Genomic DNA, 263,791 nt, shown 5'->3' on the forward strand with positions numbered 1-263,791 from the left:
ACAAAGGAAACAATGCACAGTCACACCTCTCCTTAGAGTAAATTAATATTCCTTCTTACTAATTCAACTTTCTATCATAGCCCAAAAAGGTGATGGTTTTTTGACTTCATTACATGGGCTCTCCTGAATGAAGGTACAGAACATGGACACTCCTCACACAGAGTTCTTCACATAATTTAAACCGGACACCTGTTGGATCACCCGTTATCTGACATCTTGCCATTTAGGTATCATATGCCCAGCTGCATATTCCAGATCCAGAAAGATCTGGTACCCAGGCCAGAAGGAACAAAAAGCCTTTCCAATGAGTTTTAGTTCTTATTGGCTCTTATTCAAGTTCTCATTGGCTTTCGATAAGAGGTTGGATGAGAGTTTTGGCTCTCATTGGAGCCAAAACTCCAATGAGAGACACATCCTATGGTTCCCTTCCCACGTCCTACTGTTCCCATCCCAATGTGTGCAGAAATCATGCAAAAGAGTTTACCCAAGAGGCACTCTGAATAGATGCCAGATCCATTTCACGTGACTCCATTTGATGCTGAGTCGGATCCATTCTACTCTATTTCTACTAAGTGTGCTGGATGGGCTTCAGGGTGATAGTGGTTGTATTGTCTGTGGGTATGAACATCGGTTAGGTTTACACTTTCCAGTGTAAACACGGGCATTGCCTGTTAGCAGACACGTGCAGAAGGGTGGGGGGGCTGGGGGTGCTTGAGCACCTGCTCCTTTTGCTCTTTGCCTCCAAGTGCCCTTTTGGTCAAATTTTTTAAATATTTTTTTTCTTTGGTATTATTGTTTTCTAAGCCCTCTTCTGACACATAATAACATGTACTAAAATTATTTGCTTTTTTTTTTGTACAACATAAGCCCCCCCCCCCGCCCCCGGTGACCTTGTTACCTTTGACCTTTTGTCCGTGACGTATGACGCAATTGCCTCTCGCGCAGCGAGTTAAAGCGGCTAACTGGAGCTCAACGTAGTGAACGTTCCAGATCACAGAACAGTTTTTGGTGAATTAAAAAAAACGTTTTTGGTGAATAAAGTGGAGTAGACTTGCTGCTTGTCAGATGACGGAAAACGTTGAAGTATGGTTTCTGCTTCAGCTCGGAGTCGCGGTTTAAGCAGAGAGGTAATGAAATACGACACTGACAGGCCTTTGCGTCTGCCTTTCTCTGATGAACTACTGAGCGGGAGGAGACAGCCAGGTGAGGAGAAACTGTTCTTATCTATCGATTCAGTATTTTTATCATACAGACATTAGGCTGTTGTTGATGTACTATTAGCTATCTGCTAGCTAACGACTTTGCTAGCAACGCAAGATAACTAAAAAGCTTCTTCCCTGTATCGTTAATGATATCAGTCATTCTTCAGTATCGCTTATGCAATAAGGGGCACATCGCCCGTCCAAAACCGATCATCTCCATAATGGATATATATCCGATCTTCTAATTTCCTAAACGTACATTGCATTTATTCTGGCGTTAGGTAAATGTATCTTGAAGGAGAATAGCACTTAAATAAAAGACCAACAAGGATATTCATTTAGAATTAAAAATAACTCATCCTGAATTACCAAGATAGATATAATGTATGTAATAAAAGTTTGTCATTAATGAAGGGGAAAAAACTCAAACCAGACTTTAAGTAAGTTTAGGGTCTGGTTTGCAGATCCTAAACTGCAAACCAGTTTAGGGTTTGCAGTATATAACTCAGTTATATATTTTATAACTGAGTTATAAAATATATAACTCAGTTATATATTTTTTTCCCAATTATTCAATGATTTTTTTATATTACCTCAATTAAGTAAAATAAAATTGTGATCAAAATTTTTGGTATTGTAATAATTTCTTTTTTAAAACCAAAATGTTTTGTTTAAATAACTTTTTTAAAATTAAATAACTCATTTTTGTCTTGTGAACTTAAAAAGTTATTTGCCAAACATAAACTTTTATTTGGACACATCAGAAAGATTTTGTTGCGATTTTGAGCCCTGCCCACGACGTCATGTGAGAAAAAGGTTTTTTAAGCAAAACTCAGTAGGCCTTTCTCATGGTGACGTGCATTAACAATTCAATATTTGCTTTTTTTGTTTTTTCTGCAGTTCCACGTTAAAGTTTGATGCAGCTCTGCTTTCCTGAATGGACCGTCTTCATCTCCACTGCAAGTGTAGCAAACAGGCAGCTCTTTTTTATAGATTGCAGTCACTAAAAGGTTGCATTGTGCCCTTGTTTATATTTTTAATAGTGTAATTCTGTAAAGACAAAGTATGTCTGGTGGTCGCTCTGATTTACATGCCCTGCTAAATTGCGGGTTTGAATAAGGCAATACTTTCTTATAACAAAATAGCCTGCAGAAAGAAATGACTAATAAAACAGCTTATGCATAGTTGTTTGCTTTATATAGAGATTTTCCTTAGTTTTGATTGTATATGTCACAATTTTGTAATTTATCATTGTATATTAAACTCTGAAAGCTGTGTGACTTTGTTAATATTCTGTCCTAGAATGCGGTTAGATGTGCCCTTTTTTTTAGCTCCTGCCCCTTTAGTGGTCTCTGCACGGCCCTGCCTGTTAGGCATTTCTGTGCTACAGCTGCTGCGAGTTTAATATTTGATCTGGGCCAAAAGTGTTAATCCAGTACATTTTTGTTTCTTCAGGACACAAATAGAAACATTTCACCTTATATGTACAATAACCTTTAGGTGGAAATTTCACTTGTTTGCAGTCAGTGTAATGTGATTATTCATACTGTTATTTTTGTAATCACCATAATTATTAGATTGATTTGTTTTAATGGTGTATATTAAGTATATTGTTTTTAATGGGAAATGGAAGTCTGAGGTAGGACCCAGATATTTATTAATTTTGGTGTTAAATTAGCCTCTTTTTTTACCTGAACTCTGTTGAGTCTGATTCTATGATCCGGTGTCGGACAGTTGTTCAGTCATTCAACATGTTCTTTCCGCCCTCTGTTGGTCACAATGCAACACTACAAAATATACTGCAAACAAATTGCAACACTGGCAGAGGGGTTACACCATCTGCTGGTCAAAGTACAACACTACATCAAGCTGCAGCCCGGGAACATTTTTATTTCTATAAAATATAATTTTCAGCCGGTTTTTTTTTGTTGTTTTTGTTTGTTTTGTTTTTTTTGCTTCATCGAGTTTTCTAACTTTTACAGTTTGTTTTCATTGTTTTTATTCTTTTGTTATATCAAAGTTGCCTCTTTGCACAGTCGAAATTTTTAACAACTTTTTGCATCCAGGTTGCTCTCTATATTCCAAAATTTATTTATGGACAAAAAGTCAAGGATTTATCTATTTTACAGAAGTACGTCTTTTAATGGATGAATGTTTTCTTGGATTTAATGTGGTCTACAACAAAATTTCATTTTGTGTATTTGAGGAGCCTAATTAATATTTTTTAGAATGTTTTTGTTCATACTAATGTTTGCTTTAAAATTAAACTTGCCAGAATTTTTTGTTTGCACTTTGCAGTTTGAAATTCTGTGAGATTAGGGAAATGTAATCATAAAAATGATCTAATTTATTATACTGGAAAAAGCATTCTAACAAGGTGGGTAAAAATTGCATTTAGTTTTTTGTTACTCTGTTTTAAAAAAATACTTTTCTCTAACTTATCAAAGCTGCAATACGTTCTATTATGGTTCACAAAGCATTACACGCAATGTTATTTAATTCAGAATATCAAAATGTATGGATCGTTTACGTCATGATTTGGCTAATTATGCATTCGTTTTAATATATTTACATATTTACTCTTTCTTGAGGGTTTGTTTTTTTATGTTCACAACACAATTTATTCTAAAAATAATCTCGAGTATTAAATAAAAACAAAAATAGTGATATATATATATATATATATATATATATATATATATATATATTTTTTTTTGTTAGTCCTTTTGTCATTATTTTTCAAAAAGTTGAATATTGTTTAAATTTGTGATCGTGACATAAATGGCACTAACACAGACATAATTAGGTATAGCATGCACTCCTGTTCGACATTAACATTTTCAGTACTTGACAGTTATTCTGATTTGAAATAGTTAATAAACACTTATATATTTTTGACAAATGTTTTTGAATTGGTGACAGTGTTTATAGATAACCATACAATGATGTGTCGACCTATACGTTTTCTTTAAAAAACAAACAAGCCAACAAAAGAAGCCCCACTTAATTATTTTAGCACCCATTTGGGCTGCTGCCCCTATTAGACCTTGTTTAGATTTGGCCCTGGAAGTACAAATGTGGTATAAAAGTTAAGTCCTTCTGGTTATCCTTTTTTATGCAAATAGCTTAAGTCTCTTGACTGGTTTTGACTTGAACTCAATTTTAATATAATTATGATTATTCGCGGTGATATGTAGTCCAGTCGGAAGTCCTGTCATCAATTATGTAAGACGTGACGTCAGTGTCCTGAACGCGTGAGAAACTCATTCCTGCCGAGAATGGCAGGCCCCTTCGCGGGAACGCGCATCGCTCACAACTCTGGCATATTGATAACAAAACGGGCTGAAATATGACCGACGAGGCAACTTTTAAAAATATTCCCAACACTGTCATGTTTCTTATCCATATAAGCCCTAAACTTGTGGGTCTTCTTTGGCAGATTATTTGCCTTTTCTATAAACACCATAATAGTTTAAGGTTTGTGTAACATCAATACTTTTTAGCTAGTGATTAAACGCTGGTTGCAAATAGGAAGCAGTCTAAGAATTACATTCACTGACGGTAGATTGCACAATTTGGTTATCAGTAGGTCTACCTCGTGAATAAGACACAAATATAGCTAATATGGAGAATGTGTATAATATGTTGCATGTTATCCATATGTATTGCAGATCCCTTTTATAGCAGGTTCTATATACATTCTGTTAATAAGTAATATTTAACAACAACAACAAAAAAAAAACAGTTCAAGAACAATGAGAAGATTTTCTTAAATTTAATAATTTGGCCATTTGAATCTTTGAATTCTCATGTTGCATGTGACAGCTGCAGCAAGTGGTAAAAACCAACATTGTGTAGAGAACCCACCAGCTGACACAGATTCTTCCTGTGTTGTGCATTTGTGCACTAGTCAGCGTCGGGGGGCGGGGCCAATGACCGGGCCCCTCACGTGTATCCCCTGCGCTGCTGGAAACTGAAAGGGGGGGCTCACTGTGATTCACTTTTTTTGTACATATGTTTTGGCAGTTCTGTGATCATGTCAAAGCAGCAACTTATATTAAAAAAGTGTTTTATTTCCGTTTGAAAGCTGCCCGCTTCCATGGAAGGACAACAGAAAATCGCTCTTATAAATATGTAATTACTAAAATCACGATACCCTCACTTTGTATCCCTCTGAAAAATGAACCCATTTAAAATAAAGAAATCCCTCCATGGGTGATACCACGATAGAGGGCGTTCACTTTATAGCGTTAACACCGGTGCAGGCGGTGCTGCAAGTGGTCCGATATGAAACGGGGGTGATAAACAACGGTATCACAGCACTTTTAAATTTCAATAATCAAAATATGAAACTTTCAGTTGTTTTTAAAGGTTTGTGTCAGTCTGCCTTTTCCCCATCGGTACGTTTCCCGAACGCTGCGCACTATAGAGGGTAAAAAAAAAGAAAAGAAAAGAAAAACGACGTGCACATTGCTGAAAACTCTGTAACAGGAGAAGCTGGACATAAAACGGAGCGACGACGAACTAAGTGTGAATTATGACATAAAAACAGAGAATCCGACGCTGTACAGTGAAAAATCAACACATGACGTGAAACACATGACGATTAGGCGGCGCAGTCGGTGATGAGTGAAGATTACTGATGATGAGCGTGCCATGGGTAAAATTTTATGGATAATACTCTGATGTCCCATTCTCCTGAAAGCAGCACAGAGCTGCACCAGCCGAAACCGACATAAACACTGAAGAGAAGAAGAGCTATGATTAATGTAGTTACAGTTCTATGTTTTAATGTTGCAAAAGTTCAGTCTTTTTGCAAATAGTTCAAAGTTTAAACTGGCATGTTGAACATCTATTATCTGGTCATTGTTGTGGAATATTTAACTAGAAAATGGCACAGAACAAGAATATTTTTCCACTCTGATTGGCTGCTGTTAGGCCTACCAATTTTAAGTTGAATGTCCATTCATTGCATTTTTCGTAGACACCTGTGAAAATAATTTCTATTCCCATGGCTTTTTTGTTCTCTGGGAAATTATTTTTGATGATAAATACAGAAACAAGCATAAAAATCAAAACATCTAGTGATAGCAACTTTAATAATAAAATAATAGTCAGTGCAAAGTAGCCTATTCTTTGGTGGGGAGTGGTGAGGGACCTGGATACGGGCTGGGGTTGCACTGGCCCGACAAAGGTTGAGAAACATTGTCCTGGTATTTCCGCAAGCTAATTTGTATTCTAAGAGTTTGTGTCAGCTGGGTTCTTCACACAATGTTGATACCGCTTGTTGCATCTAGCAATCTGACAATGAAAAGATTCAAATGATCAAATTATTACATTTAGGAAAATCTTCTCATCATTCTTTAGCTGTCTTTTTCCTTTAAATAGTACTTATTTACTTGACACAATATATCTTCAGAATCTATGAAGTTGTTTATAGCAGGTTCTGCTATAGGGATAACATGCAGAGGCTTCTTCAGATTTACTGTAACACTGCCCGCTACAAGAGATCTCTACAAGCTCCAATAACCCTTTGAAGAATTAATGAGTCACACCGACATTTCATTTCCCTTTGGGATTAATAAAGTTTTTTTTTGAATTTCAATTTGAACTTGAATATTCAGTGTAAAACATTCGACTCAAACGACTCGGCAAAGGTGTCAAAACCGTATTTTCTTCAAATAATAATCGAAAGAAAATACACCTTTTAGGGCTTACGTGGATAAGAAACATGAAAGTTTTACAAATATTGTTGAAGGTTGTTTCGTCAGTCATATTTCAGTCCGTTTTGTCACTAATAACCCAGAGTTTATAGCGATGCGCGTTCCCGCGACGGGTCATGCAATTCTTGTCGGCATGCGTTTCTCAGCATAACACCCCTCGCTGTCTCTTGGTGTCGGCAGACCGTCTCTTCTGAAAGAAGGTTGGAAGTCATAACAGGTAGGAAAATGCTGAAATATCACTCTGTGAAATACATGCTTTCATAAACCGTGCGTAGTGTAAAGAAAACAAGTGTTAAGACTTCCAACTGCTCTCCAAATCAGCGCTATGTCATCCACTGTACACACTGTACAGAGACAAAAAAGTGAACTAACACATTTAAAACAACATTTAAGCTAGTTGCACAGAGAAAGAGGGGTTACGCTCCCATGCCTGAATCCCGAAAAGAGTTAAAAATAACAGATTGAGGGGAATAAATTTTTTAAAAATCTCCCTCATGGTCTGTATTTGCACATTTACGATAGACGTATTATAAAACTGAAGAGATTTCAACCCCCCCGTAAAAGTTAGCCATACTGTTAAGTTAGTACTGCTGTTCATAACAGCAGTACTAACTAATAACTCAAACCCACTACAGAAATTCCTCAATCATTCACAGTGTGTGCAGATAAATGTATTTTTCAATTATTTGCTTTTAGGTAATCTTTTCAGAGTTACTTACATTCCACAAAGCCTCTTAGTGTGTATGCAAATCTTTTTCTTTTTTTATTTTTTATAAAACTTTCGCTAAATAAAGTTTTGTTCTTAATAGTTGAAACTAACATGCAATTTGTAATTTCTTTTCGGCTCCTTTACGAACCGCAGTCCCACTTTCCTGGTCGGTTGAATTTGAAAGGTTGAATCACATGCTAACATTTATAATGTGTGTGGTTGGTGCATGCAAAATAAGTCAAAAACATGCCAGAAAGTTCGGCCTGATTATTTTTTACGTCTGTTCTTATTTTCTGAAGACAGAAAAGTTCACTCCCCAGTACCCTTTTACTCTGTAAAATGCTTAGTTAAATATTATTGCCCGCTTGTATGTTATTTCATCTTGACTCAAGCACACGGGTTACCTATTTGGACGGAACTCCTTCTGGTATCTGTTGATAAATGACATGCCTTCAGTTCAAATTTCAAAGTTCAATGTTACTCTTAGTATCAGCTTAAAATTTTGTTTATTATGGCCTTCAGTCAAAGGCGCAAATGAAATAATACCTTTACAACATATTATAATTACCTTTTTTATTTTCTTTTGTTTAGTTTTAATTTAGACATAGCTATCAGTGATTCTTGAGAATAGGGACAAAACAGGTCTTATGGATAAAGCACAAAATTTGAATAAAATATACACAAAATATTATTTTTTCAAATATCTGACTAAACTAACCTGGGTCATGAGAGCACAACGATGTATATTTTCCAGGTATTTGCTGAATATTTTTTTATTTTAAACATTGTAGTCGGTGGATGATGCCTGTAAAAGCCCTTGTCCAGGAGCAGAACTCAATACATTATAATCGTTTAAAATAATTAAAGAAATGCAAAAATTATATATTATGACAATTAAGTATAAGTAGTCATATAGATAATTATAAAGGTATCAATAAATTGAATTAAAAATCATTTTCATATATTTTCCAACTCCATTGAAATTTGTCCCTAGTTTTTGTCAACACCGTCAGAAATGAAAAAGAATGTAAAAAAAATCAGGCATTATTGGGGGGCACCAGAACTTCTGAGGACCCCATGACCACTTCCCTTCTCTTCCTTTGCTAAGAGGGCTAGTTAGCTCTGGTTAGCTTATGTTATTTAGTTTTTCTTCTTTTTATTCCTAAGTTGTTTGTCACAACCATGATGTGTCAACACCATAACTGACAATTTACAAAACTTTTATGACATTTTGTGAAATTAAAGCTTAATTGTGGTATAATGTAAAGATTTCATGGACCTGATGAGCTACAATATGGCCTCTTTCAGAATAACATCATATAAATTGAGGTAGTTTGGCTTTTTGTCAACTCCGTAAGATGCCAACTCCATCAAAGTTTTTCTGACTTTCAGTGAAATTGTCAAATTTCACTTAAATGTGCAATTAATTCATTGTAATGTAGTTTACATAAATTGCATTACTTCACATGTATGAAGTTTTTCATTTTACTCACTAGTTTGTCACCACCTTCAGGTCTGTGTCAATTCCGTCATGCAGTGTCAAGTCCGTCAGATGGACTTTTTGTTGTTTTTTGTTTTAAATATTTATTTTGTCTCTTGAGAAGCAGTTGTCTGTAAAATGAGTAAAAATATCTCTAATAGGGTCATTAGAACATTTTTTATATTTATTTTTGTCAGATGGTGATGACAACGTTCTAGGTCAGGTTGATTAAAAATGTAATAACAAAAAAAAAATTATGGGCAAATTAAAACCCATTTTGTCCCTATTCTCAAGAATCACTAAGTAACTCATTAAATGTCAGGAAAATGTTTGTAGTATGTTGACATTATTGTCTGTGTTACAGTTTTCCTGCAGGACTCTAATGATGTCAGCAGTGTTAGTTGTTCACGGTGGTGCCTGGTCCATACCAGATGAGATAGCCCCTGCCTCTGTTGATGGGGTAAAAGCAGCAGCACGCCATGGATCTTCAGTCCTGAAAAGTGGAGGAAGTGCGCTGGATGCTGTTGAGGCTGCTGTGAGGGCTTTGGAAGACAACCCCACTTTTAACGCAGGTGCATAAAATGCCATTTGTCACTTCAAGTTAAATTTACACAACTTAGTTTGAATTTACAATACTCTAAACGACTCATCTATAATGGCAATACCCATTTACTATGCACTCCAGATGTATCAGAACATTGTCTCCATCTACTGGTGTTGATAGTAATATTTTAATTTTATTTGTAATATTCCCTAGCTTGGCCTTTTCACAAGATTCATCTTCAACATTTTAGTGTCTGATATCCCTCAGAAGTTTGGAGACTTTAAAGATTGTAATAGATCTGGGTAAACACCACAAAAGCTGGATATCGACAGTGTTTTACGGAGTTAACATGCAACTCCACCTGGTGGACAATTGAGGAAGTAGTAGCCAAAACATGCAACATTTTGTTATGTTTTCTTTTTCTTATATTTTTTGTTATATTTTGCAAACGCATTACAAAATATCTTCAAACCTTTCCTTTTAGGGTGTGGAGCAACACTAAATATTGATGGAGAAGTGGAGCTGGATGCCATTATTGTGGATGGAAGGACTCTAGCCAGCGGGGCGGTGTCTTGTGTAAAAAACATCGCTAACCCTGTGTCCCTGGCAAGAGCCGTCATGGAGAAGGTCTTTTTATTCTACTTTGTTATTTATTCTTGTGCTGTGTTCTCTTTCTGTCTTTAAAATATAATAGAACATAAGTTAAATAGTATTAGTAATAGATGGGGACTCTTTTTCAATACTTTTGCTTATTGAACATTAAAAAAAACTCAAACATTAGCATCAGCTAATTGAATTTTAGTATGTAATAAGCTGTGGAAATTTTCAGACATCCCACGTAATGCTGACTGGCAAAGGTGCAAACCAGTTTGCAGAGAGCATTGGCTTCATCGCCATTCCCACTGATAAACTGGTGACAGAATATGAGAAGAAGCAATGGGAAAAGCACAAGAAATACCTTGCAGGAGTAATGGAAGAATTCAACACTAAATGGTATGCAGTCTTCTAATGCACTGTTCAATCCAACTTTTATATGATGGATGTATATTCTGTTTTCAGTAAAACCAAAGGCCCTTTATATCAAATCATAAGTTTTGATCTGATTAGGCTACTCAGTCAGACAATAATATTTGAGTGTCTATTAGATTTTTCTAATGTTATTCTGACTATTTATAGAGTTGGAGGATATCTAATAGCAGATACAATCTCACTATCATACAGATTAGTTGATTTTGAGCCCAATTAAGGCTGCCCAATTGGACAAAAACCTTACATTACAATATTTCTGTTAGATAACTAAATGGCAATTTTGATTACATTCAACACATATTCCTCTATACTCAGTTTTTAACATAATTTTCTTCATGACTCTTAATAAGCTGTCTAATTTTGGCTACAAAGATCTGTTCCACTTAAAGGAATAAAGGACAGTGAAAGTTCATCCTATACAGTACATATAAGAAGACAGAGTTTCAATCTACCACACCTGAAATTCTGTAGCCTTAAAAATATTGCAATAAATCTGTCCTTTGCGATTTGCAAAGACGATTGCAACTTGATATGCAGTGCAGCTTTGGGGCCAACATACAAATCCCCTGGAATCCGGCAGATAACTTCAAATTAGCTGTCTGCATGTATGCATGTATGCTGACTGCACGTTTAACTTTTCTCATTGAAAGGACTCATGATACCGTTGGGGCGGTAGCTGTGGACTGTGCTGGGAATGTTGCATGTGCAACATCAACTGGAGGCATCAGGAATAAAATGGTTGGCAGAGTTGGAGATTCTCCTGTGATTGGTAGGGTGCATTTTGAAATTCCGGAAGAACATAATTATTTTCACTAAACATTTTAATGAAAATGATTTGTCATTAAATTCTGTGCAAACAAACAGAATAAAAATATCTTATTTTTGTTTGTCTTGTAAATAAGGCTGTGGAGGATATGCAGACAACTCAAGTGGTGCTGTATCATGTACTGGACATGGAGAATCTATTCTTAAAGTGACTCTGGCCAGACTCATCCTGTCTCATGTCGAACAAGGTAAAAAAAACAAAACAAAACAAAAAAACACAAACCACAAAAAGTAAGATTTTACCTGTAGTCAAACATTAGTTAGATTAATTTCTGTGCTTTTTTGTACTGCTGTAATTTTCAGTTTATGAATTGTTTTTTGATGTGAAACTTTCGATTGTTCGCCAGTCCTTTATAAAACTGAATTTTATCACGTAACTTTTAGTGAAATTAAACAACCACACAATTATTCAAGCAATAAGTTCTCTCTTATTTCCTTTCTGCTCTCACAGGAAAATCAGTAGCAGATGCCTCACGGTTGTCCCTGCAGTACATGGGTGATCGTGTCCAAGGAGCAGGTGGCACAATTGTAGTTTCTCCGTCAGGGCAGTGGGCTGCAACATTCACCACCGAGCGGATGGCTTGGGCTGCTGCTGCAGACGGTGTGCTGTGGTTTGGCATAAACCCAGAAGAGAGGCTGAATGAGAAACTGTCCCAGTAGAAGAAGGGTTTTTTTTTATTCTTTTTTTTTATAGTAAATGACATGCATTTCAAAAGTAGTGTGTTCTCTTTTATAGAAGTGTTTTTCTTTCACTCGGTGCATATTAGTGAACAACTGACTATAATTAAATATGTGTACAATAATAAAATAAATGGATTTGGTTTTATTTCAGAAATATTAATGGAAAGTATGTTTATGATTGACTAATGTATTGATTACTTAATATGCGTTTCATAAAATATTCTCACACATTAAGTTGTTTATTGCCAAACACATATTTGACTCCAGTGCTAATAAAACATCTCTTGTAAAATAGACTCATAAGGACTTACTGGCATTCCTATAATTCCAAATGTCACGAGCATTGCTGTCAGCCTTGTAATGCTTAAGCTTTTGTATGTTTCAGAAGTGGCCTTCTAACGTCATATGTAACTAGAAATAGAGAAAGTGTGAACGTTTTCATACATAAAGACCATATTTCCAATTCTTATTTAAAAACGTACTAGATAAAGCAATCTTTTAAATTAATAAAACAATACCTCTGATAGCTATGTTTATTTTATGCAGTATATTTTTGCAACAAATTTAAAATGCAAGCTTTCTAAACACAAGGGAAATAGTCTACTTAAGTGTCTGGGCTGAGTGTGGAATAAAACTACCAAGCACAGTGTTAAATTAAGAGATTTTTTTCAGGGAAACTACCAAAGAGTTTCTGTAATATGCCATGTGTTCTTGGACAGGTTGTCCTGAAATGTGAATTTCCCTTTGGGATTTATAAAGTATATTGATTGATTTCATTTATCCAAACCTAATGACCTAACTGGAAGCTATTGTTCTAATACTCAACAAAAGCTTTTAAAAAATGTCATAAACAAGATATTAGCAAAAAAGGAATTAAAACAAGGCACTGTCCAATAGGATTGGTAGAAATCTGACCTGAAAAATTCTACTAAATAAATAATGTCTGTGTCAAATAGCGTCTGTTTATTATAATCCATCAGTTTCAACCGTGCAGACAAGAGATTCTCACTTTTAGATTATTCAAACTGTTGTTTCTTAAAGTTGGTAACTGTGCATGTCAACCCCGCCATACTGACACTATTTAGTTTCAATATAAATATACTGAAAGTATAACTTTGAATACAGTAAAGCTGCGAAGTAATACAGGCATGATGTCCGTCATATTTGGAGAATGAGCTTCCTTGCTGTCCGTAAACAGAAACCACGTGACCACTGTAGTCGCCTGTCAGGAGCTTTGCAGCAGCGGGACGAATGACGGCTCCGTTAGAGGAAGTTACTGGGTGCAGCTGTGCTAGAATGTAACCTTATACGAGTGGGGAACGTTATCGGGGCACAGGAGAGGTGAGTCTGCTACACACAAACCAATCATTAACAATAACCCAACTGCAAGTCTATCACAACATGCACGTGATCGAGATCTTCTAACGGCCTCGTATCAATATTCGGGCTACAAACAAACTTGATAGCCAAGGCCTGTGCTAAAGCTACCTAGCTGCCGCCGTTTCGGAGATTTAGCTCCACGTTTAGCTCAAAATATATGTCATAAATAATCCATGTTTTGAATTTTAAGCCACCTGACGTCTTTGACGCAAAGAGTGGCGGTAAGGTTTGTAACAGCGATTTACTGTAGGGGGATATTTTTTCCCCATAAAAGTAAAGCATGCTAGCATCCACGATGGCGTTCTAAAGCGGATTGTTGTCCTGCAGTGCTAGCATGCTAGCCTGCTAACACGTTTTAATTGATTCAGTGAGGCATTGCTTTGATTGTAAATTTTTTGGGTGGATTTTAGCTTAGCCTTAATGAAAACAAGCATCAACCAATCAGATTCCCGTCTTGTTTTATGGCGCACAGGCTGTTTAAATATGGCTTGTTGTATGATGTGTAGTCTTTGCGGCTGTTCACCGGAAAATATAGGATACACGTCATCCGTTCCATTACTTTTAGCCCATTTTACAAATTGACCACTAAGAGTTCTCAAGTTGAATTCGCAGATAAATACCAGAACTCGTATTTAGATTGTTGTTTGCAATCTATGTTGGTAAACATGCGAAAGTTTAGCCAGATGTTTAGCAACTCGCATTAGCAAAACATGAAGTTTGGGTTGGCTCAGTTTTTTTTTTTTTTTTGCATTTGCTTATAATAAAAGTTCGCAAATGCATCCTGATTCTTAGGTTGAAGCAAACAATTGCAGCAGAAACGATATTACAAATTTAAAATAAAACCGTGATTATGTGTGTACTGTACTCTGTTCAGTGTTTGAAAGTTTTACTAGATTAATTTACATTTTACGTGACTTGCTTTAGATCTTTCATTCAGAGAAAAAGTGATATTTGATGTAGAATATTTTTACAGTTAAATGTAAAACATTCAGCATTTCTTTTCTAATTAAAATTTGTAGTTAAATCCTGAAAATAAATGCATAAATTATTAAATCTTCATTATGCGCAAGTTCTACAAGCAGGCACCGACATATCAAATCAAATCAGTTACTTTTCAGTACATATGTATTTGTCAATGTTATGGAACAGCCAACTTGCTTAATTTAATCAATGTACCCATCTTTGCGCAAATCAAACATGGTTTTGTTGAATCAAAATCACAATGACAAATATTATGTATGATTTTTACAAGGAAAAGGAAAAACTGCGTATGTATTCGTAGCATACATGATTAAAGCCTGGTTGACGGTTTTCTTAACATTAGGAATGTAGTATTTTAAGTTCCTGCCACTTATTCATACTGCGTGTTTGCCGTTTTGATTCAGGAAGGCAGCAGCATTCATGGATATTGTGGACACCTTTAACCATTTGATACCCAGTGACCAGTTGGATGAGTCCTTAACATTGAATCAGAATTTGGAATGTGAAGCCAGTAATGAGTTTGGGACAGGATCCAAACTGGAAGACTCTCTAAAGAACATGCTCAGTGACAAAGACCCCATGTTTGGATGTGCAAGCACTCAGTTCAATCTGCTGGAAAATGAAGATCCTGCTTTTCACATTGCTGGCTCAACAAGTAAGTCCAAAGCCAAAAAAAAAAAAAAAAAAAGTTGAGAAAAATGATCCTGTCTAGATTTTGGGTTTGTACCTTTGAAAACAAAAATGTAAAATTCTCACTCGTTTTATGAAATCTTAAAAAAAAAAAAAAAGTTTAATAAACATGTGTAAAGGTTTTTTTTTTTCTTTGCTGGTTTTGCTTAGTTAATTTTTAAGCCAGTTTGACCTGAGTTCAAACACTGAGATGCTTTTGAAAGATCCTCATGGTAACCAGCTGTGTGTACGTAGACCTTGTTTTATCAACACAGAGCACTTGCTGGGGCGAGACCCAGTTTGATAATGTTGAGTTAAAATAATAGTTTCACAGTAGCAAAAATGGCAAAGAAACAAAACTAGATTCCATGACTGCGGTTCTCTTTTTGTTCAAAGCAGAAAAGCAACAACTATTCCTGCAGTTAAGAAAACACATTGATTATTACAGTCATAGTATCATCTATGACATATGTTTATTTTTATTTTAATACGTAGATTAAAGGACTTAAAAAAAAATTAAGTAACCATGCAAAATATTGCACTGTTTTGCATTTTTTGTTTTTATGGAGAAACACAAGTATATCAGGTTGCTTTTAGCTGGTTGGTTTATTGGAATGTTAGCCTGCAGCCGGGTGCTTAGCAGAACTCATACCTTTCCAAGTAGTTTTAATACTCATATAGTGTTGTCATAATAAGAGTGATGGATTTTGCTCCTTTATTGTACACCACATGACTGCTGGTCTTTTTCAGAAGCTGCTAAATTTGCCTTTATTGCAAGAGAGAAGAGAGGGAAGAAGTTTAGTAGCCTTTCTTTAGCCAGCTGACCTGTACTGTGCAGGAACAGGTGGAAAAGGAGCTCAGCTGAGTTAATTAATACTCAGTTTTTTTTTTTACATTCCAAATAATATATTAGAAAATATAAGCAGTTTTGAAATGGGCTTTTGTAAATATTATTCTATCTTGATATCTGTGACAGGCCCAAGCCTTGTCAGCAGTATGTGTAGATCAAGACTTTGTTTTAAGCACAAGAAAAAGTCAGTAATATTTGTCACTGTCATTCAAAAGCCAGCATTTAGAATTCATTTGTAGTTTACTTGCGCTTTACGTCGGCATAAGGAGCAGCTAGATTCTTTCCTCTTTGGTTTTTGTAGGTCCGCGTAGGGATTCAGAATCTGCAGGCCTCTCTAATGAACTGAATGTTGCTGAGACCTCACAGGATAAACAAATCACTGGTAAGCAGAAGAAACACCCCAACAGTTTAGACTATGGTAAGTAGGGAGTCATTTAATGTTAGGTGAAATGTTGATTTTACCTAAAAAATGCCTGAACCCTCACCTAAAAATCATCTGGTGATCAGAAAAAGAAATTTCACAATTGAGCGGTGATCATCTGGCCAGAAACTAATAATTTGCTGTTGGACTCTGAAAAAAAATATACATAGTGATCTAATAAATTGTAGATTGCTCCAGTTATTTCAGTAGATGTTTGTTTGTTTTAGAATTGGTAGTTTATTTTTAAGCTTTGATATACACGGGGTTTGATAAGGAAGCCTGCTGTCGATGGACAGTCTGCTGCTCACCTTCGTCGTTTGAGTCTATGAAATAAATGCTTGTTTTTATGCAAATATTTAGTAGAAATTAGTAAAAATTTTGCACTAATAGTTATTGAGAAAACAGAAGAGCTCCAGATATGAGAGCTTCATCAAACGACACAAAATCTAGCTGTGATACGCAACGCTGCTTTATTTTATTATTTGAACTTTTAACCTCTGTCAGACACGGAACATAAAGCAGCTGGAATTGTTTGCGACTTGTTCAGACAAGTTGAAATACTTCTTTCTATTATTTCTGTTTTTTTTTTTTTAAATTAAGACAGCAGACAGAAAACATTTTCTTTATTGGAAAGGCTAAAATCAACAAGTCCCCATTTCAGTGGTAGACCACAAACTCTCAGATTGGTGCATCTCCGATGCTAATTTAATCCCTTTAGAAAAACTGCATATAGATATTATGCCCAGCTCATAACAGTCAGTGAGAAAATTGTTTACAAATTTATTAACTTGCCAACCTATGTGCTGTGAAAACCCTTCCCACAGAGGATGGTTTTACACAGGAAAAAGTTTGTCCTTTAAATGTTTGGTTGTTAGAGAGCTTTTTAACATGTAGGAATTTGCTTAAAAGACAAGGAGTCATATTTGTTTTGTGTTCCTTTTACTTCAGATCATAGAGGTGTCAGACAGCCAAGGATGTCCAAGAACACCTTAATCAGAGGACGACCGGGAAGGAGACGCGGCAAATGGCTCAGCAAGTCTTTTCTCATTGAGAAAGGAGTTAGTGGCGCACAGCAGAAGAAAGAGTTGACTCTGGGGGGGCGCATTAACATCAGCGATCTAGACAGTGGACTATGGTTGAATCCTACAGTCGAATTGAGACGGCTCACCGTCACAATTGGCGGATTTAAAATTGAGTTGCTTCCCGGGCCCTCATACACGCACAACCTCGACACGGGTGAGCCGGTGTGCTTCGAGGACGGCTTCTCTTATGGTGGCGACGTCGACATGGCCATTTTGCCAGAAGGTGCTGCCTGCATACAGAATCCAGTACAAGAAACCCCGGCTCCAGAAAATGTGTCGCCCGTTGATGTAACGGAGAAGAGCTTATCTGATGATGCAAATCTCGGTTTAGGCCCGTACGTAAACCCGAATGACGTGCAGACGTCAAACGGGACAATAATAGAAACCGTCTCCACGCAGGAGACGAAAAACGAAGATAAGAAGATTCCAGTAAAAAAGAAAAGACCATTCCACAAGGGAAAGGACGGTGTCAAACATCCACTGAGCATTCAGAAAGACATAGCTGATGAAGACAAGACTGATGGTAAGGAAAAGCTTCGAACTGCAGCCAAAACACCAGTGAAGCCTAAACAAGGACCAGCACTGAATAAGAACAAGGAGTTGGGTTCATCCAAAACGAGCCACACGGATAAGGAGCATAAAGCGACCCAAGACAAGCCATCCAAAACCAGAGAAGACCTGCACAAAATGAAGTCTATGAAGGACAAACAAGATGCTTCTCCTTTGAAAAGGCACGTAGAGAACACGCACAGTGAGCCTGCTGCTAAAGTTCAGAAGCTGCACAGCGGAGGGGAAGACAAAATGAAGCCAAAATCACCAGGTACTCCCAGCTCGGCTGCAAAGAAGATGCCTGTAGTGGCTAATCGCGCTGGCGACCATCAGGGAGCAGCTAGGCAAAATAATCCTCACAATATCGCAAAAGCTGAGCATCACCACCATCACCCAGGCAATTCTCTAAAAACTCAAGAGGGAGGACAGGAGAAAGCCAAAAAGCCTGAAAAGACTTTCCAGAAACAAAAAAGCAGGAATTCGAGGAGCATCTCTTTGGATGAGCCAGAGCTGTTTGTTCCAGATAACGCCCCCCCTGCGAAGAAGGAAACGGTTGAGGAGCAGCCTGCTGAAACTGAGGGCGCCTGGGATGGAAACAACTGCTGTGGGTTGTGTAAAAAACACCATAATAACATGTGAGTGTTGCTCTCTACCTACATATAACATGTACAATACCTGAATTCAGGCATTTTTTTTTTGAGAAACTTCTTTTAAAAGGCCCGAAACCTGGGAGTAGTGATGGACTCTGACCTGAACCTTCAGAGTCACATTAAGACAGTCACAAAGTCGGCCTTCTATCACCTGAAGAACATCTCCAGGATTAGAGGACTTATGTCTGAGCACGATCTAGAGTAACTCATCCATGCGTTTATCTTTAGTCGCATTGATTACTGCAACAGCGTCTTCACAGGTCTGACTAATAAATCAATCAAACAGCTGCAGCTGATCCAGAATGCTGCTGCTCGTGTTCTCACTAAAACCAGGAAGATAGAGCACATAACACCAGTTTTAAAGTCCCTACACTGGCTCCCTGTAGCTCAGAGAATAGACTTTAAAATACTGTTGTTAGTTTATAAATCACTGAACGGTTTAGCGCCATAATACATTAAAGATCTGTTATTGCTGTACCAACCGTCTAGACCCCTCAGATCTTCTGGTTCTGGTCTGCTCTGCATCCCCAGAACCAAACGAGGAAAAGCAGCATTCAGCTTCTACGCACCACAAATTTGGAACAAACTTCCAGAAAACTGTAAAACAGCTGAAACACTGAGTGCCTTTAGAGTTGCTTTTGGCTAAATTAAGTTTAGAGTGCGGGTTTTGATGTCTTTATGTTTTTATCTTTACTTTTCATCTAGTTATTAACTTCTTTTTATTTCTTTTTCACACTGCCTATGTAAAGCCCCCCCGGAAAACGTCCCAGTTAAACGCATCTATATCTAGGGGTGTGAGAATCCTTGTTAAATGGTGTTTTAACTAAAACTCTGAGGTGTGAGAATCCTTGTTAAATGGCGTTTTAACTAAAACTTTGAGGTGTGAGAATCCTTGTTAAATGGCGTTTTAACTAAAACTCTGAGGTGTGAGAATCCTTGTTAAATGGCGTTTTAACTAAAACTCTGAAGTGTGAGAATCCTTGTTAAATGGCGTTTTAACTAAAACTCTGAAGTGTGAGAATCCTTGTTAAATGGCGTTTTAACTAAAACTCTGAAGTGTGAGAATCCTTGTTAAATGGCGTTTTAACTAAAACTCTGAGGTGTGAGAATCCTTGTTAAATGGCGTTTTAACTAAAACTCTGAGGTGTGAGAATCCTTGTTAAATGGCGTTTTAACTAAAACTCTGAAGTGTGAGAATCCTTGTTAAATGGCGTTTTAACTAAAACTCTGAAGTGTGAGAATCCTTGTTAAATGGCGTTTTAACTAAAACTCTGAAGTGTGAGAATCCTTGTTAAATGGCGTTTTAACTAAAACTCTGAGGTGTGAGAATCCTTGTTAAATGGCGTTTTAACTAAAACTCTGAGGTGTGAGAATCCTTGTTAAATGGCGTTTTAACTAAAACTCTGAGGTGTGAGAATCCTTGTTAAATGGCGTTTTAACTAAAACTCTGAGGTGTGAAGTCCTACAAGGGGTGCGAGTTTTAATGTTTTTATCTTTTTTTTTAATACTCTTTGTCTTTCTAACTGTTTATTCACTGTCACATGCTGTTTTTATTTTAATTATGTAAAGCACTTTGAAATGCCTTGCTGCTGAAATGTGCTATACAAATAAAATTTGATTGATTGATTGATTAAAACACATTCGTGCTTTGCTTAGGTTCATGGTCGGATGCGGCCGTTGTGATGACTGGTTCCACGGCGACTGCGTCGGCCTCGACCTTGCCAAAGTGCGCGAGATGGAGGAGGAGGACCAGATGTATGTGTGCTTAAAATGCTGTGAGGAGGAAAGTAAGAAGGTGGATCCTGAGCCCTCAGCAGAGCCCAAGCCAGAAGCTCATGAAGTGCAGGATCATAAGCCGCCTCAAAAACCCCGTCCAGGGTCGTCCCAGCCGCTCGCGTCAGGGGGCGTCAGACCAGTAAGGAAGGTAAGCAGAAGTCATTTGGGAGGTCTCAGTTAAATAATCTGTTTTTTTTTAAATTTATTTATCTGTTTTTATTTTACTAAGATGTTTGTTTCCCCAGCTAATTCATCCTCTATTAATCATAGCCAGTGTTTCCACTATGTAAGGGTTTGTTTTTATGTTGTTTTTACTTTGGCTGGATGAGAGGTGTGTTCACACAGGTGTCTGGATAACACATTTCACTCACGCATTCAGTTTCTCACACACTATTCTCACCTACCAAATCTACTAGCTTTTCTGTGTCACTGGGGACTTTTCTTTTAATGCACAGTTTGTTCTGTTTGTCTTAATGAATTGTCTAAGTAATATAGCTAATGCATTTCGTTTCTTTTTATTTTGAAACAGGAGGCGGAAAGGAGACAGTCCACAGATGTCAAAGAAGCAGCTCATAAAACAGGTGCGGATAACAGCTGTGAATGTAAAAAAAAATATTTCTGTCTAGTTCTGTTTTTAACTTTATCATGTCGGCCTTGAGGCCAGAAGGCTTCCTTGGTTCAGCTTCCCTGTAGGAATATCCAAAAGATTTACCAAACACTGACATGGACCAAACAATCTGCAGTACTTGGTTTTATTTTTTAATAAATATTATTCTGCTTTACATATGTATATATCTTTAGGGGTGTTTTCTTTGCCAGACATACATGAGAGGAATTTAAGCACTTGCATATTTGATCAAAAGCAAATTTTAATTAATAGAAAATAATTTTGAGATTCACCTGTGCAGACCATTTCATTTCTAAAATACTTACTTTTTTTGTTGCTTTTTTCAGTCAAATACATTTAATACAAAAACATTTTAATATATATTTTAATTTTATTCATTTTGGCTTGATTTTTGATGCTTGGAATTAGGTCTGGAACAATTTATCAGATTAATTGTGATGAATCAATTATTAACATACTACTCAACATATTTGGTAATCCATTAATTATTAACTGGAATACCAGGCTAAAAAAAATCCATTTACTAAAAGAACAACATTCAGCGAAGTAATTAAGTCAAAATTGTATAAAAATATTAATTTTGCATTTAAGGTAAAAAAAAAAAAACCTTTAAATGTCTTCTACACAGAATTCCTCAAATGGCATAGTTTTAGCTTCACCTGGTTTAAATGTTGCAAATAAATGAATAAAAAACTCAATTAAGCAACTTTTGCTCTTTACATATTAATTGGTTAATAGAAAAATTCCTCAACAGATTAGCTCTACTCTGTATTGCTGTTAAATCAAGCAGAAAGAGCTGAGCTTTTCACATGTTGCTGATGCAACCTTTACTCCAAATGATTAAGCATTTACGAAAGGAATGCTATGTTTTTGCATTTTTTGCGATAAAATGCTGATTTCTTATTTATAAAAACATTTAGTATCGTTTTAATATGTTTCTAATAGTGCATACAAATTTTTAAGTGGTGAAATAAAAAATCTGCAGTTCAATCTGCAAAATCTGATTAATCATTAAATTATTCGATTGGAAAAACAATTACTAAAATAGTTGTTGCTGAAATTTCTGCTGAAGTTAAATTTGATAATCCTTTGATATATTGTTTTGGTAACTCACAGTTACATTTAATATTTGTCACCTAGGCTGATCATATTCACATTCTCTCCTCGCAGGTAGTCTGTCCAAACACGAATCTAAAAGCAAGGCTGCGTCTTTGACTTCGAAGAAGCCCGTGTCTGTGGAGGCAATCAGGAAAAGTGTGCGTGATTCCCTGAGAGAAATTCTCACACAGAGGTCAGTATATTTTAGAAGTAAATCCAACTGTTAACCCTTTCTGATCGTATTTCCATGACGACTCACTTTCTCACAAATCAACCCTTTGACCTCACATCTCTGTGTGCGCGCTGTCAGGAGCGAAAAGGGGAGACCCTTGGCTCCACAGCATTAGCAAAGAAGTGATACGATGTGTGTCATATTTTCCCCTTAAAGCCCAATATCTGGGTGACCTCGGGGTCATTTCTCTTTTGCAGGCTGTCTAGTTACATTCAATGTTTCAAATTCAACCACTTGTGTGCTATTTTCTACTGTTATTCTCTGCAGAAACTATGGGTCACATCACAAACAATGTCTTATTAAATTTTAAATGTACCCAAATTTTTTTTTTCATAAAATGTATCTAACTGTCTTAAATGTGTATATTCATAACTACAAGCTCCACATTGCAAGGAAGTGCTAAGCACCATTGAAAGGAATTTATACCCAGATATTTTAATATTACCTGCAATAAAATGTTAGGCTTTAAAAATATTTTAATCATAAGCTTTAAGTATTGTTTTAATAACTGATATCCCGTTCATTTTAGGTTGAAGGATTCGGATCTAAACATCCCAGAGGAGAGAGCCTCTGAGGTTGCCAAGAAGACTGAAAGAGAGCTGTTTCAACTTTATAAAGACACTGACCTTAAATACAAGAACAAGTACAGAAGCTTGATGTTTAACCTAAAGGATACAAAAAACAATGTAAGTGCCTATTTATGCCAGGCATAATCCAGATGTTTGCCATTATATACCATCTGCATTTAGTAATTTGTAATCGTTTCCTTTTGCAGGTTCTGTTCAAAAGGGTTCTCAATGGGGAAATTTCTCCTGGTAACCTTATTCGCATGAGTCCGGAGGAGCTGGCCTCAAAAGAGTTGGCTGCCTGGCGACAGAGAGAGAACAGACACGTATGTGATTCGTAATGTTTTCTCTTTGTTACTGCGCACACGGACGACTTGTACTGGCCTTGTTGTTGAGCTTTGAAACTAAAAGTGAATCTCAAGAGGTTATTTTTACTCTATGTTGAAAGTTTGCATATGTTTGGTCTGTTTTCTTGAAGTATGCTTGAATTTTTAAGAGGGGGAAAAAAAATGAAATGTTTATTCTGTTTTAGACTATTGAGATGATTGAAAAGGAGCAAAGAGAGGTGGAAAGACGACCCATTACTAAGATTACCCACAAAGGTGAAATTGAAATCGAGAGCCAGGAGCCGATGAAAGCACCGGAGCCTGTAGAGGTAAATGGCAAAGTTTAAAGCAGAAATAATTTTTCTTTTTCTTAAACATGGCCAAAAGCTGTTCAATGATACACCCTGAGTTTTTTCTTCTTCTTCGCTTTTAGCTTGAGCCTCTCCCTAAAGTGACTGAAGAAGTACCAGAACCCCCCAAAGTCCCAGAAAGAAAAGAAGAGAATACAAAGGTTGAGAAAGACACTACAAGTCAACACAAGTCTCACTTATTCGATCTGCATTGCAAAATCTGCACAGGTAAGACATTATTTTTCTGATTGTGATCTTACTAAACAAGTTAGCGTTCCAACCATCTAACTTGGCTTATTGTATTTTCTATTATAAGGTCGTATGGCGCCCCCAGTGGAAGAGGCCCAAACCAAGGTGGCTAAAGTTGCAACCACAGTGGTGCGGAGGCATTCAGCTAAATCAGAGGAGGGGAAGAGCACGCCGCCGCCGCCTCCAGCTGACGACGACCTGCACCTCACCGTTTTGGAGGAGAGCTTCAGAAATGCCAAATCAGGCTTTGAAGCAAGGTGGGAGGCACTGCTTGACCTCATGTGACTTTGCCTCTTGCAAGTTTTTCTCACTGTTGCTTGCCTCTCTTTTTTTTTGCTACAGGTCAGATCACGTGGCTGGAAGAGACGAAGAAGCAGCTTTCCTTTCCAACTTGAAGACCCTGTGGCGAGGATTCATTCACATGCACTCGGTGGCAAAACTTGTGACAAAAGCTTTTCCCGTCTCAGGCATTTTGGACAACTTGTCGGAGGTAAAGCGGATGCGGAAAAGCATGTTCAGATTCTCTCGTAAAAAGTAAACACTACAGTGAAGTGCAGTTGGAAATAGGCGTTCAGGTGCAACCTATGAGAAGTGTCTGGATTAGCAGCTGTGTGCCTCTTACACAGCTCAACAACACTCAGGGAGTAACTTCAACCCAAAAAAAAGAGTCTGAAAGGCTCAAATCGTTTGACTGCACCGTAAGTGGCTGTTGTTACCTGTGAAGCAGGCACAAGAACTGCAGAGACATGACCCAGATACTTGCAGGATCCTTGCAAATGTAATACAGTAAAATAATGATTAAGAAAAGCAACACAATTTTACTTTGTCAAATAAAAAAGAAGCATCCAGTAAATGGCTTCAAGTCTTTAAATAGTTTTTAACAATCTGGTAAATTTGCGTTTCTAATTTTGTTGGTCTGTACTGTGTTAACTGTGTTAAATTTATTTATTTTTGTCTCAATAGGACCTTCCAGACAGCATCCAGGTTGGTGGAAGGATAAGTCCTCAAACAGTCTGGGACTATTTAGAGAAGATTCGGGCAACTGGGACAAAAGTGAGTATTGGGCATTTTTTTCCCTTCCTTTAGAATCGAGCAAAGGCTAAAATATGAGCTAGTAATCTCCACCTGAATTAATTTATTGTAAGTATTTTGGTGCACGTGGATGAAATGACAAGGATTTTACTTCATATAGAAGTTTTCTAAGTTGGATTCCACATTTTTTTGCACTGAACATTTATTTTACAGATTCAAAGTTATTAGGAAAAATAAGTAAATCACAGAGACCCTGAACAGAAATTAGTGGGATTTCAAGAACATCATTAAGAAATATTTTTCCTAGCTTTTCTGCTATGAGCGGTCATTAATGGCTTACATTAATCACAGTTATGTCATGCTGTGTGTGGGAGAGCAGTCCTGATCCCATAAAACACGATCTTTAGTTATTTAGGACAAAGCCAAAATTATTGCAGAGATGACATTTTAAAGTTGCTTCAGCATCTTATATTAACAATTAGTGCATTTAGTGACTAGTATTATTTTTAAAAAAGCAGTTTTTATTTGTATTCTTTGAGAGTGTAGATCCTTACTTTCTTTCTGAAAATGCCAAATGCCTGCCAACCTTTTCATATTTCACCGGCTGAACGCTCAATAAAACAAAAATAACTGGTGTGTTTTTAATGGGTCAGAAGCTGTGGCCTAACTTAAAGTGGATGCCTAATTTAATCAGGCAAAAATTTATAATGTTATTAAATGTTTGTTTTTTTACCAACACATGGATTTTGTTTCATTAAAGGAGGTGTGCCTGGTTCGTTTCTCCCCGGAGACAGAAGAAGATGAGATCTCCTATACTCTTCTTTATGCCTACTTCAGCAGCCGTAGGCGTTTTGGGGTCGTATCCAATAACCTGCGACAAGTGAAGGATATGTATCTCATTCCTCTTGGTGCCACAGAAAAAGTTCCTCATCAGCTTGTTCCCTTTGACGGGCCAGGTAACTAGGGCAAGAGAGCGTTTGTAATTGTCTTGTTTTTATTTTGTGAACTTACTCATGCAACACTTCAAAATAATCGGTATCTCCGACAGGTTTGGAAAGCAGCCGTTCCAACCTCCTCCTTGGACTCATCATTCGCCAGAGACCAAAAAGAGATTTCCTCACTGTGGACGTGAATGAATCTACGATAATTGTACCAGAAACCAAGCCCATCGCAGTTACCACGAAAGTCACAAGAACCACTGAGGAGGAGGAAAAATTGTTCCTGTCTTCTCTGACCGCTCCTCTCAAAAAAGAGGTGGAAAAACCCCTCGATACTAACGAAGACGAGCCTGTTGCCGATTCCTCCGAAGAACCGGCTGCGACAGAGGAGCCGGGGAACCAGGAGGCACAAAAGCCGCTTCGCTTTCTTCCAGGTGTGTTAGTGGGATGGGGAGGGGAATTACCTCCTCTGCCAGATGTCGGAGATAAACCCGCGACAACAGGACACGACACCCCGAAGACCAAGCCTGCTCCCAAAACAGATGCATCAGCCGGTGACTCAAAGGGTCCGACAGCTGGTGCCTCTTCTCGTTTTCTCATCAGGAAGAAAGAAACTAAACCTGTTAGAGCTGAACCGGAGCCGCCGTGTCCGTCTAACGCGTCTGCTTCCAACACCTCCTCGGGAAAAGTCTCTCCTGTTGTGGTCCATCACACATCAATCACACTGAAGGATAAGCCCCCAGATGTATCGACTGAAGCGTTCCTGGTGAGCATGTCGGCATATCCGAGTGGCACTGAAACCGCCGGTTCTGCATCAGCAAACAAAGGCAGCTCTGGCCCATTGTCTGAATCTGAAAGGGAAACAAGTGAAGGGAATTTGCCGCTGCAGTCAGAATCCCAGGCTACTGCAGATCACACAAACAGCTCAAAAGCTCCTTTAAGTGGAATACTGAAAAAATCTTCAGCGTATTCCTCAGAGAACGTAGATAAAACAATGGTGCTACAAAAGGATAAAGCCTGCCTTCCTGATGTTTCAGGTCCTAAACCAGTCCCTGTGTCAAGCAGTATTAAAAAGGATCCACTGTTACCATTTCACCAAGGATATTTGCAGCTCTCACAGGCCAGGCACAAGCTGGAAGAAATAAATCAAACCACTTGTAAATCATTTCCCAGTAAGGATGATCCTAGCCCGAGTCATCCTGGTGCTGCAGTTAGTCAAAATCCGAATCCTCCCGAAGCCCAAGGACATCAAGAATTGTCAAACACAGAAGCCTCTGAGCCAGTCTCTGACAGCTGTAACAACTTAGGTGCCACGACTTCTAATACTATGTCCAACTTGAACACAGAAGACCAGAATGTTAATATGCAGGGAGATCAGGACGGCACTTCAGAGGCCCTTCCTCCGCATCCCGAAAGCCTTTCAGAGCCGTCCAGCCATATACCGCCCGGGGCCAGAGACCAGAAACTTCTAAACGAGCGCTACACAGACCCCTGGGAGAGGCCGCGAAACACCGAAGACAGAGACCACTACGGGAGGCACAGCTACCACAAGGACTCGTACCATGAGAAAAAGAGCCGGCACCACGACAGGGAGAAAAGGTACGGCGACGACGACAAGTACAGGGAGAGGAGCAGGCACCACGGCCACTCAGAAGACCGCCACGGCGAGAGGAGGAAAGAGAGGCATCACAGCAACGACTACAGCGGCCATCACAAGGACAGACACAGGCACAGGCGGGACTCTGACTACGAGAACGGACGTAGAAATTCTAAAGACAGCTACTCGTCGTAATACTGTTGCTTTGTTTTTTTGTTTTAAAATCCTGCCTAAAGAGTGTTTTGAGCTCTTGAGGACTTGATGCATCTTGATCACATGGCTGGTACATGCCACTTTTCTACACTGGCAATTGATAAAATTATTTTATACAAGAGTGAAGTTCCATTTTATGTTATTAATGGTGCAGCCAAATGAGATCCCAGCTGTTTTTTTTGTGTTTTTTAATTCAGACCAACAAAAGAATACTGGAATGGTTTAACGATTTATCTCTTCTGTATCTTGTTTATATTATGCTGCTGTACTATCAGTCTCCCGGTCACATGCAACAATGTGGGCGAACGGAGAACATAAGATGAGCTCCACATTTTAGCTTGAATGTTTAACACGATATTTAATTACGGAAAATCTAAACAGCAGCTTTGTGCTTCATTTCCTATTTTAATTTCTTTTTAACTGCTTCGATGTTTTATAAGCTTTCGGTTGAGAAAGTGTGTACATTTTGGCTTGTAAAATACACTAGAGATGTGTGCCTTTGCACCGTGTGTTTATGTACAGTTCATAATAAAACTAATCCTTTTGTATTGGTAATTATTACCAAAGGTGGCTTTTTTTTCTTTTTTTTTTTAAGTTGCTACGTTCAGTAAAAATATACAAGTGTTAACCCACATGTTTAAAAAAAAAAAAAAGAATAGCATGATCTGCTTTTATTTAAAACCAATTAAAACAGTGTTGCCCTGAAAAGAGTGATGGGTGGCGGTCTTTTAGTTTCCACACCATACCTGTCGGTGTTGTTCACGGGCAGAAATATTTGCCAACAGCTGACTTTATATTTCTTGCAATTAAGGAAAAAGTAGCAGCAGCAAAAGTTTTTTGTCAACCAACTGAATGGCATTAGGCTAAATAATTGCAACATTTACGGAGGGACCATGCTTTGTTACTTTGTAATACCAGAGAAAACTGAGGATTTGAAGCCCAAAGCCACAGTTTGGCAGACAATATTTACATTATTGAAACCATAACATTTTGTAGCCTTGTTCTACCTTGATAGTCGTAACCAGTAAATGCAGAGTTTTCTTAAGGTGAACATTTAAGATCCCAGCTTTGGTTTTTATTTGATAGTGGTCATAAGACAGGGTCTTAATCCTGTGACGGCCACGTCGAGGACTGAGTCTCCCGTATCTGGATCTGGTCCATAGTCAGTCTTTAAATGCAGAGCATATGGGCTACAGCTGCAGAAGACCAGATCAGGTATGTCAGCCTAAAAAGAGGAAACGGGTGACAATTCAAACAACCTCACCAAAATCGGATAGTAACAATAATTTGATGTCAGTCTCAGTTTTAGCTGCAACACATATAGCAAGACCACAAACATTGATCCAACCTGTCTTGTATAAATACTATGTTGACAATTGAGAATGAAACAGCCTGCTTGAATAATGTTACAGACCATGTCCAGTCCTGATAAATACTGTTGACAAGATAATGCTTCATGCCACGAAGTTTACAAAATCTAAAATAGTTTCTAAACGTGGATTTATCTGAACTCCAAATACCTCATTAGTCGCCTTTAGGATGTGGTGGAATGGGAGAGTTCAATCCTGAATGTTCATCCTACAAATCTTTAGGAATTGTGTTATACTATTATGTCAAAATCGCCCAGGAATGTTTCTAACAGCTTGTTGAATCTATGCCACTTAAGGCAGTTTTAATGTTATAAAAGGGGTTCAACCTATGAATAGCAAGGTGTACAAATTAAAATGACCAGTGAGTGCATGAATGGCCAATCTCTGGAAAGATGCTAAATTATTACCTGGACAAAAAAATAAAGTGAAATAGAGAACTTCAAATTCTTCATAAATAAGATTTATTCCACAATTTTTTTGTGTTTTGAATGCAACTCAGTTAAATTACTATTACTCTACAAAACTATATACAGTCTTCAATAAATAATTGTAGAATTCCTTACACTCCTGTTGTCTTTCCTCCAGCTTTTGTAGATGTCCAAAATTAAGAGTTTTACTATCATTCAATGCCTTCAAAAATATTAAAGCCTTCACTGTTTTTATGAAAAAGCACCGGGTTCCCATCTCCAAACAAGAACACATTTCTGATACTTCCTTCAAAACCCTTTGAAAATATCCCAGAGGTGACCACTGATGCATTTCTGTAAAATTCAAACCCGCCAAAGTAAGCCACACCCCCAGAGTTTAAGGCTACATATCTCTCAAATGGGTCCAAATCTTCAAACAGGATTTCCTCGTTGTTGAGAAACGCCTGAATAACAGTTCGGTTTAGATTTAAAGACACGTTATGCCATCTTTTACAGCAGAAATTGTGATTTCTAAAAGTTACTGGAAGGGTAAGTCTTTCTCCAAGATTAACTGCAATCTTCAAATGTCCTTCCTCAAGTCCAACTGCAAGGTAGTCATCATCTTCCTGTTCGGCCATCCCTAGCCACATTATCAAACCGTCACTTGAACTGGCATAGACACTAAACGAAACCTGCGTAAATTTTAGGTTTCTAATGTTAAACCTCTGATCTTTGTATTTAATGTGAGAGTTTCCAACAAACCTGAATATGTCTGTGGACATTCTAGTGTCGCAATGTGTTCCTCCCCATCCTAAGAGACAAATGCATCTGTAGGAGAGCACAGTAGATGGAGATGGAGCACATACTGAGCCATGTCTGCAGTTGTTGTTTACACAGCTTACAGACTGGTTGCACAGAGATCCAGTCCACAATGACGGACATGTACATATGAATGAGTCAGCCCCTGTAGCTTTACATTGACCTCCGTTATGACACACTTTGTATCCACAGGCTGTGCCGTCCCAGTCCTCGATGTTTGCTCCACCAATAGCTCCTGTCTCTGTTAGCTCAAGTTCCCGACCATTGATTATGAGTTCTCTCAGGCCGCCGGTGAAGCTCATTGGCTCATGTTCAGTTGCTTCAGGGCAGACAAAGCTCAAAGTGGACACGCCTCCGACAAATATGTTAGTTGTGACATCGAGTGTAGTCATCCCCTGAGTCCTGTTTTCTCTAACCTCCTCGCTGTCCAGGCTGAGGAAGCCTTGGTGACCAGTTCGGCCAGCCTTCACCACATGCCATCTCCTGCCACCTGAGAGGTCCACAGTCCGGATTGACTGCAGAACATGGGTGCCATCACCTAAATTGTATCTCAACTGGACAAACCCAGATGTCAAGGAGAGACAGAAGAAATCTCCTGGGAAAAAAAAAAAAAGCATTTCTATTGTTAGTTGTCATTATTTTTTGTGGTGGATAAAAGGGTTCAAAATATCATATTTGTAGGTATTTCTGTATAATTCTTGGCAAAGCACAAAAATGTTTAGCATTTGGCACTTATTGTGACTGTAGATGTTGCAAATGTTCACTTATGACAAGCAGGATAATCTGTTGGTTGAGAACTCTGTTGTTGTCATTGTTTTATTTCAGTTATATAGAAGCACAATGATTAACAATGGTTGGAAAGAGGTTGGAATTAGGATTAGAAATATGGCTTGAGTTAGGGTTGGTTGTCGGATGCAGGGCTGGAATTAGTGTTGGAGGGAGAGTTGGAAGTGGTGTTGAAAGGAGGTTTAGGACAAGGCTCAGAGGAAGGAAGGTTGGTAGTAAACCAGTGTCTTTCACTACCACTTCACTAGTGTCTTTTACTGCAGACTAAGCATAATGTAGGCAAAAACTTGAAGATGGATTTTATGAAATCTGTATAAGATATGACAAAAGCTAAGATAAACACAAGTAAGTTAAGGATAGGCCGAATGTTTAAAGTGTGAGTAGTGTTTCTAGATGCAAGAATTTGATTTCAATTGGGCCCAAGATGAGCAGAAAAAGCTGAACATTTCATAAACCATAGAGGATGTTAATACCAAAAGACATAGTTATAACATACTTAAGGAGCAGAATATGGGAAAAGTTGAATGGTTGAAATAGCACAAAGTATGCAGGAAGAAGGTGATCTTTAACTATAGATTAAACGTCATCACCTGCTCTGGCACCAAGATGCTGTGCAGAATAGACAAGGATGCCATCAGGTGACAAAGGCTGGAACTGCAGTTCAACAACAGTCCTGTGCCGAATGCTCATTGGAGGAAATGACATCCATGAAGACTGGTTAGTACTAAAGAATGGGTCAGTGATCCTCACAGCTGAATGGAAAAGACAAGGCAGAAGTTAAGTGAAAAAAGTAACCCACAGAAGATACAAATATAAACAGCATGCAGTTCCTTGAAAGATACTCAAACCACTTGTACTTTTTAAATTTGTGTAACATTACATCTGCAAACATCAATATATTTTACAGAAATTTGATTTGATAAATCAACTCAAAATACTGTATATTTGTGAACAGGAAAGAAAAGGAAACATGACTTTTTTCTTTTTTTTTTTTGCTAATAAAAATCTGAAATTCTGTAATCACCCAGCTTTTAACAAGTGGGTGTTAAAAGCCCTTTCTAACCACGAGATGTCTCTACCAGCCTTGCACAACCTTTGATATAAAACTTGGTCAATTTTCTTAACAAAATAAGAGAATGAGCTTCAAAAACACTTCCATCCAGTATTTTTCTCTATAACTTTGAACATTTTTTTTCCCTGATGAAAAAGATCCCCACTCTATTGTGCTACCGCTACAAAGTTTTACTGTGAATTGTGTGTTCAGGATGATGTGCAGAGTTATTTTTCCATCACATAGCACTGATTTGTCTCAGGTTTCCTGTGTCCCCAACATAACGCATAGCAAACTATAAATAAAACCTTTTTTTTATAATGTCTTTCTTCACAGACCTTTTTCATAAAGACCAGGTTTGAGGACTGTAGAGTTGACAGATTATCCTACCTGAACTCTGCAGCTCCTCCAGAGTAAGCAGCTTGGCTACTTCTCTGATCAATGTTGACTTGGCAAAGCCTAAGGTAGAAAAATATGTCTTTTTTTCCTAAATGGTCTTTATTAAATGCATGACTTATTAAGGCAATTAGTTGCATCAGTGTAAAGGAGTCAAAATACAAATGGATGATAATTTTTCATATAAAAACTCTCCAGTTAAGCACAACTTTTTGTTTTTTCTTTCACAGAAAGTCCCTCTAAAAATATAATGCCATTTCCGGTTGCATTGTAATGTGTAAAAGTACAAGGGCTATAAATACTTTTGCAGCAGGCTTTATTTTTAAAAAAAAAATAAAAAAAATAAGGATTGGTAGGTTCTGCGTTGCAACCTGTCTCACAGTGGAGTCCTGCAGTCCCCAAGGGGCACTGGCAGGTATATCCATTCGGCAGAGGGATGCAGGTGGAGCCGTGGGCGCAGAGAGGGGGGGGGCGGTGTTCAGGATCACACACAGACACGGTCTCAGAGCAGAGGGTTCCTTTCCATCCGGGTGGGCATTGGCAGCTGTACACAGGAACAGTCAAGCACATTGTAACACCTGTAAATTCTGCCATTCCCTTTACTTATATGCTTTGCAACAACACTGACTAGACTTTTGTTTTTGCTCCTTTTTTGCCATGAGTTGTAGTCAAACATCCAGACCTTTTTTTTTTATAAACACAATAGATGTGTTTTTCCCAAATACGGTTCACAAATCTGTCTAGGTCTGTGATGGTGAGCACTTTTCCTATGCCGAGATAATCCATGTGGCCTATCAAGATGCTGATTAAAAAGCATGATTACTGCACAGGTGTGCCTCAAGCTGGTCACAGTAAAAGGCCGCTGTGAATTGGGCAGTTTTGTCACACAGCACAATGCCACAGATGTCACAAGTTTTCAGGGAACCTGTGACCTGGCATAAGCCATCTCCAAAAACGTTTTGGAAAATTTGGCAGCACGTCCAACCGGGCCCACCACCGCAAACCATGTGTAACCACACCAGTACCAGACCTCCACAGACAGGTTTGAGAACAATACTTGAGAGAAATGTAGAAAACATTTGGATGTTTGAGTTCAGCTCATGACAAAATGGGAAGAGAAACAAAAGTGTTGCATTTATACTTTTGTTCAGTATAATTAAAATCTAGTCATTACAAAATGGAATCACTGCAAAATATAACCAATGAATGCCAAAGATTTTTAACTCACTAGACAGATGAACCAGAGTCCACACACGTCCCCGCATTCTTGCAGTGAACGTGAACACAGGGGGTGACTCCACATTGACCCACACTACGCCCGAAGGCTGGATGCCCTGCAGGTTGCCCCAACGCTTGAAACTTCCCATCTCTCCTGGTCCGAAACTGAACATCAAAGATGCACCCTGTGAAAGGAGCCGATACAGATGTTAGAGAGGCATTTTCTTATTTTAAGCAAGTGGACATAAGTTCAGATCCAAAGTGTGATCCAAATACGGATGGGAACAGTATAAAGCAAAACAGATACAGGAAAAATAATAAAATAAATAAATATATATATATATTTAACAATACCTTAAACATGCATGATCTGGTATCTACAAAACTACAGATTCCACAATGGCATCATTTAATAAACAAAAATGAAGCCAAAATGGCGAGATTTGTGGGAAAATAATGAAGTTATAATAATAACACATAAAAGTTAAAATAAATGATCAAATAAAATATAATAAAATATATTGAAATAGAAAGACAAAAAAGAAATACATGCAAAATATTATATATATGCTAAAATGGGGAGTAGTTAAATTATTAGTAGTAATATTACCATGTTTGTAGTTCTTAAATCCACCCACTTGCACCGCATGTCTACTTTTTAATTTGACGGTCCTCTACGAGATCCTCTCCATCTGTTATCAAGCTTATCCATCTCCACGTTTGCTTTTTGTTATTACAATTCAATTTTAGCGAGAAAATATTTGTTTTGGCCTGCACCTCCAGCGCTCGGGGCCTTCTATAAATAAAAAGAGCCGAACTCGACCCTCGCAGTCATCTGCCCATACAGACTCTTTTCTCTCAGCTGCATTAGTCATTGGCATAAACAGGATGCCTGGGAAATGTCATGCTCATTCATGAATATTCATGGCATGATGCTGTCTGCTTGGCAGATTCAAGTGGTTGTTGTGATGCAAACACACAACGTCAAAAAAACAAAAAACAAAACGGAAAATTAACGGGGAAGATTAGTAAAGACGGTGTGCCTCGATTCAGCTGCGTACCTGTTCGTTCAACCAAGAAACTCAAAGCACGCCGCATGTTCTTTCAAAGGCTGTAAATAATTTGCATTGTGACACAACGTAACCAAGATTCATAACAGAACATTTCCCTAACTTAATCAACTGAGGTTTTAAGTGACAGACCAACACTAATCATTGCATAATTGGGAAGTGGAAGATGTAGGACATTTTTGCCTAATAATTTGTGGAATGGAGATGAAATGGAAAAGGAAGAAGAAAGCTATTTGTGGAAAATAAGCAAACCGAGTCGTATTTACAATTTGTCACAAACCACCAAAGGGTTAGAGTTGATGTGTGGAGATAAAGTAAATGCGCAAACATTTTTAATCTCTAGATGTGACACTATCCGATAAATGTGCAATTGCAATTGCACTGAAAAGCGGTTCTACAAAGTATTGACCCACGGAGGATGAAGAAAAATGCATGGTGTGATTTTTATATTTCTTTGGAAACATTTTTGACTATATCTTTTTCCATCAACTGCAAAATCCTAATAATAAACATTTGTAGTTGCAGTGTGACAAAATGTGAAAAGTTTCAAGCGGTATGAATACTTTGGCAAGTGGCTGTATTTTGAATCGGCGACAGAAACATGAGGGCAATCATTTCTGTTTTTGTTTATTTGATCAGCAGTCTAAACAGAGCGACTCTCTATCCCCCTGCTGCGGCAGCCACACAGCCTGCTCTTTCACTTTTCCAGCAGGGGAGTGTGGATCTGTTGATAACCGGGACTGAAGTGCATTATCAGTGTGTTCACTGCCAGCCATCATGATTAGGGCTCGAGGAAGGTCACACAGATCTGATTAGACGCTCATGAGTTCTCATTACATCCTGAGTAGAAAGGTTACGGTTCCACCGGTGTGGCCCTGCTCAGGTAGCGCTTTCCAGCAGGCGATAGTGACACAGTTAACACAGCAGGAAAAGAACAATGTCTTTACTTTGGTTGATTTGATTTTTGCCTTGTCTGGCGAACAGAAAAATGAATTCCAGATGATGAAGAAGAAAACATACAAAGCACTCCGGTCCCTTATGACTAAAAAGCTTTTGTTCCACTCAAATTGATCAGCCGTGACTTTTTTATAATGACAAGCTTCATTGCTGTGGTGCAGAGATTGCCAAATAGGGTTATGGCGCTATTCATAGTGGCTGTCATCATTACAGTGGTGGCAATTTTTGCTGCACAGCACTTCACATTAGTAGGCAAAATGAATACCCTCCAAAATCAGTTCTCACAGAGGGTCGCCAGGGAGAGAGCATAAATGACGCTGGTGTTGACAAAAGATTATTTGGATAGTGCCCTTGTTCAAGTGACTTATCAGTAGTGGAATGAATTTACACACAACACACTGTACAGGGTATGAAGCAATTACAGAGTGGAGATACAATCAACCTCAAAGCTCTGTTCTGGCCTGTAATTCCCTTTTCATTACAGACCTTCCCTCTGCTTGCACAAAGACAAAGATCCTGGGAGAAAGTCCAAGCCCCAGTGCTCCCGCTGCAGATAGCAGTTTTTGGGCTGTAATAAAGCCATTGAAGTCTTACCTTGAAAGCCTTGACGGAATCTGGAGCCAAGTGGCAGCAGTTCAGGGGTGAACTCATTATATCCACCTACAAAGAGCTGGTTGAAAACATTGAGGCCCACCAGAGGTCCAGGAGAATATCCTGTTCTGTTCCGCTGCCCGTCAACCTGAGGAAGACGTATAGTGAAACATCAATATTCACGCCGGAGCCTCGCATCTGTAGGCGTCGGGAGTAGGAGGACAATTTCACAATCTGCTGAACCTGGCGAAATGTGCAATCTCAGATTTATCGCTCAGTTCGTGTCCACTTAATAGTCACCCTCCCAGGTTTTTGCCTCTAAACAGGCTTTTATAGGGCACCGAGTCACCAACGCTCTCAAATCTTGTTTTAAACAAAAAGACGGAAAAAAAATCACCTCCTGCAGATTTTTACACTAATGTCAGATGATGCAAACATCCTGTTTCACTGGTTACTACAGTGAATTGACTTGTTCAGAAAAGAAAGTGAATGCTTTACAAGAAAACACAACAGCATAACAAATACATCGACATCATTTTGAGTATATGAGCATAGTTCAGTATAGTAGCTCCTGTCATGTTTCAAGTTTAACAAAAAGCAATAAGTAAATGAGCTAAGCATTCACGGTATGGAGTCATATATTAAGGCTTTTAAATTTTATTAAGTATGCTTTATATTTGACCAAAGATGCCATGAGAAACTGGCGGGGAGACTGGAATCAAACATTTTTCAGTCTGAAACTTGTCACATTCTTTTACAAATGAGTTTTTTGCTAAAAAACAAATTATCTTCTACTAAGACAGACGATGAACAAATGTCGCACAATGAACAAACAGATGTAAAAATGAAAGAAATAATACAAAAATGTAACAAAGCATTAAATTACCTTCAGCCACCCTGTTCTTTTGGACCTTCCAAAGATAACGGTGTGGATGCTCATGTGATAGTTGAGTCGATCGCTGGCTATGGTTGCTATTCCTGATCCGAGGTTAAATCTGTGAACAACCCTGCCGCTTCGTAGTCCTAAAACAAGGAAGTCGTCCCCGTCGTTGCCTGAAAACATGTGGACATGGAGGTCATTAGTAATGATCGGAAATATAAAGTAAACATCCTAACTTAGACATAGGTGCATATTGCATTCTTCATATGATCACTGGTGATGGTAAAAATGTGTATAAAACCTAGACAGAAAGTATTTCTTATAATTTCAGACAGAAAAAAAAATATGTTCTGAATTTAGGCCCTTGTTCAGACTTGTTTGTCACAGTTCCAGTTGTTTTAAATGTAAATTATTGCTCAGACTGTGGATAATGGACATTTTTTTAGAGAATTTTATTGCTGCCATTTTATGTCTTAAGACACATCTTTCCTACTTTGAATGGCTTTGCTAATTTAATTAAAAATAATTACTTCTTAGTAGTTTTTTTTCTTAAATAATGTATTCACATTAGAAGTTAGATTTTTCCAAAACTTTCAGCATGGATGCCAATAAATACGCAGGCACTGGCTCCCTGTTATTGCTTTTGCAAAGTGTGTGTGCTACTTGAGCCCACGTCAAATAATTAGTGCTACTACATTCCTTGATGATGCTGACAAGAGATGCCACTTCATTAGAGCAGTTATCCTGTGAAATGTTCACATTTAATCTATTCTTATGTTGTGCCTTTTGTTTCCAAGCGTACAGTCGCAGCACACTCTTTTCACAAGTGTTTCATTATCCGCATTGCTCTTGTATTGTTTTGCCTCCACCTTGATGAACTGATCTCTCAAGAGAAAACAAGTGCAGAGGTCTGTAAGATGTGATTTAGTTTGATCCCTTTTTTTATTCTAGATGAAATATGCTGCTGACAATGGCGCAGCAGTTACCTGCAACCAAATTTGACCCCGCAGAGGAAAAAAAATTACTAATTCATTGTGAGAGCTGCCAACAGCATCTCGCCTCAAAGCGTGTCTGAAGTTATTAACTAAAACTTTCAGGATGATTGGTTTGCATGTTCGGTTTGCGCGAGACGCAACAACTCTGCAGCACGCAAGTCAGAAACAATAAAACATTTGCTGGAAAACCTGTGATTTTTGGATTGTGAAAGTGTTCATCACAATCAGGGAAAAAAAAGCCCCTAGGGAGGTGGTGTCTTTGTTTAGAGGAGAGGAGAGGGAATGTCCCTTACTTAGTACATTACCATAAACTGGAAATGACCAAAATGGCTTATATAGCCTAAAAACGGATCAGTTTTCTATCTTCACTTGCTGGTTTGATTCCTTTTAAGCACATCCGTGGGTGACAGGGTTCAGCTCACCTTGTCCCTTTTGTCCAGCAAACAGAATCAGGTTGTCTCTGGCAGCAGATGAATTATTTGCGAGCGTGAACCTCAACTTGAACTCGTAGAAGAAACTGAGGCTGGGGATGGAGGTGTAGGCCACAAACGATGTGTAGCCAAACTCATCAGTTCCACTGAATCTGGCACGAGTTATATTGATGGCTGAAAGGAAGAGAGGGGGAGAAGAAAAAAATAAATAAATCTCACCAGCAGCTGTGAGGTCTTCTCTGCTCGAGTGATAATCTAGCAAGAGGTCTGATTCATAATCTGCTTCCTGGCTTACCAAAAGATGGCACTATTGCCCCATATTACAGACCCCGGCTTAAAGTAACATGAATTTTCTTTTCTGATGCTATTAGATGATGACCTGTTTTCAAATACTACCACCTCCTCACTCCTATTCTATTTTCATCAGTGGCTGTTTAGAAGAGATTCTGGCATGCAGGCTTTACTTTAAATGCGATGTTCACAATGATCCAGATGATTTTCAATTACAATCTTCAATTTACACATTCAGAATGCATGGTTGATTCACTAATGTTCCCCTCTGCCTTTTATCTGAGCACACCCATCTACTTGATTTTACACAAGGGACCCAGTGTAAATTTGCCCACGCTCAATCAAAATAACACGCTGCCATGTTTAGGTTTTTGTTCATCAGTTTTCTTAATATCATTGAGGGCCCAGAGTGAAAAACAAAACAAAAAAAAACCCTGTTCTGTCTTCTCTGTGCGGAAGCTCCTTGCATGTTCTTCTGCAGCCTCGGGCGATGGCTAAGAGTGCTTCAGAGCACCCTCTGTGACTGCCCTCGGCTCAGTTTGCCTACTAAATTATTAATAAAGCTGCAAATGCTCCGGTTATTGTCTGCTAGAGCAGTTTGCCTCAGTGAATTGTCATCGCGCTTCTTTATCTGCAAACTGGGCTGTGCTTAATTAGATCATACACATATGCTGATGTATATCTCTGCCATTAAGTTCATTGCACTCATGACATCAGACTAGTAATAACACATCAACACCCTAAAGTTAACTAAATAAACTGTCTGTCCATGCATTTATACAGCCCAATAAGAATTTCTAATCAGAACTGATTTTGGTTTTAAGGTGACAGCATTTAAACGTAATTGCTTTTCTACCGTAAAATGATTGATGGGAAACAAATAGTTTATGTAAATGAAAAAGGAAAACAGCTCCTCCTAAACTACAAATAGTTGAAAATCCTTGACATGGCGCAGTGCTCAAAATTATTTTACAAAGACTTCCATAAATCTTGATCTTGTTTAATTTGTTCTCACAATTTCAATTTAAATAATCTAAATCCTCTTATCTTCAGAGGATTTCAAGATATATAATACTGGTAATTTTTGAAGTCTTTTGAAACATCTCACTGTTTTTTTAGGACTGCACTGTATTTAGCACCATCCATCCTTCTATGAACTCAGATTTTCTTATTTCTACAAAAGAAAAGCAGAACCACAGCATGATGCTGCCTCTACCATGTTTCATAGAATGGATAATAGTGTTTTTCTCCACAATTAGAGTTTTGCATGCAGGCCAGTAAGCTGAATCATAGTCTCAATGTGACCAGAACAGTTTCTCCGACATTGTTTGCTGTGTCCCCTACATACGTTGTAGCAAATAAAATATTTTATGGGATTCTTTGACCATTTCAACAATTATCCCACTCTTTCTCAAAGGGGAAAATTTATGAGGCTGGTTGTAATTTGTGAAAAAATTACAACTATGAATTTTCCTGCTGACAGATTCTTCCACCTGAGCTGTTGATCTCTGCAGTTCCTCTCGATCTACTGTGATCCTTACATGATTATCAGTTTAGGTGGATGACAACGTTCTGATAGATTTGTAGTTGTGCCAAAATCTTTCTTCTATCAGATGACAGACGTAATTGTCCTCTGTGAGATGTTTGGTAAATTTCTCCTCGTCTTGTCTGCTGTGCTTCCTGGTCTCTATATTGCTGTTTACTAATGTTGTCCAACAAATGTCAAAGGCTTTCACAGAAAAAATGAATTTACATTAAGATTAAATGAAACTGAATGGACTTTATTTTTTAATCAAGGGACTACTGAAGGCAATATAACTGAATTTTATTTGGCAGTATCAGACTGAAGGAGGTGAAATACAATTTTTTTATTGGTGAAAATTTACAAAAAGTACATGTAAACATAATTTTTTTAACTTAGTATTTCACAAACTATCACATTAAAGCAATGCACTGTCATAATACAACCAGAAATTTCAAAGCATGGAACAGTTCAAGACGTATGGCCTCTGACTGTTTATTTTGCATGGATTAAGAGAGAATCAGAATGCATCATAAAATGAACCATAAGATGTAACTTTTGGACAGCAGAAATAAACTGCTACATCCAGTCAGGGCGTATTAAACATTACTTCCACTTTGCTGTGCATTTGTGTTATATAGTCCAAACCGGCAGACGCTGCAGAAGTAAAACAAAATGACATGCAGCTCAAGATCGTGAAATGAGTTCTGACATAAAACTGCTTGCACACAATGTGCATCTTTGTTTCTCTCTTCATCCACAAAGAAGCTCAGGCTACTCATGATTTCTAAAAAACAGCCCTGGATAAAAAACAATTTTTTTTATATAATAAAAGGTTAAAAAACATAATAAATCAATACTAATCAGAGGTGCTGATGCATCCAAAACTTGAACCAAACTGGAGCGTTTGTTAATTTAGTGTGTAAAATAAACAAGCTTAGCCACCCTTGGGCAGAATACATAATTTGTTGATCTAAGAGGTAAAAGAGGTGAAGCACTGCAACCCCCTGCAGCAAAATTACCATAACATATTAGCATTGTTCAATGCTAATGCACAGCAGTTGTATTTAATGTTGTGGGCATGATTCAGAACATGACAGACCTGAATTGACTTGAACTCCTTCAAGGGAAGAAGTAATAACTCAGAATTATCAGCTCATAATAAGTCCAGAGGTGATAAATCCCTTCTGTGGCAACAACAAGCGAACACCGACTCCTTGAAATAACTGATGGGGAATCTGAAAATGAAGCTATCACAGGGGTACAAATAAGGTTATAAAAATATATCAAAGTGCTTTGGGCAACAATTCTCAATACTTTGAAATATCATGAAGAATGAAGAAAAGGCAGTTAAAGTAAAATGAAAATCCAGAAAAGATCTGCAAGAGCAGCACGACTCCCAGGCAAACCTGCACTCCCACCAAGAAAAACATGAAGTAAAACTACTTATGATGTTCTAGATTATGACTGAACAGCCAGGGTTCATATTAAAGTTGAAGTTATCTGTGATTTAATTATAAAATCTACATTATACAAAGGGGAAATTAGAACTGAAAATTAACTGAGCTCATAAAGTCTTAAGAGACAGAAGCACACCTGTTAAAAAAAGAACGTCTCAGCCAATGCAAAGCTCAATCACTAAAGTGTTTAATTTTTAGATTTCGAGGTCACTTAAGTACAAGAAACTGCACTGATAGAAAGAACAAATTACTCTAAATATCCGTTAAATCTGAGTGAAAGTGACCAAACTAACCAAACCATCTAAATCTGAACCTAAACTTCTTTTTGAACTACATTAGAGAAGACAACAGTTTTCCATCACCAGTAAATTTGGAGATTATTAAAATAAGCAGTGGTGAATTTTAAGATTAGGAACAAAAGTCTTTTACTGGCATTGATATTTGATGTTAGACTCATTTTTGAGTTCCTTCTGTTTTAGCAGACCCAAAACCAACAAAATATGTTACTAAGCAAAACATTTTAACAGGATAATATTTTCGTAAAAAAAAAAAAGTGTGACATAACCTTGAAGAATGTTTTCGCTATCTAACAGCTAATTGGTTGTTGTGTGAGTGTGGGTGTGTGTTTGTTTTATTATGTCAAATTCTGAAGATTATTTACTTGCATTTACTTTTTCCTGATTTGTTGATCTATTTCTGCTCGACTGGAAACATTTGATACGGAAAACAGATGAGCAACTTTTTGGCAAACCAGACAAATATTCAGTTTTAGTGATGTAAATCTGCGAAAACGTCTAAGAGAGATCTGTATAGTGTACGGCAAAACTAATGATATCCCTTGAATTTCACATTGCAAGTGCAAACTCCTGTGTATTTAAGTGGGATTTTATATAATAGACCAACATGAAGAGTTCAAGCATCTCCACTGATAATGTGGCCACTACAATGTCTCATAGGAGGAGAAAGTGTTCAGAGTGGCCTGTAGTGCTAATTTCCCACCTCATTTGTTGGCCAAAAGATTCAATTGCTAATCTACCCAGAGAACCTGCTCAACTTCTTGTATGATGTGTTCTATGCATGGCTTATGGCAAACTACCTACTGGACTTGTCATGACTTTCTTTCAAATGACTTTCTTTTTATCACTCTTCCATTGAGATCAGATATCTGAAATCTGGACTTTTTACAATTCTAACTAAAAACATAAAGAAGAGTTTAAATACTTTTGTACAGGACTCAATATTAAGATATGTGTACATTTAATACAGAGTACAAATAGATCTCGTAAGTCTGATACTGAATATTTTTCAAATGTCTGATGATTTATGCTTTCGAGGCATTCCACCTTCAAGTCCTCGCCTCTCATTTTCCTACCTCTTGCTCCTTTGTAGTTCCTTGTGAAATGTGTAACTAAAGACTGCATATCAGAACGAAACAATAAAAATATTACTTGTAAAGGAAAGACTTGCAGCTGTTTCAAATGTCCTGGCAGATGAACAGCGTAAGCTCTCTTCTAAAACAGCAGAGAAGAAAAAAAAAAAAAAGACAGCTAGGCTCCCATGTAATTACTGTTGCTATTTCGCAAAGGCGCCACACAAAAAGTGGTGCAAAGTTCCAAGAACAAAAAAGCCCCAGGAGGCAGGGGGGAGTGATCACTTTTTGACTTTGATCTAATCTGATGTTTCAGGATTAAAATTCAAATGTCAGCCATGTACTTAGCGTGAAAATAGAAGGTTAGGTTTCTGTGTTTGGCAAGTGGGTGCTGGGATTCTGACGGAGGCTGCGGCATGGCTGAGCGACTTATATGCCAAGCACCCTGCTGCTGCTACAGTCAGTCTAGTCAAGCAAAACCTTTTGTTTCTGCGTGTCACGACCTGTGAAGCCCACAGATTTTTTATTTTTATTTTTTTAATGGCACTGCTCCGGGGCTGGGTTAAAGATTATAAAACGGCATATGAAATACAAAAAGTGTAAAAAGTTAACGTGGCAGTCATTTATCAGCTATTAAATGCCTGCATAATAATACCGTGGCACGACTTTATAGTCATGTTTGCAAGCTCTATATAGCTGGTGTCAGTCATACACAAGTGCATGCAGAGAAATAATGTCTTTCACTGGAGATCCAGTTAGAGGAAATAGATCTTATAAACTTTAAATAGTCTTTTAAAATATTCAGCAAAGCAGGGATGAGTTTGATTATCTGACTCCTCTGCTGGAGGAGGACGTTTCTGCCTCCTCAGCACAATTCAGTTTCATTAATCCTTTTTTATTCAACAACAGACTCTGATTATACCAACTGCTCAAGGCTTTCATCCACCAACTGTTTGCAGAGCCAACTCTTAATGAATTTGTATCTGCATTAACCACTCTGCAACGTTCTGAAACAACCGTGTTTATCACCTACTTTGGTCGCAGAGTAGCCCCTGTCGTCCAGAGGGGCATAAGCAAACGGCCTCCAGCTGTGACTTTGGGATACACGTAGCTCCGTGGCTGCAGGGTCCACGCTCGCAGGCGCTGAGCTGGCACAGTCGGCCCGTGTGGAGTGGCGGGCACTCGCAGAACCAGTCGTCGGCGTCACTGTTTTAAGCAGAGACATCGTTTTAGCTGCTGCTTTCTGCATTGGCTCACAGAACAATGCTTGAGGGAAAAAAAAAAGAAAAAAAAAGAATGAGATAAATAAACTAACAAGAAAAACCCAGATCTGAGTGGATGGTGAAAGCAAATGTGTCCAGCCAGAGGGAATGAAAGTAAAAAAATCTTCTGATAATGGTTGAGAAAAATACAAATCCTATTAAAGTTTTCTTCATCTTACTAGTTACAGCAGGGGCACATTGTTTTGATGTTTTTGTTTTGCATAGGTGAATATACACTCTCTGAATTATAACAGCAGGTAGCAGGTCATTAGCAGTATGACAGTCAAAGGAATACCAAGAATTTATATAATAGTTTGTCTCCTTTTCTTTTCTGTTTTCTTTCCCCCGCACTTCTTCTCTCAGCAGGAACAGAAAGATGATCCAACATCTGAAGTGATATCTAGACTGGGACTTTATAAAGTGCTCTTACGACATGCACAATTCTAAAAAAAGGTATAAGATAAGACAGTGGAAGCATCGGTAGGGTTTCAGACTTTTAAATTAATAATGCTTTTTGAGCAGCAGCACTGTAGGATTTATTTTGCTCCTTCAGAAAATGGTTTCTATGAATGAAATATTTACATTCTGCCATCAAAGCTGAGCATTGTTCGAAAAGACTGTGCCTGCTAAGACACAAAAAAGGATTCTTTACAACATAAAATACGTAATATGAATGATTTTCATGATTAACAAATCAACTGTATCTTTGCATTTCTTTTTAAATGCAAAGATACAGTTGAAATCGGATGCCATGCCCTGAATAAAAATACAAAAGTAATACATGTTCTATCACCGTCCGACATTAAATCATCTTAATACTTATTGTTTTAGGTCAGTTTGGATTAAAAAAAGGATTTCTATTAGCTAAAGGCCAAAAACGACTGAAATAATTGTTTTAAAGACTTCTGGTTTTCACTTCAAGAGTTTTGGAAACTCTTTCACAAGTTTCTCACTACAGCTGCAATTTGTCCCTTTAAAGGTCACAAGGAAGCAGTGTGTGTCTGGAGATCAATTTCACAAGAGTAAAAAAAAAAATAAATAACTTACAAGAATGAGTAACAGAAGTTGATCAAAGCCATATCACCATCTGGACTTTTCAAAATTACTTGGCCATGCAATAATGTTAGAATTTGTCAACTTTGAATTAGAATAAAACTAATTGAGAACATTTATCTTGCCTATTATTTTCAAATGTGTGAGATATAAACAATTTTAGTAATCCTGTCAGGAAATATTTAGTCTGATTTATTATCAGTGAGAATTTTTTTTTTTAAATGTACATATCTGGTTTCATCTGTATATGGCAGCTCACTGTCTTTGCCATCTGTGGTTTTTGTTACAGCAATAGAAAACAATAGAAAATACTGATAAGATGTGCCAGAAAAGGCACAGATGTTTTTTTTTTTAATAGACTGACAACCGACATGAAGAAGTTTGGTTCTTTTAAATTGGATAAATTGCCTTTAAAGTTGTCAATTAAATGTGATTCTTAAATTGCATGGGGTTTTGTTTGCAAATTCCACAGTTTCTAAAATAGTCTAAAATACAGTCAAGATACCTCAAGAGCAGACGACACGTTAACTATAGCTACAGGGTTTCTATCGTGGGTGAATAGGTTCAAAGATCTTTATTTTCTACACCAAAGTGTGGCCGAAATTCAGCAAGCCATACTTTTTTCCCCAAAATACAGAGTGCAGGAACTGTGAACATTGAAAACCGACATGAAGGCCATTTTCACACATGAAATGCAGCTCTAGAGTTGAAATGCTGCAAAGATGTTCCAGACCGGTGGCAAGTGAGAGCGCAAATGTCAGCCGACTTTGTTCTGGACTCGCAGATATTTTCAAGCAAAATCTTGGGGAGATCAGAAAATGTGAGCAGCATTTAAAAAAAAAAGCAGCAATTCTTGGCGAGAGTCTTTCTAAGACAGTATGCTAAACAGTACCTTCAATCATTATGCCTTGCAAAAATATTCACACCTGTTGAGCTTTTCACCTGTTGTCACTTTACTAAATCGTTATTAGGACTTACATGATAGGCTAAAAATATGTATTCTTTCCCTTTATTCTTTAACTTTATTCTGACATGCTTAAATACAATTCAGTTTAACCACTAACCCTGAAAAGTCACCTAGTTACTAAAAAAGTAAAAAACTTAAGCTGTTTGTAATTTAATCTTTGTTTGAATAAATCCATATTTTCTGTGAATGCAAGAAACAAACAGGGGAGGGATAACATTATGCAAAAGTTTAAAGCAGGTTTAGAATATATATATATATACATTTTCAAGCTATAAATATGCCACACAGCTTGGTTCAAGTAGCCATTACGAAATGGAGAAAGTATGGTACAAGTGTAAACCCATCAAAGCACAGCTGTCCCGTTAAAATGAAAGGGTGAGCAAGGAAAGCATAAACAGGCCCGTGGTAACTCAGGGAGAATGGAGATCCATAACTGACAGAAATGCAGTTTCCCATCATCTGCAGGTCACATTGGAGAATCTTAGTAGCTGTTAACTCCACAAACCTGGCCTCTGTGACAAGAATGACAACATTGCAGAAAGAAAGCATAAACAAGATCTGCTTTGCAATTCTCTACGAGCCATGGAAGAGACACGAGTCGGCAGATACTGTAAAGGACGAATGGACTCTGGTCAGATGAAAGACTCTCCACATCAGGGAGGCTTTTCTTCAGCACAGCTGGTGAGAGTTGATAGGAAGATGGATGTTATTAGATACAGCCCAATACCAGAAGAAACACTGTTCCTGGCTGCCAAAGTCCTGAGACTCAGGTGGACCAGTGACCACAGACATACAAACACTGCTCCAACGGTATAGTAGAGATCAAAGCATTGTCATGTGTTAGAATGAATTTGTGCAAATAGTTGAAAATTGCAATTCTCATATGCCATTATATTTTTGCAAGGTAGGTTGAAAGAAAATTGTATTCTCTAGATCAGTGGTTCTTAACCTGGGTTCGATTGAACCCCAGGGGTTTGATGAGTCGGTCTCTGGGGTTTGGCGGAGCCTCTGCCGCGGAGGTAAAGACACACTTGTGTAAAGTCGTGATGATGCCCCGCTTTGCCATCACTTGCTGCAGAGGATCACATTACATTGCTTAGCCAATCAGAGCTGCGGAGGAGCCCTGATTGAAGGAGTTTCACTCAGCATGGATTTGAACTTTTGTCTTTAATTACTTCAGCAAAGCTCACAGTTTTTACCAAATTCTATAGTTTAATTCTGCTCCTTAGTCGCATCTTTTCGGGGTTGCTACTGCCTCTAGTGGCGTGGGGGTGGTAACACAACTAATATAATTACATTGCTAAATCAGAATACCGCAAAGTATTTTGTGTGTGTGTGTGTGTGTGTGTGTGTGTGTGGGGGGGGTTGGATTGGAATAAGAAGGGTTCGGTGAATGCGCATATGAAACTGGGGGGTTCGGTACCTCAAAAAAGGTTAAGAACCACTGCTCTAGATGCACAAAGCTGATAGACATATCAGAAAAAGCTTTTGTAGCTGTAAGCTGACAGGATGCAATACATGCATTTCAGATTTTATATTGTAACAATTTTTGCTTTTTCTTTCACCTCAGAGTAATGCTTTGTTTCACATCACACTGTTACATCAAATTCCACCAGTTCCTAGTAACATGCTGTCAATTGTAAATTTGGAATTTTGCACAGCACTGAAAGTTTGATATCGGAAATTGAGTCTTTTTATTTACACTTAGAGGAAAGTTCTTGCAGGAAATCAGTTGATTTGGAAGAAAAATGTATGAATGGCAACTGCAGAAAATATCCTCTGCACATTACTATGACTTTTTAAAATCATACATGAAACCATCAGACACTCAAATTAAATATCTGCAATAAACTACAAGATCATACCCAAAAACATGAACATGAATGTCGGTTGATTTTCAACTAGATGATCATTAATTAGACTGAATGATTTTCCAAAATAGATTTTGACTATTTATTGTGTTGTATCGTCAAAATTGAGATTTTAATGATTTGATGTCAGATTAATCTGATTTAATCTGACATTAAATAATCAATTTATGACTATTTAATGTCAAGCCACAGATAATTTGATATAAATTGTGGGTTACATCAAATAAGACACAGATTATTTTGATAATCTGCAGTTTATGTTTATATACTGTAATTTCCTTTTAGATCAATGCATTTCTGATGGATGTTAATGACAAACAACTGACAAAAAGATGCTCATAAGGAATTGCACTAATTTGTCTGTAAAGATTACTAATTTCCTAATTCTCAAAAAGCTGTTTGTGAGTCATCAAAACAATGAGATGATTCTTATAAAAGCTGACAAGCTTTCTGTATGTCTCCACGGGGGCTTGGAACCCTTTCTGCTCGGCTATATTTTCTCTGCCTTTCATGTTTGAAAGCTTCTTTGCTGTCACGTTGGTCATGAGTTCCTGGTAACAATTTCTTCCTCTTCCAGGTAAAGGGCAATATGAGAAAAGAGGTCTTCGAATAAAACTCTAGAGCTAAACATCAGGCAACTTTGCAGAAAAACATAACCCTGTTCACCAGATAATCTGAGCCAGAATAACATTTTACAACAAATTCCCCAGTTTTACAAACCTGTAGTAGACTCTGGCTTAACTGCTGGGATCTTTAGTTAAAAAAAAAAAAAAAAAAGAAATCACAACAGATGAGTGTTTTTGAATATATTAACATGTTGTTTTGGTTGTAAAATATCCTTATATTTATCAAGAAATAGTCACAACAAACAAAAAAAGAGAATACCCCCAGAAAAAAAAAATGTAGTTGTAAAAAATAAGTTTACATACACCGAATAAAAAGAAACATACACCTTTTTTTACTCACTGTCTGAAGTTAAATCATACCAAACCTTTCTTATTCTAGAACTACGTAAATTATTTCTATTTGCTAAACTCTGCGATGTTAAGATGATGAGTTAATATTTTATCCTTAAATGTTTTTACTTACTGTACGAAAAAAAATCCATCCTAATTTAGAGAAATAAAGACTAAAAAACATCAGTCTGTGTTTAATAATCAATATAATGTGTTTCACGTAGCAAATTTAAATACTGAAATAAACTAAGTTTTCAATAATATTTTTAATTATTTTAATAATAATAATAATTATATAAGATATAGTTGTATAATAACAACATAGAAAAATTGTTCTTAAAAAGAATAAAGCTTATAAAAAGAATAAAGCTTTGTAAAAACCAATCATTAGAGGTTGGCCTAAAAATCGATTAGTGCGTCTTTGATAAAAATATAAACTTTGCACACAGAGTTTACATAAACTTACACTGATATGTAGCTCAGAACAATGTATCAGCAAACCCTGACTTGGTAAAGACCTTTTTTCAAGGGCTGAGTTAATATAATGGAGAAAAATCCTGATGTGTCAGAAGTTTCATTTTTCTGAGGGAGGCAATCCTCTTTCCTTGCTCTAAAAGAAATTCAGTTTTAGACCTGGTGGAAAAAAAGATAGGAGGAACAGCATTAGGCTGTTTATAATTATGTAATTCCAGGGAAGGTACATCCTTTACAATAAACTGGAAACTCAATTGAGCAGAAGGAGCAACAACAAGCAGCAGATGTTTCTGACTCCTTGTATGTAACGCATGCATGTGTAGATCAGGAGACGGTATATGCTTAGAAAAACACTCGAGATTTAATTGCCCTAATCAAAATCTCGATGTGTGGGGTGACAAAAGGTTATTTTAATTTGCCTGAGGCAATCACTTTGATTACATAATTGTGGTATCAAAACTGTAGCTTGCAGACTAATTTGAATATTTTAATCACAAATGCATAAAAGCCGTTACGCGACACGTCTTAGACCATTCAAAACGAGAACGGCACTGCACAGAGGCTGAATGAATTTTGAAGATATACATTTTTAATCTAATAAGTACCAGATAAAATGATGAATAATGGAGCAGTTTGCGTATGATACCATTGCTACTGCAGACGGAACGCTGTGCTCAGATTTTCTCAGATTTCATACTTGTAAGTTATTCACAGGGCAGTCATTTTCAAGTGCATGCTGGTAAGCAAAAGAGATCTCTCACAATAGTTCCGCTACCATGGAAGTCTTCAGTTGTTGTGATGAAAAGCTTTTATACTTTTTTGAGAATAAAAAAACGGCCACCGGATGGAGTTGATATTATTTATAGAGGAGAATTGCTTTGGTGCTGAAATGCCATTCGCTTTCCAACACTGCGAGGAGCCAATTGGACACAGCTATACAAAAGATACTTTAGCGCCTGAAGAGTGGAGGATAAGTGAGTGGATTGAGTGAAAGGTAACTAGTCTCTCAGTCAATTATTTGCAATTTAAATTTTGATAAAGGCAAAAGGGCCGAGGTGCAATTTACACACAGCACACATTTGACATATTCAGCCTCCTGTTTGAGCAGAAGGTTGTTCGATATCTCCCTGACCTCTTCCAGGCTCTCTTTCAAACATTTGCCTGGGTGGTAAATCAGGGTGATGTCTGCTAAGTCTCTGTTGCACTCCTTTCAAATATGCTGCCATAGAAATGCACACAAAGATGATAACTTGAAATAAAATCCGTATAGAAAGGAGGAATAAAGCACCAAGGGAACTTTTCTCGAGGGATCAGGCAACATTTCTACAGTTCTGCCCTCTGGAAAAAAAAAAACAACTTGAATTTCTTCAAGTATATTCAAGCCAGAGTTTAGCGATGTAAAAAATCTGTGTATTTCATATATCCAGGCTCTTGGCTAAAAAGAAAAAAAAAATAGAGGTAGAAAAGCTCGTAAGAAATGGAGTTTAAAAGAAGAACTTCTGTTAGGTTAATAGATAAAAATAAAGGATAATAAATAATGCTTATTTGCTCTTTTTAGTTTCAGGTTTTAATGTTCATTGCACAGCTGCTGCATGTTGGATGTTGAACACAAAGACTCAAAGGTGTGAGGTCATTGGGCCAGAGACAGTCCTCGCTCTACTGCACAGACGTTCCACCTGAGAAAACACATACATTAAGACCAACACCTGCTTCAAACTCTGTACAGTGCTCTGTAAAGGTGCTGAAAGCCCTGAACCTTTTCACATTTTGCCAAGTTGCCATCACAAATTTTTATGTATTTTATTTGGCGTTTGATGCGATACACCAGCACAACTTAATTTGGATCCCTGAAGTGCAACTGTATGTCTTTACCAACTGCGAACATCTGGAGATTGAAATTCTTCTTTGCAAACAGCAAACCCAGTCAGACTGGATGGAGAGCATTCTGAACATTTCAAGAGAGCATTCTGAACATTTCAAGTCTTGCCATACACTCTCATTTTGCTTAAGCCTGGAATATAACTGGAAGATTCTAACACATGAATAACCTTTGACCTGCACCATTCCACTGTATCTCTAGCTATTGATTAGAGTTGTCATCCTGCTGTTATCTCGGCCTGCGCCCCAGCTTCAGATCTTTAGCAGGTTCAGTTTAATCATTGTTCCGTATTTACCTCTATGTTTAAACTCCATAAACTCTGACCAACTTTCTTGTGCCTACTTAAATAAACCATCCCAGTAGCAAAATGCTGCCACCGTCTTTCAGCATTGCAATCAGGTACACACTGTAAGATCCAATGCAGTGGAATGCAAAGCTCTCTGTTGATTCAAGGACTAGTATGCTACTAGCAGAGGGAATGAGACATTTGTAGAACATTCTATGTTTTCTAAGGTTTCAACAGAAAAAATGTTCAAATTGACAAACTCCATGACTAATAAGGTTGATTTTTTTTGGCTTTGTTAAAAGCTGCAGAAATAAATAAATAAAAAAATGATGTTGGTATGCAGCTCCAGTGGATCACCGCTTGCTGGTTTCAAAATATCTCTGGCTCCCAGTTAATTATTTTTCACCGAGATATAATCATGCCAATGCTGTCTGTAGTTAAATTCAATCCTTCTGATCAGTGCGCCAGTGGTCCTGCTGAAAATAATCAGTAATAATAGCAGGCCTCAAAGAGAAACATTTCTGAGGGCATGACTTGCTTGACTGTCAAGGGAGTGTGAGAGAGTGACTGACAAGCTGTTTGGAAATACAGGCCAGGAGGTCTGTTCACTGTTTGACCCATAACTGCACACAACGCTGCGCATAGTAGTAATTCATGTCCATCATTTTGCCATCATTGTTTCTAGCTGATAAACAACTTCTTTCATTCCAATTTTTCTTCCAACTGATTTACTTGCCTTGCCTTTTTCATCTTGATTTATATGACATTTTTATGTTCGAATGTGCACAGAAGTTCCCTCGAACATTCTGGTTTAAGGTTAGGTAATGATAAGTATTACGGAACAGAAAATAGTTTGTAAACAACCCATTGCAGTCTATCTACCTAAGCTTTTGTGGCACTAGCAATATTTATTTGCAATAACAGAGAGGAAACGGCCAGAGAGAAAAGCGGGGAAGCCAAGTTTCCGGGGTTGGGAATCGAACCCTGGATGGCTGCATGAAGAACTCCTTACCTCCGTATATGGGGTGCCCACTTTACCTCTACACCAATTTGTGTGTTTCTAAATGTGAAATTCAATTCATTTTTGCTAATTTGTAAACAGAATAAGACAGAAAATGGGCATTTTTAAATCAAAAGGATTAACTTTTTAAGGGTTTCTCTGTGTTCTAAATTAATTAAAAATATAATAACTCATTATTTGGTTTCTGCATTGCACCGAAGGGCATTTTCAGGGCCACAAGACTTTTTTTTTTGACAAGAAAAAAAATGGTGCTTGAAACGGCCAAAAAATATAAAATTATTGTGAGCAAATCATTCTTGTAAATATGTCGTTCTGATGATTTGCACTAATTAAGCTATGACAACGTGATTCACCATTTACATGTTGGAATAAACAAAGGAACATACTGAAAGACACAGAGAATTCATTGCAGAATAATGTACAAATCTAATAGCATTAGCTTGAAATTTTGCACCACCATTAAAGTTTGAGCTTTTTGAAATTATGGAAATTCTCATGTTCCAATGGCCATGCTCTGAGCATTGATTCTTGCTTTTCCTTTCACAAAGCCTCAGTGATTCTCTACTCCAAACAACCCCACCAATAAAAATGATCCCTTGAAACAAATCCTTATTCTCATGACAAGAGAAGGTTAACAACTTTTACTGCTGACTAATTCACAGGGATAAACTGGGAAACATTTTCTACACAACAAGACCACAATGTGGATATTCATTTCTTTATTAAACAAAATCCATTGTTTTTTCTATTTTAACCTTTAAAAAGCCTAAAATAGCATTCATTCCATTACAAAGAAACTATCCTTGTGCGTCCAAAGTCTCTTTTTATTGATCGCTATGTTCTTCTAAAACATGATTTGCTCACACATTAAACAAAATTGGGCACATTTATTCATATCAGTGGCATATGTCTTTATCACTGTATGTGGAATTAAAGAGGGCAAATTAAGATTAGTCTTTAACACAGTTGTCCCTGGTTCAATTTCCAGCCATTGACCACTTATTGCATGTATCTGCCTTCTCTCTCTGCCCTTCTTCCTGCCCAGCTGTTAATGAATAAACACCACTAACACCACAAAACTCTTCAGAAAAAAAAAGGTCTTATACCACACCATAAACCCCAAATGAGCAAGCAAATCTGTCCATACCTGTAAAATTATCAAAATACAAAGATTAGTCAAAACCAAGCAAAATGGTTTAGCTGCCAGTCAATCTTCAGGATTTACTTGCAACTAAACCGCTACCTGCATATAAAAGCATTTGCTTTGAAATAATCTTTGATCAACAAGGCCATTTGAAAAACTACAAAGAAGATTAATTCACATCTCAGGTGCATCTTCGACCACAATTCCTTTTTTTTTCAGAGCTCCGCTTGCTGTTTCTGTGTTAATTTCCTCAGAAAAAGCAACTAATTAAATACAAAAACTTGTTTGGCTGAATAAAAAAACTGCTACTCATTTTCTGGCAAGTTTTTCACCCAACTGGTTAGTGAGAAACCATTTAAACATTTAAAATTCTCGATTCAAGTTTGGCCTTAGAATAACCTCTGTGAAGCTTGATTAAAAAAAAAAAACAAGGCAGTTATTTTTGTAAAGCAAGCAAAGCAACAACTATTAACAAAAATGTTGTCTTGGTTACGGCAGTGCATCAAATTATGAAATATGAACCAATGTTGGATTGTGGAGTTTTTCCCAAGACTGTGTGTAGAAATGTGTGTTGTACTTGCTTTTTTATCTAAAGCAACGTTTTTGTGAATTTATTATTTTTTTCATGAGATAAAACACATGACTTTATATCTCCTTATTTGCATTTAACTTGCTTGAATTTTAATCATCAGTGCCCATGTAATTTTGAAAATAATAATCTTGAAAAATAATATAAATATCACGTGTTTTAAAAGAATTTCCCCCCAAAATTTTAAAACCGTGAATGTTGTAAAATGGAATGAGTTGCTCCGTTCTCAGTTTCACAGGATGTTTGTCTTATGCTGTGACAAAAAGTGTTTCTTGACATAGTTATTGACCTACTGTTGAATAATAATATCTAAAACTATCATAAAACTAGATTGATGTTCTTTGTTACGATTATCAAACCCTAAGTGACATTGTGTTTATGGAGGATTAAAGGAGAATTTTTCAATACAAAATTAGAAATTTTCTGGTTGAAATAATAAAACCTTTTCAGATGTGATGTTTTTCCATTTTATGACAAGATACACTCTACAAACACACTTTTAAACACATATAAGTGTATCAAAATAAGTAAGATAATAATAGGTGTAGGCTTTTACTCTTAACTTCTAGATCAGTTTCCAGATTTCTTATGTGAATTAAATCAAATTGTGAGACTTCAGGCATTATACCTAGATCATAAATCATCTAACAAAATGAGTTGCAGCCCATGTCCTGAATTACTAGTGGCTCCTGATCAACAAACTTAAACTGTTGTCAATGTGAATCTCCCATAAATTATGGCTTTGCAACCCTCTCTAGACTGCAATTATCCCTGCTGCTTAAGTATTTTTTAATGACTGTTTTTCCTTGCATTCAACCCTCTAGTTATATACTTGAACTCAGCCCTCTGACAAGCCAGCTTCTTTTATTATAGACATTTTGTGGTTTACCCTGCAAACTGAACAACTGTGAAGTCAGTAGTGTAATCCATCATTAAAAGGGATATAATATTATCAAGAACAAACATTTCTGTATTAAAATCCCCTTTTAATGGCTCTTATGTAAGAATCTTATTTTCTGACAAATAGTTTTTGTCAGACACAATTTTTCCGTGTTGTGAGTCATAAATTAAATTATTTATTAAAAAATGAACAGAAATAAAGTCTTAAAATTTAGAATAAAATTTATGTTTTCAATGTTTTTGATCTACTGAAATCAATGAAACTATTTCAGTGAAACTATTTATTAGAATTCACCTGCGTTTTAGGAAGAATAATTCCACTTAGTACTTATGAAAAAGATACTAACTTAAAATGTACCAGTCCTACCAGCTCCAATTTAACAATTAGCATAGACTTTTAATTTATATTTCATATAATAATTTATAATATGGTAGAGCTACCCTTACTCTGTTTAAAGACCACACTTTAAGCATACAAATTGTATTATTACATCTCACTTGAAACAAAAATAACAGTAAAGCAGACATGTAAAAAGATTTCCCTGCAAATAAACTGTACACAAACAATTAAAAAAACATATACAAGACATAAAGACAAAAGAACTAGTGTTATGAAATAAAATATGGCATGGGTCTTTAAGTGTATTCCTAATCTCTCTTCTGTCTTCAGGTGTCTTAAAGACATACTCTCAGCAGGATGTTGCCACCTGCTTCCACAAAATTTCCAATAACTGCTCAGAAAGAAGCACAAGGGGATGCCATTAGCATTAGAACCCCAGCAAGGAACTCACAGTCAGGGAGCAAAGGATGCAGGTGCAAGCTGCACCACACTGATCATAAGTACATTTGTACATGGAAAGAATGGAGCAGTTGTATAAGTTTTTGGATCTCTTAGACCACAGATTTTGGTTTTTATCATGTTTGATTGAACAGGTGTTCATATTTTCCTCAGGTGGTTTAATATCTTTTGACTTTTTTTTGACAGTTTTTGTTACAGAGTGGCGCTTATTGCACGTGTGTGAGCACTTCTCGGAAACAATTTTCACCTGCTGAATAATGTGCGTCTGTTTCTGTGGCCTGTACCTGAGGTGCATAAGCGACACAGACGTCAAACATCACAACTAGAAAATAAGGGGGCCAAAAGTATTCAGGTTCCAATCACCTGTTTTTTTTTCCACAAAGATTTCACCCATACATGTATTGTGTCACCGAGCAACTACAAGTCACTACCCTCTTAGTTTTCAATTTATATCCCGACGCGGTTTAATAAACATGCAGCCACATGAAAAGAGGATGGAACCAAAATAGCCAAAACTGAACCCTTGATAAAAATCCCCATTCATCCTATTATGTTGTGACAGTGCAATCTAGGGATACCAATACAATGAGCAGAGCTGCGCGAACTCCCGATGACCCCGGTACAATGTGATTCAAAAGGATACTGCAGTAACGCATATTCATCATGCAGATAATTGCAATGCTCACACTGTCCCACATGACAAGCCAATGTGACCACTGGCTCTTAATTGGGATTCTTAAAGCTATTCATATTCCAATATTCATGGCGCCCTTTCTCATTTCCTGTTTAATAAATGCAACTGTTAATTGATAGTGTCACAACACAATGAAGGAGACATTTAGAGTGGCTATTTCCTAGATTACCAAAGGTGAAAGGGCATCATGCGCAGTTAATGCGTACTTAAAAAGACGAGCCAAATTGCTGGAAAGTGGAGAGTGATGGCAGACTGATTAGGCCGACTATTGGAGATAAAAAAGATGTAAGGGAATTGTTCTTCTGCTTGTTGACTAAATAAATGATTGGAAAAAGAAAGTGCTTTACAAAAACATAGTTGCTTTTAGGATTGCAGCACATTCAAAAGTTAGACGTTTTCATAGTTTTCTTTATTTTCCATTCCGGAAATCTTTGATGAGACATAAAATTATGGATGACAGAATTGCTGTGTCATTTCAACAACCGCACCCCAACATTATCATAATAGTAGCATGTAAAAGGAACGTGTCAAACACTGACTGTGACAAATTCATGGACGCAAATGGTTTTGATACAGTTAAGATTGCAGGTGAAAGCTCCGATTTTGTCATTTTTGTCAGGTGGTGCAACTAATTTCATACAGAGAACATAAAATGATATTTGTCTCTAAGAGCTAGAAGTATTCTTTTATTGTCATGGAATAACCAGCAATAACTCTGTTTATGCATAAAAAGGTCTGCAACGGTATATTTTAGCCTATTATGACACTTTTACAGGTACAATGAAACAAAACAATAAAACTGAAAGACATAAAGGCAAATCTCTGGTCTCAGAAATGCCATACAGCTCAATGTTAAACTTGATGTAATGTAATATGTGACGATTCTTTCAGAATTGTGTTGTAGACTATGTTTTGAAAAACAGAGCCTGCACATAATTTTGTTGCAGTTCATGGCTCCATGAAGAATTAGAAAAGCTTATGCAGTTGAAGTGAATATGCCTGTGAGCATTGAGACAGAAGGCAGAAAACACATAAGTTCACGTTAGCTTCATTCACTGCTAATGGTTATGTAAGACCCTCCCACCCAATTTCTATGCATGATGCAGGCTGCATCATGTTCCCAAATAAAATATTTAACAGCAAATAGAAAAATTTATAAATCGTTTAATTGTGAATTTATATTTATTTATCGAGTAATGAAGTAATCTGAGGACAAGCTTTGGTTCAGTTGAGACACAGCAGTGACAGCCATACTGAAATGAACCAGGCAAAAGCTTGATAAAGTGTGAAGGACACTTCATATTGTCCCTCAGACAAAGACAGCCCCATCTTAACCTAAGAGAAAACAGCCAACAAACATACTGTATCTGCAAAAAAATTCAGAGTCCTTGAAACTTTTTTACTCTGGATTTTATTGCATCAAAATGGCTAATTTCAACATATTTAATTAAGATTTGATTTGATAAACACAGAGGAGTGCATAATTGTAAAATGGAAGAAAAATTGTGTGGGATTATCAACAATTTTGGATGCGGGGTATGCATTTTGTATCTTGCCCCCCTAAATCTAATACTTCTAGATACACTTCTTTCTTCAAAATGTACCCCACTAGTAAACAGAATTCACCTATATGTAGTTTAACCATAACTACTCTGTGCGTCAGTGAAAGCATCAGATGTCAATTAGAAACCAAAAACATCATCAAGATAAAGGAACACCAGAGCTTGACAACAGAACATGTTTGTATAAAAAAAATAGTAGGGAAGGAAACAGCGAAACTCTCATTTCCATACCTGGCAGCGCGCTTAATGTGTGACCATAACCGTTCATGTTCTTAAAAGGCGGGGGGGAAAAAAAAAATCTGGTTACTGCTACAAAGTGTTGGTTCCCACAAAACAAACTACCTCTGCCGATCCTGTGTCGTAGCGATTATACAGTGAGAAAAAAGAAAACATCAGGTCATGCAGCAACATCATTTCTTACCACTTTGTCTGGTGCAGGTGAATATTGTAAATAAGGTGCAATCAGTCACAGGCGGTCCCTATTCCTAGATTCATTTTTCTGCAGCACGCGTTATCATGTAGAAATGAATTTTCAGGGACACTGTCTCACGTTCGTGTTGGTTTTTACATTCCAGCGCCTTAAATAATCTGTTTGGGCTAAAAGGTGACCTGGTACTGTACCTGACACATGTTCCTCCGTTGCGGCAGGGAAGGTGTTGGCAGACAGGCGGGTCACAGTTCTTGATGTTCCTCCCCTTCACTGCTTCACCCACCAGGTCAATCTCCTTTGAGTTGACCTGGAATTCCTTGATGCAGCCAATGAATCTCCTCTTTTCTTTTCCTCTCTCATCATGAAGCTCCCAGAGGGATGAAACATCCCCAAGAAATATAGGTCCAAAGGATCTCTGCAAAAAAAAAAAAAAAAAACAAGTCAGAGCGCTGATTTATCCTTAAATAAATCAGTCTCTGAAGTTAGGAACAGTTTGGATACAACAGTACATAACATAATCAATTTAACATTAAAATGAGATTGATTTATATTAACATGAATGTGCAAGATGACATCTAGAACCTACTGCTAGATTCAACTCTAATATAATGTGGAAAATAATCACAATACTGTTAACTAAATTCACTTTCTGAACCTATCGCCACAGAATTATAATTTTGAATCCGTAAATCCATCCTGTAAGCATTTTAAGTTCTTTAAGTTAGCATGTAAAGCAGTCTCTCATCCTCTGTAAGCAGAGGATTTGGATTTTCCAGGGTATTTTTTGACTTGTTGTTAAATGTTTAGATCAGTATTTTTCAGTTAAAAAGCAGTAAAGGAGTTTCACAACTGTATATGTCTAGAGAGAGAGAGAAATAAAAACAAAAGCATTACTTGCTAACTTTCATGTGACATTTAAATAGAATTAATTGTGATAAATTCCAGGAACTCACAGCTTATTCTACCATAACCTTTTGCTTAATGAGTGAAATTAATTCTGCTGCCAAAACGGAGCTACATAATTTGGGGAAATAATCCTGCTGGAGTTCAGTTAAAAATGTTTTATTCTCAGTGAGGGTTCAGGTCATATTTATTTATTTATTTTATTTTTTAAAAGATATGTCTGTCCATGCTAAATAAAACAGAACTAAACCAAAATATAATTATTAAGCCTGCTTTTACTATATGTTTGAAACAATTCAGATTTTTAAGAAGTTTGTGTCTTTTGACAGGACACTCAATGCTGATGTTGCATAAATGTTTGTTCTTGTGGCATAAAAGCCACAGGAATAAAGATTGTGTAGGGAATTAAAGAATTAGAGAACTTTAGGTCCAAACCCGACGAGGCGTTTTTTTGTTTTTTAAAAAATACTAATAATATTATCTGAATTAATAATTCATGTTGGAATGGTATTTCTAAATCTATAGATAATGCTGCTGTTTTTAAAAGTCTTGAAATAAAGTTCTCTTTTAGTTAATTCTGAGGTAAAAACACACTGAAACTTCTTTACTGATTTATGTATTTTTTTGTTTTGTTTATTGGCCACTATAAATAACCACCAGTTCTCTCTTTGCATCCAGTTTAACAACGAGGGCATGCAAACCTCTCTTAGCGCACATTTAGCACCCACAAATAAAGCTGTTCAGGATTTTGTGGTAGAAAGCAAAGTTCAAGGTCCCATAAATTATGTCAAGTCTCCCAGGTGCTCAAGTGACTAACCTGCCCCAGACCATCATGTTTAACAATCAGTTTAAATATTTCTGAAATGCTTTATTGCCATTTTTTTTTTCAAATGTAAAAGAGATTACATATTCCAGAAAATAAAATTTTATCTCATCAGTCCACACACTCTAATATTTTCACAAACATCCTGTGGGCCATACTTTTGTGTGTGTGTGCTTGGTTAGCTGTGGCTTTCGCCTCTGAACTCTCCCATGGATGCTGATTTTGCCCAAACTCTTTCTGTCTGTTGAATTCCAAACAGTGTCGTTAACTGAGGCATGTGAGGCCTGTGGTGCTTTAGAAGCCGTTTTGGGTTCTTTTGTGACCTCTTGGATGTTGGCATTGAAGCTCTCTTGGAAACCAACCAGTAGTGGCTGGTTTCCTGACAACTGTTCCACGTTTTATCCATTGGAGGATAATGACTTTTGCTGATTTTCCCAAGAGACCCCAAGCCTTAAAAAGTGCTTTATAACAGTTTCAAAACTGAAAGATGTCACTAACTTTGTTTCTTTTTTTGTCCTGATGTCTTTTTAGCCATCTAATATTGAAAGATGGGTTGTATGGAAGTGATTTTTTGTTTTGTGAAACTGGACTAATTGCTACAAAACTGTAGCTAATGATAAAGATTTCACAAATTTTTTTACATTGAGTTTTGTTATTACGAATAGCTTTTTCTCCCTTGAAAAAAGAAAGCCATTTTACGATAATATATAATCTGAAAAGAAATCTGTAATGTGCAAATTAGTTTTTACAGCACTGCAACTAAAAGAATACAAATATGTGCTCTTTTAGAAAAATTAATAAAGTGTCCTCAGGAAGAAATTTAAACAAGTCAGTGTATATCCCAAAGTTTTAATAATGAATAGATGCAATACTAGTTCATCTCCTGAATCCTTATACTTTGTTTATACTTGAATGATTTATAAGTCAATTTTAAGTGCCTCCATAAAAGTAAACCTTGCTCTCAATACTCTGAAGTACAAAAAGAGACTTTGAACTGACTAAACATATATATACAAATATAAAAAAAACCGGAAGCCAATCAGAAAAAATTGAAGAACTATTTCTCTAGATCAATACAAACACTACAATAACAAATAATTTTTTGGTCACAATGCAATACTGGATAAACTTCCTGTTATAAATATTATAGAACAAATTCAGTCAATTTTCACTCCATAATAAAACATACTGCATATCTGCACAGCAAAGTAAAGCTTAAATATGAATTTACATTTGTACTCTTTCTACTTCCACGTTCTTTTCCATCATAATTTAGACATTCTCAGAATTATGCAAGGCGTAGACTTGGAATTATTTCAAAGTCTACGCCATTTTTTTTATCCACCTCTCTATCAAATATTACAGTTCAATTTCATAACTGCCACCACAAAATCTGAGCAGTCACGTCAGTATTTATGTATTTATAGTGCTTTCAAAATGCCAATTATTTTATGCAGCCGGTTGAGCGAAAGTGATGGACAGCTGCAGAGGAGTCGTTTCGTGGAGGGACAGTGAAGTGTTGGGCCACATAATCATTGAGGGTGTTGGTTTAATGCAAACGTTTGGTGGCAAAACTGCTGCTTATCTGAAAACCAATAAAGAGGACATGGATGACAGGGTTCATGGGAGAACCTATTGTACTGTCACCACATTGGCTAGGAGCCCTGAGAGTATCTTTAACAAAGCTTAAGAGTCAAATAAACTAAGCTGCGATGCTGGGAAACTTTTACATTGAGCAAAGCTTTATTTGTGTGATACAATCAGCAATGAGCTGCTAGAGTTGCATAATGACAGTGGGGTGCAGAATGAATTCATGGCCCCTTCAAGTGTGTTTACCATGTTTATGAGACGAGTCCATTCGAAATGCTCACTTATGCAATATTCATGACTTTGTAAGTGGACCAACGGCGACTGCGTTCACGAGAGCCATATGCTCATTTTTGAATTTTGTTTTAGAGTAGCATTTTTGGCTGCACAGACACAATGCTGCATGGCTAACCAGTTATCTTCTGTACTGGGAAATATAGCAGATACTTTCACATGCAAGGTATTTCATGTTCTTGGCGCAAAAATCTTGATTTCAGTACTATAAAGGGACAACACAGTTTGGGGATACATTTTTCTCCAACAGTGACCTCAAAGACAGCTCTCTCACTCTCTCAAGTGAACTGGAATTCTATTAACTGTGGTTACAGTGTATATTATATACTTGGATTAATTCAGTTTTACAGGTTAGTAAACAGTTCCGTGCCATTTTTGAATAAAATAACATAGCCATAGATAAGACAGCCCAGTGTACAGCAAATATATTGTGACAGCAATATCAGTGTGAAGATTATTACCACCAAGAGTATCATAATTCTTTCACAAAACTGCCATACATTCAGACTTTGAATGCCAGATAAACAGTAAGAAGCCTTTTGGTGGTCAATATATATGTTATATATAACCAGACCTGATACATATCATAGTTTTAAAGATGCTGAAAGCTATAGAGAGTTAACAAAAACAGCTTCTATATTACAACTAATATTAGCATTGAGTTATTTTCTCATGTGGTGCAGCCCTGGCCAAGAGACATGTGATTCTGTGGCAGTGGTAGAGCAAGTTTGTGAATAAACACTTGAAACTACTTGTTCTCTGAAAGCTTTCTATAAGCTTTCTATAAGCATTAGTAACAAAACCAGGTAAGGGGCTTCTTTTATTTCAAATTGTGAATAGGATGTACTTTTAAAGTGCATCTGTAGACATACTGTAAAGAGCTTTAACAAGTAATGCAATACAATTAATCACTATTGTATTAGAAATGGATATGACTCCAGTCTGAATCGGACTGTTTGAATCTGAATGGGGAGAATTACAGAAATTTGAAGTGAGTTAGCTTCAGTGTAACTGGGCATAATTTAAACTTGTTTGTACTGTGAAGTGAATGTGATCTCAGGATGAGTATTTGCTGCAAAGTTAATTCATCAATGCAATCTGCTGGGCCTACTTAGATTTTTTTTGTGGTAGAGATGCACTGATCAGAAAACGTGTGGCTGATTCTTGATCTCAGAGTTTGTAAATCTCACAATTTCTACTTTTAGCATAAATAAAAATGTATAAGATATACAAGATAGAAAGTGAGTTGTGATATTGTAGAACTGTATGTCTCTGCTTCACTGGAAATCTAAATCTTTTGGATTAATATTAGACAGCTGCATCTGTAAAAATAAAAACAAATAAATGAGGCACACCTCAAATTGAGGATTTTTTGTACATTCTTTTAAATAAATGACAGCTTTGATAAATTAAATATTGTAGAGTAAAAAATAGTAACTCTTTCACAAATGAAAATTTGTAGGAAAATCACTTTCCTTTCTGGAAGCGTCTGTTTTTAAAACACCTTAGCCATCTTAAAAAACAAAACAAAACAAAAAAAACTAGCTAAGTCCTTTTCTCTCAGTAACAATTTCCACACTAAGAAAAGTTTTTTTTGTGGTATTGAAATGTCGAAGATTGATTTGTATCAACTTTTGACTAAATTAAATTCTGTATAGTTGAGATGATATTTAATGTCAATTAGTATTATGCAAACCAGTTGAATTAAATTGAAATTGCTCAAAATGACTAGAATGCTAGTCATTTTGCACTATATAAATAAAAATTAGATGAAAAAATTAGCTGGTTTGAAAGGGTAATTTTGACAACATAACTATTCTATGCATACATTTACTCCAAGAGATATTAGATTTATATCTAAAATAAATCTTTACAAATCTATAAATCTAATATCAATATATTGGAATAATATGTCATTAATGTCATTTTGTTGAGTACTTGACCCAATGTCACTTCTTCACATCTACACACTGTGGTAATCTGAGGAAGCAAAGGTCATCTGTCAGTCTACCTGCTAATTGCAACACAGATAGTGGTCCTGTAATTAATGAATGTGTTATAAGTTTAAGGAAAATTAAAAAAAAAAAGGAAGGAAAGAAAGAGGATGTGAAAAAAATCATAGCATCTCAAATTAGAAGACCATAAATCATGCTGAGGGAGGGGGCATGCTGAGCCGGTGGGAAGGTTGAGTCCCTCTCTGTGCCTTTGAACGAGAAAAACAAAATTATAAATAACATATACAGGAGTTATAGATGAAATTAATGAGCCACATCTGATTATTGAGCCTGAGCTATCTTAATGGTGCTTTCATGCCTGCTAACTTTGATCATCTATGTGGAAACATAACAGGTGCACCTACTTTTAACGAGTGTTGGCCGTTACTGGGCTGCTTTTGACAACATAAGGGCAACAAAGAAACAATTCATCGTGTTGCTGTCCTGAGTTCAATAGGTCAGTTGTTTGAACGGAGCCACCGTTGGCATGGAGGTGGCGGCAAAGTTCAGTAAAAACAAAACAACAACAACAAAAAAAAACAATGCAGTCGCTGTTTCAGCTGCTGCCAGTAAGCATCATCTGTTTAATCAAATATGTGAGAGTGTATATTCCCAGGTTACTCTCCAACATCAATGCTTTATTTGTACCTCCTGATCATCACAAGGCATGGTAGGATAAATGAGGCAGTGATAACTTAGCTTCATCTTAAATTCACCTGATTCAAAAAAAGGTAGGTCACAATGTGCTAAATAAAGCTAATAAAAAAAAAAAAACTCCATAGTAGAGCAGAGCAATGCTGCCCTGATGTTTTTTCATGACTTTATTAAAGAGTAATAAATAGTCTTTAGTGAAGTTAGTACTTGTAACCACAAAGCTTGGCAATTTTAGGACAGGAGTACCTTGAATAAAACTGAAATTGTAAAGTGAACATGCACTTTAAGTGAAGTAGGATTATTCCTAGAATCATTGGATTGTTTTCAATTGTCAGACCAGGATTCAAGATGATTGTGGCCTCTGAATTCAAAACAATCTGTGAAAATCCCTTTCATTTGACCAATAAAAAGCCTCACCTCACTATAATTTTAGGTTTAAGAACATAAGACAGTTATGTCCAGTAATAATTCATCAGTGCATGGCATTCTGATCTTATATCTCTGAACACGCTCTGAATGTACAATAGAAAATTGCCCATTGCAAGCAGTCAAATACACAAGGAATAAGCCCCCAGTGATATAAAAGCATAGGAAATGTCAAATCAATATAGATTTAAAGTATATTTTTATCTCCCTTCTCCATCTAAATATGCTAGAGTCAATGTCTTCAGGTCATTTTCATAGTTTTTGAAATATTGATATGCAGTATCATTAAATGCAGAAGTGAGTATTGCAAGACTGTAACACATACAGTATTTGCTTTGTTTTAATGTACGAATGAAAGGCCATAGAATTCAAGGGAAACATTATTGGCTGTAGGAAAAAGGTGGATAATTAATTAATGAAGCTACAGAAGAGACTCAATGTCTGTTAGGCTACAAAAATGTTTGTGATTTAACAATATAACAACAGTTACAGCTTTTGCGCTTTTCCCCTCCACTACTTGGATGTTATTCATTTTGAATTGACCTTGTAGAATAAATCTTAATATGGTACACATTTACATTTTGAGTTATGTAAAACAAAAAAAAATAATAGTGATCCATATATTTTAGAAAACAGCAGTTGTTGGGAGGATTTTACTGTTTTTTAATATTTTCAGTGAAGCTGAGAGACCCAGCTTATTAACTTGGAGCTGTTTTTGAGAATTATACTATAAATATATATTTTAAATTTTGTAGCAGGAAATAGCAACAGATAAGCTAACATCTGTAGTGCATTGATAGTTTTATAGAAATTGACTGGAAATTCATTCCTAATGTCTCTGATTGCTGCATCGCTATTACTTAATCATGCATGGAAGTCATAAATGGCAATCGGTAGTCTATGATAAACCTCATAGAAAAGGCAAAGAGAGATCTAGACTTTAAGGGCAACGGTTGATGTGACTGGAGGCAGGTAAGCATACCTCTGACACAGGGTGAGACACGAGTTCCTCAAGATGCCGTGCAGAGCCATTATCTGCAGCAATTTCAATCCGACATGACCCTCCTTGTTTGCCAACAGGCAGGCTGAATCTGTTAAAAAAAAAAAAAAAAAACAGTGAGAGAGATGAGGTGATTGAGAGAGTTAGTAAGTAAGGTAGAACCAAGCAAAATCTGCGACTCACAATAAATCCAGCAAAGCATGAAACTATTCTGATGGCGAGACAGACACAGCAGTCACAGTAATGGAGCTGCTAATGTGACTATTGAGAATATACCATAAACTGACTAGGTATACATTACATACAGTTTTATGAGGATTTTTATGCAGTGGTAGATTGGCTTGGGAGCAATGGTGCGTTTATATCACTCCCCACCAGCCAAAACCCAGGAGAGACGACAAAAACAGACGATGGTTTGGATGCAAGATTTAAATAAAAAAAGAAGCACCAAAATAGGTTTCTGCTCAGCACTGCAGCGATATACTTTAAATCGCTGTGTTCCTTAGAAAAAAATATGAAATTTACATAAAGAGATAAGCAGTCATTAGCAGGTTCATTTACATGATAAAGCTACAGTGAATGACACACATTGCCACGCCAAATAAAACAGGAGTTACATTAACTTTACTAATAATTACAACAGTCATAAATACATAAACTAATCAGCCTCACAAAGACATGCAAAATGCAAACCTTGGTGTAAGAGCTTATTATGCCACTCAGGATTAATTAATGATAAAAATGAGGGCAAAAACCATATATGCACAATAACCCTAATGAGAAGGAAGACAATTTTGTCATTTGACCTGCTGGGACTCTCTGGGGAAATATACAGTTGCACTAGTCATTAATGTTGTAGCCATAATGTTAAGTAGCTGGTCTACTTGTGTCATACTCCAACATTGGCAAAGTCAAGCACTTCCCTCTCCTCAATCCATCATTGGTTTATGCTGGCGCTATACAATCATGGGCTCTCTATATAGCGACAGGCTGCGTATGGACTTCATTGTTCACATAAACTTGATTATGTGCCGGGAAGTAATTCACACGAGACACCTTCATTCTACAAGTTTATGCAGTGCCTGCTGCTTAAATGTGAGATAAAAGACACAGCGGATTTCAAGCCTGTTTACACCTCTACTGAAAATCCAGGATTTTGTGACTTTACATAAAGTCACAAATTCAAAACCTCCAGCTAATCGATTTGACATCATGTAAAACTAAAGTGAAAACAAACAGCTTAATTTGAGAAAAACGTGTCATTTAAAACTACAATTACCTGCTTGCACTAGAGTGCATATACATAAATTGATAGTTTGAAGAAGCACTTTATGATTCTAGATTCTGGCTGTACCATTACAAAACTTTAACTTCTTGTTGACTACTGCTGCAAATTCACCTCAGGTCAATAGCCTAGAAGTTGCACGTTGAAGCCTAAAATTTTTAATTTGTTATTTGAAAAATACATCGGTAGTATTGTTCTTTAGGGGTTATCTGATGTCACAATAGTTTTTTTTACCTGCAAGAGTTGTCTACAGAAGAAGGAGGGACCGGGTCGGTTGGCATGCTTTTTTTTTTTGTCTGTCGGCCATATTGGATTTAACAAAAATAATTTCTTGCATTTGCAGTAGTTGATAGTGTATTTTATGATGCATTAGGTAAGGTAAGGTAATTTTATTTATATAGCACATTTTCAGAAACAAGGCAACTCAAAGTGCTTAGTGTCCACTTCAGTGGTCTGTGTGCATTTATAACATAAAAATCCACAAGAAAATGGCTTTTAGATAGCTGTCCACTGTAGTGACCACTATGCATGAAAGGGTTAAATTTGAACAAAAATGTCATGGCAAAAAATATTTAGATTCTTCCCAGCAACCAGGTTATTGCAATTTCTTTTTCCTTTTAAACATTTTCTCCCAAATAGATTAGTTCATGAATTATATGGTACAAGATATGCCACAAGAAAAATGGAAAAAAGTTTGGATTGACTCGGTCTCATTTCTTTACATCACAAAAACTTGACATTTTCACAGGGTTATGTACACTTTTGAGAGCCGCTGTATGTCACCGAGCTGCTAATTTGATTCTGCAAAATCGACCACCCCGCTGTTTGTGACTGGCTGAGTGTTGATGAGGATTAAGCCTCAAATGTGTATTTTAATAGCCAGATGGAAACAATAAGGGCAATCGCCCTCCTGTTAATTTGAAACAGCCTTCCAGGACACCTCCCTGAGGCAATTCCGCACACACAACCTCAGGTAGGACTAATTACAGGTATGGAAATCACAAGAGCTCTTTTGTACACACATATCTGCATGCACACATATATTCATGCACACATGTTTAAGATTGAATACGTGAAAGGCAGCCTAATGTCCAGAAAAAAGGGAGAAGAGAGACATTACTATCCCCAGGGTGCCTACTCTGTGTCTTCTGTCATTCTTCATACATTAGCATAACATTAACAGATCGGAAAGATATTTTAGAAAAGTATATCCTCTTCACTGAAATTCAGAAAGCAAGAGGATAAGGTGCAAATGAGCACATACATGTCATGAGTACACGTCTTTGTGGAGCAAAAAGAACTATAGATGGGTATGAAAAATCATAGAAATATTATAAAATGTCTGTTGCTGAAAATGTTTGATGCCATATTTTAGTGGTTTGCACAGTGGGGATTATTTTTTTGTGCCTGCTAATATTCCAAAAAAAAAAAACAGTCTCTGCCTAAGCAAACAGGGTGATGTCTCCTGATGAGCTCTCGTCAGCACACTGAATGCTCCACTCAGCTAATTTACATTGGTCTGGCTCTAAGGAAAACTTGGTTATTTATATAGATAACTATTCTAGTCCTTTTAGCCAGACAACTAAAACTATTCCTTATGGGTTCACATTAACATCACAAACAGTACAAAACGCACAATGGATGATGCCTTCCATATATATGAAAGAAAGAGAGGGGAAAGAGGCTTTTAATGGAGAGATTAAATCATCTGGAACTGGGTTTTCTTTGCTCTATTCCCCTGCTTGGTCTCAAAGGATCAACAGGAAAAATATCCCAGCTTCAGATAAACAAAGACATGTAAATATTTCATTTTCTCCAGGCACACAAAACCACAATGTGGTGGAAAGCTTTTTTTTTTTTACCTCCTCAATCATCATTTATGCATTTGTTCATCTGGCTAATGATCTAATCATAAGCAATTTGTCATCTCTAAAATCTTCATTTAGACTCGGGGTGTGTGACTAATTCGGGGCACGAGCATTTCTGTAACTTTCAGGAGCATAACCTCTGAAATATTACCTGCAATGTTAAGGGACCAGGCGATATTTTCAGCACTGCACCTTTACGCAAAGGTATTTGTTAAACCTGAGGTGGACGTTTGTCTTTCTAATCAAATGTGCCTCCTTCACAGTCCCCTTGCAGAAAATTAGCAATGAGGAAAGAATCATCATTAAAATATTACTACTGCATAAAACATCTGAAAGTATTGGCAACAGATGGCAGTAAAACATCATGGAGCACACTGGTGCCCTTGCAACATATTTCTCTGACTGTTGGGCTTTGGTGACACCTTTTTAGCTGTTTATTATTCTAAAAAATATTATTTATTCCTAAAAAATGATTTGATGGAACACAACATGGGGAAATTTGTAGTATTCAGATAGTTTAGCGTTTAACCAATACGCGATTATTATATTTGAAGTTAATAGTGCTTACTAGACCCTTAATGCTTATGAGTAAATTAATAATTCCTGACTCATATGTTATACATATATGATGAACACAAATACCACCTGTTACCATGCTTTTAGTCATAGCAGAGCAGGCTGAACAGTTACATAAGACAAAACAGAAATCGCCCTTCATATGGTTAATATTCATTATTTATGAAATTCTCCACACCATCTAGCACAAACCATCAAAAGGAAACAATTTTGGGGGGAAAAGTTGATTTATTTATTTTTTTTCCAAAGTATTTTCAACCACATATCAGATCAACATCTGCACTTTTAGTGAATGTAATCTCTGCTCTGGCTATGGTGCAGTGGCGCTCTCACACGCAGCACTGCAGCATTTGCTGCATAATTTGTGGTGTGACCGGCAAGCCTCAATTAATTTGGGCAGCCTGTGTTCTATCATTATATCTTTGGCAATACAATTAGACAGCACACAGCAAGGCTCTTGGCATTGTGGGGGTTCACAAAACAAAACTCCAAGTGAGCAGGCACGGCCGCCGACTGCCTCTCCAGTGAACCTTTTAAGAGGAGGTCTTGTCAATAAAGCGCTGAATACAGTGCAGGCGATAAACACGCCTTAACTCTGATCTGGCGTCACGCTGAGTTGATGTGTGTTTGAAAACAAAAATGCTCTATATTAAGATCAAGTGAATACACAATATGACATTAAGTCTAATGAAAATTTAAAGCAGCTGAAACACGGTGTACTAACGATGTGCTGTTTGTGTATAAAAACAAAATGAGTACGACTGTTTATCTTTGGAGAGATTTATTAATTTCTCTGTACTAATAAATTACTCACTTTTAATTTAAGTTACCCCATACCTTATAAAACTCACAGACTGAAAAGCAGTGAAGACTGATGGGTACCAAAGAGCCCGCTCAGCTCTCCATTAAGAAGTTTGCTATTGAACAAGCTTACACAGATTAACAGGTGTTTTTTGAAACAGGGCGGACTTGAACCTGGTAAACTGGATTTCTGCTGCATTAATTTAAAGAAGTCAGACTCCTGATATGTCCTAAAAATGTCTTTTCAGTGTTTTTTCCCCTCACAGCACACGTCTGCTTTCCTTCTCTTACAGCGGCTGTTGCTATGCGACACTCACACCCACATGTGCGTTTTTACATTGAAAACTTACTCAATGGTCAATGAACAGAAGCGGTAAATAACCGAATTCCATGGGTAAATTAAGTGCGCGTGCTATTTATAAACTGGTCAACAAAATGCTTGGTATCACTCGGTGTTTAAATTAACATGATTGTGCTGTCTTGTAGGAACATGCTGTTTCAGGGGTAATAAGAGTTGAGGCAAGGATTGAGGCTGTTATTTATAACAAAAAGCTATTACTGCAAGCCTAATGGGAGTCTGCAAAGAAATGCCTTTACTATGCAGGGAGACTCTAATGACAGAAGAATCTTTATAATTGGTGCCTTTGGAACTTGACTTGTCGTCTGTAACAGGTAAAACTTTCAGGGTTTCTTTGCTTCTGCTTCATAAATCATTTACTAATATTAGATTCTGCTGATTGATCTCTGGCTCAGCAGATGCATGTGGTGCCTTTTAGGAAGATGATGATCCCCACAAAAAAACTGTCTTCAACAGAAACTCTCCAAATATAATATGAATGTAGTCTTCCTATGTTGGATGCTGAAGAAAACTACACTTGGGATTGGTTAAAATTTTAATCAATTCCACTATATTTCAGCTCATTTTAGTTTAAATCAATTCAAGTCAATTCAGTTAACTTGAATTGATTTCAAGTCATATATATATATATATATATATATATATACACATTACCATTGAAACTACTAAACCATCCAAACTACTAAGGCATCCAAAATTAAGATTAGTGTTAGAAAACTAATCACATTATTACAACATATGGGTATTACCAGTAATTAACTTAACTAACTTGTTTGATCGAGGGAATGCAACTGAGAAGTTTTCAAAGCAAAATTTATCCCTCTAACACTTTAAAATCTGTTCACTAGAGTAAACATTGCTGATTTGTAGAAGTTTATTTGTCCGAATAAGATATAAAGGTTAATATACAAATGTATGACTTGATAACTTCAATGAAAACTATATGAGATGATTCAAATAAATTGTTGGGTATAATATACTCGATCGTGTTTTACAGCTAATAAATAAAAACAGATTGATTTGTAATCTGACACAGTCCATGAAGTCTGAAGTGACCATGAAAAGTTTAATGCTCACAGCTGAACTTATTCTTTGTCTTCAATTGCAGTGGAGTCCTTCAAACCAGCTGACACCGAAAGACACAAAGCAAACTTCAAGAGAAAAGAAGCAGATGGTCTATAGAGCCGTAACTCCAAATTTCTAATGAGCTTCAGACTGCAAGATGAAGAAATAATAGAAATCTGGCTTACTCACAAATATGCACTTGTGTAGAAATAAGGGCTCAATGTTTATGTGCACAATTCCATTTTGAAGTATCAAAATATGGCATTTTAAGCAAATATGGCAGGTCATACAAAAGAAAATTAATAAATCTCCTGTTTCTAATAAAGACGTGGTTCCATCACGCAGTCGAAATATAGTAAATAACAGCCTGGCTTTTCATTTAAAGAGATAAAAGACTCCATTCCTTTGACTGCCGAGAAATAAAGGAGGCTGAATAATCATATCTACCAGGGACTCGCATGTGACAAGAGAATAAATGTGTTCCAGCAGAAAGCTATGTATCATCCTCATTGATCCCTAACTGTGTGTATTAAGAATGAAAATTACTCTAGCAGTGAATGTCAGGCACAACAGGTTTCAACCAAATAATGGACGCAGCCTCACAAAATGACCAGGGGAGCATTTGGAGTCTGCCACTCTGGAAATTTAATCTTTGCAGTATAGCCCCAAAATGTCCCTGAAGAAAAGAAAACTTCCCGACATCAAAACGCTAGCCAACAGCAAACATGTCCTCCCCAAATGAAAAATGACACAGCCTCCCCCACCCCACAGACTCCTCTCTGTGAATTGATATGACAGCACAGGGCACTTCAAGAGTGCTCTTTTTTCTCTTGTCAACGGTGGTGTCTTTACACTATTTTTGTTCAAAGTAAAGCCAAACACACACAAACACAAAATTTATGTAGAAAATTAATATAATGTAAAGCTGTTGTGTTGAGCTTCTTTCCACTAGCATCGAGTTTCCTACATTGCCTAAAGATATCCATATAGTTCTTTAGCAGTGGCGGCTGCCCAATAGAGGGCACAAGGGCGCCGCCCCACCACTTGCCACATTACCTTGATTAAGACAAAAAAAAAAAAAAATTGAATTTAAATAATAAAATTTTAAATATTTTGAAATACATGCATATATTTTTTAGTTGTGTAAGATAAACATTTTATAGTTCATGATGAGTAAACTGATTGGTGACATATTTCCACCCTCGGGCGCGAAAATCTTTGGCCAAAGACTCTCTTTAAAAGTTGCTTCAATGCAAGAGATATGACCATTCTGGGGCGCCTGCCCCTCTCCCGCGCCCAGACTTGAATGCAGTTTGATTCACATCTCACCACCCTCCTGCCACTGGGCCGACGGTGGGGCTGCCTGTCATAAAATTCGCCAGACTGACAGATCGAGCAGTGGGAATTGGAGACGATCGACTAGAGATGCAAAATGGAGCAAGAGAAACTAAATAATTCAGTGAAGTCACTTAAAACAATACCTTTTGAGAGAAGAACATTTTAGGAGAAGCCAGAGGTGAAAGAGCTCGGATCGGATCAGCCAAACATCACAACAAGGCAGGCTGATGCTGAACACTATTTTTGTAGCCAAATACCAAATCCTACTGGAAGAAAAAAACTAAATCCTTTCTTAGTGTGATGTCCACTTTTGACTGTCTTATTTTTCTTTTACAAACATTTCATAACTTTTTGTCATAAAATAAACTGAACAAAGTAATTATAGTATGCTGTAGTGATACTAAGCACTTTTATCTTAAAAAAAAAAAAAAAATTAACAACCACTTTTTTCTATACCACAACACTTAATGCTGCACAGTCGGGGTGTACTTATTTCTTCATGCTGATAGTGCTGAATCAGTGCAACACACCATTTTCTTAGAGTACAGAGTGAATAAAACAACAGTAGTTGTTCAAAAAGCAAAAGGCAAATGTTTTCTCTTTCTGGTGTCATGTGCCGAGTAAAAAAAAAAAAAAAAAAGCCTGGCTTATGTGTGCTTAAATGCATCTACTGCCCTGCAACACACAGATGCTGACACCTGCAAGTTACCAAGGCTGTATTCAGTGTTGTCAACTCCTAGCTGAGGAAAGTAAGTATTTAGTGCTCAGACAAATACCTCTGATGTCACACGCTCATTTGCATATGAATCAAAAGTGCTGAACATATCAAGAATAAATAGAGCCGCCAGAGCTCTGCGGCAGTCGTTCTCAGATTTCTCCAAGCAGCTCCCTCTGCCCCATAGTGATGAGCCATAAGCCAGTGTGCACACCACAGAGACGAAAGATCGGTTGTGCAGGGGAGAAGCATTGTTTGTCAGGCTTATGTGTAAGAGATGGGAAAGAAATGTAAGTGGATGGAGATCAAGATCAACATGCCAAACTGTGCCGGATCTTTCTGAGCCAAGAGATTTCTTTTGTATTGTTAAAGGATTGCTAAAGGTTCATCTGTGACTTTGATGTCAATACAAGAAATACGTTTTAAAGGAAATTAGTCAAATAATAGCAAGTATTGTGAAAAAAGAAAACATACTCTTGTACCTTTTTCCTATCTTGTCACATTCAAACTATAAACTTTATTGATGTCTGGATCGCATGCCATCTTTGATTAAACAATGAAACCTATAGTTATTATAGTTATAATACAAGGTGAGTCTGATAAATATAAAGAAATGTTTCTTTCAACTTATTTTGAAGTTCAAGTAGATCATGGAGCATGTCATTTATTCAAAACACACAACAGTTTTTTTCTGTTAAAATTACATTGCTGCTTGGCTTTACAGTAATCATTTCCCACTTACTTGCATGAGTGAGATTACAAATGAATTAATCTAATCAGGCGATTCAGGAGCCTTAAAGGTTTCACAAGTCAATGCTTTGTGCGGGACATCACATACCTTCGAAGAACAAATAGATCCATGGCTCAATGGTCAGTAACTTTTGAATACCTATGTTTTATTAGCCATGATTTTAATACTGTTGTAGCTGATGAGTTTATGTGTTTTTTGGTTTTGGTTTGCCATTTACGGAGAACACAATTGTTGTGTTTATATTTATGTTAAGACCCATCCTAAAGACGTTCTAAACAAATCAACATCCAGTTTATTGTGTATTTTGTGAATCAAACTAAAAAGGAATCAAACATCATACCGGATTAGGATCGACATCCATCTGTTATTATTGATGCTCTTGTCAGCAGCTGCATGTAAAACACTGGTGCCCCCACAGCCAAGCTGAGCAATGGGGCGTCCATCTTCAAGGGACATGTGGAGGAACCGATCCCCAAAGTTCTGCTCCTGGGCTGAAACAATAAAACCACAGAATTCGGAAAAAGTTTAAGTTTCGTTTTCTCTATTCCTAAATTCAATACATTGACAAAAAACTGCAATATAAATGACTTTGAACTAAACTGAGATCCTGAAGGAAGCCCCTTCTTTCTCTTTGGCATCTGTGTGATGCCAAAGAGAAAGAAAAAAAGATTTTGAAGAAATTAGTTTTGCACCAGAGAAAAAGTTTTGGTTTATTACAAAGGAAAGAAAATAAAAGCAGAAGTAGATCAAATCTGACCTTATCAGATACTTCTGCCACCTTATGGCTATTATCCCTATTTCAATTATTTAAACACAGATTCTTTACATATTGCATCAATGTCCGCCAATAAAATAGAGGATGTTGAGCACAAGGTCATACTTGCGGAGATCAATAACCCTAACAGGAAAACCTGAGGGAGGACTCCTGTCTGCTAACAAATACCATCTCACAGCCAATAAGCTTGCCTCTCTCTAGACAGAAGCTTATCAAGAATCTTTCACATTGCTGTGACCTCAGCAACAACACACACAAGCCGATGGCAAAATGTTTCATCCCTTGAAGAATAAAACCGCAACATGGAACTGACCCGTACCTGAGAAAATGTAAAATGTCAAAAGCTCCGTCTGCATGCAACGCTACGTTTATTTCTTAAAAATCAATTCAGCTCAATTTAGTTTATTTGTATAAGGCCAATGTATGACAAAAGTCCAAAAATTCAGCTGGGACACGATTCTTAAAAGTAACGGTAACCCCCTCCCCTTCTCTAGTACATGAATAAAGAAATACAGACAGGAATCTGCTCAAAGGGCACAGAGAGTTCATTTGAAAAAGTCTGGAAATATAATCATTTATTCTCTCTAAGGGATAGATAAACTTTTCACGGAGTACTTACTTGAAGAGAAGATGGTTGGGGAGAAAAAAATGCAAGGAGCCACTGAAAAAGAAAGACTGATCTATTACAAAAAGCTGTTTAGAAAATATGCAGGTTCCTTCGCTGTATTTTCTGCTGTATAAATGCCTCTATACACAGAGTCAGAGAGCTCAACACATGAGCCAGATCCCTTCAAAATCAACATTATGAGAAACTAATATATCAGAATTAAAACAAATTGAAAATGATGTATATAATGACGACCCACGACGATGTGAGAAGCAAAGCTGTACAACGCAGCAGGCTTATCAGAAAGCAGGCATTCCTTTAAAATGTCCTGGTAGAAAGTTGTTAACTTGAGACAACGCAGCAGACGACATGACTCTCCAAATCTTGCGTCTGTGTGGTGACCTCTAGATGCTGTTACTACAGCTGGTGTCCAAGCCTCATCTCCACCAAACTCTCAAATGGGCTTTGCTTCACAATCTTCTCAAGGCTGCAGTTATCCATCTTTCCTGAGCAGGATTTTCTGATCATACATTTTCCTTCTACTCATCTTTTAATTTTACTTGTATACGCAGCTTTATGTGAACGTTTTTTAGCGTTTTTGAAGCTGGATTGAATGGTGTTAACACATGTCAAGTGAGCAGTAATAAACATGTCTGATTTAAAAAAGAAAATCCTTCAGTTTACTGGTCATATTTAATATTCTAATATTCCAGGGGTGTGGGGGGATTAGTTTTTATTAGCTGTAAATCATAACCACTTAAATAAACAGACATAAAACCTTGAATTACATCAATGTGAGTCAGAAATCTACAAGTTTCACTTTTTAAATGGGACTCCTAAAATACTGAAACCCAGTTTTTTTTTTGTTATTCTAAACCATAACATGAACTGTATTTGCACTCCGTTTCCAGCAGAGCTGTAACTGTCTCTGAGTGGAAAGCTTCATCACATCTGCTTTGAGTCTGGCTTCCTCAACCACTATGTTCTTGATAATAAAACAATGATATGACCGCTGACAATTTATTTAGTCATTTGTCAGGTATGTAATCTGTATTGTCACAATATTTTATTGCATGACATAATTCCTGCAAAAAAGTAATTGCAATTTGCAAGTGTTGGACAGCTTTATGCGCCTTCATAAACTACTGTGGTCTTCATAAGGGAGGTGGGGGGGAACATTCACACCAGAACCAGACTGCTGTCTGAACAGACAGGAACAAATGCATGACAATGTTAGAATGCAGGTCATTGAGAGAGACTCAGACAGAAAGGGAACCTGCACCTCTTGTCTCGCTGTGAAGGAAAACGTGGCTACAGGGCAGGGGATTGAGCAGCAATGGTGCCCTGTTAGAGAGACCTTAAATGTTTCTGTGTTTCCAACAAGGCCTACAGGGGATATTTCAGCTGAAATAGAAGAAGTGACAAGGGAGTACTAGTCCAGAGAGAGCTACTGAGTAGGCGCGAAGTAGACCTGTTTGATTTTCCAAAGACAACAGGGTTAGAGCCACGAATCTCAGGAAGTAGGTTGATGTTGTGAGCTAAAAATAGTATCAAGGTGTGTGGGCTTGACAGCCTTGTGTCTTAGCAGTGTGCATGTCATCTATGCTGAGGTCCTGTAATGGCATGGGTGGGGGGTTTAAACATCAGCAATGAAAGCAGCTTCTAAGCTAGATGTTTCAAGGTAGCATGGTAACTGTAACCGAGATGAAAATGAAGGGGATCAATACAATTCCCATCTCTTTATGAGACAGAGGCTGCTGTTAGCTTAACATGTTTGGTACTCCACATATTTTCCAGTCTGCAATGCCACTAATGACAAACTAATAGTGAATGTAATGACTTAGTGTTCCAAATAAAAAATAATAATAAAGCACTGAATCTCAAAGACTTTAAACATTTTAATGAATCCTAAGTAAAAATGTGTGTATTGGAATTGTTTGTGATGCAGAAAGGAATAGACTGAGAGAAATTAATTCACCTTGGAAACTAAGGGAGAATGAGCCATAATGCATAAATTATGGTAATAATTATATTTATTGCATCCAACATCAGAGAGACGAGCAGAAGAAACACAAACTGCACATTTTTAAGAAAAGAACAAAATAATGTTAACTGACAAATTATCTAAACATGAAGAAAACATATGCGACTCCCACGAAACATAATTACTCATGACACTTAATCATCTAACTTATTTTCAAAACACCAAAGTAGAAGAAAGTCATTAGATTTAATGAGCAAAACAGCACAGTCAGTCATGCCAATTTTTATATCAATTTCTGACAACAATGACCTATAGTCTCCTCTTTTAGCAGTTGTTTCTGCATTGTGTCATAACTCATTTTTGGACAAATATTATTTTCAACAGATGTCAATGTTTTCTAATCTTTTCTTATTCTATTTTTTGTCTGAAAGGAAATTGTTTTGTGGCGTCTCCGTGGCCCTCTTACTGTGCACTGAACCTTACAGAGCATTCGTCCTTTTTGTCAGTGCCTGTCATCTGTTCTCTTTCCTCTCCTCTCCCTCCCTTTGTCTCCCCCCTCACAACCCACCTTCCAGTCTTTCTCCTCTCAATCTGACAATTGAAGTCCAGGGGGAGACTTGTGGATTTGCTTCGGGGAGAGTTGCGAAAGGGGAGGTGGAGAATATGGAGCACATTTGGCAAAGCGATTCCTCACATCTCAATGTATATCACTTGGTTTTCTTCTGATTAACTTTGTATGTTTGATCTCTGGAGAATTCTGCTCAGTTCCCATCGTCTGATTTGAAAAAGACAGCGTGCTAGAAGCAAGGAAACGTAACTAGATAAAAGCCACTGTGCAAACTGTCTGTGTGTTTTCTGAACGCTCATTTCTCTTCACCGTAAGGCTAACACTTTTCTTTTAAGCCTCTACATTATGTGGCACTGCGTTATTGTAAATACAATTAACTTACGTGAGACAAACAAGGCTAAAATTATGAGTTTCATGTCCAATTTACCAAAGTTTTCAAGTCTGATATTAATGACAAGAAATGTTTGTATGGCACAATGATGGTAGCTAACTGTTAAGTTATATCAGGGAGATTACACACTCAGCTATTTAGTTACTGATGATCTACTTAACCAGATATCTCCTTGCTCCAAATATGTGACACAACCTAAGACAGTGTGGAAGTGAAGCGATTTGGACAGCTTGACTTCAAGCACAAATGCACAGGTGACTCATCAGGATGTCATACACTGTTATCTTCCAGAGGCGCTTTACAATGTTCCATCTCATTATTGAGTTACAGTAACATAATAATTACCATACTAATATGAATACAGTAACTTTCTTACAATATTTGGTAGTAGTGAAGGAAAAAACAATTAGTTAAAATAAAATGTAATGTATCACCACTCTGCATATGTTTACAAGGACAACCTTGATGTGCTTTTATTGGAATTTTGATATAAAAGTCCAACACAATGTAAAACACAAAAATGATATTTGGATATATTTTTACAAATACATATCTGGATAGTGTACTTTCCGAAGTCACTTAATCAAACAAAGCAGAAGCCACCCCAGAAACATCAGTGAAGAATTTGTGAATAAAAAGTAAAATCTCAAATTCTGAAGCCATAAAAGAGCACTGTTCAATACATCACATGAAAATGAAAAAAGAATAGGACAACTCCACAACTACATGTCATGTGTGCAGAAATGTAGAAAATAGTTTAAAACAAAACATAATGATAACAACAACAACATCTTCATTTGTTTTTAATTTCAATTGTTGTTAATTAATTTCAAGAGAACGTCTGGTGAAGACAAGAATCTGAATCAGATCTCAAAAAATTAGGTAAGCATACATGGAATGGCATTGGGTTAAGTAAGATGAGGCAGACTGTGGGAAAAGTGATGAGAAAAGAAGAAAAGCTGTTGGTTTAATGTGTTGTTGCGAGTTTCTCAGAGAAAGGCAGCTAATCCAAGAAAGCACGCGCTGTTCCTGAGGGGAACATGGGAGAGCAGGATTGTAAGTATAAAGGGTTTTGTCCACAAAATGGGTTGCCAAAGACGGACTGTAAAATATAGGTATGTTTCCCGGTGCATAGCTACTGTATGTGGCAGAAAACTTTCACTGCAAATAACCCTGAACACATCATCTACACAGGTGGCAGCATCAGACTGTGGTCAGAGCTGATGCACTCTAAACACTTGTTAGTTATCATTCTATCTTAAATGCTGAGTTTATAATGTTTGGAAACAAGCTTGGTAGTTTTAGGCAAACATTGGTTCAACAACTGAGGCCAAACTATTTGCTGGGTTTGGAAAGAGAAAAATATGAGTCTTAAAACAACAAGAGGGTAAAGGAGCCTCCCAAACACATAGAGGCAAACTGTTTCATAACTAATGAGCCGCAACCACAAAAGCCCAATCACCTCTGGTTAACTGGCCTTGGAGATGGTCCAAGGTCAGCTGGAGGAAGGCCATTGAGACATTTAAAAACAAATACAAGTATTTGTATCTAGATAAGCAAATCCTTTGGACACATAAACCCTAAGAAGTGCAATGGTACTTGTGGTAACAGACTACAAAGTATTGATGCAAAGGGGTAAAAACAGATACATCCCAGAGTTTTCAGTTGTTATTGGTAAAAAGTATATACTGAAGATAATGTTATTTTTTTTATTTCATTTCTCTTTACCGTTATGCATCTTTGTAGTGGTTTATCACATTAAAACTGATTTGAAGACATCTAAGGGAGTGGCTGCATGAATACTTTTGCAAACACAGGAAATGTTTTCCCACAAGTGTGAAAAAAATCTAAAACATCATTTCACCACAGGTGTATAAGTTTTCTGTATTCTAAAAACACATCCAAAATGCAAGTAATTAGTGTAGCGAAGCATAAAAGCTTTGCTTTACAATTATACTGCTACTCTGTTCTGAAACCTTTTATTTAAGTCTGCAAAACAGTACTTCCTGAATAATGCATGCAACACTTTCCATAACTCAACCCACCATACTCAGAAAATAAATGTATACATATTATTAAACTAAAACACACATACACATATAGTCACTTTGACAAAGGGTCCTAAATTGAACACCTGTCCTAGATGTTTTTGAGGTAAATGAGAAAGGTTGGTGTGCTGGTCATAATGCCATTGTAACATTTCAATAGAAAGATTAAAACGTATATGTAAATACAATTTATACAGTACAAGGATCTAATAAAAAATTATCTGAAGAATATTTGTGCAGTCATATAATCTACACCAAGACCTCAGCAACCCGAAATGTACAAAACATAACTAGAACATGAAAACTGAATATTTTTAGCTGTCAAAAAATGAGTTTCGTAATTCTAATTGGACACTTGAACCAGGCGTCTGTCCTAATATTGATAAGGACTTTGCTAATGTGTATTCAAGGTTTAACTGATCTTCAAATAAACCAACTATACATAAAGCATCCATTACTTTTATGTTTCATGAGCTGACAGATTTAACCATCACTATCTTACATATATTTTTTTTGTTTGTCACTCAGCAGCCATCTTAGAAAGACACCGTCAGTCCAGAGAAACAAAAAAAAGGGTTAAGTAATTATTACTATATGAATATTTAATAGAATAACTACTACTAAAAGCAATATATATATATATAATGAACTATTATCTCAGTTCATTTTGAATGATTTTTGTATTCACTTCAAACATTAAATATACTCTTTAAGCAAAATGTACTTGCTTAAAATTAGACACAGTGTAATATCAACTTTTTGGCTCAGGAGGGCATTTTAACCCGGCCCTCATCTTCCCGTTATCATAGTTACTTAGACTAGAAAATCCACGTTGTGATCAAAGGACAGACATTTAACCCTGAGGTGCGCAGCAACACTTAACAGACCTGGAAATGTAGATCAGAGACTGCGAACCTACAGAGGATGTCACAGATAACAGGTTGATCTAGGCCATACCGGCAAGATGAATGTTATGATGTCTGTGCCCGGCTTGTGTGGAATAAATCACCCATGATCGCCACACAATGCATGGTGGTTAAACTTTAGTTGGACTTGCACCTGACTGGTGCAGCATGGGAGCAGACTCACAAAAATCAAGGTGGCTGCAGTTTTTAGAGCGAGGAGCAGCAACTGTAGTCCGGTGAGACACACGCTTGGATGTTTTTTTAAGTCATTAGAGGACCTATAGCTCAAGGCATGGTGACCTCACCTCTAAGCTGTCTGGAAAAAAAAAATTACATGCATATGCTTTAACTTAATGTGTGATAGAGAAATCTGGAAAAAAATCATGAAATATTCTCATGCTTCAGCTTTTTGCAACTTCTAAAAAAGACGGGCAAAGGGAGGAGGGGGAAATCTAACGACTTTGCTCTCTTCCCCAAACAATGCTCTATTGTTAAGAGGATCTACTCAGGGTGTCTGGTCCCCCCCATCCCAATCTTCCTCTGTAACAAAGGGGTGTGTGTCTGTGTCTGTGCAGGTGTGGGAACAAAGGAACTGGCAAGAGACAGAGATACAATGTAGAGCTCAAGGTTGATGTAAAGGGTGAATGCAATGTTATCTCTAGCATGTGAGTGACCGGCTCTTGAGGATTCTTTTGTTTGCGTTTAGGTTATAGCTCAATCATCAGTTGTGAAACACCAGAAAAGCTGCCAACGTGCCCACAAAAGATGGGTAGAGACAGATTTCCTTCACAGGAGAACCAATCTTTCCTCCTCTCACCCAGAATCTTCCCTCCTTAGATGAAACTAAGTTTGAAATGTTTTACAGTTAAATGTAATTGAGACTTGAAAAATTTAAAATGTACTTGAGATTTTACCAAAAAAGCACTAAGTGTTTTAGTAAAGATGAGGGTTTTCCATTCTTTTTCTTCTCAATTTTTGTTCATAGCAGTCGTTGAAAATAAAATAAGTATTATGGATAAAAATAAACACCAATTCAGTAGTAATAATAACATTGAAATGAAAATGTACAGAATGTTTATCAAATTTATGCATTTCTTGATTTCTACCTTTATTGTTGTTGTTGAAAATACAAACAGCCTTTTAATTGTCCTTTAGATGCATTTTTTCAATACAAACAAACAAGCAAGCAAACAGGAACTGACTTTGCTAAAACAATAAAAAATTTATTTGACTGCTTCATAACCCAACAGCTATTCATAAACAGAAGAAAACCAACTGTGACTTTAAATTTAAAGTAGCCCAAAGTTAATCTGTGCAAAGAAACCCAAAAGATTTATAAAAACTCGTAGCATTATTGGCTGCATTAGGGTAAATCCTCATTGTATAAATAAATAAATAAATAATAATAATAAATAAATTGCAGACTTCTATACAGTTCTTTGTCAGAAGTGCTGACACCACGTTACCACTGTCTGTTTGATCAGAGTTTTATTATTTAATTAGTCTGTTTTGGATTATTTTTAAGTGATTTCACAACACTTTTATGCCAGTAAACAATAAGACTCACCAAGATTTGGTGCAGGTGCACACATCTTTGTCACACCGACATTCCTGCCATGACTCACATCAGAAAAAACAAACAAACAAAAAAACCTTCCTCTCTTAAGGATGTAAACTTTTCCTGGCCCATGCAAAGTTGGCTAAAAAGAATCATGTTGTGGCGTCTTGGTCTGTCATTGTGGAATTTCTGATTTGCTGTGCAACAGAGATTGCACATTTTTGGAGACTAGATTCGTGTCACTGCTTAAATGAAATTATTAACTAAATACATAAAAACATAAAACATATTATGATGAATCTAATTGTATTTGTTCCACTTTTTATGCACACTCCCTTACCGTTAGTAATACTGTGCTCAGCATATAAACCTAAACTAAAATAAACTGTTAAATTACCTTTTTTCTAGATCTAGATTAACATTTCTTTTCAACAGAACATTATATACGTCTTTACAAATATTATTTTGCTTGATAATAGCTGTCTAACTGCTTGCTTGTAATGTCGACTATAAAAAGATAAGGTTTTGAGGACTTAATTGCACCTTTTAGTGAAATATACTTTGAAAGTCAGAAAGTAAAAAAAATAAATACTTTAAAGGGAGACTGTACTCACTAAAGAGGACGGTGCCCTGGGTTGATCTTGTTTTGACTGTCAGATAGAAAGTTGTGTCTTCTGCTCCGGTCGGTCGATTGTTGCTGTCATTTAAAGGGTGTGGAAGAGATAAAAGAGGTTTCAGCTCCAGGTACGATGTGCCGTCAAAAGATGGGATATAGATGGTGGTATCTAAAAAAAAACAAAAAAAAAACGAGAAGAGAAATGAAACATTACATTAGAGCAAATATTTTTAATATTTAAAGTTTGCTCTAAAACCTGAAGAGTTAAATTTGTGTATCATCATTGCTTTTATTGCAGTGACATAGTAAATTCATACCAGTAATTAAACAGTCATAACAACTGGATGTGTGACAAATAAGGCTGGATGAAGACAAGTTTCTCTTGCAAAGGAATATCTTGAGGGGGAATGGTAGAAGTGATGAAAAAGAAATTTATATCCAAAACAAAGAATTCCAACAGATATTTAAGATTCAGGCTCTGCAACTACCAATAACAAAGGGTCATGTGCATTAAAAACATTTTTAAGTATTTTGATTTCTGTAGTTACAAAGTTTCATAAAAGCGAAGTAACCTGAGCAACCTTTTGGCACAATAGACAAAACTGAACATGTAGAAGCTTCATAAAAGCAGAATTAACAGACATCTAGATCTGAATGGTTTTACAAACCACTTTGCTGGTTGCTCCCAGCAAAGTGGTTTGTAAGTTTATTTTTAAAAGGAAGAATGGCATACCAAGTGAATGCAATGTCTATAAGAGCTTTACCTAGTAAGGAGAACAACAGAAATTGCCTGCTGCATGCCTTTACAGCTTGTCTGTGAGCAGAGTCAGCAGAGCCCTGTCAGGGCTACGTGCTAGTGTGTCATTTCCCACTGGATGACAAAGGGTCTGATTTTAAGTAAAGGTGGAAGAAGTACAAGCTCAGGTCATCAACTCCACAAGCCAGTGATCATCTGCTGGCCTTTTACACAAAGGACACTGTACACCAAGTGGGTCGTTGGCTGTTCAGAAACTTGAAAGTCGGCTCAAAACAGCCCAAATGAGCTAAGGGGATTCTGCTGATAGTCACTACAACCAAACAAAAATACAGCTTGCACTTATCTGAGAACTTCTCCAAGGGTATTATGAGTTTCCCTCTATTATTCTGTTAACAAATAATTTTAAAACCATGCAACAGGAGATGAACCATTTGCATTTGTTGTGCCATACAAACAATAAAATAATAAACTCTACTTCCTGTTCTCTCTCTCTCTGTATATATATATATATATTATATATATATATGAAAAAAACATATTCCCAGTTTTAAAATTCACTGGAGGACCCATTAAAATCAGAAATACAAGAGGGAGCGATGAAGGATTCTCAGCAACCCCGACCTCAAGATACAATATGGCTGCCATGCATTTAAAATGTGGTGAAGGAATGGAAAGGATCAGCATTTTGAACTAACACGTTTGACAACTTGAACTGTTCACCTGTTAAAAGAATAACCAAGATTCCCATATCATTTTTCATATTGTCATGATCCTCTTTTTCTTAATGTGTTTTCAATACATTTTGAACCGTCTCTTCTTTTCCATGAAAAACAGTGTGGGTGATTATTTTTTTTTGTCTTTTTTTTTGCAGAACTTTATGTGGAATAGACATGGCAGCCAAGGCTTCAAGTTACAAAGAGAAAACATCAGAGATGGTGTTTCCGTTGTGGAAGAAGCGGTTCTATTGGACCAAAAATGATGAATCCATCCTGTAATATTTGCTGGCAAATGTCTGAGCAAGGATGACCAAGCTGGCTCACTTTTAAAGACACAGGCAATTACAGAAACCACACACTAGATGCCCACAAAAAGAGCTGGCAGCACCAAGTCACAATGTTGGCAAATCAGGAGGCACACCATATCAGGTCCCATTAATGTCAAAGACAGACAAAAACAAGAAAGCTAAAAAAAAAAAAAGCCCTGATCTGTTTCTCTTTTCTGCATGATCACTTGTTTTTCCTGATTAAATTTATTGACGGTCTTTTTTCTGCTCAAGTTTCCTGCTCCAATTTGCATTTCTGTATTCGGTTTTCAGACAAAAAAAACAAAACAGAAGACACAAATGAACCCAACTCTTAAATGCAAGTTTATCATTTTGCCTATTTGCCACTGAACAAATAAATTATGACTAGTACACTGTAAAAAGAAATATGAATGATTTCTGAAGCTAAACTGGTTGAAAATTAAATGAGCGCATAAAAATGCAAATTAGATTAACAGAGCTGTGGTGTTTTAAGAGGGGGAAATTGCACACTCTCTTTTTGCAACTGATGTTAGACGTTAAGTAAAAGTTGCTGGAATGACACAAATGAGACGTACTGTGCACTTGGCATTTTATTTTCCCTTAGGGGTCAGCTTCCTATATCACAGCCTCTAATGTACAAGTCAGAAATAAACCCGGTGAGCTGTGGAATGAAGTCGTGATCAATACAGAGCAACCTTGAATAATTTTTCACTTCATTGGTTTCGTCTTTTACAAATACTACCTGACACAGGTGCCATTTATTACATCATTTTAAGATTGCTTTCTATTAATCGTGAGGCTGGACAAAGTGTTGTTGCAGAGGACTACATCCTAGAAGAAGGATGTATATAAAAATGTATTACATTACTTTGCAAAAGTATTGATATCCCATGCAGCTTTTCACGCTTTTTTCCCTCACATTGCAGCTACATTTTTTTAAATATATTTTATAGAGCTTTTTTATGATAAATCAACACAAAGTAGTGCACAATTGTTTTTTATTTATATTTGCAAAGGATGCATTAGTATTTAGGCACTCTTACTTTGATGTCATTAAATAAAATCCAATAAAACTAATTGTTTTAAAGCTGCAGTACATAACTCTTGTAAAAAAAAATATATATATTTTTTTTTTACGTATTTGCTAAAACTCTCACCATGTCATGACAGTATGTTGAGGCTTTAAATTTGTGAAACGATCAGTCTAACCCCCCACTTCCTCTTTGTGCTACTGTTGCTCTCTGAAGAAATGCACCGCTCCAGACCAAAAACAACCAATGAAAGCCAGGGTCCCAGCGCTGTCAATCAAACTCATGTACTCGCTCCTAAATGTTCTAATGGCGTAGAAAAAACTTGTTGTTAAAGAAAAACCATAACCATCTGCCGTCACCAGTGGTCATGCTAACTAGCCTGAATATTTACAACAAACTATGCTGTGGTCTGTTTGCCACGCAGTTATTAATTCAGGCAGAAAACAGTTGTGTTTTCTGGAGTTTCTGACAGAAAATCTAGTGGTATTGTGTTAAATCTTTGAGAAATCAAAGAACATCATTCCCACAGTCCTGCCTGATTTGTCCAGATATCAGTGAATACATGGGAATGTGGTCAGAGTGGATGGGAAGATGGGTGCGACTAAATACAGAACAATCTTTTTGTATTTTAAAGGCTATAAAACAAAACCTTTAAAAATAGTACACTGAAGATGATGTAGGGCTCAATAAATGTAAAAAAGTTAAATAATAATTTTACAGGGCACTGTTAAAAAACTTAAGTCTCTTACTGTTCAATTGCATCACGAGTTTATAACAGCAATAAAAATGAAAGTACAGCATAAAAGTTATTATAAACAATCAGCAGTTATGTGTCTGTAATAAAAACATCTTTGTCAGTAAGCTTTGTTGTCATTGGGATGTCGACTATTTTCAGCATTTCTTTTGTTTATCACCAAATTACTTGCTAAAAATAAACAGGTTGCATACCCATGTGCATTAATATATTTGTTAAAGATCTGTGCTACGTATCAGTGTTTCATCTAAGTCAGAAACCAGTCCACCTCTTTCGTCACTGGGTTGCATGATTTATCTATAATTAGCTCGTAACAGGGGTGACTCGCTTCACTGTTCTCATGTGGCTATTCCTTCATTCGACAAGATGTAATGACAAGATTGTCGCCGGGCAAAGTCGCTCTGTGGCAAATTTATGTTCAGAGACTGCATCAGCATGTAAACAGCCCCTGGACTTTTAAAGCGGGCTATGACAAACTCGCGTTGCAAAGCACATTGTTGGATAAGTGCTCAAAGGAGATTGGACCCTGTTAAACCTGAGACTGTAGTTCTTTTGAGAAGGAGCAATTCCTCAAACTCAGCAAAAGTGACACTAAAAGGCTACTTCTGGTATTTAAAGAATAAGCTTTTAAGTCTGACAAGTAGGGGAATAAGCAAGAACTTCTTTTCTAGTTGAGGAGGGGGAAGTGTGAAAGAATCATTGTTAGAATAAAATCAAACTGAGCATTTGATTGATGTTACGGCTATGGTGGAGGAAATGAATATCCTACTAGCATACGACAAAACAGTTTATCACATAATCTAAAGAATCAAAAGATGTAATCACCAATTGGTCTGGGAAGTTTTAAGCTCTCCTAATTTGGGGAGCCACAAATGATATTTTGTTGTGCACCATTTGTATTTTCCTGAACTGAAAAATCTAACATTCTAGAATAAGTGAATAAAGAAAACAGCAAATGAATGCATCATTCATTGCCAGTGGATCTTTAGGCAGAAGAAATAATCTTTAATAACTAACTCAATAAACCAGCGTCTGAATCATGCAAGGGGCAGATAGCAGCTTCTGTCAACGTGGTGGTCTCCCGCAGGAAAAAAAACAACAAAAAAAAAACAAAACAAATTAGTATTAAAAATAGAAGCAATTTATCACAGTGCCTTCAGAGACAAATAATGCTTTGTAAATTAGCTAAACACCTGTAAATTAGCATTTTTAAGAAACATGGCAGACGTGTCAAATCAGGGTGCTGGGTGCAGGCGGACTACTCAGGCTCATGTTAATGACTGTTAGTGTTAGCTCAGAGGCAGGATCGTGTCAGCTCTGGGAACATGAGATTATGCTATGAGCATAATTTCCCAACACTTTAAACTTTTCTTAGGTCAACAATGTGGAGCACATTTGACAGTAACTAATGTTTACCTTGAAGTCTTCATTTAAAACCCATGACTGTAGGCGCAATTATTTCAAGTTCTTCACTCTTGTCCTGGCCGCTAAGCCGAAAGCCCCTCCTTAATAAAAGGCACATGGCAGTTTGCCAAAATGTACCTGAAGGACTCAGACCAGGTGAGGTGCATTGTCATAATGAGGCAATTGTAAATTTTTGAGGAAATATATTAATTTAATACAATTTAGAATAAGGTTGTAACATAAAATGTGGAAAACGTGAAGCACTGTGAATACTTTCCAGAAGTAGTGTAAATATTAGCTGATAAAAATAAGTTACATAGCTAATAAAGAGACTATATTGACAGCTAGACTACTTAATTAATGGTGGAAGATTTCATTTAAAATAGTGTAGCGTGACGTTCATGCTATAATGTTTTATAAGAAATAATGTATTAAAGTTATCTGTATCTACTTGTAGATGTGCATCTTTATGAAACGGTGTCACATCATTTTAATTAAGTTTTTACTGCTTTTTGTTTTTGGACCACTCCTTTGTGAGGTGTGATTGATAGGAGCTGAACAGGGTGGGGTCACATGCACTTTAGTTGTGTAGTGCACTGGGCTTGTTACAGTCTAATTAACTTCTGAACCTAACTTTCTTTCTATCCTCAACAGGATAAATGACCTGCTCCTCTTTTTAGTCAATAATAAGTAGATTAACACAACTTTATTCAGTTCTTATTTAATTTTCTCTGTGCTGTCAAAATACACTACAGAAGCCAATGTCAAACGCACCCAACCCGATCAGGTGTATAATTTTGGGTTGGGCTCAGGCTACAGATCAGGTCTTGATTGGTTTGTAGTTGCTATTGGCACAACTACAAACCACTGTCAACTTGCATTTTGACTATCTTCAAATTGACATTTAAGCAGAAATACTATGGCAAGTTCACTATCAAATGTGAAACATCAAAATCTCTATTTTTAATCTAATGTTTAATTTAGATTTTAATCTGTAGTATGAATTGGATTTTAGCTGTAAAATGTGAACTGTTAAAAGAAAAACTCCTATGGAGCATGTGAGGTACTAATAGCACCATCTTGGATTTACAATTTTTGTAGTGGGAAAATATTTATATCGTTTTTTGGTTAGAAAAGTGGGTGAGAGCTGTAGTAGCTGAATGCAGAACAAGTGGTCTAAGGTTGCATTCTCATTCTGGGTGAATGCCGAAGGGGAATATGAACATACAGCAATGTTCAAGCTGCTTATATGGATCTCTCATTTCATTTATCATATTTTGAATAATTCACATCACTCAAAATTCTTAATGCAGCTGACTCTATTACCCCTCATACTGAAACCTATTAGCCAAAGAGGCTCAGCATATATTACCAGACATAATTCGAAGGATGGCTCTTGGTGATACCACTATAAAGGTCACATTACAGCAGTTTTTTGGTCTGTGCTTCCTAAATCAGATATAATAAAAACAGAGTACAGGAAAAAGATGCAAATATCTTGAGGTACCTTTTTCACAAAAGGATCCAGTAAAATGGAGAGGACAGTGGCAGGAGGAAAGAGTTCTTCCATGAAGCTGCATCTGATGGAATGTTCCTCCGTTGTGGCAAAGGTCATCATGTCCAGCTTTGGGTTCATGCAGAGGAATTTTGGGAGGCGGCGTGGACAATACCAGGGTTGCTGTGCTTACCGTGGTAGGTGAAGCTGATGGAGAGGTCAGACTCAAGTAATTTTCTGTGGAGGCCACCATGTGATGTAAAGTATACCTGAAAGAGAGGATTGAGTAAAATATCAATTTAAAGGCATATGTATTTTGGGTGTAAAAGGTCAAAGAACAAAAACATCTAATCATTGTTTTGGGTCTCATAGTTTTACAGAGCAAAGGGTAGAGAAATACAGCGGTCCAGATAAGAAAAAAAGGTAGCTTTTTTATCGGCATCTCCTCCCAACTTTTAAACTTCCTTGATTCCAAGTATATTATCCAAAGTATCTACATAACATGCTTGTTTCATTATATTTTTTACATTTTCTCATAAAATTATTTGATAATATGGTTTATTGTGAAAAGATAAAGATTATGCCATCTTAAAATGTTGATCAATCTTTTTCAAACACATTCCTGTAAAGAAAATTACAATATAAAGAGAAATGTGTTTCCAATTGTGGATATTTATTATTTGCTTCATAGACATAATGATTTGTTACGGAATAATAAAAACGATAATTTATAATTTCATCTAATTTAAACAGTTCTTACCATTTTTCTGCCAATAAAAACAACAATAATTGTTAAGCTGCTGTTACACTGAAATTAAAATGGCAGTGAAAAGCTAAGCTTTATTTAGTAATGAATAAAAACGCAATACTTAAGTGTGGCTTATGCGTTATTACCCTACATTGCATTTGCATCAGGGGTTATGTTCTTTAATGAATGGGACAGCTTGAAACATTACTGACAGCAAAACACTGCGTAAAAGATGCATCATTATCAACAATGTAAAATCCAGACAAAAGAAAAATATTTCAGAAAGAAACTGGTAATCTTAGTTTAGCTTAATGACTAAACAGAATATCCACATATAAATTCTTAGTATATTTAGAATAACTGGGGATCAGAGTAAGACTGTGAGTGTCTTATGAAACACAGCTTCATGTGAAAGAAACTGTAAAATATAAAATAAAAAGGGCTTGGAGACTTTAATCCTGATTATTTTTAGCATGTCACAAATATTTCATCAAGCTTCAGCAAGCCTATTTTTTCCTTCTAAGAAAAAGTTGCCAAATTACAGTAGGACTAGTTTAAAAAAAACGAAAAAAAACAAAAAACATTAGTGGTATTTCAGAGTCCCTACATTCAGATTTTTACTTGATCTGGTGTTGATGCCAAAATAACATGACAACTTTTCTTTATCAATATCAAACAAAAAAAGGCACTGTAAAAAATAAAAATGATGAAAGAAAATACAAAGTAGCTGTTTCTTTTCATGTTTTAGTAATAGGGATAAAGTGTATTTTACCTGCATTGTTCTATGTTGCTGCCAGCAACTGCATCAGCTGTGTAGAAGCTTCTTAGGTGGTTAATTTCTATTACTTCAATGCAGCCAGTATAGTTGTGAAGAGGCTTTGCTTTCTTTAAAAGAAAATATGCAAAAAATATATTTTTAGCTTCATTATGATAATGTGTTGAACCCATAAAGTATGTTGAACCATATAATTTTGACAGCTAGTTAAACCGTCACACAATAATCACAAAGTTTACCTGATTGGGAATATATTGTTGTCGCAAACCACCTACAAAGACATGGTTTGTTCTTTGAATCATGTGTCCCAGCCAGTAATTACTTGCAGTGCTTTTAATTCTCGTGTTTCCCGATAGTGTCAGCTCTGCCTCACAAGGGGTCAGGTTTTGTCTGATAAGGCAAAAACATGTTAGGAAGATGCTGGCGCAGACATACACAAGCTGCCATGTCAAGAATATGCAACATACAGTGTCTTGTAAAAATTTTCACATCCCATGAAATTCATTACAATTCGATGTTATGACCACAAACGTAAGTGTATTTTCAATGTAAGATCTTATTTGATAGTGTGATAAATTGACCAGTGTGATATCTTTTTGCAGTTGCTTTATATACAATTTCCCAGAATTCAACACCATCTATCTTTCTTCCTTGTTGATATGCCCAAGAATTACTAGTCTTTGGCAATTTCCCTTTCCTTTTCTCAAGCCATCTTATAAGGCTCCACAAACTATTCTGGACCCACCCCATAGTCTCAGATTCCAAAACCAATTTGCCTTTTGGGAACAACAGGGGAACACAGATAATTACCTAAGTGCAGATTCTGGACTAACTAGCTGTAGCTTGAGGGTTCTCAGGCCACAGATACAAAGTCCCCTCTCTGCGCCTCCCGATGCCTCTTGTTCCCTGAGTAGAAGTTAGAAGGTCCGTGAAGCAATCTAGTCTGATTTGTTAAGCTGGTGTTGCAGGGCGTTGCATATGCTGGCTAAACACTCGGGGCACTTGCTACAACCTGCATAAGTCCTTCCTCCAAAGCCAGCATAGAGATGCGGTTAATTTAGAAGCAGTCTGCCAGAGCGGCCTGGCCGGCAGCCAGAGGGCACTGTGCTCACTGTCCTTGAGAAGTCAGCCCCACCGGGTTTCTATTTAACATATTGAAAAGCGTCTTTGACGGGAAGATATATTAAAAGTCTATAATGAGTTAGGCAGTGACGTTGAGGATGGCTGTGGTGGTGTAGCTCTGGGTCAAATCAGACAAAGATGGACGGAGTCAGCCATCAGACAATTACAAAGAATTTGCTTTGTGACACCAGAAACCATTTTTCCATAGAACCAACCCCCTAGTTATGACAGCTCTCTTTCTTGCAGTGTCTCAAGGGGTTGGAGTAGAACATTATGATTGATTCATACTGCTGTTGTATTTTTCTTCCAGGGAAAAAAAAAAACAAGGGCTGGGCCTTGTAGCCCCTTGAACCTGATTGGCCTCTCATATATTTAGGGCACAGCAGCTATTCTGCCAAGAAAACAAGACGACAACCTTCCCACTCAGTTTCTGTTTCTGTGGGAAAATAATTTGCTTTCCTTTGGCACTGCATGTTTGTTATCACCTTCAGTGTCTTAACTTGTACACATAATGTCATCTTCAGGCAACAAATTAATTTCTTTCTCTCAGTGGTGTGTTAAAATGTTTTTTTCTCTGAACAGAATTTTGATCTAAAAAAAAAAGAAAAATAGACTCTCAAAACATTGCAAATATGTCTCTAAACCTAATTTTTATAAGATGAACACTGACTGGTTCAGCTTCCGGCTCATACATAATAACTTTATGTCTTGAAACGAAACCACAATCTGTCTTATGTCAGATTATAATATAGAGCGGCTGGCAGCGAGAGTGCATGAGAAGTAACATAACTAAAGGGGCCACAGCCTCACTTTAAATCATTTAAACATTGATTTTGTACTTAGCTTTTGCTTGTTAATCTTTTCATAATGAAAAACTGCAAATGAAGACTTCAGAACAGCCAATAAAACATGGTCAGTGATCACTAATGCATTTTAATAGGCACATTCTAATGTTTGTTTCACTCCTTTAAAACATAAGCCTGCCGGTCCATTTGTTATAAAACCTAAATCCTTCATCTGGTAATCCCTGACAATTATATTGCTTCCTCAAGAGTTAGTTTACAACCCTAACCTGTAAACAAATCTGTGACATGTGGAAAACGTAGGCAACAAGAGATGTAGCTCAAAGAACCTGGGGTGCTTACACTGTAAAAAAATATATATGATTTTTGATTTTTTTTTTTTTTACAAGGACCTAAGTGGCTTATCACTGGGAACATGCATCCTTTTTCCTCAATAGAAAATGTATTCTTGCCTGAAGCAGATAAATATCACACTGCATCTCGTTTGATGTCCTGTACAGTAAAAGCCATGAAATGTTTCCACTGCTTATCCACTTCTGCTAGAACACTAACGCATACGAAGCGCTTCTCTAAAAAGCCTGACCACAACGCAGATCTGATCACAAATACCTACTGTGGCTCCGCAAGCTTAAATTAAGGTGTACATACCTAATATGCACAATGTGAACTCTGCCATCATCAACGCGACTTGATGCACTCATCCGTGTAACCTCATCTTCTTCATTGCAGCAAAAGGCATACTGAAACATTTGAGAGGAGGTTTAAGTCTGCAATTTGTGTTTGTCATCTTATGGTCTGTTTCATGCATGACTTCTGATAGCCTCATTCAGCAAATGTTTTCGTTCATCATCAGGAATAACAAAATATTCATGCTCGAGTGTGTGTTCTAAAAATAGATCAAAAATGTTTTATCCCTTACTCGTACTGTACTCCAGTCTTATTAAATAAAGCATAGCGGAAGTCAAACAACTAAACTTACGAATGAATCTAGTATCACCAGCTATTTGCATTCCATTAATTTAATGCTATTTTTGCACAAGATACATTTTTTGTGTATTGTATGCACCGAGGCATTAAAGTCCACTTCAGTGGCCTGTAGGACAATGCATTGCCAGCATCCACACATGCAAGAAAATAACTTCTGAAAAGCTGTCCAGAGTAGTAACTATTAGTTCTGAAAAGGTTAGGAACTGACAAATTAATTCAATTCAATCGACTTTATGCAATTACCTGTGTAATGCCAATTCACAATAAATGTCTCAAGGCACTTTTGCAAAACAAGAAATTCTCCTTTTCACTAAGATTCTTAGAAATCTCAGCGCAGAAGATTTCACTGCGCATTAAGAACACATTTCACAATAAACCCCCAGCAACTGTAATTATAATGCACTAGATCTCTCTCCAAGAATGGTCCATACTACAACAACATTGTTCTACTCTATTTGCCCTCCTATTTTGATAATAGTTTGTGGCAATATTTCTCTCATATTTTCAGTTTGATACTATAGAACAATATTCTAAAGCAAAAACAAACACATTTAAACCAGAATGACCAAACAGATAGCCATTGTGAGAACATGGAATATCTCTATAAAACCACAATTTACCTGCAAGACCCCATCCTGGATAAAGAGTTTCATGAAAAAGAAATCCCCATTAATGGGTCCTTGGTCGACATACAGGAGAGTTCCTTGAGACGCTGTGGTTTGAAATCTCACAGCGATGTTGTTTTGAGTTCCAAGGTCAACACCTTGAAACTCAAGGTATGAATTCCCAAAGTAATGGAGGTAGCTTGAATCTGGGAAAGAGATAAATACACAAAGCTTAGACTGTGGGAAAGGTTAAGGAGACATAAGCTATGTTACTTTATGAATCTTTAGAGTGCGATCAGCTGGGTTTCCCAATGGAACCTCTCAAGGAAAAAGCAACAGTAAGGTCAGCATATGCTACAGAGAAACATCTGCAGAATGATAAAAGCAAACTGACTTGTGACAAAAGGTGTCATGTCATTGTTTAGAATTTCACAAGTAATTTTGAAGTATTTTCACCCAAATCTACAGACAGTTAAATGGCCAGAAGCATTCAGTGAGCTGAGCCAGGCACAGCTCTATTGTAACACATTTTCTGCTTGGTGTAAACTATCAAGTATTTTCAAGTTGAATAGTTCAAGTTCAAGTAAAGTCATATCACTGATGCTAAAAGTCCTAGAGAAGTCATAAGTCTTTCAATTTCATCAAGCTGAGTCTAAAGTCAATCAATTTTGATTCACAAATGGTTATGAGATATGGACCATGACTGAAAGAATGGGCGCCTCCCTGGTGAGATGTTCAGGGAATGTCCCACTGGGAGGAGACCAGGAGGGTGACCCAGGACACGCTGGAGGGACTATGTTTCTCGGCTGGCCTGGTAACGCCTTGGGATGCCCTCAGAGGAGCTGGGGCTGCAGAGAGGAAAGTGTGGAACTCTATGCTTAGGCTCCAGGATAAATGGAAAAAAATTAATGAATGAATGGATGGACGGACGGATAGATTTCCAGGTGCATCCCAGAGGGAATATATAACCCTTTTGACTTACAAACGCATTGGGATTTGAACAAAATGAGCTGAAGAATATCCCTGGACACTAAGATGCTTGGATTTCCATCCTGGAACTGTTATCCCTGTAACCTAGTCTCAGGTAAGCAGAGGACAATAGCTGAATGGATGTAATTTTCCACTTTTATTAAATTATAAAAAATTATATACAACACTGAAATTAAGATATTCATGCAAGTTGCACTGTGCAACATTCCTCATCTTATTGTCAAAGCATACGATGTTTCATGGATGAGACTTGGCAATTATGGGGTATTTGATTGAAAGTTCTCCTCCTTGGACACGGTTGGGGGTTAGTGATGGAAAGAAACTTAAAAGACCGACATTGACTCCTGCATTAGGATCACTGATGCTCAATATTTCTAATTTAAAAGAAGCGGACCAAACTAAAGAAAAAAGTCAAAAGCCAGAGCCTGGTAAATGGATGAAGCAATCCCAGATGAAATAGTCTTCTGCTCCGTTTCCTTCTCAGAGAAAAAAAAAAAAACATCACTAGAGAAATCAGCAACGTGTTTTTTAAAGTTGATGCTGTGATTAACCAGCTGTTAAGTGTGAACTTATCAATACTTGTCGAATGCCAAGTTCTAATAAGCCAGACCCCTTTTGATCTAGCAGAAACTCCTTAGGGAATTTGGCAAGCCAGCTAACCTAAATACCCACATTCTCTCTAGGGAGCAATATTACCCAAACCCTGAGGAGGATCCTGGGATAACAAAAAGAGAGAATCATCAGGATCAGACCTACTGCGTTGCATGAATTAATCAGGATAAATGGATGCGGAAGCAGTGCCGTACTGTCTTCTGCTTTGCTACCGACAATGGGGTTTGCCAATGCTGATGATGGAAAATTACCCCTCAGAGACAAAGCTATTCATTAATTTTAAAGCCTTGTTTAGTCTGATGTAGTCTTTGATGCATTAGGAGGTTGCTGCCAGGAAGCAGCATCATGCCTCATTAACAGTAGATTTCAGTCTCTTCTTCAAAGGTCTACTGTTTTTACTATTACCTATTGCATTCACATTCCAGATTTTTGCACATGCCTTAGGTAACTATTCACGCCCTATCTAAATTGTAAATCTGCACAATCTTTCACACTATGCTCCATATCTGTTTTTTTTTTCACTGTTAACATAATGCTGACAAAGCAATTTTTCAACCCTCTAATCTGTTCAAAAGCTTTTCTAGTTCCTATAAAGGGAAAATGTTGTCTACTGAGGATATTCTTTGATATAAATCTTTCAGATCTGATTTAATTAGGGCCAGTTCTGATACATGATCATAAAAGAGGTGAGAAAACTGATATAAGTCATATTTAATGGAACAAGGAGAGGAGGAGCGCAGTGTTGCGGCACAAACTATAGGCGAATGTCAGCGGGGTTAAAGTAGAAGACGTTCCACTAGAAAAATATATCTGAAGAAATGTGAACTAAGGATCAATTAATTGGGAGACAGAACTTTGATGGGGAAATTTAATTAATATGGACTTAATGTACCATTTATTTAAAAAAAAAGAAGTCATGATGTAAGTTCTGCTTTGCCGCTGATTTATTGGGTAAGGTAATAGACTGACTGATTGAACTTGTCACAGGACAGAGATAAAATACTGCAGAAGACCATTCTTGGTCTTGAGCAATTTCACAGTCCCAAAAGAAGGCAAAAGGTCATTCTGTACTTACAAAATTGGCAGAGAAATAACCTATAATAGATAAGATTTTGCTGAATATCCTTCCACTACTATAGAACATGAAGGATCCAATTCGAAATATATTACGTGCTTTTTCTGGTTTTGCTGGTATAGCTATGAGCCCAAATCTTGAACAGGTCAATGTTTTTTTTCAGTAATTTATAATGTAGATATTGACACGATAGCATCAGCAGATGATATACAAACAAAAAAAAACAAAAAAAAAAACTCCACAAAATGATGTCGTGTGTAGTAAAGTGGAAGGAGACACAATACGTACTGGACACATTAAGAACAGAAGCACAGCAAAAGGTTAACAAAATAACTGCAATTTGTCAGTAATTTGAAAGCAATTCTTCTCTGTTTCAGTGTCAATTCATATAATCAATTAATAGCATTGATGATCTATAAAATGATGCATTACTGCCAAGGTATCACGCAACAAACATGTCATAATGGGTAAAAGTAAAGTGCTCCCTCAGGACCTTTGCCATTTATAGTGTTGCAAAACGTACTGATGGAATTGGTGAGAAATCTAAAGCTTTAAATCTAAAGCAGAATTTTGCATGCACTTCATCACACAAACCTTTTTTCCATTGTCTGACTTTAAATGAGACTTAGATTTTTCTGTCTTAGGTTAGTTAGGATTAGCAAAAATATTTCACATTTGTTCAGTGACAGAATAATAAACAAAACATGGTTTTAGATATTTTTTTGTTTTGTTTTGATACTTTCTTCTTGGAGGGACACCTGTGGCTGTATTTTAAGGCAACACCTCAAACATAAGTAACAGTGAAGTTTAGAGACGAGAACATTACAATGTGGGATTGTTATTCAGCGTGTGGTATTGCCAGACTTCAAATAATTGAAGGGATAATGAATGGAAAAATTTCAATCTGATCTTGTTGGTAACAATCTTCTTAAGCAAGACAATGATTCCAAACACACAGCCAATTAGCTTCAGAGAAACAATACAGTATAAAGCTGGTAAAATAGAAATCAAAAGCCTGAGAATGGAAATAACTGATGACTATAATGTAGAGAAGAGGCCAACAGAACCTTTAAGACAGTTTGTGGGAAAAATGGGTCAGATTTAAAAGTGATCCATAAGTGCTCAGTACTTATTGCCTGTGTAATTTCACTTCACAGTACATTTTATGGACTTATTTTTGTTGTTTGCGTTGTATGTTTGGTTTACTAGAGTCTCATCTGAATTTCATGTCAATATCCCCAAAACATAAATTAGTTCAATACTTACTTTTCCTGTTGAATTATTTTGATATTTTTAAATAAATGACTGATGCAACCGCTGCAATGGAATAAAAAGAGAAATACTTCTAACAGAAGGATACATAAAATAAACCTTAAATGTAAAATTTAAAAAGCATTTGTTCTTATTATTAATAACTTTCTAATTAGAGAAAGTCTTCATCATAGCAATATTAATTCACCAAATCAATCAGAAAAGTTACAGGAATCAGTATCAAAATACAGACAAAGTGTATGTTACAAAAGAAACAAAAAAAAAAAAAAAAAAACAATCAAGAGCACCAAAACAAAATCACAGATGTGGGAATTAAGATTAATAGTGGGACTGCCGTAAGAGGTGCTGAATGTTAAAGATGACTAACATCTTACTCATCAAGGTGATTCTGTGCAGCTTCGAGGGGATAATTTGATTTCCACAACACATGGCAGCAAAAGATAACAGCATCACCTGTGTCATGGTGATCACTTGAAGGAAAGTCAACCAAATCATAGCTTAGCAGGAGTAAGCCTCCTTCCATCCCAATTTCAGATTCTCATCAGCTTTCACATTACATAGTAAAGGTTCTATGCTGTGTAGCCCAGCTCCAAATGTACGGAGCAGAAAAGAACCGATTTAAACCTTAAGGTTTATTTTGAAGCAGTTCCGAATATTCTTTTCACATTAGAATAAAAGAAACGAATCGTACCCTGTCAATGTACCGTGCGTACACCCCTCTTATGTTTTGACTTCACTTTAACTTGATATATATATTTCAGAGATTGTGGAGCAGTCTGTGGTTTAAAGGAGCACTGAGTCTATTTCAAGCAGCACCAAGGGCACTGCATGTGTTTAGATGGTGACCTAGTTTAATAAACTCGTGAGTTTCTGGCTCCTCTTACTTTAAAACTTATTTACTTTGATTATGCACTTATGTGTAGAAGAGTAAAATGATGTTTCAGTGTGCAGATGCTTGAGTTTGTTTCCTATAACAACATTTTTTGTGTACCTTTAACCCTTTCTTAACCAGTGTGCTGACTAAGAGCTGCATCAGGTGCTGTGGGGAGGACTCAATTACATTTGGCCCACACTGATTTTCAAAGTGTCGCAATAAATTGGCTCAAGCTTGTCTGTGTTCAGTAGGTCTGTTTTACAGTTCTGTGCACAGTTTCAAAGGTAGACAGACCTCATCTGTCACAGAGCAACAAATCTGTCCTGCACTCCTGAATTCCTCCTCTTACATAGATGACTGCATCCAATCCCAATAATATGTAACAAATTATGTTCAGCATCTGTCATTTGAGATTTTAAGGATGTAAAACCAAACACTGATCAGCTATATTACTCTCTAGAATCACATTTTTTTTTCCTCAAATAGATATAGGCAACACAATTTAGAAGAAAGCACAGAGATATATTTGTACAGAATGTCAGCACAGCTGCACGGAGCTCCTATGACAATCTCTGAATCAGAGCTTATAAATCATAACTTGTTATTTTCAAAAGGCTCCATAAAAATTCAATTTAGAGAAGAACTCACATTGTCTTCTCTCATTCAAAGCTAGCAAAATACTGTGTAGCTGTGTTTGCTCTGAAGGACATGGTAACTATGGATTTTTAATTCAAAACCAAGTTCCTGGAACTGGGCTCATTACTACATTCAGAGTTTATCCATTTAGAAAGTGGAACTTAGAGTCAATTTGTTTAATATATGATGTTTGCACATCATATATTGCACAAGTAAGAAGAGTAGCATGGTTCCCATATGGCAGAATCATAATGTCACACAAGGAAGTAGTCTTAAAAATATACACAGTTGGGGTGTGCTGTGGTGGTGCAGGGGTTAAGCACAACCCACATATGGAGACCCTAGTCCTTGACGCGGCCGTCGCAGGCTCGATTCCCGGCCTGGTGACCCTTGCCGCATGTCTTCCTCCCCTCTCATTACCCACCTTCCTGTCAATTAACTATCAAACAAAGGCCACTAGAGCCAAAATATATATAAAAAAAAAAAAAAAATACATATATATATATATGTATATATAGACAGTTGTGACTAACTGCATCAGATGCAGTGAATACACAGACGTTTAAAGTCAACAAATGAAAAGATAACAAGGAACTTTTATATTTGTTTTTCTAAAAATAATAGATTCAAAAAAAATATTTTCTATGATCATTTTTTAACTTTTATCCATACTTAGCAAGTAAATAAAAATGAACACTGTTTGTACTTTTCAGGAGCGCAGCAGACGCCTGGTTCAATATGAAAATGTTGTATCTTCTGTTACAATGTTTTATTGACACAAGGACCGAAGACTGTATTTAAATTTGAGTGAATATAGCAGAACAAATGGAACACAGGAAGTAAACAAGAAGAGTTCATAATTACTACATTGCACATGTTTTTGTGTTGTTTTGGACTATTTGTGAAATATTTTCATTCCATTTGCATTTTCTAGATAAACTGTTCAAATGTAGAATGTGAAATGTGCTCAGGAATCATGAAGTGGGATAAAATTACAAACAATACTACCACATTTATATTTTACCACAAATATTTTTTATAAATACACAACATGGTCCATACCTGTGGATGATTCAGCTTTTGGTACTGGGGTTAGAGCTGGCATTAGAACCCTGGGTGTGTAGCCGCTAGTGATGTTCTCGCTTGGCGTCACCAAGGGAACAGGATTCGTATTGGGAGGCAGGCAGCTGACCTTGTTTATGCCATCTACACAGGAAAACGCTTCTGGACATGGATTAAGCAGGCAGTCATCATAGTTGTGCTCACAGTTCCTCCCCTGTGTACATAAATTAGACAGCCTTGAGATGTGTCATGCAACTCTGCCTTGAAATGCTAAATGAGACGTGGTGTTCATAGTTTGAATCGTCAACGTAGTCAGTAGATTTTAGACTTAAAAATCATATTATTAAAGATGATACCCAACAGCAAAAAAATAAAATAAATAAATCGTGATTAGTTTGTCATGTAATTACATAATTTTCCCCTATTTAGATTGATTTACTTGATAAAGTGTCTATTTTTAACTACCACCTAGAAAGAATAATCACAAGTTATTTTATTGACAACAAATTATTCAAAAGGTACTTCTTGAGGGCAACCAGTTTAATAAAAGCAAGTTTAGTAAAAAAAAAAAAAAAAAAAAAAAAAAAAAAAGAGGGGTGGAGTGTAAAGTGGTGGAGCCTCACCACAAATCCAGGACGACAGAAACAGGTGTAGCCATAGCCTGGATCATTCTGGATGCATATCCCCTGGTTGCAGGGCTGTGGAAGGCACTCATTAATGTCATCCTCACAGTGAAGGCCTGTCCAACCTGCCAGGAACAAAAGCCCACAGAGTGCCGTAGTGAGCCTGGGCTCTCTCACTTCCACCCTCTGAAGTGAATATCAATCAGATTCGCTTACATTGATTTGCTTCTTTCTGGGTTCACACACACCCCCACACGCACACACACACACACACACACACACACACACACACACACACACACACACACACACACACACACACGCACACACACACACACACACAAACAGGGACAAGAAAAGGCTTTCACTAAAGAGTAAGATGTCACATCCATTTCAACGAGTTAAGGTCATTTCATTCTTTAATCACTGTCTTTTTTTTGTACTGTATGACAGGAAATTTCACTCTTTAGGGAAGGTGAACTATGCAGGTATAGCCACGTTTGAGTGGCCTTTTTCACAGGATGATCTGCAAGAAACTAGAACTGATAAACTCTTCTACCACATCTGAGACATGATAGAGACCAAGATGTTCTTGTTGACTTAGAAAAACATGTTGTTATTTAAGTTATGTTTTAGTATCCACACACATAAGCTGGAAACGCTGCCTGTAAAAGATCTACACAGGTGGGAAAAAAAAAAAAAAACAAAAAAAACAAACTGCTGCCTTATTTCGAGGCAAACCGAGAAAAATCACAGGATATCAGAATGACTCACCTGACCTGCAGTGGCAGACGTAGCTATTAATAAGATCTTGGCAAACAGCGCTGTTCTGGCATGGCGCTGAGCAACATTCGTTAACATCCACTTCACAGAAATCCCCCATGAAACCTGGTGGACAGCTAAAAAAAAACATGATAGTTTGGAAAACTATTAGGCAGTCTCACTGTGCTGTCACTTCATTTTTGTGGATCTGCCAAGCTGTGTCCAAGAACTGTTAAGTTTTGCAACAAATACAAAAGAAAGAAAACGTTATTTTATCTATTTTATTCATCAGGTTTTTTTTTAAGATGAGGTATTTAGTGAGCGTAAATCAAATTAATTTGGGGGTTGGGGACAAAGCGGAAGACAAAATAGCACACAACAAAAGCGGTAAAAGTTTGATCTATTTATCATCAGAACTACATTTACAATATCCAATTTATTAATACGGCACTATGAGTAGCAGACTCTCTAAAGAGTCCCAAGACTCTCACCTCATTATGTCTTTGGATTAATAACAATGTCCTGTATATAATATAAATGAAATGAAATGAAAAATCAAATGAGGCTGTGAAGACTGCAGGGGATATTCACCAGGGCAGAAAATCTTCAGAAACATGGAGGGACAAAAACATTATGATGCACTGACAGGGACCTGAGGAGAAGAGGCGTCTGGAGGAGTTGGATGGAATACACAATAAAAATTAAGTGTTGATAAAAGTACAATATGAAACTACATGTTCAAGGGTATTAGAAATTAGCCTATAAAATGAAAGTAAAATTTTGAAATGGGTGAATTCCACTTCCTTCTTTGATAACAAATCCTACCTTAATATTTAAACTGGAGTTGGTGGCTCAATGGTGTCATATGAGGTTTCCACTAGAGTAGAGGTCCCCAGCCCTGGTCCTCATGGCCCACCATAAAGCATGTTTTACGTGTTACCCTGCCATTTCACACCTGACTGAAATTAGAAGGTGGTTAACCAATTCTACCACAATTGGAGGCATGCTAACAAGGTGATGCAATCATTTGAATCTCAAAGTCCAACTGACTATGAGAAATTGCTTCACAATCTACCCTGGAATCTGTCTAAAGTTGCTCACCTAACTTTATGTTTAGTAAAGCTAGCAAATTAAGTAGAAATCCATGAAGGGGTTTGTTGTTTATGATTATTTTCTCCATCTGGTGTCTGTCTATTCGACTTGCTGTGACATCGGTGACTCAGATGTTTACTATGCAAAAAAAAACAACATACTCTTTAGCAAGCTATTTAAAAATGTCTTATTTTGCTGATTTTTTTTGGTATCCTTCTGCTAATTTATAATAACTGCACAGTATTTTTAAAGGAAGTGCACCTCTGGCTATTTCCCTTTAACTGCATTTGTCAAGAATAGGTTTACATGCCATCTCGGTAGAATAGACTTGCTTATTTCAGTAATATGCCTTATTAGAAACCAATTACTCTTTTTTATTGCTTTCTAACATTAACAACAAAAGTGCACGCTCTACAATATTTCACAGTCAAAAAGAACCCAGCAGAGATGTCTGGAATAATAGGTTATACTCTGCATCCATAAAACATGGACAAAGTAATGACTGCAGCTGTGAAATTGTATCCTTACTACCAAGTAGGCTGGCAGAGTTTGAAATGTAAATCACAAGACGATTTTGGAATAATCTGTTCTAAAGAATATTCCTTGTTTGAATTCTAACAACTTGTTTTATCCAGTGTTTTTTGAAGAAATGAAAAAGATATACAAACATAACTGACTGATTGGGAAAATAAAGGGAGCATTTAATTCTGCACGTCAATCCCACTGTGTCTTTACGCACTGGTGAAGAACTGGATTTTCCAGATGGACAGAGGGCCTGATTACACATCAAAGCTACTGCAAATTTGAGGGCAGGAAGGGCAAAAATCTAAGGCTTTGACGTCCCTGGGAAATTTTCAACTGGGAACAAGACAAATGCTAGGCAATAAGAAAGACTGCAGAAGGTCAAAACAGAAAGTGAAAAGGAAAAATGATGAAGTCTGTTTGGGTTTATGGGACCTAAAGCCTCATTTAGGTAATTTTACATCCCTTATAAAGTCAAATCTGAAAGATATAACATTAAATATCGAAAATTGGGAATAAATGTTTTACACTACAATCTATACCCATAAAATTACCATCTGACAGATCATCTTTTTGGAGAGGCTGTGTTATATCAGACATTTATTGAGTAGGACATAACAGTGTCAACTGATTTTAGTCTTTTGCTCTTCACAGCTCCTCTTCATTCAAGTGAAATAACAACAGCACATTAATTTCTCTGAAAATTCATAACACATAATGCATCCCTGTAGTCTAATCTACAGAAACAAGCACTAAATGAGCAGGGGATAATTTGAAACATGCTGCTAAGGCAGTCCACTGCGTCATCACTTAACACTGTAAACAGCAACAACCTATTTGGAGTTGCAGTATTCATTGTCATATAAATCATGACATCGAGCATATACCAGTACAACAACACAAGGTGAGGCAAAGTAATTAACTGTACAGCAACCAGGGATCTGCTGTGTCAAATTGGCATACTCTGCCTGCATTTATCTTGTATCTAGATACACTTCATCACTCAAGACATAGCATGGTGGCAATTAAAAAGTAATGATTCACTTGCAAACAACCTGGAGGACTGATGCATGTGCACAGATGTACTGAAGCACAATTATTATTACACTGGATGCATTTTTAATTGGAACTGTGTGTCACCGACAACGATTTCAACTTTGAAAAAAATTAAGATGTGTTTTATAATAAGAATTTCAAGTAATGGGACTGTACATTGGTTTACTAGGGTATTTGCAATTTCCATTGATCAGCTTGGAAATTGCTGAGAACCTGCAGGAACATCTTACTGATATTTTTTGTTCACATTTTTAACTTCAAAATTTACAGGTCTGACTGATTTTAATTGTTCTCTAAAGACATGCTACTTGGAAAATTCTTTAGAGTGGTTTGACATCTGACACTGGCCTTTAAAATTTAAAAAACTAATTTACGGACTTGAGTGCGCCTGAATAAAAGCCACACCCACTGTGTGGAAGTGATGTGATATAAAATATAAATATTTTATATTTTAAGTGAATTTTTTAAATTCACTTCAGTTACGTAGACAATGATTTCTTTCTTTAGTATTCAGTGTAATTTGTAAAAAATCAGTATGTTCGCATATGTGTGTGTACCTGTATTACATTGTATGCATTAAAAGAAAAAAAAACATAAATAGGCACATTCACAGGCTGCTCTTGTCTATAAGCTGCACATGTCCATATTGTGCATACCTTGAGGTTTTCCTTTTTTAAAACTATTTTATTACAATTATTTGACATTATTTTTTCTCTTTTATTATTAACAAAACTTTGGAATTTTTAAAAAATGTTTTTTAGCGTCAAAAAGTCCTGTACTGTGTGCATCTGTGGGGTTGGGCACACACACATCCTAAACAAATGTATTGTTTATTTTCCGTCCGGTGCTTTTCCCATAAGTTAAATTTGCCTGTGCAGTGAAGCTAAAATGAGTAAACAGACTTTTAGACCATTAAATTTGGTTGAATGGTTTGCCAAAAGAATAGAAATTTGGCAAAAATTGTAACTTCACTTACTCCTCTTTGATTGGGAACCTGCAGGAAGAGAATTCACTTCAGTTATGTAGACAATTATTTCTTTCTTTAGTATTCAGTGTAATTAGTAAAAAATCAGTATGTTCGCATATGTGTGTGTACCTGTATTACATCGTATGCATTAGGCCTTGTGTGGATCAGATGCGCCGCTTTTGTGCCCAGTGTGCGTCACACTCGCCCTATTTGTGTGGGTCAGGAACTGAGCGTCAGGTGTGCGGTGTGAAGTTGCTGTTTCCGTGTGCCATGTGTGTATCCAATATACACACAGCACACATATGGTCTATATCGGTCAGGTGCATTGTGCTGGTTTTGCGCACCACGCGCATGATGCGTGTTGTGGATGAGGTTGTGTTAATTAATGTGGGTCAGGTGCGTTGACGGTTTTTGTGTGTGCCCTCGAACAATATCCTCCATGGCCTCACACACTTCAGTGTATCTGTTCTTGTCTGTCTCAATAACTTTCGTCACATTTTTGAGCTTGTGCTGTTCTCTTCAACACGCAGCAGTTGAGCCTCTCGAAACCCGTTGGTAAAAGCTTTCTATTAATGCAGTGTTCAAAGCGCGTCAAAAAAGTAGTGGCTCATAGTCCAGAAATTACGGTAACTCCACTAAAGCTGGTTGCAAAAAAAGAAAAAAGAAATGTTTAAGAGCTTAAAAAATCAATTTCCTGGCTATTTTAAGATTTAGTCCTCCAAAGTCATAGTGTTTTAAAACTACAACTTTGGAAACTACAGGAATTCAGATGGGTGTTAAAAACTAGATTAATGTGATAAAACATTGGGATGAGAAGAAAAAGTAACACAAGGCAATTTATATGAATAAAAACCCTTCTATGCTAAGAACCTAACTTTAAGTCTGTCACCAACAAATTAAAAATACAATTTTGAAATAATAATTGCTTGTTGCAGAATAAATCTGAATGGTGCAAACTGTTGTTGATTTGGAGGAAAACTTTTTTTGCACTTTTTGAGTGGCTTTTTGTCATATAAACAAAATATACTCACCAAAACACCCAGTTTTTAATACCCTAAGTAAATAAGTTAAGGTGATACAAAAAAACAGAAAGTCTACTGACATTTTTAACATGGCTTACAGTGTTAGTGAATTTATTAGAGCAAAATCTGGGCATTTAAGAATCTGCTTTGTTGTCAAATGCTTCGATATTCAATAAATGGCTTTGACTCAACAACCACACTACCCAATGTGCCACGTGGCATAAATCTAAGTGAAGACCAAACACTGGGAAGAACTGCACACTGTACACAATAGAGCCAGCTGGTCAGCTTGCCAATAAGAACTGAGAATTTATTTTAGACTAAACCATTGCAAATCAAAACTAGTCATGTTTCGTAGTTTCTTATAACTACTGAGCTGTATTAGGCCAACAGATATTCGCAAATAGATTCAGCAGAATGTCATTTGAACTATGTTCTTCTTTGTCCATCGATGTAGAATATTTGCGGATCATTAGAACAGATTCTGTGGAAACTTACATGCAAGTGAAATTTGATCCTTCACCATCAAGGCAAGTGGCTCCATTGAAGCACAGTGGGACATTTAAAGAGGTGTCTCTGCAAACATCTATGTCATTTTCACAAGTCTTTCCTGTGAACCCATCCAGACAGAAGCATGCGTATTTATCAATGAGATCTACACATGAGCCTCCATTCAAACAGGGATTGAGGGCACAGTCCTGAAAGATATAGAAGGTGGAAATGAGAAACACCTGGTCAAAAATAGCTACATTGCTGAAGATTTTGTACTATTTTATATTTTAAGTGAGTTAAGAAACTCCCAATAAATTCATCTTTCAATAGTTAATATGAAAATCATCAGTTTATGTATTAAAACTTCAAAATGCCCGCAAGCAATTCAATGTTTTATCTCTAGAGTCCAGCAGAGAGCTTTGGTTTAAGTCAATTAGGCATTAGACTAAGCAATTCCTTTTAATCAGGTATTTGTACAATGTTTACATGATCCTGGTAGTGCAATTGACTTATCTTGCACAAAAGTCAATAGAGGTAATGATACCAAAGGCCATGCAAAGACTACACAATTCTCCTGGCATTTTCTGCAGAACACCCAGCAGGTTTATTAATTAAGCTAAACTCACATCAATGTTTGTTTCACATCTGCTGCCGATCCACCCCGTCTCACAAAAGCAGGTGTATGAATTTATTCCATCTTTGCAGCTGAGGAGGAAAACAGACAAGGTCAAAACTGGGTCCTGTAGTGAGGCAGAAAAAAAATCAAGAGCCACTTTTTCTTTCAGGCTTTATTTCAGGATAGTTATGGAGAATTCTTATAGAGGGAATATATAGTGTTTTGAATGTAGTAGTTTCTTTTTAGTTAAGGGTCACAATTTAAGCACCACAAGAGGATGCAGAAGATCACATTAGCTCATTAATTATGAAACAGTTCCTGTTTTGCTGGCAACATTTTTTCATTGTTTTTTTGAAAGACAGTGAAAAGTTTGCACCTTCCATGAAGACAAGGTGCTGACATGCATTCATCAACGTTGGACTCACAGTGGAGCCCAATGAGGCCATCAGGACACCAGCAGTGATATTGATTAGGCCCATCAATACATCTTCCACCATTTTGGCATGGACTAGAAATACACTCATTGATGTTCACTTCACACCGTAACCCTGGGGGGGAGAAAAAAAATAAAAGAATGTGTTTTAGTCTAACAAAGACAAACCATATGCTATCTATACAAAACAGCTACAACTGAGCTCAAGGGCAGTAAGGATTACAGACAATTTATGTTCTATTAAGAGGAAAAGGTTTTAATTATTTTGTGACATCTGGGCTCAAACCAATTTTCTAGGTACGTTGAGCTTTTTAAAATTAAACAACATGTAATAATGTAAGTTAACCTTGGTTAAGTTCTCAGGTTTCTTAGTTTGCCAATGGGAGATAAATACAGACTACGTCCTTTATTAAAAAGTATTCACACCTCTCCAACATTTTACTTTGTAATGTTACAAAAAACAAACTTGAATATATTTACCTGAGAATTTTATATGACGGACCAACACTTCAAACTTAAATCAAAGTGGGTGTTTTTTTTTTTTTATATTTCTTCATCAAAAGAAAATGTAAAAAGTGTGGGGGGGTCCAAAAATGTTTATATTTAAATCATGTATAAATTAAACAATAAAAAAAATAATAATTTAAGTTAAAATAATTTACATATTTGTAAATAAAGCCACAATTATTTATACGTGATATAATTGTGAATAAACATTTGAAATGTAAAAATTTAAGTAATCACTTTAAAGTAAAAAAAAAAATTAAGTTATTGATAATTTTGTTCATTTGACTCTATTGAAGCACTCTTAGAGGTTGTGATCCACAGTGTTTTGTGTAGTGTTTGTTTTCTTTGCAGTTTAAATGAAAATAATGTCAATCTTAAACAATACAGGTATTAGTATTATAAGACGCAAACACATTTTTTATGTAATTACTTATTCTTTTCAAAAAGTTGTTGAAATGTTTTTACTTTCTTTCTGACCAGCTAACAAAAAAAAAAAAAACGTTTTTGTGATGTACTGATAACTAATGGAAGATAAAAGATAACCTGGTCTCTCAGTGGAATCCAGTTGTGAAAACTGCACAGGTACATCAATCCCTTTCAAGTGGGGATATTACTCAAATCAAGGCAGAATCTGATGACAGAAGAGCTCATGCTGCACACTCTGAAAATCAACCTTTATGGAATAGTGGCAGTATGTTTGCCGAGAGAGAAAGTGAGAAAGAGAGGAATGGAGGGAGAGGGACAGCTTGGCAGATTATGCAAGTATTTTTGTTTTATTTTTATGTTCTCATTTTTTTTTTTACATAACTAAAGGTGACAGGGTTGTGTAGGAAGTTTGTATCCACTGTATTCTAAGACGTTATACATAGACTAATAAAATAAGTATTTTTGTTATCAAAAGCAAAACCTTTGTTAAAATGATTACCTTGACCTACACGGTTCTGGTGTTGATTCTTCGCCTTCATTTTATTTTATTTTTCCATAACATGAGTCAGCAAACTCAAACTGCCATTCAGAAAATACAACAAATTCAATCAGTTAATAAAAGAGGTTCTTACTATCCGGATTCATGTGTCTTACAAAGAGCATTCTGTCCAAATAAAACTGCGTTAGCAGCAAAATATGTTTTTCCTTTATGATCTCTTTAGTAACCTTTGATATGAAGTGATCACACAGCCTGGCAGGAATGGTAAACATGAGCATGTTGCATTTCAGAGGATAAAAAGACTTCTTGAGTCTTCAACTCTCTTATTAAACTCATGTTTTGCCTCTATACATGAAACTCTCTTTATTCTAAAAGTCTTGCTATGGTACAACATCAAAGAAAGTCTGTTTTTTTGTTTTTTTTTTACACCAAAGCAGGTCAAACTCACTGAACAGTGAGTTTCTTGTTATTTTTTGTCAATCAAAATTAGCTCAGAATGTTCTAAGGATGGAAAACGATCTGTAGCAATATTTTTGCTATGATGGTTGTTTGGCTAAATTTATTCTTATTTATTCAGTCCTTGCAAGTTTAATATGTTGGTGGGGTGAGAGCTAAATTCCTTGATAAACAGAAAGAAAACACATCTTTAAAAACCCTAATGTTTAAATTACACATTTAAGTTATTTAATACGCAAACAACCCAGATATTCAGTGGCACCAGCCTGTGAAAAAACATTCTGCTTTTATCCATTTTTGATGACTCTAAATGTCTTTGGGCTTTACTTGGCTTGTCTAATAAAACAGGCACTTTGAAGTCGACGGGCGTAGGCGTTTTAGAAGTGAGAAAAAAAAAATACAATCTCAACAATAACAACAGTTTATTACTCAATTTAAATCCTGGACAAATGTTTAATTAAGACTACGAACACATGATCGTCGTAATATATTGCAGTTTGCCGTTTGTGGATGGTTATGCAAAGGATTGCGTTCAGATTTTATGGGAACAAACTGGCTTTGCAGCGTGCGCATTTGCAACATTACAAATCAAATGGGTATTGTAGCCTAAACCATCCTCAATAAAGAAAAATGCTACCAAAGAGATTCAAAATCAATGTAAAAACAGTAGAGAAAACCTTAAATAAAAAAAAATTACAAGAGTGACAGATGTCACAAACAATATCCAAGCAAACGGGATTAAAATAGTTTGTGACTGCTCCAGGGTTAGCAGATTAGGCTCTACATGAAGACAACTGCTATTTCTTGGCTTAGGTAGACTTGAGGTATAAAAGCTTGATTGTACTATAAAGCACATTTGGACTTATTAAAGAGAATTGATATGCTCACATTTGCAGCTACTTCGCCATCGTAGAAATACCAGATTTGCTATTATAGAATAACTCAAAGCATTTAAACAAAGAACTTGAAGTTTAACAGGCCTTGTTTCGACTAATAAGAAACTTCTGCAGGATTTACATGACACTCCCTGTAACCAGCACCTCTGAACAGTACCCCTTATAAAATTTTAACTTAAGAACAGACTGCATTCTATACCTAAAAAAGAAAGGCTCATCAATGATTTAAGATAAAAATCACAGTTAAAGAGCCTTGGACTTTACTGCTCCAGTCAGCAGCTTCACATAAATCAGAAAAAAAAATCGTTTTTAAGGGTGCTAAGGTTTAAATGGCTTCATAATTTATGCAGGCATTATTGATTTATTCAATATACCAATGCTTGTCTGATTTTTGAGTGGGCAGAATTAGGTATGGACACTTCATCCAAGTCTCTGTCAGATTTTTATTTTAAAATTGATGCTTTCCTAATGGACATGCTCTGCTGAAGCTAGATTTTTATTTTTTTTTACATATATTGTATGACAAACAAACACGGAATCAAACTAAGCCTTTCATGTGTTAGGTCAGTTCAAATTATGCATATTTTTATTTGCTAAATGCAAGAATAATGAGCAAGACAGTCTTTCAGAGAAATGTTTAAGCTTTCCTCGTACTCCAATGTTTACATACGTTCTGCAAACATCTCACAACAGTGTGCTTTGCTCGAATTCTGCCCCATTCCTCCCAACAGAACCGGTGTAACGGAGCCGGGCCTGTAGGCTGCCTCGCTCTCTCACATCTTTCCAGTTCTACTCACAAATTTGCAATGACCAATCCAAAAGCTTACCTTCGCTATCATTAAGTCACTCTGGGACACTGAGATGGTGTTCACAGGCTTTGAAGCTTTACTTTCTTCCGATGGTCATTATAACCAAATAATTCAACTTCAGTACCATCACACTATAGGACACATCTTTATAATTCAAGGTCTTTATTGAAGAAGGCATTTAAAGAACCAGTCCATGGAAAGATGTGAAGGAAGGACATTCACATGGTACTTATACTTGCATGTAATTGTTTAGCTTCAGGCATCTAGAAATTTTGCCTGAGGAAACAAAATGATGGAGGTCCAAATTTTTCTTCTCTTATATCTTGCCTGATGCCTTATGATTTTCCTGTAATGTCACAAAAGGAAGCAGCATGCTTGAGGTGCATCTTACAAGACCTTCCATTTAAGTCAAATGTGGTAAATTAACCTTTCACAAACTGCTTAAAAAGGACATCAATATTTGTGTAAACTCCTAAATGGAAAGGAAGCAAATAAGCAAAAAAAATGTACATCTAAGAAGACCACAGAACACAGCTTTTAAAATGAGTTTACATTAGCTGTAGAATCATAATCACAGCAACCCACGTTTTAAAGTGCTCACTACAAAACAGCACTGAGGCAATGCAATGGTATAGGTATAATAGATGGCATGTATCCAATAAAAGAAGGTTTGTTTCATTAATTAGACTTAAAACTTGACAAAGTTAATATTACTTGTACATGTTTCTGTAGAGTCAGCTTCTTTTGTGGGAGATGACAATTTTAAACCTTAAGTAATTTCTTGTATATTACTGCTCATGAAAGAAAAGCAAAGCGAATAATCTATTCTTTGATTATATTTTTTAAACTAGTTTGCTGGAGTGAATAATCAAGCTTGACTGCATGCATAGTTTTTTTTCCGTTCTGCTTCTAAGAAAACAGCTCTTATAAACCATAAAACAATGTGTACTTGTTGACTTACAGTGCAAAGAACCAGGTTTATAATTGACTCATAAATGGCGCACACATTTAGTTTAAAAGGGTACACAGGCAAGAAAGTTATTCGATGAAATAAAATGAAATAGAAATGGACACACTGTGGCAAAGGCAGACATTACCACTAATTTTTTTTCTAACAACTTCATTCAGCAAAGATTGAATTTCTGAAAGCATTAACAACAAAAACTGAAATAAACACAGCAAAAGCTGGAACATCAACATCCAACAATGTGCTGACTGAGGAAACTGCTACAATGTGCTGATTGCACTGTACAATAACTCAAGGGAGCCTGCTCACTAATGATGGGTGAAGAAGAGAAAACAGAAGGTGATGAATACTGTGCTTAAACTGTGATTTATATAAACAAGATCAGCCATTAATCATGTTGCTGCAGTGACTTATGACCCCCAAATACAACATGACATCTACAGTACGTGCAGTCCAAAAATATATTACAGGCACTGCAGAGGCTCTTAAGCGAAATGTTCTAAATATTAATCTGTCAGCAGAAATCTATGCAGCTGTCAAATCTGCCAAATCTGTCAAAACAAACCTTTACACTTCAGAGTATCTAAGACAAAAAGAAAATTAATACTGTGGTTTACTACATAGAATAATTAAATGTGATTATGTTAGACAACTTACTTAGCAAAATAAACACTGACTGTATTAAAAAAAGAAAAAATAATGGGTTCTTTAATCTGACTGTATGCCTTTAAAATTTGTCATGATGTGCCAGCAATAACATGCTCCTTAAACTTTGTAATACTTTAATTTAGATGGTAGAACTGCACACATTAGTGCGTAATTGTGAAGTTAAACAACATTTTTACACCATTCTAATGATTTTTTTTCCCCAGTAAAGACTTGAATAGAGTGGCGTTTGTATATATTCAGTCTAGTTCAACCAACTCTATTTTTTTGTGAATAGGTTTCACCTATGTGCAATTAAATTTGACTGTAAATACAGCTACTCTCTGAAGAACTCTGGTTTGTTGGACAGCATCACAAACAAACAGCATCACAGAAACCTAGGTGCAAAGCAGACAGGTCAAGAATAAAGTTGTGGAGGGTTATAAGCAGAGTTAGGTTGGAAAATAATATTCAACTGCATTCTTTGAACATCTGAAAGAATACAGCTCAGTCCATTATCAGTAGGAACAGATCAGAGCAGATGAGAAGATGGGCATAGCTAAATAAAACTCAATACTGCAGGAAAACCTGTTAAGATTATGTGCAAACTTGTAGGCAGAGGTTTAGCTGAGAGCAGAGTAAGAATCCAAACACGCATTCCAACAGCTAATAGCATGGATTAGGTCCAAGAATATCAATGTGCAAGAACGACAGGTAAATTTCCAAATTTGTCCAACTAAGAATCTATAGTGGGGAAAAATAAATAAATAAATCAAGTTTTGTATTCAGACACACTCTCCATCTAAACTTAATGAGCTTTTCTGACCTTTTTTTTCTGATAGGAGCTTTTCAGTTTCTAGATGACAAAACATGATGATACACAAAGGTGAACATTCTGTGTTTTTTTCCTCTATTACAAATAAAAAGAAAATCGTTAGATTTCGTTTTTTTTATTATTTTGAAAATTAAGCCCTTTAGGTATTGAAGTGTCCTTTTCCAAAGACAATCTAAAATCAAGTGTGATAAAACAGCAGCAAAAAGAGAGGGCTGCATAAAACCTCAAAGCAGGCGGTGAAGCAGGTGAAAATAAAGTGTCATCTTAGCTTAATCGCATCACAAGTAAACAGACACAGCACCAGACCGATTTATTAGGAAGCAGCTTCAGCTGCTACAGTTGAAATTATTTGTGGCATTTGATATGCAAAAAAAGTTCTCCCTTAAATTCCCTGATGGCTGAGCTCAATAACTGGTAATACTGTGAAGTGACACAATGAGTTACAGCGTTTTAAGCCACCATGGTGTATTATCCCACCAAAGCAGAGAGACGTTCCATCAGTTTCAATTAAAATACTTCTGCATGAGTCATCGTGCAAAGCTGAAATTAATCTCAATATCATAGCAACATGCAGCTACAACCAAATAAAACAGGAAATTCAAAGTTGCAGTGCTGCTGCACATGTTAGACGGGTAAATATTTCGTACGAGTTCTGGTTGGCTTGAGCCAATCCGAACCTGTATCCCCCGGCTGCTTGCTCTCTTGGGGGACCTGGTTTCCTCACATGAGCTTAGAGCAACAGAAAAAGTAATGACTTGTACTATGGTGTGTGTAGGCCTAATAATAAAAGCAGCTTCTGTGGGAATTGGGCCATGCGTGTCAGGTTCTGCTCTCTAGAGTGGCAATACCTCTGAGATTTCCCACCTTTTCTGAACTGGGAAAGGATAAATTGATGATACAGTGTGGAAGAAAAATGAAATTAATCTTCGCCGTACCTGACAGGAATCAGCTTTGGACGGTGCACCTACACACACGTACAAAATATACTTGATCTAAAATAACTCAATATCTACTGGAGCAGAATATGAAACTAATGAATCAGAGGGAGCTAGTGATAGCCATCGAAACTAAATAGATTAATAAACTGAAATAAAGCTAACTAAAAGCCTAAATTAAATCAGTTAGGTGATGATAACTTATATGGTTAGTTTAAAAAGAAAAAAAAAAACAAAAAGAAACTATCTTGAAGCAGCAGCAGGTTAATTAAAAGCAGATATTATGAGTCTTATTATTTTGAAACACTAAGCCAGATCTGTGTCAGAGCTGTGTCAATACCATGCAGCTGCCCTAGCCATCATGATAAGCATTTTGGGCCCTCATATTGATCTTCATGTCACCTGAGGGCAAAGCGGGTACCTGTGTATCCAGGCCGGCAGATGCACTTGAAGCCTCCGGGCGTGTTGATACAGATGCCCTCATGTAGGCAAGGTGAGACTTCACACTCGTTCACATCCAGGTCACACAACACTCCAAAATAACCAGAAGGGCAAACGCAGTGGAAACTGAGGAGAAAGTGATAACACTAAATGATAGGAATAAGATAGAATCCACCAGAGACCAGAAGCCTCAAAAGTAATATAAAAATGTTATAGGATTGCATGTAAAGTGCCACGCAAAAGGTCACTGTACATGTTTAGCGGGTGCACATGCACTGTACATACATTTTGCATGTACACCCACTAAACTTTTTTATATGTAAAAATTACAACCATGTGCAATCATGTGATAAACTAAAACAAAGTTTTAAATAATTGTAAAGTTTAAGGACAATTATGTAAATAATGCAACATGCACTAATATACTCTGCAAATCTGGTCTTCATCTAAAACTGGGACTTTACTTAAATGGGCCTTAAATCGCCCAGTCAAAATTCAGATCTGTGTCAAAACCTGAAAATTAATGTCTTAGATGCGAAAAGATGTAAGAGATCAAAAAGCTCTAACTGCTAACAAATACTGTGGGCAGAATACGAAAGCATTTCAGAAAAGAGTATTTTTCTACCATTTTCCTACCTTCAAGCTGATCAATCACAAAATATGATGGTAGCAAAACAATATGTGCAAAATAGCATTTGTTTCCATTTAAAACACTAAAACAAATAATGCGGCTTTCCTCTGTTGTCAAGCAAATCTGCAAAAACTGTAACAATGGGACAGGAATGTTCCCTGTGTGCAGTTTAATTAAAATGATGTTGACATAGCTTATTCAATCAGATTCCTCTGTGAAACTGCTTTCACGTAAACACATATCTCCAAGGAGATAGTTATTGTGCGTTTAGAGTAATAAGAAAGAACACAATTAGACACCTCCATTCTAAAATCTTAACAATATGCTTTTATTAAATGAAACTAGGAGTATCTCAATCTAATTTTTGCAGTATGCTAAACTATGTTTTCGTCTCCTCAGCGCTTCCCATTAGAGACATGTTTAAGGCTGCACTAGTTCGATCACTGCTTTCACAGCTTGCACTTTTGGTCCGTGTAGCCAGGTTCAAACTATCTTAAGGACGTGTACACATGAGACTGGGGTTTGCAGATAATGCTACAAAGAGTGACTCATCATCATGACAGAAATTGACCTTCTTGGCTCAGGGAAAGGAAGATGGAGATGAGGGTGTGGATTAGGCAGCTCTGAAACACACCCAACGTGAACTCCCTGGACTGTGCAACCAGGAGAGTGCTCTGAGCCAGGACGGGTCGCATGGGAACAAAGTCATGACAGGGAGACGATCTGAAGACCAACCGTTTAGGACTCAAATTGGCCCTGGGACTTCTCTTTCCATCTGTCCGACTAAGTCTTGAAGCCTCAGGGCTCCCATTAAGCACAGCAGAAAGAAGCACCGGTGGAGTACAGACCAATCTAGATACATGATGTGTTCCTGCTGAATTCACTCTGTCTATAGAAGGGAAGCTTATGTGAGTCAAGGATGAATGCAGGCTCGTTATATAAAGCAAAAGGCTTTGAAGAGAAACGCCATGGCCACAAATGTTTGCTTTGGAAAATGATTTAGTTTGTTTGCCTTTCAAAGCAAACTCATGAAATTAATATTGTCTGCTTCTTACTGATACACATGTTTTTGTTTTTTTTTTTCCTTTTTTTAAACATCATCATGAAAAACAGCTGAGGTGCAAAGTCTAAGCAAAACGGAATAAACGGAAATAAACAAAAACGGAAATTATATTCATACTAACTTATTTACAAGGTCCTGACAGATGCCTGCATTGCTGCAAGGGTTGGAGGCACATTCATTGATGTCTTCCTCACAGTGAAGGCCAGAAAATCCCATCTGACAATCACACCTGGAAGAGAAAAAAAATCATTTGATATTGACATTTTGTCTCAGACAAAAAAAAAGGAAGTTTATGTTTCCTGCGTACACAAGCAGATGGCAAAAAATAAACAAGAGTAGGATTCATTGAGATTAATTACCCATCAAATTTAGTGTAATTGCCTTTAACATACCTAAAAACAAACATGAATACTAAGTGTTTAACTAAACCTGAAGCCTGACTGTCTAGAAAGAAGAGAAGAATAATGATGGAAGACATATTTGTGACTTGAACAATTTGACCTGATTTCAGGATGAGAGCAAATATTAGCTCACTGTAATCTGTGAACGTGTTCAAAGGATTAAAATGACATTTTAATCCCTTGAACACATAAAAAAAGGCCATTTTAGGTTATTATTAAAACCCTGAACTCTTTCTCGCCCCAGAGTTCCTGCACATTTTTCAATGAAAAAAAATCCATGCTTTTTTTGTCAATGTAAATTTACAGAGTTCTTAGTCTACAAATCAAAGTTTAACACATAACTCACAAAAGTTGTGTATGATCTAAACTGTAGACGTTTGTGATGGATTTTCCAATAATAAACGCTTCTGGACTTAATGTACAAAACAACAAATGAAAGAAAATAATTAACAGTAAAATTAATATTGAAACTGATAATAATTAAACTATCAATTTTTTATTTTTATTTTTTACATATTTATAAAAACTAAGTTTTACATATTTGTTAAAACTCTCATTGTGTTGAGACAGCATGTTATGAGACAGGTATTCGATCTCCTCCACCTCTTCCCCATAGTCATTATTGCCATCTGAAGACATCCACCACTCCCGTCCAAAAGCAACCAATCAGTGCCAGGAGGAGAGTCTTAATGCTGTCGTTCTATGTCATGTATTTGCTGCTGAATGTGCTAATTATGCAGAAACATCTAACTGTTACAGGGATCTCATTCATCCACCATCATCATGCTAACTAGTGTAGCATTTACAACAGAATCAGGGGAAAGCTGCAGCAGTATGAGAGAGCAAGGGAGAGAGGAGGAATGATGAACAGCATATGAGATTGTGATTGACAATCTCTAAGACACTCCTGGCTCTCATTTGTTGTTTCTACTTAGCATTGAGAGAACTGGGAGAAGGCAGAGGAGCTAAATTTTTTCACAGATTACCTGTCGTAAACCATACTGTCGCAACATAGTGACAGTTAAAAAAATGTAAAGAAATATATTTTTTTTACAGTTACATACTGCAGCTTTAAGCAAACCTGAAGTAAAATCGTGTAAGTTTCTTGAAATTCCTGAGAGAGAGAAAAAAAAGAAAAAAGATTATTAATATTTTTTACCTGAAACCATTGACCTGGTCCACACATTTCCCATGGTTTTGGCATGGGTTTGAACCACACTCATTGGTGTCAATTTCACACAAACTTCCTTGGAAGCCTGAAAGATAGATGAGATGGTCATGGATCACCAAACCTCACTACATCCTGAAAACGTCAAGGCCGATGATAACAAAGGCTCCTGTGAATGCCATTTTAATGGAACTACTAGCCCCTGTAGCATATCTCATCTTCCAGCTCTCAGCCCTCAGTGTTTCCCCTTTGAGAGTGTATAAGTCTAATAATACTACAGTGCCACAGACAGATTGGTCTGAGGGTTAGTGGTTTGGGGTTTGGGGGTGTGTATGTGTCTGTGCATGGCTGTGCTTTTGTGCCAGTATGCATGCGTGTGTGTGTGTGTGTGCGTGTGTGTGTGTTTGTGAGAGAAAAAGCCAGTGAGTATGGGGACATCTTGTTAAGTTAGGGTAAGAGGGAGAGGCTAAGCCCAAGAGCTCTTTTGGCCTCGTTCATTAGAGGGTTGAGGGGTAGCACAGCTAAGCACATCAGCATGGATGTTTTGTACATTTTAAGGCAGCCTGGGATTGTGTAATGTTCCGCCTGCGGGAGATTTTCTATTTATCTTTGGTAATTGGCTATTGGATTTCTTTTCTGTATAACTAATCAACCAACTTGGTATTATTGAATCCAAGATCAGACAAAACAAACCGTCTTTGAAAGCGGACGAGCTCTTTTGGAACAGATTATGTTGAACAAGACTGGATTTGTGAGTAGTACAAAACTAAAAGGCATATTTTTTTTCTTATGAAAATAGTATAAAACAAGTGTTTGTTTTAATTATTCAATTATTCTGGTCGTAAATAATTGCATAAATAAATAAAGTAATGAGGAAAATAACAAAATCTAAAATACAATTTTAACCTCTCACCCCTTTCCCTGTCTTGACATTGTTTAAACACCAGGAGGTTTGTTGTTTGTTAATAAGCTCACAGTTGTGTTTATTAAGTGCCCGAAGGTCTTGCAGATTTTTATTAAATTCCACCCAGTGCTTCAAAGTGTGTAAATATACGATCCGTGTGTTTGCCATATGTCCACCACTTGCCCTCCGCAAACAGTAAGGTCTTCAGGCTTTTGAATGTCAGTCATCCTTGCAGTCCTTTGGTGTGGAGCATTTAAATAATATTTTTGCAATAATTTGACAGGAAATTTGTCAGATTATTTTTGAAAAATTAATTGAAGCAGAAGCACAACCCATGTTTAAAAATAAGTTCTAGTTTGCCAAAATACTTGGTACCGCTCACAAAACTTATGCATGAGTAATTATTAATGGTCAATTGTCCTTATATCCTTTGTTAGTTTCCTATATAAAAGACATGGTAATTTGCAATTTTCTTTGTTATCCTAGGATGTCATTATGACATGACAGAAAGACCTATTGTTATGAGATTCTCCTCAATGACAATGCGGATGATGATGTTTAAAACAGATGTGTGTTGACATTTATAAGATAGGATTTCTAAAAGAACATAGCCATCTTCGCATTTACCCCTTACAACATAAAGTGTCTTCTTGGGGTCACAACTCTCCATTAACTACAATTTTGATGCCAACTGGTTATTTCAGGGGCATTTCAGGAAAACAAAGAAGTATTTGTCTCTCCTACTGTCATAAGCACAAAAGCATAGTGTTTGCCAAGTGCCGCTAGAAGTTTACGTAAGTGGAACTATGTCTGGAAACCAACACTGTTTGTAGGAAAGAAGGATTATGTGAGAAAGCATACTATGAGAACAGTAAAATATGGTGGTAGATTTGTGATGCTATCGGCCTGAACATAAAGTTTATGCTGCAATTGCTATTCAGTAACCTGTAGACGTTAATGCATTACAAGTGCAACTTCAGGAAAAGATTTAAATGGTAGTTGTAAATAACATTCAACAAGTTGGCAAGACTGAATGAGGAAACTTCCACATCTAGCTTTGCTCCAGTGAAAGAAATCCCACAAGCCGCATTGGTAGTCCAGCAATAACAAACGCAAGTCCAGCTCAGACAAGACACTCAGATTATTATTATTTTTTAAGGTAAAGCTGATGTAATACTTTCCTCAGCTTTAACGGGTACAGAAGGAACTGGATGGGACAATCAAGAACAAAACTTTTTTGCGGTCTCTTGGGAGATGGCCTTGGCAGCTTCAGCAGGAATCTGACTGACATGACTGTCAGTAGTAGTATGCTCAATGCAAAATGCTAAACATTTGCACACAGCAGAATGACAACTGAATTTTGACACTTAAAAGTATAAGAAAATACAAACAAGAATGCATGTATGATCCCAACAGAAAAAAAAGGAATCCGTATAATTTTTAAACATTGGATTTTAGAATTTTCATTTTTAGATTTTAGAATAAGTGTTTTGCATAGTGTTTTGTGTAGACACAAAACACTATGTTTGTATCAGTATTTTTCTCATCTTCTTGTGTTTTCGAAATGACACACACAAAAAAGAATGGTGCTCCAATTTTGATACATTACAAAGGAAAAAAAAAAAGAAAAAAAAAGGGCAAGATAAAGGGAGTGACACTACTCAGTGCATCCAGGGACATATGAGACCACAAAGAGAACAGTGTGTTTTGTGAATTATGGGACAACACAGCTTTCCTAGCTGGTCTGTCAGTCAAAGGCACAGTGGAGCACCTTGGGGACTATTTCGAATGTCAATGCAATGTAATGCATCTTCTACCACTAAGCAGTGACTAGAGGCTTCTGTTTGACAGAGTACAGAAAGGGATACCCAAGGCGCGAGCCCACAAAGCCATTCCATCATCTGGCAGGAGCTACAGTATGTGATCACTGCAGCTGCCAGTAACTGTCTCAGAGGAGAAGAAATTGTGCGTAATCCCCAGTGGATACTCAGCTAACTTTGATTGACATTTCAATTGGAAAATGATGAATGTCTTCTTTTTTTTTTTTTTTTTTTTTTTTGCAAGTGTTAGTTTGGTTTGGACTGGCACAGTTGAGACTTTTGTCTTCAGCCACACAGATGTAACAGTTTCTAAGATGAGGCTTATTTAAAATTGTATCACCCACTGCTTCTGCAATATAGATTAGGATCTCTGTCTGTGGTTTCATCTGTGTGCTGTCACACATCAAATGTCAGATGTCACTGGGGGTTTAATCTGCGCAGGATTATCTGACCCAAATGAAAACGCAATATGACTGCAGGTTTTGAGTCACAGTTCTGACCTTCTGAGTTTAAAATGTTGATTGGAATCTATTGTGCTTTGGATTTGAGAGCTTTTTTACGTTTGTTTATTTCTTTAGTTATCGCATTCAGCCAAGATTAAAATTCACATTGGCATCAAAACATTTACAAAAAGACAATAATTCTTTAATGTTCAGATCTTGCAAAAAAAAAAAAAACAAAAAAAAAAAAGAAGATGAAATTGGTTTTCAAACTGTTTATTTGGTTAGTTTGTAAGTTTTGTCTCATGAAGCACCAATCAGACTTTTGCAGCTGATTTCCAAGATCATTTTACAATCATTTTAAAAATAGAATATGTCAGCATATGTTAATAAATACCGAAACTGTTACTAGCTACTATTAGTTCAGCAGATACTGCATGTATGTCTTGAAGAACTTAGATTATAAATAAGTCTAAGACATCCAAAATTCTAGAAACATTTTTGAATTTGGCTTGTGTCACTTACTTTTTAAAAGATAGAAGAAATGAGCTCTCCTGTATTTTATTCAGGCTTTCTTGTATCTGCACTCTGCAATATACTCTTAAAATCAGGACAAACCTAAGATCAAGGAAAATATAACTTTTCATTGAATAATTTGAGTGCTGCCTTGAACTTAATTGTATATCAAATTTATATAAAATTGGATTTTTTATAGTTTCTAAAAAGCCGGTCTGGGTTCATGCCTCAAGCTGAAACTTGTTTGGTTCCTGTGACTGATGAGTTTCTCACTAGTATAGACTTCTTTTTTTTATTACTTTTTTATAACTATTGACAATATTTTGATTTGATTTGAAATCACGTAAAATAATAATTTAAATTGCATAAATAAACTGTTAAACCAGTACAGAAACACTATAAATTATATTTGAATCTGATTTATGTCCATTTCTTAAAAAGAAAATAACAAACGTATATAAAACCACCAGGTTCTGCTGCTGCAGTTCAAAGAGTATTGAGTTCAATCCTTCACGCAACCAAAAAGTGGGTTACTTGAATAAGTGGGTTGAGAATAGAAAAGTCTTGCATATAACCAGGATAGTGAAGCCTATTTACCACTCTCTTCAACACCTGGACCACCTCTTCAGCTCTGCAAATGAAGGCACAAAATGATTAAACACCGAGTTTATTTAAAATTTGTTTACCGTACAGCTGTAACCAACCTGGGACCTATTTTTAAGCATTATGTATAAATGACGCCACCAACCTCTTTCTCACTATGATGTGCAAGTGCTTAACCACAGCTGATGTCGAGCCCACAGCGTGCCTATGTCGTCTTTTTACCACACTTTGCTTGTGTTTTCAAAAGGCATTATTAACTGTGACCACAGCAGTTTTACATGCAGCAAAGATCTAGTCCGCTTCAAATTGCCAAACCACTTATTTGAGATCATTAAACGCAACCCCTAGCTTCTGTTTTTCCTTCTATAGCTCTACACATAGTATAAGAAAACAATGTAAGCCACCCGCAGAAAGACACTTAAAGCTATAAACAGCAAACTAAAATACCTATATTAATTTTGTCAGGACTGGCTTCCTACCACTTTTTCAAAGCACAATCAGGCCTTGAACCATAAACAAACATCACCAATAAATAGCCTATGACAACAGCAGAAACGGCTAGATGCACTTGTTCTTTCCTCTGTGCTTCATAATCATGTTAATAAACATTTGGGATTGCAAGTATTTTATTGTTAGAAAGAAAAATCTAACTTTTATGAAAAATTCAGATCAATAAAGCTGTATTTTCTCAAATGATTAAAATAAACTATGGAGGTTACTGGGTTTGAGTGATTACATAAGTCTTTGAGAATCAATAAAATGCAGATTTTAATAAACAAAAAAAACAATCTTTCATTCTTTTATTTTCTTCTTTGTCAGGATAAAATGACAGAATTTTAGCAATAAATACTTTTGTAACCAGTTTATGAGGATCATTGCCATTGAGGCAACCTATGAAAATATTCCTTAGTATAGAAGAAAGTTTTGGGGCGTCATGAACAGTTCAGGCCCTCCTTTTCCCCGTAGCAGATAATTTCAGTTTAGTTTTTCATGCTACTGCTAGTTTATTCTGTCTATATATTACATAAATGTTAAAAGCATTAGAATTTTTGCTGGAAAAATTGAAAACAGGAAATCTGTGTTATTCGACAAAACTGAAAATATGCTCATGTTCTCATTGAATTTTGATTATTATCTCACATACCTTACAGTTATATTGTGCTGTTATATATACTCCATAAATAGGTAGATTCTGTCATTAATATTCTGATAATTTAGATATTTAAATATATAAAAATCTTCCATTTCTTCACAGAGTATGAAACATTCTAGAGTTAAAGATGGAAATGTTTCTTTCTGTATTTACCCTTTTTTATGAACACAATTGATTTAATAATGATTTTCTACTACTTCTTGTATGTATCAGTTGTCTACGCTGGGAACAGAGGTCTCAAAGTTAAGGAAAAGATTAGCCTTTGCCCTTAACAATCAAATATCACTGACCTTTTCTAACCCTTCCCCAACAGGGAACACACTTTAATTCGAAACCTAACATTTTCAACATAATAATGCTTATTTATTCTCTGCGTGCCTTCACTTTCAAAATATTAAACAAAACAATTGTCCTTAATTTACATGCAGTGAATTGCAGTCTTAAATGACCATTCTTTGACCTTTGATTTTTTTTTTTATTTTGAGTTTTAAGTACAGCTATGTTGACATTTAAAGTTACTTTGCTGGTTTCCTAAGGCACAATGCTAAAAGTATTAATTATAAAGAACAAATATACGAAGAAAAAGCTTAAAAAACCTAACCTGTATGAGCAACTGGATCCCTTCATCTAAGCCACGGCAATTTCTATAAATCCTAGTGTGGAGCAATTCTTCTTTAATGCAGAAAGTAATACATAAAATATAATTTACATTCAAACATCAGGTCAGTGCAATCATTGCACTGGCTACTTGTTTGAAAGAGGAAGGTTGAAAAATATTCCCTCTTGGTTTATAAAATACTGCATGGTGTTATCATATCTTGACTAGTTTTTTTTTTTTTTTTTTTTTTTTTTTCATCATTACTGAAATGTTTTTTTTGTGTTTTTAATTTATTTTCTATGTACTGTTTCTTTATTTTCCTGGCACACAGAAAGAATGATCTTCTACGATGCCATAAAGTAAACCTGCCTATTCAGATAACCAGCTGCATCTGTTGGTGCAGCTGGTTTATCAGTTGAAACAGCTCTGCTATGCTTCACACAATCCAACTCCTTTACAAAAGGACAAAACAAATGTAATAAGAAAAGACTTTTCAACTCATCTTAGGTAGTGCATTCTCTCAGTTTATATTATCTTTAACTGGCATAGCTTCACTGTGGCTCATTACTTAAATGTTTAGCAGGAGGCAATCTCAAACCTGAACCAGTTCTTTAGCAGGTTTGACCCATCACCATTCCTCTCCCTTCCCCATCACCCATCACCCCCTTCACTTCAGAGGACTCAATCCCACAACAGAATGTTTGGGAAAAACCGTCAGGTCAAAGGTCAAAAGACACTGAGTTCAAAATACAAGCTTAATCTATGTACTCCAGATGCAGCAGCAGACAACCCACCCTCAGGACCCAAAGAAGACATAAATGTGGAACATAAAAGTATGTGGTAATGTGTTTACTTTGGACAATATGTGTTTGTCAGAGCCTTATAACTGGGACATTGTCCAGCGATTGGGGGGATTCTTTATGATCGGGCCAAGAATTCCTTGTAATTCGGATGTGCTGACTTAGGCTGCAGTTTGTAATAAAATCTTCGATGTTCAACTAAACTCCAGAGTGCAGAGACTTATTCCTGAAGCGTGACCCCACCAGTATACTGAAGAAACGAACAGATTAAACCACAGGGTGCTGAATGTTGCTTGCCCAGGAAACTGTCAGTACCGCTCCTGATGTAGATTTTGTCGAAGTACCAGTGTAAACATTGAAAATATTACTCAGCAATCATAAGAAGAGTTTGATTTCTCTCACACAAAAACACTTTTTCTGTTGATTATTGAGAAAAATATTTTTTTTTTAGACATAGCACTTTGTAGCCCTTTTACTGTCACGAGGACATGTTAAGGGGATTAAACAAAATGTAAAAAAAAAACAAAACATATAACTTCAATTTAATATTTGAATTACTTTTGTTGCACAATCTTTTGAAGGGTGTGCATCTCATTACTGTGGGGAAACAAACTTCTTGGTTGAATGGAAATATTTTCAAATCTAAATGTCCCACACTGTTGAGTGTTGCTGTTTGCATTATCTGTTAGTATTTACGTATAGTGCTTTCACTGACCACCTGCTCTGGTCAAACTAATACTTGTCTAATTCTCATCAGTATTGATTGAATGCTTAATGCATTAGAGTAGAGATGCACTAAGCATCTCAACTCTAATGCATTTCACTCTTAATAAATGTGAAATCATTGATTAAGCCATATTGAGTGGAATTTGTAGGTGTTACAACTTTTTAGGTTGTTTTTGTGGATGTTATTTGTATGTAACATTTGTAACCGTTTTGTTTTATGCTGCTGCCTATTATTGCCAGGTCTTCTTTAAAAAACATCTCATTTCAAGGAAGACCTGGCAATGACAGGCATCATCTCAATGGTGACTAACTGGATTCCTGCTTGCTCTGTTTTGATGTCAGACGATCTTGTCATCAACAAACATTAGCCAACAGGAATTAATATAGTTTTTAACATATACCGTATATATCGTGTTCTTAGCAAGAAGACAGGAAACCAAATCTCTCATTTGAAAAAGAGAAATCCTTTGGTGGTTGAGCCTATCCCCCGTAAAGGCTTCACAGATCCAGCCTAAGTAGGCGACAGGAAGCCTACTCAATGTTCCAAGGTTAGGTTCAGTGTTATAACCTCTCTATACGTACATTGAATGTCAAGCCGCTGGTGACAATATGGTTCATTGTATAAAAGCTAAGTATCCTTTGTTTCGTTTGTTGTTGTTGTTGACCATGAACCCTGCACATTACACACACACTCTCCCCTAACTCCTTCACTTTCAGGTTTCTCTTCTATGAAGTTTGCCACTCCCCGCTGGGTCTCCTCATTAGGAGGAAAACGGAACAGCTGTGCCGGTCAGAAAAGATGACTTTAGCCTCCTGGTCAGAGTCTCAGCACAGTCATTGTTCGCAAGAACAAAACCTTCCTATACAATCTCTCCATGATCAAAGGATGACTGTTGCACCTATATTTTCTTTTTATTTCATTCAGCAAACTTTGGTTTGTGCCCTCCAGGTCCACACAGTGTACCTTTGTAGACAAATCTCACTCCCATTGTGACTGCGTTGTGCAAAAATCCTTTAATGTTAGTCCCACTAGAAACCTCTAAATAACTGCCTTTTAGAATTGGTAGAACTGATGAACACTAAAATTGCCACATCAACAATTTTTAAAAATGCCCTAATCCTAAATTAAGTACTTTGGGAAAACTATGACCACACATTAATCTTAATAAAAAAAAAATCTATGCAGAAAGTCTGACAAAGAAAAATCTGTTACCCTACAGTAAAAATGCATTTTTTTTCTGAAGTACTGTGTAACTTATTTGATCAAAGACAGCCTTGATAAAAAAGTCTTAAAGAAAATTATCTAGCTCAGTTCAATCAATCATTGATTTTCACATTTCAAGCTGTGTATTTTGTATGGCACAGTTTACAGGAATTTTATTTCTTGAAATTTTAATTCAAACTCAACATGCTATGTAAAATACTGGCTGTAAAAAAACTGTCAAGCAGTTTTTGAGTAAGTTTGATTTCATTTTCTATTTTTAATAATGCTCATTTGCTGTGAAATGATCAGAATTATTATAATCTTGTGTGTCTATTTATTTGACAACTACACATTTTTAAGAGGCAACCTGAGTTTACATATCTACAGTGGTTGTGGAAACATTTCTTGACATCTTATTTTTTGTCACACCATAAAATACAGTAACTTATTTTACAAACGTGTCAGCAACATCTTGTTCCATTTGCTTTCCACAGCAAAAGTCTCACAATGTTGCATACTGTACATAAAGTTCAAAGTTTACAAACTAAGGTAAATGAATATTCAGGATCAGACTTCATTTCAAAATCCAGTAGTTGAGTCCAAGTTTTACGGTTGATAGTCCTTCAAAACCTGGTACCAAAATAGAGAAACTTACGTTATTATTTAGAAAAAAAAAAGTTTCCTTTCTTGCTGATAGACAAATACAAGAGCTTTGATCCACTCGTCTGACTGTTTGAAAACAACCTATGATAAATAAAAGATGGTTCAGTCAATCACATGCCATAAGTTTATATGTAGTGTATTTTTTCAGAGTCTCTATGAGTTTCCCCAGCTAGTTTTGAGCACCAACTTATCTTAATTCTAATACAGTTTATCTATAATAAAAATCAAGTTTAATTTCAGAAGGAAATAGGATTCCACCAATCCATCATTACATTAGCCTATTTGGTATGTTCACTACTCTAGCTGGCTGCCATTACTGCCTGCATAGCTTTGGTGTTTCTCTGTGTGTTGGCTCAACATTTGTCTTAATGCACATTGATAATTAGGTTTGCTTATAAATCAAACATTGGAATAAATCAAACATGCTATGACGCATTTGTGTTTGTCACACGGGTGTCATAGCTGCAAGGTGTACAACTAACAAGCTCTTTGAATGAACAGATACTTAGGTTGTTTATTCACACAAATACTCTTATACACACAGGCATACAAAATAGATATTCTTTTGCTTTGGGATAAGTTCTTTTGCTGCAGTTTTTTTCCCCTGATTTTTTAAATATTTCAAGTGGTTCTATGTTCATAGAAAAATCACTTTAACCAGGAAATCTAGTGGTGCACCAATAAAATCAGCCCCAATTTCCTTAATTGTGGGGGATCAGTGATCGACCACTACTTAACCCTTGTATGTAGAAATGGGGTCCAACCGACCCCACACACGTAAAACTTGTATCATTTGCCATAGTCCTCTACGTTTCCCTTAGTCCTCGCACGCACAAGGGTTATGGAGAAAGAAATCTTATCGGTTGATCTTATCTATCTCTGGAGGAGAGGTAGATAAGACCCATCCACCAGGCCATGAATGATTGCAGTTAACACCCCACTGTTTCCAACACTCTATATAAATTTAGCAACTTTCTTGCTAAATTTAGCAATACGGACAAAAAAATGTATGTTGGCTAAAATCGGAATCGGCAGGTCAGGCTTTTTAAAGATTGGTGATCAGTCAGAAAACTGCAATCAGTGCACCCCTAATAAAATCAATCTTGTGTGGAAATTATTATACTACAAAATTCCTTAAAAATAATTGTCTTTATTAAAAATGACAAAAATAGCCCATGAACACAAAGATAATACATGTCATTCTTGACACACAAAAGGAAGCATGTAGTAGTATTGCTGACAGCACATATGGAGTGTATTCATATTATCATATTTAACACCAGGAGCAAAAACAATTCTTAAGTATTATGGATGTGAAAATATCTGTAGCAGTAGGTGTTCAAACTTCAGGATCAGGTAGAAGATCCTGATTAATATATCAGATTGGATCTATTGTATAACATTTGATGACAAGTTTGATAGTCCTCCAAATGTGATTTTGGAAACATTTTTGGTTTTCAAGAAAACACGCTACGGGGTGACTGTGACTCAGTTTGAAGAGTCAATGTCTTGTTATCCAAATGTTGTGGGCTTGATCCCACCTTCCTCCTGTCACTTGTCAACCTAGGAAGACTAGAAAGGGTCTACACAATTTCAGTCCTTGTGTTAAATCCCACATATGATAAATGGACAGAAATTGAATTTCATTGTAGTGGAAAAATAATATGCATTGGTTTCTGTTGCCACACTTGGCAACAGAAACCAAGTGTGGCACATATTCAAAGATTAATATGTTAAAACTAGGGGAGCAACTGCACTTCCATAAAATCAAAATTAAATTCCAGTTCACTGATATACGCCATATATTATCATCAATATCAGCAAATATTTTCATGTTAAACTGAAGTAATTCTCAGGAATTCAAACTGAACAAACCAACCAATATATACTGATGTCAAGCAAGCCTCATATTTTCTGTATGAAATTTCCATGCTATTCCTGTTCCTGGTTTTTCTAGGAACAGGTAGCTCACATTTACCTCATAGTCCAGAGACATATGTAAAATAAATCAGAGATGCTAAATTGACCATAAATATGACATTGAGTGCATATGGTGTTCTGGCTCTGCAAAAGCCCTGTGATAAACTGGGGTCATATTAAAAGTGTATTTTTCCTTTTGTCCAAAGACAGCAAGGTTGAGCTTTAGGCCTCTATGGCCCTAAAGAAGATGAAGCAGGTACGGATGGATGAATTTCGAAGCAGCTCTGTAGTACACACACCTGCAGGCTGTCTTTGACCACCAACTACTGCAAAACTGCTTTTGAACTTAGTTAACACTCAAGGTCCATAATAAGACTAATAAGTCTCCATTAAAAACAAATCTTTTTACGTTTCAGTGTCCTTTAGTGAACATTCACCAGAAGCTATACAAAACAATAAATGAACCAAATAAAAGTAAAATAACCTTGAAAACATCCATGTCCGATGGTCATCTACAGAATGTGATACACGATTTGCCTTCGGGATGAAATCTGCAGACATATGCAGATTTTTCAAAAATCTAATTGGACATACTGTGAAGCCAACACAATTTCCTTGACTTATGACCTATGTTCAATGGTAAATAACAACTCAAGTCACAAGTTGTATAACAGCTCTGTGACTGTTATGTAGGTTGGATTTATAGTGAATAATAAGGAAGAGTAGTGAGTCACAGTCGCTTGTGTGAAGAGAAAACGACCTAGCCCACGCAAAGCTCTTGTTGTAATGTATGCAGCCAGTTCCCAATTTCCTATTCCTCTCCAAGGAACCTTTCTGAAACTAACCCAGCTGCTCTATTTATATCTGGCAACATCTCTTTCATCTCTGTGCAGAGAGAGCCATTAGTTACAGCGCAACCTCATAGCATCCTAACCTGTATGATGAGAAGTTAGCAAGTAAAGAAAAAAAAAAAGAAAAAAAATCAATTTCTATGATATAAATGTCTGATCAAATCTAACAGAACTAAAATTTTAATTTTCAATGCAAGCCAAAATTAATGTGAAATCTACATGCAACCAGATGTTTGTGAAATACAAGTAGATTTGTGTACAGGAATGCTCAACCACCTGATAAGTTTAAAAAAGCAAACACCAATATGTTATTGATGTTAATATGTTAAATAATTTTGGATAAAACAATTTTACCCTGAATAAATGGCCTTTTTTAAGCTGGCCTTTTAAATATTTTGTATGATTTATTTTAAGGAAATCTGTACATCATGTTTACTAATGTTACTGTGTTTTTATTTTTTATTTATTTTTTTGCTTTTATAGAACCACATTCCTTAAGTTTGTGGATAAGATCCTCTGTTTGGTCATTTGGGTTGGGATGGTGAGAAGCAGCAGTACCCATGGCAACCCCACAAGGGATAAGTCTGTTGGATAATGGATGGATAATCAAAATGTTAACCCATGTCATGCACTTTAATAGCAATTTTACCTAATGGTAAGTAAATGCAAACTTCTGAATTTAAAGAGTGTTTAAATAAAAATAAAGAAATACTCAGTATTGTGGCAGTTAGCAAATAAAAAAATCGGGTTATCCTTAGCTTACTTAACACAGGAAAATATAGTAGTTTCATTAGAGAGTGAGATTTTTTTTAAACTTTACATATAAAGATCTATATACCAGATATATACTTGTAAATTCTGCAAACCTACAATATATGTGTAATGTAATACCCTTCATTCATCAAAAAAATATTTCTGCATATTTCTGATAAAATATTACAGAGTTTATTGCGCATAAATATTACACAGTAGCATGCACTTACTCAGAATCTGCAAACCTGGAGCAGAAATGCAATTATTTTCCAAGAAAACCATCATTCGTCTGATCCAGAAGGAGGCATTTTCTTACGTTCTATTTTCATGGTTTGGCTTAAGTATCTGACATGCCCAGGCGGTCTGAGACCACCTGGGCATGTTCTTTCTCAGACTTTCTCTTTGTTCTTTCTCAGACTTTCTCTCCTTCTATGACTTTTCACGATAATAACTTAAAATTAGTTTGAAAATCATTTATGTAAACTTCAGCAAACGAGAGAAAAAGAGACAGAGGAAGAGAGAAAGAGACACACAGAGAGAATAAATACTTGATAAAAGTTAAACCTTTAATAAGCTAAGGTAATATTTTCAACATTCATTTCCTATTTTTTAAATTGCTTCAGAATGGCTAAACCGCATTGCAGGATATACTAAAAAAAAAAAAAAAATTCAGAATAGACAGTTATTTTACAATCAGTATAATACCGCTTTATCCCCGTTAAGTTCTGCACTCTCTGATCTCACCACATATTTTTTTTTTACTTATGCCAGGCATTTAAGTCTGACAACACATCTGTGCCGCACAAATATATGCCTTACCAACATGTATTTGTTGGTACAGCAGTGATGCGGCATCCATTGAGTGTGGGAAAAAAGTAAAAGAGCAAGCAACTGCTGGGCTCTCTAGAATTGCTTTGATATCTGTTAATAAAGCAACTTTTCATAGAAATAATAATGTGATTCAGATGGAAGGTAAATAAAGCATATATGCTGCTTTTTCAATGCAACTACAATTGAGCTTTGCAACAGCTATTTAAATACTTTATGTAGAAATTACTAAAAATGGGGGAAGATTATAGAAGCGAAACTATGAGGCTGCTGCAAAGAGCTCTCTCACCAGCTGAGCATCTGCAAGAGGCTGTTCCATTGGAGCGTGTCAGGCAGGTGGAATCGTGCAGGCAGGGGTTGTGGAGGGAGTCGCAGGGGTCATAAGGCAGGTCACACAAGAGGCCAGTGAAGAAGGGGGAACAGGTGCAGGAGAACTCCCCAGGTATGTCTGACTGTGTGCACCGAGCTCCATTTAGACAGGGTCCAGAATCACACTCATTCACATCCTGTGCACAGTCCACACCTGTCCAGCCCGGTGAACAAAAACACCTTGAATACAAGTGACAGGAGACATGTAGAAGTAATTTAGTAACAGTAATTTAATAACACTAATAAAACAATTCCTAAATAAATTACATGCAAGTAAGGGCGTTTTCTAAGTAGTTCAGTAAACTAAGTACGTTCATGATTTTACAATGTCGTTCCCTCATCAAAAGCATAGCTAGAGTGTTGCCTTTGTTCTTTCATGATTGTATGAGAAATCCTTTAATCTTCCGTGTCAACCATTCAACTGTGCAAGATGTCTGGGTGGACCAAGCGCCGGCTTCGATCTTATTTGCGTAGTGTCAACATTCAGATATTTTTATTTCTATGTTGTTTCATGTCAATCCACACTTTCAGAATCTATAAATAACTCGAAACGTCCTGGGGAGACTTGTTTCTTGTTTTTGTCGTGGTCAGTCATACATTTAAATATATAAAAACTTAAAATGAATAACATAATACAATAAGCCAAAAATTATAGCAAAAAATATTGTGCACTTATTAAAAATAACATATTTTGATCCAAAAGAATGTACAACTGAGTAATAATTTAAACATTTTAATATATTTTCATATTTATGCATGGAAAACAACAAAAGTGTGCTGTGCTTTTATATTCATCTCATTTTTAGTCTCACACCCAAAACAAACTTCCATGCAACTAATTGCCCTCAGAAGCATTCTAATGAGAAAATGAAGCAAGTTCGCCTGAAACTTGTGTGCCCAGTTTTACACAAGGGAACACAACAAACATACGCTCTGATCAGATGAGACCAAAACTACACTTTTTGGCCAACGTGAAAAGTGCTACATGTGGAAGAAAACAACCACTGCCCGTCAACTTGCATTTATCATCACTATGGTCAAACGGCTTGAGAATAGGCCAAAGGTTTGATAAGGTGCTGATTTGGAGAGTGTTGTAGACAATAGCTACGGTATTTTCAATGCCAAACATTTTTATTTTTGTGAAAATGTTCAACTTTGTCTATTAGTATTTTTACTATGTTACAGTAAGTTTCAATAAAATACATCCACAAAAACAATACGATTGCACAGGAGTAAAAAGTGCGAAAATATGCCCATAGACTATTTGTAATATTTGTTGTTTGTGGAAAAAAAAAACATATCCAAATTTGTCATTGTAACATTACAAAAAAATGAAAATGATCAAACGGATATTAATACTTGGCATGCTATTGTAGAGTAGTGTGCGGTATTTTACATTCTACACATTCTCTTGCATTGAAGTATAATGTCACACACCATCCGCCGGCACTTCTGTCCTGCATCTTTGTGTAAGACAGTGTGGGAAATTCGCAGGTTAATTGCACTGCTGGTGAGAGAAGCTTTTAATTCTGGATGGCTGAATGTAGGACACCAAAGGTGAGAGTGCTGAGTGGGGATTAAAAGGAAATGCTTGCATGCTTAACATAGAAAGAGGGACATGGGATAGAGAATGAGAATACCTGTGTGTCTATGTGTGTGTGTGAATCTGAAGTACTTGCTCTAAAGCCAGGTGGATATTTCACTTAGTGACAGCAGGCGCTACACAGTTGGCAACGATTCCTCATTGCATTCCTGTCCAACCACCAACTTTTCCACCTGAAGCACTTTTGCGTGTCCCCAGTGAGAGCGGGGCATAAGCCGAAGCTGCACCACTGGCTCTCTTCTCCGATGAGTCCCAGATCCCCTGAAACCTTTTCATGCTGTGAGCCATTGATTGTCTCATTTGTTTTACTTGCCATCTGCAATTCATTATCCCCGCTGTCAGTGGAAGGACATATTGCTGTCTCTAAACAGCTTCTTTTTATGCATTTATTAAATATCTGATGCGAATTCTGAGGACAATGCCCTCGAGCCAAATAGCACAACCTACTTGTAGCCGTCAAGAAGGTCTGTGCAGGTGGCGTTGTTTTTGCAAGGCAGCGACAAACATTCATCAATTTCTCGTTGGCAGTATTTCCCCTCCCATCCGGACTGACACACACAGTCATAGCTCTGCAACAGAAAAATTGGAAACACTACCAGATAAACAGAGGGAAATTTTGACTCATCTGCACTTGGTATTAAAAGTGTTTAAGCTAAAGATAGGTACACATTGCAATGTCACATCTTTTGAATGGGATGCATATGCAACAAGAAGCTATTAATTGGTTTGTTATGTAACAGACATTGCATCCCGCTAATTTCTTGAGCAAGAAACAAGATGATGGAATTCTTAAAACATTTGAAAACGTTATGAATAACAAACACTGGAGAATATAACTTCCTACTCATGAACAAATATTCGTTCCTGCGGAAATCTGTTTAAACTCAAACAGTCATGGTAGTCTTACATTTTCCTATTACCACTATGCAGATGTATTCCTCCTACTCTCCACCCTACGGACATTATGAAAGCCTGTTCCTCAGTGCCATTCGATATACACAATATGAGCTTTTATAAGCATGTGGTATTACAACTGTGCTTTCTGACAGGGAATGGTTGTTAATAGCAAATACAAAAAAAGATGTATGCATGTATTAGTATTTTTGGAGATTATGTGTCACAAATTGTCTCTACAGTTCTTCTATTTAAATCTTGTGGATTTGAATCAACATGTGGATTGCTCGTCACTTAGCTATTTTTGCATTATGAGTTATAATAAATCACAACATGGTGTTTTGTGCCCATTGCTTTCTGATGTAAATACCTCTCTACATACAATATAAGGGGCAATAGTGAAGGGTTGATGCGGATCCTAATATGTCAACATACTGTTGAATGCTCTAAAGCAACTTTTGGCCTAATGCAAGATAATCATCATTTCATGTTGCAGAGGGAAGCCTTTAAACTTTGTCTGTTATAATTTGTACTATATGGGCTCAAAAGACAGAGAGGGAAAATGCCGTCATCTTTTGATAAATTAGATACCTCCAGGAGACTCCAATTCCTTACCCCTGGCAAAAGGACATAATCTCATTTTTGCTGCTAAGTCACCTTCAGGGACTGCAATTCTCCAAAATAAGCAAAAGCTCCACAGGACGAGGTGTTCACAGAGACAAATAGCTGCAGTGTAAACAAGAAGAGTTTCCGAAAACCATCCCTATTTGAATGATGAGATAATGAAAATTATTCCCCAATATTAGGATTAAAAACATATTGACTGAGATGCCATTCTAGTCTGTTTATCATGTTGAGTTGTATCTAAAAGGTTTTATTTTTCAGTTGTATTTTTCTAGGGAATTCCACTTAAAGTTAGAAAAGGAGCAACAGTAGGATTTTTCTTTGTATTTTGTAAAATGTTCCACAAGTAGCAAATAGGGTTTGTCCTGAATTTACCATTAAATTTAAAAAGCTCTTCTTCGGTTTCAAGAAAAGATTCTTATTAAATGTTCTTAAGTTAAAAATCTGTCAAAGCTTTTAAAGTGTGTGCTTGGCATACCTTGTAAATCTCCTCAATAAATCCAGAAAGAGCCTTGATTTACAATTCTCTCAAGGCTATAGTAGATATATTACTTTAATAGCTTTTTCTATTACACTTTTTTCATTACAGGCACATTTTCATTGATATGTTTGGTTGCAACACTGAACAGTCACATTTCGTGGCTTGTCTTTCTTGTGGAGGGTGCCAGCGACTGGCTGCAGGACAACTGAGAAGGTCTCCCATGATTGTGCAACCCATAATACAATGCAACATTTTTCTATTAACAACCCTCCCTTTTAATTGCTTTTAATTAACTGCTGCAGACACTTAAAAATCACTTTGTGTAATGAACTGAAATAATATATTGCTTTGAATTGAATTATAATTAAATGTTTAAATGACGTTCTAATGTATTGAAATAAAGCTGTGTGGGCCAAGCTACCAGTTTACTCAGTTTCAATAGGATAACCAGACTGAATACTTTACACTGCAAAAGAACCATAAAAATGTAACATGCATTTCTCCCATTAAAATATAATGCAACTATCTTTATGTTACCAAATACTGCTGATAATATACATACCTACAGGACACACCCCAGTTTGAAGCTTTTTAAAAAGAAAACAAAAAAAAAAAAACACAATTATATTTGAAAAACAAAACCCCACTCACCTGATGGAGATCCTTACAGACAGAGTTGGGACTGCACAAACTGTTCACGCAGTCATCAATGTCTTCCTCACATCTCAGGCCAGCATAACCGGGACTACAAAGGCAGTAAAACCCATCTACAACTAGAAGAAAGATAGCAGCACAATTATAGGACCTTGTACTGTAAAAATAATTCATTGCTCTGTGGGTACTAAATCTCGGCAAAGGTAAGTGCTGATTATTAGCATAAAGCATAATGACCGTTGGGAACCATATTTTTTTTTTCCCTGTGAATATGACCTTTAAATAAACACCTTCTGCAGCATCAGTAAAGCCTTTGTTGGAAATGCGTCTTGAACATTAGTCTGATCGGTTTTGCCATTATGAGCATCTTCAAATCAACATTTTTATAGAAGCCATACATTCTTCATTGCTGTCTCATGTGTCTTCTCAATAAAAAATTGTTTTTTAAAGAAGCACACTCAACATGCACGCAGGGCATAGCATGAGAGGGAAAGTAGATCAACAGAAAAGGACAGCTCAAATCCTCATGGTTTTCTTTATCCAAATACTATAAATGTGCCAGGTTTTTTTTTTTTCCATTAAAATGTAGAATCTCCCACACCTAATAATGCATTGCTCCCTCTTCTTAATTATTAATGACGTTAAAGAGAGATGCCTCACTCTGTTTCTCCTGCACAACATGGGTACAGGCAGCCAGTGACAGAGGTAATTGCAGTTCTTACAAGAGTAAATTTATTACTTCCCCAGTGAGGGTCCCAGGATTCTTCATTATCCCAAAGATTTACCACGTAATCTATGCTGTCACTCTGTCTTTTTGCGTGTAGATGCTATTACTCTCATTAAATGCTTTAAGTCCTGGGTGGCAGCAGCATTACTCATCTCAGCCACTGTGGCTATGCAATGCTGTCCCTGGTGGCTGGGTGTTGCCGAGCACCGGCCAGTGGGATGTAGAGGTCCTTGCTCTCTAACCTAAGGTGACCTGGTTATGCTTAGGATTGGTCAACAGAGCTGGCTGAGGTCTGCGGTAGCACAGAGGGGAACAGACAGTGATCCTTAGATAGTAATCAACTGCAATTGCATCTCGTTTTACAGAACAAGTAAGGTGAAACTGTAGCTGTATTAAACTGTATTAAAGGCTAGATGGTAAAAACTCTATGCTGCAGAATTATGTTTTTCATTGATCATGTCCTACCCAGAAAATGTAATAACACAGGAATTATCTTATCTTTCTAATACGTAGAAAAGAAATGTATTAAATTATAGAACAATCATTGGTCAGTGGGAAGTAATTCATACCTTTTATTACGATAATTCATGATTTATAGTTTGCATCATTTTTATCACTATGATCAATTAGTTTTTAAATTACATATGCTTGAGATGACACATAAAGGCTGAAATCAAATTAGGCTTACAAATTATGTCATTTATCATCTATAAGTTACATTAAGCCACAACATTTGCACTAATTTCTGTATAGTCATAATAAGGAACCAGTAAGGTGTGCTCCATAAAGCAATGTGTGGGACTCTCATGCCTGACGTCAGATTTATTCCCAAGTAATTCATATTAGCTGTGAGTGTGACCCTACAAAAGCATCGGCTTTAAAAGTGGGTCAAATTAATATCACAATTCAGGAGAAAAAAAAGCAAGACAGAGACACCAGTGAACACAGTTTTAAATCCATATGTAACCACTCTATTTTACTATGTTCAGGATATTTAAAGGGAGGCAACAATGGCGTCAAAAGGAGGGCAATTTTTAATGGGTTATGAATGTGAGATAGTGGGAATGTGTTATTTATGTTATTAATGTCTAAACTGACATTAATAACATTAATAACAAACATGTTATGTGCTAAAAATATAAATGTGACTGAAAAAAATAAATAAGGAACACACACACTACTGTTTATTTGAATTAATATAACCTTGCCTTCTGTCATTAGACTTTGATTCCCAACTATACATCATGCACAGCTTTACACAATTTTGCATCATGGGCAACATGGATATGTTGAATATGTATTAAATTGTCAAAACTTAAAAAAAAGTGTATTTATAAATCAACACATTGTGAACTAGCTAAAAATATTTCCTGTTCTGTGACAGCTTCAGGAGACTATAATACTGAGAAAGACACCCAAGTGACTTCTTGGAGTGCCTCACAGCCTTCTGTTACTGTGTAGCTATGCACTTCAGTCAATAATCCAAAATTGAATAATCTGGCCTGGGAATTTCAGTCATCCAAAGACAAAATCTTGTTAATTTTTATTTTTTGTGTGTGTTGGGAATATTATGAAATAGTTGGCTGATGCAATGAGCAGAAATTTTGTACGGGTCTGATCTGCTGATACAGAGTTTAGTCAAAAGACAATCTAAATCTAAAGGAAGAGTTCCAGGTTACACACCTCTCTCTGCATCGCTGGGAATCTCTGAATCTAAACATACAGTAAAATCCGTCAGGATGAAGGATAGAGGTATCTATCCAAATAAAACCTAAATGCACGTTAAAAAGTTTAATGATTGCAGAAGGGATGCCTTAAGCTGTAATTAGCATCTTACACAAATGAACAGCAAGACTGTTACAGTCAGTGTTGCTACATTATTAAAGCAGGCTCAGTATGTACTTCTTGTACTGTTAGTAGACTTGTACTGCAATGTAGAGATTTTCAAGAGGCTGCAAGTGTTGACAAATCCAGCATGACAGGCAGAATTGGTAAAACAGCTCTTCTTGTTATTTAGCAACAACCTAAATAAATAGAGCACATATTGTCAGGATATGTCCTGTGATGATGTTTCCGCAACTTTCTCTTGTTAGGTCAAACGTTTTTTCCTCAGTAACATTATGCTCATTGATAAATACTGCTGGAGCCTAAGATATGCTTTATTAAGTAATAAGAAAGCCTCCCACCCAGACATTTAGCTTCAGACTGAAGAGGCAAAATGATTTCTCTCTCAAGGCATGTGTAAAGTTTTACTTTGTTCTCAATTAACTGTAGTTTTGGTTTATATGTTATCTGCTACAAACTCAAAGGAAGGTGATTTAACAATCTAACTGTCCTGAAAACATCTTTCTCCATAATTAAAAATATTTTGAGATACATTTTAATGTATTTTATCCACTTTCTTTATGGACATTTTGTTTTACGGTAACTGTAGACATTAATAATTACACTGCGAGAATGATTTAACTTCGCCTCCCCAAACTTTACATACTGAATAGAACTCCTTGAAGCCAATGACCTCCCAAAAAGATAAATATGTTCACAAATATCAGGGACTTACTTACTACTGTGCCTCTTTAGAAAATCCTGAAACAGATTTTAAAGCCAGAAGATGACTGGCGCAAAGCACAACAAATTAAATGTGTGTATACGCGTGCGCAAGTGTGTGTATGAATGCATGTCTGGAGCTTTCCTCCCATCTTGAGGGCCTGTTATTAAGAATGTTGCCAACATAAGCTGTTTCTTACCATCATAGCAGAAACCGTGAAAACAGGGACTGGAGCTGCACTCATCCACATTGATTTCACAGCGGGGGCCAGAGAAGCCCTGACGACAGTGACAGCGGAAGCCCAGAGGAAAACGGTCCTGATCCAACTCTTCCACACACACTGCACCGTTCTCGCAGGGATTACTGGCCTCGCAGGGCAAGAATTCACACTTATAACCTGAAGTTAGGAAAGGAAACACACACATAGAGGGACCATGCAGAACAAAAGAATCTCTATAGACATACAATTCAGCTGTAACAAAAAAAGAGTGTCACCTACAGGGTTTAATAAATATCTACTTAGGACACTGTATTATGCCCAGTGAAGCTCACTTGGGCAACTAGAAACAAATTAAGTCAGAAACGCACACAGCAGGAAGACAGAGCTTCTCTTTTACTTAATTGAAAATAAACTGGCGTAATCAACTTCTTGAAAACTATTTCTGAAATCCTGTGAAATAATCCAAGTAATAGATTTAAAGTCTGTGTATGACTAATACTGTCATAGTCCATACAATCATGTCCCTCTAAATGGCTTAAAATTAAAAATATTTAGTTTTATAAGCACCTAAAACAAAATATCTGTTTTGCTTCTTCTACAGCAATGACAAGTAAATGTGTTCAAAACTCAGTAAAACACAGACTTAAGCCAAATATGTCGCACAATGGTAAAACCAGGAACAAGTCACCACAGCAGAACAGAATAGAGAAAATTGTGATTTTCACAAAAACATTTTGTATGTGAAGTGTATTCAAGACTCGCAGTGTAATATGATGCATATAGTAGGCTTTCAATTCAAAACGATATATTATTTCAGTCAGTTCCGCAGCGACCTCCACACTACCTGTCATGGAAACCTGCACGACGCCACCAGCTCTTGCGCTGCTAAAGATGGGCTGAGTGTGCTATGTTGGTGACCAGGTGGGTGAGCAGTGGTGTGCGCTGTGCTGACTAACCGTTTCTAGTGGCTGTAACACCTATAATAAGATGATTATTTATGTTGCGCTTTTCTCTGGGTTAAAGATAACATAGTCATCAACATGTCATCAGGCAAATGGACAAACATTGAGGCCTGTTTTCTCACCAATCTTGTTTGCAGAGTGCCAACATTCAAATGGTCAAATCTTCTACAGTTTTTTTTTTTTGTTTACATTTCTATGTGTTTGAAGTAAATTGAAATCTCAGAATCCATACCTCTGGAATCTGGAAATAACCCAGGGAGACTTGTTGCTGGTTTTGTTGTGCCCAGTCACAAATGTTAAAGTACACAATTAGAATCGTTCCCAGACATACAATGTGTGAAGCACACATGAACAATGTCAGCAATCTAACATGCAACTGAAATAAAAATTAAAAATAAATATAAAGCAGAAACCTAATGATGCCATGCAATACTTGTGGAATTATGCCATAAACAATAAATCAATAATAAAAAAGCTAAAACAAACACTTTGGGATTTTGTCCTACCTCTGATAATCTCTGAAAAATAAATAAAATGTTTTTGATCAAAATAACTCATTGCCAATACAATTATATGTAAGAAAGAATATACTTTATACAAAACTTAAAAAACACAATAAACAGTTAAATGTTCACTTAAAGGCAATTGTATTATGTACAATTCCTGATTTCTTTTAGGGTGTACATACACCCGCTTTGGAAGGTAGTTCAATTTCTAAAAAAAAAGAAAAAGAAAATAAAATAAAACATAAAAGAAAAAAGTATTAATCCACTTAGAATTGCAGACTGAAGAGCTAGATTTTCATCTGGACTCTAAAATTTCTCAACTCCTATTGCCAGTTTGAAGTGTCTTTGTGTAAATTATTAGTGTTTTTTTTTTCAGTAATCACTTCCTCTGCCTTGCTTCAGCAAGGTTCAGATTTGTGAAGTGCTGTCTTGATTATTGTCTTTTCAAGAGGACCTCACAGCCAATGAGCTAATTAGAACTGTGAGAGTGATACTGCGGTTTTAACAAGGGTTCATTCAAATTGTGTAAAGGTAGAGTCTGGCTGAATGTCTTTCATATGTTTTAATGATTTGCAATGAGCTGCTCTTAGGAACTGAAGTATAAAAATTTTAACTAGGTTATTTGAAGTTAATGGCAGACTCTTTTTTGAAGCCACTTAGAAATGAATTAAAATACTGCTGCACTTCAATAAATTAAAACATAAAAATGAATTAATTTCTGTAATTTGACTCAAAAAGTGAAACTAATATCAATCCATCGATTTGTGGTGTATAATCACATATCTGCCCATCCCCAGCTGCCAGTGGGCAGGAGGCAGGCTATGCACTGGACAGGCCTCAAACTGTTAATTCTCACTGTGACAATTTGAGATATGAATTTTAGATATGATTATAGCTAATAAAACCCCAAATGATTTTTCTCAGAAAACTTTAATGTTACATTTCAGGAATTTTTTAACCAGAAGTACTATTTTATGGTCTACACCCGTGAGGTCCAAAGTCAGTCCTTGAGGTTCGGCATCCAGTATGTTTTAGTTCCACATACATGGAGACGACTGATGACTCATCAGTTGTTAGCAGTCATTGACACAAAGTAACAAAAGTATATTTGTAGAGAAGCTGGCAGTTAAATTTCTGTATCTAATCAAGTGAATGGAAAGTTGAGAAGAAGAAAAAAGTGTGGAGAAAAAAAGATGCACAAGCAGAAGGCTAACTGCAGCTTGTGAAGCAAAGTACATTCAAGAGTTTGGGGGCAGATGCTCAAGAGCCACTGAAGGCAGATATATTCAGGACCGGGGGCTGCATTCCTTTTGTTAAACCTTATACATAGAGGGCATAGATCACAACTGTCACATTGCTGGAATTAAGCCAAACTTGAACCAGAGACTATTTCAGGCCCATCTTACAAAGGAGAAAATAGACTGTTGGACTGTTGCACTGTGTTCCAAAGTCCTCCTTTTCAAATTAAAAGAAACATGGCATTTCATGGAAATCAAGGATGCAGAGTCAGGGAGAGAATTGGAGGGGCACTGGCTTGGGTTTCAATTGAACCGTCCACAGTTGGTGGTGGTTTGGGGAGCCATGTCATATGTTGGTGTTGGTTCACTGTGTTTTCTGAAGACCAAAATCAATGTAGTCATCTACCAGGGAATTTTACAGAACTTCATACTTCCGTTTGCCGAAAAGCTTTATGGATATGCCGATTTCACTTCCCAGCAGGGCTTTGCACCTGCAGACACTGTCAAATGGATTGGTATCTTGGGTTTTAGCAGTGATTTAACTGTGCTGGACTGGCCAAACTCATCAAACCTAAAATTCAAAGAGGATCAATGGAGTGCTGTTAAGAGGAAGATGAAACATTAGATCCAGCAAAGCAGGGCAACTGAAGTACACCATTATATTAATCTTGATTTTTTTTTTAAACCTCAGCAGTCACAATATAAGTTCTATCATGCCACAGTCAATATTGCACGGACCATAACCACAAATTTCACTTTCTAACTGAAATACTAAAAATAATTATACATTTTTTAATGATTTTCTAATCTGATATGCACCTGTACTGATCATAATGAATACTGGAATCTAAATCAAAGATTTCTCAAACCACCTCAAAGCCTTTACTTTTATATGCACCGGTAATGTTGCAAAGCGCCACTCCTTCTATCTAACAAAGTGATGAAGTCGACACTTGGGTGGCCCAAACTTGACCGGGGCTTACATCAGTCTAATCACTCCCGTATTCTTTCTTTAACCTGAGATACCAAATGAAGACGTACTCATTTTAACGTGTCATATGAAGTGAGTTCAGGTGGGTGAAAATAATAGTATGTGAAGTTAATTAACTTTGCTTTTTGTCCCCCTTCTCTCAGTGCTCATTACCTTTAAATGGAGCCACACACTGGCAGAAGTAATTACCGGGCAGGTCAATGCACGTTGCGCCATTCTTGCAAGGAGATGAAGCACACTCATCAATGTCAAGCTCACATTCTGTACCTTTGACAGAAAATAGCACAAACTGATAAATATGTTGTAGTGAAGGGTGACTTGCACAAATAATGCAGGTAATTAATTTAATGTTTGCGCCACAAACAGTTCATGATATGTGTCATAAGGGATCACTACTGTCCCACAGGTTTCTTAGCATTAATGACTCAGAACAATCTTTTATCTTATTGAAAAATGCAACTAAATATCTCGGGTAACCAACATGAACTTGACAAAATTAAACGTTTAAGAGAAAGGGCTCTTTGCAAATATTACTCATCAAACAAAACAAAATGATACCTGGGATTGTGAAACAGAATTAAAGAATGTGATATATTTCAAGTGATGTGACATGGAGGGAAAAAAAAGCAGAGTGTTCAGTGTACTTAGTATGGAATTTCACACATTATCTGTAATATGTCTGGAAAAATAGAAACGAGCCAATTAGTGAGCATAGATTTGCCTGTGCAAACAACCACAGTTTTGGTAATTTACCCAATAATTCATTCTCTGTGAGAATTATTTGGGGTTGTCAGGAAACTGTTGAAAAGCAATTACTGTGTTTGACTTTGAAGAGTGGAATTGATGTATCTCCCAATTAATCTCAACTTGTCTTTGTAGAAAATAAAAAATAAAACTTGATTTTTTTTTTATTGCTTTTCTCTCCACCTTGCTTTCAATTGGTGTTAGCAGTTATGTGCTTAAGAACATTGAACTGTAAGACAATAGTCTTGAAAAAGTGAGTTTGGTTGCAATGACTGCAGATTTTAATTTGTATCGATGTGTAAAATAAGTGCACTGAAAAAATGTTAGGAAACCTTTAATAATTTGAATTGATAATTTGCCATTTTAAAAGTCTTACTATATTAAGAAGAATGAAAGACACTTAAAGCAAAAAAAAAAAAATACTGTTGGAGCTTATTGTTCAACTTAAAGTTTCTAGTGGAAATCAGCAATGTTTCTATAATCCAATGCACGTGGCTAGCAAGACTATTTGAGTAGGTGGTAGAAAGTCAGAAAATTCTACAGATCTAAATGAGACAAACGATTAAGAATTCCCCTTAGAAAATGTACAAACCTGTAAAGCCAAACTTGCAAACACATTTGTAGCCATGAAGAAGGTCGACACATGTAGCATTGTGCTGGCAAGGAGAGGAAATGCATTCATCTATATTGACTTCACAGAAGTTACCTGTGATAAAAAACAACATGAAATAAAACAACAGATGAATAAAGTAAAACCATGACAAGTGTCGATGTGACGGCTTGGTTTACAGTAACAATAAATGCGATAAAACAAAGATGTACAAAATAGGTACACCAGCTCTATAGACCCATTATAGGCTGTGCATTGCTCCCCTTTTTTTGGGCAAAGACAACAAAGCAGCTGAACAGCAAACACACTAAGCCACAAGATGCTTCCTTTTCCTTTTTGCACTATCACTGTCTCACACATTTACAGCCTGTGTGAGCGCAAGAGGAGGCTGTTACAAAGTGTGAAATGCCAACATGATAATGGGTCTTTGAATTACGCCAACAATTCATGTAATTACAGAATACTGCTTGTGCTGCTCTTGTAACACTACAAAGGACAGAACTTGCAATATAGCCCCACTACCTTCCCTGAAGATGAGCCACGAAGGTTTGCATGTAGTTCATATTGACATAGAAAGATTTTCTTTTTTTTTTTGGTCAAAGTCTATTGTCAGTAAGAAAGAAAACAGTGACTTTCACAAACACTTTGGAAAAATGCAAAGTTCATGAAAACCAAGAACAATCTCCATCTGTGTTTAGATTTTTCTTAAGCAAACATGTTAAATAAAGTAAAAATCTGAAATGTGTTCAGATTTTTACTTTTTACTATTTTTTATCACATAATTGGAATCCAACAAATTAAAAACAGAATTAAATTTTGTTATTTAAATTAACAGAAATTAATTGGCTTGGCTTTATTTACTGAAAGCGGGAGGATGCAGTTTGTTGACCTGCATTGGTGCCTACATCTTCTGCCAGGACGTCAACTACAGGCCACTACGTCACATAGAATCTCTTTTTGGTTGACATCCATGTGACAGTTTCAACAAATATGCAAAGTTACATAGCGCAGCTTTGAAGTTATTCAGATCAATCCCTATGGTGGAAAACTCAGTTACAGAATTTCTCACTCTTTGTTTATTAACTTTTGTATTGAGTTGTAGGATAATCTTTCCAAAACTGCTAATGTATAGTTAAATGCAGAAAAGTGTCGATGAAGGCAGTACTCACTTAATTGCAGTTGTGTGTGCTGCTTGTGTGCTTGAGTGTGTAAATAACTTAATCCATTAGCAGCTAAATAAGTGGTGGAGCAGTTCAGTGTGTCCTCTTTCTCAGTCAGCTGGTTGTTTTATCAGCAGCGAGCCATGTAGCTTATCCTCTATAACAAGGCACCTGATCTTGTCTCCTATGCATCACTGTCAGCATTTCAACGTTATTATCATCCAATCATCGATTGATTGTATGATTCAATATATTTCCTAAGAAGTTCCTTATTATCAACCAGACAAAATAAAAAAGTCGATGTTCATTTTTTGTTCCAGGCAGGAAACTTTAAATAAAAAAAAAAAAACGGTTGTAAAACGATAAACAGAAAGCCAACAACAGAGTTCAACTTTTTAATGCAATAAAAAAACACAGGAGCAATCAATCAAAATTACACTGATAAACTTGATGCACCTGTTGTTGAAAACGCATAAAATGTCAAAGATCAATAGCATGCATAGTGTATTCATAAACTCATCCTTTACAAGCAGTGTTGCAAATCAAAGTCAGAGTTAAGATAGTAAAACATCAAAGGATATTTGGGAGGCATCCTGATTTAATGTTGAAATTGGACTTTAAATGCATTTTAATTCTCACTGTTCAGTTGTGAACAGGAATGTCAGTCAGCTAATCAGTGTTGGCTATATTTACAATACAACTGATCATTCTGTTAATTACTCATTTAAGCAGGTGCACATTTTCATAGCAATCTATTTGATAATTGTGCACCTACATACTTGAATATTAAAGTAAGTTTTTATTCTCTGAGCTGCATCTTCTTTAAACACCTACAGTTTCTTTTAAAAGCTACTAAAAGCAGCTTTTGTAGTGGCTGTCATAACACTAAGGAGACAGCTGTGACACTAGTTAAATAAACAACACAGAGATCTGTGAGTGAATAACAGGTGACACTGATCAGCAGACAACTTGTCAAAGGATCCTTGGAGACATGGCAGCAGAGGAAAGTGTGAACTAAACTCACAACCATCAAATCCATCAGATTTGATACTAGCGATAAAAAAATAAATAAATAAATTATTGACTGTTATGACTACATCATTTATAAATAACTGAAAAAGGCTTTAAAAGTGTATCTTAAATTAACAAGGAATTTAAAGAATCTAAGACATTATCACCCACCTGTTATTCCAGCAGGACAGTCGCAACTAAATGAGTTGAGCTCATCAATGCATGACCCCCCATTTTCGCAAGGGTGACTCAGACATTCATTCACTTCAATCTCACAGTTATTTCCTAAAAAATGTTTGAGGGCAGAATATGTTGATTGCTTCTTAAAACAGAAAAAAGCCACATCATTTCATAAGGAATGACTTCAAGATAGCTCTCACTTACCAATAAATCCAGGTGCGCAGAAGCAATTATAGCCATTCAGAGAGTCTTTACAAATGCTGAGGAGTCCACATGGATCCAGTTCACAATCATCATTGTTTATCTCACAAAACTGGCCTGTTAAACCTGTAGAGAACAGGCCATTAGCTCATTCTAGATAAAACATTGTAATACTGTTACACGACTGCTGCAACCACTGCTACTAACATATGATTGATTGATGACTCTATATCAGATGTGTGGCAAATAAATTACATGGTACATTTAATCTAACATTCCTGAAAAGATTGAGGAAGATGCATACGCTTAGTTAAACTTACCCTCTTCTGCTGTATAGTCAAGCAAGTGAAGTAATCATTTAGGTACATTATTCTGAGCAAAACTCTCATATACATGTGCACATGCAGACATACAAATATTAAATACAATATGATGATGTGATTGAAATATCACAGCTTCTCCAGGGTTGCAAATTATGTGTCGCTGATATGGCCTGTGATGAAACACAGGCCATCATAATATTTTATGTCATCGACAATAACGCTTTTTTATTTTCACTTTTTGTTCTTTTAGTATTACCACTACTACGTAAAAAGATACTTTTGCATTGATAAATTAGGCTTGACAGTCATTTTGTCATTATAATATAAACCTAAAATGTATGGATTTGCCTGTACATTCCCTAACAGTAGACTTCTACTTTGATAAAAATCCAACACACAGACACCCTGTGCATTATCAGTGCTTTGAAGTCAACTCACATCCTGATGAGCTAAGCCCCGACTTACACAATGCATAAAGGCTACTGCGGGTTGTTGCTTAAGGCCAAAGAGATTAAACTCCTACAGAGAAGAAAGCTGAACAAGTGAAAGCATCAGCTGGAAGTGTGCCTGCTACATGCATGATTCAGTCGAGGGAATGCCTCTGCTTCAGCTGAAGGGTGAACCCACCTGGTAAACAATCGCATTTGAAACCTCTTGACAGATCCACACATACTGAACCGTGTTGACAAAGGCCGTCAACACAGTGGTTTATAGGTGTCTCGCAGTGTGTCCCCGTGTTGCCATGATGGCACACACATCTATAAGTACTTTTCAGCTCTTCACAGAGAATGGTCCCTTCAGGGTCACATGGATTTGACACACACTGGTTCACCGACGATGAGCAGTCTCCGCCACTGTAGCCTGAAAAAGGCAGGATCAAAGAAGAGAGTGATGTGCTGTAAGCGGTTTCCTTATGCCTACCTACACATGGCAGGATTCACATATTTTGATTTCACATGATGCTCCAGTTGCCTGTGATTTTTATGGTTGCTGATTTTTACTGTTTTTTACCTTGATTTTAAAGAAAGAAAAAAACACTGGTAGTGGCTTCAAATAAACTGTGATTATGTTCAGAGGTTAATGTGTTTGTCATTGATTTCACAGCAATAAACAACATTAATATGTTTTCATTACAGACAGAACTCACAAAGGAGACCGCATTAAGCATGAAAAGGTCCAGGTAAACACAATATATTAACATGGCGCAATCTATATTCACCACAACACTGTATCATAAATAAGACTAAAGGCTTAGCCCATATATTAAATCTAATAGGAATTTAGATAAATTCACATAACTCAATTTATATATATATATTTAAAAAATCCTTACCTAAAGGGCAAATGCACTGTACTTCCTCAGTGTAAGAAAGGAAACAAGTTCCTCCATTTCTGCAAAGGTGTGGGTCAGTTGTGCATGCAGACAAAGATATGGAGCAATTCTTACCTGAAAGATTGGAATAGCATCCATAAGACAAGTAAATGGCAGTGGCTCTGAAAAAGTTTTTCACATCTCTTTTAAATGGAATTCACAACAAATGTTGACTCGAAGCTCTTCGCAAAAAAAAAATAAAAAATCGCTTCAATTCAATACGACACATGTTCCAATTGATCCTTGTTATCAAACACAGTAAAATTAATCATTCAAAACAGTTTAAGCAGTTTCTATCTAAGCAAAACCTGCAGATTCCATTGAGCTGTTGGCTTGTAGTACTCGCTTTCTGATGCAATGAGAAAGCAAATAAGTAGTAATTTATTTGAAGAGTTCTTTTTGCTTTTATTTGGTCATGCTTCATGTTTTAGATCTTGAAGCAAATTTAAGTGTCAGACAAAAATAACTGGAATGAATATATTAATCTGCTTTCAAGTTATGATTTCATTTAAGGAAATAGGAATGACCTTTGGTCAAAATTAATCACAATTTTGTCATTTGGTTTATTTACTTTTTTTGGCTCTAGTGGCCTAGAGCCAAAAAATTAATTGAGAGTGATCAGACAGGAAAGAAGTGGGTAATGAGAAAGGGGCAAGACATGCGGCAAATGTCATCAGGCCGGGACTCGAACCTGTGGCAGCCACGTCAGGGACTAAGGCCTCCATAAGTGGGTTGTGCTCTACCCCTATACCATCACAGGACACTGGTTTATTTACTTTAAATAAGTAAGATTTGTTTAATGTTAAAATAGTTTCCTTTCGAGTATTGTTTTCGGCATAATAAACTCATTCTGAAGCCATACCTTTACTCCTATTTTTGTTACATCTCATGCAAAATACATATTTTAAGTAAATAACATTACAAGATGTTCAAAACTATGTAAGAAGTCTAAAAAGGATGGGTCAAACAGGCTATGATCTAACCAACCCTAGTCAGGTCATAGCAAAACACCAAACCCAAAATAAAAAGATGTCGGTGATATAGGATTCGTTTTTGAGATACAATTTGAATCTTTGTTAAGGTGGATGACGATGTTGTTCTCTCTGATATACTTGTTTTTAAGTTGAATTGTACAGGATTGCAAGATATGTGTCCAATTAATGATGGGCAGTTTCAAAATGATTTATGATGGACAATTTTTTTTTTTTTTCCATCACAAGCAGGGATTTAAAACCACTGTGGTTTATTGCATGTGTGGTATGGGATCCTGTAAGGGTGATGTTGCTATTGAGTGTAGCTGATATCTGTCTGTGTAAGGAACATCTTACGGCATATATAATACATGACTATACTTGACAGCTTACATTACAGTGCGCTGTATACAACATATCTTTGAACATAGTGAAATACTTGGAGTACATGTACATCAGTTTCACCTCACTTTTACTTTGAAACTTTGATCTTTGGTTTTTACAGGAGATGAAACAGTTATAACACCATTCTCAGTCAGGTGCACTCATTTGGGAAATAGTGAGTGAGCTCTTGGATGTGACAAAGGGACAGGTTGATGGTTATCAGCACTCAGGAGCTATCAATCTATGCTCTGTGTTTTAAGGACTGCCAGGAGAAATGATAAAGATAACTCACCACCAAAACCTGAAGGACAGATACACTCATAGTCTGCAACCAAGTCAATACACGTGGAGTTATTGGCACAGTATCCGTGGACACATTCATCACGGTTGATTTCACAGTTGAAACCCCCAAAGCCTGAGAAAAAGAAAAATAGCATCGGAGTTGGTGCGTGAATGTCAGTAAACACCAGCCTTGAAAAGATACTAATTGGTATCAAAAGTGATGAAATCTGACATGACTTGTCAATGAAAGCTCATCACACATTTGCAAATACATACTGGTGAGTGGAAAGGAAAAAATAAATGCAATTTCTCCCCACTTTCTGCTTTAATATTAGCTTTTTTTTCTTTCTAATAAATTTTAATTTGCACCTTGGGTATCTTTTTTTCACAATAAAAGGTTAAAGCAATGAAGTAAAAGTGAGGGCTGAAATTTGTGTCATTTTTGCCATTCTGTCTCTCATAAACATATTCCACTGCATGGTCACGCTACAAAATGACTATCATTACCACTGTCACACACCGGAGTTACAGGAGAGCCATGACTAATGCTTAGCTATCAGCACCATCGGTGCAGGTCAAATCCTCATCATTTCTCAAACTGACCATGGAACCAATTTCCATCTCCCTCCAAGTCATAAAATTTGACAATTATTCTGACTTCATTAAAAATGCATAACAGACTTCACCTGCAATCAAGGTTTAGTCAGAGATATGTTTCACTGGTAAGGTGTCGACTCGACAAAGAAATTATTAGAAAACTACCTGGGATTTATTTCTCGTTAAAACTAAACAGTACTACATCAAATAACATGCAAGGGAAATTTCTCTTAGGTGATCTGATTATTTTGAATAATAGAACATTAAGAGTTTTTGGAGACTTCTTTTAGCATCTTGCAGCCTGGTTTCAGTTTGGACTTGCTTGGTGCACAGAAACCTGTTGGGACTGGTATGGAAAATACTTCAGTTGTAAACTACTGTCTGTGCAATGAAATGAATGTTTTTTTGTATTTCCCCTCAAGATTTGTATACAGTAAAAATCTTTTCAATTCAATTCTCATTCAATCTCACCAAGACATTCACTGTCACTTTAACAATCAAGAGAAAGCCACAGCAAATGATTACTTTATCACCAATGCAAGTCTCTTTTAAAATGCTTCATGTGTCAAAAGTTTGCATCATGTGTCTTTGATGTGAAATGCCCAAGTGGAGTTTTAGCATTTCTATATGGAAATGATGGTGGAGGTGGACTAATTTATTCTACAGAAGTTTCATATGTCTTTAGTTTCATTTATATAAACTTCTGTGTATCATTAACGTTTATATTAAACATATTTGAATACCTTACTAAGCAACACAGTCTGCTGTATAAGATTCTTTTTCTTTTTTTGTACATTTCCTGGAACTTACCTTCCGAGCACAAACACCAATACTGGTCAAGGTCATCCACACAAATTCCTCCATTCTGACACGGTTTTGATTCACATTCGTTGAGATTTACTTCACAAAATGCACCTCCATACCCTGCAGTACACATTAAAGAAGAGGGGAGAATTTCTTTATTTCAGATCTTTTCGCCTGGTTTCATTCCTCAGCCAATTAGGATCAGCATGACTTTGTTTTCACAAACAAAAGCTGGCTTTCAATGCTTGTATTGATTCAAAGAGCTTGCTGAGAACAGGCAGACTCAGCTCACTGGATCATTTAATCATGTTTAATAAGAGCCCATCATTGCCCTCCTGATTTATTACATAAAACAGGCCAAATGCCTTCTTCAAAATCAAAGTCAATCTATACACAGACAGTACTACATCAAATAACATGCATCAGCACACACGTAGGAACACCCCTACAAACATTTGTACACACACACACACAAAAGGAAAGACACATTCCTGTGTTTAAGTCATTTTACTGCAAGCAGAAAACAACCTGCATGTGGGTTGACCTTAAATTAACCCAAAGAAGCATTTGCATGTACAGTGGGTACAATACGAATGTTCCACATAGTCAGCCAAGGTAAAACAGAATATGAGCAGCTCGAGATGCTTTGCACAATTAGATATGTGATAGAAAAAAAATGTATAAAAGGCACATTCGCAGCATCTGCTTGGCTGCAGAATAAGCAGTTTCCTGCAAAAAATAACAGTGACAAAATACAGAAACAGAAGCCAAACAAAAACAACTGCTGCACAGCAGAAACCTGCATGAAGGCAAAAAAACAAAAAAAAACTTATCTTATGCCAGAAAGAGCGTTTGATGAAACAAATAATGGAGCTCATGTAATTTTATGGCACAAAAACATCTTACACTGCAAAACACCCCTTTAAGAACCATGCACAAGAAAACAATGCCTCAGTCAAAAAAGTCTTAATTCAAAACCCACTTAAAATATGGAAATTAATCTCTATGAGTGGTATAGCAGCTAAACATCCAGGTTTTCCCCAGCAACCAAATACAAATGATCCTCACTTCTTCTTTAATGTTGAATATTTCATTTAAATATAAGCTAGGATTAAATATTGTTTATGGTTTAGATATGTAAAATATAGTCATTCCCTTAAACCCTTGTCACATTACAAACACAAACTCCATGTCCATTTAGATTTGACAGACCAAAATAAACCAATGCATAATTAAAAAGTAGTATATATATATATATATATATATAAAATTTCAATTATTAACAATACAAAGGTGAGAAAAATAAATGAGTAATCAGAACCCAAGTCAATAATTCATGAGTCACATTTGACTGAAATTGCAGCTGCATTTCTTTCAGAGTACGTCTCTACCTGCTTTGCATATTTAGAGAGACACATTTTTGCATCTTCAAAGGAAAGTGGTTCAAGTTGAGTAAGATTGGAAAAAGTTGGTCTGTATCAAACTGTGCTACAATTTAAGTCTCAATTGAACTTAGTTCTGGGATTTTACTGCACCACTCTAACACCTAAATATATTTTGCTCTTAACTCTTAAAGGGTCAATATTTAAGGTTGTTGCCCTGACGTAAGGTCTGCAATCTCAAGTCTTTTGAAGAATTGAAGGTCTTTCTCCAGGATTGGCCTGAAAAGTGGTCCACCCATTACATTAACTTTAACTACTTTTCTCTTCTCCTCTGAATAAAAGTATCCCCAAAGCATGATGCTGCCATCACCAATGGTGAGTACCGTGTCCCCTGAGAAATGCATTTATTGTACTTAATGGAAAAAAAATTAAAAACCACATCTCTTGTTCCTTCCACTTTTTTGCATTCTACCCAGTCTAAATATTTTTATACAGTATATAGAATAAAAACAAAACTTAGGACCAGCTAGCTGCAATTTAGACAGACAAGGATTAAAGTTGATAATCCGGATGCCAAGGCCGCTGACAAGAGACATCTAAACAAGACAGCAATTGAAAGTTTACCCTTGAGAAGTGATCTGGGAAATGCAGCATAGTGGAGGTTCCTTTCATTTACATAAGAAATCACTCACAATCCTTCATTCTGACATATGCCAAGCATAAATGCAACAGGAGTAATGATGTTACAGTTATTGATTGCATTACATGAACTTCTATGCAATAGCCATCCGTTTGAAAAGAGAGTCTCTAGCTGTTCCAGAGTGAATTATGCTTGGTGTGGTAGGAAAAATGTTTTTAGTTCCAGCAGGCTGACAGCATCCAGAAATGAGCGCCATGATTCCCGGTGCATGTGGACGTAGTTCAACATGAAGGGCTCCTTTTATCATGGAGTCTAGACACTCTGCAAAGCTTCATTCAAGTCTAACCCACTCACTTCTGAATACTTTCTTTCGGCAACTGATGAGACTCATCCTCTCTGAAAGAAATTAAAACACACCTGTCCGAATGCAACTGCTTATACAGAGAATTATAATTTTTTGTGAATCGGCAGTTTTTTTGTTCTACAAAGAGTGAATTATAGAATCTTGTGAAAACAATGAAAAAATGTTGCCAAATTAATACTCCCTGAAGCTACCGTTTGTCCTTTAGATCACCTTATCTTTTCAGTACAGTCAAGTCATCTTTGTCAAGCCTTCAGAGATCAAAAATACACACACTCACCACATGACTCTACAACACACTCTCCCTCTCACTATTCACCCCTGTTAAAGGTCTCACTCACCTTTTTCACATGTGCAAGAGACATTCTGCCCATCCCGGCTCTCGCTGCATATTAATGTGTGTTCGCTGCATAGTCCAAATGAGCAAAGGTCAATATCCACAGAGCAATCTTTTCCTTTAAACCCTGGAAGCATAGATATAAAAAATATCATGTTAAGACGTGAGAATCAACCCCAGGTAAAGTGAATTAATAAACATTAAAAAAAAAACATATAGACCAGCAGCTCATCTTCATAGTTGTATGGCTTTATCTATTCTCAGCAGATTAATAGTATTGATTCCTTCCTTTTTCAATCCACCTGCTATGCAGTATGCCAGTTGAGTAAAATCATTGACAACAGCTCACCATATCAGACTGATCTACATCAAATTTATCTAGCACACAGGCTGCACGTCTGCATGTCACCAACTGATCCCAACGTCAATATCTAAAGTTATAAATAAAGCACAGAGACAGAATGATTGATCATTAATCTAACTTAAATAGACTACTCTGGTTTGTTTTACGTATTTGAATTTAAAATCGCAATATAGAATCTTTACACAGACAGCACTACATCAATGTATATTGTGTTTTTATTCAAGTGAGTAAATTATCTGCAATTTTAAATAGTGACAAACCCAAATAATTTTGTTTTGGGATAAATTACACATTGGGTGCTATTGTTATTGAATTGGGAGAATTTAACATGTAGTTTGTTCATGTTTTTGTCGTAGTTTTAAAAGATCAAATTGTTTTAATTGTAGCCTTGAAGACAAATCAACATTGGCTAAAATTGAAATGAGCAGTTTACAAAAGCAAAAATCCTAATTCAGACAAAAAAAAATCTGCTTGATGAGCTCTAACTAAAATGAATGATTCTAACAGCTAAAGTCAACATAAATCTATACAAATCAGATGGACGAAAACCTCATGAAGTACATATGTGCAATGTTGGGCTCCCTAGCTGTCAAGAGACTTCATATGACTTCTTACATCCAGGACTTGAACAGCTCTAATGTCAAGAAAAGGAAAATGGCAGCTAACATCTCTGCAGACCCCACACATCTTGGACACACACTGTTTAGACCTTTACCTTCGGGGTGGTGCTACAGAGTGCAATTTGCAAAAATCAGCTGCCACTGTCTCGCTGATAAACACAATGAACACCTTACAGACAGAATAGTTAGATACTCTGCTGTGAAACAAAATAAGAATATTTGCAATGCCACAACAATCTTTTTTTTTTATTTCTTTATGTATGAAAGTGGCTGGAAATATGTACAATACATATTGTTCCCTTATTCTCATTTTACTTCCTCTAAAGTTTGTGCATTATTACTTTTGCTTGCATGCTGTGAGTGCTTGAAAACTGGAGTCCATTTAAAAAGAAAACTGTTGCAATAAGTTATGGGTACATTTATCTTTAAGTTAGCTTAGTATTTATCACATTGGAACCCAAGTCCAGAGGAGCTTACTTTACATCATCACATCTATCTAGATGTTTGATGACCTTCCAGTTACCCTTTTCCCATTAGATTATGTGTTGCCTTGACTAGTTAATGGACAGCTATTGCCTCCAACAGGGTGTTTCAGAAGTGTTTAATAACCAATTGTGCATGCAATTCACTTTGAGGTTAATGTTGCATGAAGGAATGTCACTTTTACAGTGTCACCATCTCCAAATGGGACCTCCCTTCTCTATCAGACAGCTGCTAGTGGTTTAGTGCAAAAGAGAAGGAGGTTCGAAATAAGAATTGCCCTTTTGACTTTTTCAGCAAATTCAGATTGCTGCCAGATATGAAGTTTGATTTATTTAAATGGTTTAAAGGCCTGGTGTTAATTTGAAAGCTGAATTCAGATCGGAGTACTGATACTGCCAGACAAGCTTGTTTTTTGAGACCATATCCTGCTACAATATACTCATTTTTGATCATTTTATTTCTTACCTAGAGCATATTACCAAATTTGGCTGATACAACTATATACTGCCTTATTAGCTAACTTGTTAAATTAGCTAATTGTGTTAACTAAAATAATTAGTTCACACAAACAGAAAAACATACTGCAGTAAGTCATTGCATTTAGCCATCTAGACAATCTGCTGAAATTCAAAGCAAGCGATAGACTGGGGAAGAAATGGAGTTTAACTAACTTTGAACATGGAAGGTGCTTATTGTCACCTGGATTGGTGTTAAGTTTAAAAAAATATCCTGATCCTTTCTCAAGTTTACAGGGAATGGTCTAACAGAGAAAAAAAATCTACAGTTTTAAGAACAAAAGTTGATGTGAGATGCCAGAAGAAAATGGTCAGAATGATTCCAAATTATAGCAAGAAAACAGCAGCTTCAATTAACCACCATTTACAACCACAGTATGTAGAATATCATCTCTGAATGTGCAACATCTTTATTATATGACTTGTGCTTTTGTCAAAAATAATACTAAATAATAAATAAATACTAACAAACAAGATTCCCAATTAATACACTGGTGGAAGAGGAATTTACAATTTTGACACTAAAGTACAAATTAAGAAATTGAGATGGACAATCTTTGTTGAACTCCTGTGGGAAATGTGTTGGTGTCTGATAAAGTTGCAAAGGAAATGATTAAAAGAGAAAAAAATAATTAGTGAAAAAAAAATACAAATGATGAAAATACATAAATAGCAGAATACTGAAAAAAAAAGTTGTTTTTTTTCTGTCCGTCTCATTCTGTGTATGTTTTGCAGGGAGAAGTGTGTAAACCTGGCAGAGCATTTATCTAATTGGATTTCTGAAAAGGACAAAGGAGATCAAAAACACCTGTTTATAAATCTGTCACTGAAATTAAAACAGTAATGGGAGCTTTGCTCACACATTGGTGTTCTGTTTCTGCCAAAATCTAATTTAAACAAGAGGCAGAAAATACTGAAAGTAGATTAGTTACTGGGGTCCTGAGATGCATTTTACGTTTTCTAAAAACTAAAAAAAAAAAAAAAACCTGTGTAGCAGGAGCTGCATACTGTAAGAACATTGTTTATCGATAATCAAAAAAAGAGAGAGAAAAAAAAGTCAACTTAGTCTAGTTAATAACACAATGCACAAAACCTTGATTTAAACAAATCTTCAAAATCTTGAAACTAATTATCACACCCCAGAATAGACAGTGGTTCTCAGATCATTGTTTCTGAATTCTGAGTCTTGCTGTTTGCAACATATTGTGACACCACATATACAGCAGCATATGGATTGGCCATTGCAGCATGACATGTTCAATCCAGTAGTCATCAAATATTTTATTACGATAAGTTAAAATAAAACCAGATCCACACAAAGAAAAGCAACACCTCCCTTTGTCATAGCCCATATATATAGACCGTGTCTGAAGTCGGTGTTTTAAACAAACGGTAAACACGGACATTGATTCTTACTTTTATTCCAAGAGTTTTTCTTTCTATCTGCAATCTGTAATAAAGATTTATTGCTTCTATTTTCCTTACATGGAGCTCTACTAAAAGCTTGCATTCAAACTGAAAAGACCAGACTAAACGATCCATTGTTTCTTTGCTATATTTGGAAGTGCATTCTTGACAAAACGCGAAACACTATCAAAGAAAACAAACAATTTGTAATAGGAATAAACCTTTCATGTATTCCCGAGGTACAGTCACTGATAATTAATAGCGGAGTATTTTTGTAAACATCCTCAATAATGCACAAGTGCGCGCTACTTACCAAGAGGACAGTGACAAATGTAGTCATTTATCAGATCCACACATGAGCCTCCATTTAGACAAGGCTGCGACCAACAATCATTTACATTCTGAGAGCACGTCCTTCCTACAGAATAAAGGCAGATAAATTAATAAGCTCTAGTTGATGATCAAGGAAACACAGCTAAAAGGTGTTGTGGAGGAACTTATTTCCCTGTTGCTGCTTTGGAAATTAAAAAAAAGTTGTTCTGTTTCCAGAACTACAATATTCAGAAAACCTACAAGAAAAAAAAAGATAATTTCACCCACAAAATGAACTGAAGGAGAACAGCTGATCAACTCTGATCGCACTGAATTGAAATCTAGTTAAATGATTATGTATTCATTATGCTGAAGCGTATGCATGTATGTATGCATAAGTGGTGCAACCTCAGTTTTAGTATCCTCGAGGCAAACGTTTGATATGGAATAGATTAATGATTTCGCTAACAAAATTTAAAGCTCCACCAGCTTTGGCCTCTAGCAGTATTTCAGAACTCTTGGTTCTCTTTGAGCCATGGGGCGCTGCTTTTCTGTCTGCAATCTTAACTGGAGCAAAGGTGGCATTTTTGCCAATATGACCCTTTATATTGGATGAAAATACATGTAACTAACCTTGGGTCGACTACTAGCCACATTCAATGGAACTCCCGATAAACATGCACACAGAGCATTGAAAGTTATTGTAGCTGCATAATCTCACATTTTAAAAAAATCAGAAAAATCCAAGTACACAGGGTCATAGTGGCAAAATGCCAATACCCTTGGGTGAATTTATTCAAAAGTTCAATGTTAAGAAGTACATTTTCCGTAGTAAACAAAAGCATTTTTTCTGACATGCATTTTTTTAATGTTGATCAGCCAATGTGCAAAGTAATTAAGACAGTAATGGAGTCAATATAAATCTACAAAGCTCTGCAGCAATGAGTGGCCCCTAGGGTAGTCATGTTACCAGATCTCCATAGCAATCATTAGACTGTATTTACATGCCAACTGGTTATTTGGAAGAGCCTTCTCTGTGTAGCTTTTCTAAATGTAAACATGTGGGTTTTACTACAGCTGGACTGTAACACAAACTATCGGCTTTCAGATGAGACCAAAGCCTTATTTATATCTCCCAGTCAGATCTGCTGTTCGTTCAACCACAAAGCCTGTGTGACGTAAATTTCACCAACTGTGTCGACGCTCTAGGGTCCGCTAGGGGTCTCTGTGGACATGCTGCCCAGATTTCTGTGCAAATGTTGGCACTGCGCCCCGGCAGGGACATTAGTAGTTCCAGTCCGAACACACAGCAGATAAAGAAAGCGACAGGTCAGATCATGAGGAGAAGTAGGATAAACAAAAACAAAGCTTGTTTTAAAGAAACTGAGTGGGGGGTGGGAGAGCTGCATTTTTCTCATTGTGGGTTTATTTCTAGGACAACTGGAATACAAAAACTACATTGATAATCTTGTGAGAAATCAATTTCATCTTTCTTTTTGTTTGTTTTTTTTCCCCCCTCCTCTTCTTCTCTGAGATGAATCAGTATAAAGCATTGCATTATCGCCCCGCAACATGCCACCAAGATCCAAGAGATTCACATACCAAAAAGGGAGATTTGTCAAGCCCTTTGGACTGTTTGGCAATAAAGCCATTTGGCAAGAAACATTTCTCTTGGGATTAGTATCACAAAAAATGATATATGGAAAACTACTTCATGTCTACTGTTAATTATGTTGGCTCTGTTTCTCTTCCAATATCACTGGGTACCATAGTAACATGACCTCTCTGGAAAAATAAATAAATAAATAAATAAATAAATAAATAAATAAATAAATAAATAAATAAATAAAAAACTGATTTTGAATAAAGCATGTGGTTCAGTCTCCCAGTAAGCTGAACATGGGTCACCTTTGGGTCTTTTAGTAAGCTAATTATCCAAAATATATGCAAAAACAACAGAAATGGTTCAGCGGACACAAAATTTGCCATCTTCCATTGCAATTTCAGTCCCCAAGCTTAGATTCCAAGGAACAAGCTGAAAAAAACAAAAGTGAAGGCCAATGACTCAGGATGATCTATAGAGGAATCAATGATAAATTATTAAAGATCTATGTATTCTTCAACTTTTGCTATTGAATGGGAATAAGTGCTGTCCTTTTAGCAAATGGGCCTACTTTTATTCCTTGTTTGTCAGGAGGGACAAAAGCAATTAATTATTAAAGACTTTTACATCACAAAATAAATGTATTCACATTAGAAAATATATATTTCAGTGAAATATTATGGAAATACAAAAAATTTTTAAATAAAATTAGCCAGAAAACATTAGGAAATTAGGATTATCAAAGAAGAAATTGTAAGGTCAGATAAAATATCAAAATTCCCAAATTTAATTGGTTAAATTCTTTACTTTACTTATTACTTGTATATGTGGGATTGTATTTAGAAATACATTTAGCATGTTTTATACTGGTGAATTTTGCCAAATACTGAACATTTGTTTTAAAAGTTTCGTTTTTAGCTTAACAACGAAGGCTACACAACAAAGCCCGACACTTCAGCTAGCAGCTGTATTAATAGCTGCAAAATGGGCTCAGATTCATATCAGATGGTCTCATACCCTCAAACCCCGGGGGACAGTGGCACCGATAATCACTGATTAGGTCCTCACAGGTGGCGCCGTTAGAGCAGGGGAAGCTGTTGCACTCATTTGCTTCCACATCACACAGCGGCCCCTCATATCCCAGCATGCATCGGCAGGTGAAGTTATACCGCTGGTCCAGGCAAACACCATGTTCAGAGCAGCGACTGTCGACACAGTAATCAATGTCCTGCTCACAGTAGACCCCTGTGTATCCACTGGGACAAAGGCAACTGGAAACAGATTAAAGAGAATTTCTTAATAGCAGAGTGAGCTAGAAGATTTCTCTCAACCCTAAAGGGAGCGCAGTAAATGTCACAGCTTTTAAAATCATTGACATTCTGGTGCCAGAATGACCCGGAGACAATCAAGACTCGGAAACTTACCTGTAACCATCAATCTCGTCCACACAAGTGGCTCCATTTTGACACCAGTGTTGGACACAATCGTTGACATTTATGCGGCAGTTCTGACCAGACCAACCATGTGCACAGATGCACATGTAGCTGCTGGCATTATTCAGCACACAGCGGCCTCCATGGGCACACGGCTGTTGATAAAAGATGAATTAATCAAGCACATGTGTCATTAAATCATAGATGCAAATGAAAGCTTTCCTTCTTTCTTTTTTTTACATTAATGTCACAGATTGAACTGAGCTCATTCTGGTCAGAATCATAAGCTATTTTTCACAAAGAAAAACCTAATCATTTCTTGCTCCTGGCTCAGTGAAAATGAGCTTCATTACAGCCACATGACACACTCATGAATACTGATTCCCGCTTTATATAGGGCTTCACTCTGTATTCCAGGTGGCATCTACATCATGTCCTACAAGACAAGATCAATGGTCATTGAGAGCTAAAGCTCCTGAGAGCTCCTTGTAACAAAGCAGACATGAGGTTAGGAGCTGCATTTATGGACAGGGGAAACAAAGGGGCAAAGGAAGAAGAGCCTTATGGGACACGGTTTTAATACAGTCATCATGGCCTATGATGTACAAGAGCCTATGATGTACAAGAGCCAAGGCAAGCCTTGCTCCACAGCAGGTGACCATCCCCATCTGTCCTTTGGAATAGTTCATCTGCTGAAGAGAGACTTTTTATTGATGCAAATGATCAGTTCAGTAACTAACACACAACAAAGCATCACATGCAAAAATGCATGTGATGCTGTCAATATTCTACGGCACTCATTCAAATAAAGTAATAGAGAGTAAAGCTCCATCCATTATACAGATACAGTGTAAACATCCTGGCAATTACACAAGTCAAGCTTGGTCTTTTTTTAAGATTGTCTAAAAAAAATGTGCCATCATTTTGATCTGAAAATGAAATGTTAAGAAATTTTAAGATCGGAAATAACAATCAAAGTTAAATGTGTTTTAAGACTTAGTTCAGAGGTTCAAGATTATGTGTGAGTTTTTAGGTTTCAGTCAGTAGAATATAAAGACATTTCCTAATTATTTAGTTATGAAATGAAATGTTGATCCTTTGTCAAATGACTCAGTTAATAATTACAGTAATAGTTAATTACAGAATGTGTTGTTAATTGTTGATAAAACTGTTATCTAAGATATTTAGATAAAAAATTTCATGGTGTCACTGTTCTTCAGAAAACAGTAGTATTGAAGCTGTATTAATGGAATCACACATAAATATGTAAAATGTGAGGTAAATTACATTAAAAAAAAGGGTTCTGATTTTACTTTTTCAATTGATCAGAATCACATACATATATTTGTGGACTAATGTAAAACGTAATAATAAAAATTATTGGAAAATTGTAAGAAATCAGGCAGTAAAATTGTGGTTCTCCACAAGCCTGTTTCATTGCTGAGTACAATTCAGAGATCCTTGTAGGTGGAAGGGTCATCTGTTCTTATAAACATTAGATACAAGTATAAACAGAATATAAATGTCCAGCCATTGATCTAATATAGAAAAAGAGAGCTGTGCTGTGTCCCAAAGATGACAAGTCTTGGTCCAAAATATTGAGACTATTTCAACTCCCAAACAGAAGAAGAAAATCACACTGACGCTAGTAATAATGGCATTGAAAGTGAAAAAAAAAGGCCTGTATCAACATGGGCTGAAACGCCACAAAGCGACAAAGCAGACATTACTCCAAAAGAAAATAAAAAACAGATTACAGTTTGTAAATTCCCTAATGGAAAAACTTTAGTATTTAGTGACATGTCCTGTGGTTTGCTAAAACCAAAACAGAAGTGACCATAATGAACATTGTTGGAGAAAAGAGCGAGAGCTCCATTCCAGCTGTAAAGCACATGAAGGACTGACATTCACAAAAGAGACGGCATCATGTGGAGATGACATTATGTGAAGATATTGAAATAACATCTTGAGCCATCACCCAGGAAGGAACAGCTTTGTCAAAAAAAAAATATTTTAAAAACATATTGGGCAGAAGCATACAACCAAATTACTTACAACACTGCTTATCAAGAAGTTTGCTTTAGAAGTTAAAGATTCATAATTAGGGTTTGTTGTCCATCAAAAAGCCTTGATCGCAATCCTAAAGATAATTTGTGCCCATAGCTGAACGGGCACATAATGAGCATAATGGCCTACAAACCTGACTGCTACAGCAGTTCTGTCAAAAGGAATGGGGGAAAATTCCAGCAAACTATTGCACACATTGGAGGTTAACTCAACCAAATACTAAAGAATGTATGTCTATTTCCAGATCAAAGGAAAGTTAAAAAAAAAAAAGTGAATATAGATCATCTTGCTCGTTATTGTATTTAGTAAATAGAAATAATTTTGGTAAGCCAGACTGACAAAAAACTGTACCTGAAGATTTGTAGGGCAGGGTATACGGCAGGTGTATTCAAGGCCATAAGGAAGGTCCAAACACTGAGTTCTTGAATGACACACAGTGTCTGGTAGGGAACAGGCGTCTATGTCAATTTCGCAATTTTTTCCCTGAAAACCTGCAAGACGAAGATAAAAAAAAAACATGAAATTTTTATGTATGCAATACTTTGCAAGCAAAAATAGATCTGAAATCAGTACCACTAACCCATCTTTAATTCATGTTGATGCACCAGACCTACTCTTCTATATATTTAATAAACAAGGCCAAAACTGGTGCAACAGAGCAGGATTGGCCCCATTTTAAAGCATCTCCCTCCACTCAACCACAGTGCCCCACTGAATTTGTAACTTGCTTCAATTTATCTTGTAATTAAATATTGAAACACTAGTGTTGAGCCTTTTATTTCTTGTTCACCTTCATCATTTTTTCTTAGTCTTATATGTATTTAAAATGAAAGTAGATATTTTTTTATTCTTGCGTAAAAATAACTGCACAAAAGATGGTACATAACAATAACAAGTACTGTTCTCAGGTTGTCTTGCTGCATGACCTACTTTTTCTTAAGTTTCTCTTTACAAACAGATGTCCTGACATTTTCCTTCAGAATTTGGTGTTTTCATTCATAATTCATTGTCCTATTAATTATGGAAACCCATCCTGGCCCAAATGCAACAAAAATAATCTTAAACCATGGCATTATCGCCACCATGTTACAAAGACGAGTGAAGTTTTCAATGCCTTATTTGGAGCATTTTTATGCTTCTCTTTTTAAAATATTCTTTGTACCTCAAGAACTTTTATTGTGACTAATAATTTGATAATTCTTCTGTTTTTAATTGGAAAGTTGTTTTATTTCAGTATTTCAGTTAAAAAGTTAAAGTAATAGATCAATATATTACAAGCTGCTACGTCTGTTAATTTAGATGATTATGGCTTAAAGCCAATGAAAACCCAAGTCAACTCTTAGAAAAGCACACGATTATAAAAGAGAAATAGAAAAGGGGTTTTAAATCAGAATTATTACACATGGCTTTATTCTTTTACATAGTGCAAGGCAATTTGCAGAGATCAAGGAATGTTTAGGCTTTTATATCCAACTGAGATTGTGGAACCAAAGGGCATAGTTTAAATAAAGGAACCAAAGGGCATAGTTTAAATAAAGGTAAAGTTGTGTCCCATGCAGAACATGTTATCATAATCAGATTCTGCTAATCAATGTATTTCTTTGAGGATCTTATGATGTTGTCTCATCTCTGTGCACTTCATATCCCATTAGTTTCCATTACTCCTTACAGTTCATGGTTGTTCCAGGTTTATTACTATTTCCTAAAATAGTGAGTCTATCTCACCATCCCACTCTATTTCAGGATTTTTCTGTTAATCACAAGATGTGACATTAACACATGGAGTTCATGAAAGTAAGAATGATGGATAATCTGAAAGTGGCTGATGCTCTTGAAAGAGATTGGTTACGATTCACACAATCTTGGCCGCTGCTAGAATCAGCTAATCAAGAGCCACCACACAAAACCATATTCATAAATATCTCTGTATTAAAATCTCTGTTGATCTTATATAACATTCAAATGTCCTGAGAAACTTAACTTGGACGTTATTTTGCTCTGAGCCATGATCATTAAATCATCAGAAATAACTAGTTGAAATACATGTCCCTACACATAATGAGAATAACTGTAGAATATATGCCTCTCTTTTTTTTATTGCTGAAATGAATTAAGTTTTCAGCTATATTCAACTTTATTGAGATAAACTTGTATGCGACAGTTTTCACTTAAGCAATAAAATGCCCTATAATGAATGCAGAGCAAGCCAACATTGTGTTTTAAATGAGTAAACAGCAGGTACACTGGGGCTTTTTCAGCTTAACAGAGTACATTCAGCAGCAAAGCACATTATGATTCCACCCATGCTTTGTGACATTTCCTTGTACTGTCATACAGACCTGCACTCAAAAAGAAGTACTTTTAAATTACACAGTTGACTCCAATATAAGACACTGCAGATGAGGCATAGAAGCAACAGCTTAGGTTTTCAAAGATAACAGATGAGATTTAGTAGCAACTCTAGAAGACCGAGGCGTACACTGTGGCATTTTCGTACCATGAATCTGTGGCCGCATTTAGTTCCAGTTTGCTCAGGGAGTTAAGGATTCATGATCAGGGATTACAGTAGGCAGTTTTCAGAAGGAGCTCAAAGAAAAAACCCTGGGCTCCAGATACACCAAGAAAGGGAACAGCTTGTGTGAATATCTACTGCAGGTTTAAAACAGTAGATACTGCAAATGTAAGCATTAAATTTAGTATTTAAAAAATCACTAGCATATTCTAAGATATATACAGTGGGGAAATAAGTATTTAATACACAACTTTTTTTTTTCCACAAAGAATGAAAATATGTACTTTTGATCAGAGATATATCTCAACTATGAGAAAAAAAAATCCAAAAGAATCACTGTGTATGATTTTTAAATAATTAATTTCAATTGTATTCCATAAAATAAGAATTTAACCTCCTACCAATCAGCAAGCATTTTGGCTCTCACAGAGCTGTCAGTTTTTCTTTGAGCAGTCCTCCTCTTCTTCACTCATTACCTGTATTAATTGCACCTGTATATGCCTGTATAAAAGTCATGTCCACACATTCAATCAATGACATTCAAACATTGGTAAGACAAAAGAACTATCTCAGAACACCAATCATGGACCTGCACAAGACTGCTTATGGACTACAGGGACAACAGGCAAACAGGTTGGTGAAAAGGCAACAACTGTTTGTTAAATTATTAGAAAATGGAAGCAACTCAAGATGTCTGTCAGTCTCCCTTGGACTGATGCTCCATGAAAGATTTCACCTCACAGATTATCAATGATCATGAGAAAGACAAGGGGTCAGCCTGGAAACTAAACGTATGGACCTAGTCAAAAACCTGAAGAGAGATGGTTCCACAAGTTCAAAGGTTACCATTAATGACGATGCTGTCATGAATTAAAATCCGGGAGCACATGCAAGGTCTTCCTGCTCATGCCAGCATTTGTACAGACTCTCCTGAGGTTTGCCATTGACCATCCGGATGATCCAGAAGAGGTATGGGAGAATGAAGACAAAGGATCAGTGCAAGCCCAAGAGAAGACAGTGTGAACTGGGAAGTATGAGGGTGGAAACTGTGTGTTTTGGGAATGATTTTTGCAAACGGGACATGACAACTGTACTGTATTGAGTAGAGGATGGATGGGGTTATGTATCCTGAGATTATGTGCAATTATCCTTGAAGATGGGTAGTTTCTTTCAAAATTGCAATGATCTGAAAACTAAATTACAGGTAACTCTTCACCAACATATAAGAGCTTATTTTAAGTAAAACATTCCTCAGTATTGATGAGTATGTATGTATTCCATTCACAGATTATTTCCCTTATTACAAGACACTATTCCCACATTACGTATGTAGAAATAGTAAAATGCCAATGGAGCAAGTAATTTTTCATCAATAGAAAGGAAATGTTTATTTAAAACAAGTTTGTATGTCTTGCCAGTGTTGTGGTCAAGACCACCTAACCCGAGACTAAGACAAGACCAAGACTTTTAGGGTCCGAGACCAAGTCGAGACCGAGTCAAGACCAAGACCAGCCGCCCACGCTACATGACTCGATAAAATGGTGAAATATGATCAAAATTGCTTCTCAAATTGATCTGAAAGATCCATATTCCCATAAAAACACCTAGATATTAAATACTTAATAAATTTTACCAAAATTAAAATGAAGTGCTTCCATCTTTGCGCTACAATCTGCGGTGGTCTCGTTGCCATCCCTAAAAAGATAACGCCCTGGGTGTTTGCCCATATTGCTCATGTCAGAAATCATCACTGTCTGCACCATTAAACATAGCAATTACGGTAATGCCCTGACGGTAAATAATGCTCAACTATTAACACTGACCAAGGAGCAATAAAGAAGTAACCAAGTACAAGACGCTCACCGTGACGGTTTTCACCCTCTCTCCCGCTACATGAAGCCAGGTAGTCTGGCAGAAATTACAGCTGCCACTTTGAACGAAAACAATTGTAGAGCAATGTGCATGCCCTACGTGCTCTTCCGTTCTTGTGTTTTATTTATCTGTTAATTTAAAAAATCAATGTACATGATTAAATAAAATAATGATAGCTACTGCAGTGTACGCAGAGTATTACAAGAACAAAGAACAGCTCTCAGTGACACTCCAGTCCTATTTTCTAAGTAAACAGTCGTTCAGAAGAATCGGACTGTTCCTGAATGTCACATCACTACATTGCAGACTTTTGGACACAGCGTTATCCCATATATGCGGCAAGTCAGTCAATACCTCCGCACAATAATCAAGTGCAGCGAGTGGCAACTTTTTTTCCACCTCAAATTCTTATGTGTCTCTGTACAGCTAGCTTTGCTAACATCACGTCAACGGAGCTTACCTTTCTTTGAGCTTCTTTTCTAAGTGACGAAAAAAGTTAGACGTTGTCCCCACCGTCTGTGAAAGTGAAGCGCTGCTGAGTTAGCTCTAGCCATCGGATTTTTTATGATTTATGCAGAGCTATTCTATTACTGACGATTAGACAGACATCTTCTGCCTCTCAGAGAAAACCACTGCGCATGTCTTGGAGCGCCGCACGTGAGTGAAAGGTGGAAAGGTGGAGGGGGAGTAACAAAAACACGTTATTGCTTGGATTTTAATCGGTGCGTTTTGCATCCACTGAAAACAATGATGTTAATAAATAAACTGGACAGTATGCTGTGCACTTAGTGATATGTTCACAGTTGCAGTCTTGAAATAAAATGCTGAGTCCTCAGTGCCCGAGACCGAGACAAGACCGAGACCAAATGCAGTCGAGTCCGAGACGAGATCGAGACCATCTAAAAATGGTCTCGAGACCGGTATCGAGACCAAGACCAATCTCGAGTACTACAACACTGTGTCTTGCTGAAAAGTTAATTATAAGTTAGTCTTATTTCAAGTGTAGTAAGATTGTTGCAGTAGAAACTAGATAAAAAATTATTTTTTGGTGTTAGATTTTGTGTTTTTGCAGTGTGTTTGTTAATCATGTTATCATACAAAAGCTCTTGCACTGCTGTTTTGCTGAAATGGGTTAGACAAATAGACCTATTCCATGCAATAAAATTAAAAGGAAATATAAAATTCTTAAATGCAGATTTCAGCGTGGGTTTTTTTGGTCTTTTTTCTTTCGGAGTCCATCTTACAGTTGAGGTGTACAATGAAAATTACATACCTCTCCATTCTTTGTAAGTGGATAAACTTAAATCATTGATGTATCAATTAATTTTCCCACTATATGTATGTATACACATATTCATGCATATATGCATGTATCCACACACAGACACACACATTCGGTATATTATCCAGTACGGTCCTGATCGAAGGCGTGAGCAGGTGAAGTGGGGGTTGGGAACACAAAAAGCTGCTTGGCCTTCTGGTGTCTTGTGGGTCTGATTCAACTTGACATCTGTGATGGGAGGATCTCCCACAAAAACCCAAATGAAAAACCCAAAAGCCCACCTTGATCGTCGGAGCCAGGTTTCCACAGAGATGCTCACTCACAAAGAACAAGTCAAAGTCACAGCAAACTGGATATTTTAAAAGCACATAAACACAAATGTATATAGCTTAATTTTACTTGTTGACCAGATAAAGCATTTTTGGGGGGGTGGGGGAGAAATCACAAACATTAATTTTCTTTTAAACAGTCAATTTTAAAATTAACCTTCAATGACTGTATAGACTGCTAGTCAAGCAGGTTTGGCCTCGAACCAGCTTGCTATGAAAATAGTTTGCCAAGTTTATTTGTGTCAGCAAAGTTAACCTCCTGAAACCTGTGTGAAAAAAAATTCAGACATGCCATGTAAGTGAACTGGAAACTCTAAAGTCCCTGGAGCTATGACTTTGTTTTTTCTTACTGTGTGTAAGTGCTGACATCATCTTGTCCAAGCTGCGTCTTTTAACTCGGCACATCCTTATATAAGTTTACCCATGTGAAACTGTGACATGCTGTTGTTCTGATTGCATTGGACAACCAGGGCAAAATGTGGTGTTATCTCTGTATGCTTATCATTGCACTGTCAGAAACTGAAAAACCCAATTCCATAAGCATATTTGTTGTTAATATGAACAGAATTGGGCTGCGATGATAAGTCCTCATGCAGCTCTCGATAACCCTGAACCACATAAACCATTCAAGTACACTTCAAGTTATCATAAGCAGTCTTTCAAACTAAATAGAACTGCAGGCACTGCAAGGGCAGCTCATGGGTTTATGAAAACGCACAGTACAGCAAATAATTAACAAAATGTGACAAAGTTGCTTTCAAAATAAGGAAAATCCAATTATACTAACCAGATCAATCACTGTTTTGATTAGAAATTCTGTTTCTATGTGGCAAAAAGCACATTACTTTACCACAATGATGAATGGTTGTTGTTGAAGGGGATTTAATAGAAACCCAACCGAGCTAATAGTCATGAATGAACCTGGCAACACAAAAAGCTGCTTGGCCTTCTGGTGTCTTGTGGGTCTGATTCAACTTGACATCTGTGATGGGTGGATCTCCCTCAAAAATCCAAATGAGGGAGATCATTTGGGTCTCCCTCATGATCTGCTTTAAATTTTCAGTGATTTAAAGCATCCCTGAAAAAGATGCTTTAAAAGCAGGGTGGAGTTCAGTTGATGGGGTCACTCATTCTGTGAAAAAACAGGTATTAAATAGGTGCCTCTTATTTGCAGACAAAGACAGTTAATGTTCCCCCTCATAAAATGAGTTGTTCCAGACCCATTTCAACAAGTGGAAAAAATGATACACTGTCCTGCTCAAATGCTTCAAAATGGAAACATAAGGAGGAAATATGAGGAGGGAAAATGGAAAACTATAATTTCAGTGGAACAAAGTATACGTAATATGGCAAAAATTAGCAAATGATCAGCTCCAAGAAAGGTTACTATTTTCTGTTAGTACAGTAACAACTGGAAGATTTCACCGAAAAATATTGCCGGAAGAGGTTGCCAAAAAAGCACGTTGACTGACCAAAAGTAAAATAGTTTAATATTTTAAGGACTGATGAAAGTAAAGTTGTTATTTTTTAACATTTATTGTGAAGAATGGTGGCTTGATATTATGCTATGGGGATGTTTTTCATAATAAACTGTGCCAATGTATCTCATGCAAGCGATCATTGACGAGTTTGTATGCAAGAGAATACTTGAAAAGGTCACAGTATGCCATGCATAAGAGGGAAATATATTGTTTTTCTTCACTTTCTCTTAATAATAGTAATAACACATTTGTAACATTTTTATTTCAGTTTTCAATTGGATTTAAATGTGCAATGTACCCGATGAACTGCGTACATGGAGAACTTTATCTATATTTACTCTTTTAATAACCATTTTGCAGCACTAGCGGCTTTTTAAATTGGAAATGAGAAAGAAGAAAATAAGGGAAGACCTGGAGGGAAGGTTTTGAATTAAAATTTAGCCAGCTGTATAAACGACACATATCTTCTCTTGATCTATCATTAAATGCCATCCCTTTACTCACTTTTTTTTTCCAACACACTGCTATCATTTTATTCACAAGTGCATGACATCCACATTGAAATTTATTGTTTAACTTCACAAGTGTGAGGACAGTTTTACTACCATCAGTGTTTAGTTTTTTTTTCCGCAAACCAAGATCAAAAACAAATAAAAGTAGGAAACTCTTGAGTGAAGATCTTCTGGGTTTTTGGTTTATATGTAAAGTAATGTTCCAACTCATTGGACATGGGCAGTTTTCTGACTTACTGCTCACTAGCGCCTAAAATGTTCCAGTGCCTTCCATCTGCTTATATTCAAGGAAAGAAAAATGAGACTCGGCCAAGAAATTAAAAAATGAGGTAAAATCCAATTATCCTGAAAGGAACACAGTGCCTTGCAGAGGTATTCATAGCCTTTAACTTCTTCACATTTTTGTTATATTACATAATAAAAAACATGCACAAAGTAGCGAATGATTGAAAAGTAGTAAATTATACTTTTTTTCATTTTTATGTTTGCAGATCTAACATTTCTGGAAGAGTGGAGAGTAGCTATTGCTAAAAAGAGTTTGTAGGAAATCTGGCATTTGGGTTTGCCAGGTTTCATGTTGGGCAGTGTTTCTTAAACCTGGTCCTCTGCGCCGACTGCCCCACATGTTTTAGGTGGGTTCCATTGGGCACTGAGGACCAGAGTGGGAAAGCACTGATGTAGGGGACACAGTAAACACCTGGAAGAAGTTCTGGTTAGATAAGACCAAAATTTTACTTTCTATCTTGAGTGCAAAAACACTGATAGAAAGCAAACGCATCACCTTGATGAAACCAGAACCATCCCTTTGCTCACCCACAGTGGAGGCAGCATCATGCTGCTGGAGGGATTTTTTTTTTTTGCAGGGAAAAAAACCTGTTAAGAGTTTATAAGAACATGGATGCTAAATACGGGCCAATACATGACAAAAATTGTTAGAGGCTTCAAAAATTACTGACATTTTGCTGAGGATTTATGTCCATTGGGATAACGCCTCTTCACATACAGCCAGAGAAACATTGACATTACAATCAAAGTATAGTCAAATGGCCCAGTCAGCTAAAACATAAATCCAGTTTTGAATATGTGATCAAACTATACAAATGCTTTCCATCCAATGCTACTCTACATTGAAGATTGAGTAAAAATGTACGTTTCTAGATGTGCATAGCTTGCAGCAAACACCCCAAAAGATGTGAAGCTATAGCTGCAGCACAATATTTTAAAGTAGCAACTATATGGGTACAGCACTCATTAATCTTTTTAGTTGTTAAAATTAGAAAATTATAACTATCCCTTATTGTTTGAAGTGTTTGGCTATATTTTAAGATCCAATCAAAAAAGAAAAAAACATAAAAACAGAAGTTGGACTAAATGGGATGCAAGTAAGTGTAAAGACTAATATGAATTAAATTGAACTCTGTGCACACTTAGGATTCTGCTGGCAAAAACAAATCACCTCTGGTTCTCAATCTATAGTGAGGTAGCCAGAAGGGCCCTGGATGAGGATCTTAGCCCAAATTAACAGCAGACGTGTTTAAATACTACTGCTGCCAAGGATAATATAATCTGAATGTTACTGCAACACTCCCAATGTGAAGATAGCTCGGCATACCTGTAGGGCATTGACATATATAGTCTCCAAGCAAATCAGAACAGTTGCCATTGTGCTGACATGGGTTGGAATCACACTCGTTGATCTCGGTCTCACACGCTGCTCCTGGGAAGAGAGATTCAAACATTATGCTCACCGCTGCAATAATATTTTATCACTGTATTTACACAAAGCAGAACTAGTTGTCTTTATATTGCCTAAAAATAATAAGATTAAAATCAGCTCCAAGAACATTATTCACCTATACTCAGGAACAAAAACTGAATTATTGTGGTAATAAAAGATTAATTCTGGAATAAATGATTAAGTAAAAAAAGATTGATTGTCATAATGCTTAAGTTCAATTTGTCCATGCATTTGGCATTTGGCCCAAAAGTAAGAACAAACTGCAAGTCTGTTTTAATAGTTTATTGCAACTAAAAGCCAAAATATGCAAGCCAGCATTACTGTCTAATCACTTTGGCAGACACAAACAAATGTGGGTGGCAAATTAATTTATTTTAACCTATGTAAAAAACCCTGTGTGGGCCAGTTTTCTCAGAACGTTCCAGAACAACCCTTATCATGATTATTAGGCTTAAAACTCTGTATTTTATGCAATGTGATTGAAGTTGTAATGCTATAAGTCCATGCTATAACTTAGGACATTCTGAGCCCAAATATGCTGGAGATGTAGACTGCTTAGTCTGCATAAACTACTGCAGCATAAAACCATCTGAATTTATGAAAGTCAACAATATTTTTTTAGTAAAAACAATATAATGCACTCCATAAATGTATCATAATATAAAAAATGGTGCATAAACATTGGTCTTGTGTTGGATTGTTACATCCATTCAAGAACATTTTTTTAAGAAAAAGAAAATCACTAGGTCCCAATCTAGTTTGACATGAACACCAACTAGATTGACGATCAATTTGCCAAGTGAAACGAACAACGGATCTACATGATGTAGTAGATGTATTTACACCAGGAAATTAGCAAGTTTTTTCTTTTTTTTTTTTTTTTTTAACCGAGCGGTATTATCATGAATGATATAAGGTCCAATCCTAGTTCTTATTCACGTAGCCTGGGGTTAATGACACAAGTGATCCAGTCCATATGTCCTTCTGTCAAGTGTTATAACTAAAACCCACTTAACTGCATGAGTACAATTCACCAAGAAACTGTGGGAATTGACTAAATGTGGCTTGTCAATCGGAAAAAGTAAATAAAAAAAGTAATATATCAGCACATACTTGATAAACACAACTTATAATTACAGGTTATCGTGCAGATTGCTGAGGCATAATTATCTAATAGACAAAAACTAATATTTTCTTTATAGCAATTATGGAAATAATACAAAGTGAAAAACAGTAATTATAAAAAACATGAGCTAAATTAATGTGTTCATGTATTGCAAAAACAAAGCCATTTAAACTGATTGAGGTAGAGTAATACATCCTTAGATTTGCTTAGTGATGAAGTTCATAAGGGTGGTAAGAGTGAAGGGTTAAACTAAATGGGCCTTTCTATGCTGCACGGCTTAAAATACCAAACCTGAGATCCCAAGATGCCAGAAAATGATGAATTCTATCAGTCACTAAGAAAGTGCCATGGTGCAGGAGACAATTTTCCATTACAGAAGTGGCAACAGATTCCAGCTTTGAACAGAGAAGATAAAAAGCGTTGTTCATGTAGTGCTATGTAAGGGCTTATGTGATTGACAACCGAGTGTGTCAGGGCTTACAGTTAGATTGTGAAGCACACTACTAGCCAAAGGTTGAGAGCACTGTATGGATAGGGGAGAGGGGAGTACTGACTTGTTTAAGCAATCCTCAACTAGAATCAAAAGCAGTGTAGATTTCTCTCCACTACATCATTTATGACATACTTTATGTGATATGCAGAAGTTGAATGAAAAACAAAGTGACACAGTAAGGGCTATAAATGGGTTTCAAACACAACGCCCTGCAATACAGCACAAAAATTGAAGAATGAGAGAAATGAAAAGCACTTAATGTCAGGGACTGAATAAAAAAACAGAACCGCTAAATAAATATAAAACACAACTAACCATGGATTTTTCCAAATAGCCATGGATGTCTCATCACAAATCTTCCTCTACATACATTCAGAGTTTCCTAGGCTGGCATGCAAGTCAGCTGCCTGCTTGCTTCTTCTATTCTGGCTTCATTTTGCCACCAGACTCGATTAAAATCTCTCAGACAAATCCAACTTTTCTGACTGTAAGCTTACAGAAAGTGTAAACTGGCCAATGGCCAGTACTTCAAAGTACTTTGTACTACATTCAATCATTCATATTGTTTCGCTCAAGGTGGAAAGCTACAGCTTAGCTACAGCTGCCTGAAAGAAACTAAAGTAATGCAAGTGTTGCTACCACTTAGTTAATGAAGCATAGAATGCCAGTGATGCCAAAATTTCTGTTTTTTTGTCATGGACCAAGAAAAAAAAAAAAAACAATGATTTGTATCAAACTTTAATACTGCTCCATTAAGTCGTATGGAAGCCCTACCTTGTAAAAAATAAATAAATAAAAACATTACTTCTGAGTCAGGCATCCACAAAAATGTTAATTGATGTTTATGTTTTTATTGTTTTTGTTAATCCACACTTAGGTTATGCCGATACGACCGAGCAGGAATGATGGATGGTTTTTATGGTTTTGTCTGCAGTAACACAGGTGAAGCTGCAGGCTGTTGTTAGAAAAAAGAACTTAGTGAAAAAGAGAAGCTTGTAATTTATTGGTTCATCACAGTCGCCTGTGTTCAGATTAGCTTTTACCATTGGGTGGCCAGTCACAACCTTACAGAAAGAAGAGCTCATCAAGTGGGAGGGTGGAGTAAAGCAGCAGCTCCCCTGGATTCAAAGAATTCGGTTGTGGTGGTTTGCGACTCGGATCAGGATGCCTCCACATGCCTGGGGCAGGCCTACAACATGCTGGAAGGGCTACATAGCCTTCCTGGAATGGAAGTGCCCTGGGATCCCCCAGAATGAGTTGTCCATTATTACAGGAGAGAAGAATATCTGGGTTCCCTTCCTGGAACTGCTCTTTCCATGGCAGATCTTGGATATGAGATTAAACGGATGAAAGTCCTGAGAATCCATTATTAGTGTTATTAGTGATAATAAACCATTTCTGTCCTTTTAAAGGCTGTATTAACAGACAGAACAAGACTTAACTGGACCTTTTATGGTAGTCAACAGAGTCTTAATGAAAACTGAGACTTTATTCTGAAATGTGTTGCCAAAATCTCTGACTTATATATAAAATCTACATAAATTAACTTTTTTAATCTGTCCTAATCTTAAATTTCATCCCAGTACCTAATGTTTGCTGATCCACTGAACTCAGTTGTGATGAAAACTAGATTGAAGCTCTATCTAGATTGCTTTGCTCTCTCTGAAGCCAAGTTGTGAAATAAGTTTTTGGTAGATATTAGGCAGGCTACTTATCTTTAAGTCTTTAAAACTCTTAAAATCCTATTTGTTTTCCTCTGGCTTTTGACGACGTGAGTTGAACTTTTATTTGTCAGGTGTTTTTGCTTACCATGCTGGTGTCTTGTTCTCTCTACTTTTTCCTTGTTTCTATAAGTATTTAAGAAAACTTTGTTTCAGATTTGTCGTTTTTGAATGTGCTATTTGAATAAAGATCGATTAGACTATATGGGTGATGTCTGCAATACACTTGTAGCTTTCCTAAAGTAATAAAAAAAAAAATCAAGACATATCTACTTTTACTTTATAGCTGTCTCTAACATCTTAAACGCTTAAAGCGCCACCAGCATTGAAGTATAATTAGGAGTCAGTTTGTAGGAGTACTTGGATTAAAATGCAATCAGCTGCAGGATTTACAAATGTCAAGAAGGCAAGACTACTGGTAACTACGACTCAAGATGAAGAAAAAAATTATATCTCCATAAAGACAACCGGCTTTGGGTTACAGAGTGTGCTTGGCTTGCTTTTTGCAACAGACCTTTTACCTAAAATAGGCAATTTTACTTTTCACCAAAATCTCCATTAGAGGACATGACTTTATTCTACCCTTCTTTACTTGGTTTCAAGCAGCTACAATGTTGTACATGTGAGTCACCAATTGGAATGATTTAGCAACAAAGTATTGCAGATAAAACATTTACAAACACCGCAAGGCATTTGTGTACTTTTATGTCCACCTCAGTGCACTGTTCAGGGGTCAGTTGGGGAACAGATGCCCCTGGACAAGTGGAAAGCTCTTGAGATTACTGTGATTCTTTTTTATTCTTTTTTTTGGTAAAATTTATCAAAATAAATGCTTGAAAAATTGAGCTTGACCTTCGACCTGATAGTTAAAGGGAAGCATGGTTCTTGCTGCATCTCCCTATGGGTGCAATCTACAGTATTAAGGTCTTTGGCTGATCTGTGCAGCAATGTTGAAAAGCAATGTGAGACATGACTGTTATGTATAGTGAGGGATATTTGGTCTGGTTTATTTCACCCAGATAACAGAAATAACTGACTAATAAAATAAATACATTAAACAAGTAGGGTGAAATACTTGTTTCACCCTACTTGTGTTGAATATATGAACACAGTTCATATATTCAAAGAAAGTCCAAAAGAAAATAACCAATAAAACATGATCATGTAGTAACAGATTTTCAAGCCAACAGTTTTCCAAGAATATCTACAGTGAAGTGAAAAAAATTATTTGCCATCTTAATATCACACAATGTCAAGCTAAGCAAAGGGGGAAAAACAAGCTATTTTCAAATGATTAGTGACTTACTGAAAACATTGCTTTCAAAACCAACCTGGCCCATGTGAAAAAGTACTTTCCTCCACATGTTAAATATCAAACTAAATGTGATTAACCACACCTTCCGGTTCAATTTTACTACACAGATTCAGGCCTGATTACTGCCAGGCCGGCAAAATCAAGAAATCACTTAAATAGAACATTGCTGGATGCATGATGTAGACTCAAAGATATAAAAATCACACCAAGCTCCAATCTAAAGGAATTCAAAAACAGATGAGAAACAAAGTAAATGACATTCATCAGTCTGGAAATGATTACAAATCCATGTGTGTAGTGAACCGCAAGAGTCACTAACTACCAAAGTAGATTATGTTAGTGAACCTTCCAAGGACTTTTAACCAAACAGAAATACTCCAATAATCTATCAAAGACCCATCAAGGAGGTCACAAAAAATACCTCCTGGTATTTTTTGCTCATGAGATCCGTCATGAGCATGTCAGAGCTCATTTTCCATAGTAAGGAAAGTGTTCACGATTCAAAAAGAAACTGACCATAAATTGGAGAGTTTAAAGGCACAAACCACAAACACATCTCACATTTCACCCAAAATGTCTTCAGGATCTCCAAGACCTTTGGGAAGATATTTTTGCAAACTGACAAGACAAAAGGGTCTTTTTCATCGGTTGTGAAAAAGAGCACCAAACAGACGATAAAATTACAGTGGTTGTGAAGTGTAATGGTCCGGGGCTGCTATACCCCCGGACCGGGGATTTAAGGACATGGATGACTTGCAGTGATCAAACTATGAATTTTGCTCTCTACCAGAAAATCTTGAAGGAGTGAACCTAAATAAAGTTGATATCCCATAACATTGAGCTAGAATAACCAATTAATGCTTGAAAACCCTTCAATGTGGCTAAATTAAAACATTTCTACAAAGTAGTAAGGGTCAAAATTCCTCCATAAAAATGTCAAAAAACTGACTGGCAACTGAAACGCCACATGTTAGATGACATCTCCAAGGTCTCGGGGGAGATTCCTTTTCACAAAAGGCCAGGGTTGTTCATAAAAAAATAAAAATAAAAACTCAGGTCAATGCTTGTACATTTGACATTTTTGAGCAAATTATTGAATTCCCTGCTGAAATTCAAATTAAATTAAACTAAATTAAATTAAATTAAATTAAAACACTGTGTTTGTGGAGAGCAGAAGACCATCCATGAATCACTGTCACAATGGAGGAGCATAAGCATGAAATGGAATATGCAGTTAAGAACAAGAGTCTCATTGTCTCTTAATGCATTTTATATGTAGTTGGCTCTTGCATAGTAACATCAAGCAAAATGGTATAATTGCCATAATGGCTTTTTGTATGAAAATTCCATGTAGAATGTCTTTTATTCTACATCTAAATGTTCTTCCTTTCTTCCTTTTGTGTGGAATCTTAGCTTCCAGTTATTATTTGGCTTTGGGTGCTTCAGACTGTGCCAATTAGCATCTGTGTTAATTACTTTCACTTCTGTTCAGTTGTAAGGTTTTACATGCAGTCAAGGCATGACAAAAATGCACATTTTGCTCAATGTGTTCAATATCCAAAAACGCATTAAACAAAAAAGATAATGATCGGCTTAAAATGTGTTTGATTAATTTTTTTCTCTTCACGGTTTCTTTACTTTTTTGCAAAGTGGCTTGAGACGACAATTGTTCTGGATTGAATTATTTCTGTAAAAGCATTATGAAGAGTGTTTTATATATAGGAACTGTTTTTGTTTATTTAAACAAAAACTGCAGAAGTGCAGGATGTAATTTGTTGTTTCATCGAGGCTGAAATGATAGTGAAACTGGACCTGAATCAAATATTCGTATTATGCCCTGTAATGTAGACTCTTAGAATTCAAAAACACCTTGCACTATATCATTTTATGACCCATAACAATCCATTTCTACAACAGTTTTTATACATACTGTTAGACCACATTTTCCCAACATTGAGATGCAGAGAAAAACCAAACGTGATACAAAAAGAGATGAGGCTAAGGTATCTCACCTGTGAAAGCAGGAGGGCATTTGCAGTAGTACTCAGGAGGAGATGTTGGCTGACTTGTGGAAATGCATGTGGCTCCATTTAAACAGCTGTCTGGTCGAATCAAGCAGGCATCGCCTACATGCTGGCAAAACTCTCCAATCCACCCCAGGGTACAAACACACTGCAGAAATACTGTATGTTATCCATATACTTAGTAGCATGGTACAGTATACAGTCATCATATAGCAAACACTTACTGAACTGTTTTGCATGTATTAAAGTAATATTTATCTGTATTTTAGCAGAGTAGATGTAAAATTACTCAAGGATTCTGGGGGTTAAAATGGTGAATCTCATTTTAAAATGTCTTGGCTTCTTTCTTTTTTTTTTTTTTTACCTCTAGCATAAATGAATAAAAATGTCTCGCAAATAAAAGCCTCAATTCACTGAAATTACGGAAAGCCCAACATTATATATGCGGCTATATACCTGCCCACGCACATAAATGTATAATCTGCTTGTCTCCTCAAGCTTTTTAGCAGTATCTCACATTGAAGAAGCACGACTTTATGTTTTCATGACAAGGAAAGTGTGATTCCTACAGACTTTGATCACCACATTGCAAAAATTACGGATAGATAATGACAACCGGGAAGAAGTGTTTTCAAACGTTTTGATAAGCTAAATATATAATAATGTTTCCTGTTTTTATCTAAAATACATTAAATTAACTTAATAAGAATGTCATGTTTATTCCACATCTCAACAGTACAAGAACAAAACTTATCTAAATGCAATGCCTTGAAAAAGTATTCAAACCCTTAGAACCTTTTCTAATTTTGTCGATCAAAACTTCAGTATATTTTATCTGAATTTTCCGTGATGCGCTGACACAAAACAGCACAAAATAAAAGACAAGACCAAAATTAAATATTCGGGCCTAAAAGCATATCCCAATGGAGTTAGAACAATGAAATAGCAATAAATAGTTGTTTCATAAATTATTGAGTAAGAGGGCTTAAAACAAATACAAGTAACACACAAAAACATGAAAAATTCAAAAGGTACAGTACCTTTAAGACATTGTATTAAAACTGTAAAGGTTTGTTTCACATACCACTGAAGCTAAACTAGTCATGGTGTCATGGCAACAGTTGTGGAAACTCAAAGAAAAAATTATCATAGCAAAAATCTAAATAAAAAATTACAGTTAATCAATAGAAAAGCCAATTTGCAGTAAGTAACAACATCTGATTATGTCTTGGGCCCATCTACAAAAGCAGAAATACAAAGCATCTAAGAATACACTTTAGAGCCAAAGTACTATAGTGATTTAATGAAAAAAGACTGATGCCAGAGTAATTAGGAACTACAGGACATTAAGGTCTCAGGTCTCAGGTGTTGTGGGGGGGAAAAGGTCCAGACATTTGAGAAGTCAGAGCAATAAAGAGGAAAATTAGATTGTTATCTGACTGTATGAAAAAAGTTTCCATATACTCAAAGTGATTAATGGGTTGGAATTAGATTACTGCTGTATGTGGACTTTCTATCAGTGATGCTCTAATGGTCTACTTGCCTCTTTAAGTACTAATAAATAGACTTTTCTAAGAAAAGAGCAATAGACAGAAAAATGGAAAGGCTTCTAAAAATTAAATACACTCTACTACCACGTTAATGTAAATGTACTATTTCGGACAAAGTAAAAACTAATTGTGATGAAAATCAGTTCACACTGATGTTTCTATTTTAGTCTGGTTCTTACACTGAAGAAAGTAAAAGCAATAAAAAAAATACACTACTTTCTTATATGTTTCTTTTCGTTTTTCATTTTCTTGTCTCAATATCAAAACAACATCTCTACAGTAAACAGTGCTATAGCTAAGAAAAACTTAACCCTGTATCCAAATCCTTATTAAGATGAAGCCTGAGTCACATTTCATGGGCTTTAGAATATTTCATTAGGATGGAGACATTGAATTACCCACCTGATATCCACCAATTATGCTCAAACACAATCCCTCATTTAGGCAGTTGATATTGAGCAGTCTGCAGTAGTCAATTACTCCTTCACAGTTCTTCCCAGAAAAACCACTCAGACATCTGTTGAGAGGGGGTCAGTTTCGTCAAAAGTCAATTCAACCAGAACCAAAGCACTAACAAGCCACATGTTACTGCTGCTTTAGTGAGACACATGCAGTTACAATTTTGTATTCCACAGGCAGTTATCGTAAGTTGGAGCTGATTGGAACAGTGCGTACACAATTTTCTTCCAATTTGATCGACCTGGGCTGTCAAATGGGTGGAGGTATTATACAAGAACAAATGAAAGTTCATTATGCATACCAGATTTTGCCCACATAGATCTTCTGTTCTTACCGACTGTACAGTCTAATGTGACAAACGTACCAATATGACGAACGACCCATAAAGTTTTCATACCGTATTTTGATTCTTGTTTATCTCATGAGTGATAGCAGTTATAATTAAACATTATTCCAGAGATGCAGTACAACAATACTCTTTCACAGTCTGTACAAGCTGCACAAGTGGAATGCCTTGATCTAAATAAGACTAGAAACTTTGTCAATGTGACTTCCAAAAGCTATTTCATTTCGAGTTTTCTGAAGGTGTCTCATTTTGTATAAAAAAAAAAGACAGATGGAAAAAGAAACTGCAGCTTTAGTCCACAGTAGAAATAGGTTGAAGGGAATTAAAGGAAGAATAATCTAGCAAAAGCTGATAGTCTCTGAAAGCGCGGGTGAAAATGGTTTTAAAATTTAAACTTCAACAGATGAAACAGAACAAATATGTCAATGTCGGGCTGAATAGCTTAGCATGTTTGAAGTAAATGAAAAAGTTAGTGTAGTTGAACTAAAGTTTTTTTTTTTTTTTTAGTAAATAACTCCATGAAAAGGTACCATTACCTTGTAGAATCTTTTAATGCTAAGTCTACAAGCCCTCAATGTGATTCATTTATATTTTCGGAGTACCCAAATCTTTAAAAAAAGTTTGCAAATACGATTTTAAGCAGATTTTCAGCTTACAATTTTTAAGTGCACTAAAGCTTGAATTTATTTCAGGTCCTTCACCACAGTTCTCATTTATCACATAAACTAAACTAAAATTCCTATAACTTCATTACAATAACAGAGCCAAAACAAAGTTCATATTGTTGACCATAAGTGTTATCAATAAAATGAAATACTTCTAAATGGTTTATGGACCTCTTTAAAAGTGGCACTGGAAGGCAGTGCTGTAATAATATTTGTTGTTAGCTCTTTGGTTTTAACAGACAGATGGTAGAAAACCAGAAAATGTATGTTTAGGCTAATTACAGGCAAAGTAATGATTAGTTACAGTAGTAGTGCTTCAACTTGTGATGGTTATTGAGAAACCTGCACTATCAGCACAAACATTAAATGCTACATGAATCTAAACACACCATACTCCAGTGGTCTGAGCCTTAAAAGAGCACTGTGTGCTCGTGCTGCATCTTGCGAGCATTGATGCTTGAAGTTAAATGTCCACAAGTGTTTCGATCACTCAGAATGCATGTTAATGCCATGTATGAACAGGGCCTCTGAGGGTGACCCCATTAGACACCACTCTGTGTTTTACCTGCAGAAGAAATCCTTTCCCCTAGACACAAAGGTACCATTGTTCAGGCATGGTGATGGGCTGCACATGCTCTGCTGCCTCCTGCATTCTGGGACCAAAGTACCATCTGCACAAGCATATTCGGAGCCCTGCATATAGCATACAACAAAACAAGGTCACCTGTAAGCTCAGTATTAAAAGTAGATAGGTACGTCTACCTCGCTACATGCTAGAGTTTTATTAATAAAAAAAGTGGAGTGATACATGATGTCTTAATCAACCTCTAACGTCAATCCTTTAAAAATATTAACACAACGTGCAAAATCAAGATTGGAAACAAAATGCAAAAGATATGTATTTGAATTCACTTTAATTTTAAGCCATAGCCCAAGCGGTGTAACGTCTTAAATACATCTTCATTCACATTTAAATTGCAGAAGCTTGTTTGTCATAAATAAGCGAATAACTACAAAGCACTTAGTTAAATCACTCATTGCTGACAGATATTACATTATTGATGGGAATTACCACACTGTGAAAAACTGCAACGTGGAATTGTTCACAGATTTATGAATGACATCTGTAAAAATAGCATTACAACCAACTCAGGGTCTTATTTTTCTGGTTCAGAGAGTTTCTGTACAAAGGAGGGAGGGCAGATAATATTTATCAAAATGCCCTGGTTTGAAGAACACAGATAAATCTGTTATGGGGATACTTCTATTAACCACAGTCAATTTTTTTTTGCCTTATCCAAACATTTATTTTAAAACTCCAATAACAACATTACACAAAAAGTAGTAAACAAATTGCTTATGAATCATAAAAGGATGTCGAGTACTTTTTTGAAGGTCTAAAACATTTTTTTTTAATTATTTAAGCCATAAGCCTTAAAAAACAATTTTCCAAAGTGATAAACTGATATTTTATAAAAATATCGATGTTAAACATCAGGAATAACAGAGCAACCACAGTCTTGTAAATGTCATATTCTGTCCTGCTCAGTTGTTGTAAAGAGGGTTGTAAAAGCTAGTAGTGCACTTCACAGAGTGTAATAAAGAAAACAAAGGTTACACACAGAGACAATTAGGCTGCAACTGTGTTTCCCCCAGAGAATCTTCAAGAGCATTTGAAAAATTACCGCCCTTGCAAAATGCATTGCCACAATAACATTTCCAGTGAAAGGTGAAAATTGCATAAGGCATCCAATTACAAAAAGCCGTTGATGAGAGCCATTTCAGACTGGCACTTAAATATGTGCAGGGTCATTTAATCAAAATACAAGAGAAAGCAGACACTCCTCCCTCTGCTCATCTTCTGCTAGAAATATTAATTGCTGTAGGAGACTTCAGAAGGAAACCATTTGATCTTGTTTTGGGACACTATTAATTTTCATATGTCATTTTTGTTTATGCCCCACTGAGATAAAGCAAATAGAGGAAATACTGTCTCCATATGCTCAGCTGCTTTGCAGTTTGGCTCCTTTAGACATGAATACGGCAAGCAGTTGAAACCAACTCCAGACTCTGGAAAATGACAAACCAATTCTTTATGGGTCTCTGACATACACTGTCATTTCTGCATGGATTCGGCTCACACTGGGCTTTCCTCTTCTCACAGTAAGGGCCTGCAAAGTCAGCGACAAAAGATTAGTGCAAGTTCATTCAGGCTATAAATGTAAAGAAGCAACAATGTGAAAAAAAACCTTACAAAAGAATTACCATCAACTACCACCAAGAACTACTGTCAAACATTTGCAATAACTTGCAACGGGTTTTTGACATCGATATAGCGGAATCTGACTCATTGTTCTTTACAGAATTATTTTAGTCCAAAGGACAAAGGACTGAACATGTAAATGGCATGTTGAACGTCCTGCCACAGCATTATAATAAGATTCAGAGACTAATTTTGTCTAGGCTGCTACAAAATCTTTGTTTTGACTTGCATGCTTCACCTCAAAATGAAGTGACACATGCAAAAGGATGCATAGCTTGTTTAATTTGTGTGAAGACGGCATCATAGTTGTTGCAGTAGGATAAATTATCATTTTTTATGTACCAGTATGCTTTATATTTCAACTCGGTAACCTTGAGGAGTAGCTGCATTACTAATTCAAAGTTTTATAACAGTATCTAATTTTTAGTCTTTGTTAACAATGACAACTTGTTAGACTGAGTATATTGGAAAGCCTCTTAATTAGGGGTTTAACAAAGAAAAATCTAATACTGTTCAGAATACATCTGAAGTAGTTAAAAATGTCAAGTGACAATACATTTTTGGAGTAATTAACATCCTAAATTTGGTTTAAACTTGGCTAATTAGAGGAACTGCTTTAGACATCAGAATAAAAATAATTTGGGCTTAAATTCTCTTTAAAAATTTAAGCGCAAATTTATGTAAATATATTTAGCTGTTAGATGCTTTTAGGTTTTTTTCCCCCAGTGGGACTTTATGTAACTTTAATATGTTTAGCACTGTCATCAGCTTATATTATTTTGCTGTTGAATGTTTTCCCTAAGTGTACTTATAAATAAATTAAAATTACATAATTTACACAAAATCTGTCACCACTACCAAATGGTTTCATTCTGAAACTTGTTCTACTAATGAGTTCTCAACAGTGTTTCAACAACTTCTTATACGTCTTCAGCACTTCTCTTTATGGATGCTTCTTCATTGGGTCATGTCAGCTGTGAAGCCAAAAACTTGTGTCAATCAGGATTTTAAGTTTTGTATTCATAACATCTCAGCAATCCCAGTAATGGTTCAGAAATATGTTTGTATTTCATTTTCATTTTTAATTTCTCAATCTCTCATTCTGGGCTGCCTTTGTGGAGCTGTTGTTGACACTGTTGCTGTACATCTCGATGTCCTGGGTGTGATCCTGGTTGGGGGTGTTCTGTTTGAAATTGAATGTTTCCCCCATGTTCTTTCTCACAAGTCTTTGAGGCAATAGGCCAAGTCAAGTCTTAAGTCTTTAAGACTTTCTGAAATTAAAAATTAAAAGATATTGAACTTTTTTTTATAATATTCAAATATTTTTAGATGTACCTGTTGTCAAATTTTTTAAATGTATGACAAAGTTTACAACACAATGAACACACAAGTGTAGGAAGTAAATGGATGACTATCAAACTTCTGATTTTGATATTACCGGAAGTAACCTTGCAATGAGTTAGTTTAATGGTGAGAGATTGTTGCTCGTAAGTTGCGTTTATTTTATTCTAAAATAATCCAAAATGATTTAACGCAGGATTCAGTTGTTGATATGTACCACCAGCCTGTAGCTCATAAACCAGCTTCATCTCACTCTTCATTAAACGAAGTAAAAACTGCCATCAAAACTCGAGTTTCAGATCAGGAAAAGTAAAGACTAATGTGCAAAGGGCTCCAGTAAAGCAAGATAGCAAAAGCAACACGGAAGGGAAAATATAACAAAATTAAAGATTTGATCAAATGGTAGAACATTTGTTTTATTACTTTTGGATTAACTTCATCATTATTAAAATTGTAATTCTGTTTATCATTATTATTATTACATTTAGTGTTCTTAAAGCTTGTAAATGTATTCCAGCTAGTCAATGCTGCAGCTCATCTTATGCTGTGCCCAGTATTTTACTTAATAACTCTGAAGTCATACAATTTTCAAACACAGCTACTTAACCAGATGCAAGGAAATTGACGGTAATGTTATGTGCAAAAGATAAAATTAGACAAACTTCACTGCAGGTTCAAGGTGAATAAAATTGTAAGTTATTCCCACGTGAGAGTTTTCATTTTTTGTGCTCTTCACATGGTGCCTGCACATTTATCTTTCCAGTGACTCTTTCTTTGCAGATTTGCTTTAATCCCCCTGCTGATACAAGTGCTCATGTCCCAGAGGCTCCTCGCAGCCTCCTCTGTGGGCATCAATCTTAATGTACACAACTTCAGGCTTTGCTTTTGCATCACCTCCTTTTTACAAGTTTCCAGAACTGGTTCAAATAACATCAAATATTTCCACTCGTCACCTTTACATGAGAAACATAATAACATAATTACTATCTAACGAGTTGTCTAATAATTTCCCCCCCCAGAGTTTTCATGCTATGCATATGTGATACTATTTCTTTACAAATATTATTGAGGTTTTGTAAACTGTCTCCTTCACATACTCTGTAATTGAAAAGTTTAATAAGGGTAATAATTACATACATTGTGCAAATTGAAAGGGTCTCAATTTAATATTACTCGCAACAAGATAATTAAAGCTTAATGATTATGGCCCTATAAATGTGGTAATACCTTGGAACAAATACTCTGGAGGTAGTGCTACGGAAAGACAAATCAAAAGAAAATCTTATTTGAAACATCCCATGAGTTCAACTCATTATTCTGTGCACATAGACTTTGGCCTGTGAGGGCAGCCAGCAATGGAGCAGCCACTAAATTTCAGTTGATTAATGAGCCAAGAGCAACAGAGAGGCGGAGGAGGCACAAGCTTCGCAGAACTCCCAAGAAGCTGACGGGACGGCGGGACACAATGACGATGCAAACACATCCAGTGGATATGGTTTACTAAAGACAACACCATCAACTAAAGCACATTTGATAACAGCTGTCAAGTGAAAACAAGCTTACAGAAATACGTTTAATTTTGAGAATTAAATAAATTATTTGATTAACTTCACCACTAAAATTACAAAGAGTAATTTACACCCACAATAGTTTTTGAAAAGGTGTCTGTCCTGCTGCTTATTGACTCCCTTGAGTTTCAGGTGTCCCAACTTTCTCAAATGGACTCTTTTTAGTGTCTTTAATTACTATGTATCTTTGTGACAAGATAAAGGAATTATTACCATGCATATCTCTAGTTGCAAAGGGGACGGGGGATTGTAGCAGTGTAAAATGTTGCACACTAAGCAACATTTAACAGAGACAAACAACCTTTACAAATTAAATCCGACATGATTTGGCTAATCAATAGGGAAACATATTGAGGAAGGAAATTTATTTCTTACAGCATCTATGAGATCAGTAAAAAAAATAAATAAATAAAAGCCTTGATTAATATTTTATTTATTGACAGATATCTTTATAATATATTTGACTGGCACATGTCAACATATAAATAACATATAAAACTTCACAGCAGCAAATATTTTAAGAATTAGAAATCAGCTCTTTGGTTTAGTAAAGAATGAAAAAGATAGCACAGTAAGACTGGTTCACATCTTTATTATCACAAGCTTAGATTTATGTAAAGATGTCTGATTGGCTTCTTAGACGAATTTTTAAGGCAGCTAGAGCTTACATAAAATGTTACTGGTGGATGTTTTGGACCTGGACAATGGATAGGTGCTTAGATTTTTTTGTATCTAGCTTCTTTTTTTATTACTTTTAGTTCTATATTTCCCCGTAAATAATTCAAAATACCTGTATATAAATTGTGCTCACCAAATAAACGTATCTTGCTATTTTGATCTTGCCTTGTAATTCCCCCCCCCCCAAAAAAAAGAAAGATTATTTGCTTACTCATTCTTATAGTATAAGTAATCAAATAAAACATTTTGTGACATAAAATTACTCCTTTATCTTTTGAAAAAACTATCAAGCTTTCAGTTTGGCAAGAATCCAGCATGCAGAATGTAGAAGATCAAAGCCAAATGATGACATTCCTTTTCAGAGATGTGAAATTAACTAATGATCTTCTCTCATAAATCAGAGTTGTTCTAAAATTCAGCTTCAAACACATTATTCATGTAACCTACATTTTCTATGGGGCACTCGCACTGGGAAACCACATTCAAGATTAGTTCTCTTTTAACTTGTTCTTGATAATTTAGATGAAGCCATTCAGTTACACAGCCAAATGTTCATCCTTCACCTACGCTCCACCTACCCTCCAGGTCCAACTCTGATAGACAAAAAAGCAATTGGCTTATGACAATTGCTTAAAAAAAGAAAGAAAAAAAAACTTTATAAAAATAGACAACACTCTTGCTCTGCAGTACAGCCATAATCAACTCTTGTATAAAAGAATGCCAGCAAGCACTCCAAGCAACCTTGAAACCACATTTCTGAAATAATAAGCTGAAAGCATGGGTTGGACTCAAAAGGCACAACTATGACACCTCAAAAGTGCTGCCAAGGCAAAGTGTGCAGCAAAGAAAACAATGAATCAATGTAAGGAGCCACCTGGAGGGGCTTACTCCAGAAGGTCCATCGCATTTGCTTTTATCTCATGTTTTTGATATTCAGGGCAGTCTGAAGAGTATCCATGTATTGTAGCTCAAGTATTTGTGATACCCATTAACCCAACTGTGCTTTGCTATGGTAGATTAAACTACATTATGATTAAAGGAGTAATAATCTTAAATTTATGAGGCCAGAAGAACATTACTGCCATCAAATTTTCATACATGAGCATCCAGTAGTTCCTTAAAATGACAACATGATAGCAGTTTGGCCTTTATAAATGTTTTATAGGGAAGGAGAATTAGCATAAATGAGCACTTACATTACCACAGTAAAGCTAAATAAACTACATTTGTCACCAGTTTTTTTGCACGGCCCTTTAAGAAAAACTCCAGAAAGAGAAGTAATTCATAGTCAGCTTTAATTGTCAATCTTTGTGGGTTGTGTTAATGAGGCAAAAACAAAGCATTAATGTTTGGTTAAATATCTCTTTTGACTTTTCACTTGGCAATAATTAAACTGATGTCTCAAGTTCAGCAGAAGCAATACATTGTAAATTACATTTAAACTGAAAGCCGTAAAAAAAAAAAAAAAAAAAAACTTTTGTTTTGTTAACTGAGACGTGCTCAGTCTTAGGACTCAACAGCAGAATATTATTGCTTGCAACATGAGTTGCTTTGATTTGACCAGGCTGCTTCATGTTTTGTAATAACAAGCTCACAGCCCATGAAGAAACATTAGTGTCTTTGTAGTTTTTTGACCTTGGTAGTTATTAGCCACTACATTTTTCTTTTTTCATGTTTGATAAAATGAAATACTTCACAGATGTGATGTGAAATATTGTGGAAAAAGTGACTTTAAGAGGTCATTAATTAAGTTTCTGTATCATGTTGAAAAATATTTCCTTGGAGTGTCAGTGCAACTGCAGAATATCAAATTTAAGTAGAAAATAAAGCCTCTTACCTGAAAATCCAGACGCACAAATGCATTTGAAGGAAACCGGTGACAGTTGGACGCATGTCCCATCTTCACAAATTGTCTGACAGTTTCCTTCCCCAATGATTTCAGAGCAGTTTACACCTGTAAAAGAAAACAACACACAAGCTTTCATTTAAAGGGAAACAATTAAGGTTTGTTTGTTTGTTTGTTTGTAAGAAAGAGAGATATGTCATTTTTTTTATTTATTATAGATGTTCTGAAAGTTATTTATAAAAGTTTAGGTGATAATTGTATTAACATTACATAAAATCTTACAATAGATATAATGTTATATTACATGTGTTAAGATTATTGGAGTACAAAAATATGTCTTTCACATTCCTTGCTCATGTGTGTGATTTTATACTTTTATCATGTTAAAAATAAATAATAAATAACTTGCAAAAGTATTCATACCTCTTGAGTAATTGTTTCAACCACAAACTTTGATGAAGATTATCAAGGAATTTATATGATAAAATAACACAAAGTATTATATAATCTTAAAGGGAAAGGGCAATATTTAACAGCTCTCAGATAGTTTTGGGAATTTTCTTTCTTTCTTTAAAAAAAAAATGCTTTTAAGACCAGGAATCAGATTCCTTTCATTTCATAATTACGCACTACTTTGTCTATAACATAAAATTGTAATGAATTATATAGAAGGTCATGGTTTTAATGTTGTACAAAGTGAAAAAGATCAAGGGATATGAATAGTGTAAATAAACCATCATTATATAAAATTCATCAATAAAATTATATTTTTTTGCATACATGCTGTACTCTTGACGAGAAAGTCTTGTAAAAGAAAGATGTTTTACTTTGTTGAAATAATGCATAGGGCAATTAAAAAATAAACTTTGCATTAGGTATTTTTTGCGGACGCCACTATTCAACACAAACTGAAAATAATTGAAGAAGTCAACAGGAAGACTTAAATGTTTATCCTTACCTGTAAAGTGTGGTGGACATAAGCATTTGTAGGTTCTGTTGTTTGGATCTGTGGACCCGTTAGTCAAGCAGATTCCTTTGTTCTGACAGGGGTTATCCAAACAGGCGTCGAACCTTTCACAGAACCTCCCAAAGTAGAGGTGGTTGCATCGGCAGTGGTACGCGCCTTCATAGAAATCTGTTCGGCAAACTCCATTCCCCGAACAAAGTCTCAGAAGAGGAGAGGCCCGGCAGAGCTGTGTTTTAACAGAAACATTAAGCCTTAAACCAAGCTTGCATAACTGCGAATCCCCTTCGTGAAGCGCGATAAAGTAATGATGACCTGGGGTAATCCACTTGGCCTCAACATGCTCACTTTCGTTTGTATTGTGAGGGAACACAAACTGATTCTTCAACTCTGCATTTGTAGTGCAGCTTTCAAAGTCCTCTCTTGACACGTTGAAGATCCTGATGCCATACGTCTTGAGAGTTTCATCAGCAGACATGAGCAGTTTGTCTCCATGTTGCAGCTGAAGTGGGCATATCTGTGGGAAGCTAAAAGGCTGCTCGCTCACTTGGCGCTTCCCCTGAGAGCCCCAGCACTCCAAGTCATTCTCACAGATGTTTCCGATTAAAGTCCAATTCAGCTGGATTGTGTGCTTCTTAAGGTACCACTCAAGCGGCGCTTGTTTGTTGCAAACTGTTTGGCACTTGGTAATGTGGACGGCCACAAAGACGGCAATCAAGTGGAACAGCGACGCCCACATCTTTCCCCTCCGTAGCAATTAACGCCTAATCAGTCTTGAAACATTAGCAGCAACTTCATCAGGTTAATGAATGACGTAAATGGACTGCGCTGTGTGTCGTATGGCTCTTTGCTGCACATGCTTCAAATTCACAGGCTCGGAAGCAACCTGGGGGAAAACAAAGAATGTGAATTTTTTATTTTTTTTGCAAAACGAACAACTTTCTTGAAAACGTACATCTTTCAGACACTGCAAAACAACTGACAGTGAAGGTAATTTGAAGATTTAGCTCTACTGTAATACCAGACTTGCGTTGTCAGTCTGTCTTGCTGGAGTTGTCATAATCATATGCAGTGCTGCTGACCACCAAGTGTGTCACAGCAGTCTCAGCCTCCCTGAGGTTTCTACAGCGAGTGACGGTGTCAGATAAAATATTCTCTCTCCTCTGCCGGTGCCTGATACCTCAGTGTTGGGCAGTGAGATGAGTTAAAACAGACAGCATTGTCTTTCTCCCTCAGGCCCCTTTCATACGTGCGCTCCAGATAAAAACAACAACGTAAGGAAGGCTCACTGCGAGAAAAACTCTGCCCCTTGATCAGCTCACAATGGGAGATATGAATAACTGCATGGTGATAAGTAATGACACCCCGAATATGGAACATCAATATCAATAGACGGGAGGAGTGATAAACCGAATGAGATTGCATGTATTGTCGTTAGAGCTCAGAGGGGATTTAGAGAACGTCATTTATATGAGATGAGGTTGACTATTGTGTTTCACTGAGCAAATCAGAATGCTGCACCTGATTTCTAAGAGGAAGGGGAAAAAAATCTAATTATCCATTTCTAATATGTCCAAAAGATGTGTAATTGGTTTACTGTTAAGAGGGATATTTATTATAAGAAGTGACTCAAGATCAAACTGCAATAAAGTTGTCTAAATTGTAATTATTTATGGCTGCTTTCAAGATAATTTATTTAATGTGAAATGTCTTGTTGGCGGTGATAAAATTTTAGAGCTTTATTTCCTCAGATTAACACTGTACTTTGACGTTCCCTTTTTAAGGTATAGTAACTTTTCTCATTTCGTTCAGTGCTGCAACCCTTGTTTTTGTCACTATCTGCAGGCTTCTGGTTTCATTGAAAAAGCTCCAAAATCCTACTGCGTGGATTGCCAAGCCCCAAAGGGACATGTTGAGTTCTGCACATCATTACCACCCACAAAAAGAAATACATGCTACCACTGAATATCACCAACATCAGCTGAAAGCATTTTCACAGTCCATTTTCTAAACTTCTCTTTTTGATGTTGAGGATTCAGAACTCTAAAAAAACAACAAAATAAACTGTCATTAACACAATTATAAAAGAAAAGAGCAAAACATTCCTAAGGTTGCAGGCCATTTGTTTTCCTCCACCGCTTCTTTTTTTTTTCTTTCATACAAGTGCACTGACAAGATGTTTCATAGCAACCATCTATCTATTCGCACCCACCTTGGGGAGATTTTGCATTTTGTGTTTTAAAGTCATTTTTTATTGACTATAAGTAGATGGCAGAAAACTTCTATAGGTAAATGTGGTTATCTGGCTTAAACAAATAGTGTCTGCCAACATGAGTTCCCTAGTTATTTTGGTTTCCTGAGTGATCAATAAATGGCCCAAACGGTGATAAGAATTGCATTCAATAAAATGGATGTTCAGAAAAGTAATTATTATACAGAAAATCTCTGTATAATAACAGAGATTATTATACAGATGTACAGTATGTGTATAAAATACAGTATGTGTATTTTATCTGTGTATTTCTTAAAAATAAAACAAGTACAGGATCAACTCTTTTGTTCATTTGTACCCATTTTATACACATACTGTACATCAGCGTGTTGATGTACAGTATGTGTACATCAACACATACTGATGTACAGTATGTACATCAGTATGTACATACTGTACATACTGATGAATGTACAGTATGTACATCAGTATGTACGCTGATGTACATACTGTACATCAGCGTGTTGATGTACAGTATGTGTACATCAACACATACTGATGTACAGTATGTGTTGATGTACAGTATGTGTACATCAACACATACTGATGTACAGTATGTGTTGATGTACACATACTGTACATCAACACGCTGATGTACAGTATGTGTATAAAATGGGTACAAATGAACAAAAGAGTTGATCCTGTACTTGTTTTATTTTTAAGAAATACACAGATAAATACGGAAATTGTATGATTATTATTAGCTTGATTTGCTCTAATAGAGACAGAAAAGTGTCACCACCTCAAAATCGGAAATATTGCTGCCAAAAATGTAATTTTCCTCTTTTTTTTCTAGCTTTAGAGAGACACATTAACCTAACAGTCATATTTTTGGACTGTGTGGGGAAGGAGGAGTACCCAGAAAGAACCCACACATGCACCGGGAGAATAGTTTCTTACACTCAGCTGCGAATTAGTTTTACTTGCCTTTATTTTGAAGTAAAATACTTAAGAGGGCTGTTAAAACCACAATTATTTTGCATAATGAATCTACAGTTTAGGATCTACAATTTAGATCTTGAATGCAATTCAGACACTGAAGCACATTATTCTATCTTAGAGTTTACTGAATTCATCTATTTGAATCACATTCAATAAAATCTCATACTGTAATTCTCCAGAATCATTATAATTGCCTTGCATCTCAATAAATAACAAATGTGAAGCAGGGATATTTAAGTACCTTAAGGCTGTTGACCACTAAGGATTAAACTGAGGATTACATCCATCCATCCATTTTCTTGCACCCTTTTTCCCTCAGTGGGGTCGGGAGGGGTGCTGGTGCCCATCTCCAGCCAACGTTTCGGGCGAGAGGCGGGGTCACCCTGGACAGGTCGCCAGTCTGTCGCAGGGCAACACAGAGACACACAGGACACACAACCATGCACACACACACACTCACACCTAGGGGCAATTTGGAGAGGCCAATTAACCTGACAGTCATGTTTTTGGACTGTGGGAGGAAACCGGAGTACCCAGAGAAAACCCACGCATACACAGGGAGAACATGCAAACTCCATGCAGAAAGACCCCAGGCCGGGAATCGAACCCAGAACCTTCTTGCTGCAAGGCAACAGCTCTACCAACTGCGCCACTGTGCAGCCCCTGAGGATTACAAATATAAGTAATTTATTTGTAATAGGGGTCAGAGGTCAGAAAAAGGCTTATGCAACATGGGCTGAATTAATTTCTGCAGAAAGTGCCCTACTACCTATATCTATATATCACAGTTTAACCTTAAAATTGCCATGCCAGTCACATGGGTTCACAGAGGGGAATAGATCAAGGGAGTGTTGTATATTCTCACTTGGCTGATAACTGAGAGAGACACAAGGAGGATTCAACAAATTATCACATCAAACTGGCGGGTTGTGTGTCAGTCGCTGTCTGTTACATGAGATAAAATAAGATGCAACAGCTATAATACCACTTCAAAGAGAAAAAAATGATCAAAAACATTATTCAGCATATTTTTTCATAACTTAAAGTCTCTTTGTAGCAAAAAGGGATTAGCTTGGCTTCTTAAACGTGAATACTTGGTTAGATAAGGCAATTTTATGAACAGAGTTACTCATTGAGTGACAAAAGCTAAATATTAAATACATTAATATAACAAAGTAAATAAATAAATAAGCCTCTGCAGAGTTACAGGTTCCATCACACTGCCATGTGCAAATGCAATGCACTTAAATGAATCCAAAACTGGCCCATTTCTAAAAAACATTTTGCTTACTTACCACTTGATGAAAAACATTGTAAAAGTACAGACTATTGTGCTTTCATTTTTCTTTAGAAGTAGCAAAAGATTTGCTCATTATGCAGTTAGTGCACTGCACAGAGACAGTGATGAAGATAGGGCCAAGTGAGTGAGATGCAGAAGCCAGTTACAGCACAATGGCACTTATGCAAAATTGGGACACACAGGTGTAAGTTGAGGTAAACATCGCTGAGATAAATAGTGCAGTCCTCCTTGCATATGGTAATTTCTCATTATCGTCAGCTTCATTCAGAACTTCTTACAACCTGACAGCTGCAGTGACTGGAGCCTGGTGGTGTTTTCAGTAGCAAATAGTGCACTATGTTATGTTTTCCTGCTATGGGACTAAGGGTGAGTTCTCAGAGGCTTACACCTTTTATCCAACACTGCTTGTTGGAAAAAGTAGATTATAATTTCAAATTCAAAATTTCAAAATGTGAAGCTTTTCTTTTGCAACCGTTTCAAACACCATTCACAACTGCTGTGCCATTTAAAAAAGGTATTATATTGAAGTTTCGAAAACTGCAAAAGGTATGTCTTTGAAACAATGGCAACCAACTAAAGAACACAAATTAACTTCCAGTACTGAGTATTGAGAATTTGCCATCATCATGGAAAAATGTCTCGTGTAGAAATAAATATGAATGTGTTATGAATCTCATCTTACTCAAGAAAGTCTCATTGCAAATAACAGACTCTTTTTAAAGTAGTTGGCACAGAGCCCTTTCTTCTGTTCTACATCGCACTTCACAGCTGAAAGTTAGTCATTGATAATATCCTGTACAACAGTAAAGCAGAAAAGATCAAATGTTATCATTAGATGTGTCAGACCACCTGCGTCTGAGCATATTAACTAATGAAAACCTCTTCCAAGGTGTGCAATGAATGACCACAAAAAGGATCCTCGCTTGATAATGCAAAGCATATTCACTCTGACTCCTTGCAGGTAAGCTTCAAAGCTGCAGCAGTCAGTATAATTTTCTGTGTGCTATTAGCAGCAGGATGTCACTGAGACGACGCCGAGCCTCTGATGTCATTGCAGAGCCACTGAAGGACTGATTAGCAAAACACCAGCATGCGGCTGGCCGCAGCGCACTGCTGGACTCATCACTCGTGCTCCCAGGGTAGCTCTGTGGATCCCCGCTAATCAGTAATAACACTGATGAGCCTCCACGCCTTGAAACCTCCAAAAACAGAGACAGACATTGATTTTTTTGCTTCAAATGGAGCAACGCTCGAAGCTGACAGCAAAACCTGCTTCTGCCTCAGATATCGGCAAAGTGCATAACTAGCTACGGTTAACGTGTCTGCTCTCCCAGAATCCCTTTGTTTTGTTCTTTGTTCTCTATCACCCCAAGGAACATTGCAAAGTGCTCTGAATGCAGGATGTTTCAAGTACATAATACCTCAAATAATGTTTAACCATGGGTTAAATTAGCCCAGAGCCAACAGCAGCAGCGCTACTTCACCTCTGTTGCCTGCTCTTTTTTTCTTTGAGGCAGTACCTTTATCAGTCACTAACCCCAGTAGTATATTGTAGAGAGTTTCCCATTTATGCAGTGCTCTGAAGGAGAACCACAATAAGGTAAAGCTGTGTGCTGTTGTTTGTTTATAAAATAATTACTTACATCAGCTTTCATATGGCTAAAAGACAACACAGAATAAAATGCTGTCGTTATTATCCTCACACCACTTCAAAAATCCCTACACTGGCTCCTTGTAGCTCAGAGAATGGACTTTAAAATAGTTCTGTTGGTCTATGAATCACTGAGTGGCTTAGCGCCAAAATACATTAAAGATCTGCTGTTGTTGTGTCAACCTTCCAGACCTTGTTACTGGTTTCCGCAATTGTTGACTGTGTGATGAGTTTTGATGTTTTCATGACGTAAACCAATTTGATCTGCCTTGTTGCTGAAATGGGCTATACAAATAGATTTGATTGATTGATGAATTGTCTATCTTGCGCTTCTCTAGCGCCAACTTTCGGGACAGTGATTTGACATTTACAAACAATCCAGCTCTTCTGAGCAGCTTTTTAACCTGAACAATGGACTATAGTTCTTAGTAAGAGCCGTTCTTTGACTTTTTTTTTAACCATTTTTCTTGCTTATAATACTCTGAGCATTGTCGTAGCCCATGCACACTATTTCATGAGAAAAGTATTTTCTGACGGCTGCAGCCTCTTTCAGCAGGATTATGCAATGTGCGACAAGGCAAAAATGACGCACAGTATCAAATTTGAAGTGTTGACTTGGTTTCCAAATTAAACTGAATGTTGGATTTGCTTCAGCTACAAGTTCCCGTCTCAACCGGTCTCAGCTGTTTTGGGACCTTAAAAATATTAGGAATATAGTTTTAATGTTATGGCTGATTATATATAAACGTTATTGCAACAATTGATGTACTGTTAAAAAAGAGAAGTAGAACTAGATTAGGGGTGGGATTTTGTGCAAGTCTGTTAAATAGGTCTACAAACCTAAGAACAAACGTTTTCAGAATGAATTCTTTCTGACATCCTAAACATCCCCTAATGCTGAGCTCCATTAGCATCTCACACTGCTTGAGACAAAGTGTCTGACTATCGATTGCCTGAAGCGGTGTGGAGGAGGATGCCTCACTCAGAAACTCCCTGTTGATTCACATCAAGTCTCTACAGGGGTTGTGGGCCATTGGTAAGTTTAGACTATAATGCACCTCCTGAGCCTTTACCTCCTTGAGCAGGTAAGCCTTAAAGTGTGACAGTTTAAAGAACTTTTAATCAGTTTTAGTTGGTTAAAGTCAACCCTGGACTGCCTCCGCATGCGTAAAAACTGGCTGAGGCCTGGAGCCAAAAGAACACAGTTAAACAACAGCTTACTGTAGCATTACACTCATCCGACGCGTCTGTCTGCGTTCATTCTGAAAACGCTGGGCCCGGGATTTACTATACGGTAATCTGACATCTAGAGTACACACATGTCCATCTGCCGTATTCAACGGTGCAAACGGCGTCTCGGCTGCTTAAAGTTAATTACACTGGTAAGTTTGCTCTGCAAGAGTGCATTGCTCACCATCAAGCTGCAACTGTGTTCCGCCCGGAGACGGCGACTTGTAACGTCGTTTGGGAGGGCAGTTTTCTGACTGGCTGAGGATATGTGTCTCTCCGTGGGGGAGTGAAAGACAGCTCAGTCCGCGTCCGTGCACGCGGAAACCTGTTGCTTAGCAAAATGTGATCAGACGCCGAGGTGCTGGGGGCGCGCGCAGTCTGTACAGCGTGGCGGGGCTGGGCGGGGCGGGGACGTAGCCTGCCTGGTATTTAATCTGCTTAACCAAAGATTTATTGTGTAAACGGCTGAACCTGTTACAGGAAGTGAAGAAGAAATAAATATAAATAAATATATACATATATATATATATAGAGAGAGAGAGAGAGTTATGAGTAAATGCAACTGAGTAAAATGTAGTTACTGTCCACTCCTATGTATGCAACTGCAAAAGCAAATAAATAGGCATCAATAGTTGGCTAGAGGACAGATCAAGTGAAGAGGAGCAAAGAACAAACTATTACCAGACAGCTCAGAGATGAAGCAGGGTTTAAAACACAACAATATATGCCATCTCAGAAAGCACTGCTTAAACCACATCAAAAAGAATGCGACACAAGTGAAACCTACCAAGATATGGGTGTCCACCTAAAGCTGATAGCATAACTGAGATGGCCTGTCACTATGTGCGTTTTTCACTTGGCCTGTCTACAGATCTGGCCTTTGTGGAAAACTGGCATGGATAACTCAATTTTCCAAAGGAAACTGACATTTCGTTTAAGATTTACCACAATTCATCTAGAGTGAACAAGCAAACATGAGTGGGTCTGTCACCTAAATTCCCACTAAAGTACATTGGGACTTGTAGCTCATATTAAATAAATAAGAGAAAGTTCAAGAGATGTCCATTTTTTTTCTTTTACATCACATTAAACTGAAATTAGTACTGGGCTTATACTATCCTGGTTTCTTAAAAGGCTTCTTTTATATATTATTTTTGTAACAAACCGTCTAAAGTACAATTTTGACCAGGATAGAGGTAATATAGACAAACTTCAGTTTGTTCATGAGAACAATCAAACAGAATGCACAAATATCTCCAATCCATAGAGCAGGATGTTTGGTTGTTGTTGTTTTTTTTTTCTAACTGTACACATTCACTGACCAAAGTCTAGATTTTTTTTTTAATAGCTTTGGTATCATTGGGTTCATTCTGCTCTTATGGATGTTGGTGGTGCCGGTAAATTTATCAGTCTTCCCATGCAGGCAATCCGCAGAGACTCCACACTGTCTTGTGTGGTAAATGTTACAGTTCACTTCGCTTTTACCTCCTCGTCCTTCTGAATTCACACATGCACATGCACACGCAAACTCACACAGACAGCAAGGAGAGGATCTGTTCGGCACTATATGTATGTTATTTCTAATGTTTATTTGCTCAGGGAAATATTTTGACAGGATGTTTACAATGTATTTTGCAATGACCTACATCCCTGTTCACTGTACAGGTATACTCACACCAGGGAGCTGTACAGCAATCAGTCTTCTGTTGGTGGTTGATGAAAAGCAGTATAAAGCAAGGGGTTAAGTGCCTTGCTCCAGGGCATTTCAGTGGTGTGCTACTGAGGGAGAAAAAAAGTGTTGGCCATTAACATACCCAGGCCTGACTTCTCTATAGCCTCACACTGTCCTTTCATAAGCAGGCTGCTGGACCAGAAAATGTACAAGTTTTTCTATAAAGTCACTTAGAAAGACATCTTCCATCTTCGTTTGGAGGGAAGCCACGACATTAGACGTGGAGATGGAGATAAATAGCATCAATAATGGTTGAAAAAAAAAAGTTTCATATGTGTATTTTTAATGTGGCTGTAATTACAATCAAGATTCTCCTTAGTGACCCCATGTGCCAAAAGCTAACTATGACCCACTTTTAAGCTCCTCTAGGTGAGACGTGAAGTAAGATGTTTTTACAAAGGTCACTGACAGCTTTCTTTTTTTTATTCCTTCCCCACTGCAGTGTTTGCAAAAAAATATATAAAAAACCCCCGCCAAAAGATTCAGGAACAGCAGTGGTTGGTGCTCCTTTCCCATGCGGGACCCCACAAGCACTCGCCCTATAGAGGAACTCAGCAAATTATCTTGTCAGAAGACCGTTTCAAATAATTTCTGCAGGATTTGTAGGATGGCTGTTCTTATCAAAATACATCAGGATGAAGCACCTGCCTGACCTTAAGGGCTGACATATTCTATCTCATATGCTCATCTCAGAGAAAATGCGCTTAAGTTCTTGACTTTGGTTTCCTCCCCCACTGTGACTAGATTAACGAGCTGCCCTTTTGCGTACAGCGTTGGCCATATTTCCTCCAGCTTAAGGTAGCTTCATTATACGCCGAAATATTGACCTTCAGTGGTTTTTATGAGAATGTATCACTGAGAAAAGCCAGCATTTATCTATATAGCTTGGCAAAATACACTCATCACTCCATATCTCCAGGTGTTGTACATCCTGGCTTGGATGTATGGCCATGAATTTTAAGAGCGCCCTGACGGGATATAATAATTTTTATTTCATTTAATTGACAGTGTATATTTCTATATATTACAAAAATAAACACTTAGAAAACTTGAGATCATGAAGACATCATTGTGAAAAAAGTGATTGAATCCTCTATTTAACTGTTGTCTATTTTAATTGAATTGTGTGATAAAATTGAGCTACATGAAATTCAACTTTTATAACTCAGTTAAGCTATGTGATTGACAAATAATAGACAACTGACAATAAACCTATTAGGTTACCAAAGTTAATGTAAAGAATAAATGTTTTACATTGAGTGATCTCTTTAATACGGAGCCCCCTACGGGACATGGAGGATTTTTTTTTTCTTTTGCGTTACCTCGCAAAACTTTTGTGTTACCTCTCAATGGGTTTTGCGTTCTCTTGCAATAATGTATTGATAAGTTCATTCGGTGTAACTGAATACTCTAAGCCTTTTTTACGGTGGCCATCGTACTTTCTGCTATAAGGTTTTTGTAAGGTTTTTCCATGCATCTTAATATCTCGTAGTGAAATATTTGAAATGTTAAAATGACATTTGTGACTATACAAAATAGACCAGCAAATATTGCAGTAAGCATATTGCGAGGAAACGCAAAAAAAAAAAATAAAATCCCAATGTCCCTAGAGGGCTCCATATTATAAAACTAAAATGATAGGACTTGTGAATATTTCTCAAACACCTGAACTTAAACTTAAACGAAGTAAAGCTGATCACCAAAAAACTAAATAAATTCATGCATTCATTAAGGAGGCAATATCTACTCGTTGCTATTCGACTAAAATAAATAAAATAAAAAAATATTGACATAAACAAACAAAATGTCCAGTTCTAATGTCCATTCTAATCTTATCATTGAAGCGGCAAAATTTAGTAACTCGAACCAAACAATTAAAACATAAATATTAGAGTAAGATTTTAAAATTTACCGGGAGTTGTTGGGTTATGAGAAGAAATATGCTGGATTGTAATACATAACTTTAAGGTGCAACAGGAATTCAAGTTGAATTTGGTTGTTTGGATCACCATGGAGACCCACCAAATTTACTAGAGCAAGACAACCACTGAGGAAAATATAGAGTAACTTATTTCAAGTCTGAATCAGGTTGTTTCGCCTTTTGAGCTGTGCGATTTTTAAAAGTTGTAGATGACTTATCAGAAGTCAAACATCACAGCCCATCAAATAAATAAACAGCAATTTTTGTCGTTGTGCTTAGACTTACATGGTGAAAATAGGAAAAATGGAGGATGATAAAAAAGAATGCAGATGCGCCTGGCTGTGGAATAAAGGACAAGAATCATATGTTGGTTGCAACAGCAGCATAAAAACTTTATGATGTCCCAGAAAATGCCACACAGTTCAGAGAAAATCACAGCAGGCATTGCATCTGTCACACTGAATGACAACAGACTAACCTTTTCAGATACAAGAGATGTTCTTTCACCACAGAACATTTGGGTTAAGACTCCCAAAACTATTGTAGTGTGAGTTGGGCTTTCAAAAATCGGTGGTCACTGTAAAAAGTGCAGTTCCAACATCCCTACTCAACTTGGCTGAAGGCTCAATCTTGGCACCACATCTTGGTGTCACTCAGGCAGATGGTCCTGTTCCTTCTGGCACAGGTCTGTGTGGACCAAGCTTTGGAACATGATGGAACCTTATGGTAATAGAAATGGGGAAATCTCCTAAAAGACTTGTTGGTTTAAACTGACACAAGTCAGTACAGCAAGTGGGTGCAGACAGAGAATTTTGCATCAAGTTTACTGACAAACAAAACACATCACAGCAGAGCTGAGCGAACAAGGAATCAACTTCTTCCCATGTGAAAGCTTGCTGGAACAGTCGTGTCTTATGACCATCAATCTCAGTGTACAATAAGACTTCAGTTCAGAGGTGGACCAGACCAGACTTAGAGAGAAATGTTTGACTGATTCACATGAAAATTCATGTACACCAATGGCTTTCACATAATTCCAAAAATAACAGAATAAGATGATAAATTTTAATGGAGCTTTTTTTTTTTCTTGCTCAGTATAATTACAAAGAGACTGTCTGGTATTCAGAGAAACAGCTGCAGTATCACAGCCCAACGAGGTGGTTACAAATTTGCTTTGACTAAACCAGTTCAAAAAGGAAGTGACCTATTGAAAGACAGTCATTTTGGTACAGAATTACACTCAATGTGCAAGTAATTGTTATAATGCTTGGATGTTTGTGTTTTGATTATTTCCTTGTTGTTCATTTATGTTTGATAGGTCAATATACAGTATATTAAGTGAATTTCTTGCCTATTGTTAGTAAATTATTGCCATGTTAATTCCTTTGTTTGTCTCGAGTCTCTTTTGTTTTGTTCTACTATTAAAATAAGTACAACATGGACTCTGGAACTAGCATGATATTTTAATGTTTTCATTTGTCATTCATCGTTACGTGACTATAAGAGCACTCTTATTATCTACTTGGTGAGTTTGTCAAACTTAACTCAAACTTTGCCAAAAATAAACAATATTTACAAAATAAATCAGTTCAATAAACTGATTTGGACCAGTTTATTGAACCTTAAATCACCTTGCTGAAAGTCTTTGTGCTTCCTGCTTTTGACTATAGTTTGTGCTGACTTAACAATTTCTTAATCAAGCTTACATTTATGCACGCACATTCAGCTGCATGAAGCCCACTGAGAAATACTTGGCACTTGCTTGAACAGATATAATTAGACTGTTGCAAGTTCTCTGTTCGCATATTATAAATTCAGTTTTACGTTGCACATTCAACTAACAGACTGTTATAGGAATATAAAATGGCAGCAACAAACAATTCAACAAAAAAAAAAAACTTGACATTCAAAGTTTCACATGTCTGTTAAATGTGAAATGATTCAATTTATTTTAATTCCAACTCAATAGAATGTTCTCACTTAATGACTTTAACAAGATATGTGAATGTAAAAAAAAGAAAAATGTCTCAGCAGATGACATTTTAAGAACCCCCAGTCAAGAATGTGAAATATGAAAATAGAGACAGGGACGTAAAAATAATGAATGTAGACAGACGGTGCTCAAATGTCACATGAAGAAATACATTAATTACTGATTCATAGGCCAAATGCCATGTTCTGGCCAAATTGCCTCAAAACCCTAAATATAAAAGGCAATAAGAAATTAAAATTGTACTTCATAAATTTTCTTGAGAGTTCCAGGCATTAATCAGCATTTACTTGTAACGGTCAGTTTTATCTCAGAGTTCTGACATTTCCTGCTCGTGCAGACCACACAGATCCAAAGGTAAATGCTGTTACATATTCACATTTATACAAAATGCAATAAATCACCTTGCACCTCTGGAACTACTGTAGTTTCATCAAAGGATGGCAGCTGGCGGGGCGGAGGTGAGGGATTTGAGGGGGGGGGGGGGGGGTATAGAGGGTGGAAGCAGTTTGTGTAATGAGTAATTCCTGCAAATAAAAGGAATGAGTCTATGTTTACAAGGTCAAGAAAATCAAAGCAGGCACAAAGCAAATGCATATAATTCTAAATACCACACAGAGGACCAGTGATGCATGAAACTTAAATAAGCGCACACCGTGAAACATGAGATTGCAAATGGAAAGTGTAGTTTTCCTACTTTTTATGTTTTATTTTTGCTTTTTGTTTTTTTTTTGTGCAAACTGAATACAAGTATTTTGTGTATCCCTGGCCTTGGCACATGTATTATTCCCACATCATTTTAACAATAATCAACCTTTGTACAATTGGAAAACATGAACTATGCTCTCTGATTACCCTGGACCCAGCTGATAGAGTATTGAGAGAACTGGAAACAAGGACACCAGCATCTTTTTGCACCCACCTCTGGGATTTAATTATTAAACATAAAGCACTGCAGATTATTATCCCTGTCACCTTGCCTTAAGCGATGATATTCTCTTAACGGTACTGTCAAATACCTGCTGTGTCACATATTAATGTATTACACGTTTTGTGAAAAAAAGAAAAAGTAGATATTTTTGAGGCATGGGAGAGACTTGACAAAATATTTTTCTCAAATAAGCCAGGGCTCTAATGGTTAATATCTGAATACTGAATAAGATCTGAAAATATTAATGAAATGTTTGTTTTTCAACATGGCAATAAGTTTTATATTAAACACTAATAAATACACAACCTGCCTGTTAAGAGTTGAGTATGAAACCCGTAATGTGACTCTAAAAAAGCTTTAAGGCTAAAAACCATTTCTAAAAGAAAAAAAAAAAGAATTTTTCTTAAACTCCACAAAATAAAACAATTCTGTAAATGATACTGTTGCACACTTCAATGCTGTGACCATAAAATCAGACGAGCCACGTTTGCAAAACTAAATAAATAACTAAACTTGATTTCACAAACTTTATACAACAGGCTTGCTGAAGGATTTAATGACAGCTTAAGGAAAGCAATAGAGTCAGGGCCATGATATTACAAATATCGAACTTTGTAGCGTCCTTAGAAAGCTGTATGAAATCCTTAAAGCCTGTATAACACAAATCATCTCAGAAGTAAGAGACGTAAAACTCACTGAGCTTTACTCTCTTATGAAAGTCTCAGCCCATAGTAAGAAAAGCAGTGAAGTGAAACTGTGACGACTTATCTGTGCTTGAGTACTTTCTGGTTGCATCCTCTAAGTCTCCCCCTTGAATTGATCTAAATCATCTCTAGGCTTCATGTTTCGTGGTACTCTCAGGAAATGCATTGTACCCTTGTTTCCTTAACATGACGTCTAATGACACCAGACCATCACAGTGAAGGTGAAGGTATAGTAGCGATGCCACGATAAAATCCTAATTTGCCACTTTTTTTTCCTGTACTAACTTTTGTCAGCTGCTCATTTCCCAAACTAATCAAAAATCTATGTTTTGGTTTAGTTTTTTTTCCCACTCATTAGGTTGTATAATAATTAATCTGTATATATTTAACTTGCCCCCCTTTTTAAAACAGAAACAAGAAACATGCCAGCAGAAACCCTTAACACTGGTACAGCTACACACAAATGGTGAAAGATGCAAAGTATTCATCCATGTTATTTTTACTGTTATTATGGGATATATATTTTCCCCTGTTAGCTGTATTGTTTTTTTTTATGCTAACACCGATAATTTGAGCCAAGTGATGCACAAAATGGATCAATTATTCATCCGTAAAGCCAGACATAGACATGGCCCGAACCCTTTATGTTATTCAGAGCACCAACTCACTCTTGCACACTAAATCTGTAGTATGGCATTACAGAACATATTTTGAATTCACTAAAGGTTGCTGTTTTATATAAAAAAATAATAAAATAAAACACAGCACAAAACCCTTCACAGACCCACTTCAACTCCCAAATAAAGTGCTTTCACCAAACATCATTTCCCTTAGTGAGACAGCATGCAGTGTACACAGCACATCAACATTTCACATTTTAGCCTTCTTTGCATGAGATCTTGACTATTTTTTGCAAATTGTAGAAAACGTTTTTAAAGCAAAAATTCAAAAGACATTGTTTCAAGTAAACACCAGTCCAAAACTTGCTTTATGTATTCAAGCTGAAGACATGAACAAAGCCCACTTTTATTGTTCATTTTAAAATTGTTGACATCAACTTGGATCTTCTCATCGACCTGTTTTAATTGGGGTTCACTCACAATTCATGTCACGTAATGAATCTGTAGTGATTAGATGTTTTCTTTCCAAATAAAGAATTATAAACTTTGCAAGAAGATGGGGAGAAAGGATGCAGCACATTTTCCTTTTGACCTAGTTATCAGTCAACTTGGCCTCCCTCCAACAGAATCATTACATCTGTGGTGTGATCCAAACAAAATGCCATGACTGTCCATTACCCACAGGTGTCTTCAAGCCACTTCTGACTTTGCTCAGTCTCACTGTAATTCCCTTGATATATTATGGGATGGTAATTGGATGGGGAGTTGCCATGACTCACAGAGGCCAGAACATGAATCAAGTTGGACAGAGCATATCTTTGTACCGAATGACACCTGAGAGGTCATAGCTCTTGGAGTCCATGACCATGGATTTATTTTTGACAGGCACGGACGGTGTTTTGTTACTTGTTTTGGTGCTATGGTGTTTTCTTGATAAGATGATGTGTTTATAATGTAATACGACAAATAATTACAATGTTAAATAAAAGCAAGTTTAGGGATTGTTACCCTTGGTTAATACAGGTGATTTGGCTTTACCCCCCTCTCCCGCCACAAATAAGAAAAATAAATGTATTATCTGAAAGGAGCTCAGATTCTTAATTTTACTGATAAGTAGGGTAATTAATCAACACTGCTTTTCTGCACAGGGACCTTTGGTGCCGTGACTGAGAATTCACAGCTCAAATATTGCGTATTCTAAAAATGACAAAAGACATCCATTTTTCTTGAAAGAGATTAGATAAGAACGATTGAAACACATTTATCAGTGAATATGAAACACGGCTTATCAATTTGGAGAAGCTGTAGCATGAGTAAGCCGCATTAAGTTGTGCACTGGTCATAATCAAATTGCTTTTCAGGCTTGTCTTCAGGTTTGTAATAAAAACACCCAGCCTGAATTACAAAATCTTCTCTTTTGCGCTCATTTTTTTCTCTCCACAATTTTTAAAGAGAATTTAGAGCATTTTTACATTTTTGTCAAGATCCAGACTTATTCGTATTTAACACTAAAACAATTACACCTTAGAGCTGAGAATCAGTGTAATCAAAATGTATTTTATTTCTAATTACACTATTTAATAATTGTTTAATCAAACAAAGGAAACTCATTAAACTAAAATCAGCTTCCCCTACAGGCTAGAAGAAGGGGCTGAAAACATTTGTTAAGAGTTTATGGATCTATTTTAATTAGGGATGTATTCAGGCGATGCCACCTGGAAAGTGTTCCTTTCTTTGGTTAGATGGTCTTTTTACACTCATGGATGTGACCTGGACTTGTGCAGGTCCCATTCGGTCCTCTGGCTCTCTGAGCTGTAGGGACAGTCGGCTTTATAGTCAAACAGCAGTTCTGCCTTCTATATATAACTATGAAACACTGACCCTAGTTTTGTAAACCAATTATCAAGCATGGTTAAAAATGAAAAAGACTAAAATTGATTAGTTTGCAGAATTACTTGTAAATGGGTTGTGGTGATAATTTCCACAGGGGCTTTAATTTGAAATCGGGCTGCATTGTCCTTTCCAACCTTCACTCATTCTACCAGGTGCTTGCAAACCTCTTTAGAGGTTTCCTTACTCAGCAGGCTGGTTTTCTATATGTAATATCTTGTTTCTTTACAGTGTGCAGCAGGTTATTTGTTGTTTTCCCTGGTGGTTTATACAATATGCTCTTCAAATGCAGTTGAGCATATTCAGTAAAACGATTGCTTTTTATCTTAAATATTCATAAATAAATGGTATGACTAGAGGATAAAAAGTTATAAATTATTTTGGTGTGCTGATGTCGCTACTCAGCATTGATAACTTTATGAAATAATCAATTAAATTATTAGATTTTATTTTATTTTCCTTTTTTTTTTTTTTTTTTCTCTTGACCTTGGGTAGGGTTGGAGGTGTTCTGCTCGGCAGATTTCAGTTTTTCAGTTTTCAATAAAACACCCAAGGGAAATATTAAAGTATGCATTTTTCCTCTAGCAATGTCATATGTTTTCTGCTATGTTAAGTCTTTTTTTTTTTTTTTTTTTGTTATCCCAACATAGTGCTATTCCCTCAAGGCATGCATCATCAAGTCAGTCTTCCAAATGAAATGAGCTCTGTGTGTCTCTGATCGCTATGATGCTATACAATGACAATATCTGTAATGAGTTTTCAATTACATGTTTTTGAGATGCTTAGCAATCATTTAAAAGCTGTTGTAATAGGGATAAAAAAATGAACATTTAAAATTTGAAAAAGTAATTATTTTGTTTGCCCTATACAGCCCTTACACCTATTTTTACAGAGAGAAACATTCCGCATTTTTTTTTTCTCAGAGGAAGGAATTTTCAATGCAGTCATTTCTTTCTGTTTTTTTTTTTCTCTGGCTATACTTAGCAAGCAACTTGCCATGCCTCACCAAGAAGGCCCACAGACACCTCCATCCTCTTGCTCTGTTTTTTCAAGGACTTCTCACTTTGATGTAGGGAGACCTGGCATTGTTAACACAGGGCGAGTGCGCCTGGCATGCAAATACTTCGGATATTTATTATTTGTGCAGGAGTGTTTCAGGACTCTTTCTCCTTGATGCTTGCAGTGAAGGTTAGTTTCTGAATGTGGCTGTGTTATGGATGCGTCTAAGCTTTCATTTTTCACAAAAAAAGAAAAAAAAAGGTAAGGGAATGCGCATGCCATTTTAAACATTTTATCCCCTCAGTATGTAGGTCTTTTTCAGATGCTTCTCTGAGCACCGACTGATAGAATTTAAGACTATATAATAAGTAATAATTCAAGTGTTATTTGTTTTACCTGAAGCCACTTTTGCACTTACATTTCTATACCCATAAATTACAATTGGTTGTAGATAATTAGAGGAAGGTTTAAATTAATTTAATTTATTTATTATAAATAAATTATTACATTTTTTTGTAATAAATTATAATCAATTATTATTTATTATAAATAAATTATAATATCAAAACTCCTATTTTTTACAATAACTCAAATCAGAATGTAAAAATCCTTGTATCACACTGGTTAACTACACAAAGGGTAATTATATTTTAAATGATTTTTTCCTATGCATTGTGATGACTATGATGATGGCCACATGTGGCCCACCAATCCACAATAGGCAAATCTGGCCTTCAATCACAGGAAGTTGAGAAAGACACTTTTCATATCATTTAAGGTGACATTTTCACAAACAATATTAGCTACTTATTTAGTTTTCTGCAATCATTTTCATTGTGTAGTAAATAGAGCCACAAACATCCAGCAACCTTTAGTGAGAAGCAGAGTTGGGCTAACTGAATGTCTGACCTTTATAAGGTTTTGAATCTAGAATGAATTGCTGATTGAATTTAATTTTTAAGAATTAAGTATTTTTTGTTCATTTTAGTAAAACATTACACATTTAGTTTATTAAGGTGACAATAAATGTAAAATGTATAATAAATTAAAAATGTATTTTTGCATTTCTTATTAAAACATTGATTTTCACAAATGCATGGTATGACTAAAGACTAACAATGCTTACAACTTGCCTATTTTGGCCATTATGTTAGAAGGTTTGGTCATCACTGACCTACAGCTAATGAAAACGCAAGTTGGAAAATGTGAACATTGTGTAGGACAAATAAGAAAGGATATTTAAACAGAAATGCTGGACCACTAAAAAGTACATTTATGAGTTGCACAGTATATGCACTGAATTCTCGTTCTGGGTTTGTTTAGCAATTATTACTATGTCAGGGCAGTGTGGCATTGAGGCAATGAGCTTGCGATTTGGCTCTGGTGCCTCTCCTCTACCTTCTGACAAAACCCAATAGTTTATCTGTGGACTCAGGTCTGTCCAGTTTGCCTGCCAATTCAAGGCAGTCATATCACTGTCATTAAACCAAGTGTTGGTTCTTTTGGCAGTGTGGGCAGGTTCCAAGTCCTTCTGGAAAATTAAATCAGCACCTTTACAAAGCTCTTCAGCAGATTGAATCACAACGTGCTTTGCAGTTTCGTGGTAAAGGACTGCACTGACATTGGACAGGAGACCAACACCACCGGATGACATGACATTTAAAAATTACTGTGGAAGCTTCCCTTTGGTCTTTAAGCAACTTGGATTCTGTGGAACCTAGATTTCCAAATTAAATGCAAGAATTAATTTTGGTCTACAGATTCTAGTCAAGTCCTTGTTCTTCTTAACCCAGGCAGGATCCTTCTAATGACTCCTTTTTCAGATGATGGCTCTTAAAAAACAGACTCACGCCACAATCCATGCAATGTCAGTCTCCCCTAAAGTCTTGAATGGGCTTTGCTTCACAATCCTTTTAAGGCTGCAATTATTCCTGTTGCTTATGTGCCTTTTTCTACCACATTATGAATCTCCTTTCAATTTTCCATTATAATGCTTGAATACAGCTCACAGTCCTTGTGGAGCGTCTGTCATTTCAGACTTATATCTTGACCATAACATGACCATAACATGGCTATATAGTTCTTCTCTATTGTTCAAATTTTCTGATTTACTGAGACAAAGATTCAGGTGCTTCTAAAAGAGCAGAAATAAGCAGCCGAAATTGAAATGTATATAATTTGTGTTTCACTTTTGGAATTCTGTTACTGAGATATATGAACTTTCTCATGACATTCAAGCTTATTGGAATGTATGAACTAAAAACTGTACAGTCAATGATAAATGTACTCTGATTTCCATTGTTTGAGAAAGAGACACCTCATAAAATATTTTACATTCAGTCGTTTAATCCTAAAAGAATGGCTGCAACCTACAAGATGCTTTAATTATGTTATAAACAGGAATAATTCACAAGCAAGAGGTTCCACAGTATAACAGTTCCATATTACAGGCAAAACTAATAACACTGTCTCAAGCTACACATCATGTTGAAGCCAATCACAGATGGAGCACAAATAACAAGATGGAAAAATCAAATACACTGATGTTGCATTATTTGCTGTGACTCATAACAAAGAATCAGACAGAGAAATAAGCAAAGCAAATTAAACTAAAGTGAAGCATAATGAATCAGGCCCAACTATTGGATATTTGAACAAAAAGATACAGTGAACGAACAAGCCTCAACGCAAACATGCATGTTTGATTAATTTGAGTAAATTGATGTCCTATTTTGAATGGTCTAAACCGCAAAATTGTCCACAAAACACATGGCTTTAATTGCTTTTGTGATACAATTAAAGCCATGAAAGTGGTTTCATCTCTGCTAGATGAAACCCCTTTGCAAGACAAATGTTCTTGAAAAGCTGCAGATCAATTGACAATTGCTTTACATCACGTATAAATGGAGAGTGAGCCATTGATGTGAAGCAGCATGCTGGCTGTGGTCCAAGAGGGGACTTTCAAACAGATGGGAAGCTGCCTCTGCCAGGTATGGTTGCAGCAACAATGCCAACAAAGTGACATGTGGTGATACACAGCTCAGAGTACTAATTTTGAAATTATGTCAATTCCGTCTCCGCCAAAGTCTTCAAGGTGGAAACTGAGCTCTGAGAACCACTAGATAAGTGCAGACGAAGAACTTACATATATAGCTAATAAAGTGTACATCGGACATAAAAAGTGTCCCCCCCCCCCCTTATTGTGCAAAGTTAGTGCTATGAGAAGGCTGGTTAGACGGGGGGCTATGTTGTTAGCACCAGGCCTAGTCTTAGTTTCTATGTGCTTGACAAAAGAAAAAAAATGCAGATTAGGCTATTAATTTTGAGAAAATCTGAGAAATGAGAGTTTCAAATCAACATGTAGACAAAGAAGTTATGTACACACATACACACCAAGAATAACACCAAGAAGGCACTGGCAAGACCATTGGATTATGATGAGGTTTGGCATATACTTTCATTCACTTATTTCAATATATTCTTTGTAAGTTCAAACCTGCATCAGCAGTGTTGAGCTGATTGAAGACCATCCACATATATAATGTATTTATGATCTCAGCCCCCTGGCTTGTGGTCTGGCTTGATTGGGCCTCTATTGGAGGGCGGTATGCCCTTGGGTCTCAGATCTCTGGACCTGCGGTTGGACCAGCTCTGGGAGACTTTTGGGGCTCTTCTCTGGGGTGAGGGTGGGGGTTATCCTGGAGCACCACTGTAATGCTCCACTTGTGAAAGTAAATCTGTTGGGCTTTTTTGCAATTAGATGACAATTTAGTAATGACTGTTTGCAGCTATCAAAGACTGGATTAGAGGAAGTCTCACCTGGCCTCTTCATAAGAAAAAAAAAATGGTGTTATCTCTGCAAAGCTCAGTCTAAATGGCATTGAAACATAGCTTGTGAGTAAAACAAATCAGGATTGATCAATTAAACTAAAAATGTAACTGGTAATACCATTGTCATACCACTGATTTAACAATGTGTTCTGCATTGAGTCTTATTACTCATAACAAGAAGAATGATTACTCTTCTTTTTCGGGGCAAGTTCTAATGGTTGCTTGGGTCTTCTTAAAGAGCAGTGTTTCACCCACACCAGTTTACTTGGATCGCTTTTTAACCCTCTCATAGAAGGATGAACACTCAGACAATGCCAGCATCTTATGAAACACACAGACAACCTACTCCCACTCACTCTGCTCCCAGAGACTGTGCTCTGCAGAAAATATCTCCAGACCCAGCAGGTTTCTGTCTTGGGCATAGCAAATGGACGTAAGATAGTCATCAGGCCTCTCTGCCGTAGGCCATCCAGATACGAGGCTAAATAGGACAACAACAATAAGTCATGTGTCTAATATAGAAACAGCTTTTCCTGCCCACAACTTATCTTAAAAATGCTTTTACCCTTACAGCTGACAAGGGGTTTATGTTACTGTAGATGACCTGGTAATATATGAAGATTTTTTATCCAAAAGCAGCTTTTAAGATGTGAAATATAATAAATTCAGTAATACAAAAGAAAAGACCCTCTCTGTTAAGATCCTGGCTTGTTTTGAGTTGTTTTTGAATTTTGATGCATTTATTCTAGTTTTGCTATTATTCTGCGTTCCTTAGTCTCTTTCTTTGATTAGATCAGCCTTGTTTCTGTTTTAATTTACATCAGTCCTCTCATACTGATTCTAGTTTATGATGTTTATTTCTTGCTTAGTTATTCCAAGTTACCCCAGTTTCATTTTGCTCCTAATGTATAGTTATTCTTTAGTGTTAGAAATGTTTGTGTAGTAAAATTGGAAACAATTCATAGACGCAATATGAGTAACATCATGAATGTTAATTTTTGACCCAGTGTGTCCTTAGAATGCAATAAATCCAGAATGCATTTCAGTAAAGTGTTACTTAAAAAAATAAAGTACAATAAACATCTAACCAAACATGCAGTTACACAAAAATGTGGTGCAATTTTGTGATTTTAAAAACCCACGCAGGTAAAATATGGCCTAAAAAGTACTTTTTGTATTAAATTAACTATTTTAATGTCTTGCTGTTTTAAAATAAAAAAGAGACCAAAGTCAATGACTCTTCCCCAGGGGATGAATTTTAGCTCACCCAAAAGAGTTGGCTGATGTACTTTTGTTACCCAGGAACAGTTAGGCTGACTACTTCAGCATCAGCTTTGAGAATACTTGTAAGAATACTTGTAATGCTTGTAAGCACGACTCTTTTGAGATACAAGATTTTGAGGATCTTTCCTTCGTACTGCACTTGATGTCTCTCATTTTAGATTTTAAGTTATATTTAGAAACTTTAATCTGACTTTTTAAATCTCCTTATCTTTTACTTGTGCTTGATAACATCACATAACAGTTCAAGCTCTAGTAGGACTATTGCTCTTCAAAAAGACATGTCGGAATATTATTCTAGTATTTGATTGTTTATTAGTATAGCTACATAAATTTAGTATTTCTTCAATTTTTCTGATGACTCATTTACAAAGGGTATATTTTATGCAGCAGCACTCCTGATTCTGTTAAATTGTTCTGAGACTTCTCCAATCAGAAGTTTTAATACACCTCTTCATCAGTCCTACGACAGCTCACTTGTATAGTTTTTCTTGTTTTCTTTAGAAATCATTTACAGCTCAAATGTTCTTTTCAAGTGCAATTAGAAAATCATTTTATTCACTGAGAAAATTGATAGTGTTTTTTGAGAGAGAGAGAGAGAGAGAGAGAGAGAGAGAGAGAGAGAGAGAGAGAGAGAGAGTGAGAGAGAGAGAGAGAGAGAGAGAGAGAGAGTGGTGGGGACAGAGGGGAGACTTTAAAACAGAGTTCAAACAAAGCTTTGGAGATTGCAACACAACTTTTTCAAAAATGACTGCTAACGGGTCAGAAGTTCTTGAATGTAGATATGGTTTGATGGTATTAAAAAAGCTGCATGCCTAACTAAATAAGCATTTGGATGGTGCCTGTGTACACTTACCATAAATTGTAGAAATATTCAAGAGCTGTGTCGGGATTTTGGTTTGTGTTTGTGTGAGTGTGAGGTTTTCCATGGAGGATCATTGTTGGAGAGACTGAGCTAACCTGTCGCACTGCTGGGTAATTAGCTGGGTACTTAAGGAGCTGTTGGATGATCAGCCTTTGCCTGATTGTCAACCCTGTTGGTAAAATCAAGCCAGAGGTCTTCTTGAGTTTCCTCGTTCTAAAAATCTGTGGTAGCTTTATGCATCTGAGCTACCTGCACCTTTAACTCCTCGCTTCTTCTGACTCTCAGGTAAAAACCTGTAGGGATACTTCCCTGGACGCCATCAGATCATTCTCAGACCATCAATCATTCGACGGTTGTCTCCATCATCCAATCTCAGCTGCCACATGCCTGCCCACTCTCCAACTCCACTCTGACAACAATCACTCAGATCTCACACTTTGAGACTTTATATCCTCTGAATGATCAGCAAGGCTCCAACCTCACCAAACATCTCTCATGAAGATCCTTCATCCTCTTCTATGCTGAATCTCTACTCTAAAGCAGCAGACCTTCACAGTTCACTTCACTTCACAGATTTACCTCCATATCTTTAATTTTTGCTAACTGCTTCTCCCGTCCTGACACTGCTACACCCTGAGATCTGACTGACCATCACTGCTTGTGTTCTTGTTTATTTTGCAAATAAATCCTTTCTTACCTTTTGTTCTATATCCTGAATTGGATTCTGCATGTTGGTCAGGAACATGCAAAACCTAAATATGTGAGTCAAACACAAAACCTTCTGAAGTTTACACTTTTCATGCTCGATGTATTTTAGTAAGATTTTGTGCAATCTGCTGAGACAAAGTCATTTCGACAAGTGTGGCGTGGATTTGTGTTTAACCACTGGAAAGGGACAGAATCACTCCTGAGGAGCTGTGGACAGCCACAGCATAAATGTATATTATTTATCCACTCTATAAATTTGGCCTTTCTTTGAAAGAGTAGCAATGTAAAAAAAAAAAAAACACTGTTAAAAAAAACACTAAAGGAAAGCTACACATATTTGTAAAACCAATCCTCATTGTGAAATGTGGTAGTGGCAGGATCCTACTTGAAGGATGCTTTGCTTCAGTGTGTAACAGGAAAGTTCATGAGAAAATAGAAGAATCTGAATAATGGGCCATTGTTGAAACTATGTTGTTTTGAAAACATTGTTTTCTAACTCGTTCTGATCATATCACTATATTTACTGTTAATATTCACTTTTCATTTAAATTAAAGGTTATTTGTGTTGCAAATCTATGATGGTTTTCCCCTCATCTCTTAAATCACTGAAACAAATTTTGTTGTGTACAATAACAACAAAAGCGTTCTGATTCTGATTATGGGTCATCACATCGTTTTGAGGTAATGATCTATGTTTATTGTATTTACAATAAACATAGATTGGCTGCAAAATAAAACATGCAAAATAAAACATGTTTTATTTTGCAGCCAAATAAAACATGTTGGCTGCAAAAGACTTATATAAGCTCCATCTTCCAGCAGGACAGTGACCACAAACATACAGACTACTTGAAAAACCCTTCCCCAAGTAGTTCTGACTACTTGGTACAAGTTTGGAGTAGTTTGGGTCAAAGCCCATTCATGTGTTCAAGTCAAAGTCCAGACCCAAAGCCAGCTGAAAAGCTGTGGAAAGATTGACAATCTCCAGCAATCATTGGGTGAGAGTTAGGGTACACGCTGGACAGGTCACCAGCCCATTACAGCGCAGCACAGAGACGCACAGGGCAAAGAACTTGCACAAACACACACACTCTCACCAATGGGTGATTTAGAGAGACCATATAACCTAACAGTCATGCCTTTACACTGTGGGAGGAAGACAGAGCAAGGGAGAGAACCTCTACAAAATACATTGACAAAAAAAATAATCAGACATATCTCCCATAAAAAGCTCAATGTGCTCAAAATTCCACCCACTTATGTTACGTAATGGATGCTACTGATGCCCATTATTATATAACATTAAAATAGCCCCCCACCCCTACACAAACACACATGGAAAAATGACATTTTTTGGTTTAACATGTAGTTCTATAAAACGAACATGTTTCCTTTGTTTCATTACGTTTACAATTTTGATTTATGCAAGATCTATTTTTCCTCACAATAAATAAACAGATAGGAAATAAGACTCGCTTATGAAAATATTGGCCCTGTATAATGAACAGAGAAAAATTGCATATTCAATCTTTCTCATGAATATTTTTGAAGTAAAGAACCATCTAGTGTCACAACATTAAAAATGCTTCATTTGCACAAATCCAATGTAATTATAATAAGATGATATATTTGCAGGAGCAGAAATAACGGGGGACATGAGGTCAGCAACATAGAATGACATTTTATAAGTTATCTAATAAAGGGTTATGCCCACCCAAATGATGAACAGTATTAATTAGGTTTCTGACCTTCCTTGTGGTCAAATTAACCCCATCTGACAACAAGGGACGCTGGTGAATAGGAAAGTTGTTTGTCCACTTAAATATATTAAAAGATGCAAAAAACCAATGTAAGTTTGTGAGCAGTATTTATTTTAAAAACTCTGAACTGAAGTGAATTTACTTGATTTTTTAAATTATTTTTATTTACACTTACTATTGAAAAATGCAGACTGGATGGTGCATTTTACTGTAGTAGGCAGAATTGCAATCCAGCATATGGTAGGACTGCTTTGCCTGATTAACTTTGATGAGGACATTTACTGTGACTCGTTAATAAATATGTGCAAGAATTGGAACAATGTGACCTTTTTCAAATATAAATGTCTATCACAAGACATTATAATTTGATTTTCTGATTACCACTGGGGGATAACTATTAGAACCAGCAAGTAAATATACATCCCTAAACAGTGAGGTGATATAAAGGCAACATGATCCACAACTGTTTGTCTTGGCATTCACTGTATTTTCTGATGATATGCATTCGACTTCTCACTTAGTTATTTAGGGTATAAATGTGCACTTAGCAGGAATCATTCTTGAGAATAGATTGGTCATATGGCGCACTGTAAAGGTTAAGCACATGCGGGAAATGACAAAGTAATTACAGAGATGACTACAGACTTTCAAAGAACTGCTTTGACTAAGAACTGCTTTGACACGTTATAATCTCTTATGCCTTGGAAAACATTTGAGATAGACACATGTAAACTGATAAATTAGATACATCTCTGTGTGTATGTGTATTCCATTACAAATATAAAATTGAGGGCATTGCTATGGTAAATTACAAACTGAGGTTGTGTACTGTCTGTTACACCTGAGAAGTTTGTGAGCCACGGCTGCAGCAAAGCCATCATTCAGGGCTCTCTTTCTTTGTTGTCAACGGAGGCTTTTTTCTCTCACTCCTACATAATTCATACTGTAACTGTCCTTCGCTTTCATATATAGCTCTACCTCCACACAAACACCAAAATTCCCATTCCCAGCATCCTTTTCTTGTTTCAGCTCACTTGGACATAAATCAGATGTGACTATAGCTAAAATTTCACGTTTGTTTTATTAGAGAAAGTTAGAAGCTGCTTTTTAATACCAATGCCATTTAAGTTTTATACTTGATCATTATTTTATGAAATAGTCATGGGATTATCCCAAACATGAAGCTCCCTAACATAATGGGCTATTGAACATTATTTAGATCTTTATCAAAAGGCAATAGGAAAAATGTTACTGAAATAACGGCAATCAAGACCTTCTCATAATTGTGACCAGATTTTTAAAAATGTTTTCACTGACATTTTGGCAATTTAAGCCAGCAATGAGTTTCAAGTCGTTGAGGTTGAAAGGCCCTTCCATCACAATAATCTTTAGTTCCTTTATTAGATTCAGTATCAGTTTCAAGTCGTAATAGGATGGGTGTGAAAGGAAACATGTTGGCAAAACTAAAAGATCTGTGAGATGAACAAGTACTTTTGGACGTAAATATAAATAACATTAGGAATATTTTTTTTATCAGGAAAACTTGTTTCCCTGCAGCTTTCTTACTGTCTTGTCATGACAGCACAGAATGAGACAGATGATCTGTGAAAAATTAGAGCTCTTCTGCCTTCCCCTCAGTACTCCCAGTACTAACTGCAGAAATACGGCAATTGGTCAGAAGCAATGAATCAAAGCCAGGAGGCAGTCGTAGCATTGTCAATCATCCTCAAGAATGCGCTGCCCACACCCTCTCCCTTGCTCTCTTCTACACTGTTTCATATCTTCAAAGTTTCCAAACCACTTCAACAAACTTAAACACTTTAGCTGTGTTGATCATACAGTCCTGTCTCTCGGCTGATGGGAAATCTTGGCGCAGAAGCTGTTGCTCCAGCTGAAAGGTCAATCAGACCCCAGGGCTTTGGTTCTGATTCAGGTCAATGTATGTTTTATTGGTTTTTCATTTTGGATTCAAAACAGGGTGGTAAGGAAGAACAGAAAAGAAAAAAAAAATCTTGCAGGAATTTCACACAAGAACTGGGTAAACTCGACAAAGAATATGATACAAACAATCACCTTTATTGCAACATACTCTGACAAGTTGATTAAGCCTGCTTCTTACGCTGCTGCTTGGGGCTTTGTGCAAAGTATTTGGTTCTTTTTCTATCTGTTAGTCTCAGAACTCAGCTGCTCCAGGAGCTGGTAGGCTCCAGTTGAAGGATGTGTCACAAGGACCTGATCAGCTAATGAAAAACTAACTAGGCAACCCCTTTTACTCTAGAGCTCTAATTAGAAAAGGCTTCAACTATTTTTTACTGCATTCTTTAAAGTTATGAGTAGTCATGGATTATTTAACTGCTAATTCAGATAATTTAGTTCCCAAATTAGCCGAATTAATAGGACGCTAATCATAACATCTAGAGGTTGTAAGAATATTAATTTATTATAAATTAGCAGTAACATCATATAGAAGTTGTTTTGACTAAACTCATTAGTCCAGCAAGGATATTTTCAAGGGCCGTGGTATAAATGTACAGGAAATGCCAGATTCCAGGAGTCCTGTGGTTTCAATGTTTTGGTTCACATCTTTTAGCATATTGAATACTATAGGATACTCCATCAATGTCCTTTTTCAACACAAGGGTATTAAATATGATGTCTTCATGGTCGATGACTTGTAACTGCATTTGAGGTAAAAATAGTAGAGGAGGATCAGGACAATGCCTTGACCTTCAAATGGCGATGATGTCATGCAAAAAAAGAGCGCACAACAGAGCTACATTTGTGGGACAAATGGCTTAAACTGTTCACAGATAATTACAAAAGGCTCAAATGATAACTGAACATAAGGATTCTTAAAGTCATAAAACTTAAGCTATGACTCACATATTTAGACAACCCACTAGTCTGAAAAAATGGAACTCATTGTGTAATTACATGTTGATTAGAAAATTTGAATCAAAATCTATTATTGTTTAGGAGATAACTGAGTAAATGAGAAAAAATAGAAAAAGAAAAAAACGAGGAACAACTGAATGATTGACACATTGTTAAATACGTTCTTGCCATTTAACTCCAAAGTGATTATGTTCCCAGATATTGATGATGTCAGATAATGCTGAGCTACTGGTAGATACTATATACAGCACACTAGACAAGAAAAACGGTGAATTAGTGAGTCTAATGGATTATATGCTTATTGTGTTGCTATAATAATAGTAAGAGTTTTTTGTAATAATAAATGTAAGCTAAAAGCCCTAAAATGCATGACTCTAAGTTCAGAGTATAACCTTTGCTAAATAGTTGCAAAACCAGCCATGCTAAAAGCAAATATATGCTTCATTTCGGTATAGGCTTCTTTCTCTGTCAGATTAAAATCGTAAGAAGGGCAAAGGTCCACTATCAAAATCTGATAGCTCTGATAGGTCTCTGCAGTTTTTCAAATCATGTTGCTATCAATATTTCAAACATGCTTAGTGGAAAAGTACATTCATAAGGTGGCTGTGTCAGAACACCTGCTCCTTTTCCTAATAAGATGATGTATATGAAAGACAATTTCCAACACTGGACTGGGTAGATGGCCCCATCTATTACTTGTTGAGCCATTTATCTTACCAACATTGATGAATTCATTACAGTGATGGTTCTTTTTGGCGTAATGAAATGCCATCCAAAAAAAATTGGGGGTTTGAAATGTAGAGTAAGGACACATCTCCCAGTTATGGAAATCTATTGATATTGTGTGGATTCCTATGACCTCTCATGCGGTTACCTCTAGTGCGGTTTTGTTTGCTGAAAGTGTTGTTGATAACAAAATTTGTTTAAATACTCTGCCTTTATAAGAAAAGATCTAAAAAAAAAATGCTTTGACCTTGTAATTAGATGAAGATAGGAAGCTTAATTATACTTTAATCGAAACCTAATGGACCAAACCAATCCAATGTAATAAGTAGCATTTTATTGTTCACTATATAGTTAAAATAGCTTATATATATATATGTTGTTTTTTTTTTACATTTTACTCATTTGAATACAACAATTTTTAAATACACAGGAACTGCTTTTGATAAAAGTGTGGTTAAGGGGACATCATGTGGTTCACTTAAACCTAGTGTTTATAACAGCTTTCTCAGCCTCCACTTCCCAGTGCTGTAAAGGTTTTGATGGGACATGTGTCACTGGATTAAATCACCTACATTCCCCTTAGGTTTTCATTGCAGGTCTATGACATGGGTACAGGCATTTAGTGAAACTCCCATGTGTCACCCAGCACAGCAGGACCCTGTAAGGCTCCAGGAAACATCATATATCAATGTCATAAGAGCAATCATCCACTTAAGAAAGGCTTGCTATCTACAGCAACAAAAACCCCTATTAAAGTGTTTTTCTCTTGGTTTTTCTTTTTTTCTTTTGCCAATGTATTACTCCATTTATTATTATTATTATTATTTTCTCATTTTGGCAGTAATGTAAGGCAAGGTATTTGCTTCTTAGGTCTTATTTGCGAAGTTAATGACAATATAGAAGTTAGTCTTCTCTGAAATTATAAATATTCTATTGCACTACTTTGTGTCTTATGAGATATGACACTTCTTTACTCAAATTATGGGCAGAAAATTGAAGCTTAAACATTTGCCAGTAATCAGGGTGACTTGCTGTAAGAAAATCAAAGTTGGTAATATCCGGCAAAATGACATATAAAAACACAAAATGTTCATTTCTTTAGTCAAGACAGCTGAGCAATGTGAAATAGGGTAAGAGTCAAGTGTCTTAAAAAGTTAAGCACAAAAATGGGAAATAAAAAGATGTGAATTGAAAGTGCATGCCATTTGACATTTAATTTTTATTTAACATACTCTATAACTTGTAAAAAATGTCTGTTTTTTTTTTTTTTTGCTCTCTCTCTCCAAGAGCTCATGGACCCCAGATAACATGACTATAAAAAGTGATAATATCATATAAACATATAACTAAGAAAAACATTTTAAACACCTTCTCTTTAATGACCATTTTAAAAACAGCTCAAAGATGGATACTGCAATGGATTGCATTAAGGAGGTTGATTTGCTGGTTATGTACTTGTGGATTATACAGGAATAAAGGAGGAATATGTCCTTTCATTTCATCTATAAAATGTCAATCCATCATCTTGAAACCTGAAATTAAATGTAGTTGGTGGATAAAGCAGAACATAATACCATAAATATAGTTTATCTTTTCAGTTTGTTGATTTCAGGAAAACCCATGATCTGAAAAAGTGAAGCAAAAAAACACACAAAAAAAACTGTGTAATGCAACAGTAAATTTGGTTTGATTGAACTCATTGTTTGGCTTTACTAGAGAGAGAGGTCCTTAGCAAAGATGAGCTTTGACTTTAGACATGTGGAGAAAATCAATTGCACTTTTGGAAAGGACTTAAAGCCATGTCTATGACCCATGTCAAAATGGCTCAGAAGCAAGATGATGCAAAATGTTCTTTGGTTGTTGGAACATCAAATGGATGATGTCTTCTGTAGCAGGGCTCTATTAAGACTTGGACAAAACAAAAATGATTGACCAATGACATAGTTTCTTTCAGTTATGTTTATTGTGCTCATTTTCAGTCTGTAGGAGGTGAACAAAGATGAAGATGTGCAGCATATTCACACTGGACGCCCAAGGGAGATTATAAACAACAGTACCTTCATTATAATAGTCTATCACCTTCTGTATTACTTGGTTGGAGAATAAACTCAGACTGGCTCTCTGCGCTGCAGGGCAGTCTTTTATAGTCATAGACTCCGCCTACAGGAAGACAAAACAAAACAAAAAAAAACTAGACACGTATTTCTAAGTCAAGTAAACTCTTATCAAAGTATACAAAACAAAAAATAATTATAGCACTGAGAAAAAAAATAAAAAAATAAACCTGTGACCAAAAATACAATACTCAATTTAATACAAAACACCCAATACGTCCTGATGACATCATGTGACATCATGTTCCCTCAATCCGGAAACAGCCCTGTTTGAAAATCTGAACCGGGAAAATGTTTGACTCTGAAAATTACACGTTGGGATGGATATGATAACCGAGGCAGGAACGCCTCCCACGACGAACCGCGCCAGTTTGAGCTGAAACAAAAAAGTATGTTGTCGGTTGTTCACATATTTGTGTGCGTGCGAATATGCTTGCATGTTGACACGGACTTTACGTTATGACTACGTCCAAGCTCGTGGCAGTCGGCGCCTTCGTCACATCTTCGTTAATGTTAGTAATTTCAAGACTGACAGTGTTTTTTGGGGGTGGCATTGGGTGGCATGCATTTTTAACAGTAATGAATGACATTCAATAGAACCAGGACACAAAAGGTAACCTGTGAAAAATATTATAAACATATGTTGCCTTTCATTTTAACACCTGAAATTGTGTCTCAATACACATTGGATACATACACGCAACATTTTATTTGGTTACATCAATCCTTAATGAGTGTGAGGCTGCAGCTGACAGCTGCATTGCCCTGAGCTGCAGTATAACCGCTCGTGCTCTTTCCTCTCTGCAGCTTTCGCTATGGGGGGGGTAGTGTTAAACAGCAGAGCCAGAAAACATCCTCAAGCCCAATAGCCATAAACAGGATTGATGTCTGCCTCCAGAACGTTGACTTTATCCAGTCAAGCCTGAGAAAGATCATTTGGCATCATTGAGGAGGTATGGCATTCAGATGAACATGCATTCACCTTGATATCTTTTCTTTCACCTGCTTTCAGCAATTGCCACTGGATGCTATTTAATAAGATGATAAACCATAAGCTTGCTCAAAAGTGCAGTTATATAATGACCTGTACTTTTATGAGAGTTTACTCTGCTTTATAATGTGTAAAATTTATGGTATTTTACCACTCTTTTATTTAGACAATATTGTACAGTGCAGAGCACTAATGAAGCACAAGCTGTGCTAAAATGTAGGTGAACATCATCTTTCTAACCAGGGTGGGAATGGTTTTTGTGCTGTCAGATGTTTGGGAAAATCATGTTTGTTTCCTAAAAAAATCTTCTCATTACCAAAAGAATTAAAGCCAAAGCAAAACAAGAGTAAAAGCAGGTTATACTCAAAGGTGAAAACATTGTGGGAAAACTTTGGCAAGGCAAAATGCAAGTAAGAAGGAAAAACGTCTTGGATCATCGGACCAATAATGTTACATTTATATTTTTGTAACAATGGTGGGCTAAACATGCACCACTCCAACATATGCAAGATGTAATAGTGTTTACTGGAAGTCAAAGTTTATCACAACTGATGGCTGTGAAGTTATTTTTGCATTTATGGTATTCCCATAAATGTTATTTTGCAGTGACATACAGTAAATTATCTAGACTGAAAATCAATATTTCTCCAGTATTGCTGTGTGCTTAAAATATAAAACACTTTTTTTGCTCTTTACTTATGTCTACAATTTTACACTGCTCTTATGAGGGAGTATTTAAGCTTTTTTTTTTTCCTGTCATTTAAATGCTTTTTATCCATCAACCAAACTGTGACAACCTTAGTTGTCTGTATTTGCATGACTTGGTGATTTTTAGTTTCTGTATTTTGTTAATCAGCTGTGATTCTGAGATTTATATTACTAATAGTTAGACTAATTAGTGTTCTTATTCATCAATTACTCCTGAATCTACAGTAAATTATTTTTCCTTCCTGGATTCAAAATTTAATCATCATACACTAGTAATCAGGGTTCCAAGCCAGCAAATTTTAAATGCCTTTTTTAATTAAATCACCTCCAAGCTCTGTTCTAGAGGCGCATGAGTGTTTGATTAACTTTGAATTAACAGCAGTTGACAGAAGGAATAAATAGTAAACCCACATCCAACAGCCCATCAGTTTCAGTTATATGTAATGTTCGTGACTTTTAAGTTATAAAACTGTTTTAGGATCGTAGTTGTGTGTTTTTTTTTTTTTTTTTCTTTTGCTCTGTTATGAAGAATATACAAACTGGTTTCCTATTATTATTATTACAATAAGAACAAGTGTAAATATGGGAAAATTATGGAGGATTTAAAAAAAATCTTAATGGTTGTGAAAACACTTCTCTGTGTGGCAAGGAATTGGAATCTAACAATACTGGTACATAATGAGAATACATTGTTTGAACCATTGCATGCATCAAGCCCTGTATAATAGCCTCGTATTTCTTCGTAGCAACTCTTAAGTGCGTTGCAATCATGGAGCATATTGTTTTTCTCTAGCCGACTGTCTACAGAACCACCATCACATTTTAGTATATTTTTCTTTCCACTGAAACTAGTTAGTTTGAAAAAAAAGGTGGGACTCACATGTCACTTTCTTATTGTTTTTTTTTGTCTCCACTGCTTGGAGATACAAATTTAGACATTTTCCAAAGTCATTTTGACACAAAAAAATATGCAGCACTGAATACTTGTAGACATGTTTTCTTGTGGGACTCATGAGAACGTGACCGACTGCAAAATTCTCTCTGAAAGAGTTGATGTTCTGTTTTTTTTTGTTTTTTGTATCCTGATATGTGCTCTCAAACAATGAAAGTAGATGAATCCAAAAATACATGTGATATTTGTATCAACAGAAAACATTGTGCATTACAGACAGGTAGGGAGCCTCAGCTGCCTTTTTTTTACTTTCCACCAAACAAAACCCTGTAATTTCCACACCTCACTTTTTGTATCATATCATGGCTCCTGGGTGCTTTAGCTAGATGCAACCCTGGAGATTTTCTTGCTGTGAGATTGCTTCTCAAGCAGAGAACATCCAGCTGTGTAGCACATGAACAGCAACTGTGAAGAAGGTCTGGACCTAATTCTCCACAGAAATTCTCTTCTGTACATCTGCAAAAACAACTCAAGTTATTTTTGCACACTGCCCTCAGTGGTTCCGCTTAACTTTGTGTACAAGCAAGCAGCTGAAGAACAAGCATAGCAATAGTTTTCGTACTGTGCATTTATTCAGCTCACCAAAATGTTTCTTAAAAGCGATTCAAAAATCCATCAAATGGTTTGGACAGATATGGTCTGACTTTTTGAAGATGTAGCTTTTGTTTGATATTTTCAGGAATGGCTGAGCACACAGAATATGTCTGCAGCAGCTTCTCTTGCTCAAAGAAAAGTAAGTTGAGCAAGTTTGCAAGTCAAATAAGGATAACCTTCGAAAGTGTCTTATCTGTTGCTGAGGGCCTTTAACAACCTACACCTTAGGTTACAGATACAATATACCACTGGATTATTTATGGTAGTAAGTACATGTGTAGCATTCTCACCTGTTTCTAAGATACTGCTGTGTTTTCGTTTTGACCGTCTCCAAAGAAACGTTTCTGAATCAAGTAGAAGTGACAGTAGGCTGACAACTAAAAGCCATCTAACTAAATCACACTAGGTCTTCAGCAAAAGACCTAGCGCTGGAGACCTGGAGGTCTTTTGCTGACCCCTAGCAAAAGACTTTAGCAAAAGATCTATTTTGCTCGCTTTAGTACACTGAAGTATCACTCATATCCTGATGCTTTAGTACAGTTTAAATGAGAAGTAGTAGTGCAGTCCTCCACTACTGATTGGCCAGAATAGTTGTGGACACTGAATGCAGGTTGACCAAAATTGCTAAGAAAAAAAGCTGCACTGATTACACATGTTCGCCTGCTGCTTCAATGGGAAAAAATGATGTCTTTTAGTCGCTCTAACAATGTGACACATGTTTACATGTGTAACAAAAACTACAAGAAAATTATCATGCTTCAATTTTATGTCATGTCACATTGATTTGGGTATTGTTGTTTTACTCAGTTAGTTTTATCATGAAGTTAAATAAAAAATACTGCCTTGCCAAGCAAAAAACGACAAAAAGAAAACTGAAAACACCCCAAGAAAACAGTGGTGAAATCAAGGTGTACCCTACAATCAATGATGTTTACTAACTTAAATTACCAGAAAGTAATAGGAACTAGTTGTTGCAAAGTTTCTAAAGATTTAACATGTTTGTTTACATTACTAAACAAAAAGGAGCATACAATTTCATATAAATAGCTGATTTCTAAAAATGTTTTGCCTTAATGTCTCAGAGTTTTATTTTTGATTAAACGCATTGATAAAATTGAAGATTAATGATGTGGGGGTGGGGGACCCTTAAGTGTTGAGCCATGGACAAAGATCTGGCTGAACTCCAAGTTGATTTTCATCAACATCCATGCAGCACGTGTTTGCAATGTGCAGCCACAGTCTTGCTGAGGGTTTCTTAATTTCCAGGCAAAGTATGATGCTGGAGTTAGGATGGATATGAGTCTGCGCTATAATCCCTGCCAGTATCCGCCCACAGCCTACATGCAAACATCCAGTATGGCTTATCCCAAAAGTTGGTTAAACGCTACCTGCCACAGTTATTCAACACCTAATTAGAATATTGACAAAAGAATGGGCATAAAGTGGTTCTCCTTTAAGTTCTAAAAGTGGCTGAACGAAGGAATTCCTAATACTTGATTAACCTACATACTTTTGCAGTACAATACTGTCTTGAGACTGTGTAGAAAATTGCTAACTTTTTTTTCCTTTTCAAACTTTCCTTGAGTGATACATGTTAATTAGATTCTGGATAAAGTGCAGCTGATAGAATACCAATAAATGCAACAGCAACAAACAGTGAGTGATTTTAAAAATCTGCAGTAAATAAAGTGCTTCCACCACCCTGAGGAAATATATAAAGTCAGCTTGAAAAAAAAAACACCTTTAATGTCTGCAGTTACTGGAGGATTTGTACATATTGAACCTATCCAATGAAGTTTTGACTCCTATGGTCTCACCATCTGCCTTTCCCTCCTGACTCTGTGTGAATACTACACTTTCATGTCACACAGGGCCCCACAAGTGAACACTAACTAGTTTTTGCTGCCACTTAATTGCCATTAGGGTATTGGATAAATGGATCCTGGAGGACAGGGGACTGGGAAAGGCGCAGTATAGCTTTTTGAGTAAATGTTATCAATGTTCATTGTGATGCTTCCCAGTCCAGGGTAAATTGTTGATTGCAATCAAAATCCCTCATCTAATCAAGGCATCACAAATCAGAGCAAATTATGACAAAGTAGGCTTTGAGCATCAGAGCTTGAAATATTATACCCTGTGGCCAAAATAACCATCATGGTGAGAACAACAAAAATACAATCAGTTCTCACGATTTGACAACTGATGATCAATGGAGTACATCTGCACAAACAAGATAAATGCTCAGGGTATTTATTTTTCTTTTTGTGTTCTTTTGAATATGTGCTATCTTCTTTTCCAGAAAAATAAGAACAAAATCCACAACAACATTGCTTTAAGCATTGTACAACTTGTTTGTGACTGCAATATATTAACTGATCATGCAGATAAAAAAAGAAATTTGTATCTCAAACCAACAGGTTCATGCTTACAATAAAGCATTAGTCACTTAATAATTGTGCGTATTGTGGTTGTAGTTTACATCAACTTAAAAATAAACATTTTTAATTTCTATATTTTAATACTTGATTCAAATAAAATAACTGTTTCAGCACAAACCCTCCTTTGTAAATCAATCATTATATGGTGGATGAATAATTAACCTCAGGTTCATTTAATGGGAGTAGAAGGCTGAAGAAAATGCCTGTCTACATAGCGAAATAAATTCATACCCTCCATTAATATATATTGGAAATAGAGTAGAACACATTAATATAAATGGGTATTTTCTATATGGTTCAGTTTAACTGATCAAATGCCATTAATGTAACAGGGTTTCATTATCTTCATGTTTCTCGTCCTGGTGATTTTTGGTAAGACAGCTTGCAATTACCTGCAGGGTGGAAGTATTAAACTGAACCGCTACTTTATCAATATAAAAAAAAGATTAAATAATACATAGGGTTGCTTTAGAGCACTTGATTTAGTTTTTTTTTGTATCATAGGATGGACAAGCCTTTTAATATTGACATCCTCATCCTAATAACTTACTTGCATCTCTTATCAGCTGTTTTATGTCTTGTATGATTTCACTATAAACATGTTGGCTATTGAAGCTTGTAGTTTGAGAGGAAATGTTTTAACATTATTATATGTTCACGAAATAGGAAAAATAACTTTGTTCTGTAGGGTGATTAAAAAAATCAAACCCTTACCAGGAAACAGAAGTTAATTTCAGGTTGCACTCCTCTTTAATTTGTTTTGACATCTTAATTGCCAGTACACCAACATAAGAATCTGAATGACAGGCATTCGGATAAAAGTCTGCCTATATATATATTCGCATGTTGCCTGGGCATTTCGATGAGATATATGAAACACAAAGGCAATGGACACAAGACAAGAACGACTCGCTGTTGGTACCCTAAACAGCGGGGTTACATTAGAAGACTGCGGCAGAGTATCAGCGAGTTCCTCACAGTTGTACATATTACATTTTAAAACTGTCCTGGTCTCGGTCAAGAGAGATTTGAATAGGTGGTTTGACCTCCTACTGTCCTGAGTGGGTGGGGTGAGTCTAATAAAAGTGAACATCCTTCCCAGAATACTTTACCTTATGCAAATGTTATTTCTTAAAACTATTAAAACAACTTTCACTGAAATTGAAAATGCTTTTCTTCATTTATGTGGGACGGGAAGACATCTAGGCTTATAGGGGCACTATTATGTATTTTCCACTATACTATTTTATAGCACAATCAAGTCACTAAGTTACCTTGAGTTGTTATGAAAATGCTGTGTATATATCAAGCATAATGTAACATAAATTTGACTTTGCAGTTGAACACCTTGACCATAGGTCTTGGTATTTCTCCACTTATGTTTCCGGGGTTGCTGATAGAGTGCTATATTCAGTTTTTCTTGCTTGTTTTTATTAGTAGTTTAGTGGCATATGTGCTTTTTAATGTTAAATGTAAATGTCCAAATAGTCATTTTGATCGAGATCAAAGTAAAGCCAAAGCAAAATGTTCCCTTTTCTGTATCTGTGAGCAAAAATAGTTTCCAAGAACACAGTGATTTCTTGTTTGCATGTGAATTTTTGATAACAGAGAATAAGCGGCAGAGCGCAGTGGCAATCTCTGACTATTAAGTTGCATCATACAGCACCATCTGTTAGAACTGTGTGGCTTTTGACTGTTTAAGAGAAGACAATTTCACATGAAATGTTTCTGACTAATCATGGATAAATAAGGTCATTTCAAATTCATCTTGGCATACAAAAGAGAACGCTCAGAGCCAACATGCTTTTGAAATCACTTCAGCAGAAGCTCAAGTCATAAAACAAAGAGAAAAGCAGCCAGAATAACCTTCCAGTCACTTTGGTGAATTTTCTGCAAAGAACTAAGATGACGTTTTATGCAAAGTCACAATTTCTACAGTAATCATACAGTATATGTACATCTTGCATTTTCCATGCATTCCGTCATGTTTTACTCACAAAACTCAATGTATTTTTGAGGGTTTTAATAGACCAACAAAGTATCACATAATTCAACCCAATTCTAATTCAAAAACACTTTATTAATCCCAAGGGAAATGTAAAGGAAACCCTATATATATATATATATATATATATATATATATATATATATATATATATATATATATATATAATATAGGGTTTTATAATTTTCTTTACTCATAAAAATCAGAAAAAAAATAGCACATATAACTTGACAGTTATGGTGTGTTCAGTGATCTTCATTGTGTTTTCTGTGCTAAAGTTGTATCTAACAAATGCAAACTACTAATTACTAAACTTCTGAAGTGAGTTGGTAAGTGGTCAGTGGGAAAAAGGGCCTAGAAAACAAATATTTTCTTTTTTCTGGCTGAGTACTTTTGATTTTTACTTTTAATCATTTTGAATTTCTGCAAGTGTTACCTGTTTAAGAGTATGTCATCTTCTTCAGAGCTATTACACAAGATTCAGGTTGTTAAACAAGATGATACTGGGTAATAGCTAAGGGTTTATGTCCTGTTTCTATAACTGGAACCTTTTAAAATGAATTCTGGACAAGAAATACAAACAGCTACAGAGTCAAGCATACCTCTCATAACCTTGCTCCCCTAACTAGAGATGGGTTAGTTTACATTAAAAATTAATGTCCTATTATGCCCCTGGGCCACTGTTTCTAACCTTGGTCTAGATACAGATGGAATAATGTCCTCAGGGAAGGACCTGTGCCACCTGGAGTTACTTGGCTGACCTAAATCCTGGGCAATAGTTGGAAAAACTTGCTCTGACTCACCCTCTGTCTTTGGGTCTGAGCCTGCAAAGGGCTGACTTCTGTTTTGAAGGTTTTAAATTTGATTGTGTTACTACATGTCAACATAACAAGATTCACATTGACCTAGATTTTTTTTTCAACCTTAAATGAGTCTTTCATCACTTCCACTTCACTCCTCAGGTCATTAGGAAATGTCTCCTCTAAAAAATCTGATGAAAGGCTATGAAAACTGATATTTAATAAATCCGAAACTCATAATTATAGTCCAGAAATAGTGGGTTAAAAGATAGATATAATATAAACTATTTGCATTTCTCTATCAAATGCTAATATTTATAAAATGCATCAAAATAATGTTTTAATCTACCCATATTTTCCAAAAAATATTTTCATCCAATGCTTTTATTAACCCTTTTAAACATTTGAATTTTAAAACATAGCACGGTTAGGACAAATCTGAATTGAGTATGGATTTCCTTGAACCCACAAAACATAACATTTATACATAAACCCACAAACTTACTGACTGAAATTTGCAGTTAAATAGACAGATAAATTAAAATACCTTCTGAAGAAATACTATATGGTCTTATGGACAAGAAAGGTATTGACCAAACTGGCGCTGCAATGAATAAAATAATGTTTGCTGGATACAAGTTGAAGCTTCCAAATTGAAGGACACTGGATCAACTCCTCCTAGTTTCTTGCTAAGTGTCTGCAAAGAGTTGCAAGACCTTTTGTTGAACAAGGTGGAACTGTGAAAATGGAGGACCAACCTGAAATTCTTCAACCTCAACACTTATCCTTAAATAGGGACAGTTAGTTGTTCCAGCAGTACAGTGATTTAAAGCACATAAAACAGATTTTTGAACTGATAAGTCAGGCCAATACTTTGTTCCTGAAATGGCTCAAAGCAGGAGTGGAGCGGCACACAGAACTACTGGAAACTTCCTCAGTGGGCAAGTGGGTTAGTGGGCAGATGGCTTTGATTATAGAGAACCTGTCGCAGTCGTCCCGTCATCACGCAATATACCGTTATGTAGCATCTCTATGCTTCAAATGCCTTTTCTATCTCGCTTCTGCTCCAGTCAGGCAGATCAGCTAAATATGTGGCCGCAGAGTGGACCTGTAAACACCTGAATGAGCGCTATAGCGCAAGCCGGCTGACCATGAGGAGTGCAGAACAGAAAAATCTGTATGATAAAGCCTGGCCTACGGAAACAAGCATAATCTATTAAAAACTCAGCAGTCACACAACAGAAAAGTCTTTTGTCCCTAGTGTCACATGAATGAAATCACCCTCTTTGTGTCTCAAATCCAGGAGAGAGATGCACAGAACAGTGGCTCCAGCTCATCATGCAGGGCTGGCCCAAGGTCATATGAGGCCTTGAGCAGAAAGTAATTTAGGTGCCCATTTTTATGTTAAGAACATCACAATCACTAAGCATTTCATGCAGACATGAAATGCTGAGTGGAATCTGGAGGAGGAACCAAATTTATTTGGCCGAGCTTAAAAGCAATCACTCATAATTATTTATTATTTGCTGGGATGTATTTGTGAATAAAATGATAAATGTTCATGACTGAAGATGAATTCAAGTCATACAATTTCATTCATCAGTACAAGCTTATTTATCATCATCACATCATTTTGATCTGTGTCAGGATGGCCAGAAGCTGCTGAATGACTCTACTCTCCTCTGCAAACATTGCCAGCTGTGACTCCAAGGAAACCCACAATGTCCATCTGTGAGACTACTAACCACAGCAGGCAGGCAGTGTTAAAGGCCTTGCAGAACAAAATAAAACGAAAACAACCAAAAAAAAAAAAAAGTTCCACTCACAACCAGATACTTGGCGTCTATTGATATAGCTGTTTGTTGTACAAACAACAAATTAGAAAACCATAAACATTTGAGGATATGGATAAAAACTGTCAAGGATAAGTCAAAATACTCTGCTTGAATTTTATTTCTGCTAAGAGGTGAGCACTGAAGTGGCTAATTAAATGTAAACTGCCTAATGTAATTTGTCATGGCATCTGAAAGACCCAAGGCAGATTCACAGCAAGCAGATGCTACTCAGCATTTCTCTAGCAAAGTCTTTCATATGGGTCACCATTTCCTTAGACGTCGTTCATGCCAGATGGTGGAGTTGGGGGCGTGGATGAATATTGCTTTTCATTGCCATCCATCTTCATGTTTTGATTGTTCACAAATGACTTCTTTATTGAGAATCCAGTTTTTGTTCCAGGTGCTTCAGATCAACGCAGCAGACTCCCCCTGCTTGATAATCATTAGCAGCCAAACTGGACAAATACTGGGGGGCTTAACAGATTACATCCCAAACTAAGCTGCTGAACAACCAAACTCTGTTTGGGTAAACAAACAGCAAAATTGAGGTTATTGAGAAATTCTGTTAATTACGTATATGAGAAACATCACTTATATTCCTTGTTGGAATATAAGGTTGCGTTCCCTGTTTACTCTGAGCCATGGGCAGACCTTTGCCGTTCTTGACCAGGTTGCTTCTTAGAGAACCAGTCATTGATCTGTTATTTCTCATTTACACTGGCCAAATAATCACATTTGTGACCTTTGAAGCTCTTGTCAAAAGACAAAATGATTGTGAAAGGTCACAGGTTTAGCTGTGCAGTATAACATGTATAGTCATACCAGTTATAATAAGAAAACAGGTTATTAATTTCTTTTTTTTTCTTTCTATCCAGTTTCTTACCAGAAACATTGTCAGATTGAGGTCTCTCATTTTCGTGTAAAAATAGTTTTTAATTTGGCATTTAATATTTCTAATTTTGTCAACTCCTTCCCCAAAAACTAATGTTGATTATGACTAATTTGTGAAAGGAATAACATCCAAGGGAGTCAAATACTTTTAATAGGCACTGTATCTAGAACTTGTCTGAAAATTGTTTCTCTTTTCATTGACTTAAGAGTTGTCTCAGCCTCAAAACAAAGTTTTAAATTGAAATTTTTATGTTCTTCTCTCCATAGTTTGACAGTAAATTCTTGGCTTACATTATTCATGTGAACAACATACTTCAGATGTTTCCCCATTTTATATTCATATGCAGTTTACAGGGTTACAAACATATTTTCACTAATCAGTGCAACTCATGCCACACAGCTACAGTATGTATGACAATCAGTCATGTTACAGGTACATTTCACACAGCGGAAGCACAAAAATGAAAAACAAGTGTAACCACAATGATGATGTTCTAGTATCTCAGAAGCTCTAAGTGACATATAGACAGTACCTAATATTTTGATATACCAACTAAACACAATGTTAAGATATCTTTTATGTTTTTTATCATTATTTTCTGTAATTTTGTAGTACTAGATCTCACAGTATGAGATGAGAAAATCTTCCCAATTTCTTCCTACGGACCCGAATTGTGGAAATGGCTTCACAATTAAATGTTTTTCCCTTCCACAAGTTATAATTTTGCTGTTGTCACAACAGAAACTCATACCGTACCTTTGTAAGGTTAAAAGGTTACATTCTTATTCACAGTTTTGCTTTGTAATCAGAGACATAATTTTAGACTTGGTACAGTGGAACAAAACAAGGAGGAACTGTTACTATTCTAAACTACTGAGTATGTTGCTGGTGTGCCTCACAGTTTGACAGAATAATACGTGTGATTTCGCTTGAATCGGACACAAAAAGGAAGCGTCACACTGTGAAACCTGCATAATATTTGACCGTGATCATTTTTTGACCACTTTAAAATTTACTGCAATATCAGTTTTGCACCAACTGCTAAAAAAAGGTTTTTTAATCTTCTGTGAGCTGCTGAGTACAGGTGAAATTATTTACAATAAAGTAATCAATGGAGTGAAGATGAAAAACCCCTACTTTCAAAGGAGATTGGGACAAATGAAAATTAAACAAGTCAACTACATCATTTTTTTCTTTTTTGGTTACTGTTTTCATAGTTTTGAAAGTGCAGCTTGTTCTTATACTGTGGAAAAACCTGCTTATTTTTCCTTTAGATTATGCCACATTTGTGAGAAAAATGATTTCACATCTTGAGCATCAGAGTTAAATACATTGATTCTGCCCATGTGTAATTGCCAAATCCTTTCTGTCGATGCCAAAAAGCTTTTGCTGTGGCATCACTATCACTCGAAAAGCAAGGCTTGTCATCAACAGAGAGCATCTTAATACAGACAGATATTGAGATGAGATTCTGCAACAAGTGGCCACCTCATATCTGCACTCTTGGGGACAGAGCTCTATCCTCCAACATCACAATGTGCGTCAACACATAGCAGGGTTTATCACAGACTGCCTCCAGAATTAGGGAGAGGAGACGATGGAAAGGTCTGTCTGCAGCACTGACCTCACTGAACACTTGTGGGATCAGCATGAACATGCTGCTCATGCCCAAATGACCAACACAGGCATATTTGCTGTCTTGCACCAGCTGCTGATTGATAAATGGGATGCCATTACACAGCAGTGTTGGAGCAAGCTTTCCAAGCATTTCAACAACAAAACAAATATAAAAAAATAATCAACCAAACACATTTCCTTACATTTTGTTGTAAGTATATTTACAAAGTGATTTTTAGTGGGTCTAATTGCACAATAAAACTATTATAATACAAATGGGTGGCCTGATTACAGGCTAGACTGCAGATTTTATTTTATATTCCATTAGTCCTTCAGGCAAATATAGCCATGTTTGTGTACAAGCCCACATAAACAAGGGTTTAATCAGCACCATTTATCTGACATTAATAAACACATATTTTAAGTTGAGAAATTGTGTTGTTTAGTCACACGGCTTTTGTGTTGTAGGAGGAAAATTGTAATTTGTGCCTATTCTATCAGAGACTTAATGCTTCATGATTGCTGCAAAATTGTCATTGTAGATGGAAGTCAATAGACTATAATCGGACATTAAATCACTGAAGTCCTTTCAAAAATTCAATTAAACTTTAGCTGAAAATATATCAACGTGGCATGTAATAGCTGACCGCACATCTGAACCATGGAATTTGAATAAACTTGGGTTATTTGAGGATAAATATTAAATCACCTAAATCTGCACATCTGTGGTCATTGTTTTACTGCAATACAATAGTTTTTAAAACCTGCAGAGCTAATTTCTCAGCTGTTCTGTGTGAGCCCCTGACTTAAAGATTACCAACTGTGCACAGGCAGAACAGCTGCGGTTATTGATCCACTGGGCTCAACTACCCCTCTGATCTTTATGACATTGAGACCTTATCAGTGACAAACAGGGATGCTTGTGATGCTAAAAGCTCCCACTGAAGGTCTATATATAAATACTTAGCAGGATACCAGAATTCACAACATAACATATACGAGAATGTTCTTGCTTGTTTACACTGTCCTCTTGCCTCAATAAAGTTGTCGAATTTTGGCTGGTTAGGTGGTGGTGTGTTAAACTTGCATGTTCCCTCGTGCAGGTTCAGGAGTCTGGCTTCAAAGCTTGTCAGGTTATGTTGGTGATATGATGTTGACTCTTGAAACCTGGAGTCTAATTCTCAAAAGGGGGACACGGGTTTGGAACATGAAGGATTGTATACATTTCATCTTTTTGTATTCAATCAATCAATATTTTTGGCATTTCACTGCAATTTTCTAACATAGTGCTTTAACTAAACCATTCAATTGTAACTGGATGTTATTAAAGTGGTAGGGTTCAATTTAGGTCCCATTTCACCACATTTTTTTCACATGTTTTGTTTGTTTGTTAACAATGCCGCTTGGTACTCTTCAACAGCTGCCAAATTTATGAAATGCAAGACCTGTAATACTAGTTATCTTGGCTCAGTTCTAGATCTCAGCAGTTTTTTTGTGTCTGGATTATCAGGTTTGGGGCTTGGTCATAACTTTGTTGGTTTGTGGTTGAATAATACCCATTCCATTCTCTGATTAGGAATTAAACACAGCTCTGTGAGATGTTCAAAGCTAGGGGTGCTTTTCATCGTCTTAATTCTGCTTTAGTTCATGGCTAGTTTGTATCTGTTGGTTGATGTTTGCTCTTTTAATGTTCTTAAAAATGTTTGACAGACTTTCACAGAAGGGTTGTGTTTTATGTGGATTTTTCTGTTTGTGAAGGACTACATGGTGGCATCGTTGTTAACCCTGTCACTTACAACGTTAACAACGATGCAGCAAGAATGTCCCGGGTTTGAATCCCTCACTTGGGGATCTGTATTGAGTTTGCTTGTTCTCCTAATGCTTGTGTGGGTTCACTCCACTTATGCATGGAGATTTTAATCAAGGAAGGAACTATAATCACATTCTTCAGTCACTTGGAGTTAGGCATGAAGTAATTCTTAAGAGACACTTAAGGTGGCTGCTCAAAAAGCGAGGGCTTCAACAGAAACAGTAGCCAACATTGTAATGCCTCAAGATGTAATAAATTCTGACTTCAAAATGTGATAAAATGACATTAAAATCACATTAATAATCAAAACAAAATGTAATAAATTCTTGAGGGTATTTTATAAAACTTTCTGCTAGAGTACATTTTGCACTGACTATTACAAAATAAGGAGGTAACGCCATTAAAAAAATTATGTAAGAATTTGCCGCATTATGCAATAAACAATCACAAAACCGTGTCAGTGCTCATCCTAATCAATATACTTCTAATAACAATCATGTTGTAAACCTCACACATGTAACCCTTTGGACAATTAGTCCAAACATTGGTTATTTAATCATGGATTTACACAACATGTCACAGGAGGAAGCTGGAATCAAACCGACAGCCTTTCAGTTGAAAGGCTACTAAAGCCACTAGCCACAGTTGCCCCAACTATGACAACATAAAAAAATAGCATTGGGATATGGGTCCTTTTTTTTCTCCTCATAAGAACTGTATATATGAGTATTTTAAGTTTACTTAAAATCTAACACGTTTTCACAATTTTAAATAATTTCCAGTGCAAACATTTTTACAAAATTCCATTCATCTGCAGTATTAGTGCTGTCATGTTGAACTTTGAAGAACTCCAACTCTGGGAAAATATTTTAGAAATTATTCAGGAATTCTGTCTTCCACAAACTCAAGTTGCATCAATAAACCTCCCACACAGTCTGAACATGTACGTTTTTTGCTCTGCTGACCTTAACCACTGATTTGTGTAACCCCTGGCAGTTGCATTTCTTCAGGTTTATTGATGGTCTGTGGTAATCGGTGAAAAAGTAAGAACAGTAAAAAATGGATTTTAAACGGCTTTCTGCACCTTTCTCCTATTTTTTTGATGAACAATAATGACTCAAGAGAAAGTTGATTAAAAGGCCATATTTAGAATTCATTATTTAGAAATTGAAAATGTTACGTTTATCATCTGCAATTTAGAGTTGAATGTTTGGAATAAATCAAAAACCTGGCAAAGACGTTACATTGGCAAATGTGTTTTCACCACCTGGTCTTTCATGTTTTAGATTGACATGATAGACCAGCTCACATATGCACATTGTGAGCGTCCAGTCTTAAAGCTTCATTCTCAATTGTGTTCCTCAACAAAGCTCAAATACTGTGTCAACTCTATTATAAATGCAGTACTTTTGTTGTGTTTTTATGCACTGCACAGAGAGGTGGGGTCAGATATCTACTATAATATCATAAAATCTCTCTTTTCACAGGTTCCGCTGCTTTGCACAACAGCTCATAATCTGCAGTTGTTACCATGGCAATATCAACTCTCATCCTTTCTTCATATTGCTGTTCTTAGCCCTCATCCTTAGCAATTCCCTCTTATGTCTCGTGTCATAACAAAACCCTTAACATTAACGAACCCAAGGATTTCATTATGATTCTATGCCAGGCACCTGATGCCATTTTTATAGCTAGATAAAGGAAGACATTATCTAGCTTTTAGAAGTATTATTACAAATATATTATTCACACAAATATTGACAAGATATATCAATACTTAAATGAGTAAAACAAAAATGCACATTTTTCATAATGTGGATTGATGATATTTCTCCGCAGTTAAATGAAGGCTTCCCAGCCATCCACTGATTTGTAGTAGAAATCATTAACCCATCCTTTTTTTCTCCTTCAGCCACCTAAATGCTGAAAGAACAAACAAAAAACCTTGGAATCCTCACTGACAGCAACCATTTTCCACTTTTTCCAAATTCTAATCTCTCTTTTCTGTCAGAAATAAGTGACTCATGTTGTTTCCTCTCAATTCAAAGCCCAACTCATATCCAGTGATGACTTTCAACTGTTTCCATTCTTTGCTCATAACGGAGGCCAGACTCAGCCCTCCCCAAAGTCACCAAAAGCCTCCTTGTCTTCAAAAGGCTTAGGTTTGTTCAACATGCTCATCAGCCTCACAGCAGTTTTCAAAAACCCTCATCATCACTACGCCTCTCGCTGCGCTGAATTCAACCTCAGTATGACTGGTGGTACCCTCGCATGGTTAAGGTCACCTCTCACAAACAGACAACAGTTTGTCACATCAGCAACCAGGCCTCATCTATCACTCATCAGTACCAAGGTGCCCCCATGAGAAGAAGCAGTGTTTAATTCTCCTTTGTTTATCCTCCAAATGCTTCCTCTTGGTAACAACATACAAGGAATGGTGTCCACCCCCATTATTACTCTGCATCTGCACCAAAATCCATCACTACAGTAATTCACTCTGCTCTGACCAACTGCATCTCTGAAATTAAATTATGAATGCAATCCAACTTTCTCAATCTCAACTAACATTAATCAAGCATTATGATCAGAGGTCTAACAACAGTCAAAATTTGTGCCCCACCGTACACGGTACCTACTGCTGTCAGGAGTTACAAAGGGGAAACAAGTTTCTGTCTCATATATATATATATATATTTATAAGGTTGCAGCAGCGAACATTCATCCACCTATTAGATTAGATTGTTTCTTTACTAAATCCTAAAAATTAGAGGCCCAAACAGAGGTGTCAATGCATTATTCCTTCTACCAGGCTTCTTCTCCAGCTTTCCTTAGAAGACTTTCATAGTCAAAGGCTCAAATTCTCTTGTGTTGTTAGACTGCCCACAGGTTATGTCCCTTTTGGACCTGCTCCAAACACTGCGCTTGGCATACATGTGGGTGGCATGCTTGGCACATCCTCAAAACACATCAATGGACACTTCTCGAATATGGAGAAGCAATGGGGCTCCTCTCAGTCCCTTACATCCTGCTTCACCCTTAGGAGAAAAATTCCTTCTGCCACCTTAATCCAAGATGTCACTACCCACAGCTAGAAATGGTTGTGAGGGGGCAGAGCATTGGGTGATCAGTAAGTTTCTCCAACTCGACAATAAAATCTAGAGATATATTTGTAAACTCTTTTTATTTTAAGCAGTAGCACATTTTTGACCTTATTTAAAATTAAATAGTGGACATACTATATTAATAACTTTTTTTGACATGGAAATCAGTGGTGCACTCTACAAATCTGGTCTTCTTGGAAAAAATTGAAAGGAGAAATGTCCAAACTGAAATGTTTTATAATGACAATTACACATAATCTTGCTCATGTCTGTAAAGCTGTGATGCAGAAAGCTAAATTCTAAACATAATGAACATAATCAGCAAAACTAATGCTGAATTTAGTATTTACAGCACAAAAGTTTTTAAAAAATATTATATGGATTTGCATAGCAAACAACAAAATAAGATTTCAGAAGACATGCATTATGTACTGTTGGAAATTTATTTCAATAGGACATGACCGATTTGCCAGGATGGCTGGTACAGATCATTTTAAGGCCCAACGCATTTGATCAATGCTGCTGTTTGTTTTGTAAAAGCTGGTTCTTTAAGATACCTGTGATGTATACTGAGGCACTTTGGCACAACCATAAATTCTTGGCCATGTGGTCACTTGGCCAAACATAACATGTTCCCCATAACAATGAAGATCTTTTCATGGGGTGACTTTTTGTGTCTCTAATATCATCAGAGAATTCTATAGACCACAGTACAAGACTTAGACATTGAATGGGTAAAGAAATGTATATAAAAATACCCGAATGTTCAAGTGGTACATTTTAATTTTTTAAAACTTTGTCTGTACTTATGATGAAAAACATAGAAGGATGAAGAGAAACTTAAAATCATTTAATCAAGGTTGAGAAGTAACACCCTTAAAAGTGATTGTAAGTGAAAGCAATTGTTATCTATGATAACGCACTTTTTTCTTTTTCTTTTATTTGGACAACCAATGAGTCATTAGCATCACAGTCTGTGGTATAAATAAAATATTAATGTATCTCTGTAGGTCTTTTAAGTCTAGCCAAGTTAACACTTGCAGCACACCTAAACCCCATATCAAACAGCAGCAGCTGCAGAGAAGCCCCGAGCCACCTCAGCTTAATCCAATTTGACTGGCCATCACTGTGGGCGATGCTGGATGGAACATTATGTGAGGTGGATGGAGCTTTTTTATTTTGCATAAGTGCTTGACGTTTAATATATGCGTGTTTAAATTTGCTTTGAAAAAGACTGATGTCAAATTTGTATATTTTACAGTAGTGTTTACCAAGTGGTTGGTTGAGTGTTTAGATTACTCATCTGTTGCTCTTTGTAGCGAGTGAAACCAACGGAAGATAGTGAGTGTCAATTACAGACCTCAACTATTTTTGCGTTATTTACAGGAATAACATGAAAACAACATGGTAAATTTATTAAATATCCCACAGTAATACAGATTCCGTCTGCAGTAAAACGCTGGTTGTTCAACAGCAAAAGCTCTATTGCTTGGCCGATTCACAGCCTACACAGAATTTGGAAAAACGGCGCATTGTCTGAGAAACCTAAGCTCCGCAGTGACAGAAAAAGTGCGGAAATAAGCTTTTAGCTAATCCATGCCAAACATATCAGGCATCTGTCACTTGAAGCGCTGGCCAGCCTTCTGCTTCGCAAGCTCATTTGGCACTCGAAGCTAAAGATTTTGGAGACAATCTTCAGATTATGCTGCTACATATCTCTCTCTATACTTTCACGGTGCATGCTCTTTATTCCGGCTGCCAACATATCAAGGGCTCCCTGTGGTTTAAATGTCAGACAGATGCTCATTTTTAGCAGACAGAATTAACTTACAGACAGCTCAGCGAGTGGGTGCCTGGAATGATGGGCTGCACCACCAGGAGATAATGTTACTCACCTAAGCTGTGGTACTGTGAAAACAAATGAGATGTGAGCAGATGTAGACACACTATGGGTCTGTGATGGCCTCAAAACAAACAATTAGCTTCCTGCAATTTTTAGGTGAGAGAAAATGTAGCAGATTGTTATAACCCTATTCTCTTTTTTTTTTGACAGTATTTATTCTTTCACATTCTCTCACGGTTTTCTAGGACTGTGGTTGGTTTGGGAATCACTCCTCCATTAGATTTACATGCTACGAAGGTATCACTTAGAGTGGTGACTTGGATCTTGTTGGAGCATATCCCCAATTTCAGGCACAGAAGTATTTTACACAGTGACTTTAGCACAGACCTTTTTGATTCTTCAGTGAGCTGCAAAGATCAGACATTCAAGATGCATTGTAGTAAATTTGCCTTTTATTGATTTGCTAATTCCGTTCTGTAATTCAATTCAAAAACTGAAACTCACAAATAGATTCATTCCAAACCAAGTGATGTATTTCTAGGCAGTTATTACTATTTATTTTGACAATTAAAATCAACCCAAAAATCAGGAAAACTACAATACTAACTCTAAAAAGTGATTTTTAACATGGAAATGTGGGCCTTGTGAAAAGTATGTCAATGTATTGTACGGTGTATGGATGCTGTACTTGGTCGAGTCTTCCTTTGCATAAATTCCGATTGAATTACAGCAATGATGCAGTCTGACATGGAGGCGCTCAGCCTGTGGTCTTCAGGAAGCTCTAATTGTTTAGTTATATCCCGGCAATTGCTTTCTTATACAGTTCTGCTCGTTTTCATCTCCCTTCTCCGTCTGGGATTTCCCCATTTCAGCTTGTTTTCTCTGATTGAATTTCAACAGGGCCAATCAGTGAAAAGAAGGAGAAAATGTGAATGGTGACACTGATTTTCAGACCAATTTTAAAATTATAGTGCACCTATAGCTGTAATTGGTCAATGGCTTTGTTCACAGCCAAAGATTTGAACAAAGCCAGTCAGTCTGTGTTGGCCACGCTTCCAAATATTGAATTAACATTAACGGCCACCTCGTTCAGGTTGGCACGTCTCTACACAACAGTAGGTAATGGTTGTTTACAAAAAAATCTGATTCTGTGTCTCTCCACTTTTCTTGTGACCACAATTTATCCTTCCACTCAACTTTACACAAATTTGCTTGGTATATAAGCACTCTGCAAATAATCAGCTTTTTAAGTGATGATCTTCTGTGGTTTCCCCTCTTTGTTACTCGATCAGGTCAGCAGTCTTCCTTGTATTTAAGATATTTTTTGCCTGTTTTATGTGTTTTCTGTGAAACTAATTTTGAGTTTTCATTACCTGAAAACGAGAATGATCAAAATGAACACAAATACACACTTGAATTGCATCACTCTGTGTGATGAATCTATATAATGAATTTTACGTGTTATGTTCAGTTGCAGAAATAAAAATAACATTCTGAAAACATTTTAAGGATGCACCTATAACTTTGCAGCGGTCAAGTTATATATGAAAAACAAAAACAAATGATTGATTGCAGCTCACAGGTATTACATACAGCTGTTTTTACCGTTTGTCCAACGGGCAGGGGGCAGGTTGTAGCATTTACATGAAACTCCCCTCCCTTTGTTTACTGTCTTAAACTGTATGATTGAGATGTTGGACATTGCTAAATGTGACAGAAACAAAATGTTGCATCTAAAACTGGATCTTTAAAGGCAGCAGGATTCTGTGTGCCTGTGAAATGCACTGAAATGGAAAAGCTTTGGCACCCTCTGCTGTCTAAGGGTTTCCCAGATGGTTGATATTTACACAGAGCTGCTATTGAGATGCAGACATGGCAGAGGGCAGAGAGAACAGCATGCTTGGTGGAGAGGGGGAAGGTAAAAGGCTTCCTCTCTATCTGGCTTCAAGGTTTATCATGCTCAGATCAGTGCCCTATTAAAGTGTTTTTGTCATGTCTTTCTTGACGTGGTGACGCATGTGCATATGGAGGAAGTAGTGAGAGGAGTGTACATTATTTTGATTTGTTTCTTTGAAAGGTCTCCTGTCATTAGAGGAGTCTCTTGTAGAGTACAAATAAAATTTGTAAAAAGAAAAAAAAAAGGAGTAAAGCTGTTTTTCTCCTTTGTGTGTGTTCAAAGTTCTTTCCCCCCATTCCCAAAGGAACTCCAGACTAATTGTCGCTGTTGGTTGTTTGATATTCACATAATACCTTGCATCTTTTCTCACGTTCCCCGGAGTAAAGCACATTTGCTCGGCTGTTATTTGCAGGGGCAGCACTGTGCCTGCATGGTGTGCAGCACTCTCTTGATATCCAGGGTGCAGTAAGACAAACATTAATTGGTGGCACCGGGTCCTGTGGTCTGCACCCGCTGTGAGCCCACAACATGCTTTGGTGTGGCAGCCCCATCATCCCTCCCATCCAAGATTTTTTCTGACAGATCCAGCACCACTGAGCTCCTGCTTATCATTTATCATCCCAACAGATTGGCTTGTGTAACGCATGGCAGACTGATGGGTCATCCCCATGCTGGGGACCTGGCTGGAGTAAATGTGAAGCAAGTTGTCTGGATGACTGGAGAGCTGAGAAATGAAGATGATGACTTGTCATTAAAGTAAGTTGTCTCTGTAATTCACCTCGTCTGGTCTTGCTATGCAAAATAAACTCTTCGGAAAGCTCTGATATCCTATTAGCACACCTGCAAGGCCCCCAGGGGAAAGAATATGACTTCTTAGTGGTGTTACTCACCAGATCCCTTAGAGATGTACTCAAGAGATTACCCCATTAATATACCCCACTACTCACTGGGGTGTGTGTGAGGTAGCTTCCCATGTGCAGGACACCACAGGTGGCCTTAACTCTGCAAGCTTCCTTGGAATGCCCTGGTGACTTTGTAAGAAATAAGTAACTCAATTGGAATTTTTGATGGGCCTTTTTGACTAAACAGACATTTGTGCCTCTCAAGTCTTCAAGTAACCTTCCCGTCTTTCAGTATTGTACTACAGCATGTTTAGTTTAGTTTTGAATTTGTTTATCCAGCATGATAAAATGCAGAACAGATGGCAAGAAACACTTAGCACATTTCAAGGTCAATAAAAAAAAGCAGACCCATGATATTTTAAAGTTTTCTTTATCGGTATCTGGCTCTGTCAGGTCATTGCTGTAAATAAGGAATTTGTTCTTAGCCAACTTGCCTGGTAAAATAAAGGTTAAATAAAAATAAAGAAGAATGATGTTCCGTAATCTGAGTCTCTCTGACCAGCATCGCTGTGTTTTTAAGTTTTGATTGATATACCAAGTTATTCTGTCTGTTCTCTCAATAAGCATCATCTTGGTGGTATGGGCATTTTCATGCTCTGCCACTTTCCTGTGTCTTAGTACTACTTTCAAAATGGGTAAACATATTCCTAAATTGGATTTAAAAAGGTTCCAAGTTCTGAATGCCATTTCCAGCATTATTGGTTAGTTAACCCATTCAATAAAGCCTAGATTGAGTAAAATAAAATCTTTGCATTTTATAATGAATACATTTCTCCTTGGCTCTTTAATATGTTTCCCATTATCTGACAATATTTTAAGCCATTCATCATCATTTTCTTACTTTTTCTTACTCATTTTGTTGCTTGTGGGCTCAATGTTGGTGCGCAAGTAATCGAGAGAATCCAGTTAAATGATTTTCAAAATAAAAGATCCTCCAGACTCAAATAATACATAAAACGGAAATATGTAATTATTTCTTGCGCGGACCGGTACCAATTGGTCCATAGACCGGTACTGGTCCGTGGACCGGGGGCTGGGGACCACTGGTCTAGGCTAGTTATGCTGACAACATGCTAACCAACGTCACAACAACAAGAAGAAGAAGGTGTCGTTTGCAGTCTGGTGGGAGCTGCACGCGCCTGAGGAGCTAAAGAAGACTGCTGAAAATATCGAACAGCAGGATGCTCCACTGGTGATTCATAATGAATTGATCACCAAAGCACTGGAGACGGTGGATCACAAAGGGGACAAATAGTCCAACAAAAAGAACCAGGTACTGTTTAAAACCCGGTCGGAGGAACATGTCCCTGTTGACCAAGAGGTTTCTGCAGGAACTATTGAACAGCAGAACAAATCACTGGTCAATGAAGAAGAGTCCATTGTTGGAGTGCAGGAGACAATTGAGAAGGAACAGCCTTCTAAGTCTGAGGAGCAGCCACCAACCACCAGGCGCAACAAGAAGAAAAAGATACCGTTTCACATCTGGTTGGCGAAACAGGCTCCTGCTGATGTAAGGACTTCAGCTGAAAGCACTGGAATGGAAGACGTTCCATCAGTTGAAAAACAGGAATCGATCTCCGTACTGCAGGAGACAATCGATCTGGTAGAGAAGGAAGAGTCCTTTAAGTCTTGCACTGAAAATCTTAATAAGCAGGACACTTCTCTGCCTGAAGTAGAAGGTGATCAGGCAGTTTCCTTGAAAAAGGAAATTTGCGTTGAGGAAACACCACTGGTCACCGAACAGGATTTCAGTATCTCCAAAACACAGGAGACACTGGATCACTGAGAGGAGGCACAGCCACCAACCACCAGGCACATCAGGAAGAAAAAGATACCATTTCATATCTGGTTGGAGAAACATGCCCCCGCTGAAATAAGAACTTCATCTGAAAGCACTGGAACGCAAGACGTTTCACCAGTAACCACACAGGAATCAATCTCCTTACTGCAGGAGACAATTGATCTGGCAGAGAAGGAACAGTCCTTTAAGTCTTGCAGTGAAAATCTTAACAAGCAGGACACTTCTCTGCCAGAAGAAAAGGCTCATCAGGGAGATTCCTTGAAAAAGGACTCTTGTACAGAAGAACCTGTGATTTCTAAGACAGAGCTGGTCACCGAAAAGAAATCACAGAAGAAAGTGGATCAGAAAGGGGAGAAACAGACATCAATGACGAAGCGTATCAAGAAGACGCCACTGTTATGGAAATCTTTCCCAGAGTCAGACGCTCGCGTAGATCTAACATTTTTGACAGAAAATAGTGACATCAATAACGGTTCTCTGCCGGAAAATTCAAGTTATCAGTCAGCTTTGCCCACGAGGGTGAAGAAGACATTTTGGAAGGTGTTACCTGAAACAGAACCTCGCATTGACCTAAATTTCTTTGCTGAACATATCGAAGAGCACAATGTTTCAGTTCTGGCAAAAGACGGTGAGCAGGTAGCATCCTTGGAAAAGCAGTGTTATTCCAAGGACACTGTGATTTCCACCACAAGTCAAGCAAAGTGTACATGTCAGGCCAAATCTAAGGAACCTGAATTGGGAAGTATCGAACTACAGAAATACCTAATGAGACAGCTTGATGAGATGTTCGACATAAATCGTAAACTGAGTGCTAAACTCAAATACCAGAAAGATCTATTGAGGAAAGTACTGTCAGAGCAAAGACAAGACAGAAAGTCAACGAGGTGGGGTCATGAGTGGGATGAGTGATTGACAGGAATTGGAAAGAGAGCTACTGTAGATGTTAATTGGACATTTTAAATTATATTAAAAAGCCAGGACATCAGAATTCATGTTCATCCATTATACAATTCGTATTTCTAATTCTAAACAGAAAAAAAAGACAACCACATGTATTAATTAAAAGGAGATTTAGAAAAATAAAATTTAACCAACATGGAATAAAAAGAGCATTTAAGAAGTCTAAACCTATACAAATTTGGCAAGATATATCAATATCTCTATATATATCTACATATCGATATATAAATTTATATATAAAATTTATATAGATATATAGATATAGATCTATCTATCCTATCTCTATAAACATATATAAATCTATATGTAGATATCTATCTATCTATCTATCTATCTATCTATCTATCTATCTATCTATCTATCTATCTATCTATCTATCTATCTATCTATCTATCTATCTATCTATCTATCTATCTATCTATCTATCTATCTATCTATCTGGATAGATATCTATAAAGATAGATCTATAGATCTATCGATAGATGGATCTATATCTAAATCTATCTTTCTCTCTATACATATATAAATCTATATATATATATATATATATATATATATATATATATATATATATATATATATATATATATATATATATATATTGTATTTTTTTCTAGTTAATATCTCTTTTACAAACCCAGTCAGTATGTTTTCTGATTCTTATCATCAGTAGTCTTAAAACATTTTCAAGATAAATGACCTAAAATTTAATTAGATCCATTCTGCTGCAGTGAATTCAGCCATTAAATTATTCAATAATATTTTTTAAATCGGCAATGACATTCATTGCGATGTGATGTTGTGAAAACTCTTTGGTTAGCTGAGACTGTTGTAAATGTTTTACATAAATAAACATGGACTTGACTCATAACCAGTGAATTAAAGTTTGAATAGGCATGAAAAAGAGTTGTAACATTGGCAAACATAACTGGAACGAGGACATTTGGAAGCCAGTCACATAAATAGAAGAAATGGTTCTAGTATTGATCCTCTGTATAATCTGTCTATTGAAACAATTTGATCTTGATATACAATTAGAAATAGATGTCGTACATAATAAAATTTAAAAAAATTAAATTCTGATCCATCCTACTATTGTTCCGACTTACTCAAAACAGTGAAACTCTTCTAAAATGAGATGAAAGAATCATATAGTAAAAAATACATATTTTTGTAAATATTAATACGTATATAGTCATAGTAATAAGCTTCTCATCGCTCGCTTTGGATACATCTTCTCAGAATTAAGTGGAAGAGAGGGAGAGATTTGCTTTGATAGCAAATTGAAATGGCTTCCTCTCTTAGAAGACGTGGAAATTGACAGAGCCTAGATTTCACTGACCATCTTCATTGACGTAATATAAACAATATTTTAAAGTGCACTTTTAGCGTAATAGAAAATGCATTTCACTTTTTTGGCACCAAAAATTTCTGCTTTCTTCTAGTTTCTTCACTGCAGAGATGGACAGGTTGTGACAGGCTCTAATGTGTAATGGAAAGGGAATGAGTTGCACCAGCTGTCACTCCTATTCAATAAAAGTCACTTGCTGCAGAAATGATTAAACAGGAGTAAAGTTGAAGAAAAATTTAATATAATACCAACAATTTTATTGCTGACGCATGCAAAAAAAATCAAACTTTCATCAGATTTTTAAATCAAATAGTTATCCAAACAATGCATCCATGAAGCCCATCCTCCTGAATAACAGACCATATAAGCACATTCATCTTATATCCCTGAAACGCTAGAGGAGGAAATTCCCTGTAAAGCTGTGTGTCGCAATTTAAATGGACTGTCTGGTTGTGATGACACAAACACAGTTTACCGTGACCGTTCCTATTGCTGAAAGCAGCTATGTGAGCAGATGCGATCAGCAGAGGCAGAGCCTACCTCAAGCTCAGATTGACAAGCCAGACCAAACTCAGGAGATGGATATCACAGGGGACAGCTGGGCTGCAGGAAAGCAGTGGTGCAGGCAGTTTTCAGCCAGTCTCATTACCCTAGACAGGTTGATGCAGGCAATTGCTCCTCAGACAAGGTGGGCTTCAGCGAAATGATTGAGCTCTATAGTGTTAAAAATGACAGTTAACAATTAGGATGTTTGCTTTTATTGGAGTAGAATGAGGCATGTGTGTGCTGTATTGTTAGCAGCTAATTCAAGCACCATTGAACAACGAGGTGTGAGGAAAAATATTTGAGAGCTCCTAAAAACTATATTTGTTACTATAGGCTTCTGTTCAAAATGCATGCGTGTCAGAATAAAACGTTAAAACTATATTTCAAATTGGGCATGCTACTATTAAAATCACAATTAGTGTAATGAAGGAACATGGTTTTTTCATTCCGCTTATCTTGTACTAGAGCAGTGGTTAAAGCTCATCTACTAAAGAACATTACATAAGAGTTGTGCCTGTGCCACTTCCAGAATGCTTTCACGTCACTTAGAGCAGCAACAACATAATGTTGGAGCATTTACTTTTTTTTAATTCATCCAAGCTATTAAAGAATTCAAATGTCATGTTTAGAATCAAATAAAGATAAATTCCCTTCGCAAAGAATGACTGTTGAAAGCGCATGTTCCCAATCAAAAGTGTGCATACATGATTTAATATCACAACATTTCCAAACTATTAGGAATAATTCTTAAAACACTTTCCCACCGTTTATGATTATTTTGCAATATCTGTGAAGTGGAAGCTTGGCTTGGAAACTGCAGCTCTGGAGAGGGACTGCATGGAAACGGCAGTTTTCGGTGAAACCAAACACCAGAATGGATGCTGTAAGAGATAAGGACCCGTCTCAAAATTCAATGGCACATCTCAAGCAGTGATCCTTGAAACAATTAAGTAAAATAAGGTTAAAGGATTTTTCAAACACTGCATGAAAGAATCAAAGCAACAGTCCGGGTATGTTTTTGATAAGGGAATAATAAGATGAATAGCTAAAAAAGTTGATTTTACATAATGCCCTTTAAACAATTCCACTCTAGTTCTTGATGTACTTCAGGGGTGTCCAATGTTAGTCCTCAAGTACTGGTATTGTGCATGTTTTAGTCTCTTCCTGGTTCAATACACCTGCATTAAATGAAGGCTCGTTAGCAGAACAGTGATGTGCTGAGGAGGAAACTACCACCAGCGAGAGAACTACAACATGCAAGATATTCTAGCCCTTGAGAACTGACTTTAGACACCCATGCCATAGGCTATGTTTAGGGTTGTTGTCCTACTGGATTCTGAAATTTTATTGCTTGCTTGTAAAGTTTTTAATGGTTCAGTCCTACGTGATCTCTGATCCTCCTACGTGATCCATACACCTTTAAGAGCACCCGGGCCCCCACAACAAAGCTTACTGAATGCTCCCAGATCACAACTGACATTGAGAGCCGACTGAGCTATTCGCGTTTGCCGCCTTAAAAATGCAGAATATCTTACTTTTACAAATATGCATATCCCATGACCAGCACTGTAGAAATGTGTGTAAAAATATATTCTCTTTTTTTAGTATTTTTATTGAATTTTACTGTTTAACTCTGTATGTATTTTACTGTTTGGTGAATTTGTGAAGCATTTTTTTCCATCAATCTTCTAGTGGTTCTAAAAGTGTCTTGTGATTAAATTTGACGATTACACTAAATTTGTTCAAAGATTAACCTCCACCCAGTCAGTTTTTTTTTTTTTTTTTTTGGAACTTGATATACAAGTGGGCCTGCTCCAGATCTAGGTTGATGTCCTGCATGTTTTAGGTGTGTCTCTTCACCAACACATTTGATTCAGATATTTGAATTACCTCCTCAGCTTGCAAAAAAAAAAAGTTTTTATCTTCTTATTGCTTGTAAACATCTGTTTTCATTTAATCCTACTTACCACTGCAACGTAAATAAGCCTGGTGAATTTCAGATTTAGAACGATGAATGTATTCCATCACATTTTGCTTCAGAATATTTCTCTTCTGAGGGTGTAGACATTTTAGAAGAAAATTGTCTTACACTTCTAATTCAGTAGCTAAAGTTTGTGTGGTATAATTTCCTGTTTGCCCTCTTGACAGCTGTTGCCTGGAAACTTTGTTATCAATTCAATTTAGTGATTATGTGAGAAATTCATCTTCCATTGTCTGCCAGAGAGGCTAATTATTTGATCGTAGAAATTCCAATTAGCAGTATCTCAATGTTGTCCAAGGAGCAACAAAAGCCAGATAAATCCAATGGTCTGTGTTCGGGCTTTATATTTCAGATAGAAAAGTACAAAGAACAAGACGCTAACAGGATGAACTGAAAAAAAAAATTGCTTGTTATGCTCAAATATTCTCTGCACAGCATTTCGCAATACATCCGGTTGAGCTTCAGGGGAATGTCTGTATTAATGCAGAGTCCGTCTCACAAAGCAGCCACTGGTTGAATGAGTGCTTAAGCTGCAAAAGACTCACTAGAGTTGGATTTCAACCTACAGTAGAGAGAGTGAAAAGATGAATGGGATGAAAGATTTTTGCAAATGATAGGATCATGTATAAATCCAACTAAGCCTTGTAAAGGTTAGTTCGAGAAACACCCAGGATCTAGGAATTATTTTGTAAAAGAAGAGGAGATAAGAGGGTTAATAGTGAAGCTATTTCAGACTGATCAATGGCTTATGATTGATAAGTTGGACTACAGGCTACAGAAGACACTTGCGTTTCCAGTATCATCCCTACGCCATGCTTGTGTTTTGTTCATTATTAATGATTAAGCAGCTCTCTTCAAGGCATTTCCTAGCACAGAAGTTCACACTTCCTCACCGGCTAAAATAAATTATGAACGGGAAATTAAAATGTGACAGGTGATTTGTCGGAAAGCTAGTTTGTTATTATGCACATTCTGAACTGATAATTGCATAGGTGACCTATGATCTTCATAATTAAATGGGATGCATTTCAGTATACGATGACTGTAGATAGGAAGGATTTTTTGTTTTCTTTTAGATTTTTGTTTTCTTTTATTATGATTTTCTTCCTCTTTGTATGGAGTGAATCAAGCTGGTATTAAAAACCGAAAACCTTTATTTGTGAGAAAAAAAATAAGTCTTGCTTTTTCTCTACTTGTTTATTACACGAGATCAACACCTATATTAGTTGAAATTAAGACTTGCTCACTCCCTTCTGTTTCTCAAAGAAAATATATACCACTTATTGTACTGGTACTGTATTGGTTTTAGTCTTTCATCCAACCTGCTGTCTAAGATGAGATTTTCTAGACAGATTCTTGTAGGTCCACAGTGCGGGGGCTGCCGCTCATGGAATATTTACATAGCACGAGAGAGGGAGGGGTGATGGAGGGGTGGTGTTTGCTGGAAGTTGAGGGCCTGTTTGGAAGCACATTCAAAGGAATGGATAAAGGCCCTGAGGATTCATGCAGTACGTATTGTCTCTGATGGGAAAATAAACCTTGCTGGGAAAAAAATACCTTGATTTAAAATTCATTTCTAAACCCAGGCGTGGAAAACCAAATAACAGTGAGAGCTGAATGTGAAGCAGAACAGTATTTGTGTGAATAGAAACATAAGGGTGACCTAACATTTTTTTTTTTTTACATTATTTTACCAAGATGAGAATATTCCTTTCAGAAAATGCTACGTTAACACATAAAGTAGTTTTATTTTCATGGAGTGGTTCTGCAACCATCACAAATATTTAATTTCCTTTAATGTCTGTTTTACCAAATTCAGCTGAAATTTTTCACACACAGATTTAAAAATGAAAGTGAATGTGAAAATATGTAAACCCAGCTATTTAAACAACAAGGAGCTATGTGGCTTAGACTTTAGGTCTGCTTTGGTGGGTAGCAGAATCTCAGTCTTTAAAGGAAACCTTTCAAAAGTAGATTTCTTGGAGTTAAGAGTTAGAGTAAGATTAATATATTTTATTTGGAAAAAAAAATCTGTTTGGAAAAGTGGTGCATGACACTAGTAAACAACATGAAATAGATTTCCCCCCTCTTAACTTGTTATTTAATAACCTTTTTTGTGAGCATTTAATAAGCAAATGATGGTACAAAATATTCTCTAAAAGTCAAGTTTCACCTCATTTTATGCTGCACGTTGTTTCACAATAAATAACAAAAAGATTATCAAAGTAGCTTGTGCATAAAACTAATATACACTGTTGTAATTATAATCTTCTAAATCTATTTTTCACAAACATTCATGTTAAATTAAAGAAAAAGCAAGACTGCAGTGTTCAAGTTAAAAAATGTGCTGGTAAATATCAAGGTTTGGGGCCTATTTTTAAATGATCTTATAGTGGCATTTATTGATTTTTTTGGAACGTGGTCATTTGCACTCAAACTTCAAAACTCATCAGCATTTTTGTGATTGTAAACTATATATATATATATATATATATATATATATATATCCAGTTCACAGCAAAAATCTTTGCAAGGCACTTTATAACAACAACAATTACAAAATACATAATCAGTTCAATCCAATCATACAGTTTCAAAGTCAAATGCATACATTCCAACTTGATCCTAATTATTAAACATTGCAGTCATGTTTCATTTATTATTAAAATAATAATAAGATGAAATAAATTCATTTTCTGTCATCGAGTCATTAACTTTGCAGAAATCCATTGTACTAAGCATGTATGTAGTGTATGCAGAGGAAAACTGCCTGACAGGGGAAAAAAAACCTCCAACAGAATCTGAGTCAGTGTGAGTGGCCATCTGCCACAACTAGGGGGTTAAGAAGACAGAACCGACACAACCACCCCACAGAAAAAAGAAAAACAAAAAAACACAGAAGCACTGATCCAGGAGTACTTTCTACATTAAAGAAAACATTGAATAAATGGCTCCACTCATTTACTGATTTCATCTTGGGGAGAAAAAAAAGCTAACCAGATAAGATCTGTTACAATTTGCAAGTGTGTAGGATGAAACGGAGCACATACAGCCACAGTGATAGTTACCTGAATTGCTTTTTCTAGGAGAGAGACATGGTTAAACATGTCCCTCCCAGGCCTTCCAAGCAAATCAAATTGCAAGGCATGTGGCTTCTATGAAAAAGAAAAAGTATATGTAAAGTTAAAAGCAAAAGTGCACATAGTATCAAATTGGAGAGAAGTAAGATAATTTAGCAAGAGTGGTCAGTAGGTTCTCTATAATCCGAAGCATAAAGCAACATAACTGCAGAGATAATTCAGGGTAACCCAAGTTACCCTGAACTATAAGCTTTATCCAAACGTCAAATTTAACCTTAGTATTAAAATTAAATTAGACAGGGTGTCTGAATCATGACCTAAAGCAGAGAGTTTGTTCCACTGCAGAAGAACCTTATAACTAGAAAATCTCCCTAGCATTCCATTTTAGGAACTCTAAAACAGTTTTGATTTACTATTTTTGTGAGTAAAATAGATATTTCCTCTGAAGCAATTTATCTGTTGAAATGCTGTTTAATGCTGTTGTTTGTAAAGCTGGTGTAAACCCTAAAAAGCAAAACTCATCCAGTTGTATGCTTAATTTTGCAGGTCTATCTGGAATGGCTTTGGTATATACGAAGAAAATGAATTACCTGCATAGAGTCCCACCACAACACCTCCCCATTACAGTAAATGCAGCATTAAATAAAATGCAAAAAGTAGAATTTCCAGTCCAATATCATATTTTTCTGTGATATATTTCCTAAAGCAATGCAATGACAAATGCTTCTTTTTCACTTTGTGTTGTACTCGTGCTTTGGCGCTATCTTTTATTTCTACTGTCTTAAGGCGTTATCAAAGCCGCACTCAAACATTTTCAGTGAATTTTAATGCCTATTATTGCTTAGCGTCTTTTGCCTCACAATAAGCAGGAGAAAGACTTAAAGGGAGCACAGTAGCTGCTGTGGAAAAGATGAGATCATATCGCCCCCATAAAACATTTTTACACTGCTGGCTAACTGACTTTTAGATTTCCCAGATTACTGTGAAGATGCTGCAGGGTCAGAAGCACAGTCGCATTTAGACTAAAAACACCATATGAGATAGACCTTAGCCCAATGTCTCAGAGCAAAGATGTTTCAAGACTCTTTCCGTACTGCAGCGGGTATCAAAGTGCACGGTGTAGTGCACTATATTGTTCACCACATTAATCAAGCAAGGTTGTTCTAAAGTGGAGCTGTATAAGCCTGTCATTGCAAATAAGTTATAGCAGAGTCTTTGAAAACATTTGGACTACATTTCACTTATTAAATAATAAAGTGTTTAAATTTTAATGCTCTGGGGAAGTTTAAACTTTTATACTCACTCAGAATTTGAGGCAGTGGGCCTGGGAAAAATGTGTTTTATTGATAAGTGACAAGAAAAAAAAAATATTCTTGTTTAAAACTTCATCACCTAGCTCATCTGCAGTTAATCTTAGACATTTGAACATAGCTGGTTTTATTTGCCATTTCCTTGGGAATAAAAAGAAAGACAATCAAATTATTAGTGAAAAAAGTACACTTGTTATCAGGTACAAAAGTGATTAATAATTCATTACAGCATTGACTGGTCAAGAACCCATATTCCACTCATTGGAAGTAATTTTGAGACATCGATTTCATGATCACTGTAACTTGAAGAGACTATAGACTATGTATCTTGCAGACAGAGATCGACTATCTTGTACAGTTAACATTTTCCTTTGCACTAACTTAAAGTATGTATGACTGGAAAACAAGACAAAGAGCCAGAATATCCCTCGTCACTTAACGTTATCTAGACTACGACAATGCAATTTCAGGGGCAGCTTTTAAGTGAATGAAAGCTTTCTTAAATAATCAAACATGAACATTTTGAGAAAAAACAGTCCTCGAGAGGAAGAAGGCAAGTGCAAACACTTTAATTTGTTAATAGGGTGGTAAATCATGATTATAATAACTGTGTTGAATCACAAGACTTGCACCTGTTTACACTGATAGTGGCATTCATGTGTCATGAATCAAGTAAACCCATAACTGGGAGCATTAATCCATAACAATTTATGGGACTGTTAAGGTAGACGCATATGAAGTATTTGTGGATACCAGTAGCCTCACAAAAAGGGTCTAGATATTCCCACAATGGGTGTAAAAGAGATCATTCTCTTCTAGTCATATTCCTAGGTATGTTATTGTTTCTTTACATAATGATGTTGCCCTAAATATTACGAGATCTCATAGAGCTTCCCGTGAAGTTATTGTTTATACCTAATACTGCAAGACAAATAAATTTTTCTACAGGCACATGAGTAATATTAAATGACACTAAGAGTCTACATACTGTGAAAAGAATGTCAAAGGAGAACCAGTGGTAATATTAATGTGGAAGATATCTGACTTGAGTTTAAATATCAAACAACTGGGAATAGATAAGTCTCCAATATATTGAAAATAGATGCACACAAATATCTGGAAAATATATTTTTTTGAGGAAAATACAGACTAAATATTACTTCACTGAAAAAGTGTTGAAACCTTTTATTCAGAAATATTGACTTTATTGTGTCACAAATGAAAAGGTCTGCCATCTGAAGCTATGTAATGAGAGTTTTGTCATTTGTCCTTCAAGTGAAACTGAATAAGGAAGTATAAAGAAACAAATTTTTCAATTCAAACTTGCCTCCTAGATTTAATGGATGTTGAAAAATAACATAATGCATTCCTGTCACACAACTTTAGGTACATTTCACATTGCATTTCTAAGTACTGTAAATGTGTCATTCATCAGTGAATTTAAGCCGGAATTGTTTATGTAAAACTTCCAGGCGCAGTTCACTGAGAGCATGTTCAATAAAATGAAACACACTGAGAAAAATTGCCATAGTAAGAAAAACAAGATGAGTTGACATTTGCGACTTCCATTAAAAAAATGATATGTATGGTATTGCTAAAAAGGTAGAAAAGGTATACCCCCTATAGGGGGGAAGAAAACAGAAAAGTTAGTAACATTCACCAATCAGAGAACCATGATTGTTTGGTTCACTGCGGAGGAATATTGCTAACTTTCTTTGGTTGCATAGTACTAAGAACAATCTAACAGAGTGTGAAATATTATCCATTCCTACTTCATTCTGAAAGCCACTCTGCTTTTCTGATAAATAAAAAGGAAACTACATTTCTGCACATAATTAACCTTACTACCAAAACTCTCACACTGTGGTACAAGTACCATTGATAGTACTTTAGGTGGCGTTTGCAAAGAATAAGAGAAATTATAAAATGATATTTGTCAGGTAACTGCCAACAATTTCTATATGATGTAGAGCTAATAGTTAAAAGGATATCAGTTCTTCAATCACGCCGATCATTGCTTCAATCAAGAACAAGTGCTGGTGGATAGTTTCCCATGCGTCTCTGAAGTGTTTTTAATGTTCAAGTTTGAAAATGTGTGGGATTTACCTGTTTATGTTCTCAATGACCAATTTAACTACTATCAGAAACGCAAGCTGGCAATAATGCATCTGCTTGCTTTTTGCTGCAAAAAGAAACTGTTTCAAGTTCATTTTGAATAAATGTATTCTGAAAATAAGATTCTAAATGTGTGCAATTCAAATTACAGTAACATAAACTAGCTGTACAAAACATCCAATACTTCAACTTGAAATTGAAGTATTTCAATTTCAACAGTTGACTTAAATATCCCTTTTAAGTCAACTGTTGTTGACTTAAAGGGGATATTTTTCATTATCTCATTATTTTTTATTTGTGTAAAAGAAGTATTTTTCTGTAATAAAAGTGCTGAGTTTTACAATGCAGTTAAACAAATTTCAATAATACGTGCACAGCAATAGCACAGGGGTAAAGTGCATCATCCATAGAGACCATAGTCTTCAATGCAGCTGCCATGTGTTTGACTTCCAGTGCTATGATGACTTGTGGATGATTGGCTTTAATTAGGGTGAGACCTCTAAATAAAATTCTGCTTAGGGTGCTATAAAATATTGAACCAGCTCTGATGGCTTACACAAATGTTTATTTGCAAGGCTGACATACTGGATTGTGAG

The 263,791-nt window shown here is 36.5% G+C and overlaps 3 protein-coding genes and 1 long non-coding RNA gene across 9 annotated transcripts; 3 read left to right on the forward strand and 1 right to left on the reverse strand.

Annotated features, from left to right (window-relative positions):
• The first annotated feature begins 6,821 nt into the window (after positions 1 to 6,821).
• LOC103477017 (isoaspartyl peptidase/L-asparaginase) lies at positions 6,822 to 12,489 on the forward strand. The gene is made up of 7 exons (XM_008429840.2): positions 6,822 to 7,142; positions 9,479 to 9,686; positions 10,143 to 10,285; positions 10,488 to 10,651; positions 11,338 to 11,456; positions 11,590 to 11,700; positions 11,964 to 12,489. The coding sequence occupies exons 2-7, from the start codon at positions 9,497 to 9,499 to the stop codon at positions 12,170 to 12,172; spliced, it is 936 nt and encodes a 311-aa protein (XP_008428062.1). The 5' UTR covers positions 6,822 to 7,142; positions 9,479 to 9,496; the 3' UTR covers positions 12,173 to 12,489.
• Positions 12,490 to 13,378: 889 nt separating this feature from the next.
• Positions 13,379 to 28,335, forward strand: phf3 (PHD finger protein 3). Of its 4 annotated transcripts, none has more exons than XM_008429841.3 (16): positions 13,379 to 13,534; positions 14,959 to 15,209; positions 16,375 to 16,491; positions 17,443 to 18,760; positions 20,432 to 20,699; positions 21,081 to 21,132; positions 22,350 to 22,470; positions 23,039 to 23,195; positions 23,285 to 23,401; positions 23,608 to 23,730; positions 23,835 to 23,979; positions 24,068 to 24,257; positions 24,343 to 24,490; positions 24,964 to 25,053; positions 25,793 to 25,988; positions 26,081 to 28,335. In XM_008429841.3, the coding sequence occupies exons 2-16, from the start codon at positions 14,975 to 14,977 to the stop codon at positions 27,760 to 27,762; spliced, it is 4,959 nt and encodes a 1,652-aa protein (XP_008428063.2). In that variant the 5' UTR covers positions 13,379 to 13,534; positions 14,959 to 14,974; the 3' UTR covers positions 27,763 to 28,335. The 4 variants fall into 4 exon arrangements, with proteins under 4 accessions (XP_008428063.2, XP_008428065.2, XP_008428066.2 ...); XM_008429843.3 differs by having other exon boundaries at positions 16,375 to 16,455; XM_008429842.3 differs by having other exon boundaries at positions 13,400 to 13,534; positions 14,963 to 15,209.
• A 377-nt stretch (positions 28,336 to 28,712) lies between these two features.
• eys (EGF-like photoreceptor maintenance factor) lies at positions 28,713 to 205,481 on the reverse strand. Of its 3 annotated transcripts, XM_081616684.1 has the most exons (52): positions 202,884 to 205,481; positions 195,299 to 196,190; positions 194,332 to 194,448; positions 188,757 to 188,815; positions 187,210 to 187,337; positions 185,577 to 185,691; positions 183,613 to 183,772; positions 176,820 to 176,924; positions 167,571 to 167,710; positions 165,144 to 165,307; positions 164,737 to 164,990; positions 162,118 to 162,222; positions 158,420 to 158,542; positions 155,702 to 155,815; positions 154,305 to 154,427; positions 152,619 to 152,732; positions 151,913 to 152,146; positions 150,966 to 151,088; positions 150,753 to 150,866; positions 148,393 to 148,506; positions 147,210 to 147,323; positions 143,339 to 143,536; positions 139,862 to 139,983; positions 137,659 to 137,780; positions 135,529 to 135,788; positions 121,452 to 121,548; positions 120,013 to 120,120; positions 118,178 to 118,323; positions 110,725 to 110,896; positions 110,359 to 110,437; positions 109,739 to 109,938; positions 104,594 to 104,718; positions 103,820 to 103,944; positions 103,197 to 103,410; positions 96,691 to 96,881; positions 95,732 to 95,823; positions 93,398 to 93,548; positions 93,156 to 93,268; positions 91,648 to 91,904; positions 85,169 to 85,339; positions 76,059 to 76,209; positions 66,944 to 67,052; positions 59,472 to 59,695; positions 44,427 to 44,599; positions 38,743 to 38,925; positions 37,332 to 37,498; positions 36,449 to 36,593; positions 33,838 to 34,012; positions 32,981 to 33,153; positions 31,753 to 31,914; positions 30,793 to 30,971; positions 28,713 to 29,005 (listed from the first exon to the last, which is right to left on the reverse strand). In XM_081616684.1, the coding sequence occupies exons 2-52, from the start codon at positions 196,041 to 196,043 to the stop codon at positions 28,856 to 28,858; spliced, it is 8,199 nt and encodes a 2,732-aa protein (XP_081472810.1). In that variant the 5' UTR covers positions 196,044 to 196,190; positions 202,884 to 205,481; the 3' UTR covers positions 28,713 to 28,855. The 3 variants fall into 3 exon arrangements, with proteins under 3 accessions (XP_081472810.1, XP_017164565.2, XP_008428068.2); XM_017309076.2 differs by lacking the exon at positions 28,713 to 29,005 and having other exon boundaries at positions 29,595 to 30,971; positions 32,990 to 33,153; positions 202,884 to 205,476; XM_008429846.2 differs by lacking the exon at positions 28,713 to 29,005 and having other exon boundaries at positions 29,595 to 30,971; positions 202,884 to 205,475.
• Positions 205,482 to 227,348: 21,867 nt separating this feature from the next.
• On the forward strand, positions 227,349 to 250,268 carry LOC145555231 (uncharacterized). The gene is made up of 3 exons (XR_014091336.1): positions 227,349 to 228,055; positions 228,474 to 228,619; positions 249,777 to 250,268. It is a non-coding gene; the product is annotated as an uncharacterized LOC145555231 (long non-coding RNA).
• Positions 250,269 to 263,791: the final 13,523 nt, after the last annotated feature.

The sequence above is a fragment of the Poecilia reticulata genome, chromosome 15 (assembly GCF_904066995.2).
Source record: "Poecilia reticulata chromosome 15, P_reticulata-male-v2, whole genome shotgun sequence".
Lineage (NCBI taxonomy): Eukaryota > Metazoa > Chordata > Actinopteri > Cyprinodontiformes > Poeciliidae > Poecilia > Poecilia reticulata.

What these genes read in the sequence shown, in the direction of transcription:
- LOC103477017 (XM_008429840.2), top strand. Translation starts at nt 9,497, where the DNA reads ATGATGTCAGCAGTGTTAGTTGTTCACGGTGGTGCCTGGTCCATACCA. An exon ending in CAACCCCACTTTTAACGCAG is followed by an intron (nt 9,687 to 10,142) that starts GTGCATAAAATG and finishes CTTTCCTTTTAG; the next exon opens with GGTGTGGAGCAACACTAAAT. An exon ending in TGGAGATTCTCCTGTGATTG is followed by an intron (nt 11,457 to 11,589) that starts GTAGGGTGCATT and finishes CTTGTAAATAAG; the next exon opens with GCTGTGGAGGATATGCAGAC.
- eys (XM_008429846.2), bottom strand. Translation starts at nt 196,043, where the DNA reads ATGTGGGCGTCGCTGTTCCACTTGATTGCCGTCTTTGTGGCCGTCCAC. An exon ending in GGAAAGGATTTCTTCTGCAG is followed by an intron (nt 185,692 to 187,209) that starts GTAAAACACAGA and finishes CCCTCTCAACAG; the next exon opens with ATGTCTGAGTGGTTTTTCTG. An exon ending in GGGGCTACTCTGCGACCAAA is followed by an intron (nt 38,926 to 44,426) that starts GTAGGTGATAAA and finishes TCTTCCTTTCAG; the next exon opens with CCATCAATATAACTCGTGCC.
- phf3 (XM_008429841.3), top strand. Translation starts at nt 14,975, where the DNA reads ATGGATATTGTGGACACCTTTAACCATTTGATACCCAGTGACCAGTTG. An exon ending in CCCCAACAGTTTAGACTATG is followed by an intron (nt 16,492 to 17,442) that starts GTAAGTAGGGAG and finishes CTTTTACTTCAG; the next exon opens with ATCATAGAGGTGTCAGACAG. An exon ending in GCGTCAGACCAGTAAGGAAG is followed by an intron (nt 20,700 to 21,080) that starts GTAAGCAGAAGT and finishes ATTTTGAAACAG; the next exon opens with GAGGCGGAAAGGAGACAGTC.